Source organism: Neovison vison, chromosome 13 (genome assembly GCF_020171115.1).
Source record: "Neovison vison isolate M4711 chromosome 13, ASM_NN_V1, whole genome shotgun sequence".
Classification (NCBI taxonomy): domain Eukaryota; kingdom Metazoa; phylum Chordata; class Mammalia; order Carnivora; family Mustelidae; genus Neogale; species Neogale vison.
The window spans coordinates 86,497,278-86,782,653 of record NC_058103.1 but is presented as its reverse complement, the minus strand read 5'-3'; the positions used below and the strand labels follow the sequence as shown (position 1 = coordinate 86,782,653).

General features: G+C 43.1%; 9 protein-coding genes, 1 non-coding gene and 1 pseudogene across 22 annotated transcripts; 6 read left to right on the top strand and 5 right to left on the bottom strand.

The window, feature by feature from the left end:
- Positions 1-64,973: 64,973 nt before the first annotated feature.
- CCDC32 (coiled-coil domain containing 32) lies at positions 64,974-75,179 on the bottom strand. Of its 5 annotated transcripts, none has more exons than XM_044230216.1 (4): positions 75,029-75,179; positions 73,485-73,740; positions 68,385-68,541; positions 64,974-65,626 (listed from the first exon to the last, which is right to left on the bottom strand). In XM_044230216.1, the coding sequence occupies exons 2-4, from the start codon at positions 73,726-73,728 to the stop codon at positions 65,488-65,490; spliced, it is 540 nt and encodes a 179-aa protein (XP_044086151.1). In that variant the 5' UTR covers positions 73,729-73,740; positions 75,029-75,179; the 3' UTR covers positions 64,974-65,487. The 5 variants fall into 5 exon arrangements, with proteins under 5 accessions (XP_044086151.1, XP_044086152.1, XP_044086150.1 ...); XM_044230217.1 differs by having other exon boundaries at positions 73,485-73,735; XM_044230215.1 differs by having other exon boundaries at positions 75,138-75,179.
- A 3,271-nt stretch (positions 75,180-78,450) lies between these two features.
- RPUSD2 (RNA pseudouridine synthase domain containing 2) lies at positions 78,451-82,862 on the top strand. 2 transcript variants are annotated; one of them, XM_044231039.1, is made up of 3 exons: positions 78,451-79,050; positions 80,667-80,963; positions 81,918-82,862. In XM_044231039.1, exons 1-3 carry the CDS (start codon positions 78,451-78,453, stop codon positions 82,650-82,652), a joined length of 1,632 nt encoding a protein of 543 aa, XP_044086974.1. In that variant the 3' UTR covers positions 82,653-82,862. The 2 variants fall into 2 exon arrangements, with proteins under 2 accessions (XP_044086974.1, XP_044086973.1); XM_044231038.1 differs by having other exon boundaries at positions 78,451-79,077.
- A 17,765-nt stretch (positions 82,863-100,627) lies between these two features.
- On the bottom strand, positions 100,628-100,709 carry TRNAS-GCU. The gene has a single exon. It is a non-coding gene; the product is annotated as a tRNA-Ser (tRNA).
- A 373-nt stretch (positions 100,710-101,082) lies between these two features.
- On the top strand, positions 101,083-178,360 carry KNL1 (kinetochore scaffold 1). Of its 2 annotated transcripts, XM_044229588.1 has the most exons (26): positions 101,083-101,181; positions 113,096-113,149; positions 114,267-114,306; positions 115,458-115,517; positions 122,122-122,183; positions 132,452-132,504; positions 132,772-132,805; positions 135,318-135,355; positions 138,931-138,983; positions 140,028-145,094; positions 147,097-147,235; positions 147,840-147,907; positions 148,521-148,619; positions 158,838-158,953; positions 160,406-160,496; positions 161,080-161,196; positions 162,810-162,897; positions 167,044-167,121; positions 167,483-167,522; positions 168,425-168,526; positions 168,998-169,098; positions 172,464-172,532; positions 173,562-173,671; positions 174,312-174,430; positions 175,800-175,922; positions 176,672-178,360. In XM_044229588.1, the coding sequence occupies exons 2-26, from the start codon at positions 113,115-113,117 to the stop codon at positions 176,799-176,801; spliced, it is 7,032 nt and encodes a 2,343-aa protein (XP_044085523.1). In that variant the 5' UTR covers positions 101,083-101,181; positions 113,096-113,114; the 3' UTR covers positions 176,802-178,360. The 2 variants fall into 2 exon arrangements, with proteins under 2 accessions (XP_044085523.1, XP_044085524.1); XM_044229589.1 differs by lacking the exons at positions 174,312-174,430; positions 176,672-178,360 and having other exon boundaries at positions 175,800-175,916.
- A 5,176-nt stretch (positions 178,361-183,536) lies between these two features.
- LOC122894804 lies at positions 183,537-183,687 on the bottom strand (annotated as a pseudogene).
- A 1,861-nt stretch (positions 183,688-185,548) lies between these two features.
- RAD51 (RAD51 recombinase) lies at positions 185,549-214,565 on the top strand. The gene is made up of 10 exons (XM_044231895.1): positions 185,549-185,827; positions 191,936-192,038; positions 194,068-194,205; positions 199,938-200,055; positions 202,345-202,436; positions 206,126-206,220; positions 212,058-212,171; positions 212,923-213,052; positions 213,239-213,360; positions 213,787-214,565. Exons 2-10 carry the CDS (start codon positions 191,952-191,954, stop codon positions 213,908-213,910), a joined length of 1,020 nt encoding a protein of 339 aa, XP_044087830.1. The 5' UTR covers positions 185,549-185,827; positions 191,936-191,951; the 3' UTR covers positions 213,911-214,565.
- An 836-nt stretch (positions 214,566-215,401) lies between these two features.
- Positions 215,402-232,799, bottom strand: RMDN3 (regulator of microtubule dynamics 3). Of its 2 annotated transcripts, XM_044231893.1 has the most exons (13): positions 232,686-232,799; positions 232,146-232,339; positions 229,862-230,054; positions 229,283-229,426; positions 223,291-223,576; positions 222,419-222,521; positions 218,851-218,911; positions 217,573-217,648; positions 217,341-217,418; positions 216,796-216,894; positions 216,550-216,603; positions 216,349-216,429; positions 215,402-216,077 (listed from the first exon to the last, which is right to left on the bottom strand). In XM_044231893.1, the coding sequence occupies exons 2-13, from the start codon at positions 232,330-232,332 to the stop codon at positions 216,024-216,026; spliced, it is 1,416 nt and encodes a 471-aa protein (XP_044087828.1). In that variant the 5' UTR covers positions 232,333-232,339; positions 232,686-232,799; the 3' UTR covers positions 215,402-216,023. The 2 variants fall into 2 exon arrangements, with proteins under 2 accessions (XP_044087828.1, XP_044087829.1); XM_044231894.1 differs by lacking the exon at positions 232,686-232,799 and having other exon boundaries at positions 232,146-232,583.
- Positions 232,800-237,606: 4,807 nt separating this feature from the next.
- On the bottom strand, positions 237,607-277,423 carry DNAJC17 (DnaJ heat shock protein family (Hsp40) member C17). Of its 5 annotated transcripts, XR_006381774.1 has the most exons (12): positions 277,323-277,423; positions 253,047-253,116; positions 252,683-252,741; positions 252,378-252,465; positions 250,886-250,971; positions 250,544-250,640; positions 249,967-250,010; positions 249,439-249,516; positions 248,840-248,920; positions 248,280-248,390; positions 240,412-240,588; positions 237,607-238,399 (listed from the first exon to the last, which is right to left on the bottom strand). XR_006381774.1 is itself a non-coding variant. In XM_044231983.1 (11 exons), the coding sequence occupies exons 1-11, from the start codon at positions 277,398-277,400 to the stop codon at positions 240,472-240,474; spliced, it is 909 nt and encodes a 302-aa protein (XP_044087918.1). In that variant the 5' UTR covers positions 277,401-277,423; the 3' UTR covers positions 239,987-240,471. The 5 variants fall into 5 exon arrangements, 4 of the variants coding, with proteins under 4 accessions (XP_044087918.1, XP_044087917.1, XP_044087920.1 ...); XM_044231983.1 differs by lacking the exon at positions 237,607-238,399 and having other exon boundaries at positions 239,987-240,588; XM_044231982.1 differs by lacking the exons at positions 237,607-238,399; positions 240,412-240,588 and adding an exon at positions 242,884-243,078.
- GCHFR (GTP cyclohydrolase I feedback regulator) lies at positions 238,964-242,671 on the top strand. Its single transcript, XM_044231987.1, has 3 exons — positions 238,964-239,128; positions 240,866-240,960; positions 242,149-242,671. The coding sequence occupies exons 1-3, from the start codon at positions 239,093-239,095 to the stop codon at positions 242,270-242,272; spliced, it is 255 nt and encodes an 84-aa protein (XP_044087922.1). The 5' UTR covers positions 238,964-239,092; the 3' UTR covers positions 242,273-242,671.
- C13H15orf62 (chromosome 13 C15orf62 homolog) lies at positions 245,489-246,016 on the top strand. Its single transcript, XM_044231986.1, has one exon. It carries the CDS (start codon positions 245,489-245,491, stop codon positions 246,014-246,016), a length of 528 nt encoding a protein of 175 aa, XP_044087921.1.
- A 204-nt stretch (positions 277,424-277,627) lies between the features above and the next one.
- On the top strand, positions 277,628-284,047 carry ZFYVE19 (zinc finger FYVE-type containing 19). 2 transcript variants are annotated; one of them, XM_044231980.1, is made up of 11 exons: positions 277,628-277,828; positions 279,054-279,175; positions 279,343-279,396; positions 279,796-279,914; positions 280,013-280,158; positions 280,496-280,604; positions 282,184-282,393; positions 283,053-283,132; positions 283,455-283,553; positions 283,673-283,800; positions 283,881-284,047. In XM_044231980.1, the coding sequence occupies exons 1-11, from the start codon at positions 277,775-277,777 to the stop codon at positions 283,957-283,959; spliced, it is 1,200 nt and encodes a 399-aa protein (XP_044087915.1). In that variant the 5' UTR covers positions 277,628-277,774; the 3' UTR covers positions 283,960-284,047. The 2 variants fall into 2 exon arrangements, with proteins under 2 accessions (XP_044087915.1, XP_044087916.1); XM_044231981.1 differs by lacking the exon at positions 280,013-280,158 and having other exon boundaries at positions 280,479-280,604.
- Positions 284,048-285,376: the final 1,329 nt, after the last annotated feature.

The following is a 285,376-nucleotide window of genomic DNA, read 5'->3' as shown; positions in this document are numbered from 1 at the left end:
AAAGACGGTTCTTTCTCCATTGTGTTGTCTTGGCACCCTTGTTTTTTTGTTTGTTTGTTTGTTTAAATTTTATTTATTTGACAGACAGAGATCACAAGTAGGCAGAGAGGCAGGCAAACAGAAAGGGGGAAGAAAGCAGGCTCCCTGCTGAGCAGAGAGCCCGATTTGGGACTCAATTCCAGAACCCTGAGATCATGACCTGAGCTGAAGGCAGAGGCTTTAACCCACTGAGCCACCCAGGCGCCCCTTTTGGCACCCTTGTTAAAAATCATTTAAGCATTGGGTGCCTGGGTGGCTCAGTTGGTTGAGCGACTGCCTTCGGCTCAGGTCATGATCCTGGAGTCCTGGGATCGAGTCCCGCATCAGGCTCCCTGCTTGACAGGGAGTCTGCTTCTCCCTCTGACCCTCCCCCTTCTCATACTCTCTCTCTCAAATAAATAAATAAAATCTTTTAAAAAAATCATTTAAGCATAGATATGAGGGTTTATTTCTAGGCTTTCTGTTCTGCTCCATTGGTCTATAATATGCCTGCCTTTTTGTCCATACCATACTGCTTTTGTTACTGTAGCTTCATAATATGTTTGGAAATCAGGAAGTATGACGCCTCCAGCTTTGTTCTTCTTTCTCAAGATTATTGGTTGTTTAGAGTCCTTTGAGATTCCACATCAATTTTAGGATTTTTTTTTCTATTCCTGCAAAGAATGCCATTGGTACAACAGAGGTTCTTTCCCTGTGGTCCCAGAATCTCCAGATGGCACTTGGAGTGCTGAGGGCTCCCTCAAACTGTGTGTGTCTGCCTCTGAGCATTTTTATCTGGTCTCTGCTCAGACATCTGGGGCTTTCAGGAGCTGGCAGATTGGGCTTCTGCTCACTTATTCCAGAAAGGTCAAGAGTGATCATCATGGGCTGACAGTTTGTCATGATATAAGGAGAAGCCTCACCTAGATGTAAAATCCAAAGGAACACATGGAATACAAATCTGGCCTTATTGTTACTTAATATTGTTAGTGATTTTTTTGTTACCACAATGGACACTTGGGGGAGGATAACTACTGTCCTAATCCATACCTTGAAGGTTTTATTCTTAAGAGTGACATTCCAGGGTGCCTGGGTGGCTCAGTGGGTTAAGCTGCTGCCTTCGGCGCAGGTCATGATCTCAGGGTCCTGGGATCGAGTCCCACATCGGGCTCTCTGCTCAGCGGGGGGCCTGTTTCCCTTCCTCTCTCTCTGCCTGCCTTTCTGCCTACTTGTGATCTCTCTCTGTCAAATAAATAAATAAAATCTTCAAAAAAAAAAAAAAAGAATGACATTCCATTAACTGATTATAGTTGTCAAGATTGTTTTGTCCCAAATGCATGTCTGCTTTTCTCAAAACCTGGTCCTCTCTTCCTCTCTTTCTCTTTGGGTCTCTTCTAACCTGTCATCTCAGACTGTAAGCCTGGCAGTGCATAAAGGACAAGTGTTATTTTTAATTGTCCCTGCCTCATTGTATTAGCTGTGGGAGTTAGGTGATAGAGTTGTTACTGTGCATGGTTCCTGCTGGTGTCCAGGCAGGTTGCAGGACAGCTGTACCATGTGTTAACACATTATGTCCAGCAGTTGGTATTCTTTTTTTAAAAAAATTTTATACATTTATTTTTAAAAATTTTTAAAAAGATTTGATTTATTTGAGGGGCACCTGGGTGACTCAGGTCATGATCCCATGGTCTTGGGATTAAGCCCCACATCGGGCTCTTTGCTCAGCAGGAAGCTTGCTTCTCCCTCTCCCACTCCCCCTGCTTGTGTTCCCTCTCTTACTGTGTGTGTGTGTCTCTCTCTCTGTGTCGAAGAAATAAATAAAATCTTAAAAAAAATTTTTATTTATTTGAGAAAGAGAGACAGCAGAGCATAGCAGAGCTCAAACTCACGACCCCACTCACAACCCCAAGATCAAGAGTCAAGTGTTTCACCAACTGAGCCAGCCAGGCGCCCCCTAACATCTTATATTCGTTTTCCTTTTTTTTTTTTTCTTTAAGATTTTACTTATTTATTTGACAGAGAGAGATACAGCAAGAGAGGAAACACAAGCAGGGGGAGTGGGAGAGGGAGAAGCAGGCTTCTCACTGAGCAGGGAGCCTGATGAGGGGCATGATCCTAGGATCCTGGGATCATGACCTGAGCCCAAGGCAGCCAGGCGCCCCCTAGCATCCTGTATTTTTTTTTTTTTTATAGATTTTTATTTATTTATTTGACAGAGAGAGAGATCACAAGCAGGCAGAGAGGCAGGCAGAGACAGAGGAGGAAGCAGGCTCCCTGCTGAGCAGAGAGCCCGACGTGGGCCTCTATCTCAGGACCCTGAGATCACGACCTGAGCCGAGGGCAGCGGCTTAACCCACTGAGCCACCCAGGTGCCCAGCATCCTGTATTTTTAAGCACAATGGGACAACACACTTTACACAATAATTCTTAATGTAATCATTGTTAGTGAGACTGCTATGAGCTGAATGTTTGTATCCTCTCAAAATTCATCTGTTGAAGCTCTAATCCCCAATGTAATAATAATAGTAAGGGGGGGCCTTTGGGAGGCAGTTAGGTTCAGATGACATCATGAGGGTAGAATGGTGTTTAACATCTTATAAAAGGAGGAAGAGGGGCTCCTGGGTGGCTCAGTGGGTTAAAGTCCTACCTTTGGCTCAGGTCATGATCTTAGGGTCATGGGATCGAGCCCCACATCGAGCCCCACATCGAGCCCCATATCGAGCCCCATATCAAGCCCCACATCAGGCTCTCTGCTCAGCAGGGAGCCTGCTTCCCTCCCCTCCTCCCACCCTGCCTGACTCTCTGCCTACCTGGGACCTCAGTCAAATAAATAAATAAAATATTTTTTAAAAAGAAGAGGAAGAGACCAGAGCTCGCTCTCTCCTCCTTGTGAGCACACAGTAAGAAAGCAGCCATCTGCAAACCAGGAAAAGGATGCTCTCAACAGACAGTAGATCTCCCAGTACCTTGACCTTGGACTTCCCAGACTCCAGAACTGTAAGAAATGAAAGCCTGTTGCTTAAGCCACCAGTCTATGGTTTTCTATTATAGAAGCTCGCACTGACAAAGGCAGAAACTCTTACTGCTAAAAACATAAGTCAAATAACAGGATCTTTTACTTAATTTTTCATAATTAATATTTATTTAATGTGTCTTATAGATTTGAATGGAAGGTAGAGAGAGTGGAGCTGTTTTTTCAAGCTCATTTGACTCCGTAATCCCTTTTTTTTACAGATCTGAGTCCACTTTGGGAAAGACAGATCTGTAGGAGGCTTAACCAGCTCCTAAATCAGTTTTGCTATTTTGACTTTATCCTGTAGATAAACATGCACTGGGGCACCTGGGTGGTTCCGTCATTAAGTGTCCGCCTTTGACTCAGGTCATGATCCCAATGTCCTGGGATGGAGTCCTGCATTGGGCTCCATGCTCACTGGGGAGCCTGCTTCTCCCTCTCCCTCTGCTCTCTCTCAAATAACTAAATAAAATCTTTTTTTAAAAAACCACATGTACTAAATATTCCTATCTATTTCTAATTTCTAGAAGTAGCAGAAATTAGTAGGTATGATTCAGGTAGAAAGATGGGGTGGTAGATACATGAGCATTTTATTACTCTCTGAATTATACATATATTTTATGTATGCTATTTGTATATTTTTTGGTCAAAATTATTTTTTTTAAAGATTTTATTTATTTATTTGACAGACAGAGATCACAAGTAGGCAGAGAGGCAGGCAGAGAGAGAGAGAGGAGGAAGCAGGCTCTCCGCGGAGCAGACAGCAGGATGCGGGGCTCGATCTCAGGACCCTGGGATCATGACCTGAGCCGAAGGCAGAGGCTTTAACCCACTGAGCCACCCAGGCGCCCCTGGTCAAAATTATTTTAATGTTGCTTTCATGCTAAGTATCAGCCTGACTAGAAATGGGGAAATGAGCTTCTTGATGTTTTAAATTATAGTAAGCAAATCTAAAAATCGGTTTATTCTTTTCTAGTTATCTACTATTTTAAATCTGTTTTCCTCAAAGCACACATAAGGGGATTGGGAGGCTTGGAATGACTGTAACTATCACTCCACTGAACTGTGTGCCACAGCGTAGAAAATGTCACTTCGAAGGCTCACGTTGTAAGTCCCTGTTCTTTCCCAAATATCTAGGATAGTGGTTTAGAGCACAGGGTTGAAAATCAAGGAGATCTATATTCAAATCCCCATTTCAGTACTCATCTCTATGACATTGGGTAATTGAGTCACTTCCAGAAGCTTCAGTTTCTGGATCTGTAGAATGGGATTTGCTTGAAGATTTAGGTGGAAGAATGCACGTAATGTTCTATAAATTGTGGCCATACGTATGAAGTACGAACCAGCACTATGACTGGGTCTGGCCTTGTGAATTAGTTACCTTTGTGATGATTAATTTTACGTATCATCTCACCCTTTGCCATAGGGTATGCAGGTACTGAGTCCCACATTGTTCTGAATGTTCAAGGATGAGATTAACAGTTGAATCAGCAGATAGAGTAAAATAGATTCCCCTCCCTACTGTGGGGGTCTCATCAAATCAGTTAAGTCCTAAATAGAAAAAAAAAAAAAAAAAAGGCTGACTCTCCTGAGAGTAAGGGGTGGGGGACTTTTCCTACCTAGTTACCTTGACCTGACACATTGGTCTTTTTCTGCCTTTGGACTTGAGCTGAAACGTTGGTTCTTCCTGAGTCTGGAGCCTGCTGGCTTTGAACTGAAACTATACCTATCAGCTCTCCTGGGTCTCCAGCTTGCCAGCTGCACATCTTCTTAGCTTCCAAAATTGCCTGAGCCAATTCCTTCTAACAAACACACACACCCTATTCATTCTATTTCTCTGGAGAACTGTGACTAATAAAATTTTGGTTGCTACTCTTAAAAATGCACAATTAAGACAATCAAAGGGACTGGAAAACATCAACATGGTTTGAGAATTAAATATACGGTTTCTCCTAGAACTAAGATCGAGGTTCTAAGGGTTAAAACAGAAAACATGGAGTGCAAGGACCACGCACTCGTTTAAATGTTGCTATAGCATAATGATAAAAATGGTGGGGAGGGGCTCCTGGGTGGCTCAGTGGGTTGAGCCTCTGCTTTCGGCTCAGGTCATGGTCTCAGGGTCCTGGGATCGAGCCCCACATCGGTTATCTGCTCTGCAGGGGCCTGCTTCCCCCTCCCCCTGCCTGCCTCTCTGCCTACTTGAGATCTCTCTCTATATATCAAATAAATAAATAAAATCTTTTCACAAAACGGGGGGAAATGATAGCAAATGCAAAAAATATTTTCACTTTCCTCAGTAATTATATCAGTGGTGGTGGCATTAATGTTATTCTGAGGCTATTGTGTGTGTGTGTGTGTGTGTGTGTGAGGGGGATAAAGCTGATTATTAATAATGTGATATTCTAATTTGTCCTGCTCTGTGTCTTTGAGAGCCAGGCTTCTTGGAGTGGAAGGAAAGAGATACAAGAGTAATATGGAAATGGTTAGGTGAAAACCCTGGAGTCTTGCTTTCTTTTCAGAAAGGATAGCTGCCTTCCCTTGTGTATAACCTTTACGTTCTCACACCCAGCAGGACGTGGACTTCTGGTTTACCGCAGCTCCCTCTTGACTCTTCCTTCTCCCTCCTCGGTCTTCACCCCCAATAGCCCATGTTTGTAACACATGAAAGTACCCACTGGCTGGAAGTGTTTGGACATCTTTTATTAACCACATATATGATGAAGTAAAGAAAGTAGATCTGGAGAAAGAAAAGCAAGAAGCTACCCCATAGGGAAGGACTACCCTTGATCTCCGACAACTTTCTATCCCCAGTTAGAAACTTTTTATCCCCTGAGGCCTGCCTGTGCTGAGTGCTATGTATCCTTATACATTTCCCTTTCTTGCTTAAGCTTAAGAACTTGTTCTCATCTGTCAGTTTGGGAAGAGTCTGGCTAATTCTTACTAAAGTATGCGTGACTAATAAAGCTCCCTTGGACTAAAACAAACAAACAAAAACCCTTTAGTCCTGATTTTGAATTGGATGTATCATTATGAATTCATTTGATATTTTATATTTATCTGTTGATTGATCTATTGATGGAGCTAGCCATCCTAGCTCTGTCAGCTGAAGAGGGCTACAAATAATAACTAACACAGTAGCAATGAGTATCTATGGTATCTAGATCATAGTCTTTAAATACCATTTTTTGGGACTCCTGGGTGGCTCAGTAGGTTAAGCCGCTGCCTTTGGCTCAGGTCATGATCCCAGAGTCCTGGGATTGAGTCCCGCATTGGGCTTCTTGCTCAGGGGCTTCTTCCTCAGCAGGGAGCCTGCTTCTCTCTCTGCCTCTGCCTGCTTGTGGCTCTCTCTTTCTCTCTCTCTCTCTCTGACAAACAAATAAATAAATAAATAAATAAATAAATAAATAAAATCTTAAAAAAACATCTTCTACAGAGTACAGGGGCTTCTTAGAGAAATGGCTGATTTCAGATGTAGGCCAGGCAATGTACAAGATCAGCCTGAACGTCTTGTTTTACTAGATAGCAAGGAAGTAATCAAGGACAACTGCTGTCAGGTCAGAAGAGTCAGGAGCCAACTTATAAAGTTTTCACTTCAAAAAAGATAATAATTGTAACTGATTAAAACCATTAGCTGGGTTCAAATTTTTGAGTTCATACTACTATTTAAAAGTCAGTCATCCTCAGAAAATGATAGCCATTATCTCCAAAACTGGTAAATAAAAGGGAAGAATCAAGCACTGATCTTGCCTTTCTACTGAACTTTACCAATGAGTAACCAAATAGTAGATGAAATGAAGCATTTTTTTAAAAACAAAGTACACCAATTAATAATAATAATAAAAAAAGATAGAATATCATTTTGCAACCCCCAGTGAAAATAGATCTAGGCACTGAGCCTCAACAGCTGCTAACATCATAAAACCTGAGATGACCAGCTGCCAGTTTGGAGGAAATGCAGAGCAACATCTTGAACTGGAGCTTAGGGAACTGGGAGGATATGGAAGCAAAGCCCTAAAACCCCCCCAAAAGTGGCTGACATTTATTAGCTGCTATTACAAGCCAGACATTGCCCTGGCTTTCCACGTAGGATCTCACTTAATCTTCATAACAGTCCCACCGAGCAGGTACACTTATCATGCTCAATTTATAGATAAGGGAAGTAAGACACAGAGGAGTTTAGTAATTTGCCCAAGGTCACACAGCTAGCGAACATGAGCCGTAATTTGAACTCTGGCCATCTGGCTCCAACTCTGGCCATCTACTCCCTTAAACACCAGGTTATATTGCCTCTTATTAAATAAGGGGTTTTTTCTTAAGAAGTAAAAGTAGAAGATGATAGTGGCAAGTCCATGCATACACAGACGCATGGAAACTTTTACGATTCTAAATGTTATTTAAGAAGACATGAACACGTGCTAAAACCATAATATTAAACTAGGGATAGAAAAGTTTAGTGGCAGGACGCCTGGGTGGCTTAGTCGGTTAAGAGGCTGCCTTCAGCTCAGGTCATGACTGCAGGGTCCTGGGATTGAGTCCTGCATCGTCAGGGAGCCTTCTTCTCCCTCTGCCTGCAGCTCCCCCTGCTTGTGCTCTCGCATGCTATCTAGCAAATAAATAAATAAATAAAACCTTTTAAAACAAGAAAAGGAAAGAAAAGTTCAGTGGGGTCCTCCCCCTGAATCTGATTTGGTTCCTCCCAACTATCACCTTGATTTTCTCAGGAAGTGAAGGCATTGGACAGAGTTGATTCCTCACAGCCTATGCTCCAAGAAAACCAAAACCCCAAAAAACCAAAAACGTGTCTTGTAACACATTTTAAGGTCCCGTGTTGATATGGTAGTTGTCAAGACTGATGAAAAGACATGGGAAGCAAACTTATGCAATCAAGTGCCTAATGTCTGCAGAGAGGGCAGCCAGAGGGTGGCAGCTACTGGGCACGCCCACTATCCCAACAACCCAGAGCAGGGCGCCCAAGAGCCATCTCTGCCTATTCTCTGGTTCCCTTCCCTCCCCCTTCAGACCCAGCCCTGAGCTAACGCCAAGATGTGGATTTCATCTTAGACAAAGCCCCACCCCACCCCCACTTGCAGTACCCCTTGCCTTTTGTGTCTCCACCCCCCAACCCCCCCACCCCGTCTTTGTCTCATTCTCCTTTGGGCCCAACCAATTTTCTAGAAGCATCACTTACTCCTGAGGGTGAATTTAAATCTCCTAGTTCCCTCTTATGGGCCCATATGCATTTTCTTTTTTTTTTTTTAAGATTTTATTTATTTATTTGACAGAGAGAGAGATCACAAGTAGGCAGAGAGGCAGGCAGAGAGAGAGAGAGAGGAAGAAGCAGGCTACCCACCGAGCAGAGAGCCTGATGCAGGGCTCAATCCCAGGACCCAGAGACCACGACCCGAGCCGAAGGCAGAGGCTTTAACCCACTGAGCCACTCAGGCGCCCCTGCATTTTCATTTTATTTCTAACTCCAGTTAGAGGATTCCTGACTTGCACAGAGGGGGAATTTTGTCACTGAGGCCATTCCCCAACCCCCCCCCCACCCTGAAAGGTCTTTTCCAGGCACTCTCTATTCACCCAAGCAGAAGGTTGCCTTTTTCCCCTGGTAATGGGTGCCTCCACCGGGAGACCCGGGGCCCTCTGGTCCTGTCCAGTTGTGGGTCCTGCCTGGGTTCACCTTCGTCCTCCTCCTCCAAAGGCACGGGGACATCAGCACTTATTAGAGAGCATTGTGGCACAGGCAAGTGAATTTGGCAGCTCGGTGTCTTTCTTAAAGCCAAGGAGGAGCTCAGGAATGAGGAGAACCAAGGACTGGATGTCTGAACATAGACAACTATGGCTGTCAAATAACTGTCTCTAAGAATTCCTCTCTTTAATATATGCACCATCTTTGAATAAATATGTTTCAGGTGTGCCCCAAGCCATTTTTAAGAAAGAACCAGAGCTCGGTATATACCATCTCTGCTGTCGATATGATGTTCCGTAGAGATACTTGCCTTAATGAACACCAATTTGAAGGTTTCAAACACTCTTTATTCTCCTGACATGTATTTCAACCTTTCAGGATCTGCTTCTTTCCAGGTACAAAGAATAAAATAGAAGGAGGGGTACCAGCCTCTGAAAAGGAGCCTCTGGGTATTGGCTGTTAGTTAGGAAATTTGGGGCATAGGCATAAAGAGCAAAAAAAATGTCCTACTCCTATTCAGTACCCAGTGAGTGCTGTCAGAGTCTTTAAATGGGTCAAAATGTGTGAAGTATTAGGATCCAACATGACTGAAGGATCTTTGACTTTGGGTCTCATAGCTGAGGGTGTTACTGTGTGTGGCAGTCTCTGAGTCCCCGGGTCCCTCGTGGTTCCCATCTGTGAAACTTGAATGAATGTCACATACCTGAGTTTCCAGAACAGCCCCTTCCTCTTGGTTTTAAGGGCCCTCGGTGCTGGACGAGGTGTCCTGGCAATGGTAGGGAGATCTGGGTGCTGTTACATGCTGCGAGGGAGGCAGGAATTCTTTTTTTTTTTTTTTTAAGATTTTTATTTTTTTATCTGACAGAAAGAGAGAGAAAACACACAAGCAGGGGGAGCTGCAGGCAGAGGGAGATGGGGAAGCAGGCTCCCTGAGAGCAGGGAGCCTGATGTGGGGGCTCGATTCCAGGACCCCAGGATCATGACCTGAGCGGAAGGCAGATGCTTAACTGACTGAGCCACCCAGGCACCCCAGGAGGCAGGGATTCTGATGCACACATCCATCACTGATCAGTCTCTTTCGCTGTCACTTCCTGTTTCTACCAGATCAACAGGCTAAAAATGCCCCCATGTCGGTAATTGTTTACCAAACCATCTGCATGTCCAGATCATGCTGTTTAGGTTTATGGACACATACCCAAAATGAAGAGCATTTGTCTTGTTCCTGCCATGATATATGTAGCAATCCCACCAGAATCAATGCTCCACAGATTCACTAAGCAGGGAGCACCAGTTTTGTTACTATGTGGATTTCCCATTGACAAATGATGGCTCTCTTTCCACTGAAATATGGTACTTGCTTCAGTGAATCCTAATGCCCGGGTTTCCACATCACAACTGCATGTTCTAACAGAATAATCAAGCTTCCAGAAAGAGTTGTTTCTACTTGCTGTCTCCATGTTCTCACTTCCTATTTATTCCTCACCCTGAGCCCCAACCCTCCATGGAAATATGTTCCCCCAAGGTCAAGATCTAGTGACCTCTGACTCACTAGATCCAGTGGATATCTTCAGCTTCATTCTTGACCTCCAAGAACACATTCAGTGACCTCTAAGCAGCATTCAATCCCGTGGGCCACTCTCTCCTTCCTGAATCACCCTTCTCCCTTAAAGTTTCTGGACAACCCTTCTACTGGTGCCCTTCTCACTCCCTGATCCCACTGCCCTGGCTGCTCTGTGGGCTCATCTCCAGTCAGCCATGGAATGTTGAGGCTCATCAAGATCTTTCCTGGGCTCCTTTCTCTCTTCCTGTATGCTTTCTTCCCCAGCCCAATGTCAAGTACCCTATATGCCAATGCTCTCACACACAGATAGATCTCTAGCCCGAGCCTCCCCCTCTGTCCATCACCCTAGTGCCAAAAGTGAGGGGACAACTAACGTTATCTTGTGCCTAGGATGATTGCAATAACATCCTTTTTCTCTCCCCATAACACCGTTGCCCCATTCTAATCCCACTCTGCTTATATCCTTCAGTACCTTCCCTCTCTTCTTCTTCTTCTTCTTCTTCTTTTTTTTTAAGATTTTATTTATTTGATAGAGATCACAAGTAGGCAGAGAGGCAGGCAGGGCGGGGGATGGGAGAAGCAGGCTCCCCACTGAGCAGAGAGCCTGATATGGGGTTCAATCCCAGGACCCTAAGATCATGACCTGAGCCGGAGGCAGAGGCTTAACCCAATGAGCCACCCAGGTGCCCTGCTTCCCTCTGTTCTTAAGATAAAGACCCACATCCCCAACACAGCTGTAGGCCCTGCATGGTCCAGCTCCTGTCCTCCTGTCTGCCTTCCATTTCCCAGAGCACTCCCCCAGTTCCTTAGTTCTCCCTGCTTCCCTGCCTCCCACAGGGCCTCTGCACATGTCAGTCCCTCTGTCTGAAAATGTTCTCCTTCTTCTGCCTCCACCCTTCTTTGCCTGGTTAATTCCTCCTTATCATTCAGATCTTCTCAATTGTCACTTCCTCAAGAAAACAGCTTCTCTGAACCCCAGCAGATTGGTTGGGCTGTTAGAAGCTTCTGCATTGAGACATACCTCATCTTTATGGTACTCCTGTCTCTGCATGATTATGCGTCTGTTGGTGCAATTATTTAATTAATAGCTGCCTCCCCCCATTAGCCAGTGAGTTTCATGAGGATAGGGACTGTGTCTGATTTTGCTTACCTTTCTATGCTCAGTTTAGCCTTGGAGTCTTAGCTATTACATGTACTGAAAATGGGGATGCCTGTGTGGCTCAGTCAGTTAATTTTCTGTCTTCAGCTTAGGTCATGATCCCAGAGTCCTGGGATCAAGTCCCCCATGGGGCTCCTTGCTCAGCAGGGAAACTGCTTCTCCCATCAGCCTTTCCCTCTGCTTGTGTGCTCTCTCTCTGGCAAATAAGTAAAACACAAGAACTGAAAGTGTTAACTATTTAATGATGAAAGTCGCTTTTCAAATTTTGCATTAAGAAAGTAGTTAATGGTTTTTAATTTACATTTGCTTAAATGACCATAAACGTAAAGATTCCCTACTCTTACTTCTTTTCTTTTGGTAGGCATTCCAGTTGTGGGTAGATCTACAAAAGTGAGGGAAGAGTGGGCCCCCAAAGAGTCAGAGCCTACAGTAAATGATGTGTTTGATGTCCGAGGTCTTATATTGACTCTGTATATGCCAGGTGGTTATTGTATTTGTTGCTTATCCGTGCCCCTAGAAATGTCCCCTGAGAGACATTGTCCCCTTGTTTCAAGGGACCATAAGCCGGGCTACCCACACAAACCCCCAACTGTGGATCTTTGGGGGGCTTTATCATCATGTTTTCACAATCTGACAATTTGGAGCTCAGTCAAGGGCATAAAAAATGCAACGATGTCTAGCGGCCAGACCCCAACACACTGGATGAGACCCTAGCACCCCAGGCCCGCCCTCTCCACTGGGTTGATACCACTTGCTTGTGCTCAGCTGAAGCCGCCCTCCCTGTTCTTGCCTTTCCCATCTCCCGCTCTCTGTATCTGCCATTTCCTTACTCCACCCATTGAATGCCAGGAGCCCAGGGCCTCTACCCCAGCCATCGTGATGGTCAGCTACAGTTGCCATCCCCTAACAGTTCAGAGGCTGGTGGGTTCTTCCCTCATCTCCAAGCCTAGCTCTCTCAAGCCCATGCCAAATCCTGAGCAGTCTGGCTTATGAGTGGGACATGAGCTCATTTCCCTGGATGCTATCCTGTGGTCTAACTCTCCTCTGACCCACAGACCAGATCAGATCTCTCGGAGGTTTGCTCCCTCTCCTCTGCAGCTCTTACTAGAGTTTGTAATCCTATATTTGATTTATAGCTACATCTCCCTCCAGAAGAGAAGGATATGGAAGGTGGTAATTTTGTCTTTTGCCCACCATGGCTTTCCCAACACCCCCGACAATGCCTGGTCCACGGTAGGGACTCAATAGGTGTTCGTTGAGTGAGTGAATGAACTATGATTCCCTTCATTATGTGTCAAGCTCTTGAGAGCCTGTCTTCAGCAAACCCATTGCTCAGTGTTGGTGAATCCAACGCTTGGGGGCCAGTCACAGACCAGCATTCACGGCATCTGTGAGCACCGCAATATTTCTGCTTGTGGGTTTGAGACTCCAACCCCATATTTTATTGAAGTATTTCATTCAGGGTGGTAAAAAAGACATTGTTACTGGCTTGTGGGCATTTAAACCTGACTCTGGGGGAAGGGGTCATGTACAACACTGCAGATAAGTGAGCATATCAGTGCCAGGCAGGGAGGAGGCTGCGAGAACACCCAGCTCCTGCTTGGGGACATTCTACCTCCTCCCCTTCGGCTGTGTGGATTGCAGAGGGCTTGAAGAAGGGGTGGACAGCCCCAGAACCAAGTGACAGGTGTTCCCATGATCCCCACAGCCAGCCATGAAGTTGCTCTTTGGTGGTGGTGGGGGTCTCAAAATGGGACGCAAGTTGGCATCAAACGTTTCTGGTTGGCTTTGTGGTTTGTAAAGTCATCACACCCTGCGCTGTTGGAAGTTGGCAACGATATCTTTGAACAAAAACGGACAACAAAGCAGCTGTGATGTTGAGGGATGAAGCCCATTGGGAGTCAGAACCACCATCCTGTTCACTGCTGCTTAGTAAATGAATGAAGCCTTGCTGAATGGAAACAGCTCCCAGGAAGCCACGTGGAGAAGACGGAAAGAGCACCAGGCGTGTTAAGGTAATGACCACGCTACTTGCCACAGCTGAGCGCTGTGCTGAGCACTTTGAACACATTGTCCCATTTAATCCCTCAATAGCCTGTGAGGGTTCTTATTATCACTATTTTTCAGATAATGAAACCACATGTCAGAATTAAAAAAAAAAAATGTGCCAAAGTTAACACAGTTGAGTAGTTGACAGAGTCAGGATTTGAAGCCAGTCCCCTGTGACTCCATGCCAGCCCATTTAACACTGGGATACACTGCCCATTGGGAGAGCTGAGTTAGAGCCCTGATTCTTCCGTTATGGCTGTGGGCCTTGGAGTAACTGCTTCACTTCTGCAAACATCTTATTGTCTGTAAAATGTGAATAATAATACCTAACAGAAGAGGATTAGAGGAGACAAAGTCCCTCACTAAAACTGTGCCAATCCACCAGCCACTAGCCACTTGTGGCTCCTGAATATTTGCAATGTGGTGAGTCTGAATTGAGATGGCCTGCCAGACACTGGATTTTGAAAACTTATCATGGAAAAAAAAAAGAATGCAAGGAATCTCATTAATAATTCTGCATGTAGGATATATGTTGCAATGATAATTTATGAGGTTAAGTAACATATAGTACTAGAATTAATTTCACCTGGTTCTCTATTTTTTCTAAATGTGCCCAATAGAAAATTAAAATTGTATATATGACCCACATTATATTTCTGTTGGACTGCTCTACTCCACAGAGCTATAAAGATGCGTGATTCTTGTTATGGTGATTTCACACAGAACCATATTCCATTTCACTGCGGAGGTCAGCACCCAGACAGTCTGACACACGATTTTTCTCTAAATGTGAGTTTTAATGAATTTTAAACGCTGTAGGTTTTAGAAATTTATTTATTTTCTTGGCATATAGCTGGCACTTAAAAAAAACAAGCTGTAGGTTTTAATTTCTCTGAATCCAGCCTTTCTGATTCGTGTCTTGTTTTTCAAATAAACAAGGTCTTCCAGGTGGAGGGAAGTGAACCCCCTCAAAGTGGGTATGGATGACAATTCAAAACATTCTGACCCAGATTCTTTATTCAGGTAGCTGGAGAGTAAACCGCATCTCATGGAGCACAAAAATCACTTTTCCCTGACACCTGGTAAAAATGATCCCTTTTTTTTCTTTCCCTGCTTATCAAACATTGCCTAAGCCCAATTCATCATAATGTAGAAATCACTGCAGTTGTTTCAAAGCACTGACTATGAAAGCTTATCCTTTCCATAAGTGCATAAGTTTCGTCCTGTTACTTTTAACCCATCATTCCAGTCTAGATAATTTTGACTCCTGCTTCTCTCACTCAGCATCATCATGCGATCCCTTTCAGTTTTGTGTTTGCCTGCAAATTTCATTTTATTTTATTTTATTTTTAAAGATTCTATTTTTTTATTTATTTGACAGAGAGAGATCACAAGTAGGCAGAGAGGCAGGCAGAGAGAGAGAGAGGAGGAAACAGGTTCCCTGCCGAGCAGAGAGCCGGATGCGGGACTCGATCCCAGGACCCTGAGATCACTACCTGAGCTGGAGGCAGAGGCTAAACCACTGAGCCACCGTGAGGCGCCCTGCAAATTTCATTTTAGACCTTCCATTGTTCATTCAGGTCACTAACTGAGAACACTGTTGAAGACAGAAGAGTCAGCGTAGTTATAACCTTCATAAGGACAGAGGGGACAAAGGTACGTAGCTGAGATCAACAACTGGTCTACATCCCACATCAAAGTAATATTCCAGGAAAGAAGCCCCCTATAATGAAACGATTTATGCTTTAGGGTAATGCTAGCTGCTGTAATGCCCAAACATCAACATTTCAGAAGTTTACCACCACGGAAGTTCATTTCTCCCTCAGAAGAGTCCAATGCTGGTGTTTCTGCTCGGTGGGTTTCTTTTTCTTCCTCTGGTGACTCAGGCCCAGGGCATTCCTTCCATCCCCATTGCACTGCCCCACCATCTCCTAGGACTTTGTTATCCTCTGTAGCCGGTCAGCAAAGGGAGCACTTAGAGAAAGCACCTACATTTCTTTTTTCTCTTTCTTTTTTTTTTTTTTCTGGTGGGCAGCAAAACAAGGTTTATTGAATGATAGCAAAGTGATAGTACAAAGCTCCCGAAGAGGGAGGGGGCCCGAGAGGGTTGCCCGGCACCTACATTTCTTAAACTTGGCTTGAAAGTGGTGCACGGTTGACTTCTGTTATATTCCACCAGTGCGAGTTTAGCACATGGTCCCTCCCAGATATAAGGGGGGCTAGAAATACAGTTCCCAGATGGGAAGCCCTTTCTAGAAGTCCATTGTACTATGGAAAATGAGCATGAAGGGTGGTAGAGAATTCTCCATCTCTACAACCTTAGACATGGAAATTATTTCCATAAGGATGAATGCAAAAATATCAATGTATTTTGAGACTTCCCCATTCAATATTACCCGTCATCGCTGCCCCTAAACACATTAACTAGCCACTTCAAATGCATAAAACAAGAGGAATAACAAAAAGATTGTTTAATTACTCCTGGTTTATAGGGACACTACACTATTGCCCCAAAGGCAATGGTCATAAAAGTATACCCTCAAGATGTAATGAATTCAGCTTGGGAGGATGAAGGAGGGAGAGGTAAGACGAATGCCATATACCTCTACTCACTCCATGAAGGAGGCCGATGCAGAGAGAATTCAAGTTACATCAGTTTGAGGGAGGCTGCCATCTGGCCTCCTTATCACCCTTGAAACCAGTGAAAGAGAAGTGAAGTATCAACTGTTTCCCTTTTTTAATTTTAGTAACAAAAATCACAGAGTTACTCATATTTGTTCTCTCCTGGGCAAAGTTTCTAGATGACTTGCCAGACAGACACCTTGGAAAGATGACTTAATACCCAAATTGTCATATAATTATGTGCAAAATTACATAAAATTACAAAGGGTAAATATGAACAATGACCCTTCAATTTCTTTATATTCCCCATGGTGCTTGGCAGTGCCTTGCCACAACAAGGCACCTGCGAAATATGTATTGATTTTTGATGGATGGAGGTGGACCCAGAGTTTGCTATGATTGTGGCTTACCTGAGTATTCTGTTCTAAAATATTCATTTAGGGGTGCCTGGGTGGCTCAGTGGGTTAAAACCTCTGCCTTCTGCTCAGGTCATGATCCCAGGGTCCTGGGATCAAGCCCCGCATCGGGCTCTCTGCTCAGCAGGGAGCCTGCTTCCCCCTCTCTCTGCCTGCCTCTCTGCCTATTGTGATCTCTGTCAAATAAATAAATAAAATCTTTTAAAAAACTAAAATATTCTGGGGCAGCTGGGTGGCTCAGCTCTGGGTGTTAAGCCTCTGCCTTCGGCCCAGGTCATGATCTTGGGGTCCTGGGATCGAGTCCCGCATCGGGCTCTCTGCTAAGCAGGGAGCCTGCTCCCCCCCACTTCCTGCCTGCCTCTTTGCCTGCTTGCAGTCTCTGTCTGTCAAATAAATAAATAAAAATCTTAAAAAAAAAACCCTAAAATATTCATTTTAATAATCTTATATATATATTAGAGCATCAGTTCCCTTCATGGATACTTCTTCCTTTGATATGAAAGGGTACAGTCTATAAAAAGATATCCTAAATTGAGATTTTCCCATGTCTTCATTTCTGAATCTGGTCAAGGAATTAAATCTCTGCTCTTTATGTGATTAGTACATAGTAAGTAAAAATATCTAAAAATAGCTGGCTATGGACAGCTTTCTGTTGAAAAGGACAGTCACTTTTGATCATATTAGGCTTATTTATCTTATATACTAATGTGGGGCAAGGGAGGGGATTAGCATTATGCAATAAATGCTTGCATACAGTGTTATAAAAGGGTACCTGGCTGGTTCAGTGGGTGGAGCATACAACTCTTGATCTCAGAGTCATAAGTTCAAGCCCCATGTTAGGTGTAGTGATTATTTAAATAAATAAACTTGAAAAATAGTCTCATAAAAATATATATAATGGGTCCTGCTGTTTAAACAAGCTCCTCCCTTCAAGTGGGAAGATCATTTCATACCAGCATACACACACACACACACACACACACACTGATATATTTAACCAGGTTAGAAAGAAAACACTCCTGCACAGCAAAAATACTATAAGCAAAGTCAAAAGGTGGGGAAATATTTGCAACTTGAATAACTAAACAGGATGTAATATCCCTGTTACACCAAGGGCTTTTAAAAATAAAACAAAAACTAGGGGTGACGGATGGCTCAGTGGTTAAGCCTCTGCCTTTGGCTCAGGTCATGACCTCAGGATCCTGGGATGGAGCCCCGCATGGAGCTCTCTGCTCAGCAGGGAGCCTGCTTTCCCTTCTCTCTCCACCTGCCTCTCTGCCTACTTGTGATCTCAGCAAATAAATAAAATCTTCAAAAAAAATTTTTTTAAAAGAAAGAAAACAAAAACAAGAAACAAAACCCACTCATAACCCAGTAAAAAATAAGCAAAGGATATAAAAGACCATACATAAAAAGGAATGCAAAAGTCCTTATATATGAAAAGATGCTCAACCTTGTTCATAAGTGTAAGTTAAAATGGCACTGAGAACATTTTTTGGTAAGAGTTAGGCAAAACTCTAAACCTTTGCTAGGACACCATGGAGGTGAAGGTGTGGGGAAACACAGAGGGTAATGTGGGACAATTTCTGCAGAAAGCAATTTGACAATATCTCTCAAAACCGAAAATGCACTTACCTTTGCCCCGGCGATCCCACTTCAAGGAATTCATCTCAAGGATATAACTTAGGGGCAAAGTGACACATATACCAGGTCATTCATTGCATTATTATTTGTGATAGCAAAAATACAGGAAACAACCTAAATGTCCATAGATAAAAAGAATGGATAATTAATTTATGGCTCGTTCATACAATGAAACACTATCATACTGTGAGAAAAACATTTTTTATTTTTTAATTTAAGATTATTTATTTATTTATTTTTACCAGAGATTGAGAAAGACAGAGAGCTCCAGTGCGGGGAAAGGCAGAGGGAGATGTAGACTCCCCACTGAGCAGGAAACCCAAGGAGGGACTCCTCCCAGGACCCTGGGATCATGACCTGAGTCAAAGGCAGACACTTAACTGACTGAGCCACCCAGGCATCAGAAAGAAGAAAAAAAAAATTTTTTTAAGATTTTATCTGTTTATTTATTTTAGAGAAAGAGAGAGAGCACACATGTTGGGAGGGGGGCAACGTGGGAGGGAGTGGGACAAGCAGAGCCTGACGTGGGCCTCGATCCCACAACCCTGAGATCACCACCCTGAGATCACAACCTAAGCCAAAACCAACATCCAGACTCCCAACTGACTGAGTTACCCAGGCGCCACAACAATTTTTTTTATTTTTTTTAACAAGGAAGCTCTCTGAATGCTGACATGGAAAGATCTTCAAGATAAGTTTAGGGGAAAAAGCAAGATGTAAAACAGTGAGCAGTATGCTACCTTTTGTGCAAGAGAGGGGAGATTATTTCTATGTGCTTATTAGCACATAAAGAAACTCTCAGAGTTTAAGAGGAGGAGGGGTGGGAGAAAACCAGTAGCTAAAAGATGGCATAGGCAGGAGACCTTTGTGAAAATGTTCCTAACATCTCCTAATGTTTGAAACTTGGTAATGTATTGCCTAGTCAATAAGTTAAAAAAATTTTTTAAAGATTTTATTTATTTATTTGTCAGAGAGCTAGAGAGAGTACAGGCAGAGGCAGAGGGAGAAGCAGACTCCCCGTGGAGCAAGGGGCCTGATGTGGGACTCTATCCCAGCACGTTGGGATCGTAACCCTAAGGCAGCCGCTTAACCGACTGAGCCACCCAGGCATCCCTCAATAAGTTAAATTTTTATTTTTTTTTATTTATTATTTTTTTAAAGATTTATTTATTTATTTATTTGACAGAGAGAGAGAGGGAGAGATCACAAGTAGGCAGAGAGGCGGGCAGAGAGAGAGAGGAAGGGAAGCAGGCTCCCTGCTGAGCAGAGAGCCCGATGCGGGACTCGATCCCAGGACCCTGAGATCACCACCCGAGCTGAAGGCAGGGCTCAACCCACCGAGCCACCCAGGCGCCCCAATAAGCTAAATTTTTAAAAAGTAACGAGTCTCAGAGAACTTTGCAGCTTTGGTAGGATGATGATGGTCTTGGGACATGTGAATTTTCATGGTGAGTGCCATAATTGTATGGTAGAGATCTTCCTTTATGGCTCCCTGATTGCTTCTTCTGCCCAAGTCTTGGCTCCCCAGCAAAATGACCAGTCCTCACCTCTTCTGGAGCCTCCCCATTGTCTAACCTGAGTACCCAGTAGGGGTCTAAGCACAACTTGTAGATTGATTATACCTCTTACACTTTAATCTCTTCTCATCAAGAGCACTTCCTATGTGCTTTTGCTTCTTCCTTTCAAAGAAATCAAAATATTAGTGTGAAAGGACGAGGAAGATAGAAAGCTGCCAGGTAAATTGGGCCCCCTGAGAGTGTATCTTCAGATTTTAAATAAAAAGACAGTTGCCCTCTCATTGATGAAAATGTGTTTGCTTTCTATTTAGTCAATTACCTATTGTATGTTGGATGGTATTATCTGGTTCAAATGGCTGTCTGTATCAAATGCCAGCATTTAAAAATCGATTTCCTCTCTATAAAAAATCTATTTCCTCCACTCCTGTTTCAATGTCAACAACTCTATTGTTAGAATCCGTGAGTTGGTGTCTTTCCAGCCAAAGGATAATTCAACCGAGATGCTTGATTTTATGATATAAATGTGATCTCACTTCTCCTTGTGAGCTGCCTCCTGAAATATCACTTAGTGGAGAAGAGACAAAAAGACGTAAGAGCCCAGCGCGTGCTGTGCTTGCTGCTGGCCTCGGCAGGCGGCGGACCGGCATCTGGGGCAGCCAAGTCTGAAAGACTCCCGCTAAGCCCGGAGGGGGCTCCCGGATCCCCTCCAAGAGGTGGAAACCTGTCCGCAGAGAATCATCCTGGGCCAAGCGCTCTCTCTACTCTACCGCGAGTTTCACCAGAGCCGGGGTAGAAAGGACAGTTTACCGCCCAGCCCACCCGCTGCTTCCTGCTGGGGGCGTCTGCGGGAACAGTGGCGGGCCAGGGGGTGTGGTCTGCTACACCAAAGGCTGGAGCCCAGGGGCCTGGCCCTGACTGCACATGGCCCCTCCACTAGGACACAGAGCGCTGCTCAAGGCTAGCTCCCCGTGGGTTTCACACCCTCTTTCTTCCCACCTCTCTCTATCCAAGGAGAGAGAAGACTCCAGAACACACATGCTTGCACAAGTTATTTGGGGGCAATAAATGAACCTGGCTGGGCCTCAGTTTCCTCTTTTGTATACTACTTTAATATACTACTACCTTTAGAAAACTATTTGGTAGTGTGCTATACAGTTAAATATACACTACTCAGTGTATGTATTTCCCCAAGAGAAACTAAAATCTTTGTTCACTGAAACACTTGCCTACAAATGTTTATAAGCAGCTTAATCCATAATAGCCAAAGACTAGAAACAACTCAAATGTCCATCAACAGGGCGCCTGGGTGGCTTAGTGGGTTAAGCCGCTGCCTTCGGCTCAGGTCATGATCTCAGGGTCCTGTGATTGAGTCCCGCATCAGGCTCTCTGCTCGGCAGGGAGCCTGCTTCCCTCCCTCTCTCTCTCTCTCTCTCTCTGCCTGCCTCTCCATCTACTTGTGATCTCTCTCTGTCAAATAAATAAATAAAATCTTTTTTTTTTCCCAATATATTTATTTTCAGAAAAACAGTATTCATTATTTTTTCACCACACCCAGTGCTCCATGCAAGCTGTGCCCTCTATAATACCCACCACCTGGTACCCCAACCTCCCACCCCCCCGCCACTTCAAACCCCTCAGATTGTTTTTCAGAGTCCATAGTCTCTCATGGTTCATCTCCCCTTCCAATTTACCCAAAAGCACATACCCTCCCCAATGTCCATAACCCTACCCCCCTTCTCCCAACCCCCCTCCCCCCAGCAACCCACAGTTTGTTTCTAAATAAAATCTTTTTAAAAAAAAAATGTCCATCAACAAGTAAACTGAAAACACACTGTGATGTATTCCTACAATAGAATACTACTGGGCAATAAAAGGAACAAACTACTAATGTTACATATGTGCTTAAGCATGAACTTAAATAGATCTCAAAAAGATTATGTTAAATAAGCCAGACTGTGGGGGTGCCTGAGCGACTCAGTCCTTAAGCGTCTGCCTTGGGTTCAGGTCAGGATTCCAGGGTCCTAGGTTTGAGCCCCGCGTCAGGTTCCCTGCTCAGTGGGAAGCCTACTTCTCCCTGTCCCACTGCCCCTACTTGTGCTCCCTCTCACTGTGTCTCTCTCTGCCAAATAAATACATAAAATCTTTTAAAAAAAAAAAAGCCAGACTATTCCATTTATATGAAAGTCTGGAAAAAGCAAGCTAACCTGTGGTATAAGAAATCAGAACCATGGTTTCTTTGGATGGTATGGACTGAGAAGGGCAGAGGGAACTTTCTGGAGTGATGGAAATGTCTGTATCTTGATTGGAGACAAGGTTATGTGAGTATATTCATTTGTCAAAACTCATAGAATTGTACTTAAAATTTTGTTTTATTTTCTATAAATGAAACTTCAATTTTAAAATATCTTTGAAAGAAATGACAATTGAAAAAATAATAGTACCTTATAAGATTGTTGTAATAACCAAATGAGTGACTATGTAAAGTGTTTAGGGCAGCACCTGACACATTAGATCTTATCATGTAAGAATTTATGTTGTATTTATAGTATGAACATGTAGTATTCATATAGCATTTTTCTGTAGTATTTATAGTTAATCTGAAATCTGTGACACCAGGTCTTATATATATATTTTTAAGATTTTATTTATTTATTTATTTATTTGACATAGAGAGAGATCACAAGTAGGCAGAGAGGCAGGCAGAGAGAGAGGGGCAAGAGGGCTGAGCAGAGAGCCCAATGTGGGAGTCGATCCCAGGACCCCGAGATCATGACCCAAACCAAAGGCAGCAGCTTAACCCACTGAGCCACCCAGGCATCCCAACATGGACTTATATTTTAAAATACCATATGTCATAATTTTCCATAGAGGAGTTCACATTGGGTGAGAAGGAATTGCTTTTACCGAGGCCCTAATCTCTTAGTGAGTTGTGAGGATTAAGCAAGACTATGTACCTCTGCTACAAGTGTATCTGCTAATAATGACAGAAATATGGGTAACTAAGTCATCCATTTTAACTTTCTAACATGATTTCTATATCTGAGAAATGGTGCTTGGAGTCCAAATACCAAAGAAGCACAGAATGAGGCAAGGGACATCACACACACAACAGTTCTGTGATGAATGCTCATAGATGTGCCAGAAGACATCACTTCAGATGTAGCTGTTTAAACTGCCTCCTCTGTGAGGCTTTTTTGGGGCAGGAGAAAGAGCTTGACCACCTTGGTTTAAAAACTGGTTCAGTCCTTATCACATGTGATATTGGGGATGTTACTTAGTCTCCCTAAACCTCCGTTTCCTCATCTGTAAAATGGGAATAATACCTATCCTGTGTGAATTTGTAGGGCAATTGTATGAAGGAAGCCACGTGTTTCAGAAATAAAACTATTGTTGATCTCTGTGGAAGGGGAACGCTGGTCATGAGAGGATCTTTGTTGAGCATGACTTCTCAAGAGCAGTAACGAGAAGACAGGCCCCAGCTGCTGTTCTCCGCGTGGGAAAGGAGGAGAGATTCAAAAGCCCAGAGGAAAGTCTGGGAGGGCGTGCTTTGGACCGGGCTAGATTCAGAGGCCTCTCGGAAAAAGCGTGGATGAGGAATACCCAAAAAGGCGAATAAGGCAAGAGATGTCTAGTGGAATGAAATACTGCACCCCGCTGTATGTATAAAAATCCCCTCTTTTCTTCGTTTCCTGTATAAGCCTTCAAAAAATAAAAATTTAAAAAAAAAAAAAAAAGAATCTACAAGATCAAGCTCTCGTGTAAGTGGATTTTTTGCTTCAGGGGTGGCACAGGGAGGGAAGGTCGACTGCAAGTACCCCAGTCTGGGTTATCCGGGTGTCGGGCACAGTCCTGAGTGCAGGGTACGTGCTTAAGAAATGACAAACATTGTACGCCGTGTGTACGCGGCTGGCGGAAGAGCCTGCCGAGTTGCAAAGCGGTGGGCTGAGGTCAGAGCTCCGAGCTCCAGAGCAAGTGTTTCTATGACAACAACGGAGCCTCTGCGCCCGGCAAGGGGCGCGTGGAGTAGGGACGTGGCCGGGGTGGGCTCTAGTTTGCCTCACCTGGGGACCAGCAAAACCTCCCTCTCTGGGGCGCAAATGATTCCCTCCCACCCTCCACTTCAGCTTCGTGCGGGTCACTAGGCGCTCAGTGAGCACCTAGCGGCCTCTCAGTTGCCGCGCCCCGCAGCCACTCTCGCCCCCGCCCTCCCAGGATCCGGCCCCCCGGGGCCCGCAACCCGAGCCGGTGACGGGACCCTGTGCTCTGCGAGCTGTCCTCTCTGAGGCCCTGGGCTCGGGAGACTCTGGGTTGCTGTCCGCCGGCCGGCCGGACTTCCCACCGAGCGAGCCAGAGCGCGCGCAGGGACTGCTCCCAAGCCCGGCGCTCACTCCCCTAGGGCCGGGCCGGGGTCAAGGTCTCGGCTGGGTTCGCTCGCAGCGCCGCCCCCTGGCGCTGAGCTGGCGGGAACGTGCGGAAGGCGGCAGCGCGGACGTCGCGCAGCGGGTTCCGCCGCCGCTGCGGACTAGGCGGAGACTGGGCGCCCATGTGGCCCCGGCAGTCGGCCGGGAGGCGTGGAAGCCGCGGGCAGAGTAACTGCCCCGGGCCGCGAGCATGTGCCACCCCGGGGCCTGTGCTCTGCCTGGTCGGGACGGAACTTTTTACGTCGCAGACGGCGCTCCTGAGGTCGCTTGGATTGGGACAGGCATGTGTGAAACCGCGTCGCAGCCTCCGTGCCCTCCGCTGGTGATGCAGCAGTGGACAAGAGCCAATTCCTTCTGCAGGCAAGGCCAGGCAGGCAGCCCACCCCCACCCCCACCCCCGAGGAATTCAGGAGTTCCTGACCTCTCATGACCACATCTCTGGCCCTCTGTTCCCTGAACCTGTTTTGAGGCTAGACTTGAACTCTCCCGCCTCTGACACTCACACCTACTGAGTGCCCATCTGTAGGGACTTAGGGTTGCACTCCCGTCTTTGTCCTCCCCTACCACCCCCACCCCAGCCATCACCCTGTCTTCCCCAGTGACCCCGTCTCCCCCAGGCCTTTCCTCAGCCCCGCCCCTGAGGCTTGATCCTCACCACAGGTGAAGCTCGCTTAGCTCCTTCAGCAGTAAGCCTGGTGCTCAACCCCACCCCCATTCTCATCCCGGTTTCCGTGTCTTCACGACCTTGTGGCTATTTCTGGCTCCCTATTTCCCCAAGTCTCCCCTGTCCATCCTTAATAGGGACTCCAAACACTGCCCTTCCCCACTGTCATCATGGTCCCTGACTCAGGCCCCCAGCCCTCCTTGAATCTGGAATAACCGCCCCAGTCCAGCACAGAAGCAGCTTCTCCTGACTCGGCCTGATGAAGTTTGCGTGACCTGCACCTCTTCCCACTTGAGACTCCAGCTTCTCCCCTGCTCTGGGTCACACCCCCAGCCTGTACCCTCACTTGTGCTCACAGAGCTGTCAGTGGAATCCAGACACCTGGCAGAAACTTCTCACCCTGTCCAGCAGCCCTCCTAGGGTTCACAGAGCAGATTCAAGTTCCTGCTTTTTCTGCCCAAAGGGATGGAGCTCCATTTCTTAATCTCACCTGCTTCTGTGCACCTTGCATCCTCCAAGGCTCTCCTGGGATAACGGAGAAGGAGGGGAGCTTGCCTCATCCTTCCCTCTGGCACACCCTGGGTTCTATTTGGTCAGCTAAATTATTCCCACCAAAAACTGATATAGGAAGCAAGAGCTGGTCTAATCTTCAGAGTTTTGGCTGCCCCTGTTTTCTGGAGTTCATGATGACAACATTGCCACTTTCTGAGCACTTACTGAGTGTATTAAGGGACCCCCAGAAAGGAAGATCATCACCCTTTCCCCTGGCTTATCTAAATCCCAACCCTGCCATCAAGACTCAAGCCCCATGTAGCCAGGGGCTTAATTAAGAGCCCACTTTTATCACTTGCCATGATTTTCTCACTCTGTGATTGCTATCTCCAGAAAGAGACAGAGATGTCAACTCCATCCCTATGATCAGCTCTGGTATACCCCAGGACACCCCAGCCAGTCCACATGCCAAAGGGGGGGACTCCCTTTTCCAGGGGCGCTCATGCTGTATGCTATATAAATGGGTGCCCAAGAAGATATGGGGATGCAGGTCCTTCATGCCCCATAAGGCCACCACAAAGCTGTTCTTGGCCTAGTAGTGAGGACACACTGTCCTGCCTCTGGATGAAGACAGGAGTCCATCCTTTCAGGAACACACACTAAAACAGTGCCTCTCCTATTTCCAGATTTTTTGCACTGGGAAAAAGGACTGGAGTAGAGTCCCACCAGGGGCTGGCTAACTTTTGACTTTGCCAAGAAGCTCACTGACAGTAAGTACCATCTACTATCAACATCATTTCATTTATAAACGAAATTTAATTCTAATAATATGGGAATGACATTGATAAATTACAAACAGATTTTGCTTTTGAAAAAGCTTTTGTTTTGGAATGTTTGCAAACATAAAAATATTGCAGGAGTAGTACAATGAACTCCTACATGCCCTTCCCTCATATTTCCAAAGTACTAACATTTTGCCGTATTTGGTTTATTCTCTCTCTCTGTCTCTCTCTCTCTACACACACACACACACACACACACAGAAAGTAGTCTCCATACAAATAAATTTATTACCTAAACTATTTAAAAGTAAGTTGCACATATGGCATCTCTTTTTTTTTTTCATTTGGCAGAGATCACAAGTAGGCAGAGAGGCAGACAGAGACAGAGGAGGAAGCAGGCTCCCTGCTGAGCAGAGAGCCCAATGTGGGGCTCGATCTCGTGACCCTGGGATCATGACCTGAGCCGAAAGTAGAAGCTTTAACCCACTGAGCCACCCAGGTGCCCACATATGGCATCTCTCTCTCTTTTTTTTTTTTTTAGATTTTTAAAATTTATTTATTTGACAGAGATCACAAGTAGACAGAGAGGCAGGCAGAGAGAGAGAGACAGAGGAGGAAGCAGTCTCCCTGCTGAGCAGAGAGCCCAAAGCGGGGCTCGATCCCAGGACCCTGGGACCATGACCCGAGCTGAAGGCAGAGGCTTTAACCCACTGAGCCATCCAGGTGCCCCCATATGGCATCTCTTAACCTGATATACTACAGTACTATTATCAAAATCAGGAAATTTAATATCTTTGATAGAGTACTATTATTGAATCTATGTACCTTCTTCAGATTTTGTCAGGTGTCCCAATAATGTCCCCCTCCCCCTGCTGCTGCAGCTCCCTCCTCCCTCCCTTCTTCTCCTCCCCTGCTCTCTCCTTTCCTCCTTCTCTTCCCTCTTTTCCACTTCTCCATTCCTCTCCCCCTCCCCCTTCTTTCTCTTCTTCTTCTTCCTCCTCCTCCTCCTAAGAGCTATTGTTTTCTCTGGTCCAGGATCCTGTCTAGGATCACATACTGCATTTAGCTGTCTTGTCATTTTAGTCTCCTTCAATCTGGAAAAATTCCTCAGCTTTTCTTTGTCTTTTATGACATTGACTTTTTTTTTTTTTAATTTATTTATTTGAGAGAGAGAGACAGTGAGAGAGAATGAGCGAGGAGAAGGTCAGAGAGCGAAGCAGGCTCCCCATGGAGCTGGGAGCCCGATGTGGGACTCGATCCCGGGACTCCAGGATCACGCCCTGAGCCGAAGGCAGTCGTCCAACCAACTGCGCCACCCAGGCGTCCCCTATGACATTGACTTTTTAAAATTTTAAGTACAGTTCAGTTATTATGTAGACTATCCCTCAGTTGGAGTTTGACTGATCTTTCCTCATGATCTTATTCAGGCAGTGCATTTTTGCCAAGAATACCACAGAAGTGATGTGTCCTTTCTCAGTATATCACATCAAGAGGCACATGACATTGGTTTGTCCTATTTTGAGAAATGTTAATTTTGATCACTTGGTGAGAATGGTGGTGACTGTGTTTCTCCACTGTTAAATTACTATTTTTCCCTTTGGAATTGGTAAGTAATTTGTCAGGTGAATTAACAAGTCTTTGAAATGAAATAAAATTGGCTTTTTGGAAAACTCATTCCATAGTCCCTGTTTTCCTCGTTTGCTCATGTCTGTTGAAAATATCTTCAAATTGGCAGTGATCGGGGCACCTGGGTGGCTCAGTTAAGCATCTGCCTTAAGCTCAGGTCCTGGGATCAAGCCCTATGTCGGGCTTCCTGCTCAGGGGAAAGCCTGCTTCTCCCTCTCCCTCTGCTGCTCCCCCTGCTTATGCTCTTTTTCTGTCTGTCTCTCTCTCTGTCAAATAAATAAATTTTTAAAAATATTAAAAACAAATAAAACAAGAAATCAACAGTGATCCATACACTGGCTCTTAAAGATCACTGCACAAGGATGCAAGCAAATTCTTTTTTTTTTTTTTTAAGATTTTACTTATTTATTTGACAGACAGAGATCACAAGTAGAGAGAGAGGCAGGCAGAGAGAAGGGGGGAAGTAGGCTCCCCACCAAGCAGAGAGCCCGATACGGGGCTCGATCCCAGGACACTGAGATCATGACCTGAGCCGAAGGCAGAGGCTTAACCACTGAGCCACCCAGGCGCCCCGCAAATTCTTTATCTAACAAATACTTGAGTACTATATAGGCCATGTACCTCAGAGGAAAGAATGGTTTACAAGCAGGACCAATAAATAATATGATCAAGTATGGCACACCTCTTTTATAGAAGGTCTCTGAACCTAACTTCGGATTTGCTGAAAACACAGGGGACAGAGGAACAGGCTGAACAACACAATGAGAAAGTAATCACTACATCCAGAATGTGGAACATTCTGTAAGAAAGCTGGCCTGGGGCGCCTGGGTGGCTCAGTTGGTTAAGCGTCTTCCTTCGGCTAAGGTCGTGGTCCCAAGGTCGTGGTCCCAGGGTCGTGGGATCAAGTCCCACATTGGGCTCTCTGCTCCGTGGGGAGCCTGCTTTTCCCTTGCACTCTGTCTACTCCACCTGCTTGTGCTCTTTCTCTCTCTTTGTCTCATAAAAAAAATAAATAAAACCTTAAAAAAAAGAGAAAGCTGGCCCGCAATCTTCAAAAGGACAATGTCTTGGAAAAAGAAAGAAGAGACTAATCTGGATTAAACAATGCAACAATTCATGAGCTTGGATCGCACCTGATTTTTTTTTTAAAAAACTGTAATTAGGGACAATTGCGGAAATCTTCATATAGACTAATATTAGATGATACTATGGAATTATTGTTGGTTTTATAGTTATGTAAGGGAATACCTTTATTTTAGGAGATGTATGCTAATGTGTTTAAGGGTAAAGGGGCATGATGTTTGCAGTTTACTTTCAAAAGGTTCAGCAAGGGACACCGGATGGCTTAGTTGGAAGAACATGCAACTCTTGATCTCAGTGTTGTGAGTTCAGACCCCACGTTGGGTGTAGAGATTGCTTAAATAAATAAAACTTAAAGAATTATTTTTTTTAAAGATTTTATTTATTTATTTGAGAAAGAGAGAGCATGAGAGGAGAGAATTCAGTAGGAGAAGCTGACTCCCTGCAGAGCAGGGAGCCTGATGTGGGACTCAATCTGGGGACTCCAGGATCATGACCTGAGCCAAAGGCAATCGCTTAACCAACTGAGCCACTCAGGTGCCCTTAAATAAATAAAACTTAAAGGGGCACCTGGGTGGCGCAGATGGTTAAGTGTCTGCCTTCAGCTCAGATCATGTGACCTCCTGGTCCTGGGATAAAACTTTATAGAGATCTTCCTGCTCAGTGGGGGGGGGGGGTTTCTGCTTCTGCTTTTCCCTCTGCCTCTCCCCAGCTCATGCTTTCTCCCCACCCACAGTTCGTCTTCTGTCTCTCTCCCTCAAATGAATAAATAAAATCTTTAAAATAAATAAGTGAAACCTTAAAAAAAGGTTCAGCAGAAACTCATGCATATATATAGAGAAAGAGAAAGAGCAAAGTTGCAAAATGTTAAAAGTTGTTAAAGTTTGATAGAGAGTAGGGATGCTCATAGTACTATTTTTTTTTAAATTTGACAGACAGAGATCACAAGTAGGCAGAGAGGCAGGCAGGGGGCGGGGTGGAGGGGGAAGCAGGCTCTCTGCTGAGCAGAGAGCTTGATGCGGGACTCGATCCGGGACTTGATCCTAGGACCCTGAGATCATGACCTGAGCCGAAGGCCGAGGCTTTAACCCACTGAGCCACCCAGGCACCCTGATAGTACTATTCTTTTAAAGTTCTCTGTGGTATTGGATTTTTGAAAATCAAAGATTGGAAGGAAAAATATATAGGTGTAATTGTGATTAATAAAAATAAAACTCCCTTTAAACTGTTCCTGAATTTATGGTGTGCCCAGGTGGCTCGTTGGGTTGAGCATCTGACTCTTGATTTCGGCTCAGGTCATGATCTCAGGCTTCTGCGATTGAGCCCTGCATAGCGTTCCACACCCAGTGGGGAGTCTGCTTGTTTCCCTCTCCCTCTGCCCCTTGCCCTGCTCCTGCATGCTCTCTTTCTTTCTCTCTAAAACAAAATAAGTCTTAAAAGAATTGAAGTGTTGCTGAATTTACAGTAGTTTTTTATTATTGTAAGTTTTCTCTACTAGTTTCTCCTCACTGTTACATGTGGAGAAGTTGCTCCATTTTTTTATATTTCAAAAGGCTCCTAATTCAGCCTAACTGAAAAGTATCTGGATAATATATGAGACATCCTACAAAGTTCATATAAGTTTTAACTTGAGTATTTATCCAAGAAAATAACCATGCACTTCTGTAAAGATTCAGCAACAGATTCATTCATCCCAGTGTAACAATACGTTAGTGAAGAAATTGCGTGTAATTTAAATGCACAACTCTTTATTGCTGGTTAAATAAACTATGGCCCAACCACCTAAAGAAAGGAATATGGCATGGGCATTGAAAATGTTGTGAGATCAACCATGTGCTGACAACTGTTGAGGCTGGATGACTTGTATATAGGAGCCCATTATTTTTTTCCTTAATTAAAAAAAAAATTGCAGAACAATGTTTAACAAGTGGAAGGATACTGGCACAGTATATTTAGCTTATGGAAAAAATAGTATGTACTGTCTAATGCTACTTTTGTTAAAAAAAAAAAAAAAAAGACTAGGAAAATATACATCCAAGTGCCCAACCTTTGTTATCTTTCCTGGTTGGGCTGACAGTTTTTATTTTCTCTTATTTCAACTTTCTAAAATTTATTGAGCAAGCATGAGTTACTTCTATATTAAGAAAGGACAATAAAAATGATGTTTGAAAGAATGTTACTGAATTACCGGAATGTTTTCTTCTGCCTAGTATGACCGAGCCCTATTGGGGGTCCCCAGGGCCTCAACCAGATGTGGTACCGCCCCCGGCCACAAGGTGGCAGTGCTGCTCGCTGAGGGGTCCTCTTTCGACAGAGCACCCTGGGAAAGGGGGGCCCACAAAGTGTCTTCTGCCACCCCACACCTCCACTCCCCTCTTACCATGAAAACACAGGAGCATTCCCTGAAAAAAAAAAAAAAAGACAACCTGGTGTATACAGGGGCTCCTACCCTCTCTGAACCTAGGTTAGGTGTGCAAACAGTGCCAGCCCTGAAGATGGCAGGTCGGAAACGTTCCTTTCCTTGGGGATACTGGGCGGAGAAGCCTTCCCCCGCAAACAGTTGTCTAGTTGTTTCTGGATGTGGCAGAGCCGCCAGATTGAGAAAGAGAGAGAGAGAGAGAGATCGAGAATGTGTTAAGGATGTATTCTGCATGTTTTACTGATTGTGTCACTTTTCTTGTTCGTGTGAGTGTGTGTTAATATTTAGAACATGTTCTTTTATTTCAAAACAATATGGATAGAACATTGAAGAAAACACAATATTTACTTCATATCCAATTCTATCGGTATTTTCTTCTGTTTTTCAGTCCATACATTTTTCATCATCATATTGGAAATCCTTGCTATACCTTCCTTTGAAGCAGGATCAATGCACCATAGAGATATAATTTCAGCAAATAACTTAACCAATATGAAGTGTATTGAATAATGGTATCCTTTTGTGTTATGCTCTGTGGGCTTCTAAAAAAAAAGTGCTTTATCTACAAAACAGTAATGTAGCTGTATTTATAAAATTGTTTCCCAATTAAGAAAGTGTCTAATAATTTATAAAAGTGGACATTTGCACAATGTTTTTTTATAATTCATCTAGTGGCTTAAAGTATAAAAATGAATGTTTTTAGTACCTTCATGGAGTTCTGCAACCATCACCACAATCAATTTTAGCACTCATTATACTGCTGTCTCCATTAGCACTCAGTCCCCATTTCCCCCACATTCCCTCCCCAAGATCTCAGCAAGCACTAATCTGCTGTCTATAATTTTACCTGCTCCAACATTTCATATAAATGGAATCATATAACCTATGTTCTTTAGTGACTGACTTGACATTATGTTTTCAAGATTCATCCATGTTGGGGCACCTGGGTGGCTCAGTCAGTTAAGTATCTGCCTTTGGCTCAGGTCATGATCTCTGAGTCCTAGGATCAAGCCATGCATCAGGCTCCTTACTCAATGGGGAGTCTACTTCTCCCTCTCCCTTTGCTGCTTCCCTTACTTGTGCTCTCTCTCTCTGTCAAATAAATAAAGTCCTTTAAAAAAAAAAAAAAGATTCATCCATGTAGTCACATAACCAGTAATTAAGTCCTTTTTATTGCCAAATAATATTCCATAGTATGAAATTTTACTTGTCTGTTAATTGATGAATATTTGGGTTGTTTCCACCTTTTGATTAAGCCAAGCACTAGTTGTTATCTGTCTTTTTGGTCATAGTCATTCTACTAGGGTGAAGTGGTATTTCATTGTGGTTTGATTTGCATTTCTGTGATGGCTAGGGGCCATTTGCATATCTTTGGTGAAATGTCTGTTCAGATCCTTAGCTCATTCTTTAGTTGGATTATTTGTCATTTTAATACGGAATGTAAGAGTTCTTATATACATTAGATACAAGCCACTTATCAGACTTCTGATTTACAATTATTTTATCTCATTCTCTAGGTTGTCTTTTTACTTTCCTGATAGTGCTGTTTGAAGCACAAAAGTGTGCTTTTCTTTTTTTAAGTATTAGGCTTTTTTTTTTTAAGATTTTATTTATTTATTTAACAGAGAGACGGAGTAGAGCAATAGAAGGAGCTGGAGAAGCAGACTCCCCACTGAGCAGGGAGCCCGATGCAGGGCTCCATCCCAGGACTCCGGGATCATGACCTGAGCCAAAGGCAGTCACTTAACCATCTGAGCCACCCAGGGCGCCCCAAAGTGCAAAAGTTTTTAATTTTGATAAAGTTCAGTTTATCTGCTGTGTTCTTCTGTTACATGTGTTTTGTCCACTCCAAGGTCAGAGATTTCTTCCTGTATTTCTTACAAGAAATATATAGTGTTTAAGGTGTGAGGTGGGAGTCCACTTCATCCTTTGTAACCCAGTTGTCCCAGGGACATTTGTTGAAAAGGTTGTTCTTTCCTTAGTGAGTTGTCTTGGCACCCTTGCTGAAAATCAACTGATTATAAATGTAAAGGTTTACTTCTGGATTCTTTTTTTTTTTTTAAGATTTTATTTATTTATTTGACAGAGAACACAAGTAGGCAGAGAGGCAGGAAGAGAGAGAGAGGGGGAAGCAGGCTCCCCGCTGAGCAGAGAGCCTGATGAAGGGCTCTATCCCAAGATCCTGGGATCATGACCTGAGCCGAAGGCAGAGGCTTTAACCCACTGAGCTGCCCAGGTGTCCCTACTTCTGGATTCTTAATTCTATCTATTACTCAATGTCTGTCCTTATGCCAGCACCACTCTGTCTTGATTACTATGAATTTATAGTAGGTTTTGAAATCATAAAGCATGAGTCCTCCAACTTTGTTATTTTTTTTTTTTTTAAAGATTTTGTTTATTTGACAGACAGAGATCACAAGCAGGCAGAGAGGCAGGCAGAGAGAGAGGAGGAAGCAGGCTCGCTGTGGAGCAGAGAGCCCGATGCGGGGCTCGATTCCAGGACCCTGGGATCATGACCTGAGCCGAAGGCAGCGGCTTAACCCACTGAGCCACCCAGGCGCCCCAACTTTGTTATTTTTCAAGATTGTTTTGACAACACTGGGTCCCCAGAATTTCCTTATGAATCTCAGAATCAGCCTTTCAATTTCTATTAAAAAAAATTCAGCTGGGATTTTGATGTTGGTTATGTTGAATCTGTAGATTGATTTGAGGAGCATTGGCATCTTAACCATATTAAGTCTTTTCATCCATGAACATAGGGTGTCTTCTATTAATTATGTGAATGTCTGATTTTTTATTTTATTTTTACTAGGCAGGAAGCTAAAATATCAGTTGGTTCTAGATCAGTTTCAAATATTTAGGTACCTTGAGTAAAGCCTCCTAAGTATATGGGTGTCACTTGGCATAGCTTGAGGATATCAGACCCTCCCTGTGCAGAACAGTTGGGAAGAAGAACTTGGGATTGCTACCACAAATGCTAGTTTTCTTCTTTAAGAAAGCTTGGGTAAGGCTTCTCCTCGGAACTTACTTTCCTTACTTGTAAAAAAAAAGGAAACAACCATGATTACCTCAATCACTTCAGTAAAAAATTACTGAATGAATTTTTTTTTAAAGATTTTATTTATTTATTTGACAGAGAGAGATCACAAGTAGGCAGAGAGGCAGGCAGAGAGAGAGGAGGAAGCAGGCTCCCTGCCGAGCAGAGAGCCCGATGCAGGACTCGATCCCAGGACCCTGAGATCATGACCTGAGCCGAAGGCAGCGGCTTAACCCACTGAGCCACCCAGGCGCCCCGAATTTTTTTAAATATAGTATACAAATAGACAAAAGAGGCCACCTGGGTGGCTCAGTGGGTTAAGCCTCTGCCTTTGGTTTGGGTCATGATCTCAGAGTCCTGGCCTCAGCAGGGAGCCTGCTTCCCCCTTTCTCTCTGCCTGCCTCTCCACCTACTTGTGATCTCTGTCAAGTAAATAAATAAAATCTTTTTAAAAAATAGACAAAAGGGGACGCCTGGGTGGCTCAGTGGGTTAAGCCGCTGCCTTCAGCTCAGGTCTGATGCCAGGGTCCTGGGATTGAGTCCCGCATCGGGCTCCTTGCTCAGCGGGGAGCCTGCTTCTCTCTCTGCCTCTGCCTGCCACTCTGCCTGCTTGTGTGTGCCCACCTTCTCTCTCTGATAAATAAATAAAAATTTAAAAAAATAGACAAAAGATTTGAACAGATACATCATTAAAGAAGATATATAGGGACACCTGGGTGGCTCAGTCAGTTAAGCATCTGACTTTAGCTCAGGTCATAATCCCAGGCTTTTAGGGTCACCCATGTTGGGTCCCCCACTCAGCAGGGAATCTGCATGTCCCTCTCCCTCTGCCCCTCCCTTGTCTCCCCCGTCCCCGCTCATGCAAGCTCTCTTTTTCACTCTTTCTTGCAAAGAAATAAATGAAATCTTTAAAAAAGAAGATAAATAAAAATGGCTAATAAACAAATGTAGATATGCCCAATATCATTAGCCATTAGCGAACATGCAAATTAAGACCATGATAGGGGCACCTGCATGGCTCAGATAGTTAAGCATCTTTCTTCAGCTCAGGTCGTAATCCTGGGGTCCTGGGATCGAGCCCCACATTGGTCTTCCCGCTTGATGGGGAGCCTGCTTCTCCCTCTCCCTCTGCTGTTCCCCTGGCTTGTGCTCTCTCACTCTCTCTGTCAAATAAATAAATAAAATCTTAAAAAAAAAAAAAAGACCATGATAAGATACACACCCACCAGCATGGCTAAAACTTCAAAGACTGACAATAACAGGTACTGGTGAAGATATGAAGCAAATGAACTCTCTTTCACTGCTGGTAGTAGTATTAAATGGTACAACTGCTTTGGAAAACAGATTAGCCTGCCTGCCTGCCTTCCTTCCTAAGAAGATTTTAAGTAGTGGTGTCTAGGTGGCTCAGTTAGTTAAATGTCTGCCTTCAGCTCAGGTCAAGGTCCTGGGCTTGTGGAATCGAGTTCCATGTCAGGTTTCCTGTCAGCAAGGAATCTGCTTCTCCCTCTTCCTCTGCCCCTTTCCCCTGCTTATGCTCTTTCTCTCCCTCTCTCTCTTTGCTCTCTCTTTCAAGTAAATAAAATATGAAAAAAAAAAAAAAGATTTTAAGTAATCTCTACACTCAGCAGGGGGCTCGAACTCACAACTTGGAGATCAAGAATCTCGTGTTCCTCCGACTGAGCCAGCCAGCCTCCCCAGATCTATAGTTCTTTATAAAGTCAGCATACATAACATAACAGTAATTCCACTCTGTGCTCTTTACCCAAGAAAAAGGAAAATATATATCCACAGAAAGATTTGTTCTTGAATGTTTATAGCAGTTTTATTTGTAATAAGCAAAAATCAGAAACAACCCAGGGGCACCTGGGTGACTCAGTCATTAAACATCTGCCTTAGGCTTGGGTCTTGATCCCAGGGTCCTGGGATCAAGCCCCACGTCAGGCTCCCACTCAGCAGGATGCCTACTTCTCCCTCTCCCACTCCCCCTGCTTGTGTTCCTTCTCTCACTGTCTCTCTGTCAAATAAATAAATAGAATCTTTAAAAAAAAATCAGAAACAATCTAATATCCGTTGACTGGAGAATAGGTAAATAAATTGCAGCATAGTCAATACAAATTAAAGATAAGTCAATAATTTAAAGGAACAGGGGTGCCTTGGTGGCTCAGTGGGTTAAAGCCTCTGCCTTCGGCTCAGATCATGATCCTAGGGTCCTGGGATTGAGCCCCGCATCTGGCTCTCTGCTCAGCAGGGAGCCTGCTTCCTCCTCCCCTCTGCCTGCCTCTCTGCCTCCTTGTGATCTCTGTCAAATAAATAAATAAAATCTATAAAAAAATAATTTAAAGGAACAAATTACTGATACACACAATATGCATGAATCTTAAAAACTGTATGCCAAATGAAGAAGCCAGACACAAAAGAGTACATAATGGATGAATTCATTTATATGAAATTCTGGAACAATCACAACTAAGCTATCATTACAGCAGGTCCGTGGTTTCCTGGGGACAAAGGGGGAGGGAGGACCAACTGCAAAGAGGCTTGGGGGAACTTTCTGAGGTGATGAAGATATTCCATCCTTCTTTACTGGAGTGGTCGTTGTATGTGTGTATACCTTTGGAAATATTCATCAAGCTGCTTTTAATGTACCTGATGTACCTTTAAATTAATTTACTTAAAATGGGTACATTTTGTTATATGTACATCATACCTCAATAAAGTTGATTAAAAAATAAGTCCACACTTGGGGCGCCTGGGTGGCTCAGTGGATTAAAGCCTCTGCCTTCAGCTCAGGTCATGATGTCAGGGTCCTGGGATCCAGCCCCGCATTAGGCTCTCTTGCTCAGCGGGGAGCCTGATTCCCCTCTCTCTCTCTGCCTGCCTCTGCCTACTTGTGATCTCTCTCTGTCAAATAAATAAATAAAATCTTTAAAAGAAAAAATAAATAAGTCCACACTCAAGAGGTGGCTATTACAAGGGCTTCAGGCATCTCTGTAACTTCTCTGTCTCAGGCACTTTACTGATTATCATAATGAATATTAGAAATGAGTTTTCATTAAAAACTTAAAAAGACCATAAGGATTTATAACCAATAAATTAGTAAATGGCTCTGCCTGTATTGTTCTAAGAATCTAATACGATAACATATGTGCAAGTAGAATTTTGATGGGCTTTCCAAGTTAAGTCTTGGCTTGTTAAGTCTGAGATTCCCTCCCCCACCAGGCTTCCAGATTTCCAACCCCCTTACAATCCTGACCTAAAGTCCTGAGAGGTCCCTCTGGCTGTCCCCTGCCAAGATCTTGCCTTGCTAATGATTACCTCTAGGCCTCACCTTCTGAAGGGCCTTGATCCCATGGAGCATGGTGGGGAAACCCTCAGGCTCTGCCTTGCCTCTGAGTGCCCGGATGGAATTGGAGTTGACCTCTATCTCTCCACCCTTACCTGTGGCCCCAGCATACTTTTTGCTTTGACTGGCCTGGAGTTTGTAAGCAGGCAGGACAGCTGCCCTGCACTCACACAGCCCTTCTTGTGGACTGGCTGTTTGTGTGCCCCTTCATGTGCCCCTTCAAATTCATGTATGGAAGCCCTAACCCCATGATGGGATGGTATTTGGAGGTGTGGCCTTGGCCAGGCAATTGGGCTGGGATGAGCTCATGCAGATGAGGACCCTCATGGTCGAATTCATGTCTTTGTGAGAAGACAGAGAGACCAGAATGTGCTCACCTTCCCCCAGCCACCACCACCAGGTGAGGACACGGCAAGAAGGTAACTACTCACAAGGCAGGACTAGGACCCTCACCAAGACCCCAGCCATATGGGCAACCTGATCTTAGACTGCCCAGCCTCCAAAACTAGGAGAGATACCTGTTGTTTAAGCTGCCCAGCCTGTTGTAATTTGTGAAAGCAGCCTGAGCAGACTAAGACAAACATCATCCTGGCAGATAGGAAATGAACTGTGACCCTTCCTCTACAAGTCTCAACTCCCTTATGTTTCCTAAATTTAGACAAATTCCTCCTGAATATTCCAAAGCCACGGCCAAAGGGCTGCCCAGCCTTTTCAGGCCCCTGTAACCAACCCTCCTGCTCTCCAGTGACCTCTAACCTACACCCAGATGTTCCTCTGACCTCACCCTAGTGCCACTGGGATTTCACATGGTCGTCCAGGCTGACCTGCCTGACTCCTTGTCTCTCCCTGAACTTTGAGCATAGAGACCTGAGACCCAGATTCAGCTCCTGGAGCATGACCCCTGCTTAGGGCATAGGTTCGCCAAACCTTAAAAGCCACCCACCCACAATGTCTGGCCCACCCAAGACCCAGGCCCCTGGGGGTTCATACTCTGGTGTCTCTCCTTAGGTATAAATAAAACAGCGTCCTAAATAATTGTCTTGTCCTGAGCTTTTTTCACCTGAAGTTACTTTGAGCAGTGGTTGGGAGTGGCTGGGCTTCCCTGTTCTTTCCCACCGAGAGAGCAGAATGGAAGATTCCAGCAACAACAATTCCCGTGAGCTGTGTGATGTGTATGCCCGGGCTGGCCACTGCGACCTCCCCTCCCATCACGGGGGCTGTGTAGACCAGAGCCGAGGAAAGTTAAAGCTTCCCAGACCAAGGGATAAACACCGTTGACAGTGGCCCTGTCCTTAGAACAACATTTTTTAGGCAGATGGAAATATAAGGACTTATTTCTGAGTGTGTGTTAGGTTGTAATATTTTTTTTCTTTTAAAGAGACTGGGATCATATTCTTTCAATTCAGTAAGTATTCTTTGATGACCTACTCTATGCTGGGCACTTTGAGATCACTGAAAAATAATTCGGCAATTTGTAGTTTTTTGCTTAAAAGCATAAAATCTTTCCATGTCAATACATAATGATCTGTCATTATTTTTTCCATCATTGTAAAACTTTAGCACGGTTAGCACTTTAATGCATTTTCTGCTCTGATAAATATGGAATTGATCACAGTACCTCCAACTATTTCTAACACCATTATTGGGTGGGATGCAATGAACAGATTTCCTAAGGCTATGGAAGTAGGCAAAAGCAGGGTTATGAATTTAAGTCATAGAATCTTCCTCCCCGATGGGTTAAAACATTTTTCAGTTTTACTTTCTACGGTGGATCTGTAAAAAGTATTAGATTGGTACAATTATTTTTGATCTACGTGTTTGTGATAGCTGATACTAAAAGGAATTTGTTGGGCTTGAGAGACAACATGTGGGAGGTGAGACAGGGCTGAAGAAGATAGGCCCTGAGCACCTAGGACATTGGAGGTCACGCAAAGAGTCATGGAAGTCATTGTGGGATTTTAAGCAGGAGCCAGATTGGAATTCCATTTTTTCCAGTTTTATTGATATAGAATTGATATATAACATGGTATTATGTTTAAAGTATACAATGTAATGATCTGATATAGATATATATATTGTGAAATGATTACCATGTTTAGTTAACACCCATCACTTCACATTGTTACAACTTTTTTATGTGTGTGATGAGAACTTTTAAAGATTTATTCTCTTAACAACTTTCAAATAAATAACACAGTATTGTTAACTGTAGTCGCCATGCTGTACCTTACGTTCCCAGAACTTATTTACGTTATAACTGGATGTTTGTACCTTTTGACCCCCCTTTCCCCATTTCCCTCACTCCCTACCCACTGGCTCTGGCAACCACCAATCTGTTTTCTATTTCTGTGAATTTGTTATTTTAGATCCCATATACAAGTGAGATGATCCAGTTTTTGTCTTCCTTTCTGGCTTATTTTGCTTATTTCAAGGTCCATCTATGTTGTTGCAAATGACAAGATTTCCTTCTTTTTTGTGGCTGAATAATATTCCACTGTATAGATAAATATCACCATTTTTTATCCGTTCACCTGTTGATGGACATTTAGGTTGTTTCTTTGTCTTGGCTATTATAAATAACATTGCAATGAAAATGGTGGTGTGGGGGTGCTTGGGTGACTCAGTTAAGTGTCTGACTTCATTTTGGCTCAAATCCTGAGATCAAACCCCAAGTCAGGGTCTGCTCTCAAAGGGGAGTCTGCTTCAGTCTCTCTCTCCCTCTGGCCCTCCCTGCCACACTCACTCACTCTGTCTTTCTCTCTCATAAATAAATAAATCTTTATTTTTTAAAAGATTTATTTATTTATTTATTTATTTGACAGACAGCGAGAGAGGGAATACAAGCAAGGGGAGTGGGAGGGGGAGAAGAAGGCTTCCCTTTAGTGCAGGCAGCCTGACGTGGGTCTCAATCCCAGGACTTTGGGATCATGACCTGAGACAAAGGCAGATGCCCAACGACTGAGCCACCCAGGCCCCCCTAAATAAATCTTTTTAAAAAAGGAAAATGGGGGATGCCTGGGTGGCTCAGTTGGTTAAACAGCTGCCTTCGGCTCAGGTCATGATCCCAGCGTCCTGGGATCGAGTCCCACATCGGGCTCCTTACTCAGCAGGGAGCCTGCTTCTCCCTCTGTCTCTGCCTGACATTCTGTCTGCCTGTGCTCACTCTCTCTCCCTCTCTCTCTCTGATAAATAAATTTAAAAATCTTTAAAAAAGAAAAAAAGGAAAATGGGGGTATAGATGGTGCAGATAACTTTTGGAGATAGTGATTCTGTTTCCTCTGGATATATAAATACCCAGAAATGGAATTGTTGGGTCATATGGAAGTTCTATTTTTAATTTTTTGAGGAAACTCCGTCCTGTTTTCCATAGTGGCTGCACCAATTTGCATTCCCAGCAACAGTGCAAGAGGGTTCCCTTTGCTCTACATCCTCTCCCACACTTGTTATCTCTTGTCTTTTGAATGACAGCCATTCTAACAGGTGTAAGATATCTTACTGTGGTTTTGATTTGCATTTCCCTGATGATTAGTGATAGGAAGCACCTGTTGGGGGCTCACTTTTCATGTACCTGTTGGATATTTGTATGTCTGTTTTGGAAAAATGTCGATTCAGTTCCTCTGCTGATTTTATGATCAGATTGTTTATTATTTGCTAGTAAGTTGTATTTCTTTCTTTATTTTGGGTATTAACCCCTTATCAGATATATGATTTGCAAATATTTTCTCCCATTCTGTAGGTTGCCTTTTCATTTTGTGGATGGTTTCCTCTGCTCTGCAGAAGTCTTTTAGTTTGATGTAGTCCCTCATGTCTATTTTTGCTGTTGTTGCTTTTGCATTCAGTGTCATATTCAAAAAATCATCACCAAGACTGATGTCAAAGAGCTTACTGCCTATGTTTTCTTCCAGGAGTTGTATGGTTTTAGATCTTATGTTCAAGTCTTTAATCTATTTTGAGTTGATTTTTGTGTATAGTGTAAGAAAGTGGTCCAGGTTCATTCTTTTGCATGTTGCTGTCCAGTTTTCCCAACACCATTTATTGAAAAGACTGTGCTTTCCCCATTACATATTCTTGCCTCCTTTTGTCATAAACGAATTGCCTGTATGTGCATGGGTTTATCTGTGGACTCTCTATTCCATTACACTAATCTATGGGTCTGTTTTTATGTCAATACCGGACTGTTTTGATTACTATCACTTTGTAATGTAGTTTAAAATCAGGGAGTGTGATTCTTCCAGCTCTGTTCTTCTTTCTCAAGATTTCTTTGGCTATTTGGGGTCTTTTGTGGTTCCTACAAATTTCAGGATTTTTTTATTTCCATGAAAAATGCCATTGAAATTTTGACAGGGACTGCGTTGAATCTGTAGATTGCTTTGGGATCTGTCATTATTTTTAACAGCTGCATGGTACCCCAAGCACAGCTTCATCATAACTCCACAATTTCTAGTTCCCTAATTTTAGATATTCAGATTGCATCAATATACATCTCTATTATAAATAGTGTTACAATGAGCACTTTTGTCATATGTCCTTGTGCACATTTGTGAATATTTCTGATAGACTCCGACGAGAACTGCTTAATTAAAGAGAATGTGCTGAATATTTCTCACTATTGTTCCCAGACAACAAGTTTGTTTTCATTTATTCCCCTACCACTAGTGTGTGAGAAGACTCTGCTCCCTATGGTCTGTAGGTCATATTATCAAACTGATAGGTGAGAATGGTCAATAGCCTTTTATAAAAAAAAAAATTTTAAGGTTGTATTTATTGGTTTGACGGAGAAAGAGAGTGCAAGTAGGCAGCGGCAGGCAGAGGGAAAAGGAGAAGCAGGCTCCCCGCTGAGCAGAGAGCCCCACGTGGGGCTTGATCCCAGGACCCTGAGATCATGACCTGAGCAGAAAGCAGATGCCTAACTGACTGAGCCACCCAGGCACCCTGGGCAATAAATTTTCGATAGGAATCAGCCTCGGCCATTGATACTGACTAAGCAGCTTACCACCCTCAGCACAGGGCACTTCTAGGGAACAAATGAAAGAGAGGTCAAGTTCTAGCTGTTCCCATTGGTGAGCTCCAGCTATTGCTAACACTCGCTCCGCTTAGTTGTGTACTTCTACACCCACAGTCTCTAAGACAGTGTCATTATCTTGTTTACAGATGAGGGGACCCACCCAGAGAGGCTAATTCCTCCAAATCACAGAGGTCACAAGTAACAGAGCTAGGGAGGAAGAGACACCTGATGGTGAAGGAGAGAACAGCAAGGGCGAGGCCACTGGTAACCCGGGGCTTGGGTACAGACCTGGGTCTCCAGGCCAGAACCAGACCAGTTGTGCGGTCTGGAATGGTGCTGAAGGAAGGAACCTTCACGTGTGCCATCTGTTCCACCTGTGCTTGCCCTTGGGCATGAGAGAGGAACCCCCGGGTCGGGTAACTCAGAAGGACCGAGAGGAGTGGAGAGGACTGCTAGCCTGGTGACGGCGGGGGAGTTTATGAACTGCCGAGGCGTGCAGACCCTGTCCACGAGCTAATGAGAAACCCTTTCCATCCTCCCAGCACTGAGGCCGCTGCTGCTCCAGTCATCGCCCCAGGCCCTCAGCAGAGAATTCATTCCGCCAAACAAAGCAGCCCCTTAGCAGTCCTTGTATTACCATGGCTTTAAGCCTAGGAATTCCAAGGACAGACTTGTTGAACTACTTCTGGCTCCAGCACTTGTAGACTGGTCCTCAGTTCTCAGGGGTTTGAAGAAATATTTTCAGCAAGCCCCAAGTGGGGAGCCAGCAGGCCCCAACTGGAGAGCCAGCAGGCCAGCTAAGTGTCTTTCCCTTGAGAGCCCATTTGTTTTCCGGGGAAGCTCAGCTCTAGTGGACACGCTTCCGGCATCCCCTGGTTCCCTACACCTTCAGGATTTTAGTCCCCAAACAGGAGGTTCCATCTAGGTGGTGCCATCTCAGCCCCTCCCCCACACAACCTGGAGTTGGGGGCACAACACACCACACCCTTTGCCTGGGAAGGGGGCCCTGCCCACTGGCAGCATGACGGACCCAAGAGTTTGCTGAGGTTTTCAGATGTGAGAGGCCCAAAGATCTCAGAGAAGAGTCTTATGTCCTAAGCTAGTGAGAATGTGGTCCAGGACCTCAGGAAGGTAACATCTCTCGGCCTTTCTATTTGAAAAACAGTAGGAAATCTATTCTGTGATTAGGTGAAAGAATGACTGTATACTCTTTTTTTTCTTTTTCTTTTTTCTTTTTTTTTAGATTTTATTTTATTTCTTTATTTGGCAGAGAAAGCACAAGCAGGGGGAGTGGCAGGCAGAGGAAGAGGGAGAAGCTGGCTCCCCCACTGAGCAGAGAGGCTGATCTTGGGCTCCATCCCAGGACCCTGGGATCATGACCTGAGCTGAAGGTAGATGAGATACTTAACCAACTGAGCCAACCAGATGCTCCAGAATGACTTAATTCTTAAGAAATGCACATACACACACATATATGCAGAGGGAGAGAAAGCACACGTGTAAATGCAAATAATTGGTGAATCTGGACAAAAGGTTTTGGAAATTCCTCATATCATGCAACTTTTCTGTAAGTTTGAAATGGTATCAAAATTAAATGGTGACAGGAACATGTGGGTGGCTAGGTGTCTGCCTTCAGCTCAGGTCGTGATCCTAAGGTCCTGGGATCAAGTCCCACATTGGGCTCCCTGCTCAGAAGGAAGCTGGCTTCTCCCTTGGCCGCTGCTCTCCCTGCTTGTGGGCTCTCTCTCTCTGTTAAATAAATAAAATATTTTTTAAAAGTTAAATGGTGACAAAAAAGTGGAATTATAAAGATCAAAGGAGCAGATTTAGGTAAATTAATTCTCATTCCCACCCGCCAAGCCCAAGAATGGATTATGTGTAGATTTTGAATTATTTTTACCCAGTTGTAATCATGGACAATTTTGAAGTCTGTCTTTTTTCACTTGGTGTCAGTCACCAACTGTTGTCTGTGCTGTTACACAGTCCGGCTCACTATTATTTAAATGACTTATAAAATTCCATTATAGGTCATTGTTTATGCTCTCCCATTGAGGGACACTCTAGAGGAAGCAGGGGATTGATCTTAGATCATCATGAACTTGACACCAGGTGCTAGCCACCACAGGCTCCGTACAGGCGTTATCTTATTTGACCCTCACCATCACACTAAGATAAATATTTTTACCCCCCATTTATGGGTAAGGAGCGTATAACAAAGCGACCTCATTCACTAGAATTCAGTATTCAATTGCAGTCTCTCCGACTGCTGTGCTCATGCCTTCCCAAGGCTCTTCCATGACTGAAAGCTTTTTCTTCCTCCTCCTCTAACTTCACGGCTCTTTTTCTGTGCTGCAGTTTCTTTCTTGTATTGTGGTTAATAATTTCATGTACTGGGGCGCCTGGGTGGCTCAGTAGGTTAAAGCCCCTGCCTTTGGCTCCAGTGGTGATCCAAGGGTCCTGGGATTGAGCCCCGCATCAGGCTCTCTGCTCAGCGGGGAGCCTGCTTCCCCCTCTCTCTGCCTGCCTCTGCCCACTTGTGATCTTTCTCTCTCTGTCAAATGAATAAATAAAATCTTTAAAAAAAAATTCCATGTCCCAAATCTGAGGCTAGACTGTGGGCCCTTTGAGGGTAGGACTCACAGCAGATTCATCTTTGGAGATCCAACATGCTTAGCCCCTGTGTGTTTTATACACAGCAGAAGCTTACATCATTTATTCTTACAACAAATATTATATTTATAGAGGGTCTACTATGCACCCGGCACTGTTCTAGATTCTTGCACACATTAGTGATTCAGTAAACAAAATGGAGCTTACATTCCCGGGGAGGGAGATGTACAATAAAGAACATACAGGGGGCACATAGGTGGCTCAGTCGGTTAAGCGTCTGCCTTCAGCTCAGGTCATGATCCCAGGATCCTGGGATCGAGCCCCATATAGGGCTCCCTGCTCAGTGGGGAGCCTGCTTCTCCCTTTCACTCTACCCCTGCTTGTACTCCCTCTCTCTCTTTCCCTACCTCTCTGTCTCTGTCAAATAAATAAATAAGTGTTAAAAAAAAAAAAAAAAAGAACATTCATAGTACATAAGAAAAGCACATATTGTGTTAGAAGTTGCTAAGCCGGGACACCTGGGTGGCGCAGTCAGTTAAGCATCTGCTTTTAGCTTAGGTCAGGAACCCAGGGTCCTGGGATCAAGTCCCACATGGGGCTCCTTGCTCAGTAGGGAGCCTGCTTCTGCCTCTGTCTGCTGCTCCCCTACTTGTTCTCTCTGACAAAGAAGTAAAACAAAATCTTAAAAGAAAAAAAAGGTGCTAAATAATATGTGAAAACGGAGCATGGTCACGACAATAGCGGGTACAGGAAGAGCAAGTGTTTAGAGTTATTGGGGTAGGCCACATTGAGGACGTAATATTCGAGCAAAGATTTGGAGGAAATGAAAGTGAAAACCGCATGAATGAACAAACGAAGGAATCAACTTCCTTGTATGATACATTCTAACTCTACAATTAGAAAGCAGTCATTAGGGACGCCTGCGTGGCTCAGTTGTTAAGTGTCTGCCTTCGGCTTGAATCATGATCCTAGGCTCCTTCGGAGCCCTGCATCCGCGCTCCCTGCTCCGTGGTAGTCTGCTTCTCCTTCTCCCACTCTCCCTGCTTGTGTTGCATCTCTCGCTGTGTCTCTGTTGAATAAATAGATAAAACAGTGTTAAAAAAAAAAGAAAGAAAGAAAGCAGACATTAGAAGAGCTAAGACTCTAAGTCTGAGAACATAAATTCCAAGGAGAGAGAAGATCAAAGTTTAAAAGCTCATACCAAACACAGATAGGGTGAACAATGGTTCATCCCACAAAGAGTGCCAGTTCAGTTGCTCCAAAGTAAGGTTGTCACGAACAATAAACGCTGCTTTACACGTAGGTAGAAAACACATGAGACTCACACCCATAAAGATGGCATAGGCTGAAAGCACAGGACGATTTTTAATAAACCCATAGATGCCCCCCCCCAGGGTCAGTGATTAGAAAAAGTTGGGAATATTTGTAGAGCATACCCCAACCCTTTGATGCGATCCATGGCAGAAATCTAGTCTTGTGCCATGTTAGGACACAGGGCCTTGGTGTGCTGGACGCTACCAAGAAGTCTTGATAACCCTGGACTGCACATTTCATGTCAGCTAGCACTGAGAGCCCTTCCTTTATGCTGGGAGCTGTTGATATTTGTTGAACAGATTGAAAACTGCACAGGTGGAATTGTTACATTTGGAATGATTACATTTGTGAGTCTGTTTTTTTAAAATACAAGAATCACACAGGGGCGCCTGGGTAGCTCAGTAGGTTAAGCATCCAACTTTTGATGTCTGCTCACGTCACGATCTCAAGGTTGTGGGATCTGAACCCTGTGTCATGCTCCATCCTCAACACGAGTCTCCTTGTCCCTCTCCCTCTGCTCCTCCCCCCATTTGTGCTCTCTCTCTGTCTTTCAAATAAATAAATAAAATCTTTTTTTTAAAAATACAAGAATTAGGGGCACCTGGGTGGCTCAGTCATTAAGCGTTTGCCTTCAGCTCAGGTCATGATCCCAGGGTCCTAAGATCAAGCCCCAAGTTGGTCTCCCTGCTCAGGGGGATGTCTCCTCCTCCCTCTCCCACTCCCCCAGTTGTGTTCCCACTCTCGCTGTCTCTCACTCTGTCAAATAAATAAAATAAAATCTTTTTTAAAAACACAAGAATTACATAGAATCAACTTATTCTCTCTCTTTTTTTTACAAATATATACACGCTTTTAATTCCATCCCAAAGTACAGAAAATTTCTGTTACCTCAGATCCTTGTGCAGTGAATTTCCCCTACTCTCTACCCTAAGCAATTACCAACTGATTTTTTACATCTTAATATTATTAATTTAATGGCAAAGGCATCTCCTATAATTCATCACATGAATATAGAACCAACTTCTTCAAATATATAATCACACTCTCTGACCAGGTCAGGATATGTCATTATGACCAAAGTATAATCTTTAACAGTTTATTTGCTTAGTAAATAATTTCTAAGCTAAACAGCTTTTGTTTTTCATAGACTATTTCTATATAAATACATTAACATAATATTGATGAAATAAATCATAACTGAAATATATGGAGTTGGCTTAATATTTCTTTTGTTTTAAAGATTTTATTTATTTATTTGACAGAGAGAGATCACAGGTAGGCAGAGAGAAAGAGGAGGAAATAGGGTCCCCGCTGAGCAGAGAGCCTGATGTGGTGCTCAATCCCAGGACCCTGGGATCACAGCCCGAGCCAAAGGCAGAGGCTTAACCCACTGAACCACCCAGGTGCCCCTAAATTTCTTTTTTTTTTTAAGATTTTATTTATTTATTTGAGAGAGAGCGAATGAGACAGAGAGCATAAGAAGGGGGAGAGTCACAGGGAGAAGCAAACTCCCTGCTGAGCTGGGAGCCTGATGTGGGACTCCATCCTGGGACTCCAGGATCATGACCTGAGCCGAAGGCAGTTGCTCAACCAACTGAGCCACCAGTCACCTCAGTTTTTTATTTCTATACAAATAGAGGCTTCGTTGCAAAACAAATACCTCCTGAAACTTTGCCTCATATATATAGATTTTTGTTTAATGAGTTTTCTTCAAGTAGGGCACATCCATTGAATATTCCAGTTTTAAAAATGTACTTAAACTTTCTGTATACTGATAGGGAATGTTCTCAAAACAGAAAAGTATGGGGGCCTGGGTGGCTCAGTGGGTTAAAGCCTCTGCCTTCGGCTCGGGTCGTGATCCCAGGGTCCTGGGATCGAGCCCCGAATCGGGCTCTCTGCTCAGCGGGGAGCCTGCTTCCCTTCCTCTCTCTGTCTGCCTCTCTGTCTACTTGTGATCTGTGTCTGTCAAATAAATAAATAAAATCTTAAAAAAAAAAAAACAAACAGAAACGTACGGATCAGCCCATATTGTATGCTATATCAGATGTTATCATTTCCATTAAGAATATATACGTACAGGCTCAAATATGCATAGGATGTCCCTGAAGGATACACAAGGAATTGGGAATAGCATCTGTCCCCAGGGAGGGAAACTCGATTAGAAGGCAGGGGAGGAAGGCGATGTTGTTTTCGCTCTCTATCCTTTTGTATCTTTTGACCTTTGTATTGTGTGTATACATGACCTTGTCAAAAATGAAATAATTTTTAATGCATCATAAAAAAATAAAGCATTGCTGTTTCAGGACAAATGTGTAGTCACCAAAGTGACTTGGAAATTAAGTAGTGGGTGTTAGTGTTATGACACATGACAGGGGTCAGGATAAGTATTGACTCAGTCAGGAAATGCCTTCTCCAAAGTGCTCCCTTTAATTGCTGACTGTATTTTAAATCAGTTGACCTCAACTCTGTTTTACAGATTCACTCAAGGTACAGCTTATTTACATGACTTTGTCGGATAGAGACCTCTGCACTGATCTCACAGAGCCAACCATACCTGCTCTTAAAGATTGCCTTTCCTTTTTCTTTTTATCAAGTTGCAGTTTCTGATATATGGAGACTTTAATAATTATATGAGCCACACATATGAACACATAATCTGTACATGATAAAGTACACATAGTAAATAGAGTTATGGAAAATATTCCATCTTAATAGTCAAAGAAACTCAAATTAGAACAAAGAAATACCTTATTTAAGAAGCAGTCTATTCAAAGGTTACCCCCCAGTGGCAAGGAGGGTCTGGTGAAAGTTGCATGTATTTATCACCGACTAAAATATAAATCAGCTCAGCCCTTTGGCCGAGCATATGTCAATTCATGCAACCATAAAAACAGTAATATCTTTTGACCTGGTAATCCCACTCCTGGGAATTTGTCCTGAGGGAATTTTTTTCCAAAGAGAAAAAGCTCTGTGTGGGAAAGACCTTCATTGCATCTTATCCATCCGAGGGAAAAGGTGATGGGCTAGAAAGAGCGATGGTTTTGGAGTCGGGTGTCTGGGGTTTGATGGCTTGATTTGGGGATCTGCCACTTTGTGTCTGTGTGGTGTTGGCAAAGGGACTTGATCTCCCTGGGTCTACATCTTCAGGGTGGAAGGAGGGAAATCAGGTTGGGAGAGCCATGTGGGACCAGAGCATGGAGGATCTTGACTGTGAAGCCAAGGTCTCCAAGCTCTGTGAAGTGGGCGAGAGGATCATTGCAAGTATCTGATGAGAGCTCCACATCAGGAAAATTAACCTGGCGGTGGCATATAAAATGAATGGAACTAGCGAGAAGGTGGAGGTGGAGAGGCCCTTTCGAAGCCTTCCACAGTAGTGTATATGAGAGGCAACGACTAATTAAATGAAACAGCCTAAACTGTGTGAGTGCCTTGTGGGTGATGAGTCATTATCATAAATCTCCAGCCTCCCCACAGCATCTGTTCTATAGTCTGCACTGAGCAGAAATATTACCTAATAATACCTTCTATTTCCAAAGCCCTTTACAGTTCAAAAAGTGCTTTCATATATATTATCTCACATCATTTTCTAGGGTGTTTACAAGTTGGCATTGTAAAGGACTTTTCCCAGATATTGTACGGGGCCTTTTCATTTATAATTTCCAGGACCCACCCCTCCTCTCCTTCACTCAGCTTCTCTTTTGTTCAGTATTCAGCACTTTACAGTTCTTTATTCCATTTCACTGCCAAAAAAAAAAAAAAAATTGTACAATGCACCCGGCTCCTTGCTTAAGTCCCTCCAAAGGCAGGTAAGTCATCAGTGTGCTGGATTTGAGCACATTTGATTTATTTAATCATTTGTTCATTTTTCTCTGATGGCACTGGAGTTTCACATGTTCCACCATATGTTGTCCCTGTGATGCTCCGTACACATGAGCGAGAGCCCCTGAGGGGGCCTGTCCTTCCTTCTCTTCTCTCCGGCTCCAGGAGGCCCAAAAAGGGATCCACAGTCACACAGACCCAACCCCTGAAAAATGGGACTAGCAACCACCCAGGAAAGCTGGGGCCCTGGCCTCCACTCTGATCGAGACGTCCTAACTCGGGGCTTCTCTGCCTTCCAGAGGCACTAATGAGCAGGGCTGAGCGGTAATTAAGACTGTGCTCAGTTCCCCATCACACACAGCACAGCTGCAGCCAGCCAGGAGGAGGGAGAGGGAGGAGGACAGGAAGGATGCCTCCAGCCCTCTCTTCCTGCTCTGAGCCCACTCTCCAGGGCTCTGTCTAGTGCAGCAAGGGGAGTCAGTAAAGCCAAAGGATGAGGGAATAACTATGGGACTTATCTGCCCAAGGATCCAGATGCTAGCCAGGTGTTGCTTCTCTGTCTCATGGGGTGCCAGTGGGCCAAAGCTGTGGTCTTACCAGAGGTGAGAAGTACCCTGTCTTGCAACCAGCCTGGCACTGTAAGATGTGGGTCACGATGGGGCTGTGGTCTAGCAAGAAAGGGGCAGCATGACCCATGCCACCCAGTACTCATTGCCATGCTTCTAGGGAGTCTGAGACCTTCTCTGGCTCACCTTACACCAGCGGGTCTACTCTGGAGGAGGACCAAGAGCAATCACAAATACTCAGTGAGCAACACTGAGCCAAGTTCTGGGGCTCCACAGATCAGTACAATCCAGCCCATTCCAGCACACCCTCCCGTGGGGAGGCAGATGTGGAAACAGACACACGACTGCTCTGAGAGTGGTGAGAACGAATTCTAAGGGAAACAGAGTAGCCTGGGGTAGACTGAGGAGAGCTCCACATGTAAGGTAGCACTAGAGCTGAGTCTTGAAGCAGAACACGGATTCACCAGGAAAGAGATTTTTGACCAAGGGAGTGGAGCGAGCAAAGGCAGGGGCATGAAAGAGTAGATAGCCTGTCTTAGCGCAGTGAGCCTCCAGGTCCCAAAGCTGAGGCAGGCCTGGCCCAGAGCACGAGTGGAAAGAGAAGGGATGGATTCTAGGGGCGTCGGGCCTGGCAGGAGCAATTGCCAGTCTGACTCACATTCCCCAGTTTACACCACTTCGTGTGCTGATGCTTGAAGACTGCCCAAGCGGGGAAGGGGGGGAATCCCTGGGACGCTGTCCCAGCCACAGGTGCTGAGCAGGAGGGGTGAGTTGAGGGGATTGATGGAGAAAAGGCAGAGCTAGAGGGAAGGGCTTAGGCAGAAGAAAAAGGCCCTGGACACAGCTGCCGCAGGGGGAGAGGGATAGTGCTGTGCATGTGTGCAAGGCTGGAGCCTGGGCCTCGTGTGGGGCAGCCAGGCACCCACCTCCTGCCCTCTGGCCACTGCTCTGTAGTCCCAGGTACCCAAAGGTTCCCAGAACCTACTCTGTCTCCAGGAAAGGGGCAGGAAGAGTCACTGATAATTCTGTAGGGACAGAACTAGGAGGTTATGTCAATCAGCTTGCAAACAGAGGTCCACCACACAAACCTGTGAGTCAGAGAAAGAGAGGTTAGCCTCACAACTGCTGGATCTTTGGTAACATTCTGACCACTTTCAACCATACATAATCAGGACTCATTTCAAATAGCCTTTAGGAAGCACGTTAACTTATGCCCACTTGGTCTGCCGTGCCCTCTCCTGCCAAGTATCCCAAGACTTCCCCTTCCCTTATCTGAGTGCTCAAGGGCCATTCTCCAAGGGGATTTTGGGTTGACTGATGAATACAAGAAGGCTGGAATGCTGGTATGTTAAGTCATCACCCACCTCTTGGCTGGTGAATGTCCCCTTCATGTATTTCCTGCACGTAGACCTTTCTTTTTTTTTTTTTTTTCATTCTCAATTGGTGGTTCTTGTTTTCCATAGCAGTGTTTCCCAGAAGGCTTGAGATTTCTTGCATGGCCATAGCTTGAAAGTGTAGAAATGAGATCCATAGGCGAGCTGTGTTCTCTATGGATCTAACCTGAGGCTGCCCTGTACCCTTCACCTACCTCTCTCTTGAAGTAGGTAACCTCCTGAGGTTAATAGGATGCCCATGGACACCCCTTCCTGGTCCTGTGTCCAGCTGCAGCTGTGTTGGACAGCCTGTGTGTCTGCCCCATAGGGAAAAGATGAGGAGCAGGATGGTGGGTGTGGGTAGGGAGGAGTGTTGTGAGTCCAAGCTCCCATCACAGGCAGGCTACCAAAAATCTGGCAGTCCTCCTTGTGCCCTTGGGGACCCAGCTTCTTCTTTCCTTGCTCAGCTGGCAGGCCTGTGAAGCAACTGTGGAGGGACCTTCAGAGCCAGGAAAAGGAGAGGGAGGATTAGAATGCCTTTTATTTTGAGTGTCTTTCTTTGGACTTTTGCATTTATAATATTTCTATTTTTGAAAGAATCATTTGGCTCTTTTTTCTTTTAGCATATTTTCCTTCGAGCAATAGAAGCCTTTGCAATATGGAAAAAGTGACATGTGATCCGAAGGCGTCTGGAGGGGAGCTCTGAGTGCGGGGAACTGACCTTTGCAACCACCTACCCAGAGCCGAGACTGGCGAAGGGCGAGCGGAGCCTCCAGGAATGATGTCTGGTGCCCTCCACAGGTCAGTTCACAGTGGGAGTCTTGGTGACAACCTGCAGCTGTGTGTGCGCGCCTGTGCTCTCGCCCCTCTCTCCCGCGGTTTCTCTAGATGGCTCTGGCTGGCACGTCTCTCCTCTCACCGTGTGGCCAGCTGTCCCAGTTCAACTCTCTTCCTCTCTCCCTCTCTCCTTTCAGGCCAGCCTGGAAGGCCAAGGGCTGGGCCAGAGAGAAGCAGTTGTTGCTGTTTTTCCCCAGCTCCCGCTCAAATGTGACACCCGCAGAAAGGTCAAGCCCACGTGGTTCGGCAGTCCCCTGCCTGGCCCGCCCTGGCTGTTGCCATGACGACTGCTGGGCTGGAAATGTCCTTAGCCACCTCTATTCCGCATGTTGGGTGGCCGTCCCAGGCTCCGCTCTCAGAAAAGCTACTCCGTTTGGGAGTTAAAGGGCTTCTGGGAACATGGACAGACGGACAGACAGAAAAACAGGCCGAGTCAGAGGCAGGCACCGTCTCTTGGACAAAGAGAAATAAAGCGTATTTAGGGACCCAGAGAATGTGAAGAGGCAAAAAAAAAAAAAGTGAGATGGTTGACGGAGTCTCAGAGTCTCGGCGACACGAAACTGAGTGCTGATGGACAAAGCACAACAGAGTCTGAGACAGAAACAGACAACGAGAGGCACAGGGGGAGAGGAGCCCTCACTGAAGAGCAATGGAGAGGGCCTGAGGGAGGAAGAGAGGGAAGATGGGACAGGTGTGAGAGGAGTCAGCCCACCCTTCCCCGCTCCCATCCCAGGAAAGTGCCTTGCCCTGAGCCGGGTGCGAAGCCAGAGTTTTGTCTCATCTCTGACATCTCAGGTGGGTTTCAGTCTATTTGCTGGCCAGGCTCTTCCTCTGGCTGGATAACATTTGCAGCCATTTGCCTTGCCCTAAGCTAGCAAGGGTAAAATCGAACCCCGCCCCAACACACACCCACACCCACCCCCTCCTTGCCATAGGGAGACCCTTGGTTCCATTTCACCCCAAACTCACCATAAATACCTACAGCTCAGCCTCCCTTCTCCCAGGGGGTGAAATGGGTATCAGAGCACTGAGCAGGGATGGCAAGAAGTGAGGCCAAATTAGGGAGTAGTGGGTGCGACCATCAGAGGTGATGTCGCCCCCTGGTGGGAGATAACTAACATGACAGTGAGTCCGACTGAGGAATGTGGGGGTAAGGGAGAGAGGAACGGGAGAGAGAAGGGTTTCAGAACTCTGACCAAGTAGGCTGGAGGAGTGGTAACTGGAGTCACAGACCAACCCAGATTGGTCCTCCATGCTGGCCAGGAATTCTGCCTCTAACATTATTGCACTGATTTCCCATCTTTGAGGTGTCTCCAAGGCTTTGGGTGAGGTCTCTCAGGGTCTTTGAGTTCTGGGTCATTCTTAGCCTTTAGCTTCTTAAGAAATAATAGGCCATCAGCAGAGGAAACTTGGATTCCCTCCAGCTTCTAACCACTTCTGGCCTTGACCATCGTAGAGTGAACAATGCAGCCAATGTCCCTAATGTCATCATGTCCCAAGCTCACATGTGGGTGTAGAATAGAACAGGTGGCAGCCTGGAGAGCCCAGTGCCCTGGCGCCCTCAGCCCAGACAGTGCAGTGAGGGAGCTCAGCCTAGAAGGGAGACTACAACCCAAGAGAGCTATGGGTGGGCATCAGACAAGGCTCTGCCGATTTAGCCAACCAAGAGACGCCACTGGGCCACAGAGGCTAGAGCGTGAAAATCAGAGTTCCTCTGCTGTCCGTGTTAGGTCCTGGGCTGGGTGGGAAAGGGACCAGGGCAAATGCTGGTGGCGTCCTGCCCCACATCCCTTCAGCCTACCTCTGTGTCCAGCTGCAGCTGTGGTGGACAGTTTCCAGGCATGCTTGCGCCTTCCCATCTGTATTGTACTGATTTATAAGACACGTATACTTGGTCATTCCAATGACAACAGTATATTTCCCAGATATCTTTGGTGTTCATCCACAGTCTCTGAAAACATATCAGAGTCAGAAAAGTGAAAGAAATGTCTTGTTATTACTGAAGGACTCCCCACCCCACCCCAAAGGCAGGGGCTGGTTGCCAGGGGGAACAACTACATGATTAGAGGGTGGGAACCTCCAGGGAGGGGAGAGGGGCTATAGGCTGAATCAGCCAATGGCCAGGAACTCAATCCTGACTATGCAGTGAAGCCTCCAGAATAACCCAAGAGGACTGGGTTGGGGAGCTTCTGAGATGGTGAACACACAGAGGCCATGGAGAGTAGTGTGTCTAGAGGGGGCATGGAAGCTTCAGGCCCTTTCCCCATACTTCCCCTTATGTTTCTCTTCATCTTGACTATTGGTTTGTGTTCTTTATCACATCCTTTAATAAACTGATAAATGTGGGGCGCCTGGGTGGCTCAGTGCATTAAAGCCTCTGCCTTCGGCTTGGGTCGTGATCCCAGGGTCCTGGGATTGAGCCTCACATTGGGCTCTTTGCTCAGCAGGGAGCCTGCTTCCCCGCTCTCTCTTTCTGCCTGCCTCTCTGCCTACTTGTGATATCTGTCAAATAAATTTTTAAAAAAATGTAAAGTGGTTCCCTGAGTTCTGGGAGCTGCTCTAGCAAATTAATTGAACCTAAGGAGGAGGTAGCTGGAGACTCCAATCTTTGGCAGTTGGTCACAAGCACAAATGACAGCCTGGGGCTTGTGACTGGCATCTGAAGTGGGGGCTGGGGGACAGTCTTGGGGGACTGAACCCTTACCCTGTGGAATCTGCTACAATTTCTGGGTAGATAGGGATAGAATTGAGTTGAATTCTTGGACATCCTGCTGGTGTGTGAGAAACCCAGCCACCCACCCACTACTGTTTGGAATTGGGTCTGTGGAGGAGGGACACACCTGGGTGACTCATAAGTGTCTGCCTTCGGCTCAGGTCATGATCCCAGGGTCCTGAGACGGAGCCACACATTGGGCTCCCTGCTCAGCAGGAAGCCTGCTTCTTCTCTCTCTGTGCGCTCTCTCTCTCTCTCTCTCTCTCTTTCGTTCTCTCTGAATAAATAAAATCTTTAAGAAAAAAAAAAAAAGGAATTAGGTCCAGGAATGCAAGTAGACCATCTCTCTCCTCTGTGGGAGGCCTTTCTCAGCCTCTGCAGGGCACCTGGGAAGTAGCAGGAGCTTAACACTCCCAAACGACAAACCTCAACACTGAGGGATGGATGCTGGTAGAATTAGAGCCCAGATTTCCCCATTATTTAATGAGGGTCTTAGGAGCTGTGATCTTTAAGGCTCCCCAGAGAGATTCCTAGGAGAACTGAGCCCTAACTACCCACAATGAACCACTCAGTATACCCTATCCTGTCTCATTCTCCTTACTCCCTTACTCCTGCCTGCTCCCTAAAATAAACTGCCTACATCCCAGTCCTTGTCTCGTGAAAGGTGTTCAGAGGACATGAAATAGCACAGGACTGCCTTTCTGTGATCCTCCCTGCTGGAGAGTCTGCCCCACAGGGCTGGGCTAAGATAAGAATTGTTGGAGGGCTCTGCGTCTGACTGATTGGAAGGGGTCATTATCATCTAGAGAGGGAAAAGAGCTCACCAGTTCTCCCTCCCAGATTTTGGGGAGTCCAAAGCTGACTTATTAGCAGCAAATACTTGTAGGTCTCCAAAGGACAGCCATAGACTTTATTTGAGAGAAAGAGAGCGAGCATGAGAGGGGAGAGGTCAGAGGGAGAAGCAGACTCCCCGCCAAGCAGGGAGCCCAATGTGGGACTCAATCCCTGGACTCCAGGATCATGACCTGAGCAGAAGGCAGTTGCTTAACCAACTGAGCCACCCAGGTGCCTAACCATAGACTTTCATAACTGGAAAGGACCTTAGAGGTCACCTGATCCAACTTTCTGTGATATATAGGAATCCTCTTTACAACATCTCTGATGCCTGACTGAACCCTTCCAATGACAGGGAATTTACTACCTTTTACAAGGCAGCCTTTTCTATTCTTAGACAGCTTTTTGAAAAATTACCTTATAAGGAATGGTAATTGACCTCCCTGAAACTTACCCTCAATGGTCCAGTTTGTCTGTTGTATGTCAGTGTTTCATTTTTCTACTCAAGACTCCTCCAAATATTTGAAGGCCAACTATGTCTATTGTATCTTCTCTTTCCAGTCCACATTGTATTGCCTTGACCTTTCTTTAAATGAGATGGTCTTCTGAGCCTCCTTAGTCTGGATCCCTCCTCCAGGCAGCAACATGAGTTTGTCAGTGTTTCTCTTTCCTAGTACCCAGATGATGCTTCAGAGTCATGTGGCCAGTGCAGGGTGTATTCTTACACTGTTAGAGCCCTAAGTACATTTCTACTATCGATTCCTAGAATTACAAATGTTGGCAGATATACAACACTACTGACTCAACTGGACTGTAAAGACACTGAACATCTGTTGTTTTGGTTTCTCAGCATCCCTTGTGCTTTTCTGCAGGTAGCAGCACTCTCCCCACTTCCCATTCTCAAATGGTTCTGGTGGGATTGCCAACCACAGCACTCTGCGCCTCTAGCCATAGGTTTGGGCCCATGACCTAGGCTCAGCCAATGAAAATATCCTGTCCCTGGTCACACCACTTGGTTCAATGAGCATGTAACCCAGGTTGGCCAATCAGAGTCCTTTCCTTGGATTTATTATATGGAGTTGGAAAGGCTGGATTTGCTAAACTGAGATGATGTATAGAACTCCCAGGTTTCTACCTGCTATAGCTACCTACACATGAAGAAATAGAGAAAAGTTAAGAGGGAAAGAAAGAGGAGACTGAAGACACTACCCAAGTCCTTGGATCCAGCTGAATTTGAGGCCTGCTCTACTTTTGTCCTTCCCAATCAATATCCCTCTAGGGCTTAATCTAGACTGAGTCTGGCTTATGTCACTAGAACAAACTAGTACATAGTACTTCTTTGTCTTCTAATCGTGGAGTAAATTTTTTTTTATCCGAAATGAAGAGCTTCCTATTTATCCCTATTATATTTCATACTTTGTCCCATTATTGCAGTCTATAAAAAAACTTTAGAGTCTGATTCTGTTGCCTAGTCAATTACCTATCCTCTCATTTTTTGTAAAGATGCCTTCTATGCACTTATCCAAATCATTGATAAAAATGTTGAGCTGGGCGGGTCAGTCGGTTAAGTGTCCAACTTTTGATTTAGGCTCATGATCTCAGGGTCCTGGGATCAAGCCCCAGTTGGGGCTCCATGCTCAGCAGGAATTCTGCTTCAGAATTCTCTCCCTCTCCATGCCCCTCCCCCTGCGCTCGCACTTTCTCTCCCTCTCTCTCAAATAAATACATATTTTTTAAAAATGTTGGGGACCCTGTGTGGCTCAGTTGATTAAGCCTTTGGCTCAGGTCATGATCCCAGGGTCCTGGGATCAAGAGCTGCATTGGGCTCCTTGCTCAACAGAGCCTTCTTCTCCCTCTCCGTCTGCCTGCCACTCCCCTTGCTTGTGCTCTCTCTCTCTCTGTCAAATAAATAAATAAAATATTTAAAAAATAAAAATAGAAATGTTGAGCTGAGCAGAGGAAGGAAGAAGGAGGAGGAGAAAAAAAAGAAGAGGGGGAAGAAGAAGAAGAGGAGGAGGGGGAGAAGAGGAAGGGGTAGGGGGAGGAGAAGGAGAAAAAAGAAGAAACCAGCATCATGTGAGTTTATCAATCAACAAGCATAGTTTTTAGATGGTTGTTTAAACAACCATGAATTTACGTTACTGTGCCCTTATCCAGCCTACACCCTCCATCCTGTCTCCCAGACCTCACGATTCATTTGGTCACTCTGCTGAAGATCACACTGTACCTTGGCTTCTGCCGAGTTACCAGTGGATAACCTCATCCAAAAAGGATAAAGGATAGAAAGCCAAAAGTGACCCTATTCTTTAAAATGCCCCAAAACTCAGGTTGCGTGACTGGCTCAGTGGGTAGAGCGGCAACTCTTGATCTCGGGGTTGTGAGCTCAAGCCTCATGTTGGGTGTGGAGCCTAGTTCTAAAAAAGGGGGGATGATAATAATAAAATTCTCGTAAACTCTGCAGAGCCCATTTTCTTTTCCTGTGCACTCCCATCCCTCTCACCCACCGCTGCGTCCTCCCTCCTTGCTTCTCTGCAAAAGAACTGATTTTTTTTTTTTTTAAGTGGATCAGGTCAGCATAAAGAGAGGAAAGCCCACCTTGGAAGAGAAGACCTTTACCTCAGAACAATCTGTGACATGAAGCACTTGGGATAGGTGGGTGGGGAAAGGCCACAAGTTGACTTACGGCAGCCAGTGCACCGACCCTTAGCACAGCCTCCCAGGGGTGGGTGGGGCATAAAGAAGCAGAGGTCCACCCAGTGTCGCTCCAGTCTGCCCACCCACGGAGCACAGGCTCTGCAGAGGGCTAAGCCAGGCTGGCCATCCCTGCACCACCACTTGCTAACCACCTGCCACTAACAAACCCAAGTGCCATGCTCCCCCTTCTTTTTTTTTTTTTTAAGATTTTATTTAATTATTTAACAGACAGAGATCACAAGTAGGCAGAGAGGCAGGCAGAGAGAGAGGAGAAGCAGGCTCCCCGCTAAGCAGAAAGCCCAATGTGGGGCTCGATCCCAGAACCCTGGGATCATGACCTGAGCCGAAGGCAGAGGCTTAACCCACTGAGCCACCCAGGCGCCCCATGCTCCCCCTTCTTATTCCCTCACGCTTCCTTCCACTCGGATGCCAAGTTCTGGTGGCTCTTCCCTTCATGCTTCCCACATCCATCTCTCTGTGCCTTCAGTGCCACATCCTTATTCATGTTGTAACCATCATCTCTTCAAATAGTTCTGCCCCATGCGCTCCTTCTTCACTTTCTGGGACTCAAATGGTGCATATATTAGACTGTTTAGTATTTTCCCGCCAATCTCGGAGGCTTGGTTTTCTTTTTTCTTTTCTTACTCCTACTCCTTTTTGTCTTTGTGTTTCTGCTTGGATGATTTCTATTGACCTTTCTCAAGTTCATTGCTTTTTTCCTCAGCTGTGCCTGCCTATGGAATATCTTGTTGAAGGAATTCATCTCTGATACCAAGTTTTTTATTGCTAGCATTTCCATCTAACTTTCTTAATAGTTTCCATGTCTCTGCCGAGACTCTCCATATGTTCCTGCAAGTTGCCCACCCTTTCTCACTAGACCCATTAACATATTAGTCACTATTATTTTAAGGTCCCTACACAATAGTTCCAAAATCTGTCATCTGGGAGTCTGGTTCTGTTGATTTATCTTTTGACGATGGTTTGGGTTTTTTTTTTTCTTTCTTGCCTTTTCATGTATGTTTCATAAATTTGTACTGAATACCCATCCTGTGTAAAGAGCAGAGACTGAGGTAAATGGTATTTATGGCTGGAAGTGGGCGTGCCTCTTCGGTTGGTCTGTGGGGTTCCATCAGTCGAGTTAGGAGTCAGGTAGGGTTTGGGGTTTGTCGTTCCCACCATTACCTCCGTATGTCAGTCTTTGAATTCCTCGGTAGTGGGCTGCTTAGAGTAGGGACTGGGGTGTCAGAGGGTTTTTCTGGGCTCCTGCTCTGCCCTCAGCTTCTCAGCCATCCCCACATGCCTGCCCCTCCATCAGCAATGGACCGCTGTTGCTTGCCAGCTGCTGGTAGGCTCCTGAAGGGGCAGGACACGCAGTGGGTGTGGGCTGAGGATGTGTGTGTCTTTTATCCAGGTTCTGCTTTAGTCTTAGACAACATCCCAAGGGCAAGAGTGAGGCTTTCTCCCCACTCCCTCTGAAAGCCAAATTCTGCCTTATATCTGTGGTTGGTTTGGGGTGGCCCAAGTTTCTTGCCCTCCCCCCCCCCCACCCATCCATCCTTGGATCCTGATCATCCAAGGGAGATCAGACCCTTGCTTGAATCTTCAGCCCATGATTGTTTCCTGCTTTCCTGTTGGGATAGAGGGATTTTGCTCCCGTTCAAAAGGTTTTGACTCCTCACCCAGAAGCAGGTGAGTTTTGCTTTTATCACTCCCCCGAAGCAAGACTTCGTTGCCCCTTCCCCAGGGGCTTAAGGCTTTGGTTTATAAGAGGATTGCAGAAGCAGCTGAGGCTTTTTGCCTTCCCTCAGCAGCTGCCTTACCAAGTCCTGTGTGCTGGCACTACCACCTTGGAGGAGGAAAGCCCTCCCCCATCTCCTGCCCTGCTCCCACTTTTCCTCAGAACCTCAGAGGAAGGCCTATGGAAGAAAGCTTACCGTGAGTACAACTCTCCCGTGTCTGGAATAGTCTCCAGCTATTCGAAACTGACATGTAAGCCCACGTGTAGCCTTTTAACTTGGTAAATTTTTTGTTGGTTTCCTCTTACTCATGTGTCATCAGCCACCTCTTTCTTGCATGCTGTCTTTTTGTTTTGTTTTGTTTTAAGATTTTATTTATTTATTTGACACAGAGAGACACAGAAGTAGATAGAGAGACAGCACAAGTAGACAGAGTGGGAGGGAACACTGACCCAGTGTCCCAAGTGAGGAGTGTCTGTACTGTAGGATGAAAGGATGGGATGAGATTGACAGGTCAGTCTTTGCAATCTGCCAAACAGGATTCTATTTGTTCTGTAACAGTGAAACAGTAACTTCAAAGAAATTAAGCTAGAAAATATAAATAAGGGAAAACTATAAGCCACCTAATTGCATTATTCATTTGGACATACCATTGCCAAATGTGAATCTGTGCTTCCCTAATCAACTTAATTATGTGGTGTCCATGGCAGCCCTAACCGTCTTTCCAATCCAAATCCGATCCTTTTACTGCTCCTCTTAAAAGTTGGCCATTAGTTGGGCACCTGGATGGCTCAGTGGGTTAAGCATTCCACTCTTGATTTCGGCTCTGGTCCTTATTTCGGGGTCGTGGGATCAAGTCCCACATCGGGCTCTGCACTTGGCGTGGAATCTGGTTGTCCCTCTCCCTCTGCTCCCTCTTCCCTCAAGTAATAAAATCTTAAAAAAAAAAAAAAAAAATGAACCCAATAGCTCCTTCTTGCCCCAATGAAATCCAAGCTCCTTAACATGGCTTACAAAGCCCTTCACACCTGACCTTGTTTCTTAGTTTCCAACCTCATCTTTTGATGATTCCTCCTTTGTCCTTTATGACCCCAACTATACTGAACTACTTTCCAGTCTCTATACCTTCTTCTGCCTTTAGGCCTATGTACATGCCGTTTTCCTCTTCTGGGACTTGACTATGCCCCCATGTTCCTCTCCCTCCATTCTCACAGTCTGACCACTACCCATTTTTTCTGGACTCAGCTTCCCTAACACAGCCTCTCTCCTGCCTCCCACCCTGACTGGCCTAGGGGTCTCATAGCTCCTGGCACATGCTCTAAAGCAGCTATGCTAATGCCTTGATTCTGCAGCCCAAGCGATTACAGTGCTAATCAGCTAGGCCATCTCACTCCCTCCACCATTCCACATGGGAAGGTGTGGTTTTGCTCTGTTCACCATGATGCACCGTGCAGGGGCTCAACAAATATGGCCTAGGCAAATGAATCTATGCCTTCAGTAACCCACTTCTGGGTTCAAGTACACAGCTCTCCCACACACCGAAGACTGCCATTGCAGTGTCCCATCTTGAATCTTCTAACTCAAGTAGGGCCAAAGCTGGGTGGAGTGTCTTGGAATTTTCAGGAAAATGTCTGCTTCCTGTGGCTGCAGCTTTTCTCAACCTTGGGGAATGACTCCAAGGCAGGGCCAGGGAGTGGCTTCAGGGTGTTTCCTCCAGTGATAGTCCTGGTGGGCAGGCCTGCCTGGGAGGGACACAGCTTGGCAACAGCTGGTGGGTTGTTTCTTTACTTTCTGTGCCTACATCCAGAGCCTATTTCTGGAACAGGACTGGACACAAGTCTGTGCTATTCCAGCACCGATCTTACCAACCCCTGGGTGATGAGCACCATGTGCCAAGAGAGAACAGTGGTGGTCACCCGTCACTTAGTTTATCTCCCTGGCTCTAACCCAGACTTCTTTGGGTATACGAAATCATTTCTGCTTTGCCCTACTGGTAATTGTCCTTACTTGGCTCTAAGGGTTAGCATTAAATATTGCTCTGTTTGCTGTGTTTCACTTGGGGTAATAAGAAAAGCCCTCTCAACTCAAATTTTACTGATTTGGGAAAGTGCTAACTGGAGCTCCTTTGGAATTGCCGGGGTCAAAGGAAATGAATCAGCATTTCTGGTCAATACAATTTTTCCTATGGTTAGTCCAATTTCTAAAAGGGAAATGAACACAAAGAGGTCATTTGACTTATTTGTATCACACGGTAAACCACAAGGCAGTAAAGATAGCACTCAAGACTCGGATTCAAGTTTAGTACCATTTCAATAGCTAAGTTAAGTCTGTATTATAGTAAGTCAGTTTGGGGAGCTAATATCAAATTTTTTTTTTTGGTAAATGGTGCTTCACTTTTTTTGAGAACCATCACCGGGCACCTGGTGGCTCAGCTGGTTAAGCATCTGGCTCTAAATTTCAGCTCAGATCTTGATCTCAGGACCTTGGGTTCAAGCCCCAAGCTCGGCATGGAGCCTGCTCCCCCATCCCCCAAAAAAGCGATCACTTAGGTTGTCACTTCTAAGCCAATCAGAAATCAGAATTGCAACTCACTGGACTCCCTTCTGTGGCAGTCTGCCTCTACTAAAAAGATAGGTGAGCAGGGAGCCTTAGATCTGGGAACTTTGTCCCATACCCCACACAGGTTTTCACATGGGGCTAAAACCCTTCCAGTCCCAAAGTACCTTTTCGGTTCCTCTAACTCAATTCTCCACCTTCTCACACTAATATGTGTTTCCTAGGTAGAAAATGGGAGGTAGGGAAAAGGCAAAGCTAGAATCTCACCTGAATTACAGAAACACTATTTTCTGGTATGGATACATTCTCTGTCTGATGATGGGCTGCTCTTCAGAAAGGGTTTTGAGACCTTACCTCTTTTTCTCTTAAAAACAATTGAGAAGAGAGTAATTTTTGTTTATCATGCAGGGAGAAGAAAACTCAGTCTTTAAAAAAAAAAATCTATCCATCCACCTGAAAGCCATCAGATGGCCCTGTAGGAAGAGTGTGGTCTAGCACCTGAACCCCGGGCGGGGATGGCAACCTGCAAGTCCAGGGCCAGGTGACTGTCAGTGTCTGGCTTCCTCAAAGTGTCTGGGGAACACAAAGGGTCACTCTCTATGTCAAAGGAATCCTACTATTAAAAAGCAGGAGGAATAAAACTAAGACAATCAATTAAAAAAAAAGAATATATCTCCCCAAATTTATATAATTCAGCAAGTTTGTCAAACTACCTGGTTGATTCCTGTCCTTTCAAAGCAAATACTTGATTTAGATATGGGCACGTGTTCTCTGCAGATTTGGGGGTTGTCCTGCTTGTCATTAGGGACTTGAAACCTATTACCCAGGAAGAAGCTCCATGGAGCCACAGCCACAGAATCCTGGCCACAGAATCCCACCCTCAGAGCACCAAGGTCTGCCTTGTCGGAGGATGCATGTTAAAAATAGAAGGCTGGCAAAGGTAATCTGCTCTCTTACATCATCGTTCACTTGTCTTTACCTCCCCACTGCCTGGGAGCATCTCTCTAGGTGGGGGAAGCAGGTCGAGAGAACCACACACACGACTATTCTCATGCGGAAAGTTTTATACGGACAACACAGGCTAAACAAGACCACTATAAAGGAGGGAAACACAGGCTCAGTCAGGAAAACGGACTGCCACAAGTGAGCTTGGAACTATTCAGGAGTGGTGTCAAATACCAACAACATATTTATAAGTCTAATTTGAAGCCTGGCCCTTTTTAAGTGCAAGAGGAAGTTAGGGGAGAAACCATGCATGAAATCAAAAATAGACACGTACACACAAACACCTAAGTTTTCACACTTTTGCCCATTTTCTCCACAAAGAACAAACCAGACCCGAGAAAAGTGAAAAGCGCAGCCTCTTTTCCTCAAGTCCCTATATTTATTACAAACTTTGAGAAGCCCCACGTGGGCTGTGGTTCCCAAGGAGGCAGACTTGATTCTCCTTGGCCCCACTCACCCCTGACAGTTAACCAAGGGAATGCTCAGAATGCAGGCAGGAACATCCAGAAGAGGGAAGAAAAAATATGGCTTACTTAGCTTATATATTAAACCCAAGGGTATTGGTTTCTCCAAGTACTTTCATACTTGCTGCTTCGCTAGAGTCTTAGTGGACTTCTCACCTGCATCGACAGAGCTCAGGCAAGCTGTGAGACCCAGAGGAAAGCAGTATGTTGATCCAGCATGCACTGGGGCGGTCACTTTATCCGACAGTCACACACGCCAGCCCCAAGTCCTTGGGGGCCCACAGCTGTTTGCTTTGTTGAGTGGGAGGGTGGGCTTCCCCCCCTCCCTAGATTTCTCCTTGCTGCTCCACCGAGCTCTCTGCTGTTCCCTCTGGACCCAAGACAGCTGCTCAGTGTGTGTGTGTGTAACTTATTGTTCCGCTGCTGCTGGCTTGTCCCCAGCCGCTGGCTTCTCAACCTGGGACTCTGGAGGAATCAGATACTGGACCTCCTCTGTACTGATGGCTACTTTATCTGGCTGGAGCCACCTCTTGAAATGTTCCAAGGTGCTAGGAGAGAGCAGGAGGATAGGGCGGCTGCGTCAGACCCGGCTGATTAATTACTTAATGATTATCTCAGTTACTCAAATGCTGCCTTCCCGCCCACCAACAATTTCTTTCTACAATTGTTTTTCACTGCTAAGAGGGGACGGGGGGGGGGGGGGGGGGGAGATGGATGACGATACCCCTCTGACAGCTGTGCATCCTGGCAGCTCAGCGGCATAATTTACCCCCTAGTGGGCACTGGCTATAAGCAGCACCAGGCCCCCTTCAAATGCACAGCCTCTGAAGGCCTGGCAAGAACAGCTGGAGAAGAGCTTATGCCTCCGTCCTGTCTTTTTTCCCTTAAAACCAGAGAGGGAATTGTCCAAGGGAGGAAACATTTAAATAAATGCCAAATTATTAGCGAGCATCTTGAAATCTCCCATACCTGAGGCACTCTGAGTCCATTATACTTAAAGCAGTTAGCTGCACAAAGCATCATTTTTGTGGGGATTTCTTGTTTGTTTACTTCATCCTATAGCAAGTCCCCAAGATAAAAACATCTGCATTGCAATTTCTCCCACAGAGAAATAGCCACTGTGCCAGAGGGCTCTTTTTGGGTTTGGATCTGTGAGGAGGGGGGGAAGGGTCCCCTCTCGCCTTCCTAAAGTACCCAAGACCCTCCACTCTAATGCTTACGAGATAAACATAGTAAACTATAAATGATGACAAATAATGGAAACCTTATTCTATGCTCTTCAGCAGCCCAAAGTCTTAATCCAACAGGTCAAGCCATCACCAGCTGGTTTCAGACAACTAAAATGGCAGAATCGTGTGATAGGAGGATTTCTCAGCCCATTACTCCTTGCCAAAGGCATGGCCATGAGGAGAGTCACCTACCTGTGGCCTTCACATATGTGAAGAATCACAAGGTTCTACTACAAGATGGCCTCTGTTTAAAAAATAAACTTTGAAATCTACAAATAAATGCCTATCTACTGTTTCTGATGCACTTGTTCTAACACTCATAGAAAGAAGTGTTCCTACAGACAGCGGCTCAGGGGAACGGATGCCCACAGCTCAGGGGCCCAGGGCACTCCAGGAGCATTTCATCTTCATCTCCCATGCTTTTCACAGAATTGTTTCAGTTGCTTCTACAGAAAAGGGAACATCTTCGCATCATTGTAAGGTATTGACAGACACACAGAAACATTAACTCGAGCCTTGGTGCTGATCTGCTTTCAAAAGAATAATTCCTACTTGAGAATTGTGCAGGAGCAAATTTTGTCTTTTTTTCTCAGAACTGGAAAGGAGGCAAACATTCAAGGAGAGAGAGAATAGAATACCAAATGATCGATGGGTTGGGAATGTGTACATCTTCAAGTCTCTTGTGTTTGGTGGAGTTTAAGGCCCAGTTGAGTCTTCAGAGACAGAAAAGAGCAAAATGTGTATGATTTTCTGAACCCTCAGAAGGTAGGTAGTTGGGCTGACTTTAGATGCCACATTAATTTCTGAAGAATCTGGGGGCACAATGATGCAGTATTTAAGACAATGTAAGTGAAAATGCTCTGTATGTTGAAAAGTAAAATGTAACTATCAAGTTTTATTCACCTACAGTCCCCGACTTCAGCAGCTGTTTTATCTGACATCATGGGACTTAATGTTAAGTCAGTGTTAACGATGTGTTGCAAACTTAGGTGATGTTTCCCTAAGACCTTTTGTTAACATTCAGGCTTTTACTTCCCTCACCAATTTTTTATTCTGAATAATTTCTTACTGAACTTTAAAAGTCCAGTAGGACTAACACTCATGGCTAACATTTACATTGTACTTACCAGGTGCCCGGTCTGTTCTAAGCACTTGAGACACTGTTACTCCTTTAACACTCCCAACAGCATGATGAGGGAAGAGCTACTATTCCCGCTTTACAGAGCAGGAAACTGAGGCACACCCAGGTTACTTTCTCAAGAACATACAACCAGGAAGTGGCAGAGCCTCTTTCTCAGGTGTCGAGCACTGTTCCTCTCTTTGCGACAGAAAGCCCTCTCCTCCTCTCTGCATTCAGCCCATCTGCAGATACTCCTCAAGTCCTACCTTCTTCTCTGGCACAAACACCAGAGCCCACAGGGAGCTCAAGAGTCTCTCAACTCCCAAAGCATGTTCTGTCACTTCAACTCACCCGGCTCTTTTCTTATGCTGCCTTATTTTGTTAAGTATGTCTTTATAAAAATTTGTTGTCTCTCCCCAAATAGTTGTGGGGACCAAAAAAAAAAAAATGGGGGAGGGATACTAAAACTTCCTTACATCTCCCTGCCACCCCAGCACCCTCAGCCCCATAACGTCATGAGTAGTGCCTTCACACAGTAGATGCTTAAGAAATTAATTCATTTAGTCTACACTAATTTGAATGCCTGCGATATGACAGGAACTCTCTAAGGCGATGGCGAGTCAGGTAAGACACAGTTCCAGTTGTTGATTGTTACAACTTTCTTAAGCATGCTGTGTACTTAGGAATGAAGACCGTGCTTTCTCCTCAATTCTGTTCAATCTGTGATCTAGATATAGGCGGAGTATTTACTCTTTTGCAAAAATAATAATTATCAACACCTGCTCCTGGACTAAGCAAATAGAGCATCCGTCAAAAGGACGATTTTGAGCTTAGAAAAGCTGATATTGATATCAACCAGTATCTGGACTCAAATGTCACTCTCCCCGAATTGTTTAGAGAAACAGAAATGTCCCCAATGCAATGCTGTCACCTGGAACTGGACTGAGAACCAATTACCTCTCATCAGAATCAAGTCCATCCACAAAGAATTCTGATGCTAACTTCTCCTGCAGGAACCGATCCCAGCATTCCTTCTTGGCTTGGGCCAAGGTTCGAAGCATGTCCTTGGAAGTCACTTCCTGATTTAAACCTTTGATTCTTTTCAGCTTCTTCTCTAAAGAGAAGAGGAGAAAGCAGCTTAACAAGGAAAGTGAATACGAAATAAAACTAAATCTGAAAGGCAAGGTGACAGGGGCATCTGGGTGGTTCAGACGGTTAAGTGTCTGCCTTCAGCTTAGGTAGTGATCTCCAGGTCTTGGGATCAAGCCCCAAGTCAGGCTCCCAGCTCAGCAGGGAGTCTGTATCTCCCTCTCCCTCTGCCTCTGCCTCTCCCCTTGCTTGTACTCTGTCTCTCTCTCTCTCTCTCTAATGAATAAATAAAATCTTAAAAAAAAAAAATAAAATGCAAGGTGACAACTTAAAATTTCTCTCACTAATGAGTACATCCACACTCCCTGCAAAAGAGCCCATTTTTTTTAAGGACAGGTAAAGGGAAATATACATTTTTCTTTTTCCTTCACCATGTCTTAATTCTGTATTGTATTAAATACATTTTTAAACCCAGAAAGGAAAAAGGCCATAGGCTTTCATAAATAAATCAATGGCACGTTTTCTTTGAAATCGCAGAAGCCAGCAGGTATCTCTCCAAGGCATTACTTGTTTTCCCTGGCTTGACATGTGTCAACTCCTTGAAAATAGTCTCTCTGAGGAGTTAATGGTTTTTCTTTCTCTTATAATGACAAGAAGTAGTTTCCAAATCTCATGAGAAAGAATTAGAGAAAATGATGAAAGATCCAATGGTTCATTACACACTAAAATTGACTTGATGAGAACTCAATAAGAAAAGACCTTTAAAATCTCTATCAGTGATTAAATTCTTGATTAAAGAAGGCAATCTCCCAACATTTCTAAAAGTTACTCAACTTGTGGCCTGGATGTTGGAACCTAATAAAAACAAACATCTTGCAATCCCAGTGAGAGTGGTCTACATGGCTTCCTGATGATAGATGTTTAATTACTCGCCTTTGCATTTTAAGTGTAATTTAGGAACAACTAAAGGATAGAAGGAAGGGGATCACCATTTGCCTTCTCCTTTAATGTAGTCTTGCCGTCAATGATAATGAATGGGTAAATGATGGCCTTTTGGAAGGGCGGGGGGAATATCAAGCCCAGACCCAACTGAAACTTTATGATTTGCAATTCTGTTTTCATTGCTAAACAAGCCACATCAGTTAGCACCCACATATCAAAACAGAAAGTGCCTTTAGTTGCTGCAAGTTACCACTAGGAGCTCACCCATGCAAAAAAATCTGTACTTGATAAATGTTAAATATTTGAGTTTTTGCCTTCTTGAGGATGTGAAAAGAATTACATGGATCTTACATTGAGCTGGCTAAGTTTGTTTTTTTTTTCCAATTTATTTATTTTCAGAAAAACAGTATTCATTATTTTTTCACCACACCCAGTGCTCCATGCAAGCTGTGCCCTCTATAATACCCACCACCTGGTACCCCAACCTCCCACCCCCCCGCCACTTCAAACCCCTCAGATTGTTTTTCAGAGTCCATAGTCTCTCATGGTTCAGAGCTGGCTAAGTTTTTAATTGCTGCTCATAGTGGAGTCTTTTTTATTTCTTTTTTTAAAGATTTATTTATTTTCTTGAGAAAGAGCATACATAGGCATGGGGCGGGTAGCAGAAGGAAAGGTAAAGAGAGACCCTCAAGCAGATTCCCTGCCAAGTGCAGAGCCCAATCAGGGGCTCAATCTCATGACCCTGGGGTCATGACCTTGACAAAAATCACGAGTGGAATGCTCAAACTAATCCACCCAGGTGCCCCACATTCTTTTTGATTCAGGTCTACCTGGGAATAAAAACAATCATTTTATTGTCTTGCCTTGGTTCTAAAGGTGGAAGGTACTCTTTGGGGCTTGAAAAAGTCTCCCCTTCCCCCAACATGGGGCGCCTGGGTGGCTCAGTGGGTTAAAGCCTCTGCCTTCGGCTCAGATCATGGTCCCAGGGTCCTGGGAGCAAGCCCCGCATCGGGCACTCCACTCAGCAGGGAGCCTGCTTCTTCCTCTCTCTCTGCCTGCCTCTCTGCCTACTTGTGATCTTTGTCTGTCAAAGAAAAAAAAGAAAAAGTCTTCCCCTCTCTGAGTGTGCTCAGTCCCTAATTAGGTGTGATCTAAATTCTACAGGCAGAAAGAGGCACCCCTGCATACTCCCAGCCTGCCTGCTACTGTCTCCCAGATTCTGTCACATGCAAAGAAATGGCTCTTATCCTTCAGAGAATGAACTTTTTTTTTTCTTAGGATTTTATTTATTTGACAGAGACACAGTGAGAGAGGGAACACAAGCAGGGGGAGTGGAAAAGGGAGAATCAGGCCTCCCGCCGAGCAGGGAGCCTGATGCAGGGCTCGATCCCAGGATTCTGGGATCATAACCTGAGCCGAAGGTAGAGGCTTAACAACTGAGTCACCCAGACACCCTTAGAATGAAAATTTTTCTTAAAGATTTTATTTGAGGGCGCCTGGGTGGCTCAGTGGGTTTAAGCCGCTGCCTTCGGCTCAGGTCATGATCTCAGGGTCCTGGGATCGAGTCCCGCATCGGGCTCTCTGCTCTGCAGGGAGCCTGCTTCCTCCTCTCTCTCTCTCTGCCTGCCTCTCTGCCTACTTGTAATCTCTCTCTGTCAAATAAATAAATAAATAAATAAATCTTTAAAAAAAAAAAAAAAAAAAGATTTTATTTGAAAGGAAGAGAGCACAAGCCTGGGAGTGGCAGGGGGAGAGGGAGGACATGGGGCTTGATCCCAGGACCCCAGGATTAGATCATGACCTGAGCTGAAGGCAGATGCTTTTTTTTTTTTTTAAATTTTTATTTTTTATAAACATATATTTTTATCCCCATGAAGGCAGATGCTTAACTGACTGAGCCACCCAGGTGCCCCCAGAGAATGAAATTTTAATCATCTTTTTTAAAAAAAATTTTTTTTAACATCTTAAAGTAATCTCTACCTCCATGTGGAGCTCAAATTTACAACCCTGAGATCAAGAGCCAGGATCTACTGATTAGGCAGCCAGTTGCCCCTTAATCATCTTCTTAACTGATTTTAGAAAAGATGTGTGGAGTTTTTTTTGTTTTTTGTTTTTTAAAGATGTTTATTTATTTGACAGGCAGGGTTGGAGAGAGCAGACTCCCTGCTGAGCAGAGAGCCAGATGCAGGGCTTGATCCTAGGACCCTGGGATCATGACCGAAGCAGAAGGCAGAGGCTTGAACTCACTGAGCAACCCAGATGCCCTAAGATCTGTGGAGTTTTAACCTTCCGAACCAGTCTTCACCAATCAAATCATCACCAAATCCAAATCCAAGAAAGTTTCTTACAACCCCTGGGCACAGAGTACCAACAAGCCACAGGATCTGGTTCTCCAGCTTTCTTAGACTGTTGCTGCTGCTTCTCCTTATTATCATTAAACAGATATTCTGACTGCCACAGAACAGAATTGTCAACCTCCTTGGCCACAACTGCAAGTATTACTATCCTAACTTTGGTGGCTTCCAGAAAAATTTCACATTACACCTGGATGTTTCTTATTATCCATCATTCCACTTGTATTTTTCCCACATCTTTTTCCTCCAGTACATCATTAACAAAACTCCTTTTGTTTTTCCAAGGTATTTCTTAGAGATCATGTAAACTCTATTCTGATTCTTTCTGCCCTTCCTCAAAAGCTTCTTCCTAAATTGCCTTTCCTTCCTCAAATGATTATTCCCAGGTTTGGTTTTGTGACACATAGATGGGCCTCATGGGTTTTTAATAATAAAAGGATACCACAATTCTAAAGCAATCACTTCCCTAAACTGATACATTTCTTTCCCCTTGCATGGGACAATCTGACTCTCTTTCCTATATTCGGAGTCTCTCTAAATACTAACACTTAAATACTAACACAAGACAGCTATTTGAGGAAATATTTTAAAAATTAAATGACTAAAGAAGAACTAAATGACTAACAAGAGGTAGAATGATTTTATGTCAGCATGCTCCCACTCCAACAATCAATCCATTTAATATTATAGTTTTTTCATACAGTAGTTTTTCAAAATAAGAGTTTCATCAGAAATCCATGTGCAGCTCTGGGGACCTTTTCTTTCAGGATGGCATAATGTTTGACACTTCTGAGTTATCTGAATATATGGGCAACCGATAATAGGCAAGAGGGTTCCATAGGATGCTAAGAAATGAAGCAGAATTCAGATGAAACAGAGGCAGGAGGCAAAAAGACTGTTTAAAGGGATATACAAGGAAAAGGGTGCCCCTGGGGTGCCTGACTAGCTTAGTCAGTAGAGCATGCAACTCTTGATCTCAGGGTTGTACGTTCAAGCCCCACATTGGGTGTAGAGATTACTTAAAAAATAAAATCTTGGGCGCCTGGGTGGCTCAGTGGGTTAAGCCGCTGCCTTCGGCTCAGGTCATGATCTCAGGGTCCTGGGATCGAGTCCCACATCGGGCTCTCTGCTCAGCAGGGGCCTGCTTCCCTTCCCTCTCTCTGCCTGCCTCTCTGCCTACTGTGATCTCTTTCTGTCAAATAAATAAATAAAATCTTTTTAAAAAAAAATAAATAAATAAATAAAATCTTAAAAAAAAAAAAAAAGGTAAAGGGTGCTCCTTCCCAACAGCCAACCCGAAACACCCCCTTAGAATTACATCTAACAAATACATGTGGTGGGGACAAAAAATAATAATAATAGAGGGGCGCCTGGATGGCTTAGTCGGTTAGGTTAAGAGTCTGCCTTTGGCTCAGGTCATGATCTCAGAGATCTGAGCCAAGCCCCAAGTTCCCCACCATGGGCTCTCTGCTCCGCGGGGAGCCGCCTTCTCCCCCTCACCCACCTGTGGCTCTTGTACTCTCTTGCTCTCTCTCAAATAAATAAACTAAAAATCTTTAAAAAAAGAATAGAAACCAGGTGATGAAACTGAACTTCCACATGTCAACATGCTTCCTTAAAACCACCGACTTCTGATTAAAAAAAAACAAAAAAACAAAGTCATCTAACTTACCTAGAGTTGCTAAATACGCTTCTGAATCCTGCAAGGGAGCCCAAGGCTTTGTAGCCGGCTGAACAGCAAACTCTGGGGCCTCCCTTTGGCCTGTGCCTGCAGGGTAAGAATCCATAAAGGAGTCTGAGAAAGCATTGCTGGCACCATCTTCTTGGTCAGGATTTGGTAGACAGGAACAGATTTCAGCCCAAAGATCAGGGCCAGATCTTGTGGCTGTAGAGTCAATGTTCTCAAACATTTTCATTTGGAATCTGAGCTGAAAAACATGAAGGACTGGCTTTAAGGATATATTATAAGTATGCAGTACTCAGATATTTGTTCACCCAGCGAAAGAAGGTTATAGGCTTCTAAGAAGTTTCTCTAAACTTAAAATGTCTTTTATTAGATTCCTATGTTGCAAATATAAAGATGACAAAAGGGTAATCTGATTCCTCTTCTGGCTCTGCACTCAAGTTGTTTTCATAACGAAGTTTCTTTTTCAAAATGAAATGCCTACAAGTCAGACACAAAAGGACAAATAATGAATGATTCCACTTAAATGAAGTACCTACAGTCAAATTCATAGAGTTGTAAAATAGAATGGTGGTTGCCAGGGGTTTGGCAGAGGAGGGTATGGGAGTTACTTTTTCATGGGTACAGAGTTTAGTTTGGGAAGTTCTAGAGATGGATGATCGAGATGGTTGCACAACCAAATGTGTCACTGAACTGCACATCTAAATATGGTTAAAATGGCAATTTTATGTTATATAATTCATCACACACACACACACACTTCTAAGACATTCCCAGTGGAGACAACCATGCTGCACTTCTTTCCAAAGATCTCCATCCTGTCCTAAGCCAATTAAATTCTGTTTTCAATAGGACACAGACTAAAGGCCTTGCAGAGTTCCAAATACACGAGGATAATAAAAATGCTTCTTGGTGAAAACTGTAAGAAATGTCATAAGCAAAACTCCATCTGCTCATTACATGTAGAAAAGCTGGACTATATACCTTATTCTTATTTTATAAGTTCTTATTTTAATAGGCAGAAACACTGGAAGAGACATTTCCATCAGTTTACAATGAAGGAACTGAGGATCAGAAGGGTAACTAGTCAAGGGTCCCTTGCTGATATATGGTGATTCCTTGACTGGAAACCAGACCTGTGCCACTCCAAAATCCACGTTCTTATCCAATACCACACCGCCTGGGGCTTTCAAAATTATCTAGTCTTAACAAAATGGTTGACACCTTCTTTTCAGGAGGACCTTTTAGATTAGGAAGGCTGCCTGAGGGAAGGTCTGAATAATTCCAGGAGTGACAGTTCAGGCAAAGCAGGCGCCAAGAAGAGGGGACAAATAAGTCACAGCAGCCCTGGAAGAACTGATGCCAGGGTCCACGATAAACCTCCATCCCCACCCCGAAGTCGTTTGAACCCACCCAAACCAAAACTTTCCTCGCACCGGGGCCCGGGTCCTTTCTCCCTCCTCCCTAGGAAGTCCAGTACGGCGCAGGGAATCCTGGCGTTCAGACCCGGGGCTCAGTCATTCTGGACTCACAATCTGGCTGGAGGGGAGAAGTCAGACCCCGAGGTCCCTCCGTGGTATCCTGGGATGGGCCTGGGGCCGAGGATCTAAAACGCTGGGCACCTTGACCCTCTTCACCTACCACAAACGCGTGCCCACCAGCTCACAAACGCTCGGCTGAGTTCCGGCGCCGAAGGGTAGGAAGAAATAGGGGGGCGGAGTCTCCGAGTGACGGACCCCGGGAATCCTCCAACCACCGCCCAACCTGGCGATGTTCTGTGCGTGGATTGGCTCACAGGAGCTCGGCCGGGTAAGGAAGTGAGGAACAGAGTGAGAAAAAGAGGTAGGCGGGACTTGTCGCGGGGATACAGTGGAGTCACAAGCCTCGGCCCCCACCTTCTCTGAGACAGGTTCCACTAGCGTCTTACCTGAGCGTTCCTCGCCCGGAGACCGAGCCTTCGGGCCATCCTCTTCTCGGAGAGGGAAGCCCAGTTGCCCAGGTCTTTGAGTTTTCTTGGTTACCTGAGCAAATTCACCTCGGGAATCCTCTGGGTTGGTGTTTTGTTTCTGAAAATTTCATCCCTTTACTACCCAAATTAGAGCACTCCGGCGGCTCGAATGGGGAAGGAGGAGATTACTTTCCTTAGTCTTACAGGAGACCCAGGTCCCATTAGCCAAGTTAGGCTTTCTTTTATTCATTTAGTCAATAGACACCGAGCACCACCTGCTCTGTTCTAAGACTTGTGTTAAGCGGTAATTCAAGACCGGTAAGAGTTTGTATGGGTCCCAGAGTCTTCACAGCTAAATGTAGGAAGGTGCACCATAGGGGTAGACAATTTTCCAAATAACAGAAAAGAGTTATATTAGATATGACAGAAGTGTGGCCAGTGTACATAAAGGAGAGAATGATAAGGGAGTATGTCAGATTTTTTAAAGAAGATGACTTTTGGGGTGCCTGGGTGGCCCTGTCATTTAAGTGTATAACTTGATCTCAGCTCAGATCTTGATCTCAGGGTTGTGAGTTTGAGCCCTGCTTTGGGCTCCACACTGGGGGAAAAAAAATAGAAGAAGATGGAGATGTCTTTTTTATATCTTTCAGAGCTTAACATTTCCCTAAGATGCAACCCTTCCTCCCCCACTCTCCACCTCCAGTTTCCAGGCCAGTTACTCTCTCCCAGAGAAACATGTGACCAAAGGCATTAGCCAACCATCAGTAGACATAACTTGACTGAGGCTATAGCCAGCCTTTAGATGTATCCAAAGCCAATCAGCGTAGTTATGCTAAGTAACTATCACCATGTAAAAGGGAACTCTGAGGAACTCTGCTGTTCATATTTATAACCATCCTTCACCATCCTTAGCATATGCAAACAGAAGGAAGTGGAAAGCAAGAAGATTAGAAAGCAAAGGAGCAAATAATAGGCAAGATTTTTTCAGGGTTTATTCATAGGAAATAAGTAGGTAGTTGGGGGACAAGTCTATGAATGAGAGATTCCCCAGAGTCCTCCAACTGCCACTGGAACTGGAGTCATGAATCTGGCAGCATCTGATTCATAGAAATCATAGGTTTACAGGTGTTTCATCAAGCTACTCTATGACCTTTAAACTCATGCCCTTTTCTCTGATAATCTGCTCACCAAACTCTTGATTACAAATGTAGCCTCTCAAATATCTTGAACAAGGATGAGTGTGTCTTGGATGCATGGGTGGCACATTCAGTTAAGCATCTGCCTTCGGCTCAGGTCATGATCTCAGGGTCCTGGGATTGAGCCCCATGTCCAACTCTCTGCTCAGCAGGGAGTCTGCTTCTCCCTCTTCCTCTATGTTTAAAGGCATTGGGGGATTTCCTGAGTCCCTTGGTGAGGTTTAGACACTGTTCCTGCTGTATATACATAGATACTGCAGCTGGCATTGCTGACTGACCACTGGACCCAAGAATCTCCTCTACTGTTAGCTCTCCGAATCAGATGTTTCCAATGCTATCTTGTCACACACGGGCTTTACACTGTGCCTGTTTCCTCACTGTGTGCCTCTGAACTCATGGCCCTGACTGATCAATGGAGCTCAGGTGATGAACGCCCAGGCTGTAAGGGAATCTGAGAAGTCCAGTTTCTGGTTTCCACATCTTATAATGTGGGAAATCCCTCACACAAAAGAAAAGTGTTAAGAAGATGCTGGATATCCCCCCAAAATGACAAATGACTACTCTACATGGTCTGTACCAGTGCTTCTCGAATGTTAATATACAGACATAACATCTGAAGATATTGTTAAAATGCAGATTCTCATTCAGTAGTTCAGGAGGAAGGAAGGAACAAGATTCTGCAGTTCTAGCAAGTTTCCAGGTGTTTCCCATGTTGCTAATCCAGAGACTGCATTTTGAGGAGCAAGGCTTTATACAATCCCACAAGGACTTCTTCTCTAGAATATCTTTCAATATCTCATTCCTTGTCTGTGCTTCAGACACATTAGGAAAAACATTCTTTAAAAAAAAAAAAAAAAAACTTTAGGGGTGCCTGGGTGGCTCAGTAGGTTAAGCCTCTGCCTTCGGCTCAGGTCGTGATCCCAGGGTCCTAGGATCGAGCCCCGCATCGGGCTCTCTGCTCTGCAGGGAGCTTGCTTCCTCCTCTCTCTCTGCCTGCCTCTCTGCCTACTTGTGATCTCTGTCAGATAAATAAAGAAAAAATCTTTAAAAAAAAAACTTTATTGAAATAGAATTCACATTCCATACAATTCACCCTCTTGTCATGTAACTGGTTCACAGAGGCCTGTCTTCTCTTGATTTGGCTGTTTCTGAACCTGTTCTCCAGCTCTTTTTTTTTTTTTTTTCCCAGCTCTCTTTATTTTATGAGGCACTAATACCCTTTCAGTAATTGCCTCTCTGATTAAGTTAACCAGAGTTGATTTTGTATTTTGCATTTAAGAACGCTGACAAATACTTCTGATCCACTTGCCGTTTTAACCGGACAGGAGCATATGAAAGGCAAATGGGAGCTTTCTAATCCTTCTCAGAAAGGATATATGTGAAGACATTTCTTCTGGGCTGTGCATGTTTAGATACACATATAATAGCTTTATTGAGTTATAAGTCACTATAATATTCACCCTTTAAATTATATAACACCGCCCTTCTTAGTATACTGAGTTCAGCAATCCTCATTCTGATTTGTTTTGAATAAAACTCCTTTCATTTTCCAGATCCAAAGGACTTTGGGCGTTATCTACATGGAATCTACACTTTTGATGAGTCACTCTCATAGCCTCCCCACTAAACTGACTCCTATATTCACTCTCACTGCTTCTCAACCGGCAACTAAACACGTTCTACCCCAGTCATTCAACTCCCTCCGTCACTCCCTCTCTTTTCAGTCCCCGCCTCGACACTGGGCCTCGCTGATTGGCTCGTGCCCGGTGACGTCTTCACATCGCGACCCAGGATCTGGGGCCGGCTTGTCATGTGGCCGGGCGGGTGCCGCTGGCTCCCAGTTCTTCTACAAGGGTACCTCAACCTCGGGCGCCTCACCTCTGCCAGGACTTGGGGTAGTTGTTGGGGTCCGATGGCGGAAACATTCTCGACTGGGGCCGAGGCAGCGAGTGGGCTGAGGGCTCCGGTTCAACAAAACGGAGACGCAGGTGGCGACACAAGGGGTGAGCGGACCTCCGGGAGTCCGAAGCCTGTGGACGCGGGAGTGGAGCCGCCCCAGGAGGTCGGGAAGCCGACCCCAGTGAGCGAGGAGCAGGCCCCGGTTGCCCCTTCGGGTCCAGGCAAGCGTAAGAAGCGACGGGACGCCACCAGGGAGCGCGTCGTGCCACCCCCGAAAAAGCGGCGGTCAGGGGTGAGCTTCAGCGATGAGCATTTTGCAGAGACCAGCTACTACTTCGAAGGCGGCCTGCGCAAAGTACGGCCTTATTACTTTGACTTTCGGACCTACTGCAAGGGCCGCTGGGTGGGCCACAGCTTGCTCCACGTCTTCAGCACCGAATTCCGAGCCCAGCCCCTGGCCTACTATGAGGCCGCAGTCCGGGAAGGGCGCCTGCATCTCAACGAGGAGCGGGTACAGGACCTCAGTATTGTGCTCAAGGTGGAGTCCTGATGGGGCCGACCGGAAGCGGGCGCGAAAAGGGGGCAGGGGTCTTTTCAGAGTTAATAGGGCAAAGATACTGAAGTAAAATCGAGGTAATCCTGAGGCGTTTTCGCTTTCCCTTGGAACACTCTTTTATCTCACTCCTCTTATCCCATCTCCGCAAAAGTAGTCAGCTTCAAAACTCTGCTCATATATCCCCTGCATCCAGGCGGCTTCATTGTTTCCGGGGAACAGAAGTTGAAATTCTTAAAGCTCGTTTTGTGCACTGTCTTGTGGCACTGGCACTGATCGTATGTTGTGCTGTAGATTTTTGTACAATTAGTAATGATCGAGCCTGTCGTTTATGTCTCCTTACTGTGTGCTGGCACAGAGGTAAGCGTTTTAGTACTTAATATTAAATTCTAACGACAGCCGTGTGGGGTAGGTATTGCCACCTCATTTTACCTGTGAGGAAACAAAACTAAGGTAAACTTTAGAGAGGTTAAGTACCTGCCCCAGTGTGACCTCCAAAGCCTGTGTTCTTGTAACTACTACTTATTTATCATAGATCCTGAGACTATGGAATTGGGAAATGTCAGGTAGAGAGACTAGAATTGTCTAGCCCAGTGCTTGACCTTTTCATATTCCATCACAGCTAAGACTTACCGGACACCCTGTCAGTAACACTTTGTTGTGAGGGGAGACAAGGTGATTTCAGCATTTGGGGAATGAGTGGTTTGAATCCCATCTCCCATCTCTGTTTTGAGAAGTACAGGCCTGGCCTAATCCTCACATTTTTCGATGAGGAAACTGAGGCCCAGAGAAGTTAAGTGACATGCAGTGAGCCTGTGGCAAATCCAAGTCTAGAGACCCCATGTTTGGACTTAGAGTTTAGTGTTATTTGTTCAAAGTCACAATATAGAAGTGATGATTTTATGGACCTTTTTCTCCTCCATTTTAGAAAACTTTACCTTTTTTTTTTTTAAGATATTCATTCATTCATTCATTCATTTTAAGAGAGAGACAGAGAGCAGGGGGAGCAGCAAAGGGAGAGGGAGAGAATCCCAAGTAGACTCCCCTCCCAGTAGGGATCCCTAGGTGGGGCTTGATCCCACCACCCCAAGATCATGTCCCCAGCAGAAATCAAGAGCTAGACGCTCAACCGAGTCACTCAGGCACCACAGAAAACTTTATCTTTTTTTTTTTTTAAGGTTTTATTTATTTATTCAACAGACAAGAGATTGCAAGGAGGCAGAGATGCAGGCAGAGAGAGAGGAGGAAGCAGGCTCCCCGCTGAGCAGAGAGTCCAATACGGGGCTCAATCCCAGGACCCTGAGATCATGACCTGAGCCGAAGGCAGAGGCTTTAACCAACTGAGCCACCCAGGTGCCCCAGAAAACTTTATCTTTTAAATGTAACTTTTCCAATGCCTGCCCTCTGCCTGTATGTCTGTGTGTATTTTTATACGATGAATACACTATGCACGCTGTATTTTCTGCTGAAGGATGTACTGTGACCATTCTGTGTCAGTTAGGAACAGGAAGCTGTGTGAGGTTGATGACAGGTTGCTCGGCCCTGTTCTGATGAGTTTCCTGTGTCATTTGCAGGATAATGACTTCTTGAGGAACCGGGTACACAGGCATGAGCCACCAGTCACAGCAGAGCCTGTCCGCCTGCTTGCTGAGAATGAGGATGTGGTGGTTGTAGACAAGCCTTCTTCCATTCCTGTCCACCCTTGTGGCCGGTTCCGACATAACACTGTCATCTTCATCCTGGGCAAGGAGCACCAACTCAAAGAGCTACACCCATTGCATAGGCTCGACCGCCTTACCTCGGGGGTCCTCATGTTTGCCAAGACAGCGGCTGTCTCAGAGAGGATTCATGAGCAAGTTCGGGACCGGCAGGTGAGCTGGGCTTTTGTCTCCTGCATGCCATTTCCTGGGCTCACGAATGCTCTATGTCAAAAGTGTGTCACTGAGTTCTGTTGAAGTGGGCCTTCATGTTATCTGGCCAACCTTCCTATCCTCAGGAAGGTCAGCACTGAAAATACCAAAGACAGGTTATTATTTCTTCTGTTTCTGGTTTGTTTGTTTGTTTGTTTGTTTGTTTTAAAGATTTTATTTATTTATTAGACAGAGAGAAATCACAAGTAGGCAAAGAGACAGGCAGAGAGAGGGGAAACAGCCTCCCTGCTGAGCAGAGAGCCCAATGCCGGGTTTGATCCCAGTACCCTGGGATCGTGACCTGAGCCAACCTGAGCCAAAGGCTGAATCTTAACCCACTGAGCCACCCAGGCGCCCCATCTCTTCCGTTTCAAAAGCTCTTTAGAGAGGCATATACACAGCCTCTGTTGGTAGTTTGCTGTTTGGAAGTTTCAAAGTGCTGACCAGCTGACCAAGGTGTTTTTTATTTTGTTTGTTTTTTTATGCTGAAGGTTATTAAGATTGTGGTGAGAACCTACTTGGTAGAAAGATTCTGGATGAGGCTGAAGAAGCTTTGGTAGAAGAGTTAAATGGTGGTGACTGTGGTCTTAAGACTTGTAGTTCAAGATCTGATTGTGATACAGATAGTGTTTACTATGTACCAGGCTCAGTACAAAGTACATTAGAGTCTAAGTTACTGAATCCTTTTAACAGTCCAGTGAGGTCAGTGCTTTTCTAGTTTTAATGTTTTCTGGACAAGTTAATGGGGTTTGATGAGGCTAAGTATTATATCCAGAATCATGCAACTGGGAAATGGTGGATTGGGGTTTGCATTCTCTTCCATCTGACACTGATGCATTTCTCATCACTGTATTGGGTCTGAACTTCATGAATTTAGGCTTTGTGCTGACTTTATCCCTCTTCCCTCCTATGTAGCTGGAGAAGGAGTACGTGTGCCGGGTAGAGGGGGAGTTCCCCGCTGAGGAAGTGACCTGCAAGGAGCCCATCTTGGTGGTATCTTACAAGGTAGGGGTGTGCCGCGTAGATGCTCGGGGCAAGCCCTGTGAGACAGTGTTCCAGAGACTGAGCTACAACGGCCACTCCAGTGTGGTGCGGTGCCGGCCCCTCACAGGCCGCACTCACCAGATCCGAGTTCACCTCCAGTTCCTGGGCCACCCCATCCTCAATGACCCCATCTACAACTCAGTTGCGTGGGGCCCCTCTCGGGGCCGGGGCGGCTACATTCCCAAGACAGATGAGGAACTGCTTCGCGACCTTGTGGCAGAGCACCAGGCCAAACAGAGCCTGGATGTGCTAGATCTCTGTGAGGGCGATCTGTCCCCAGGACTCATAGGCTCTACAGCTCCCTCCTCAGAGCTGGGCAAGGACCACCTAGGAGAGTTGGCTGCATCTGCCCAGAAGATGGATGGAGCAGTTGAGGCAGCTCCTCAGGTCCTGGACACAATGGCCTTGGCACCAGAAAAGGCAGCTGAAACAGATGTTGTGAATCAAGAGATAGACCCTCTCTGCGAAGAGTGCCGGCTGGTGCGCCAGGACCCCTTGCCCCAGGACCTTGTGATGTTCCTGCATGCTCTGCGCTATAAAGGGCCAGGGTTTGAATACCTTTCACCGATGCCTGCCTGGGCACAGGATGATTGGCAAGAAGACTGAGGTCTATGGCCAATGGGAGGATTGCTTCTTGAATTGGAAGAGGAATGGGCCATGGAGTAGGAGCTGACCTCATGGCCTGGTACTCAGGGTTTCTACAGGAGTGAGGCTGGGCTCTGAAAGGATCTCCTTATACTTGCTACCTCCTTCTTTCCTCTCCCTCTAGCTAGAGTTAAGGAACTTGTTGCCTTGTAAATATATCCTTTTTTCTAACACCTTGTGTGTCGGGTTTTCTTACCTTTTTTTAATTGAGGTAAAATTCACATAATGTACAATTAACCATCTGAAGATACACAGTTTAGTGACATTTAGTACATTCACAAGGTTGTGCAAGCATCACCTCACCTTGGAGGTGAGGTTTTAAAACATTTCCATCACCCAAACCCGTACCCATTAAACAGTCACTCCCCATATCCCCTTCTTCCTAGCTCTAGTGACCATTGATCTACTTTCTGTACGCATTTGCCTATTTTGGACTTTTCATATAAATGGAATCCTATAGTATGTGACCTTTTATGTCTGTCTTCTTTTGCTTAGCATAAGCAAAACTTCTGTCCAATTTATAGCATGTATCAGTACTTTGTTTCTTTCTTTTTTTTTTATGATTTTTATTTATTAAGAGACTATGCACATGCATAAGAGAGCACAAGCAGGGGGAGAGGCAGAGGGAGAAACAGACACCCTGCTGAGCCTGTGAGGCTCTACCCCAGGACCCTCAGCCTAACTGAGTCACCCAGGCTCTCCACTACTTCATTCTTTTTTATGGCAGAATGATACTCCATATGGGTATATCACATTTGTATATCCATCAGTTGATGGACATTTGGGTTGTTTCCACCTTTTGGCTATTGTGAGTAGTGCTGTTATGAACAATCATGTATAAGTTTGTGTTTGAATAGATGTTTTCAGTTCTTTGAGTATATACTAAGGAATGGAAAAGCTAGATCATGTGGTAATTCTATTTTTAATATTTTGAAGAATCACCAAACTGTTTTTCCACAGTGGCTGAGCCATTTTACATTCACAAGGATTTCACTTACTCTATCCTCACCAAGACTTGTTACTTTTCATTGTTTTGATTATAACCATCCTGTGGGAGTGAAGTGTTCTTGCATTGTGGTTTTGATTTTCATTTCCCTGTTCAGCATCATTGCATGTGCTTCCTGGCTATTTTTACATCTTTGGAGAAATGTTTGTTCAAGTCTTTTGTCCATTTTTAAATTGGGCTGTTTGTCTTTTGTTGTTGAGTTATAAGAGTTCTTTATATATTCTGGATATAAGATCCTTATCAGATAAATGATTTTCAAATATTTTCTCCCATTTTGTAAGTTGTCTGTGCATTTTGTTGATAGTGTCCTTTGATTCAGAAGTTTTAATTTCTTTTTTTTAATTGCAGTAAGAACACTTTTTTTTTTTTTTTAAAGATTTTGTTTATTTATTTGACAGACAGAGATCACAAGTAGGTGGAGAGTCAGGCAGAGAGAGAGAGAGGTGGGGAAGCAGGCTCCCTACTGAGCAGAGAGCCCGATGTGAGGCTGGATCCCAGAACCCTGGGATCATGACTTGAGCCAAAGGCAGAGGCTTTAACCCACTGAGCCACCCAGGCACCCGTGCGGTAAGAACACTTAACATGAGATCTTCCCCTTAACAAATTTCTGTGTGTACAGTACTACATAGTTAATTATAGGCACAATGTTTTATAGCAGATCTCTAGAACTTAATCATCTCACGTAACTAAAACTTTATGCCCATTTAATAACAGTTTCCTATTTCCCCCTACCCCCAACTCTCTGCTTCTATGTATTCGCCTGTTTTAGATAATGAGAAAAAAAATTGTTTTCCTTTACTTACTATTCACAGAATACTCTGTACTTCAAACATGTGGAGAGTTTCCCCGAACCACGCAATTCTCCCAACACCAGCTGGGTGCCTACAGTTTAACTAAATTCTGACACTATCTACCTGGAGATAACATCAGATCCCACAGGTTAAGGGCCCAGTCCCACAAGACTGCTCCACATCAGATGCCAGTTGCAGACCCAGGTTGTCACCTGTGCTTCTGACCAACCAGAAATCAGAGGTTCCAACAACCCCCTCCTTGGTTTCAGTTATTTACTAGAATGGCTCACAGAACTTAGGAACAGTTTACTTACTAGATTATTGGTTTATTACAAAGAATATTAAAGGGATGGGGTGCCTGGATGGCTGAGTTGGTTAAGTGTCTGCCTTTGGCTCAGGTGGTCCTAGGATTGAGCCCCGAATCAGGCATCCACTTGGTGGGGAACCTGCCTCTCCCTCTCTCTCTGCTTCTTGCCCCACTTGTGCTCTCTTGCTCTCTCTCAAATGGATAAATAAAATCTTTTAAAAAAAGAAAAGAATATTAAGGAATATGACTGAACTGCCAGATGAGGAGACACACAGGACAAAGTCTTAAACGGTCCTGAGGCGGGGCGCCTGGGTGGCTCAGTGGGTTAAGCCACCGCCTTCAGCTCAGGTCATGATCTCAGGGTCCTGGGATCGAGTCCCACATCAGGCTCTCTGCTCTGTGGGAAGCCTGCTTCCCTCTCTCTCTCTGCCTGCCTCTCTGTCTACTTGTGATCTCTCTCTGTCAAATAAATAAATAAAATCTTTAAAAAAAAAAAAAAGGGTCCTGAGGCATAGAAGCCTCTGACCCTGAAGTGTTGGGGGTGTGCAATCCCCTGGCATGTGAACATCTTGTTCACCAACCCAGAAGCTCTTTGAACTTCGAAAGTCAGTTAGGATTTTTATGGGTGGTTCATTACTTAGGAAATGATTGATTAACCATCATTGGTCACTGGTTATTAAGTTAATCTTCAGTTGCCTAACCACAAGCCCCCCAAGTTGGTAAGTGGGCTGAAACTTCCAACCCTCTTATCAACAGAGTTGGTTCCCCTGGTCAATCAACCCCCATCCTTAAGTGCTTTTCAAAAGTCACCGCGTTAATAAACTCAACTGTGGTTGAAAGGGATGTGTTATAAGTAACAAAAAATACCTTGATCATTCCTGTCACTTAGGAAATCCCTGGGGTCTTAGGAGCTCTGCCAGGAGCATGAATGAAGACCAAATACATATTATAAATCACAGTATCACGACACTACAAGTGGAATCATCCAGTATTTGTCTTTTTGTGATTTCCTCATTTAACTTAGCTTAATGTCCTCAAGGTTCGTCCATGTTGTAGCTTGTGATGGGATCTCTTCCTTTTAAAAGTTGAATAATGGGGCACCTGGGTGGCTCAGTGGGTTAAGCCACTGCCTTTGGCTCAGGTCATGATCTCAGGGTCCTGGGATCGAGTCCCGCATGGGGCTCTCTGCTCAGCAGGGAGCCTGCTTCCTCCTCTCTCTCTCTGCCTGCCTCTCTGCCTACTTGTGATCTCTCTCTCTGTCAAATGGATAAATAAATAAAATCTTTAAAAAAAAAATAAAAGTTGAATAATATACCACATTTTGCTTATCTATTCATCTGCTTTTGGACACTTGGACTGCTTCTACCTCTTGGCTATCATGAATAGTGCTGCTATGAACATAGGAGTACAAATATCTTTTTAAGACTATACATTCAATTCTTTTGTGTATATAGCCAGAAATAGGATTGCTAGATCATATGGTATTTCCATTTTTATTTTTTTAAAGATTTATTTAGTTAGTTATTTGAGAGAGACACATGCACATGAGTAGGGAAGGGCCAGAGGGAGAGAGAGAAGCAGGCTCTCCACTGAGCAGGGAGCCCGAGGCAGGTCTGGATTCCAGGACCCTGGGATCATGACCTGAGCCAAAGGCAGACGCCCTGCTATTTTTAATTTTTTTAAACATTTATCTACTTCTCTGAGAGAATGCAAGAGAGTGTATGAGCAGGGAGGGGGAAGAAGGAGAGAGAAGCAGACTCCCTGCTGAGCACAGAGCCCAACATGGGGCTCAATCCCAGACCTTGAGATCATGACCTGAACTGAAACCAAGAGTTAGACACTCAACCGACTGAGCCAATGAGGCACCACTCTATTTTTAATTTTTTGAGGAAACACCATTTTATAATCCTGTTAATAATGTAAAAGTGTGAGGGGCGCCTGGGTGGCTCAGTCGTTAAGCATTTGCCTTCGGCTCAGGTCATGATCCCAGGGTGCTGGGATGGAGCCCCACAATGGGCTCTTTGCTCAGCAGGGAGCCTGCTTTCCCTCTCTCGCTGTGTCTCTGTCAAATAAATAAAATCTTAAAAAAGAAAATAATGCAAAAGTGTTCCAATTTCTCTACATCCTTGCTAACACTTGTAATTTTTCGTTTTTTGTTTTCTTATATTTATAAGTATGAGGTGTTATTTCATTGTAGTTTTGGTTTGCATTTCCCCGATGATTAATGACATTGAACATGTTTTTCATTTTCCTGTTGGCCTTTGTATGTCATTTAGACAAATGTCTGTTCAAGTCCTTTATGCATTTTTCAATCAGGTTTGATTTTTTTGTTGAATTGTAGTTCTTTACATATTCTGGATGTTAACCCCTTATCAGATAAATGATTTGCAAAGATTTTCTCCCATTCCATAGGTTGCCTTTTGTTCTATAGATTATGTCATTTGATCCACCAAAGTTTCTAAGTTTAATTTGGTCCCTTTGTCTCTTTATTTATTTTTTTTAAAGATTTTATTTATTTATTTGACAGACAGAGATCACAAGTAGGCAGAGAGGCAGGCAGAGAGAGAGGAGGAAGCAGGCTCCCCACTGAGCAGCGAGCCCAATGCGGCCTCGATTCCAGGACGCCGGGATCATGACCTGAGCGCCCCCCTTTGTCTCTTTATACTTTTGTTGCCTATGAGACTGATAGAGATATGATAGGGATCACAGTGAATCTATAAATTATTATTTTTTTTTATAAATTATTTTTGGTATTACCATCTTAATATTATTAAGTCTTGGGGCGCCTGGGTGGTTCAGTGGGTTAAAGCCTCTGCCTTCGGCTCAGGTCATGATTCTGGTGTCCTGGGATCGAGCGCCGCGTCAGGCTCTCTGCTCTGCGGGGAGCCTGCTTCCTCCCCTCTCTCTCTCTGCCTGACTCTCTGCCTACTTGTGATATCTCTCTCTCTCAAATAAATAAAATCTTTTATATATATTAATATATTTTATATATATGTATGTATATGTATATAAAATTAAGTCTTCCAATCCATGAAAATGGGATGTCTTTCCGTTTCTTTTTTTGGAACTTTAATTTCTTCCAGCAATGTTTTGTCATTTCTAGTGTACAAGTCTTATACCTCTTTGGTTAAATTTATTACCATATATCTTATTCTTTTTTATACTATTTAAAATGCCCCCCAAATAATAAAATAGTTTTCTTAATTTCATATTTGGATTGTTCATTGATAGTGTATAGAATTCCTGATTTTTGTGTTGATTTTTTAATCCTACAACTTTGCTGAATTGATCAGCTTAATTTTTGTGTGTGTGGATTCTTAAAATGTATATGGGTGTGTGTATTTTTTTGTCATGTCATCTGAGACTAGAGATGATTTTACTTCTTTCTTTTCCAATTGGATGCCTTTTATTTCTTTTTCTGTCCAGTTGCTCTGGATATCTCATTGTGATTCCACTACAGTGTTGAGTAGAAGCAGCAGAGTGAAAGTAGGCATCTTTGTCTTGTTATGGTTTAGGGAGAAAGTTTTCAGTCTTTCACAATTGTATAATCTTAGCTGTGGGCTTTTCATAACTTCCCTTTACCATATTGAGGATGTTCTTACTGCTTGTTTCTTGCCATGCATTTCTGCCTGGTCTACCTTTTGACTTATGCTCAGGTGGAAGCTTTCTCCTTTCAGTTCCTTTTGTTACATATCTGTCATGTATTTCCTGTTTCTTTGGAGTACCCATAAAGAGAACCCTGACTTTTTGTTTTCAGGCTTCTTTAGGGTGAATGAGAGAGACTCATTAACACCTAATCTGTAGACTTTGATCAGCACACAGTAAGCAGTGGTGGTGTGGGTGGGAAAAACCAATTGAATATATATTCTTTTAGTGGTCCATAGTGGTTGTTAGCCCCCTATTACATGTCAAACATTATTTAGTGCTGGGATACAAAAATAATAACTAGGTCCTGCCACATTAGAGCACACATGATGAAATGTGCAAAACAGAAAGGGAAACAGTAGAAATATGCCATAATTCTGTCTGGAAGTACTAGCACAGGTTTCCCAGAGGGAGATGCATTTAAGAATGAGTTAGAATTGGCCCAGTAGAGGGGCACCTGGTTGGCTCAGATGGTTGGGCGTCTGTTTTCGGCTCAGGCCATGATCCTGGGGTCCTGGGATCGAGTCCTGCATCAGCCTCCGTCCTCAGTGGGGAGCCTGCTTCTCCCTCTGACTGACTGACTCTCTCTCCCTCTCTCTGTCTCTCATGAATAAATAAATAAATAAATATTTAAAGAAAAAAAAAAGAATTGGCCCAGTAGAGATGTAAGAGAAGAATTATAGGTAGAGGGGCAATGTGAGAGAAGGCAGGCAAATTCCAGAGGTAGAGAAATAGAACAGTCGACATTCAAGGAGAAAGCCTTTGAGGATATTTGTGTATGGCTCCTTGTCACTGAGTACTGAAGTCTTTGCATGGTTTGTATATTAGCAAAGGACTCCAAACAACAAGGGATGGGAACAACCTGGGGGAGAAAAGATTTTCGTGGATCTGAGTTTCTGCTCAGCTTGTGAAAACCCTATCTCCAATGATAAGAGCCAATTCCTTTTATCATTGAGACCCTCCTTAACTCAGGAGCTCTTGTTTCCCAGAACAGGCAAGAATCAGATACCTGGTAAAATTCATTCAGCAGACATTTCAGTACCTACTGTGTGCTGGGTTTATACTGGACTCTTTGTATATAATGGTGAATAAGTGAATAAGATAGATGTGGTTCCTGCTCTTAGGGAGTATTTAGTCTGCCGTGTAGAGCCCACTGTGGGGAAGACAAGTAAACAGTTAACATACAGTGAGTAAATGTTCTCTGTGGTAGGAGGATGAAGGAGGCAGAGGCTCACTCCATACCTTCTCTCTTGCTTTCTGGGGTTCTGAAAGTAGGATTTTCCATCTCAGCTCTTTAGTTCTGTATTCTTTCTCCAGTCCTGTTTATCTTATTCTCATTTTTTAAAATCAGCCTCAAAGGTTTTTGATGTAAGGACACATGGATGGGCTTGAGAGGATCCCTGGATCTCTTCAAATGGTATGCAAAATTTTGTGTATGTGTATATTTTTCATATATTTCAACAGATCCTTCAAATCTTCATTGTCTAATACTAGCCACATGTGCTATTTAAATTTACCTTAGTTAAATAAAATATAATATGCAGTTATCTCATTGAACTAGCCACAGATCCAATATTCAAAGCTATTTGGTCCAGTGGCTACCATATCGGACAGCACAGATAGAGAATGTTTCCGTCATTGCACGAGGCTCTTTTTTTTTTTTTTTAAAGATTTTATTTATTTGACAGAGAGAGAGAGATCACAAGTAGTCAGAGCAGCAGGCAGAGAGAAGGGGAAGCAGGCTCCCTGCTGAGCAGAGAGCCTGATGCAGGGCTTGATCCCAGGACCCCGGAATCATGACCTGAGCCAAAGGCAAAGGCCTTAACCCACTGAGCCACCCAGGCACCCCAGCACAAGGCTCTCTTAAACAGCATTGCTTCAACGAACCTTCATAATAAACAAGAGCTCCTGAATCCAATGATTCAACTAATCTGCAGACACTTAAGAAACAAAGGTTGTGTGTGTGTGTATGTCTGTGCACATACATGTGCTCTTCCATCTCGCACATACTAGTCAAGTAATTGGTATCTGCATCAAATGCTGGGCTAGGTGCTAGAATATTCCAACAGGACTTTTGAAAAACATATTGCCCTAAGGAAGCTCAGGCTGAATCTAGTTGATCTTTTCTATAGCTTTTTCCCTTGTAAAATGATATCCTTTTTAGAAATTTAATTTTTTTTAAAGATTTTATTTATTTATTTGACAGAGAGAGATCACAAGTAGACAGAGAGGCAGGCAGAGAGAGAGAGGGAAGCAGGCTCCCTGCTGAGCAGAGAGCCCGATGCGGGACTCGATCCCAGGACCCTGAGATCATGACCTGAGCTGAAGGCAGCAGCTTAACCCACTGAGCCACCCAGGCGCCCCTAGAAATTTAATTATTTTTTTTAAACATTAAACATTAGCCCCAGGGGTACAGGTCTGTGAACCGTCAGGCTTACACCTTCATAGCACTCACCATACCACATACCCTCCCCAATGTCCATAACCCAACCACCCTCTCCCTAAACCCCTCCCCCCAGCAACCCTCAGTTTGTTTTGTGAGATTAAGAGTCTCTTATGGTTTATCTCCCTCCCAATCCCATCTTGTTTCATTTTTTCCTTCCCTACCCCCCAATCCCCCCACTCTGCCTCTCAGATTCCTCATATCAGAGAGATCATATGATAATTGTCTTTCTCTGATTGACTTATTTTGCTAAGCATAAACCCTCTAGTTCCATTCACATAGTTGCAAATGGCAAGATTCATTTCTTTTGATGGCTGCATAGTATTCCATGGTGTATATATATACCACCTCTTCTTTATCCATTCATCTGTTGATGGACATCTAGGTTCTTTCCATGGTTTGGCTGTTGTGGACATTGCTGCTATAAACATTCAGGTGCGTGCCCCATCGGATCACTACATTTGTATCTTTAAGGTAAATACCCAGTAGTGCAATTGCTGGGTCATAGGGTAGCTCTATTCTCAACTTTTTGAGGAACCTCCATGCTGTTTTCCAGAGTGTCTGCACCAGCTTGCATTCCCACCAACAGTATAGGAGGGTTCCCCTTTCTCTGCATCTCACCAGCATCTGTCATTTCCTGACTTGTTCATTTTAGCCATTCTGACTGGTGTGAGGTGGTATCTCATTGTGGTTTTGATTTGTATTTCCCTGATGCCGAGTGATGGGGAGCACTTTTTCATGTGTCTATTGGACATTTGGATGTCTTCTTTGCAGAAATGTCTGTTCATGTCTTCTGCCCACTTCTTGATTGGATTATCTGTTCTTTGGGTGTTGAGTTTGATAAGTTCTTTGTAGATTTTTGATACTAGCTCTTTATCTGATATGTTGTTTGCAAGTATCTTCTCCCATTCTGTCAGCATCTTTTGGTTTTGTTGACTGTTTCCTTTGCTGTGCAAAAGCTTTTGATCTTGATGAAGTCCCAATAGTTCATTTTTGCCCTTGCTTCCCGTGCCTTTGACGATGTCTCTAGGAAGAAGTTGCATGGCTGAGGTCGAAGAGGTTGCTGCCTGTGTTCTCCTCAAGGGTTTTGATGGATTCCTTTCTCACATTGAGGTCTTTCATACATTTTGAGTCTATTTTTGTGTGTGGTGTAAGGATATGGTCCAGTTTCATTTTCCTGCATGTGGCTGTCCAATTTTCCCAACACCATTTGTTGAAGAGACTGTCTTTTTTCCTTTGGACATTCTTTCCTGCTTTGTCAAAGATTAGTTGAACATTGAGTTGAGGGTCTATAGAAATTTAATTCTTATTATAGCCCTCTTCTCCTACTCCTACGCAGGAGGTAACCACTATTAATAATTAAGTGGTTTTCTTTCTGACTGTTTTCTATTCATAGATGCATAAGTGTTTATGTATTTTTTTAAATAAAAATGGGATCGGGGGTGCCTGGGTGACTCAGTGGGTTAAAACCTCTGCCCAGTGTCCTGCAATCAAGCCCTGCATCAGTCTCTCTGCTCAACAGGGAGCCTGCTTCCCTCTCTCTCTCTCTCTCTCTCTCTGCCTGCCTCTCTGACTACTTGTGATCTCTGTCTGTCAAATAAATAAATAAAAGCTTAAAACAAAATGGGATCATGCCATAAAATTGTTCTGCAACATGCTTTTCTGTACAACACTTTTTTTTTAAGATTTTACTTATTTGCCACAGAGAGAGCACAAGCAGGGGAAGCTGCAGGCAGATGGAGAAATAAGCTCCTCACTGAGCAAGGAGCCTGATGCAGGATTCAATCCCAGGACCCTGAGATCATGACCTGAGCCAAAGGCAGATGCTTAACTGACTGAACCACCCAGGTAGGTATTCTTGTAGGACTTTTTTTTTTTTTTAACAACTTCATTGTGTCACATTGTGTGACTGCACTATAATTTAATACATACCCTATTGGTGGAATTTTAGGTGTTTGCAGTTTTTCATTACTACAAACTGTAGTGAACACCCTTAGATCTGTTTGCACCCATACCAGTGTTTCTATAGAACAAATTTTGCGTGTAATTATGAGGTTGATAGCTTTAAACATTTATTGATAGATAATACCATACTGCCCTCCAAAAAGATTACACCAATTTAAATTCCTTCCAGTAAGTAGTGTGAGAGGCAGAAGCAGGTGAATGCAGTGACTAAAACAGCTGGTCAGGCAGCTGCATTTTCAAGGCTGGCTTTAGTTCCAACTGTGGATTGGGACCATGGGTTTCCTAGAATGTCTGCATCTCTCAGTGGATGACCTAGATTTGCTTGGTTCATTCTTCTCCCAAAGAGAAAATGGGCTTATTTCACAGTCTCTTTGGTCTTGGGATCACCGGTACTCAGGACTGAGGAACCTGGCTGGTTTAGTCAGAGAAGCATGCAACTCTTGGTCTTTGGATCACTGGTACTCAGGACTGAGGATAAAGGATGATTAAAAACCAAAGATGGAAGCAGAACAGCCTAAGGAATATGACCAGGTTTTAGATGGATAAGTTTACTGCAGTAAGAGGTATCATCACCAACACACTCATTCTGCTTAGAACACTTGCTTTGTACATGGTAAACAATATTGCCTATGATTATGAATATTGTTTTCTTCCCCTCCAAATCCTCTGTATACTTTCTCCTTTTGCTTTCATTTGAAGCTTGTCCAAACTTTTAAAACTGCAACATTTTTTTAAAAAACTTTATTTATTTATTTGACAGAGAGTGATCACAAGTAGGCAGAGAGGCAGGCAGAGAGAGGGTGAAGCAGGCTCCCTGCTGAGCAGAGAGCCCGATGCAGGGATTCGATCCGAGGACCCTGAGATCATGACCTGAGCCAAAAGCAGAGGCCCAACCCACTGAGCCACCAGGTGCCTGTAAAAACCGCAACTTTTTTTTTTATCAGCCATTAACCACTTCAAACTGTTAAGGATTGCCTATTAAAGTTGAACATACATGTAATCAATGATTCCACTCTATCCAATTAATGATAGCTAGAAGACAACTAGAGAAATACTTGTATACGTACCCCTGGAGACGCACAGGGGAACATCTAAAGTAGCATCTTCGGGATAGCAAAAAACAAGAAACAACCAAAATATCCATCCATAACAGAATGGATATCCAACTGTATATTCAGACAACTGTATTTTAAGCAGCAGTGAAAATGAATGAATTACATGGATAAAATAGTGTTGAATGAAAGAAATCACAGATGGAATAAGTATAATATGATTCCATTTATATGAGATTCAAAAACAGATAAGACTAAACATTTTTAGGGGTATATACATGCATATTGGGTTAAGAAAAGCAAGAGGACAGGAGTGCCTGCCTGGTTTAGTTGAAGGAACGTGCAATGCTTGATCTTGGGGTCATGAGTTCAGGCCCCACATGGGGTGCAGAGAGTACTTAAATAAATAAAAAACTTTAAAATAAAAAAAGAAAAGCAAGAGGATGATTAACACCAAATTCAGTAGTTACCTCTGTTGGGAGGATAGCAGCAGGGAGGGGCACATGGGAAGCTTCAAAGGTACCATCAATGTTCTATTTTTTAAACTGGGTCATGTTTACATGGCATTGGTTTTATTAGTGTTCCTTTAAATTGTACACACTTTATATTACATATATATGTATTGTATCATTGTATAATATCTTTCAAGATAAAAAATTTAAATAAAAACTGTTAGAAGACTTCTCTCCCTTTGTTTAACGTTTGGTAATCTCTGAAATAGTGACTTTCCTCTTTTAGTCACCCACCATATAATTCCTAAGGTCTATCTGACCTCTGTGTAGCTGGTGGTACCACTCTCAAGTGCTTAGGCCACAGATCACTTTCACCAGGGATAGAGAGCACCATACCATTTGTCTGGTATTTGGGGGAATATAATGATAAGCAATATATAATAATTTCTGAAAGTGGCCACTTTAATATACCTTAGCAGATCTAAACACTGCTCTTCATCATAAAAAAAACAAAAACAAAACCAGGGATCTAAAAGCAGTTTATGGCTTTGGTGTTCTAGATCTGGCATGCTTTCAGACATAGAGAGCTCTGTGCCTTGCATTTCCTAACACTTTATCATGGCATCCAGACATAGATTTTTTTTTAAGGTTTTATTTATTTATTTGACAACGAGAGAGAAACAACATGAGCTGGAGAGGGAGAGAAAGAATCTCAAGAGACTCCACGCTGAGCATGGAGCTGGACACAGGGCTCAGTGTGGGGCTTGACCCCAAGACTCTGAGATCATGACCTGAGCCAAAACCAAGAGTTGGATGCTTAACTGACTGAGCCATCCAGGCACCCCAGACAGATTTTTAAAAATACTTAAGTAATTCAAGTAAATAATAAATTACACTTTTGGGGGGTTCTTTTTCCTGTAAACTTTATAACGTTGTAAATGTTGAAGGTAATTTAAGAATTATAAAAGAGTAGCTTTATATCCTATCCTAAATGCTCAATTTCCAAGAATCAATATTGAGGCAAAATTGTGAGGATTAACCTACAGCAAACTACCAGAATCTAGCAAAATGTCATGGAACAGATTCACGCTGTTGACACCTTAACCTCAGACTTCTAGTCTACAGAACTGTGTGACAATTCTGTAATTTAGTCCATGATGCTAAAATAAAGGCTGCCTCTGTTACTTGCTAGGTTATACCAAATATGATTGCTGACAGTCATCGAAAGGAGAGTTTATTGGCAGTGATCTTTTTGATGAGTATACAGAAACCATTGTCCAGGACCTATTTCAACTTTTCTTTTTTAAAAGATTTTTTTTTAAGATTTTATTTATTTATTTGACAGAGAGAGATCACAAGTAGGCAGAGAGGCAGGCAGAGAGAGAGATAGAGGGAAGCAGGCTCCCTGCTGAGCAGAGAGCCCAATGCAGGACTCAATCCCAGGACCCTGAGATCATGACCTGAGCCAAAGGCAGTGGCTTAACCCACTGAGCCAACCAGGCATCCTCTTTTTTAAAAGATTTTTATTTTTAAGTAATCTCTGCACACAAACTGGTGTTCAAACCCACAACCCGAAGATGAGTCACATGTTTCATTAACTGAGACCAGGTGCCCCTCAAACTTTTTTAAAGTTTTATTTATTTATTTATTTGAGAGAGAGAGAGAATGCTGGATAGGAGGGCAGAGGGAGAGCAAGAATCTCAAGCTGACTCCCTGGTGAGTGCAGAGCCAATGTGGAGCTTGATCTCATGATCCTGAGATCATGACCTAAGCCAATCTAGAGTCAGATGCTCAACCGAGGCATCTAGGCCCCCTACCACTCAACTTTTTAAAAGCTACGGAAAAAAAATTTTTTTTTCACATGTTAAGTTCTGTGTCATTCAAGAATTTAAAAATCAGAATCTAAATCCATAGCTAAATTGGTTATCAACAGAAAGTTGATAATTGAGATGACTGGGTCTCTCGTAATAGTCCATTTTAGTCACTCATATGCTGTCGTAATTCAGAACAAATGCAGCCTTTGTTTGTCCATCAGTAACACTTCTAAAGTGTTCATTTACTAAAAGAATTGATAAACATAAATCAAAACATTTAGGTAAGAATTTCAAGAAAGTCAAGATCTTTGAGAAATCTAGAGGAGGAAAAAGTTCTCAGAGTCAATGACCCAAAGAGAAATATAAAATGCTTACTGCCCTATAGTATCCCTATTAAAAAAAACAATTACTTCTGTTTCTAATTCCATGGAATCATTGGTCACATCCTCAGGTCTTGCCTTCATCCATTGATTTCACCCTTTTGGAGTTGGATTTGATCCAGTTTTACTACTTTCTGGAAGATTTCAAGTGGAAATTTTAGAATTTAGAAATCTGGGGCATTGCTCCTCCTCAATGTGATGAGAAGTTAAGGTGTAACTGGTTGTTTGCTAACTATCCAGAACTACCTCAGCAGAAGACACAAGGCGAGGGGATATAGTAGGTGTTACTCTCCAGTTCCCTTAATCTATTGTCATTTATTCATGTTGTCTTTCAGTTACTATAAACTGGATTTCAGTTTTTCCTCTATTGATTTTTTTTAAAGATTTTATTTATATATCAGAGAGAGAAAGAGCACAAGCAGGGGGAACAGTAGGCAGGGGAAGAAGCAGGCTCCCTGCTGAGCAAGGATCCTGATGAGGGATTTGATTCTGGGACCCTGGGATCATGACCTGAGCCAAAGGCAGACACTTGACTGAGTGAATCACCCAGGTGTCCCTGTTCTATAGTTTTTTTGTTTTGTTTTTTAAGATTTTATTTATTTGACACAGAAAGAGATAGCGAGAGAAAGGAGGAGAGGGGCGCAGAGGGAGAAGCAGCCTCCCCAGTGAGCAGGGAGCCCGATGTGGGGCTCCATCCCAGGACCCTGGGATCATGACCTGAGTTGAAGACAGACACTTAACCAACTGAGCCACCCAGGCACCCCTCTATAGATCTTTAATATGAAAACATTTCATTTTCAACTGAGTAGGCATTCCCAGAGGCTATTACAACAAAGGGCATGCTTTCATGTGCATGCTCGGAACAATATGAGCAAAGAAAAATGTTTTTAGTTGGTGTCTCAATCACAAAGAATACCTTGATTCACCCTTGAACTTCTTCAGGCCTTGTCATGACTGTTTTCCCAGAAATGGTTTTCCAGTGAGACCATACTTCCTAAAGGTAGGAACAGACTGTACTCACTTCTGTCATTGCCTGCTCTCTAAAACAAGCTTTGCAGCACAAGGTCTGGGTTTTTCCTGCAGGAATTAAGAAACAAACTTGAGGTCACCAAAACAAAACAAAAACCCCAAAAGGAAAACCAAATTCTTTGGATTTCAATTCTTCCTTCAAAGCTATGTCCTAGAAGGGCTGCTGTCCATCACTGGTCAGCAACACTCAGCAGTTCTTCCCAGAGCACCTCATTCTCTGAACACAGTGGGTCTTCCTGAAGCTGGACTAGGAGAATGAAGGCCCACTCCCTGGCCCTGAAGAAGTAAAGAAGCTGGTATACCTTGATAGCATCTTTGATTATGTCATGATTTTTCTCTTGTGGTCTTCCAGAGGGTGAGAAACCCTGCAGTAGTTCAGGATAGGCCTTGTGAAGAAGAACCCTGGTGTTGATGGAGAATGGTTTCCCTGATCCAAGGTCTGTAGACAAATTTGGGCAAGTAATCTAGATCTTTCCAAAGGTAGCAGCGATTTCTCTAGAATTCTTTCCCAAGTCTTGTAGTTGCAGCTGCGACAGTAGGTGGCGCCTCTAACTTTTTTACTGCCTTATTACAAATGTATCTTTCCATTATTAATCCAAGGTCCTCCTCAGCCCTTTTTTTTTTTTAGAAAAAGTTAAAAGTAAGCACAATTCTTACAGGTGAAGAGATTATATAAATGCAAAACACTGAACGGTCATTGCAAGTATTACTGCAATTTCATATGGAAGAAACCACAAATGATCTAAGCATGAATACAGGTGAAGAACTGAAGAACAGAAAAGTGACCTTCCACTCACAAGTTTTTTTTTTTCCTCTAGACACTTCCAATGCTTTATATTTTCAGAATTTCTACAGCTGAAGATGTTCCTTTGGGAAAGTAATCCACTCACTTTTTATTTGTACAGACTGGACACATTGATAGATCTTATCAGTTTTCCATAGGAAGCCGTAGCCGCAGGAAGCAGACAAAACTCAGAGAAATGATGCAGTCTTGCCAGTCTTTAGAGAGGTTGCAGTCCTAATAGTCCATTTAAATATTGTCTGGCAACTGCTGGGGTAGTAACCAGGAGGTAGGAGGAGAGCAGCCCAGGAGTATCCAGGAGGATTGCAAAGGCCCAGAGCAAGAGAGAGTACATGGACTAATTGCAGAGAATCTAACATGGAGCTGAGGGTTGCAGGGCAAAGGGAGACTTGTTGATGGGGATGATGTCTAAGCCAAGATCTGAAGGAGAAGCAGGAGCCAGGCAGGCAGTGGTGAATGGGAAGGAGGTGCAGGGGAGCAAAAACATGTTCCAGGGAGAGGAGTAGAAATAGCATAGGTCTTAGGTGTAGAGAGCTAAGCCTAGTTCAGAACAAGTGAATATTGGTATGTTCAGGGCACTTTAGAAAAGTGTCAGATGTTCTTAACTTTTTTGGTGACATAGACCTCTTGGGCAGTCTGGTGAAGTCATTTGGTTGCTTCTCAGAATGCTGTTTTTAAATACATAAAATTAAGTTTGTTGGAATACAAAGGAAACAATTATGTTGGAATACAGTTACTGAAATATTTTTAAAATCTGTGTATAATAATATAATACTGTATGTACTTAGGAATGCCTAACTTTACAAGATCTAATGGCAGATCTAATAACTATTATTTTGAAGTAGTGATGAGCAGGTAATGGAATATAATGTATCTGTGATTTCTCTTGGTAACAAAATTACAGGTAAGGTTAATATTACTATAGTTCATTGCTTGCCTTTATTGAGGGCAGTGCTTTCAATGATAGATTAGTGAAAATAAAGATGCACTTTTTCCTCCAACTGAATAACCAATTGAATATCCATGAACTCCTTATGAGTGTGTGGAACTGGGATAGTTAACACTTCCTAATAGCAGAGTGGCAAATGGATTGGAGAGCAAGGCTGAAGACAGGTGTTGGAGCAACCCAAAGCCCTTAACACAGAGCGGCATCAATATCTCTAAGGGATTTGGATTTAAGTGAGGGATGAACCAGTGGCACCAGTGGAGCAGGGGCTTTTGCCTTTTCTCAGGGCTGCAAAGCTTGCAGAAACACCAGCCAGGTGCCAGGTTCTATGGCACTCTGCAGTGTGCACAGCCGCGTGGGAGAGAGGACATGTAAATCATTTCTGCAAGGGATAAATGAGCACTAAATGCTAATCTCCAGCACCATATTGGATGGTGGTTAAGACCCAGCAGAGCTGGACAGACTTGGATTACATTGCCCTTTCTTACACAGTTATAAAAACTGTATAACCTAGGACAAGTTTATCTTTCAGTGTCCTCATCTGTAAAAAGGAGTAATAAAAATGATCATGATCTATCATGATCATAGGGTTATGATGAGTTAAAGTGATGCATTTCATTGTGCTGCTGTAGATAATACTGGATAAATACTGGATAAATAAATAAATACTGGATAAATACTGGTTAAATATGAGTTGAATGAATCTGCCTGATTACCTTTGAAGAGGAGAACCCCTCTCTTCTATTTTGTCCCCTATGCCTCCCTCTCTGTTTAAATAAAAGAACAAGCTTAACACTTTTCTTCCGTGGTTAAGGTAGCCATTTTTCGGGTTCTCAGTCTCTGGCTTCTAGATACTGTTAAGTTTCTGCATGTCGTCAACATCTTTTTAATATTTCCCAGTGTATACTTTTTTTGAGCACGTGCAACCTGCTGGGGACTGGAAGGGAATCTTGAACACTGTTTTATAGTAGCTTTTGCAGTGAAAACCTGGTATGTCATAACAAGGACAGGTATTAAAAACCACGGGGTAAGTTCCTCACTCAGAAGCTAGGTTAATTAACATGGAATTCTAAGCACTGTTGTTTACTTCGTATAAAAAGATACTAAATCAAGCACACACATCTGGGATGTTTCTTTCCCTCGTTTTTATCCGCGACGTTCGAATGCTCCAAAACCTACCTTCCAAACACCTCAAACCAGATATTGACCCTGCCAGAGTAAATCCACTAGTAAACCGTAACTGGAATAATCAAGTATTTTCCATCGCAAGTAAATTTACGTCCTTTTGAAGCAAAAGCTACGTTCGACGAGGATGGGATTCGAACCCACGCGTGCAGAGCACAATGGATTAGCAGTCCATCGCCTTAACCACTCGGCCACCTCGTCCCAGAAACCTACTGCTTCCTGGTAGCTATAGGGAGTAATACTGGGGGGATGTGACGCAACGTTATGGAGGCCGCCATTTTGTACGGAAACAAAGATCTGATCATTTTTACAGCAAGTAATCAAAAGAAGATGGCTGCTGCCATGATGTGAGGGCTCTACAATGGGGTGGGACAAAGAAAAATTCGGTGGAAAGTGAGATAGGCTTTAAGGAAATAAAATTTATATACAGAGCAGGAGGAAGGAAGTTTGTTTAAAGGAGTCAGGAAGAGGATTGCTCCGGAGTCTAAGGGGCGGAGCCGCCGCGTAGAGCGGTTTTGCGCATGTGCAACAGCTAGGCGGTTATATTTGAATACTTCACTGAAATAGTCTGGGCGTAGTGAGGTTTGTCGGTGGGCGGCAGCTGACTTGCTCTCTGAGGAGCGCGCGGACCCCAAACAAGTCTGAGCAGCCTTTGTCAAGAAGCTGGACTGCGGTGGGTAAAGAGAATGACCCTTTCGTTCCAGACTCCCGGGTTGGGGGGTGATGGAGGTGGGCATTAGTTTTTTCTGGGCGCTCTGAAGACTCGGTGGTGGGACGTGGAGACGCTCCCTCCGCCCGGCGGCCTCCGAAAGCTCTGGGCCCAGAGTAGAAGTTTTTGCCGGGTTGTGGGGCTCTTTGCCTACCCGTGCCTGCACTTTGTACTCCTTCCTCTTCCCTAGCACTTTTCCCTCCACACCTGAGCCCCTCCGGCCTGCTCGGATTGCGGGTCGGCTGCGCCCCGCCCCGCCCCGCCATCTTCTGTCAGGGCTCCCGCACGGTGCCTCGCACCCCTTCCCTAGGGTACTCCCGGCGGTTTGTATTTCCTACTCGGTCATTTCTTAGCTGTAAATGAAGTGACAGCGTTGAGTGGTTTTAAGCGCTCGTCAGGTCGTAGTTTGTTTACTGGCAGCACTGAACAGACATTCGGTTTCCAGCAGTTACAGTAACATTAACAAATAAAGCCAGTATTAACCACAGACGAGTTTTGAAAATTTCTCCTTGTGGCCACTAGTAGCTCGGAGCTTATTAAAGCCTCTTTTTCTTGCTGCTTATCTCAATATTGAGTTTAAGAAAAAAAATTCTCAAACATTGCCGATTGGAATTTTAGAGATAAATTTGTCGATATGACGGAGAAAACCAGAGCAGAGCTTACCCTAGATATTAAGATTGAAGTTTGTACTTCATTTGAATTGGATCAATCGAATTCCTCAGGTATTTATTGGGTTCCTCGTCTTGTGCTAGGGCCGGGAGCGAATGACTCAGAGTCCCTAATCTGGAGGAATATTCAGTCCAGAAGAGAAAATGATTAACATTCACAAATAGCTATGATGCAAAACAATGTAAAGGATTATAGGACATTGTAAGGTGGTATTGGAGCACATAAAAGGGAGCATTTATTTGATGCTTTTGGCCCTGGAAACTAAAGGAGGCTTTGTAGAGAAAGGGGCATTTGAGGTGGAACTTGAAGGGAAGGATACATTATAGCGATGAGTCAATTTAAGATGTTGCTGAGTAAAGACTGGGTTCAATTCTTCACTATGTGAATGGCTGGAAATGTTTACAAGATGACAAATAGATACAAAAATGTATGGAGTGGTATTATCAGTGACATGCCTGATTACTGAATAAGAGATCATAGTAGAAGATAATCTAGATATTGATAGTGCTGTCTAATAAAACTTTCAGTGAAAATGGTAATGGTTTATATTTGCACTGTCCAGCATGGTTCCCCACTAGTCAAATGACAACTAATTGTGGCTAATGACAACGTGAAATGTGGCTAATTGTGCCTAAACAACTGAATTTTAAGTTTTATTTCATTTAAATTAAATTTGATTTGCTACTGTATCAGATAGCACAGGTCTAGAGACTGTTATCAGTGGGCACAATGGAATACATTAACTTTAGAAACTGGTAGTGTAAATGCAGGAGTAGCCAAAGAGCCAGATATAAATATTTCAGGTTTTGCAGTCTACGTGGTCACCAGCATGGTCACTGTTGCATGTTCTTCTTTGTTTTTTGTTTTGTTTTCTGCAACCCATTCAAAATGTAAAACAAAACAAACGAAACAAAAAGCCCTCTTTAGGACTCTGGCCCAGTATCTGTAGTTTGAAGTGTTTTGGATTATTTAGACTGTAATTCCCAAACTTTTTTGGCTCATTGGTGCCCTTGGATCAAAAGAAATAACTAACAATTCCATTTATTAAGTCAGTACGTCCAAATAATTTAAAAAGTTATTAAGTTGAAATAAATTTATGTCCTAATGTTTAGTAGCCATTTGAAAAAATATGCATAATTGAAAGAAAAAAACAATATTTTTATTTTATGCTTAAATCATCAGTTATTTACTAATTGGCTATGTGTGCCTCTTGAACACTACACAACTTCTCAAATCTTGGAGTCATATAGGACACTGCCACCCTCATTTCCAGTACCACACTGATAAAAAGTACTTGCTTCATATCATAGCAACTGCCAAAAATCCAGATTTGCAATAATATATTATCAAAATTAATGTAATACAAGTAGGTACTATTTTGAGCTAGTAGTTCACACTGGTGCATGACAGATGTCAAAAATTGCTGTTTCTCTCAAAAATTTGAAATATCCCAAGATACTTCTATGAGTATGCCGTAGCACCCCTGGGTGCCAGGTGCACAGTTTTAGAACCAATCAGTAATTTGTTAATGTGGCAGTGACCAAGAGTTCAACAATAAAATCATTTTACAAATGAAGTTTAACATGGTGATCTGGGGTACCCTATTTCTGTTGATGGTGGAACTTACAGTTATATAATAAATAGAATTTTTTTAAGAGTTTATTTATTTGACAGACAGAGATCACAAGTAGGCAGAGAGGCAGGCAGAGAGAGAGGAGGAAGAAGGCTCCCCGCTGAGCAGAGAGCCTGATGCAGGGCTCGATTCCAGGACCCTGAGACCATGACCTGAGCCGAAGGCAGCAGCTTTAACCCACTGGGCCACCCAGGCACCCCAAGAATTTTTTTTTTTAAGATTTTATTTATTTATTTGTCAGAGAGAGAAGAGCGAGAGTGAGCACAGGCAGACAGAGTGGCAGGTAGAGGCAGAGGGAGAAGCAGGCTCCTTGCCAAACAAGGAGCCCGATGTGAGACTCGATCCCAGGACGCTGGGATTCTGACCTGATTCTGACCTGAGCTGAAGGCAGCTGCTTACCAACTGAGCCACCCAGGCGTCCCAAGAATTTTTTTTTTTTAAAGGAGGATTTCAATAAGCTTTGAATCTCATCACCTAATTAAATGCCAACTGGTTTACAGGTTAGACAGGAATGATGTTCAATGACTATTTCAAACAGTGAAGATGTCCAAGTGATCCTGATTTGATAGTATTTAATATTTTTATCTGTGAATTTTGAATATGTCACTGAATTTGAAAATATTCCCCAAAGGAGAAAAACTATGCATATTAGTAATCGTAAAAGTAATTTGAAATAATTGTTTCTTGTTTCTTAATTACTCATTTAGCAAATATTTATTGAACTCCTATTATTTACAAAGCATGTGCTAGTTTCTCAGAATGTAACGGTGAACATAATTCTAGCCTTATTCTAATTGAATTTACTGTTGGGGCACAGGTGGTTTGGGGAAATACCAGGAATAATTGATTTACATAACAGACTTTGAGATTGCAGTTTTGGTAATGTTACAAAAGAGACATACATAGTGCTACAAAAAGTACTTTTCTTGGCTTTTTTTTTTTTTTTTTTTGCCAAGAGAGAATAGCAAATATAAATTCAGTGGCTTAGTAAAGAGTTTTGTGTGTACAGGAACAAGTGTGTACAGAATAGAATAGTAAGGAAGTGTGGCTAGAATAGTAAGAAAGACCGTGGCATGAGATGAATGTGAAGTCTGAAAGGCAAGTAGAGGCCAGATCTTAGAGAGCTTTATAAATCCTGGTGAAGAGTTCATTCTCATTACCATGGAAAGCCATTGGAAGCCATTAAATGGTTTTAAGTAAGGAGTCTCTTAAACGTGACTTATGGTTAAGAAGGTAACTGTCTATGTAGAGAAGGGCCTATGGAAGATAAGAGTAAAAGTAGGGAGACCATTGAGGTGAATATTGCAGTAGTTTACATGAGAGATAATGATAGCTTGAAACTATGATGAAGGCACTGAAGATAGCAGTGAATGCATTTGGGCTATGTATTGGAAATAGAACTACTAAGATTTGGTGATGAACAGAATTGGAAATAGGTGTCATACTTGTTTGATCTCAGAGGGAAATCATCAAAGTCACCATTAAGTTGATGTTTGCTGTTGGTTTAAAAATTTTTTTTCCTAAATTTTAATTTTTTAAAATTTTATTTTATTTAAATTCAATTAACACAAAGTATGTTACTAGTTTCAGAGTAGAGTTCAGTGATTCATCAGTTGTATATAATACCCAGTGCTCATTGTATCACATGCTCTCCTTAATGCCTGTCACCCAGTTATCCTATACCCCCTGCCCATAGCAACCCTCAGTTTGTATCCTATGGTTAAGAGTCTCTTATGGTTTTCTCCCTCTCTGATTTCATCTTGTTTTATTTTTGCCTCTGTTTGCCTATGCCCCTTTGTTTTGTTTCTTAAATTCCACATGGGTGAAATCGTATGATAATGGTCTTTGTCCGGTTGACATATTTCGCTTAACATAATACCCTCTAGTTCTATCCACATCATTCCAAATGGCAAGATTTCATTTTTTTGATGGCTGAGTAGTATTTCATTGTGTGTGTGTGTACCACATCTTCTTTATCCATTCATCTGTTGGTGGACGTCTGGGCTCTTTCCATAGTTTGGCTATTGTGGACACTGCTGCTATAAACATCAGGATGCAGTTGCCCTTTCAGATCACTACATTTGTTATCTTTGGGGTAAATAACTACTAGTGCAATTGCTGGGTCATAGAGTAGCTCTATTTTCAACTTTTCAAGGAATCTGCATTCTGTTTTCCAGAGTGGCTGTACCAGCTTGCATTCCCACCAACAGTGTAAAGGGTTCCCCTTTCTCCACATCCTTGCCCACATTTGTTGTTTCCTGACTTGTTAATTTTAGCCATTCAGACTGGTGTGAAGTGGTATCTCATTGTGGTTTTGATTTGTATTTCCCTGATACCAAGTGATGTTGAGCATTTTTTCATGTGTCTGTCGGCCATTGTATGTCTTCTTTGGAGAAATGTCTGTTCATATCTTCTGCCCATTTCTTGAAGGCGTTTTTTCTTTTTTGGTGTTGTTTGTTTTGGTGTTGAGTTTGATGAGTTCTTTATAGATTTTGGATAGTAACCCTTTATCTGATAAGACATTTGCAAATACCTTCTCCCATTCTGTTGGTTGCCTTTTGGTTTTGTCAACTGTTTCCTTTGCTATGCAAAAGCTTTTTATCTTGGTGAAGTTCCAATAATTCATTTTTGCCTTTGTTTCACTTGCCTTTGGAGATGTGTCTATCAAGAAGTTGCTGTGGCCAGGGTCAAAGAAGTTGCTGCCTGTGTTCTCCTCTATGATTTTGATGGATTCCTGTCTCGCATTTAGGTCTGTCATCCATTTTGAGTCTGTTTTTGTGTGTGGTGTAAGGAAATGATCCAGTTTCATTCTTCATGTGGTTGTCCAGTTTTCCCAACGTCATTTGTTGAAGAGAGACTATCTTTTTTCCATTCGATATTCTTTCCTGCTTTGTTGAACATTAGTTGACTGTAGGGTTGAGAGTCCATTTCTGGGTTCTCTATTCTGTTCCATTGATCTGTGTGTCTGTTTTTAGGCCAGTACCATACTGTCTTGATGATTACAGATTTGTAATAGAGCTTGAAGGCTGGAATTGTGATGCCTGCAGCTTTGGTTTTCTTTTTCAACATCGCTTTGGCTATATGGGTTCTTTTCTGATTCCATATAAATTTTAGGATGATTTGTTCCAGCTCTGTGAAAAATGTTGATAACAGGGATTGCACTGAATGTATAGATTGCTCTGGGTAGCATAGACTTAACAATATTTTTTCTTCTAATCTAATCCATGAGCATGGAATATTTTTCCATTTCTTTGTGTGTTCCTCAATTTCTTTCATGAGTGTTCTGTAGTTTTCAGAATACAGATCCTTTGCCTCTCTGGTTAGGTTTATTCCTAGGTATTTTATGGGTTTTGGTGCAATTGTAAATGGGATCAATTCCTTAATTTCTCTTTCTTCTGTCTCATTCTTAGTGTATAGAAATGCAACTGATTTCTGTGCTTTGATTTTATATCCTGCCTCTTTCCCGAATTCCTGTATAAGTTCTAGCAGTTTGGGGGTGGGATATTTTGGGTTTTCCACAGAGAATCATGTCATCAACAAAGAGTAAGAGTTTGACTTCTTTGCTGCTTCGGATGCCTTTTGTTTGTGTTGTCTGATTGCAGAGAGTAGGATTCTAGTACCATGTTGAACAACAGTGGTGAGGGTGGACCATCCCTGTCATGTTCCTGACCTTAAGAGAAAAGTTGTCAGTTTTCACTGTTGAGAATGATATTTTCTGTGGGTTTTTCATATATGGTTTTTATAATATTGAGGTATGTTCCTTCTATTCTTACACTGTGAAGAGTTTAATCAAGAATGGATGCTGGGGGGCGCCTGGGTGGCTCAGTGGGTTAAGCCGCTGCCTTTGGCTCAGGTCATGATCTCAGGGTCCTGGGATTGAGTCCCGCATCGCATCGGGCTCTCTGCTCAGCAGGGAGCCTGCTTCGTCCTCTCTCTCTCTGCCTGTCTCTGCCTACTTGTGATCTCCCTCTGTCAAATAAATAAATAAAATCTTAAAAAAAAAAAATGGATGCTGTACTTTTTTATTTTTAAGATTTTATTTATTTATTTGACAGAGAGAGACAGCCAGAGAGGGAACACAGGAGGGGGAGTGGGAGAGGGAAAAGCAGGCTTCCCAATGAGCAGGGAGCCCCATGTGGGGCCCAATCCCAGCACCCTGGGACCATGACCCGAGCCAAAGGCAGATGCCCAACGGCTGAGCCACCCGGGCGCCCCATGGATGCTGTACTTTGTCAAATGCTTTTTCTGAATCTATTGAGAGGATCATATGGTTCTTGTCTTTTATTAATGTGTATGTCACATTGGTTAATTTGCAGATGTCGAACCAACCTTGTAGCCCAGGAATAAATCCCACTAGGTCATGGTGAATAATACTTTTAATATACTGTTGGATCCTACTGGCTAGTATCTTGGTGAGAATTTTGGCATCCATGCTCATCAGAGATATTGGTTTATAATTCTCCCTTTTGGTGGGGTCTTTGTCTGGTTTTGGGATGAAGGTAATGCTGACCTCGTAGAAAGAGTTTGGGCATTTTCCTTTCATTTCTGTTTTTTGAAGCAGCATCAGAAGAATAGGTATTAATTTTCTTTAAGTGTTTGGTAGAATTCTCCTGGGAAGCCATCTAGCCCTGAGCTCTTTGTTGAGAGATTTTTGATTACTGATTCAATTTCCTTACTGGTTTTTCTATTTCTTCCTGTTTCAGTTTTGGTAGTTTATACTTCTCTAGGAATGCATCCATTTCTTCCTTGTTTGTATTTTTTTGGTGTTGGTTGTGATCTCTCCTCTTTCATTCACGATTTTATTTATTTGGGTCCTTTCTCTTTTTAATTAGTCTGGCCAAGGGTTTATCAATCTTATTAATTACTTTAAAGAACCAGCTCCTAATTTCCTAATTTCCTGTTCTTATGGTTTTTATTTCATTGATTTCTGCTCTAATCTTTATTATTTCTTATCTCCTGGGTTTCAGCTTTATTGTTGTTCTTTCTCCAGCTCCTTTAAGTATAGGGGTAGGTTGTATATTTGAGACTTTTCTTGTTTCTTGAGAAAAGCTTGTAGCGCTGAATACTTACCTCTTAGGACCACCTTTGCTGGATCCCAAAGATTTTGAACAGTTGTGTTTTCATTTTCATTTGTTTCCATAAATTTTTTAAAAAATTCTTATTTAATTTCTTGGTTGATCCATTCATTCTTTAGTAGGATGCTCTTTAGCCTCTGTGTATGTGATGATCCCAATCTCTTGGTACTGGTTGAGACCCTGATTTGTGACTCAGGATGTGATCTATTCTGGAGAATGTTCCAGGTGCACTCAAGAAGAATGTGTATTCTGTTGCTTTGGGATGGAATATTCTGAATATATCAGTGAAGTCCATTCATAGCCCTTATTTCCTTGTTGATCTTCTGTTTAGGTGATCTGTCCATTTCAGTGATGGGAGTGTTAAACTCTGCTAATATTAATGTGTTTTTATTGATGTGTTTCTTTGATTTTTTTTTTTTAAGATTTTTTTATTTATTTGACACAGAGAGAGAAATCACAAGTAGGCAGAGAAGCAGGTAGAGAGAGAGGGGAGAAAGCAGGTTCCCTGTGGAGCAGAGAGCCCAACGCGGGGCACGATCCCAGGACCCTGGGATCATGACCTGAGTTGAAGGCAGAGGCTTTAACCCACTGAGCCACCCAGGCGCCCCCTGATTTTGTTATTAATTGGGTTATATAATTGGCTGCACCCATGTTAGGGGCATAAATACTTATAATTCTTAGATCTTCTTGTTGGATAGACCCTTTAATTATGATATAGTATCCTTCCTCATCTCTTATCACAGTCTTTGGTTAAAAATCGAATTTTTCTAAGGATTACCTCCCAGCTTTCTTTTAATGTCCATTAGCATGATAAACTATTTTCTACCTTCTCACTTTCAATCTGGAAGAATTTTGGGGTCTAAAATGAGTCTCTTGCAGACAACATATCAGTGGGTCTTGCTTTTTTTTTTTTTTTTAAATCTAATTTGATACCCTGTGTCTTTTGATTGGGGCATTTAGCCTATTTACCTTCAGGGTAACTATTGAAAGATAGGAATTTAGTGCCATTGTATTGCCTGTAAGGTGACTGTTACTCTATACTGTCTCTGTTCCTTTCTGGTCTATGTTACTTTTGGTTCTCTCTTTGCTTAGAGGACCCCTTTCAGTACTTCTTATAGGGCTGGTTTGGTGATCACAAGTTCTTTTAGTTTCTGTTTGTCCTGGAAGCTTTTTATCACTCCTTCTATTTTGAATAATAGCTTAGCTGGATAAAGTATTCTTGGCTGCATATTTTTCTCATTTAGCACCCTGAATATATCATGCCAGTCCTTTCTGGCCTGCCATGTCTCTATGGATAGGTCTGCTGGCAATTTAATGTTTCTACCCTTACAGGTTACAAACCTCTTGGTTGAGCTGATTTCAGGATTTTCTCTTTGTCTCTGAAGTTTGCAAGCTTCACTATTATATGTCCAGGGGTTGCTATATTTTTATTGATTTTGAGTGGGGTTCTCTGTGCCTCCTGGACTTGAATGCCTGTTTCCTTCCCTGATTAGGGAAGTTCTCAGCTATGATTTGCTCCAATATACCTTCTGCCCCACTCTCTCTTTCCTGTTCTGGGATCCCAGTTACTCTAATACTGTTTTGCTTTATGGTATCATTTGTCTCTCAAATTCTCCCCTTCTATTCCAGTAGCTGTTTATCCTTTTTTCCTCAGCTTTGTTATTCTCCATTGTTCGGTCTTCTATATCACTTACTCTCTCTTCTGCCTCATTTATCCTGGCCATTAGAGCCTCCATTTTTTATTGCTTCTCAGTAATAACATTTTTTTTTAATTTCAACTTGGTTAGATTTTAATTCTTTTATTTCTCCTGAAAGGGATTCTCTAGCGCTTTCTGTGGTTTTTTTCCAAGCACAGCTAGTATCTTTATAATTGTTATTCTGAACTCTAGTTCTGATATCTTACTAATGTCCATATCAATTAGATCCCTGGCAGTCAGTACTGCCTCTTATCTCTTTTTTTTTTGAGGTGTGTTTTCCATCTTCTCATTTTGTCCAGAGAAGAATAGATGAACAAAAGAACAAAGTACTAATAATGGCAACAACAATCCTAGAGACGTGTACCCTAAACAAATCAGAAGAGACCTGGAACTAGGAAAAAAAAGTTGGGGGGGGAATATAATCGGACAGGTAAGCAGAATAGAGCAATATACTGGATTCTGTGTGTACTTTGTTTTTTTTGTTTTGTTTTGTTTTTTAGAAAATTAGATCCCAAAATTGCAAAGAAAGATAAACTTATATATGTACAAAAATAAAATACAATGAAAGGCTAGAATATAACTGTAAAAATGGAAATTAAAAAGAAAAAACAAAAGCGATGAAAAACAATTACAAGAAGGAAGGGATATAAACAGGTAAACAGAACAGAGCAATACACTAGCTCCTGAGTTTATTTTGGTAGGTTTGTTAGAGGAAGCTACATCTCAAAATTGTAAAGAAAGCTTACATATATAAAAATAAAATGAAATACATTGAAAGAATAGAATGTAACTGTAAAGATGGAAATTTAAAAAGACTTTTTAACAAAACAAAAGAAGAAGAAAAAAGAGGGTTATGATTAAATAGGTGATTAGAACAGAGCCATACAATAGATTTTCGGTGTATTTTTGTCTGTTAGAAGAAATTGCATCTCAAAATTTTAAAGAAAGAAAACTAGTACGTGTGTGTGTGTATGATGAAATACAGTGAAGGGATAGCATGTGACTATAAAAATGAAAATTAAAAAAGATTTTAAAAAGGAGTTGATTTAAAAATTGGTTGAAAAAAGAAGAAAAATTTGTAAAAAAGAAAAATGATTTAAAAAATTAAAGTTGAAAAACTGAAGAATCATGGGAAAAACACCATGACTTCTGTGTGCTGTATTCCCCTAGCACTGGTATTTTGCAGTTCTCATTGATCAGTAAACTTGGTCTTGGCTGGATGTTCTTACTGATCTTTTGGGAGAGGGGCTTGTTGCGTTGATTCTCAAGTGTCTTTGCCCAGGTGGAATTGTACTGCCCTTGGCAGGGGCCAGGCTAAGTAATCTGCTCTATTTTGCTCTCTCTGGCTTTTGTTCCCTAAAGGCTTTCTGTGCAGCTTTAGAGGATGGAAATGAAAAGGGCAACCTCCTAATCTCCAGCCCAAGAGCCAAAGACTTGGGCCCCACTCTTCAGTAAGCCCTCAGAGAAAACCAGTCAATCACTCCTGTCTCCCTGGTCTCTGGCTGCACTCCATGCTCACCCAACCTGTGACCGAGTGTTTCTGTCTCAGGCAGTAGGCCCCATTTGCAGTCTTTAAACCATCGGATTCCTGCAACACACTCCCACGCTGTTCCTCCCATGGGGTGGGTGGGTCTCCCCAGTTCTAATGCTTGTTGGGGCCCTACTTGAAGAGCAGTGGCCTGACTGGATCCTGGTTCATGGCAACCTTGAGCTGAGAGCCCACTCCTTGACTCACTGATTGCAGCCAGCTTCCCTGCTTTGAATCATGGGAGCTCTGCCACATTCAGGCACCCTTGGTCTTCCTGTGACCCTGAGGATCCTGAGACCACACTGCCCCAGCTAGGGTTCCATCCCCGCTTAGCAGCCTAAGTGACGTCCCTCACTGGAGCAGACTTCTAAAAGTTCTGATTTTGTGCTTTGCTGCTATATTACTTGCTAGTAGCCGGCTGACCGAGGCTCACTCCTGCTCCCGCCTTGGTCTATCCTCTCATATATTGCCTTGGATTCATGTCTCTGTACCTCCTACCTTGCAGAAAGTGGTTGCCTTTCTATTCATAGAGTTGTTGCTATTCTTTTCTTCGGTTGAGTTTGCTGGTGTTCAGAATGATTTGATAGTTATCTAGCTGAATTCCTGGAACCAGAGGAAATTAAGATCTCCTACTCCTTCACTATCTTGGATTCTCACATTCAGCTACAGTTTTTTTAATGTTATTTTTATGTCTTAAAGTTTTTTTGCTGAGTACTTATAGTTGAATTTTTATAACATAAATATGTATATTATGCACATCCAGTGTATTTTGATAACTAATTGATTTCACCTTGGGGTTAAATTATTATATAATCCATAAATTCTTAAAAACTAGGCCAAATTTTCATTTGAACCATTAGAGCCATTGTCATCTGAATCAGTTAGTTACTGATTTTATCTTGAATATGAGAATTTTCCAGAAGTATTAATTATAATGGAGTATTTTAAACTCAAAATTTCTTTTTTTTGTTTTTTGTTTTTTTTTTTTAATTTATTTATTTTCAGAAAAACAGTATTCATTATTTTTTCACCACACCCAATGCTCCATGCAGGCCGTGCCCTCTATAATACCCACCACCTGGTACCCCAACCTCCCACCCCCCCAAACTCAAAATTTCTTATGTATTATAGCCCCATAGTGTAGCTTTTTCTTCCCCTTTTTCAGTCTTCCCCCAAAAAGTAATCCTGAAGTTACAACTTTGCTATTAATGTCTTCATAGTTTTTAATTTCTTTTCTTTCTCTCTCATCTTTTCTAATGTTGTGTATTTGTTACAGAAAAAGGTTTTCTTCAAAAATGGATGGGATGTCTTCAGAGGCTAATGAAGAAAAGTAAGTTCATGTAGGATAGCTAAAAATGTTAAACTTTTTATCAGTGAAAGATACTTTTCCTATTAGAAACACCTATTGATAACTTCTGAAATTTTTTCCCATTCTGTTCTATGGAAAAGAAGTAAGTGTCACAAAGTCATAGCTCTCTTTGCCATATCTTTGTGTTTATATATCTAGAGTCAGAACTAAGAAGGACTTTAGAGACCACCTCCCGTCCCTTCAGTTTAAGGATGGGAAAATTAAGGCCCAAGGAAATGAAATGATTGGTCTAAAATTGGCATCACAAACTGGTGGTCTGTTTATAGTCTACAGACTTCCCCCGCCACTGCCAAACAGTGTTTTTAAATTATTTAATTAGCTGCTAAAATTTTCTCTTGAAAAATTGAGTGTAGGGGCACATAGGTGGCTCAGTTGGCTGAGCATCCAACTCTTGATTTTTGGCTCAGGGCATGATCTCTGGGTCACAAGATTGAGCCCCACATGAGGCTCCATGCTAAGTGCAGAGTCTGTTGAGATTCTCTCTCTATCCCTCTGCTCCGTCCCCTGCTTGTGCAAGCTCTCTCTCTATTTCTCTCTAAAATAAATAAATAAAATCTTCAAGAAAAAGAAGAAGAAAGAAAAAGAAAAATTAAGTGTAGTGACACTGGGTTCATATTCTTGTGGCAACAGCTAACCTGATCAGAGTAATGACTATGACCATTAGACCAACCCCGAAGTGTCCATTATCATCTCAACACCACATACTTTTCTTGCATCTTCTGTTTGTCCTCCATAAGTACTTGAATTTTCAAAACCTGATTTCAAACTCACACAGTAGTAAAACCAGAGTTAGAGTCTCTTGATTTATGATCCACTTATCTTAAAATTGTACCTCTGTAAATATAGTACATTATATTGTGCTGATTGTTTTACAAGAGATATTCTTAGAGTATACAATATATATTTTAAAAAACACTGACCTTCTAAGTACCAACTTTTATGTCTTATAGATTTTGCTAAGAAACAGTGATGCCATGTGTTAAGTGAAAGCGTTAGCCAATTTAAAGGCATGTAAAAGATGCTGCGATGATGGCTTTTGAAAATTCAGTCTTTTACTAATGTGTCTATAAATTTGCAGTGACAATATGGACAGACCTGTTAGAAGACGACATTCTTCGGTAAGAAACACTTGAGTTCATAATTATTACTTTTTATTGAATGATGAATGTATGTAGCAGGAATTTTTTTTTTTTTTTAAAGATTTTATTTATTTATTTGTCAGAGAGAGAGAGGAGCGAGAGTGAGCACAAGTAGACAGAGAGGCAGGCAGAGGCAGAGAGAGACGCAGGCTCCCTGCCGAGCAAGGAGCCCGATGCGGGACTCGATCCCAGGACGCTGGGATCATGACCTGAGCCGAAGGCAGCTGCTTAACCAACTGAGCCACCCAGGCGTCCCTGTAGCAGGAATTTTGACTGTAACATCACCATCCTACTCCCATTGGCTTCTGTTGATCTCTGGATACTCAAATATTCACCTGGTTATACAATTCTATAAATATACTAAAATTTGTATTTTATGAGTTTCATGGTAATTTTATGAATTGTATGCCATGTAAATGATACTTTAATGAAGTTTAAGAATATATTTAAATAGTGGAGCAAGACACAAAAAATCCAACTCAAACTGATTTAAGCACAAAATTTATTGGGTTTTGAAATTGAAAAATCCAAAGATAGGGATGACTTTTGGCACAACGTAACTGACCATGGGTTCCAATAATATCACAAGGTTAGGATTTTCTCTCACTTTTCTACTCTGACTGGTTCCTCTGGGTTATCTCCATTTTTGTACAAGCCTCTCCCCTGATTACTACAGTACCTCTAGCTCTCCCAAGTTCCAGTTTCAACTCCTAAATGAAAAAGTGTCTATTTCCTCAAGATAGAACAAAAACAAAAGACTTAGGATTGAATTATATTGGCTCAACTGTCTTATTATGGGTCAAGTCCTCCTTCCTGAACCACTCACTATTGATGAGAGAATATCATGTGCACATTATTCTAGACTAGGGCTACATGTTTTGCCCTAGGGTTGGGGCGGAGCCTCACCCAGAGCACATGGGATGAGAGTGATAATCAGGAAGGTGGGCAGGGAGAAGGGAATAGATGCCAGATATTTAAACCAACCACAAAGTATAGCACTGAACAATATGAATTTGAGGAGTTTTAAAGGTTTTCACAGAAATTTTAACATCTCTACCTTTCTCCTATGGTGCAATTTGAACTGATTATTAATATTAATCCCATATTTTCTTGAATTCTAATTTTTCTAGATCTTGAAGCCCCCAAGGAGTCCTCTTCAGGACCTTAGAGGTGGGAATGAAACAGTTCAGGTAAGTCTCTAGTGCAAATGCTTTATGGATGACTATTTTCGATGATAATTTTAATAGGAACTTTATTACCTGTATGAAGAGAGAACATCATAAATGATTTCTAGTTGAATGTGTAAGTATTCAGTGGCTATCAGATTAAAATCCAAACTTTTTTTTTTTAAAGATTTTATTTATTTATTTGACAGAGAGAGAGAGATCACAAGTAGGCAGAGAGGCAAGCAGAGAGAGAGAGGAGGAAGCAGGCTACCTGCTGAGCAGAGCCCGATGCGGGACTTGATCCTAGGACCCTGAGATCATGACCCGAGCCGAAGGCAGCGGCTCAACCCACTGAGCCACCCAGGCGCCCAAAAAATCCAAACTTTTGAGTAAGCTGGCATTCTTGATTTTTAAGCCCAGTTTACTTTTCTAGCCTTTCTTGCCACTGAGCCATCCAGGCATCCCACTTTCCCTTTTTTTTTTTTTAAAGAAATATATTAGTCTCTATTAGTTTCAGTATGTACTAGGATGGTATTATTATCTATATTAAGCTCAAGTCCACTTGTTTTGTCTGCTAAGGTGTTAATAGAGAGGATGAACATTCCTGATTTTTATAGTAAGACATGCGCAGTTATTAAGAATTTACATGGTAAAAGTCTATGTGGATTTTGTTTGTTTCTCTGTCATTTGCTTTTTGTATTTGGTATTTATGTGAGTATAAAGGTTTGCTCTTGTTAAAGAAGATGAGGGAAATAAAAACATCATTTTATACTCAAGAGATTCTCAGCCTCACTAATCATTAGAAGACTGCAAGTCAAAACCACAGTGAGATATCACCTCATACCTACTACAGTGGCTATTGTAAAACATACAAACAAACAAACCAGAAAATAACGAGTGCTAGCTAAGATGTGGAATAATTGGAACTCTGGTACACTGTTAGTAGAAGTAAAATGTTGTAGCCACATGGAAAACAGTATGGTCGTTCCTCAAAAAATTAAAATAGAATTACCATATGATCCAGCAATTTCACTTGTGGGTATATACCCAAAAGAATTGAAAGCAGGGTCTGGAAGAGACTTATACCCCTGTCATAGCAGCATTATTCACAGTAGGCAAAAGGTAGAAGGAAACCAATGTCCATTGACAGATGAATGGATAAACAAAATGTGGTATCAATGGTATATTATTTGACCTTAAAAAGAAGGAAGTTCTGACACACAGTACAGCAAAGATGAATCTTAAGGACATTATGCTAGGTGAAATAAACCAATCACAGAAAGACAAATATAGAGCTCCCCTGATTATTACAGTACCTATAACACCTGGGTGGTTCTGTTGGTTAAGTGTTTGACTCTTGGTTTCAGCTCAGGTTACACTGTCAGGGTCATGAGATTGAGCCCTGCATCAGGCTTCATGCTCAGAGTGGAATGTGCCTTAGATTCTCTTTCTCCTGGGCACCTGGGTGGCTCAGCTGCTAAAGCAACTGCCTTTGACTGAGGTTGTGATACTGGAGTACCAGGATCGAGTCCCACATCGGGCTCCCTGCTTGGCGGGGACTCTGTTTCTCCCTCTGACCTGTCCCCTCTCATGATCTCTCTCTCTCATCCTCCCCCTCTCTCTCAAATAAATAAATAATTTTTTTTTTTTTTTTAAAAAAAGATTCTCTCTCCCTCTCTTCCTTTGCCCTTTCCCCTGCTCTCTATCTCTGTCAAAAAAAAAAAAAAAAGACAAATACTTTATGATTCCATTTATGAATTACCTAATCAAATTCATAGAGGCCAAAAGCTAGGAGATTGGACTTGTTTAATGGATATGGAGTTGCAGTTTTGCAGGATGAAAAGAATTCCAGAAGTTGGTTTTACAACAGTGTATACCTACTTAACATTACTGAACTGTATCCTTAAAAATGGTTAAGATGTATTATAGTAAATAAATTAGCTAGTCACAGAAGGACAAATACTGCATGATACCACTTATATGAGGTATTTGAAATGGTCAAACTCATAGAAGCAGAGAGCACAACATTGATTGCTAGGGCTATAGAGAAGGGCAAAATGGGGGTTGCTAACAACAGGTATGAAGTTTCAGTTATACAAAGTAAGTTCTAGAAATCTATACAGCATTGTGCCTATAATTAACAGTATTGTATTATACACTTAAAAATTTGTTAAGAGAATAGATCTAAAGTTGAATTCTGACCACTTTTAAATAAAAATTAAATTTGTTAAAGATTTATTTGTTTGAGAGCAGAGGGAAAGGGCAGAGGGAGAAGAGAGAGAATCTCAAGCAGACTCCATGCTGAGCTCTGCAGAGCCCAATGCAGGGCTCAGTCTCATGACCCTGAGGTCATGACCTGACCTGAAACCAAGAGTTGGATGTTTTATCAACTGAGACACTAAAGCACCCCTTAAAATTTAATTTAAAAACTGGTTAAGATGCTAAATTTTATTATATGTGTTTTACCACCGTTAAATTTTTTTCTTAAATCGTAAAAATATAGTATAGTAAGTTTACCATAATAGGCTGCATATCACTTGCTCTGTCCCCAGTCTTTGTTCCTTCCCCCCCCACAAGATTTTATTTATTTATTTATTTGAGAGAAAGAGAAAGAGAGAATGAGCAGGGAGAGGGACAGAGGAAGAAGGACAAGCAGACTCCCTGAGCAGGGAGGCTGAAATGGGACTCAATCCCAGGATCCTGGGAACATAACCTGAGTTGACCAAGACCCTTAACCTACTGAGCTGCCCAGGTACCCCATTCTTATTCTTCCATCCAAGTACTAACCAGGCCCGACCCTGCTTTAGCTTCCGAGATCAGACGAGATCGGGCGCGTTCAGGGTGGTATGGCCGTAGACCCCATTCTTATTCTTAATAGCAAAACAATCATTCATTTAAAAGGAGAGAGAAAAAGTAAGGGACAGTAATCAACTTCCTTAAATATATGTTGTTTGTGTTGGTATGGAAAATCATATTCATGCTTTTTAAGTGCATTGAGATATTTCATAGAAATCAATGATTACCAAAATTAATAATACCACATTAACTCAGAATAAGACTTGGTCTCTGTCAATAGTACTTTGGAGACCTAATTCACAGTAGTTTCAGTAAGAATCATACCATATGGGGCGCCTGGGTGGCTCAGTGGATTAAGTCACTGCCTTCGGCTCAGGTCATGATCTCAGGGTCCTGACATCGAGTCCCGCATCGGGCTCTCTGCTCAGCAGGGAGCCTGCTTCCCTCTCTCTATCTCTCTCTCTACCTGCCTCTCTGCCTACTTGTGATCTCTCTCTGTCAAATAAATAAATAAAATATTAAAAAAAAAAAAAAGCCACAGGCCGAACGGCTTCCTCGTGCCGCACGTGCACACTCTCTCCCGTTCTCCCAGGGGCGGAGGAGGGGGCACCGGCGGGGTGCTGGTCCACCCCTCCAGGCAGCCCCCAACACCCCTACAGGAGAGCGAGGAGGAGAAAGAGGACAAAGCGACAGCGCCACGGGTTTCCCAAAAAAACTAAGGGTTCAATCTCCCACGAGCCAATCGCGCCCTGACACCCCAGAGAAAACGGGAGGCTCCCTCTAGTGTCGCCGGCTTCCCAGAACTGCAGCTCGGGGACCGCCACCAAATGCCATCCCTTGCCGATATCGCCCACGCTCCGGCGGGGAGACGCTATATAAAAGCGGCCGCCAGGTGGCGGCAGACAACCGCCGCGAAAGACACCGAGGCAGACCCCCGAGCGCAGGGCCGTGAAGTCGTGTGGCCGGCCACCAGACCGCCCAATCTCGTGTCCCAGCCCACTTCGGAAGGGCGGGTGTCAGCCTCGGGAGCTCCCGGCGGGCACGGCGTGACTCCAGCAGCCCAGGGGAGACTTGGGAAACGCGCCCGGGCCGCTGCCGCTGGAAGAGGGGGGGCCCCGACTGCCCACGACACACACACGCACACACACGCACACACGAAAACACACACCCACACACACACCCAGGATGAAAACTGTTCTCTGTCAAGCATCAACCCTGAGCACTCACTATAAAAGTAAATGAGGAAACGCAGACAAGAGAGAAATCAAGCAAATAATGTGACTCTGAAGGCTGGACACCTATTGAGTCGAGAGAATTGACCAAACACCAGAAACTGCAAAAGAAGGTTTTCCTTCCAAGTCAGTTCCTCCGTAGTTAGCTACACAACGTTCTTTCACCAGTATTTCCCCCAAGAGTGCGACGATCCAAATAAGGTTTCCCAGTGCAAAGTTCATGGGCGCAGACTTCACACCTGTGATTCAAGTACACGTCTTTCAGGGCACCTAGCTGGCTGGCTCGGTCCAGAGGATCCCCGAGGAAGGCGACTCTTGATCTGTGGGGGTCCTGAGTTCCAGGGCCACACTGGGTGGGTGTACAGAGCTGACAGGCCAAAGACATTTGAACCGCTATGTCGATTTCAAACACAACATAGGAAACCAAAACAAAAATCAGAAATAAAGTCACCCCTGGTCGAATGCTTTTTTTTTTTTTTTTTTTTTTTTTTTTTTTGGTAGAGGCCACGGGAACCCTGTGATGTTGGCAGACAAAGAGACATGGTCAGTCCATCAATGAATCGATGGAACGGAACAGATACCCAAACAGATATGCCCAAGCCCAACAAAGGTTTCACCTGAGATGCCTAAATTATAACCATAACCGCTATTTCTGCTTCTGCACCCTCGCTTGCTAACCCATGAGGAGATGGAAAATTACCAGCAAACTTTCTATAGGCACTCTATAACCACACAACCCCCGCCCAGAATTGAACCTGGCAGAGTGGCCGCTCCCGGACCCCCACCCGGCTCTGGGCCGAGAGAGAACAGTCATCTGGCACCAGAGAAACCCCCACCCAGAACTGGACGTGACAAAATGACTGCTCCCGGACCCCCCACCCAGCTCTGGGTGCAAGAGAGAGCAACCATCCGGCACCCCGCAGCTTGACAGGGAGACCCCGGCCAATCCAGAGGTGACACATACTCTAGCGGTGCCGACCAAGCAGTTTGAAGAATGACAGCCCTTTGACCTAACCAATAATCTGTTCCCAGCCTTTTCCCGCTCTGTAGCGCGCCAGTCATATTAGAGAGTTGCTGTTTGATTTTCCCGCGGTACGTAGTGATTTGTTAGGAGATACTATGATGTATGCTAAGTCCCTGCCTCCCCAAAAATAGTGCATAAAAAGTGCCGTGACCCATGGGGCGCCTGTGTGGCTCAGTGGGTTAAGCCTCTGCCTTCAGCTCAGGTCATGATCTCAGGTTCCTGGGATCGAGCCCCGCATCGGGCTCTCTGCTCAGCAGGGAGCCTGCTCCCCGCCCCCCCCCCCCCCCCGCCCCCCTGCCTGCCTCTCTGCCTACTTGTGATCTCTCTCTCTCTCTCTCTCTCTCTCTCTCCCTCCCTCTCTGTCAAATAAAGACATAAAATCTTAAAAAAAAAAAAAAAAAAAAAGTGCCGTGATCCTGAGCTCAGGACCTCTTAGCGTCACCGGCAACGAGGGCGCAGAGGTCCGGGTTTGAACTCGTAATAAACGACCCTTGCTGTTTGGCTTTGGAAAAAAAAAAAAAAAAAAGAATCATACCATATAAGGAAACAATAAACAAAACTGAAAAGCAACCTGTGGAACGGGAAAAGATATTTGCAAATGACATATCAGATAGAGGGCTAGTACCCCAAATCTATAAAGAACATGTCAAACTCAACACCCAAAAAAGAAAAAATCCCATCAAGAAATGGGCAAAAGATATAAACAGACATTTCTCCAAAGAAAACATACAAATGGCCAACAGAAACATGAAAAAATGCTCAATAACACTCATCATCAGGGAAATACAAATAAAAACCACAATGAGATACCACCCCACACCAGTCAGAATGGCTAAAATTAACAACTCAGGAAACAACAGATTTTGGGGAGGGTGTGGAGAAAGAGGAACTCTTTACACTGTTGGTGGGAATGCAAACTGATGCAGCCACACTGGAAAGCAGTATGAAGGTTCCTCAAAAATTTAAAATTAGAACTACTCTGTGACCCAGAAATTACACTATGATGTATTTACCCAAAGAATACAAAGAGAGTGATTCAAAGGGGCACATGCACCCCAATGTTTATAGCGACAATGTCCACAATTATGAAGATACGGAAAGAAAATACAGATGTCTATTGACAGTTGAATGGATAAAGAAGATGTGGTGTACACACATACACACACTGGAATATTACTCAGCCATCGAAAAGAATGAAATCTTGCCATTTGCAATGATGTGGATAGAAATAGAGGGTATTATGCTAAGCAAAATAAGTCAGAGAAAGACAAATACCATGTGATTTCATTCATGTGGAATTTAAGAAACAAAACATGAACATAGGGGAAGGAAAAGAAAAGATAACAGTAAGAGGCAAACCATAAGAGTCTCTTAACTATAGGGAACAAACTGAGGGGAGGTATTGGGGGGAATGCAGTGATTGGGTGAGAGGCAATAAGGAGCACTTGATGTATTAAGCACTGGGTGTTATATGCTACTGATAATCACTAAACTATACCCTGAAACTAACAATGCACTCTATGTTAACTGACTTGAATTAAAAAAGAAAATTATACCTTATACTCTCTGCCCTTAGGACTCTAATGCTTTGAGAAATAAGAAAAGTTCTCGTCGAGTCAGCTTTGCAGATACTATAAAGTAAGTTGGAAGGAGGAATGATTAAAATGTTAAAGGTAATTATTTTTTGTGCATAAAACCAGGTATGTTAGTAATAACTGACTTGGGTAATCTGGGTTTTAATTACATAAGCATTAGAGAATTATTATTTAAATGGTTTTTATATTATGCTTGAGAAACATTAAAAGCATCACCTCTAATAAATCAGAAACAAAACAGCTGTATCTTACCACTGTTAATTTAACTTTGTACTGAATATGCTAATAAAAATAGGGGAAGTGGAGGGGCACCTGGGTGGCTCAGTGGGTTAAGCCTCTGCCTTCAGCTCAGGTCATGATCTCAGGGTCCTGGGATTGAGCCCCGTATTGGGCTCTCTGCTTAGCAGGGAGCCTGCTTACCCCTCTCTCTCTCTGCCTGCCTCTCTGCCTATTTGTGATCTCTGTCTGTCAAATAAATAAGTAAAAATCTTTAAAAAAAAAAAAAAGAGGAAGTGGAGTTCTGAAAATTGGAAAGATGGGGATAAATGATAAATCTGTTACCTTTTGTAGATTAAATGCTTGTATATTAGGAAAATATAAGAATATCAATGGAAATACTTGTACCGATAAGTAGCAAGATATAAAATTATTATATGAAAATTAATATATTTCCTATTTATATAAATAATAACCAGATAGAAGATAAATGTGGCTTTTCCCCATTGTGTTATATTTTCTTGCTATGTATTTAATAATAAAAGCATAAAAGGATAAACCATTACTGAAGAGTACTAAAAAATTGTGCAAATGAAGTTTATAACAAGTTCCTGAATAAAAAGATTCAACATCACTGGGGTGCCCGGATGGCTCAGTCTCTTAAGCATCTGCCTTCAGCTGGGTCCATGATCCCAGGGTCATGGGATCGAGTCCCACTTTGGGCTTCCTGCTCAGTAGGAAGCCTACTCCTCTCTCTCCCTCTGCTCCCCTGCTCCTGCTTTCTCTCATTCTCTATCTCAAATAAATGAATAAAATCTTTAAGAAGAGGGGAAAAAAAAGAATTGTACTTTCTAGCATTATGAATTCTCATTTTGGGCTTTTGTTTATTGCTTTTTGATCCAAATTCTACCTAGACTAATAATAAAATATTTGCCTTTTCTATGTTTTGTTTTCATTTGCTTGGTATAACATTATATATAGTTTCACCATGTCTGAGCAATGATCAGGTCTTCTGTATGTGACATCTTTTGGTTGCTGGGAAGTTCCAAACCATAGATACATAACATCTTTTTTGTTGTTGGTTGATAGTAATTTTAATTGTTTCATAACTTTTTTCTATTAATCTATTATCCATAAATTAGTCAATGTCTTCCCAGATATACATGAGTTGTCAATATTTCATATATGTTGAATTTCAAAAAAAGAAAAATCATGGTAAGATTTGGTATAATCAAAGACTAGCTGTTTCCTGCCAGTAAAATTCCCTAGGTGGTATATTCCTTGGTAAAATTCCTTGCTACTGAGTTCTTGGATCTTGGCCTTGGCTTTGCAGACTCCATATTTTTTGTTTTTACCAAAAATGGGTCGTCTACTATAGAGATGGGCTTATACTTAACAGATTCACTAGAAATTTGTGTATAAATAGAATGCTACTACTAAAAACATCATGCTACTAAAACTAAAAACAAATGAATCTGAGTACTGAGTAGTTAGTACTTTCCTTAGAAACATTCTACCTAAAAAAAATAAATTATAATGTAATGTAAATATGGCTTATTGATTATGGAATCTGTGCTATTACTTATTTGGATGATTCTGAATGTTTAATGGCACCAGGCTCTGAAATGTAATTTATCCATCTCCATAAGAGCTACATACACATCTATTGCAAAGCCTTGGATGCTTCTGTCTGTTTACTCTTTGAATAGTTGTGGCCTAGATTTGATTTAATAAATCATTTTCTCCTGTTTCAGACTGACTTTCCTTTTACATGTTTTCTGGTAATGTAAAATTAACCAGATTTAATTTTCTGTTGGGCATTGATTATTCCCTGTGTTTGTTAGATTATTTTGTATAAATTACCTTTTTCTTTTTTTAAAGATCGTATTTATTTGTCAGAGAGAGAGCAGGAGCACAAGCAGAGGGAGAAGAAGGCTCCCTGCCGAGCAAGGAGCCTGATGAGGGCTCGATACCAGGACCCTGTGATCACAACCTGAGTTGAAGGCAGATACCCAACCATCTGAGCCACCCAGGCGCCTCTGAATTAAAATTTTTTAAAGATTTATTTATTTATTTTAGCGAGACAGAGCACGGGGGCTGGGGTGGACAAAGGGAGAGGGAGAATCCCGAGCAGACTCCCCCACTGAGCACAGAGCCCTGCCTGGTCTTAATCTCAGGACCTTGAAATCATAACCCAAGCCAAAATCAAGTCTGATGGTTTACCAGCTGAGCCTTGAATTAAGGGGTGCTTGGGTGGCTCAGTCAGTTGAGCATGCTACTCCTGATCTTGGGGTCTTGAGTTTCAAACCCACATTGGGTATAGAAATTACTTAAAAAAGAAAAAAACAGGGGCGCCTGGGTGGCTCAGTGGGTTAAGCCGCTACCTTCGGCTCAGGTCATGATCCCAGGGTCCTGGGATGGAGTCCCGCATCGGGCTCTCTGCTGAGCGGAGAGCCTGCTTTCCTCTCTCTCTCTCTCTGCCTGCCTCTCTGCCTACTTGTGATCTCTGTCTGTCAAATAAATAAATAAAAAATCTTTAAGAAAAAAAAACCACAAACTTAAAAAAAAAAGAAAAAAACTTAGTAACTACATACATACACATACACAAAAAGAGACAAAAATTTCACATTTCACACTTAAAACATTTTTTTTTAATTTGGACAGTAACCATTCTTAATTAAAGTAGTTAAGCCAAATTACATTTGTTAAATTTAGTACACCCATTCTTCCTTTATTGTTGGGTAAATTTAACTGTATTGTAGATTTTTGTTTTGTTTTAATCAAGAATGGGTATAGGGTTTTATTAAATGGTTGTAGAGCATCTATTAAAATAGCTATAGAATTTTTCACACTTTAATATGATAAAAAGCCTTTTGGATGTTGGATTATCTCTGTATTCCTGGGATAAATCCAATGTAGTTATTAAATACTGTTTTAAAACATTGCTAGATTCAAGGCACCTATATAAGGGAAGTGGGGGTATAAAAAGGGATGTCATTGGGAAGTTTAACCAAAAAAGACTTCCAATTTTTCCCCCCTTTTTTCTCCATTTTATGATTGAAGATTTATAACATACACAAAAGTAGGGAAAGTACTATGAAAACTCAGGCCATTTAGCAATTACAGCAGTTATCAACTGTGGCCACTTTTGTTATACTATTACCGCCCCCCCCCCCGCCATTTACTTCTCTTTCCACCTCCCACTGAATTATTTTCATGTGAATCCCAGATATTTCACTAGTTATATCTTTAAAAGATATAGAATATTTTTTAAAAGTATGTTCACAATACTATTTTCAAATCTTTTAAATGCTTGCAGTAATTCCATGGTATCATCAAATATCTTGCCACTATTCACATTTTTTCTGAGATAATTGGTATGATTCAGTATCCAAACAAAGTTAACATATTCCATTTAGTTCGTATGTCTCTTAAATCTCCTAATCTCTTGGTTCCCTCTTCCTTTATTTCTTATAATTTATTCTTTTTCTTTTTAAGATTTTATTTATTTGACAAAGCAAGAGACCACAAGTAGGGGAACAGCAGAGGGAGAGGGAGAAGCCAACTTCCCACTGAGCAGAGAGACCAACAAAGGGCTCCATATCAGGACCCTGGGATCCTGACCTGAGCTGAAGGCAGATGCTTAACTGAATGAGCCACCCATGCACTCCCTTATAATTTTTCTTTTAAGTAGAATATCCCACATTCTGGATTTTACTGATTATCCCACATGGAATAATATTGTGTAATACATTACTCAGATTTCCTGCCAATTGGGTACTCTATCTGGAATGCTTGACTTGCCTTAAACCAAATGTTTTCCACAAGAATTCTTCCTGTGCTTTCATCAGACAGCACTTGATTATCAATTATCTTTTTTGTGATGTTAACAACCATTGATGATCATTGCCTAGATCCATTATTTCTTTAGAGTTTGCTAATTGATAATAATCTCATTCTGTTTCTGCATTATGGTTCATTTAGGAAAGGCATGTTAAATTTTTGGGCAGGGGTGTCTTTATATACTAGTTTCAGTATGTTTACTTCCTAGATCCTTTAAAGTTGACTAATAAGGACTTTTTCCCAAATATCTTTACTTAAATGTCTAAATATCTAAATCATGAACTTAAAAACATATTTAATGTGTTTAACCTGTTATAGTTAGTATTTTTATTGATACTCAAATTATTCTATCTTTGATGAGTGAAATCTCTTCAGATTAGTTTCTGACCTTTTGACATAACTCCAGTAATCTTTGATAGCTTCTTTGCTTTACAGTATACCACGATATTCATGTTTATTTTATGTATTACCTGACTCAGACCTAGATGCAATAGGTTCTTCTCACTAATGAATTAATCATTGTTTCTAGGCCATTCTGTTACCAAATCTATCAATCTACCTATTTACCACAGCTGTTAACTCAGGAAACAAATGGGTGAACCTTGGCTCACTGTGGCAGCCAACTCCTTCACCCTAGGGAAGCCAGAGAGGGCTGGACAAATTTAAAGCATAGCTCCTGGCTGGGTTTGTCAACAAACCTGGATAAACTCATCACAAGAGAAGCCAGTAGCTCAAGAGGCAGAGGTTTGGAAAGAGAAAGGGAGAAATTTATTTGGAGTGCTGGCAGCTGGGGAAGGTGGCAGGCTTAAACCTTAACAATTGACCTCTCCGCCTACAAGATGGACACCTAGAGTTTTTTAATGAGGAGAGATTCAGGAGTGTGTGTACAAGACAGCAGGCAACATGTCATCATGGGTGGAGGTCAGTATGTGTTCATCCCATGGTCATGGGCAGGGAAGGGGACACATGGAATGTCATCTTCTAGGTATTCTGTTGCTATCAGGGTTTTTCTGGTCTGGCATCTTTGGATTTTCAGGTCATTGCAAAACACCTTCATCAATGCCTCAAGAGAGTACAGTAAAAAATAAATACAGTGGGGGTGCCTGGGTTAAACATCCAGTTCTTGATTTCAGCTGAGGTTATCATCTCAGGGTCATGAGATCCAGCCCCATGTTGGGCTCTGTGCTGAGAATATTTTTTTTTTTAAGATTTTATTTATTTATTTGACAGAAATCACAAGTAGATAGAGAGGCAGGCAGAGAGAGAGAGAGGGAAGCAGGCTCCCTGCTGAGCAGAGAGCCCGATGCGGGACTCGATTCCAGGACCCCGAGATCATGACCTGAGCCGAAGGCAGCGGCTTAACCCACTGAGCCACCTAGGCGCCCCTGTGCTGAGAATATTTTAAAAATATTCTCTCATTCCTAGAAGCAACTTCCAAGAGCTTTTTATTTTCCTTTTAGATTAAAAAAAATTTTTTTAAAGATTTTATTTATTTATTTGAGAGAGAGAATACGAGAGTGAGAGAGAGAGCAGGAGCTGTGGGAGGGAGGGTTGAGCAGAGAGCCTGATATGGGACTGGATCCCAGGACCCCAAGATCATAATTTGAGCTAAAGGCAGATGTTTCACCAACTGAGCCACCCAGCCACGCCTTCTGCTTAGATTTTGAAAACTTGGTGGTTTTGAGGATCTTGAATGTGGCTTTCTTTTGAATTATTTTTCCAGTAAAATTATGTCATTTCAATAATCATATTTTTTTTAGTGTATTTATTTTTAAGTAATGTCTTCACCCAATGTGGGGTTTGAACTCATGACCCTGAGATCAAGAATCACATGTTTCCAGTTGAGCCAAGGAGGTGCCCCTGAAATTATCATATTGGAATGATCATTTTACTATAAGATCACCTGTGTCAAATCATTGAAAGTGGGTTTATATATGTCAAAATTTGATTTTTTATTAATAGTTAATATTATTGAATATTTACAGTGTTAGGTATGCTACTATATGCATTCATTGCTCATTGAATCCTAACAGTCATATCTCATTTTATGAATGAGGAAACTGAGGCTTAGTTTAAATAGCTTGTTCAAGTTCCCATACTTTTTAAGATGTAGGGCTCAGACATTGGACTATTTCTCATCAGACTATTCTTAATCATTATATTCTTGTATTTTTCACATTGTTGGTATTATTCCTCTTATTACCCTTATTATTTGTAGGATTAGACTATATTTTCTAGGTCTCTCTGATTTTTTTTTAAGATTTTATTTATTCATTTGACAGACAGAGATCACAAGCAGGCAGAGAGGCAGGCAGAGAGAGAGGAGGAAGCAGGCTCCCTGCTGAGCGGAGAGCCCGATGGGCTCAATCTCAGGACCCTGGGATCATGACCTGAGCCACCGAGGCGCCCCTGATTGTTATTTAGTTTTAAAGATTTTATTTATTTATTTGAGAGAGAGAGAGTGAGAGAGAGCATGAAAGGGGAGAAGGTCAGAGGGAGAAGTAGACGAACCCCCAAGCTGGGAGCCCAATGCGGGACTCAATCCCAGGACTCCAGGACCATGACCTGAGCCGAAGGCAGTGGCCTAACCAACTGAGCCACCCAAGTGCCCTGTCTGATTGTTATTATAATGCTTCTCTTCCTGTTCCCCCCCCCCCTTTTTTTTTTTAAAGATTTGCTGTTTATTCTGTTTATTTGGTTTGTTTTATAATGAGTTTGGTTAATATTTCTGGAAGTCAACAGGGCACTTTGGAAACAAAAAGAGTAACTAGCATAGGATTCTTATCCTGTTTATCCATATTATATATTTACATATATGAGTAAATAGCATTTTCTACTCAAATTTGTGTTTTTGATAATGGAATGTTACAATGAGAAGTACCCTGGGGTGCTTGGCTGGCTCAGTTGGTAGAGTATGCGATTTGATCTTGATCTCAGGGTCATAAGTTCAAGCTCCATGTTGGGGGTAGAGTTTACTTAAAAATAATAATAATAAATTATGGGACACCTGGGTGGCTCAATCGGTTAAGCATGTGACTTCGGCGAAGGTCATGATCTTGCAGTCCTGGGATCCAGCCCTGTGTGAGCCTGCTGTAGGCTCCATGCTCAGCTGGGAGTCTTCTTGTCCCTCTGCATCCTTCCCCCGCTAACCCCCACTCATTTTCTCTCTCCGATAAACAAGTAAATTCTTTAAAAATAATAATGATAAATTTAAAAAATAAATAAGTAGGATCACCTGTGTGGCTCAATTGGTTAAGTATCTGACTCTTGATCTTGGCTCATGTCTTGATCTCAGTCTTTTATTGTGAGTTCAAGCCCCATATTGGGCTCCATGCCTGGAGCCTACTAAATAAGTAAGTATAGTTCAGACTCTATGTTTTAGTGAGAAAGTTAAAGCCAGGGACATGATACGACTTTCCCAAGGTAATGTAAGTAGTGACAGAACCACAATTGTAAAATAGGTCTCCTGACTCCTAGTCTACTGGTTTTTCCACTTCTTCTGATAAACTTGCCCAAATGCTACTAAACTTAGTCCACCCTTTTCTTTCCTTGGATAAAATCTATTCATTATACTTACTTTCCTTTAAAATGGCTCTGGGGTGTTGAAAGGAATTTCAGGTTCAAAACAAAAAAAACTGGAACAGTTCTAACTTAATACTAAATAGTCCCTAGTTCAAGTCATTTAACAGAGCATCAACTTCCTCCTTTTTTTAGGATGAAAATAATAGTCCTTACATATCTCATAGTGTTACTGCATGGCCAAAATAAGACAGTATATATTATCACAAATAGTGTCAATCTAACACTATTATATTTAACACTATTGTATTCTATTTAACACTATAATATTATCACAAATAGTGTCATTAAACAATGAGTAGTGTTTCAAAAGATTATCTTTGTTAAATAGATTAATTGAAAAAGAACTGTAGGATTCTAGATGTAGAAACAAGCATCGTAAAACTCTCTTAATAATTCCTAGCTCTCTGAATTGTTAGAATTAACCTATATTTTCCATTACCCTTGTAAAATATACTGATATCTATAGCACAAAGAATGCTCTTTCCTATCCATAAACTTCAGATCCTGAGAATCGATTGATAGGCTTACCAATAAGTATTTGTCTTGTTTATCTAGTTGAAGTTGTTGTAATTGCATAATTTAATTTAATATTACATAAACTGATGAAAATTAGTTCAAAGACAAAGTTATTTCTGTGAACATTGTAAGGAACAGCTAGGGAAAATGTGATAAATATGAGTTTATTTTTAAAAATTCTTTCAAATTTGGTATGGCTGAGACAACCACAGGGAAATCTTTCATGAAAATCTAGAAGGATTCTTTGTTCATATTACTTGAAAGTTTCTTTGTTGGGGGCGCCTGGGTGGCTTGGTGGGTTAAAGCCTCTGCCTTCTGCTCAGGTCATGATCCCAGGGTCCTGGGATCGAGCCCCGCATCAAGCTCTCTGCTCGGCAGGGAGCCTGCTTCCTCCCCTCTCTCTCTGCCTGCCTCTCTGCCTACTTGTGATCTCTTTTGCTCTCTGTCAAATGGATAAATAAAAAATCTTAAAAAAAAAAAAGATTTTATTTATTTGACAGACAGAGATCACAAGCAGGCAGAGAGGGGAGGAAGCAGACTCTATGCTGAGCAGAGAACCCGATGCGGGGCTCGATCCCAGGACTCTGGGATCATGACCTGAGCTGAAGGCAGAGGCTTTAACCCACTGAGCCACCTAGGCACCCCAATAATTGTTATAATCATTAAAAATGTATATAAAGAACAGAGTGCTTGTCACACAGTATGTGTGCAAATGTCCACTGCTTTTTTATAACTGAAACTAAATTTTCTTCTTTTTTTTTTATGATTTTATTTATTTATCTGAAAGAGAGAGCATGAGCAGGGCAGAAAGTGTCAGAGGGAGAGGGAGAACCAGGCTCCCTGCTTGGCAGGGAGATGTGGAGATGGATCCCAGAACCGTGCATTATGACCTGAGCCAAAGGCAGATGCTTAACTGACTGAGCCATGCAGGCACCCCTGTAATTGAACAAAAATTTCTTTCTTATTAAAAATAGCTTCTCGATGGCACCTGGGTGGCTCAGTGGGTTAAGCCTCTGCCTTCGACTCAGGTCATGATCTCAGAGTCCTGGGATCGAGCCCTGCATCAGGCTCTCTGCTCAGCAGGGAGCCTGCTTCCCCCTCTCTCTGTCTGCCTCTCTGCCTACTTGTGATTTCTCTGTGTGTGTGTCAAATAAATAAATAAAATTTAAAAAAAAAAAAGAATAGCTTCTCGGGGCACCTGGGTGGCTTAGTGGCTTAATAAAGCCTCTGCCTTCACCTTGGGTCATGGTCCCAGGGTCCTGGGATCAAGCCCCACATCAGACTCTCTGCTTGGTGGGGAGCCTGCTTCCCCCTCTCTCTCTGCCTGCCTCTCTGCCTACTTGTGATCTCTCTCTCTCTGTCAAATAAATAAATAAAATATTTTTAAATATAGCTTCTTAATAATGAATGATACTTAATAATTAGAACAAAAATGAACTAGCCAGATTTTTCAAGGCAGATATCAAATGCTGCTTTCCCAAAAGCTTAATCATCCCAATCATCCCTTTCCTCTGGACTCCGTGCCACCTTAACTGAACTGTTAATAACTAAAATCAGTGAAGTAAAGTTTATAATTATTATTTCAGCTCTCTACATACAGTGAAAACTCATTAAGATCAAGGATCATGTATCAGACTCTAGTATATAGCATCATGTGTGTAGTGAGTGTTTAAGAAATGTTTTGTTGAATAGAGTGAATATTTTAGGTTTTTGAAAGGGATAAAATGATTTTTGTCATAGTTCATAAAAAGCAGATTTTAATGTAAATGAATTTTGGCATTTGAAATATTAATAGTACATGATGTAGCAAAGAGGAAGCTGAGATCAGTTATCTTTATCTCAAAACACACTATAAATTAACACCATAGGGTTCTAATTAAAAATCGCAGATTTTCAGGGGCATCTGGATGGCTCAGTGGGTTAAGTGTCAGATTCTTGGTTTCGGCTCAGGCTGTGATCTCAGAGCCTGAGATTGAGCTCAGCCTCAAGCCATATTGGGCTCCATGCTCAGCAGAGAATCTGCTTGTCCCTCTCCCTCTCCTCTTCCCCTCAGCTACCAGCCCTGCCACTGCTTGTGCCCCCATCCCAAATAAATAAATAAATAAAATATTTTTTTAATTGCAGATTTTCAGTAATTTTTATTTTCTTTTCTAGAGTATTCCAGACAGAATCTCATATGAAAATAGTAAGAAAGTCAGAAATTGCAGGTAAATATGTTATTGCTATCCCTGCTAAATCTGTTTTCTGTTAAATTTTACTGTAACTATTTAACCAGGTAACAGGTAAAACTGTCTTATTGTGTAAAAAGTATCACTAGAGCTATGGGGGCAGGAAATAAGGTGAATAGTTAGTAATTTTCTTTTTTTTAAATGTTGTTAATGTTTTTTTGTTGTTGTTGTTAATGTTCTTATGCAATTTTTCTAATGCCTTATCAGTATATCCTTGAACAAATTTACTTTTTATTTTATTTTTAGAAACAGCAGTGGGAGAAAATGTTCTATTTATACAGTAAGTAAAGAAAATGTGATTCGAATTATATTTTAAAAGCTCTTTATTCCTATCAAATGCAGTGTTGTTGTTGTTTTTTTTTAAAGATTTTATTTGTTTTTTGACAGACAGAGATCACAAGTAGTCAGATAGGCAGGCAGAGACAGAGGGGGAAGCAGGCTCCTCCCCGAGCAGAGAGCCCAATGTGGGGCTCGATCCCAGGGCCCTGAGATCATGACACGAGCCGAAGGCAGAGGCCCAACCCACTCAGCCACCCAGGCGCTCCAAATGCAGTGTTTGTTTGTTTTTAAATTTATTTTTAAAATATTTTATTTATTCATTTGAGAGAGAAAGAGAGAGCACAAGCATGGGTTGCGGGGAGGGTGGGGATTAGGCTCCCCACACTGAGCAGGGAGCCCAACACTGGGCTCAGTCCCAGGACCCTGAAATCATGACCTGAGCTGATGGCAGATGCTTAACAGACTAAGCCACCCAGGCACCCCAAATGCAATGTTTTCTAAATTAATAGTCTTTTTAAAAAATTTCTGCGACCCTTTTGTGGAATACTTAGGATTAATTTAGAAAACAGATTCTTCGCAGAATTTAATATGCAGCTATCTCTGATTAAGTGTGTGCATTATATAGCTTATCCTTTTAACAGAATAATGAAACACTCTACTTTCACAAAAAACTCCTTAAATACAAGTTACTACAAAACAATAAAACCAAGTTTTCAGTTTTTTTCATTAGTTTTTCTTATTAATATATAGAAAAATAAATACCAATTGCTCTTAAACAAATGGAAAGATGCTTATTCCATTCATCATAAGAGAAATACAAAGTTAGGTTATTATTGAGATATAGTTTTTCATCTAATCAATTAAGAATATAGGTAAAGGACACCTGGGTGGTTCAATCCATTAAGCCTCTGACTTAAGGTCAAGTCATGATCACAGGGTCCAGGGATCTAGCTCCATAGTCAGCTCTCAGCAAGGGGTCTGCTTCTCCCTCTCCTTCTGCCCCTCCCCCCATTTGTACACTCCCTCTCTTTCTCAAATAAATAAATAGAACTTTAAAAAAAAAAGAATATAGGTAAAAAGTCACTCATTGCTAGTGGGTATAAATTGAAGAAGGCTATTGGCAGTATCACTCAAAATTTCAAATACACATGCCCTTTGATCAGTAATTTCACATCCAGGAATTTATTTCAAGATACTTGTAAATGTTTAAAATGATGAACATATAAGGTTATTCACTGCAGTATTAATTGTAATAGCAAAGGATGTATGGGCACCTGAGTGGCTCAGTTGGTTAAGGGTCTGCCTTTGACTCAGGTCATGATCCCAGGGTCCTGGAATTGAGTCCCACTTAGGGCTCCCTGCTCAGGAGGGAACCTGCTTCTCCCTCTGCCTGCTGCTTTGCCTGCTTGTGCTCCTCTCTCTCTCTATCAAATAAATAAAATCTTTTAAAAAATAGCAAATGATGTAAAGGATCCTAAGGATCTATCAATAAGGAACTGGTTAAATAAATTATAAGTTTTCCATGTAATGGACTACTGTTGAGCTGGAAAAAATATTCTTTTTATATACTTATTCAGAAAATTCTGAATTCTTTTTATATACTGATTCAGAAAATTCTGTGAGGAGCTTAGGCTCCCCACAGTTAACCACTACTGAATATAGAGCCCAGCATGGGGCTTAAACTCAACAACCTTGAGATCAAGACCTGAGCTGAGATCGAGTCGGATGCTTAATCGATTAAGCCATTCAGCGGCCCCGATAATTTTAGATGTCTTTGCAGAAACTTAAATGTAGGGGAGCCTGGGAGGCTCAGTGGGTGAAAGCCTCTGCCTTCAGCTCAGGTCGTGATCCCAGGGTCATGGGATGGAGCCCCGCATGGGGCTCTCCGCTCAGCGGGGAACCTGCTTCCCTTCCTCACTCTCTGCCTGCCTCTCTGCCTCCTTGTGATCTCTGTCTGTCATATAAATAAATAAATAAATAAATGAAATCTTTAAAAAAAAAAAAAAGAAACTTAAATGTATATCCAAGTGCATATTTATCTTTAGTTTTTGTTCTTAATAAGACAAAAATGAGAACACTTAATGTCTTATAGCACTTTCTATGTTGTTACATATAGATATACTTCAGTCTTTCATAACTTGTTATATGTTTGCATCAACATTCAGTCAGCTCCTTGATGATGTACATTTGGGTTGTTTTCTTTTATTTGCTTTTTAAAAAGGCTAAACCTCTAGAAAATGAATTGCTTTGTAGGTTGTTCTTTAAAAAAAAAAGCACATTTTAAGCATATTTTTATAGTACCTTGAAATTGACAAAACCTTAAGACCAGTCTGAAAAGGGTCCTTTAACTGCCTTTAATTTTTTCTGCCAGATTTAGATGAGTCTTTTTACAGATGTCATATTTTTCTGCCAGTTACTCTATGAAAACCTTTCACCTTCCCTACTCTTTCAAATGTTGTGATTCTTGGTAATTCTTTGGGGTATAGATTTCTTAAATACTTTTTAATTTTTAGGAGTAAGAATCCAGAAGATAACTACTGTGAGATTACTGGTGAGTATGACCAGAATACTTTTCTTACCACATAACTTTCTCTTTAGACAAATTTCATACAAAGTAATGTGTAAAAGAACTATGGGAAAAAATGTAAATAGCTCTGTTCTTTATACAAAATCTTCAGTATGAAATTTCACAAGCTTACTATTATTTCTGCCAAACCTGCTGTTCTACTTGTTTTCTTTTTTTTTTTTTTTTAAGATTTTATTTATTTATTTGACAGAGAGAGATCACAAGTAGGCAGAGAGGGAGGCAGAGAGAGAGGGGGAAGCAGGCTCCCCGCTGAGCAGAGAGCCTGACGCGGGGTTCGATCCCAGGAACCTGAGATCATGACCTGAGCCGAAGGCAGAGGCTTAACCCACTGAGCCACCCAGGCACCCCTGTTTTCTTTATTTTGGATTCCCAGTCATTCATTCACTCAAGTCAGAAATAAAGTCATTTTTTAACTTTTTCCTCATTCCCCATATCCATTTGTCTTTACTCTCTATTCTTTGTCTTAAATATCTTGCAAATCTTTTACCTCCTCTCTATTCCTTCTGCCACTGTTTGAGTTCAAATCTTTATTATTCATTATTCTTTCATAGGCTATTATATTTAGTTTCTTATCCCTATAATCCATTCTACATATTTCTAAATCTGATATTACCTCCCAACTTAAAATTGTTCAATGACACTTTTTTCCTTACAGGATAAAACCCACATTCTTTGGCATAGATTTTGAAAGCTCTTTAAAAATTTGACTTGACTTCTCCCACCTTATCTCTTGTCCTTTATAGATAACTTATTCTATCTCATGAGGAAGTATTTATAGATCCCCATGTTGACTTTTTTTGTGTATCCATTTGTAAATGCTGTTTTTTCTCTCTGAAGTGCCCTTTCTACTCCACGTTGCCTATCAGTCTTCTCATTTTTTTTTTTTTAAAGATTTTATTTATTTATTTGACAGAGAGAGATTACAAGTAGCCAGAGAGGCAGGCAGAGAGAGAGAGAGGAGGAAGCAGGCTCCCTGCAGAGCAGAGAGCCCGATGCGGGACTCGATCCCAGGACCCTGAGATCATGACCTGAGCCGAAGGCAGCGGCTTAACCCACTGAGCCACCCAGGCGCCCCAGTCTTCTCATTTTTCACCTAACCTAGTTTTTCATGTGCTTAACCTCAGTGCTATTCAATGTAGCCAGTCCAAGGTGCCTGGAGCTGTCGGTGGAGCATGCAACTCTTGATCTCAGGGTTGTGAGTTTGAGCCCCACATTGGGTGTAGAGATTACTTAAAAATAAAATCTTAACAACAACAAAAAAAAAAGGTAGCTAGTTCACAAACTGTTATAATCCATGACAGAAAAGGAGCTTACACAGAATATAAATCAACTATGGCAGTAAGCTACTGTTTAGTTATCTGACATTTTTTTCATAGCAAAGCTTTCTTGATGAGGGAAATATCACATAACTTACATTGGCTATGGTCTCCTTATTTCTTCATGAACTGGTAACAAGCAGTTCACAGACTGGCACCACAAATCATCAAGTTGTACTGGCTTAAATGGAGCCTTTTCTGACAAAACCAAGGAGTCACTCTGTCCTGTGATGTTATAATACCCCTTTTATTTCTCAGTCTTTTGTAGAATTTATCACATTGTGTTTACTTCTGGCTCTTTAATTGAACTAGGAACTTTGAGTCCAGAAATTTTGTCTGTTTTTTGTGGCGTAGTAAGGAGTTGAGTTTTGGGACACATAATGGGTACTGAGTAAGTATTTGTTGAATAAGTGAATGAAAGCTTATTATTTAAGTAAGATTTTTAACAAAAGAACTATAATTACTTCATCATATTTAGTCAAGATTGTCATAAACTCTTTAAAATGTTCCGAAGATTTTTGTGCTAAGCACTGGGTGTTATATGGAAGTGTTGAATCACTGTATTGTACATGTGAAACTAATATTAAGCTGTTAATGAAATGGAATTTAAATAAAAACTTTAAAAAAATGTTTTAGAGATTTGCCTTTAAGCTTAAGTATTATAAAATGTATTTCCTGTTTTATTGCAGTATCTTCAGTCCCTTCTTTATTTCCAAAGTCCATCTGTTACCCAAATATTTATATTTCAGTTCTAACGTATCCTTAGTCTAATCCTTTATTTTCTTTCTCATTTTCTTTTTCCCAAACAAATTCTCTTCCCGTTTGTATCTGCACTATTCCAGCAGCTCCTCATTGGTTCATCTTCTCTTAAATCTACTTTTTTCCTCCTTCTCTGGAGTTATTTTTATAAAATGCACATCTCATCACGGTAACATCTGGATTCTTTAACATAGAATAAAAGATGCTTCAAAATCTTACTTTACCATTTCAGTCTCATGAATTGGTACTCTTTACCATGTAACCTATACTATCCAGGGAATAAAAATAAAGAAGTAAAGGGTTAAAAAAGTAGTCCAAACTTTCCACCTTTAAAATTCCCCCTTTAAAATCACCACATCCTGGGACGCCTGGGTGGCTCAGTTGGTTGGACGACTGCCTTCGGCTCAGGTCATGATCCCAGAGTCTCGGGATCGAGTCCTGCATCAGGCTCCCAGCTCCATGGGGAGTCTGCTTCGCTCTCTGCAGTCAAATGCTCTACCACTGAGTTATACCCCCCTGCTTCGCTCTCTGACCTTCTCCTCACTCATGCTCTCTCTCACTGTCTCTCTCTCAAATAAATAAATAAAAAATCTTTAAAATCACCACATCCTAAAAATATTTCAGTCACATAGGGAATACAGTAATCACAGATCTCTCTGTCCCTAAAATGGGACAATTATAAGTTGTTGTTGTTGCTTAAGATTTATTTAGGGGCGCCTGGGTGGCTCACTTGATAAAATGTCTGACTTTGGCTTAGGTTATGATCTCAGGATCTGTAATCAAGCCCCACATCAGCCTCAATGCTCACAAGGGACTGCTTCTCTCCCTCTTCCTCTGCCCCTCCCCTTGCTTGTGCTCTCTCTCTCTCTCTCTCAAATAAAGTCTTTTTTAAAAAAATAAAATATTTAAGAGAGAGAGATGACACGGGATAAGAGGGAGAGGGAGAGAAGCAGACTCCCCACAGTATGTGGAGCCCAGTGCAGGGCTTGATCTCAAGACCCTGAGATTAGGACCTGAGCCAAAATCAAGAGTTGGTGATTTAACCATCTGAGGCACCCAGGTACCCCAAGGGTCAATAAGAAGTCTTAATGAAATTTAATACTTAAGTCCTTATGAAGGGCTTATTAACTGACAAAACTTCAATAAATAGGGCGCCTGGGTGACTCAGTTGGTTAAGCAACTGCCTTGGGCTCAGGTCATGATCCTGGAGTCCTCGGATAAAGTCCCACATTGGGCTCCCTGCTCTGCAGGGAGTCAGCTTCTCCCACTGACTCTCTCCTCTCATGCTCTCTCTCTCTCATTCTGTCTTTCTCTCTCAAGTAAATAAAATCTTTAAAAAAGATATTATTAAAATAAACTTCATAAATACTCATAAATGATGAACAATATAAGGAAAGAAAAATCGGACTCTTGGTGATATATTTTTTTTGTTATTGACTGTAGTTTTTTCCTCTTTTTCAATAGGGATGAACACATTGCTTTGTGCTCCCATTCAGACCCAGATGCAACAGAGAGAGGTATGAGTTCATGCACATGCCTTTTATTTTATTCTCCCTTATAGTTAACACACAAAAAATTAATAGTTGTGGCATGATTTAGGGATTACTTACTCAAGTAGACCAGCATAGATTGGAAAACTTCTTACCTTTTCAGTTAAACTAAGGACAGTTCAATCATTGTCAGTTTAAATAATAGGGAAATATATTAATTATATCAGAACTTGTCAAACTATAATGGGCATATGCAGGATTTTCTTAAAATATGGTTTTTTTTTTTTTTCTTTTTTTTAAGATTTTATTTATTTGACAGAGAGAGATGACAAGCAGGCAGAGAGGCAGGCAGAGAGAGAGGAGGAAGCAGGCTCTCTGCTGAGCAGAGAGCCCGGTGTGGGGCTTGATCCCAGGTCCCTGAGATCATGACCTGAGCCGAAGGCAGTGGCTTAGCCCACTGAGCCACCCAGGCGCCACCTTAAAATATGGTTTCTTTTTCAGTATATCTAGGGAAGTCCCTGAGATTCTATACTTCTAACAGTTTCCTGTTGATACTAGTGCACTAGGTCACAGACCATACTTTGAGTAGCAAGGAGTTAGACTGTCTCCTTGCAAATAAGGCCACTGCATTAAGATTCAAAGAGAACCCAACTCCCAAGAGTAGAGTGTACTATAAATTAGCCTTCATGCTCTTAGCCCTTTCTAAGTCTATTTTACTTAGAATGAGAATGACCTATCTAATATAGTAATTAGAATTTTCATTATAGTTACATTTGATATTGTCAGTCTTTTTCATTTTTAGTCATTCTAGTTGGTGTATAATTAACCTTTTATTTGTTTTTTATTTGATCTTTTATTTGTTGAAAAAAACTGAAAGCATTTACAAACTTTGAAAAAAAATGTAATAACAAATTACATGCTACATACCACACCACTGTTTCAAACAAACCAGTGTATAATGAAACCATCATTGAGGATTATTTATATAATACTATATACAGTACATATTATAAAATACTTTTCTAAAAGGTTGCATTTGATCTGATCTCCTATATTTTGCTTTCATTATAGATTTCAATTACAGAACACAACCATGAAAGGAAACATGCAAATGACCAAACAGTCATCTTTTCGGAAGAAAACCAGATGGACCTAACAACAAGTCACACCGTAATGATTAACAAAGGCCTTTTAGATTGTACTAAAAGTGAAAAGTCCACTAAGATAGATACTACATCATTTCTGGCTAACTTAAAGCTCCATACTAAGGATTCAAGAATGAAAAAAGAATTAAATTTTTCCATGGATCAAAGCACTTCTTCAGAAAAGAAAATAAATTTTAATGACTTCATAAAAAGATTGAAAACAGGAAAATCTAATGCTTTTCCTACAGGACCTGATAAAGAAAATTTTGAGATATCTGTTCATCCCAAAGAATCAAATAGGGCCTCTTCTGTACATCAAATGCATGTGTCTCTTAAAGTAGATGAAAATAGTAATAATATGACTAGAATCTTTAGAGAACAAGATGATGGGATGAATTTCACCCAGTGTCATACAGCCAATATTGAGACTTTAGTTCCCACATCCACTGAGGCCAGCTTAAGGGAATTTAAAGGTGATGATATTACAATTTATGGCAATGATTATATGGACTTGACAACTAATTACACTATACAGAATTTACCCTCAGCAGATAATTTATCTAATATAGAAAATCAAACTCAAAATGTCATGATGGAAGTTATGACAGATTATGGAACTGAAGATCCAGGAAGGAAGACAGTCTTTAAGAATAAACCAAATGCTGCTTTTCAAGACCCTTCTTTAAACCCTAATGGTGAAATACATATTACCAAAAGTCATATTACAGGGACAGAAACTCACATAGCCACACAGACTTCTAACCAAGATGCCAGCACTTTGGCCATAATCCCAGGATCTATATGTTCCAGCTCAGCTACTCAAGATTATAAGACATTTTTCTGTTCTAGTAGTAATGATGCCATGGAACTGACCAAGTGTCTCTCAGGTATGAGAGAAGTGAAGAATTTGCTGAAGAATCAGAGTAATTATTCTAAAACTTATCCCAATCCAGACGCTATCTCTCTTCTCACAGAGAAAACTATTTATTCAGGAATGGATAACATGGACATTACCAGGAGTCATACAGTTGTGATAGATAATCAGATTTTTAAAGAAGATCACACAAATACACAGAGAACAGACACACCAATATCTGAAAAAGAAATGATGCTCCAAAATCTCATAAGCAGTTCAGAGGATGGGGAAATGAATATAAATTGTAGCTCAGTTCCTCATGTATCTAAGGGAAGATTACAGCAGAGCCTCGCAAATTCTTTGTCTATTTCATTGACTGGCAAAAAGACTGAAATTTTCACAGGTGAAGATATGGATTTGACTAAAAATCACACAGCTAACTTGGGAAGTCAATCTCCTCTTGTATCTTGCAATCTAATATCTGAGAATACTGGTAAATTTCACTCTCACAGCAAAAGCCCTTCAGATGAATGGAAAGAAATGAACAAAAGTCATACTGAACCATCTCAACAGCCAGACGTAATATCTAAAAACATTCCAACTGACACCTGGAGTAAAGAAAAAGATCAAGTTTTAAAGACTGCACCCTATCTTGGTAAAGATTCTCCTCAGTCAGCTGATATTAATCAAGACATAGCAACAAGCCACAGAAATCTTGAGAAACAAATAGAACTGGGAAATAACAGAAATACAGTTTCATGTGAGGCATCTTTGTTTCCTACCACAGAGCCACTATTTTCATTAGAAGGACAGTCTACCATGAAAAATCATAATATTGCTGTTAACAGTTACACAGTGAAATCTGTATCGGGCCAGAATTCTAAACTGCCTGAGCCACTGAGGAAAAGTGTAGGCAATCCCACACCTGACTGTTCCCATAACAAGACAATTATTTGTTCAGAGGAGGAACAAAATATGGATCTAACCAAGAGTCACACTATTGTCATTGGATTTGGTCCTTCTGAATTACAAGAATTGGGTAAGACTAATTTAGAAAATACTAACTGCCAGCTGACAACAGTAGACAGAAAGATAGCTGTAAATGTTGAAAAATGTAATAAAAGTCCTACAGAAAAAAATGGAGTATTTGTTTCTAATGATAATATAGACGTTTTAGAAGACCAAAGCATTCAAAAACTTGGATTTCAGAATGAAAATCAAGATGTCAAAATTTATGGAAGAAAAAGTGTTGGCAGGCAAAAAGTTAATAAGACTATTGTATTTTCAGAAGGTGATGAGAATGATATGGATATCACCAAGAGTTATACAGTGGAAATAAATCATAAAGCTTTATTATATGAACAAGATTCCCATTTGACAGAAACTTCTAAATCTGTTTTGTATACATGTGGGCAAGATGACATGGAAGTCACTAAAAGTCACACAACTGCCTTGGAATGTAAAACTGTCTCACCAGATAAAATAACCACTAGGCCTATAGAAAAAACTGTAATGTTTATAGATAATTACAATGAACTGGAAATGACAAAGTCCCACACTGTTTTCATTGACTACCAAGCAAAGGAGAGGACTGTGCTTACAGACAGACTTGACTTTGAATTATCCAAAAGGAATAGCCTAGAAAAGCCAAAAGTGTCACCTGCTTCTACTGAGGAGAATGTTTCCTTTCCAGAGAATGGTAAAAGTGAGCAATCAGCAGCAAAAGTGAATGAACTAACACTAGCAAGGGGATGGTCTAACAATGGTCCTATAGAGAAAGCTGTAGGATTTATAGCTGGTGATCATATGGAAGTGTCTAAATCAAGCTTTTGGGAAAATAATGAAGATGTACAGAAGCCCGAATTTCTGAATGAAACTATATCAGGCAAAAGTCAGAGAAGGAAGAGCCTTAGACTAAAAAATAACAAGACTGCTGCATTTTCCAAAAATGATAAAAATGATATGGATATCACCCAGAGCTATACAGTAGAAATAAACAAAACTGCCCTGGAAGATAGAGAGGATTCCCATTTGGTACATTTGGCAGGAGATTCTAAAACTGTTTTGTATACATGTGGGCAGGATGACATGGAGATGACTAGAAGTCACACAACTGCCTTAGAATGTAAAACTGTCTCACCAGTTAAAATAACTACCAGGCCGATAGAAAAAACTGTAATGTTTGTAGATAATCACAGTGATCTGGATGTCACCAAGTCCCATACTGTTTTCATTGATTGTCAAGACACAGAGAAAATTCTTCAAGAATACCCTAAATTTGGAATAGCTAATGGAAAAATCTTGGGTATTTCTTTTCATAATGATGGTAGCTCTGTTCAAGAAAACATTGAAAAGCAAGCACTGGCAGTAGAAAACAAAATTGTTCTTTACACTAAGCAAAAGCATCATGTGATACCTTCTGTTCCTGCTAATACATTGTCTGGGGGTCAAAGTGAGTTAGAAATTATCAAATTCAAAAGCACTGTGGGTGAAGAGGTCATGGGGAGTGTTGTAGACCAGGCCTGCACACTGGAAAAAGCCAAAATTGAAAGCTGTCAGTTAAATAGTACAGATAGAAGAAATATGGATTTTACAAATAGTCATGCAACTGCTATGTGTGGATCCAGTGATAATTATTCCCATTTACAAAATGCTATTTCCTGTTTTGATAATTTGGAGGGGAATGCCATGTCCTTAGGTGATAAAGATGAGAAAACCAGTAATTGTCCAGTGCAAAATGATCTTACTTATGTAAACAATTTAGCCAATGAATATTACTTGAAATCTAAGGGACTGCCTCTCTCTGCTTCTTGTTCTTTGTTAGAAAAGGAAAAGGTGACTGGAACCAATATCAAAAGACAGCCAGACTCTGTTAAGACAGTGCTCAAAGATCAAGATCTGATTAAGGAGCCCCCAAATTTAAGAGCTAATCAAACTTTACTACCTAGTCAAGATCTGGGGGAGATAACTAAACCTAATTCAAAACGAGTATCTTTTAAACTCCCAGAAGATCAAATGGAGGGCTTTGTTGATATGCCAGAACATAATTTAAAGATGACCTTTGTTGATGATGTTTGTGTTACTTCTCCGCCTCATCTCTCAAGCCAGCTACCTCCATTACCTCAACAAGGACAGATAATTGTGAATAAAGATGAAACGATATCATCTCATGCTGGAAATAAGAATTTAAATATTGTCATAGAAAATTCCTCTGTACCTACATGTGAAAATGAGTCCAAAATGCTCAATAATGACAAACAGTCTACTATAGCCTGTAAAAAAGAGCCAAAGAAGAATATTCAGACAGCTAAATGTAATACAGATTTTCACAGTAATTCAGACTTGCCTAAGCAAGTTATTCAAATTCATGCTAATTCTAGAGAAGCATTGGATCCTGCAATTGCATCTAATACTGCAAGTTTTAGTAGTGTCACATCTAATCTGAATAATTTTAATGGAAAACCTGAAGAATTTTTTAATTTCCAAACTCCTCATGTACCACCTTCCCCAGAACAGTTACTTGGATTAACAAATAAGGCACACAATCCTATGAGTATAGTGCAAGCTACAGAAATACATAGTATTAACACAATGCCCAGCAATGTTGAAGATGATAGAGATGAAGAAAGTAAAATTTCTCCTAATGGAACTGAAACTAACTCTGTACCACTCACGACAGTTGTAAAAGATAAAGTGAGGCGATGTTCCCTGGGAATATTTTTGCCCAGATTGCCAAACAAGAGAAATTGTAGTGTCACTGGTATTAATGACCTGAAGCAGTTTCAAGCAGACACAACTGAATTAAATCACTTAGAAGCTCAACCAGTCTTCAGTAAGGAGTCAAGCATTGAATTTGGTGCAGCTAAACTGACCTTAAGTCCATCTCAATATATAAATGAGGAAAACCTTCCTATATATCCTGGTGAGATTAATTCCTCAGATTCTATTACCATAGAAACTGAGGAAAAGTCTTCGATTGAGACATATCAAAAAGAGGTTTTGCCATCTGAAAATAAAACAAGAGAAACCTGCAATAGCCAAAAAAGAACCTGGATACAAGAAGAGGATGATATGCAGAATGAGAAAAAAATCAGGAAAAGTGAGATTAGGTTTAGTGATACTGCACAAAATCAGGAGGTAAGCTCTGTCTTGAACTAAGGAATGTGTTTTTAAGTTATGAATGTTTAATTTTAGTCTTGAATGAGCAGGAATTGATTATTTCCAATTATAGAGCTAGGGAAATATCCCTGTTTAGAATGTTAAGGTATTATTTGACTAACAGCTAGACTTAAAAACAAATCACAAAAAATGAAATGGGAAGTAGTACAAAAATTAATGTAATTGTGCAATCTGTCATTGTGATTTTGCATTTGGAGAATCTCTCAGCAGGGTATATGTAGTTTGAAAAGTTAAATTCAGTCTAAATATCTGAGGGGTAAAAAAAATCTTTTTGTTAGACAAATTGCATGAAGAAAAGCTCACATGAATTTTCTTGGCTTATGAGGATATGTAAAAGCTGAGAGTTCATTTCTTTAGTGGTTGAGAGAATGCCTAGGTCAAGCCCAGTATCTTAAGGTGAAGAAGTGAGAATTTGAATTTATGAGAAGAGGTTATAGATTGTTTTAGAGGTTGAGGGAACATTCATTTGGATAACTTAGAGAGAATAAAACCTGTCATTCAAACTTAGTTTTATAGATGGAGAAATGAAGATTAGAAAGTATCATAAGGTGGTACCTGGGTGGCTCAGTTAAGTGGCTGCCTTCAGCTCAGGTCATGATCCCAGGATCAAGCCCCATGTCAAGTCTCCCTACTGAGCAGGGAGTCTGCTTCTCCCTCTCCCTCTGCCTCTCCCTACTGCTTATACCCTCTCTCTCAAAAATAAATAAATATTTTTTTTTAAAGTATCAGAAGTTCATAGAAAACAAAATTTAATATGTGAGTAAGCTTAGAAAAATATTTCATTAGTTCTGTAATATGAGGTCCTGAGGAAATGGTTCCTCTGTGAAGCTTTGAGAATGTAGTATCAGTGATAAAAAATTTATAACTGAATGGATTATATGAAAATTAGTATTATTTTGTTCAGTAGATATTGAATATCTCCTGTGTCCTAAGTACTGTTTAGGTGCTTGGACTACATCAGCAGGAATTTAGAGGAAAAAAATCTGTTTTCATGGAGATTACATTCTAACATTTAGACAAAGGTTATATTGTCCTCAAAAACATATGTAAGTAGGTAGATGAAAATGGCATTTAAGGCTGTAAAGTCAAATGGTTAAAATGATAAAAGCAGGACCACATCACTTATTTGACATCAGCCAAAGGAGTCTTAGTCACCTGGGGAAAACGTCTAAAACCTGGAAATAAGTTTCTTTGTTGCTGTAGCCAGAGTCACTATGAATAGCCAATATTCTATGCTGGTTTATTTCAATGTGGTAGTCCTGACCCCAGTGACTAGTAATTGAATAATGGAATAGGTCAATGTTTGGCAACTCATAGGATCTGGCTTTAACTTAGACACATCTGAGAAACAATTTGCTTATACAGTATAATATACAGGCTGATTTCTATATATTTCTATAGATTCTTTTTTAAATTTTTTATTTATTTTTTATTTGACAGAGAGAGATCACAAATAGGCAGGGAGGCAGGCAGAAAGAGAGAGAGAGAAGGAAGCAGGCTCCCTGCTGAGCAGAGAGCCCGATACTGGACTTGATCCCAGGACCCTGAGATCATGACCTGAGCCGGAGGCAGAGGCTTAACCCATTGAGCTACCCAGGCACCCTATTTCTATAGATTCTTAAATAAAATTACTTTGAACTCTAGGGGCACCTGTTTAGCTCAGTCAGAGGAGTATGTGACTCTTGATCTCAGGGTTGTGAATTTGAGCCCCATGTTAGGTGTAGAGATTACTAAGAAAAATAAACTTTAAAAAAATTAAAATAAAATTACTTTGAACTCTAAAGGCCTGATAAATTGCTTATTACTTATTCCAATTTGTTACTAATATATTTCATATGATTGTAGATAAATTTTATGAAGTAGTCCTTGTTAGTGTTCAACAAACAATTATTATGTGTATTATAAGTGTATTATAAGTCATAACTTCAGGCTGATGATGTTCCTTAACTGATAATTTCAGGTTTTTGATCACCATTCTGAAGGGGATATTGATAAAAATGCTAACAGTGTTTTGATAAAAAGCCTGAGCAGGACACCATCTAGTTGCAGCAGTTCTCTTGATTCAATCAAGGCCGATGGGACCTCTCTCGACTTCAGCAGTAAGATCTTCATGAAGACTAAATAATAGAAGTCATCTGCTTACTTGACAATAATAAATGTATTTCAGTTCAGAAGATATTTGAAATTTATTTAAGCTTTTTGGGAGTTATACATAGTTGATGAGTAAAATAATTTTAGTTTATTTTTAATGTTTAATTATTTTAATAAATTGAGAAGTGATAGACCACGAAGGGTAATTGTCTTAAGAAGTTTATAATTGGGGTGCGTGGGTGGCTCAGTTGGTGAAGCATCTGCCTTTAGCTCAGGTCATGATGCTGGGATCCTGGGATTGAGTCCTGCGTTGGGCTCCCTGCTTGGCTGGGAACCTACTTCTCCCTCTGCCTGCCACTTCTGCTTGTACTCTTTCTCTCTCACTCTCTGTCAAATAAATAAACAAAATCTTTTTAAACAAGCTTATAATTCGTGGAGAAATATTGGATGGGATATTAAAACAATACTATACTTCGCCCTATAAATGACTCTTCCCAAAAAGATCCTAGTCGATAACTTTAAGAGCATGAACCACACATAAATCTGAATGATAATTTAAAATAAGCTTACACTTTAATTTTGACTTATCACCTGAATTTGCTTTACTTCTAGCACAGCACAATAGTCAAATGGAATCACAGTTTCTCAGAGATACTATTTGTGAAGAGAGCTTGAAGGAGGTATGTTAAACTATTTCTCATTTCTAATGCAACTATAGTCCCTGTTTTGTTTTCCAATTTTTTGTTGTTTGTTTTCAATTTTAAAATTTTTTTTAAATTATGAAATATTTGGGGCGCCTGGGTGGCTCAGTGGGTTGAGCCTCTGCCTTCAGCTTGGGTCATGATCTCAGGGTCCTGGGATGGAGCCCTGCATCAGGCTCTCTGCTCAGTGGGGAGCCTGCTTACCCCCTCTGTCTCTGACTGCCTCTGCGAGTACTTGTGATCTCTGTCTGTCAAGTAAATAAATAAAATCTTTTTTAAAAATTAAAAAAATTAAGAAATATTCAACTATACAGACAATTAGCTTTTTTGTTAAGGACCCAGCATGGTGATTGATTATAGGGAGTAGAAATCACAATTAGAAGACCTGTGTTTTGTTGTTTGTTCCCAATTCTATTGTCACTGAATAACCTTAAGAAATAATACTAAATAAAATCTGTTCATGTATAGCTTACAAATATTTGGATATTTCCACTAACGTATGCAAAATATTATACACTAGAAGCAAAATGGGCTGGTTATAATCAAAATGACCTCACCTTGAATATTGTGCAAACTTTTTTTCTTTCCTCAGAAACTGAAAGATGGGAAAATTACATTAAAGGAGTTCTTTATACTTCTTCAGGTCCACATTTTGATACAGAAACCTCGACAGAGCAATCTCCCAGCCAAAGTAAGCGCAGTTTCTTGGCAAAAAAGTTATCTCAGTTAAGATGTATTATACTTGTTTATTAAAGTACATCAAAACAAGTGTTTATTCAAAAATAGAAAAATAATCTAAGGAAGCATATTTTCTTGCAGGAAGTTTTTCTATAGTAAGTGCATTGTGGTTAGTATAAGAATTGTTTTTGTGGGAGACACCTGGATGGTTCATTCAATTCTAACATCTGACTCTTGATCTCAGCTCAGGTCTTGATCTCAGGGTTATGAGTTCAAGCCTTGTGTTGGGACTCCAGCATAGAGCCTTCTTAAAAACAAAGAAATTAGAGGTTTTTTGGCTAATATAGAATTTTATAAGGTAAAATTTTATTTTTTTCTCATTCCTTGCCATGTATTTTGTCTTTGATACTTTCTCCTGAACATATGCTTTTTCCCCACTATATAAAAATCCAAATACAGCAGAAGGTTTTAATAAACATTTTTCAAAATCAAAACTATGTGAGGTTATATAATATTTGAATTGTACAATCAACAAATTCATTTAAAAGATTAGTAGAAAGATTTGTGTCAGTTAATAGGGATTATGTTTTTCTCTTAAGTCTGTCAAACATTTACAAAAATTAATTATGCCCTTGGCCACAAAGAAAAACATTAACAAATAGAAAAAAATGGAAATTTTAGGGACAACATCATCTGATCTTAATCCAATAAAATTAGAATGAATAAAAGGACTATAACATTCTTAACTTCTCGGAATTTAAGAAATACACTTATAGATAACTCTGAGATCAGAGACGAAATCAAGACTGTTAAGAAATCAAAGTAAAGGAGAATATTTAATACCAAACATATGGGACACACAGCAAAAATTATACTTAGCAGGGAATTAAAAACCTTAGATAACGTTGTTATTATAGAAGAGAATCTAAAAATAAAGCTTTTAATGCTCACTTTAAGAAATTAGAAAAATGAATAATAAAATGAAACCCCTTAAAAAAGCAAGAAGGCAGGGGGCACCTGGGTGGCTCAGTGGGTTAAGCCTCTGCCTTCAGCTTCAGGTCATGGTCTCTGGGTCCTGGGATCAAACCCCGCATGGGGGAGGGGTGGTCTCTGCTGAGCAGGGAGCCTGCTTCCCCCCTCTCTCTGCCTGCCTATCTGCCTACTTGTGATCTCTCTCCCTCTGTTAAATAAATAAATAAAATCTTTAAAAAAAAAAAAAAAGCAAGAAGGCAGAATTAATACAAATAAATGGTAAAGCTAATGAAACAGGAAACAAAATTAGTAGAAAGAACAGCAAATTCCAAAAGCTGGTACTTTGAAAAGACAATAAAATAAGAAAACCCTTAAAGAGCATAATTAAGAAAACAGAGAAGGCTAAAATATAGATGGTTAGGAAAGAAGACATGTCCACCGAGTAAAAGAATTTTTTTAATTCATCAACTCTGACAACAAATTTTAAGACATAGATGATTTTTTAGCAAAATATAAATTACCAAAGTTAACCTAAAAACTGGAAAACTTTTATTATCATTGAAAATTTTATTTTATAATTTACCTTAAAATAATCACTAGATCCAAATGAGTTCTAGCTAACTTTTAAAGAATGGACCTACACAACAGCACCTGGCTGGTTCAGTTCGTAGAGCATGTGACTCTTGGTCTCAGAGTTGTGAGTTTAAACCCCACATGAGGCATAGAGCTTATTATAAAAAAAAGTTAAAGGAAAAAAAAAATGGGGAGGGAAGAGGGAGAAAATAAACAAGGGAGGAAGGAAGGACGGATGGACCCACACAAATATGGACATTTGGTTTATGATAAAGATGCCACCGCAGAAAGTGGTCTTTTCTGTAAATGGTGTTGCATCAGTTGGTTATCCATAGGAAAAAATGAGCTTTGTCCCGTAGTTCATACTATATACAAAAATTAAGTCTATATAACACCAAAAACATAAGTGACAAAAATTGGTGTTCATCAAAGAAACTTCTGTGTTACACGGGGGTACCTGGGTGGATCAGTCAGTTGGGCATCTGACTCTTGACTTCATGATCTTTCAGGGATATGAGATCAAGCCTCATGTCAGGCTTGCACTGGGCATGGAGCCTGCTTAAGTTTCTCTACCCATCTCCTCCATTTTCTCCGCTGTCTCTCTCTCTCTCTAAAGAAAAACAAACAAAATACTTTTGTGGTACAAATGATACAATCAAAAGAGTGAAAAGACAACCAACAGAATGGGAAGAAGCATTGGCAAATTGTACCCAGAATATATCAAGAACCTTTCAACTCAGTAATAAAAAGACAACCCAATTTAAAAAATAGTCAAAGGATCTGAATGAACATTTCTCTGAAGAACACATACAAATGACAATAAGTATAGAAAAACGTTTTCAGCATCTTTAGTCATTAAGGAAATGCAAGTTAAAACGGCAATGAGGGGTTCCTGGGAGGCTCAGTCAGTTGAGCATCTGACTCTTGGTTTTGGCTCAGGTCATAATCTCAGGATCCTGAGATTAAGCCCTAGGTGGAGCACCAAGTCAGGCTCCATGCTCGGCAGGGAGTCTGCTTGAGATTCTTTCATAGTTCCTCTCCCTTTGCACCCACCCTGCTCACATGCACTCTCTCTGTTTCTCTCACTCTAAAATAAATAAATAAATCTTTCAAAATAAATATATAAATAAAACTATAATGAGTTACTACTGCACCCCCACTATAATGGCTATAATCAAAAAGAAAATAAAAAGTGTTGGCAAGTATATAGAGAAATTAGAATTTTCATACATTGCTGGTGGCAATGGCACAGCTACTTTGGAACATAGGGGTGCCTGGGTGGCTCAGTGGGTTAAAGCCTCTGCCTTCAACTCAGGTCATAATCCCAGGGTCCTGGGATCCAGCCCTGCATCAGGCTCTCTGCTTAGCAGGGAGCCTGCTTCCCTTCCTCTCTCTGCCTGTCTCTCTGCCTACTTGTGATCTCTGTCTGTCAAATAAATAAATAAAATCTTTAAAAAAAAAAAAAGTTAGAACTATTATAAGATTCAGCAAATTCTTCTTCTAAATATATTCCCAAGAGAACTGAATATATACATCCACACAAAAGTTGTACATGACTACTATTCATAATAGCCCCAGAGTAAACTCTGGTTAGTGGTTACTTGGGGCCAGGATAAGGGTGGAAGAGAATGGAGAGTGACAGTTAATGGGTACAGACTTTTTTTTTTTTTTAAGATTTTGTTTCTTTATTTGACAGACAGAAATCACAAGTAGGCAGAGAGGCAGGCAGAGTGGAGCGGGGAGGCAGACTCCCTGCTGAGCAGAGAGCCCAATGTGGAGCTCAATCCCAGGACACTGGGATCATGATCTGAGACTAAGGCAGAGGCTTAACCCACTGAGCCACCCAGGTGCTACAGGTACAGACTTTTTTATACGGGGTTGAAAATGCTCTAAATTAGATTGTTGATGGTTGCATAACCCTGTGAATATAACTTAAAAAATTATCTAATTGTATACTTAAGTGGATGAATTATGATGTGTGAATTAAATTTCAATAAAGCTATTAAAGCCTGGGTGACTCAGTTGTTAAGTGCCTGCCTTTGGCTCAGGTCATAATCCCAGGGTCCTGTGATCTAGCCCCACATGGGGCTTCCTGCTCAGCAGGAATCATGCTTCTCTCTCTCCCACTCCCTCTGCTTATATTCCCTCTCTTGCTGTTTCTCTCTGTCAAATAAATAAATAAAATCTTCAAAAAAAAAAATTAAAACTATTTAGAAGTGCCTGGGTGGCTCAGTCAATTAAGCACGTGATTTCGGCTCAGGTCATGATTCTGGGGTCCTGGGGTCTAGCTCTGCATTGGGCTCCCTGCTCAACAGAGAGTCTGCTTCTCCCTCTCCCACACCCCTGTTCGTGCATTCGCTCTCTCTTTCTCTCTCATAAATAAATAAATAAAACTTTTAAGAAACAGCTATGTAGAAATAAATCAATTCCAGTATTGTATATCTAAATGTGAAGTATAAGGTTACGTGGGTGGCTCAGTAGGTTAAAGCTTCGGTCTTCAGCTCAGGTCATGATCCCGGGGTCCTGGGATTGAGCCCCATATCGGGCTCTCTGCTCAGAGGGGAGCCTGCTTCACCCTCTCTCTCTGCCTGCCTCTCTGCCTACTTGTGATCTCTGTCTGTCAAATAAATGAATAAAATCTTTAAAAAAAAAAATGTGAAGTATAGGGGTGCCTAGATGAGTGAGTTGGTTAAGCATCTGATTTCTGCTTAGGTCATGATCTTAGGATCTGAAGATTAAGCTCTGTGTCATGCTCCCTACTCAGTGGGGAGTCTGCTTGTCCCTCTCCATCTGCTTTTCCCCCTGCTTGTGCTTAATTTCTTCCTCTCTCTCTCAAATAAATAAAATAATTTAAATAAATACATAAATATGTAAATACATAAATAAAAACAAATAAATATGAAGTATAAATCAAAGATGGAAATGGAAAAATGAACACACATCTTTTGGGTCCCCAACCTCATTATTCTACCCTTCTCATTAGCATCATCTTGCTTTAGCTGTAGATGGAAAGTAGAAATCTGTCTAGGTATGGATCCAGAGCCTGCATCCTTAGAAAAGCAGAAAAAGTACCAGGGACTGGGAGAAAACAGAGGGGAAAGATAAGAGCAAAGAGGATGGTGACAGGGTAAAGAGGGAGAGAATACCTCAGGAGCTAACTGAATCTTCCTGTTTCCTCTCAGGCCTTGCAGAGGTCAGGAAGGTCAGTGTTAAGGAAATACATCTGGGAACAAACCCATCAAGATAGAGAATTTATGCTATCCCAGAAGAGAAATTTTAAAATCCTAAAGTAGGGAAAGGACAAAGAGATATGAACCATGGAAAATGAAGTTTATAACTAGGGGCATCTGATATAGGACTTGGGTAACTGTGAGTCTCTTGGGAACTGGGGAGAATGTTCTTTTTATTCTTTTTTATTTTTTTATTTTTATTTATTTATTTTTTTTTTTTAAAGATTTTATTTATTTATTTGACAGAGAGAGATTACAAGTAGGCAGAGAGGCAGGTAGAGAGAGAAGGAGGAGGAAGCAGGCTCCCTGCTGAGCAGAGAGCCCGATGTGGGCCTCGATCCCAGGACCCTGAGATCATGACCTGAGCCGAAGGCAGCGGCTTAACCCACTGAGCCACCCAGGCGCCCTTTTTATTCTTTTTTAAAGTAAGCTCTATACCCTGTGTGGGGCTTGACCTCGTGATCCTGAGATCAAGAGTCATATGCCTGGGGTGCCTGGCTGCCTAGTTGGTAGAACATCCAACCCTGAATCTTGGGGTCATGAGTTCGAGCCTGATGTTGGGTGTAGAGATTACATTTAAAAAAAAAAATAAAGTCTCGTGCTTTACCAGCTGAGCCAACCAGGTACTCCTGGGGAGAGTATTCTTGAGGCAAATGGGGAATTATGTGCTACCCCTTATAGACACATGTACAGCACTCATATGTATTTGCAGTTACAGAAACTCAGCAGGTATCACCAGCAAATAGTGATATTGTAGTGCCCCACAACCCTCAGCATGCCCATGGAGTGCCTCAGGCAAAATTACCAAAATAACACCCTTTCCCTTCTCAGTGAGGTTGAAGAACTGCAGGTAATCCTTCCAGGCCTGAAATACCAGGGGTTGATTATGCATACATTGGGTACGTAATCAAAATAGATAAATGAAGGGAGGAGGGTGGCTTGTGTACATGATCCTGGGCTCAAGATGCAGCAAATTAACCTAGCTATTGCATACAGCATAGGTGGATACAGCCAATATGTACCCACAGTGCATTAGCCTGATATCCATTGACACTTGAATTCCTGATGAATCTCTGGGAGTGTGGTCCTATGTTTCACTGGTGGTTAAGGAGGTCCAAGAGGAAACCTACCTTTTTTCAACTCAAAAATTATCAGCTGTTGTTTTATCTCTACATATCCCTACTCCCCACCTGTTATTTTGAAACAAATTCCAGGCATCATCAATTTAACATATTTCAGTATGTATTCCTGAAAAGATGAGGACTCATTTTAAAAATAAATACACATATAATAATCATACCTTAAAATGACTATTCAGTCAGTATTTATATTTCCCTGATTGTCTTTTCATTTTATTTTTAAAGAGAGAGTGTGTGAGCAGGGATGGGGGGTTGTAGGGGAGAGTGAAGCAGGCTCCAAGCAGAGCCTAATGCAGGCCCCATGTCATGACCCTGAGTTCACAATCTGAGCCGCGACCTGAGCCGAAACCAACTGTCGGATGCTTACCTGTCTGCACCACCCAGGCACCCCAAGGGAGACAGAGTATCTTAAGCAGGCTCCACGGCCAGCACAGAGTTTCACTTGGGGCTCGATCTCACAACCCCGAGATCATTACCTAAGCTGAAATTAAGAGTTGGACACTGACTGAGCCATCCTGGTACCCTCTCCCTGGTTTTCTTAAGCATTATTTTCCCGTTTACTACATTGAGTTTACTAAATGAGGTTGAAATATTATAATTAGTAGGTATCTCTTAATAATCTTCTAAATAGTATTGTCGCCTTTCATTTCTCTCTCCTTTTTTTTTCTTTTTGATGAAGAAACCAGGTTTTTTCTGTGGGGTTTGCCAGAGTGTGTATTTTACCAATTGTGCACACTCAAATGTTTTTTTTTTCTTTTTTTCTAAACTCTTCTAGGTATTTTTTTTTTTAAAGATTTTATTTATTTATTAGTCAGAGAGAGAGAGAGCGAGCACAGGCAGACAGAGAGGCAGGCAGAGGCAGAGGGTGAAGCAGGCTCCCCGCCAAGCAAGGGGCCCGATGTGGGACTCGATCCCAGGACCCCAGGATCATGACCTGAGCTGAAGGCAGAGGCTTAACCCACTGAGCCACCCAGGCGTCCCCACTCAAATGTTTTTTTAACCTGTTCTCTGTCTCCTGTATTTGTAAGTTGGCAGAGGCTTTATCAGATTCACTTTTTTTTCCCCCAAGTTCACCTTATAGTCGTACTTCTGTCAGGAAATAATGTCTGGTTATGATGCATAGGCAGCCATTAAATCATTATCTAGATCTAGTAATTCATTAGGAGTTGTAAAGTAGTAGTTATAAACTAATGCTACCATTTATTGTCCAGATACTTCTATAAAAAGAAATGTTTCTTTGTCAATCATCTGGCTCCTATATGAAAGCATTTAGCCATTTTCCCAAGGATGCCTGATTTCTTTGAGTAAGAAAACCGTGTTTAAAAAGCACAGTCTGGGTTCTAGTGTTGCCTTTTCTTTTTGAGCCAGTGCATAGAGCTTTGATTTTTATTTATAAGTCTAGCCTTAAAAATGTCTTTAAGAAAGAGAGTCAACTTCAGTTATAATTGCTTTTAGCACTTTTTTATACTTTCTTAGCACATCTTCTAGAAGATGTGTTAGGAATAGAGGAAGGAGATTAAAACCTCATTCAGTTACATCCTTTTAATTTATCAAATAAAAGTAGAGAGTGAGAAAAAACTAACATTTATTAGATTATTTTATGAGACCCTGGCTTGAGTAACTTTAAAAACAAACAAAACCTTTTACTCTTAGGAGATGGATCAATATTGTGCCCAATTTATAAATGAAGAGACCAAATCTTAAAGTGGTAGAATTACTTATTCTGTACCATACTGCCTATGAATAATGGGTAGTTGTGGGATTTTGTTTGTTTTGGCTTTTTATATGTAATATGATGTAAAGAATTGACTTGGATTTCTAGTACTGCATAAAGGACATCAAAAAGTCATTGGATTATAACATATCAGATAAAGGGCCAATATCCAAAATCTATAAAGAACTTATCAAACTCAACACCCAAAAAAGAAAAAATACCATCAAGAAATGGGCAGGGAAAAAAAAAAAAAAAAAAGAAATGGGCAGGGGACACCTAGGTGACTCATTGGGTTAAAACCTCTGCCTTTGGCTCAGGTTATGATCCCAGGGTCCTGGGATCAAGCCCCACATCATCTGGCTCTCTGCTCAGCGGGGAGCCTGCTTCCTCCTCTCTCTCAGCCTGGCTCTCTGCCTACTTGTGATCTCTGTCTGTCAAATAAATAAAATCTTAAAAAAAAATAAAAGAAATGGGCAGAAGACATAAACAGACATTTCTGCAAAGAAGATATCCAAATGGCCAACAGACACATGAAAAAGTGCTCAACACCACTCAGCAACAGGGAAATACAAATCAAAACCACAGTGAGATACCACCTCACATCAGTCAGAATGGCTAAAATTAACAAGTCAGGAAACAACAGATGTTGGTGAGGGTGCAGAGGAAGGGGAACCCTCCTACACTATACTGAGGAAACAGTATAGACATTCCTCAAAAAGTTGAAAATAGAGCTACCCTATGACCCAGCATACACTATTGGGTACTTACTCCAAAGATACAAATGTAGTGATCCAAAGTGGCACGTGCACCCCATTGTTTATAGCAGCAATGTCCACAATAGCCAAACTATGGAAAGGGCCTAGATGTCCAATGGTAGATGAATGGATGAAGAAAATGTGGTATATATATATACAACGGAATATTATGTACCCATCAGAAATTGAAATCTTGGGGTGCCTGGGTGGCTCAGTCGTTAAGCGTCTGCCTTCGGCTCGGGTCATGATCCCGGGGTCCTGGAATCGAGCCCCACATCGGGCTCCCTGCTCAGCGGGAAGCCTGCTTCTCCCTCTCCCACTCCCCCAGCTTGTGTTCCTTCTCTCACTGTGTGTCTCTCTTCAAATAAATAAATAAAGTCTTTATTAAAAGAAATTGAAATCTTGCCATTTGCGATGATGTGGATAGAACTAGAGGGTATTATGCTAAGCCAAATAAGTCAGTCAGAGAAAGATAATTATCATATGATCTTGACGATACGTGGAATTTGAGAAAAAGGCTGAGGATCATGGGAGAAGAGAGGAAAGAATGAAATAGGATGAAGCCAGAGAGGGAGACAAACCATAAGAGACTCTTAATCTCAGGAAACAAACTGAGGGTTGTTGGGGGATAGGGATAGGGTGGCTGGGTGATGGACATTGGGGAAGGTATGTGCTGTGGCAAGTACTGTGAATTGTGTAAGACTGGTGATTCACAGACCTGTATCCCTGAAACAAATAATACATTATATGTTAATTAAAAAAAATAAGGTTATGTTATGTTAACATATAAAAATATGTTAATTTTGGGCGCCTGGGTGGCTCAGTGGGTTAAGCCGCTGCCTTCGGCTCAGGTCATGATCTCGGGGTCCTGGGATCGAGTCCCGCATCGGGCTCTCTGCTCAGCGGGGAGCCTGCTTCCCTCTATCTCCCTCTCTACCTGCCTCTCTGTCTGCTTGTGATCTCTCTCTGTCAAATAGATAAATAAAATCTTAAAAAAAAAAATGTTAATTTTAAAAAGTCATTGGATTTGGGGCACCTGGCTGGCTGAGTCAGAAGAGCATGTGACTTGATCTTGGGGTTATAAGTTTGAACCCCATGTTGGGTGTAGAGATTACTTAAATTCTTTTTTAAAAAATCATTGGATTAGATCTATAAAACATTTTTTAAAATAACCAAATTTTGGGCGCCTGGGTGCCTCAGTGGGTTAAAGCCTCTGCCTTCAGCTCAGGTCATGATCTCAGGGTCCTGGGATCGAGTCCCGCATCGGGCTCTCTACTCAGCAGGGAGCCTGCTTCCTCCTCTCTCTCTCTCTGCCTGCATCTCTGCCTACTGCGATCTCTGTCTGTCAAATAAATAAATAAAATCTTTAAAAATATATAAAATAAAAAATAAAATAACCAAATTTTTACTACCTTATTTTACATATGCCAGAATAATTTGAATTCAATGATAGAAGATAAGAAGATAGAAGTAAAGATCAGGACTAGAGTAGAAAAGAATAATCTAGGAAACTGGTATCTTTTTTCAGTCTTTTAATGAAAGGGTTCCTGATAAGTGTGAATTTTTAGGTATTGATTTTCTTAAAACCACACAAGCCATTTTCAAATCACTATTCAAACACATGTGAGGGGAACATCCACTAAACATCTGTAGGAAATAGACTTTGATGTCAGAGACTTGTATTCACATTCCAACTAATAGGTTACTGGATGTATCAATTTCATAGAGTAATCAAATTTTTCTTCATAGAACTTTAAAATAAGCCCACTGAAACTTGAAACAGTTCTTAAATATGGTTTTGTCTCCAAACTACCAGTTTTGAGGGACTTATTTTCTTTTTTTTTCCAGTTTACTGTAAACACACCACCTACTCCAGAAGACCTGATGTTAAGTCAGTATGTTTACCGACCCAAGATACAGATTTATAGAGAAGATTGTGAGGCTCTTCAGCAGAAGATTGAAGAGTATGAAAGTTTTTGTGTGTGTGTTTTGTTGGATGGGTGGATAATCTGTGTGGTAAGGTTTTAATTAGGCATTGACATAGGAAAAAGTTCATAGCATTAACTGGCAGTGTCATATGGAATGTGGAAAAGAATGAGGCTCGTAGGCAGACAGATTGAAGCTCAATCCTGTTTACAGTACTAGCTATGTAACTTTATGTAAGATATTTAACCCTTCATTTCAACATCCATAAATTAGGAATAATAATACCTACTCAGTAGGTAGAAATGAGCAGTAGCATTAGTGTATATAAAATATTTTCATACCATTTGTAGCAGAAAGTGTGTCCTCAGTAAATAGTTAAAAGGTTATGATATCATGAATTGATTGCAAAAGAACATCGTCAAAAGTAGATAATAGGAATTTATAAATTTTAGATAATAGGAATTTATAAATTGTGTCTGAAATCAAGATTATCTTCGGGTTTATAGTTTTATCACAATTTGTCCTTGATTTGCCGGTCAGAAAGTACATGATATTACACAGATTATTGCTCAGTGCTTTGGTATATGTAGATCCAGCATACTAATTTACAGATTAGGTATATCTAAATTCCCTCAGGTAAATTAGACTTGGAACCCAAAATATATTTTATATCATGCTTATCTAGAACTATTCAACTAAATTTAAACCAGCCTAACAAACAGAAAAGAAATAAAATAATTTTTAAAGAACTATTTAGTTTTTAAACTAAAAACTTAAGATGGTATTAAATTATAATACTGCGGATTTGCCTGATTCTGATTCATTCAACAACTATATATTGAACACCCACTCTGTGCTAGGCACTATACTAAGTACTAGGGTTCATCACTGAATAGGACAGTAAAAATTTTTTTTCTTCATGTTGTTTGAAAGAGTTAAGTGTCTAAAAATTTGTCCTAGAATGTTTCATTTTGAATAAAATAAGATCTTACACACAATGCACAGTCTGTTTAGATGTGGTCTACTGTTTGATTTTATATTTATGTTCTTGTATATAATATATTCCAACTCTGATAGAAATTTATTTCTCAATAAGAGACTAATATATAATTTTGCTATGTTTACAAATGCTATTGTATAAAGGTGAGACAAGACTGGGAACTGACTTGGGAACTTTTACTTAAAGTAATAGCTACAAGTTCACAATTATCCATTGATAGACCCTAAGGATTCTTTAAAAGCAACATGTTTTCATATTGGAACAAGTTGACTGAGATTGTAAGGGAAGTTTTTCTGATTTATAACATTCTTGAACTGTTCTACAAGTGTTGAAATAATCAGGCTGACCACTGTTCTTGAGTTAATTTCCCCCTTTTTTAATATAGAAAAGGATTAGGAAGGATTAAATTAAGTATGTCTGTAAATCTGAGTTGATTCATTCAAGTTGACTTCTGATCCCTGTGCTAATTATTAACTTTTCTATATTTTAGATTAAAGCTTTCTGCATTGAACCAGGATAAACTGTTGACTGATGTAAATAGGAACCTGTGGGAAAAAATGAGACACTGCTCTGATGAGGAGGTATTTTATCTCATTTTCTGAATAGGAATCAGTATAGACATTTTGAACCTATTCATTGTGAAAGAAGTAACTGTTACTTGATAATTAGTGACAAGTTCTTTAACTTTTCAGGTATGATATGTTAGTGAGGTTTTTATTTAATTACATGAGTAATTTTTAAAATACATAATCTTTTCAAACGAAAATGTCCAATTAAATATATGAAATATGTTTAAAGTTCATTTAGAATTTCCTCCTACTTGTATCACTTAGATTTAGATGAGGAAAAGATTTACTTTAAGTGGTTAAATAGGACCTCATTTATATTGCTCTAATATATTAAGAGTTTTATTAATTTAGGGCTTGTCGTTTTCTAATTTGTACTATGAAAAGTGATTTAAAAACAAGAATTAAAATTAAAATCTTTGGGTCTGTTTTTAAATTACTAAATGTTATTAAGTTTGCAAATGAGATGTGCCCTGCCTTAGGAATCAGTCTAGGATAGGCAGAATAGCCCACAGCAGCTGAACCAGCCTTCCCAGACCAATTGTCTTTCTTAACTCATTTGTTTTAGTACACCTTAACCTTTGATTTTCCCTTGCAGCTGAAAGCCTTTGGAATTTACCTGAACAAAATAAAATCACGTTTTACCAAGATGACTAAAGTCTTCACTCATCAAGGAAAAGTGGCTCTCTACAGCAAGCTGGTACAGTCAGCTCAGGTAACTTGAAACAGTTAACAGCATAGAAAGACAGACGTATTAAAGTTACTTTATTGTGATTGTGGAATACGAAGAATGTTTCCTAAGGAACATGGTTCATAAAGACATAGGTTTCAATTTATCAAAAGTGGGAAATCTGGCATCTTGAGTAATTCTAGAATATATTTACTAATATGGACCTGTGTCTCATGTCAAATTTGTTATCAATTATACATATTGAAATAGAACAGTATAGGATTCTGCTCTTCCATTGCTAAGGACTATACTGTAGTATTATCTTCCTCATAGTCCAGACCCAACTGTGCATGTTTATTTTTATTTATTTATGTTTTTAAGTAATCTTTACACACAACGTGGGGCTCAAACAACCCCAAGATCAAGAGTCACACGCTCTACTGACTAAGGCAGCCAAGTGCCCCTTTGTGTGCATGTTTAAAGTCGCATTTCCCAAAATGAGTGTACTCTGCATTAAAAAAAACTCTCTTTCCTTTGGCAAATAATTCTGAGAAACATTATGTACCATATTCCCCTTTGGAGAAATGTAATAGGTAGCATATTAAAGTCTAAAGTCAGAAATCGGGCGCCTGGGTGGCTCAGTGGGTTAAAGCCTCTGCCTTCATCTCGGGTCATGATCCCAAAGTCCTGGGATTGAGCCCCGCATTGGGCTCTCTGCTTGTTGGGGAGCCTACCTCCTTTCTCTCTACCTGCCTCTCCACCTACTTGAGATCACTCTCTCTGTCAAATAAATAAAATCTTTTAAAAATAAATAAAGTCATAAATACTTTTTTTAAGTCTAAAAGGAACAAAACATGCTATAATTCTGTTTAGTTATTTGACCATAGAACATTTTTTTAGGAATTCTTTTTTCAGGGGCACATGGGTGGCTCATTTGGTTAAATGTCTGCTTTCAGCTCAGGTTATAATCCCGAGGTTCTAGGTTTAAGCGCCTGTCAGGCTCCCTGCTGAGCCTCTTCCTCTCCTTCTGCCACACTCTATCTCTCAAACAAATAAATATGATTTTTAAAAAAGAATTCTTTTGGGGGAGCACCTAGGTGGCTCAGTTGGTTAAGTGTCTGACTCTTGATTTTGGTTCAGGTAGTTATCTCAGGGTTGTGAAATTAAACCACAAGTCACACTCCACACTGGGTGTGGATTAAGATTCTGTTTCTCCCTCTCCCTCTATTACTCTCCTCCCCCATCTAAAAAATTTTTTTAAATAAAAATAAAAAATAATTCCTTTTTGGGGAGAGCATCTGGCTGGCTCAGTCAGTGGAGTGTGAGACTTTTGATCTCAGAGTTATAGATTTGAGCCCCATATTGAGTATAGAGATTACTTAAAAATAAAATCTTTGAAAACAATTTTTTTAAGTAATATGTATTTAGCATCTTATATTACATGGAAATACTGTAATAAAGGAAAGTACAAAAATAAGTTTATATTAATCTATTATGTATGCTTTTTAAATACATTTTAAGTCCAGACTTGAAGCTTCGACCTTCATTTTAAGATTTTCCTGTTCATGATATAGCAGTATGTGGCGAGTTTAACCATTTATAATGTTTAAATATTTTGTTTAGAGGTTTAATTTGACAATATAATATTGTGTGTTTAGAATGAGAGGGAGAAACTTCAGATAAGGATGGATGAGATGGACAACGTACTTAAGAAGATTGAAAACTGTCTCACTGAGGTTGAAATAGGTAATGTGTTTTGAATACTTTTCCAAAAGAAAATTTAATTTTGTCTAAATGCTTCCCTACAGTACAGATTGCTGGTATCACTTATGTCAAGCCTTGTATTAGCAACTTGAGACATTAAATTAGAGCAAAATAAAATTCCTTTCCTGTGGTCATCTGCAACAATCAACAAGAGATGCTCAAGATAATAAATCTCTTGGGACGCCTGGGTGGCTCAGTCAGTTAAGCTGCTGCCTTCAGCTCGGGTCATGATCCCAGGATCCTGGGATCGAGTCCCATGTGGGGTTCCTTGCTCAGCAGGGAGCCTGCTTCTCTCTCTGCCTCTGCCTGCTTGTGCTTTCTCTCTCTCTCTCTCTCCCTGACAAATAAATAAATACATTAAAAAATCTTTAAAAAAAAAAAAGATAATAAATCTCTTTAGAAAGCTCTTCATAATCTAGACCATATTTTTTAAAATAGATGAACTTATTGTCTTTGAAAATGATCTCTCCTTTCAGTTTGATCTCTCATATTTCCACAATGTTAGTGTTATTGTCCTGAAACTGCTTTTTCAAAGATAACAAAATTCCTCATAATCATCAAATTTGGAAGCTCTTGGCCCTTAACCATCTTGACCTCTCAGCATTTGGCACTGCTGATTATTTTCTTTCTGAACCTTTCATCTCCCTAAGCCTCTGTGATATTGTACTACCCCTACTATTTGCTTTCTTCCTGAGTATTTCTTTTAGTCCTTTTGTTTGTCTCTCTCTAATCTCCTGTGTAGGCATTTAGATTTTATCATCTACTTATTTCTATGTTCTTTCCCTTACTGCTTTCATCTGCTTTAACATTTGTATTTATATAAATGATTCCCAAATTCAGTTAAATTCACCTGATACTGTGCTTAGCATCAGAAAAAAAGATATAGTAAACACAGATTTTGACTTTCAGTAGCTTATAATTATTCTGAGCTAAAGCATCGTTAGCCTCTCTCTTGAGTTCCAAACTTAATCTTTCTAGCTTCCTGCTGAACCTCTATGCAAAAATATCTTTAGGTACCTTAAACTCTGTGTGAATAAAAGGGAATTTATTGTCTTCTCCCATTTCTAAAATAAAGCCTGAAAACTTGCTCTCATATGATGTTTCTTATCTATATTGAAGGCATTGCTATTGTTATAAACTGAACTGTAAAAAGCTAAAAACTTTCTTTGTCTTTGAGTTTCTCTTATCAAGTCCTGACATACCTACTTCTTCAGCATCCCTTGTATTCTTTCCCATTCCCATTAAGGCTGTCATTAATTCTGATGTGCTATTTCAAGTTTTCTAACTAATCTATCTACACTCTTACTTCATTCTATCTCTTTCCAGTCCAACCTGCGCATTGTTGCCAGATTAAATAATTATGAAGAACAGTTTTCATTATTTCATTGAAAAACTTATCTTTCCATTTATAACAAAGTCCAAACACCAGACCTTGACATTTAACATTTTCCATTTTTTTTCCTCCAGCCCTTTATAGATCTTCCTTTCTTACACGATTTACTTTTAGTTTTTATTATGCATCCCAAATTCCAACCAAATCTTGTCATCTCTATGCAGTAGTGCCACTTTGTCTTTGCTAGTACATTCTTCTGTTTCCTACCAAAGGAGGTAGTCATCATCTCCCTTGAGTTCCTATAGCTATTTTGTTAGTCATTCTTATAGTAGCCATACATCTACTTGTAATTACAGTTTCTTTTGTGTAGTTTATCTCCCTAACTAAATTGTAAGCTCCATGGAAGAATCAGCCTTTATTTTTGTCCATATCCCTCAGAGTTCTTAACACTATGCTTTGTTTCTAGTATAACTGCATTGCATTGATAATACGAATTCCATAATCTTGACTGCCCTATGCCTTTGTTCATTACCTTTCTCTCTACTTCACAGACAAAAAATAGAAGCTATTAGGCTACAATTTCTAAACTTCCTATTGCTAAACAAACTTTTATATATCTATATTCATTCTTTCATCCATCCTTCTTTTCCCTGAGAACAATCTTTCCACCTAAACTTTGAGTTCCATCCCCTCTTCTTAGGAATTTCATATCACTGATTTTTCCTTATCTCTTGTGTAGTCCCTGCCTCCTCTCTAAACAATATATTCACCTCTCTTTTATCTTTAAAATACCAAAAACCACACTTTCCTCTCTAACACCTACTAACAAATAGCTCTCTATTTCTTTCTCATTCCTTCATTATTCCTTGTGCAAATACACTGAGTACCTACTCTGTGCCATGTATAGTGCTCAGTGCTAAGAATACTATGGTGATAAAAAAACAAAAACTTAGGAGTGCCTGGGTGATACAGTTGGTTAAGCAATCTACTCTTGGTTTAGGGTCAGGGCATGATCTCAGTGTTGTGAGATCAAGCACCACCCACAATGGGCTCCAGCTCAGAGTGTAGTCTGCTTAGATTTCTTTCTCTTCCCCCATCTCCTGCTTACGCACATGCTCACTCACTTGCACTCTCTCTCTAATAAATAAATAAATATTTTTTTAAAAAACACAAAAATTTTTATGGCCTTGTGGAGCTTCTCATCTAGAAAAGAATATAAGAATTAAACACATAGGGGGTATCTGGGTGGCTCTGTTAAGCATCTACCTTCAGCTCAAGTCATGATCTGGTCCTGTCCTGGGATGGAGACCCACCTCAGGCTCCCTGCTCAGCAGGAATTCTCCTTCTCCCTCTGCCTGTCTCCCAACCCCCACTTATGCTTTCTCTCTCTCTTGAAAATATATCTTTAAAAAAAAAAAAAGAATTGAATAGTTTTATGGTAAGTGGCTACAAAAGAGGGGTTACATGGTACTTATAAGGTCCTGAAATAGAAATCTAACCTACTCAGGTCAAGACCAGCTCCCCTCTGAGGAGGTGGCATTTAAGCTAAGAGCTGAAGACTAAGGAAGAGTTAAAGTGAGGAGGGGAGAGTAGACTATTGAATATGAATACACATGCAGAAGCTCTTATGGGAAAGAATATACCAAGTACAAGGTCTGAAATAAGGCCAATGTGGCTAGAATAGAAAGAGCATAAGAGAGACCATGATCTGAGCTAAAGCTGGAGATGTTAGCTTTAAGGGTCTGGCCATGGAGGGTCTCTTAAGGAGTTTTGACTTATAAAATAAATTTATATAAAAAACTAAAGAGAAAATATAAAATATTTTTAAGAATTAAAAAGAACAGGGATGCCTGGGTGGCTCAGTTGGTTAAGCATCTGCCTTCAGCTCAGGTCGTGATCCCAAGGTCATGGGACTGAGTCCCACATCGGCCTCCTTGCTCAGTGGGGGCCTGCTTCCCCTCTACCTGCCGCTCCCCTGCTTGTGTTCTCTTTCTCTCTCTGTCTCTGACAAATAAAGAAATAAAATCTTTATTTTATTTTATTTTATTTCTTTGTCAGAGAGAGAGGCAGATGCACAATGACTGAGCCATCCAGGCACCCCAATAAATAAAATCTTTAAAAAAAAAAAAAAAAAAAGGAAGAATTAAAAAGAACAGGAGTGCCTGGGTGGCTCATTCAGTTAAGTGGCTGCCTTTAACTCAGGTCATGATCCCAGGGTCCTGGCATCGAGCCCCACATTGGGTTCCTGCTTCTCCCTCTCCCTCTGCTGCTCCCCCTGCTTGTGCACACACACACACTCTCCGTCAAATAAATTTAAAAAATCTTTAAAAAAAAAAAGAAGTTTTGTTTTTGACATAAAAATCTAAACTCCGTTCGGATCTGGGAAGGGAAAAGGATTTTAAGGATGAGGTTTTAAGGTTTCAAAAGCAAATTAAAATTTTAAAATGTGCATGCATGCATTTGTATATGTGTATCTGTTCCTGCTTCTTGTCCATGGGATTGCCTAACAATAACTTTGATATATGCAAATTATATTTAAACGATTTCCACCTCAAAGTGGCCCCTGAGAAGTTGCTGTTGGAGATCATTGCTGTACAGCTTGAAGTTCACTTGTCTGCCACTAGAAGCAAGTCTTTGTATGAAATTATAATTATAGCTCAGTGCTTTATTGGTGAGGAAGATGAGGAATGATGAGTGCTTGTAAAATATTGTTAACTCTTCATTTTGGGACCATCTTTTTTTCTCATCTCTGGTTGTTTTTGACTGAGATATTCTAATGCACATTGCCTACTTAGAAACTAAGAATTTGGAGGATGGAGAGAAAGACAGTCCTATGGAAGAATGGGATTCTGAAATGAGAGCTGCAGAGAAAGGTAACTGAAGGGGTGCCTGGGTAGCTCAGTTGTTTGAGCACCCAATTCCTGATTTTGGCTCGTCTTAATCTCGCGGTCATAAGATCAAGCCCTCCATCAGGCTCTGCACTCAGTGTGGAGTTTGCTTGTCCCTCTCCCTCTGCTCCTCCTCTTTCTTTCTCTTTCTCAGATAAATACATAAAATCTTTAAAAAAGAAAAGAAAGGTAACTGAATTAATTAAGGAAATAAAGGGGGAAAAAACAATCTCTTCTTTAATTAGGTGAGATTAAATGATACAGAATTTTCAGTAGAACAGATGATTTTTGTAGCAACATTTTAATGTGTCCATTCTGATAAATATGTTTTGTTTTCTTTCTAAAGAACTGGAACAGCTGAAAGCTGAAGAAGAAGAGCTTCAAAGGTCAGCCTTCATTTAGAATGTTAGAAAATAAGCTAAACTTTACATGACTGAATGACTTCTACCTCCAAAAACTGAGGAGATGAGGCACATGAGTATTGACTTAAGATTGACTCAGGGCTTCTGCTCCACCTTGAACTTGATCCATCTTAGTTGACAACATTTTCTAAGCCATTACTGTTTATAGGGTGTTAATCCAACGTAGTACTTCTCAAGCTTGAATAATATCAGGATCCTTTCAAAGAAAATTAACCTAGCATTAAGCTGTTTTTATATTTTACTTTTATAATATACTTAATTATAAGTATAAAATGAGGTATATTTTTCTTATTGTTATGGATCTCATTCAACTATAAGACTAAAATGAACCAAATATAAATAATGACAAACTAATAAAATTCCAACTGACAACATTAATTTGACAGTTGATAATGTTTGGCTAAAATTAATACTAGCAAAATAACTAACAAGGTATAAGTTCTATTTAGCTCTAATAAACTAAAAAAGCCAAACACGGACATCAAAATTATGCCATGTCTCAGTTTTAAGGTGGGCATTCTTATGACCTACATTATGGTATCAAAGCAAAGAGTAAATTTTAATAATCTTAAAGAATATGCAAACCTTCAAGGATGCCTTCATGAATCCTAATTTTGAGAACCATTGATTTAAGCCTTTCCTAATTAGACCCACATTTCTAGATTAATGCTTATCAAAGAAAGAAAGAGGAAGGAAGGAAGGACAAAAAAAGCCTAAGAAAACAAAAATGGATGCCATTCACTTCAATGGGGAGCTGTCTAGCATGTGACTTTTTGACTTTTTGACTAAAATAAATTTTTATTTTAATGGAGTCCAAATTGTGACAATAGCCTTATCTCATTCTGAATACCTACTTTGATTTGCAGAAATCTTTTAGAACTGGAAGCACAGAAAGAACAGACCCTTGCTCAAATAGATTTTGTACAAAAACAAACAGATAGAACTAAAAAGCTACTGGATCAGTTGAGGTAAGGAAAAGTAGGTGTCATTAGTTTGTGTTTTATCCTGTGCCTTTGTAGTTGTCTAAATCTATTACAGCAATTGACATGTGTTTGTAATATGTATTGCTGTTTTAACTTATAATTCTATACACTCTAAAAAAGAGTTATGTACCCAACATCAAGTATAGTGACTCAGTGGGTTAAGCCTCTGCCTTCGGCTCAGGTCATGATCCCAGGGTGCTGGGATGGAGTCACATCAGGCTCCCTGCTCAGCAGGAAGCCTGTTTCTCCCTCTCCCACTCCCCCTGCTTGTATTCCCTCTCTCACCGTGTCTCTGTCAAATACATGAATAAAATCTTTGAAAAATATATTGATTGTCTACCAAGCCAGTAGAAAAACTTCAGCAACTATTTCTGCTACGGTTAGCATGGTATCAGAAGTTAACTCTCTTCTTCTACCTCAGAAAAAAATTCTTTGTCTCTCTTTCTTTCTCTCCAGCTTGTCTGAGTGGGAAGTCATTGAGTGGAGTGATGATCAAGCTGTATTCACCTTCCTTTATGACACAATAGAACTTACCATCACCTTTGGAGAGACAGTAGGTGAGCAAAAGTAAGATAATTCCTCTGCATGAAAATGTATGGCAAACTCACTAAAGAGTCCAATCTTTATTTTAATACCATAATAACTATTGACATAATGAAAGTGCTGCTGAAAATCTTAGAAAAGTTGATCACTTTTTAATTTCTGATAATAGAATTTTGTTAGATAAGGAATAAAATAAAAATTCAGCTAGTGAAAGTTGACCTTCGTTAGATTACATTAGATGATAGAAATTTTACATATCCAAATAATGGGTCAACATGCTATTTGCGTCTGTTTTTCTGAGTTCCTTTTCTCCTCTGTGCTTTGTGATAGCGGATTTACTCTAATGGCTGGTGACTCTTAACTTTTTTTTGTACTTAAGTTAACCTAAAAAGTTAATTGGAAGTTCTGTGTTTGGCAGGCTTATCAAAATAGGTAGAATCACTTTATGGTGCCTGGAGAGAGTTCTAGCTATTTTGTTGAGAGTCTCCTATCAGTGTCTTTTTGTCTTTTCTCTGAAACAGTTTCAGCATGGCCAACCAAACTTCACAGTCTCCCAGCCTGCACACATGATGTTGCTTAAAAGTTCCTTTTCTCAAAGAATACCATTGAAGCACTTGGGTAGCTCAGTTGGTTGAGCATCCGACTCTTGGTTTCGGCTCCGGTCATGATCTTAGGATCCTAGGATCAGGCTCTGTGTTCAACACAGAGTCGGCTTATCCCTCTCACTCTGCTCCTTCCCTACTCATGCTCTCTCTCTCCCAAGTATATAAATCTATAAAATCTTTCAAAATACTATATAGTAGGGCGCCTGGGTGGCTCAGTGGGTTAAGCCGCTGCCTTCGGCTCAGGTCATGATCTCAGGGTCCTGGGATCGAGTCCCGCATCGGGCTCTCTGCTCAGCAGGGAGCCTGCTTCCTCCTCTCTCTCTCTCTGCCTGCCTCTCTGCCTACTTGTGATCTCTCTCTGTCAAATAAATAAATAAATAAAATCTTTAAAAAAAAAAATACTATATAGTAAAAATTTTAAAATAATAAACTACTGCTACTACTACTACTACTACTAAAATCTTAATAATAATATCATCAACTTCAGTCCAGGTCCAAAATTAAACTTAGGAATTAGAGATATCTGGCTGACTCAGTCAGTAGAGCACGCAACTTTTGATCTCAGGGTCATGAGTTCAAGCCCAACATTGTATGTGAAACCCAATTTTTAAATCAATTAATTAATTAAAAATAGAACTTCGGAATCACTCTATATCTCTTTATCCCTTATCGGACATATCTAATCATCAGTAAGACTTAGTGATTTTAATTTCTTAATACTGACCCACATTTCTTTGTTTCCTGTCAATATTCATCTCTAACAAAATGGCTACAATAACATTCCAGCTGGCCTTTCTGAATCCTCTCCTTTTCCTCTCCAATTCATCTTCCTTCCTGTAGCTTTGGTGATCATGGTGATTGCTGATCATGTACCTAATATTCTTAGACTAATGATCAAAATATTTGTTATGGTCTATAATGTCTTACATGAATTAAATTTTTCTTCCTTTTCCTGCTTCATTAAACAATTCTCTGCACTTTGGCACATCGATTTCTTTCATTTCCTTTTTATTCCCTTTTTTTTCTCTAAGTAGACTCTATACCCAATGTGGGGCCTTAACTTATGACCTTGAGGTTAAGAGTCATGCTCGTTCTACTGAGCCAGCCAGGTGCTCCTCTTTCATTTCTTTATAAGATCCTGATCTCTTCATGCTCAGCCATATTCCATCCTACCTCAGGACCTTCATGATGATGTTTTTTATGCCTGGATGCCCTTTCACTTACTTATCTTTGTCTACTTGAACTGCTATAACAAAAATGCCATCAATTGGGTAGTTATTGAACAACTGAAATTTATTTCTTATATTTCTGGAAGCTGGAAGTCCAAGATCAGAGTGTCAGCATGGTCAGGTGAGAGTCCTCTTCCAGGCTGCAGACTTCTCATTGTATCCTTACATACTAGAAGACCAAGCTGTTTAGGGTCTCAGTTATTACTGCATTAATCTCATTCATGAGGGCTCTGCCCTCATGACCTAATAAATGCCTTCCAAATGTCCATCTCCTAATACTATCACAGGGAGAATTAAGATTTCAATATATAAAATACAATGGGGGACACAAACATTCAGACCATAGTACTCCCTTTTCACTAAATAAATTTTTGTTAATAATCCTTAAGAGCTCAACTCAGTTACCACTTCTGCAGGAAAGTTTTCCCTGACTCTCCTTTTACCCACTCCCTCTACTATTTGCCCTCTTATTATATATATTCTCATTGCTTCCTGCGGTTTTCCTTAATAGTGCTTATCACTGATTGTAGTTTTTGGTGTTTATTAGTGTAATTATCTGTGTATCCTCCTGAGGCATAAACTTTTTGAGAATATAAATTGATTGTCTCTTTGTCTCATTGTCATATCCTCAGTGCCTAACACATAGAAGATATTCAACAAAGTCAAAAGAATCCAAATTTGAGAGACAGGAGATAACTCTAGAATTTGGAGGAGGAAAGCTCTCCTGGCTACTCACTAACCTAATGCTAAAAGCATAAATCATTTTCACTGTATTTGTAGAAAGATAGTATGAAGAGATCATAGTCATTTTTTTATATGGTGCCTGAAAATAGTGTCTTTGCACAAAAGTTAGGAGTCAAGGAGGAGGCCTTGCTAAATTTACAATAAATGTACTATACCTTAAATTTCCTTCAAAGACTTGCCAGTAAATGTAGTTCAGCAATCTCAGGGGAGCCTTTACCATTATTCTTACCAAGGAATAATATGATTCAAGAATACACCTTTAGGAGAACCTGGGTAGCCTAGTTGGTTAGGCATCTGCCTTTGGCTCAGGTCCTGGTCTCGGGATCTTAGGATTGAGCCTTACATCGGGCTCCCTGCTCAGCAGAGAGCCTGGCTCTCCCTCTCTCTTCCCCTTACCCTACTCATGCGGGCACACGCTCTCATTCTTAAATAAAATCTTTAAAAAAAGACACCTCTTTAATTGCCTATATAAGGAAAAAAAAAAAACCCTGCTACCCAGAAATAGTAGGATTCTAAAGTACTGAGTTGTATGTGGCTTAAAATCAGAAAATAAAAAGAAATAATGGGGTGTCTGGGTGGCTCAGTCAGTTAAGCATCCCATTCGATTTCAGCTCAGATCATGAGATACAGCCCTGTGTGGGGCTCTGCACTCAGCATGGCCTCTACTTGTCCCTTCCTCCCTCTACTCCTCCTTCTCCCCTACCCCTGCCTGGCTTTTATAGGTGTATACTCTCTCTCTCAAATAAGTAAATTAGTAAACAAACAAACAAACAGTGCTACTCTTATTCTGGTTCTTTCTAGTTGGTCTCCCTTTCCTGGACAAGGCTTATAGGAAGATTGTTGACCTGAATTTTCAATCTCTGTTGGATGGTAAGTTCAAACACTTATCCACTAAAAATGTGTTGAATATTTACAAGTATAATTTGCTCCTTGAGAACTCTTTCATATACAAAGTAAATATAAACAATAATAATAATAATAATTTGTCCTTAGAAATGTGTACTAGACATAAAATTTCTTGGATAATGTTCTAAATGTTGGGTAGGATTTTAAAGAAACTATTTTTTAAAATATTACTAGATTTTAAGCAATGATTAATGATAACTATTTCCATAATTCAAAAATTACCATTCTGAGTATTTATTCTATATCAAGCAGTTGTATTACTTATATCAACACTTTGAAGTAAGTATTTCTTGTTTTATAAATGGGCAACTATAGCTCAAAAGAAGTAAGCGTGTTTAGGATCCCTCAGGTTGTAAGGGGAGTCAGGATTTAAACTCATTTGTGTCATATTAAACTTATGGTTTTAAGCAAGCTCTATTCCATATATGATAAAGGCTTGAGTATTTATAAGAATGTCTGTGGAGCACCTGGGTGGCTCAGTTGGTTAAGCATCTGCCTTTGGCTCAGGTCATGATCCCAGGGTTCTGGGACCGAGTCCTGCATCAGGCTCCTTGCTCTGTGGAGAGCCTGCTTCTCCTTCTCCCAATCCCCTGCTTGTGCTCTCTCTGTCAAATAAATAAAATCTTAAAAAAAAGTCTATGTGCACTATATACACATTGATATATGTGCTTGAAAATAAAATGGAGAGGATACTTAAATACCTAGTAGTTTTTTTTTTAAGGTTTTATTTATTTATTCAACAGAGAGAGAGATCACAAGTAGGCAGAGAGAGAGAGAAGAGGAAGCAGACTCCCTGCTGAGCAGAGAGCCCGATGTGGGACTCCATCCCAGGACCCTGAGATCATGACCTGAGCCGAAGGCAGCGGCTTAACCCACTGAGCCACCCAGGCGCCCATTAAATACCTAGTAGTTTGAAGTTATTTCTAGCTTATGTGTATAAGATATTTGAAAATAAGTAATACCCTGTTTTGATTTGTTTTTTTCCTTCCTCAGAGGATCAAGCTCCTCCTTCTTCCCGTTTAGTTCATAAGCTTATTTTCCAGTACATTGAGGAACAAGAATCCTGGAAGAAAAAATGTACAACACAACATCAAGTACCTAAGGTAAATCTGATTGAAATATTTTAAAGGAAAGTTATGTTATCTGTCCCAAAAAACAGAACTGAAATGTTAAGTATATAACATTAGATCCTGAAACTATAAAAATATTGTTTAACTTCAAGAGATTCTTTATAAAAGAGCCACTAAAGGAAGTGGTAACATGGCCAAGTGGTCTAAAAAAGCCATTAAAGGGGCGCCTGGGTGGCTCAGTGGGTTGGGCCTCTGCCTTCGGCTTGGGTCGTGATCTGAGGGTCCTGGGATCGAGCCCCGCATCCAGCTCTCCGCTCGGCGGGGAGCCTGCTTCCCCCCAACCACCTCTGCCTGCCTGTGATCGATCTCTCTCTCCGTGTCAAATAAATAAATAAATCTTTAAAAATAAAAAAATAAAAAAGCCATTAAAAATTGAAATGTTTGGGGCACCTGGGTGGCTCAGTGGGTTAAAGCCTCTACTTTCGGCTCGGGTCATGATCCCAGGGTGCTGGGATCGAGCCCCGCATCTGGCTATCTGCTCCGCAGGGAGCCTGCTTCCTTGTCTCTCTCTCTCTCTGCCTACCTGCGATCTCCCTCTGTCAAATAAATAAATAAAATCTTTAAAAAAAAAAATTGAAATGTTTTCATAATTTTTCTCCCAATTTTTTCCTAGATGCTTCAAGAAGTCTCACTGGTAGTGAGCCATTGTAGACTCCTTGGAGAGGAAATTGAGTTTTTAAAGAGATGGGGACCAAATTATAACCTAATGAACATAGATGTGACTAATACTGAGTAAGTATATTAGTTCCCCAGGGCTGCCATAACAAAGTACTACAAACTGAGTGGCTTAAACAACCACAGTTTATTGTTCACAGCTCTGGAGGCTAGAAGTCTGAGATCAAGAACTTAGCAGGGTTGGTTCTTTCCAAGGAGCTGTGAGGGAGAGTCTATTCCATGACCGTCTCCTATGTTCTAGTGATTTGCTGGCATACCTTGGCTTTAAATACATAATCCTAGTATCTGCTTTCATCTTCACATGATGTGCTTCTTGTGTGCATGTTTGTGTCCGAATGTCCCCTTTTTTTCTTTTTTTTTTTTTTTAAAGATTTTATTTATTTATTTGTCAGAGAGAGAGGGAGAGAGAGAGAGCACAGGCAGACAGAGAGGCAGGCAGAGGCAAAGGGAGAAGCAGGCTCCCTGCCGAGCAAGGAGCCCGATGTGGGACTCGATCCCAGGACGCCAGGATCATGACCTGAGCCGAAGGCAGCTGCTTAACCAACTGAGCCACCCAGGCGTCCCCGAATGTCCCCTTTTTATAAGGACACCAATCATTTTGGGTTAGGACACCATCTCACTCCAGTAAGACCTCATCTTAACTAATTAAATCTTCAGTTACCTTATTTTCAAAATAAGGTCACATTCTGAGATACTGGAGGTGAGGGTTTTAACATGGATGGCAGGAGGGGACATAGGTCAACCTGTAACAGTAAATAATGAGTAAAAAATGTATTAAAGGGACACCTAGGTGGCTCAGTGGGTTAAGCCTCTGCCTTCGGCTCAGGTCGTGATCTCAGGGTCCTGGGATCAAGCCCCGTGTGGGGCTCTCTGCTCAGCGGGGAGCCTGTTTCCTCCCTCTCTCTCTGCCTGCCTCTGCCTACTTGTAATCTCTCTCTCTCTCTATCAAATAAATAAATAAAATATATTTTTAAAATGTATTAAAAATGATTTAATGAGTTTTATGGCCAACAATGAAAATGATACTAGTAATAATAATCTTTGTTCCAGATTTTTTAAAAAAGATTTTATTTATTTATTTGACAGAGATCACAAGTAGGCAGAGAGGCAGGCAGAGAGAGAGGAAAGGAAGCAGGTTCCCCACTGAGCAGAAAGTCTGATGTGGGGCTCGATCCCAGGACCCTGGGATCATGACCTGAGCCGAAGGCAGAGGCCTTAACCCACTGAGCCACCCAGGCGACTCTGTTCCAGATTTTTTACCCACTGTCCATTTAATAAGGACAAGTAAATAATGTACCATCTAAGTTTCACATACAAGTATAAAAGGAAAATGTATTTGTTTCACTCTGTTTTTTGTTTTATATTTTTAATTGAGGATCTTGTCTTTTATAGATTGAGACCTTTTTTTTTTTTTTTTTTTTTTTAGATTGAGACTTTTATTCTCCAGCTCTACAGCATTTGCAAAATTTGAGATAACTTTGCCTCTCTCAGTCCATTTTCCAACTGTCCCATTACCATTCTCCATTCAAAATCACCTTGGAAACATTGGGTAAGTAAAGAGCCAGCAGGATAGGGCTCCTGAGTACTTTTTTACCTATGTTATATCATTTGAAGGAACTCTCAAAGTGGTCAGAAATAATGTATACCATTTTTGGATATACCAGTAATGGATAATCCATAGTGAGTGCCAGTTGTCACTTCTGACTTCATTTTGAAAAATTTGTTCTCTTAAAGTCAGTGGCCTTCATTTCTAGTTCCAGTGGATGCTGGAGATAATTGGTCTATTCTTTTATACTTGCTCTACTTTTGAATACTCTTAACCTAAAACGGGAATGAAGAAGGGAGAAAAATGGGCATAAGCTTAGCCCAGATCATATATAAATAACTCCTATGGACTTAAAAACAGAATAATCACATAATCACTTAATAATCACTTAAAAAGTTGTGTAATCATAATGCTTCTGTAACCAGATATAATAATATTTCATTCCGACTATATATTTTGTGAATTTTTAGACACACTGCTGACAGTTTTTAAGATAGTAGAGTTTAGAATACACCCACCTCAAATCCATTGCCCAACAGTTGATATTTTTAGCTAAGTCAAGATACCTCATAGTTCATAAAGGATTGCTCTTTGGCCTTGTTTTTGGAATCTCAGTTCCTGTTGGACAGGCTATTTCTAGAAATGCCTATCTATGCTTTCTAAGAGACTCAGAGACCATACCCAAAAACATGAATTCCAATGAAATGGAGGTAAGCTTACAGAAAAATTAATGAAACTTTTGTTCTTTCCAGCCAAGATGAAATCACTGCAATTCTATCTAAAGTACCACTGGAGGACAACTACCTAAAGAATGTAGTCAAGCAAATTTACCAAGATCTGCTTCAGGACTGCCATTTCTACCACCAGATGCATGGACTATAGCTAGAAGAGCCAAGCACAGTGCACTTCAAAATGATATTATGTCAGCTTATCTATCTCTGCTTAATTTTTGTCTTTAGGTCCCAGAAAGAAGACTAGTAAAATTCCTTCTGATGACGTTACAGTTAATTTGTATGCTTAGTTTTTAAATCTCTGCAGTCAGGAATGATGGATCGCCTCAAACAGCATATTATCAAACTGCCAATCTTTTTACAAGAGGTTTAAATAGTAGAACACTTAGGGAAAATTTCTTCTAATTAAAGTTGTGCCCTCTGCTATAGAACAAGCCCTAAGAAGTAACTTAAGTATAAGAAGAGCTGTCACCAGTAACAAAAACATTAACCATTTCCTCATATACAGAACTATGATTTTTAAGTTGCCTGGCTTCTGTCTACCAGATATTTCTGGAATAGAGATATATCTGTCTACAAACTATTCATCCTTTTTTTTCTCCATTCCAGAAATGTTAAGAAAAAGCAATAGCCCTCAGCTATTCAAATGGTTGCCATCTTTTCTTGAGGACGTTGCCTTCTTTTATTATATAATGTCTATCAGTGTTTTCTTATGTATAGTTTTGTAGAGAAAGTTAATTCATTGTGGCTCAGTACATATATGTAATTTTTTTTTTTTGTATATTTTTGATGTAGCAAGGAGATATATATAGAAATATGTAGCGCTGTATAGAGAGATACTCTTCTGTCTGGGCAGTTTCCATCTTTCTGAAGGATGCTTTACACCAAGATTCTCAGTCTCTTTCTATTAAATAATGGTACTTCAAACAATATCACATTTGAAACTACCAGTTTTGTCAATTCTGGCAGTAGTAATGAATTTAATGTGAATATTTGTTTCTCAAGCCATACACAAATATAAGCATATTCATTGATACTGAATGATCAGTATTATCTTTGAGATAGATAAATATGAGAAAACTTCAACCCAAACTTTATTCAAATCCTAATCATGATAAATTTTGTTTCTTTTATATCTAATTCTAAAGTATATATGTATTTTTAAACTAATTCATCTTAACATTTTGCTTTATACTTTAGGATCAGGTTAAAGTCCTATAGGTCCCATGAATATTATCTTCGCTCTTGAATTGGCTTTTACTTCTGAGCCTTTGGTCAAGAAGATCACATGGTCCTTTAAGCTTCAAAAGTCAACATAAAATTTATTTTCCATAAAAATCAAGATGATGTTCTTTATTTCCATGAACTTCTTGAAAAACTTTTAAAGTCACCAATATTGTCTGTTTTCCATGAAATTTAAATTACTTTTCTTAATGGAGTTGTTTCATTTTTTTTCTGTAAACCTGGAAAGTAGAAGTTTTGTTTTGCATTTTGGTAACCTGGTATGGACCAACGCCAGGAATGATTTGGCTTGTAATTATGGTCTCTGCTTCCTGAGTTTGCCTACATAATTGTAATATTTACTTAATTGTTTGCTTTTGTATTTGTTCAAAGGATTGGCTATTTTTATATAATTTTTTGGAAATTGTTCCTTCACTGTTTAAAAGCAGGTTGGTTTTTGCACTATTAAAATAAGTTTATTATAGGAAATCTTTTTAAGCAGTGTCTCTTTATGAAGTGAAGAGGTTTTTTGTTCTTTGTTTTTTACCATATATTCAATAAACATTTGAAGATATACCAAAGAAAGCTCCTTCTAGAATCACCCACTTATTTGAAAACTGAGATAAGATTAAAATATGTCAGGACCTGAGTATAAGAACCAGATACAAACCGCAGTTATTTCTATGTCTATGTCTCTGAAAGACAGTAAAAGAAAACTATTTGAAGTTTCTCAGGAAACTATCATTTCTTTTTTTTTTTTTAATTTTTTAATTTTTTAAATTTCTTTTTAGTGTATCAGAATTCATTATTTATGTACCACACTGTGCTCTATATAATACGTGCCCTCCGTAATACCCACCACCAGGCTCATCCAACCTCCCACCCCCCACCCTTCAAAACCCTCAGATTGTTTTTCAGAGTCCATAGTCTCATGGTTCATTTCCCTGAAACTATCATTTCTATGAGCTAATGGAGTGGTTCTCAAAGCCTAGTCCCTAGACTAGTAGTGTCAGCTTCACCCCAAACCTGCTGAATCAGAAACACTAAGGGTGGGGACCAGTATTCTGTGTTGTGTTTTTTTTCCTTTTCCTTTTTTTTTTTTTTTTAAGATTTCCTTCATTTATTTGACAGATATTCATTTATTTGATAGGGAGAGAGCACAAGTAAGCAGAGTGGCAGCAGAGGGAGAGAGAGAAGCAGGCTTTCTGCTAAGCAAGGGAGCCCAATGTGGGGCTCAATTCCAGGACCCTGGAATCATGACCTGAGCTGCTTAACCAACTGAGTCACCCAGTCTCGGGTTTTTTTCTTTATTTTTTAAAACAACTTCACCGAGGGGCACCTGGGTGACTCATCTATTAGGCCTCTGCCTTCATGATCTCAGGGTCTTAGGGTCAAGCGCCATTTTGGACTCCTTGCTCCATGGGGAGCCTGCTCCTCCCTCACCCTCTGCTGCCACTCTCCCCGCTTGTGCTCTCTCTCTCTCTCTCTGTGTCAAATAAATAAATAAAATCTTAAAAAAAAAAAAACTTCACTGAAATATAATTGACATCATACAATTCACCTATTAAAGTACACAGCTTGGGGAATGCCTCGGTGGCTCAGTCGGTTGGGCATCTGCCTTCGGCTCAGGGCATGATCACATGCCCTGGGATTGAGTCCCACATCAGGCTCCTCACTCAGTGGGAAGCCTGCTTGTCCCTCTGCCTTCTGCTACCCCTGCTTGTGCTCACTTGCTCTCTCTCTCTCTGACAAATAAAATCTTTAAAGTGCATGGTTGGGATACTGGGGTGACTCAGTTAAGCAACTGCCTTTGGCTCAGGTCATGAGCCTGGGATCAAGCCCTAAGCTGGGCTCCTTGCTCAGTGGGGAGCCTGCTTCTCCCTCTCCTGCCTACTGCTCCCGCTGTTTATGCACGCACGCTTGTGCTCTCTCTTGTTATCTCTCTCACTGTCAAATAAATAAAATCTTACAAAAAATAAAATATTTAAAAAGTGGTATATATACATAAAGGAATACTACTCAACTATCAAAAAAAAGAAACCTTACCATTTGCAATGACATGAATGGAACTAGAGGGTATTATGCTAAGCGAAATAATCAGAGAAAGACAATTATATGATCTCATTTGTGGAATTTAAGAAACAAAACAGGATCATAATGGAAGAGAGGAAAAGTTAAAACAAGAAATCAGAGTGAGACAAACTGTAAGAGACTCTTAATTATAGGAAACAAACTAGAGGGTTTCTAGGGGGGATGGAGATAGTGGGATAGGATAACTGGGTGACAGACATTAAAGAAGGCTCATGAGGGGTGCCTGGGTTGGTCAGTGGGTTAAAGCCTGTGCCTTCAGCTCAGGTCATGATCTCAGGGTCCTGGGATCAAGCCCTGCATCGGGCTTTCTGCTCAGCAGGGAGCCTGCTTCCCTCTCTCTCTGCCTGCCTCTCTGCCTACTTGTGATCTCTGTCTGTCAAATAAAGAAATAAAATATTGAAGAAAAAAAAAGGGCACGATGTAATGAGCAATGGGTATTAGACTGATGAATCACTAACCTCTACCTCTAAAACCAATAGTATGTTATATGTTAATTGAATTTAGATTTTAAAAAATGAAACTGTGATAGTTGTTTGCCAAATTTCCTCCTAACTTACCATTTTATTTGACTTCATTTATTATAGGTTTTGCCATTTAGAGTTTTAAAGATATGTAGTCAAATGTATCAATATTTTCTTTTATGACTTATGAGTTTGTGTTATATTTAGATTATCCCTACAGTAAAATCGATGATTTCTCTTAGAACTTTTATGGTTTACTATTTTACATTTATGTCTTTAAATCGATTGGGAATTTATCCTAACAAAGGTTAAGGATCCAAATTATTTTTTTTTCTAGATGGCTATGTGGCTACCCCAGCACCATTTAATAAATAGGCTATTTTCCCCACTGATTTGGAATGCTTTTTTTTTTATCATATACTAGATTTCTCTACCTATTCATATCTGAGTGCGGTAGGCAAAGTAGTAGACACCACCCCGCCCCGCCGCACCCAGATGTCCACATCCCAAAACCTGTGAATGTCACTTTACATGGCGGTAGGAACTCTGCAGAGCTTTTGAAGGATCTTGGCATGGGGAGACTATCTTGGATTAGCTGGGTAGGCCCAATGTAATCACAAGGTTTTTTAATAAGAGGAAGGCAGGATGTCAGAGTTGGAGAAGGAGATGTGATCATGGAAATAGATCAGAGTGTTGACTTTGATGAGGGAAGAAGGGACCTTGAGCCAAAGAATTTGTATACCTCTAGAGACTGGAAAAGGCAAGGAACAGATTTTCTCCTAGAACCTCCTGAAGGGACACAATTCTGTCAACACCTTGCTTTTAACTCATTAGGAATTCTGATCTCCAGAATTGTTAAGATGATACATTTTTTTAAAGCCATATATTTGTGGTAATTTGTTACAGCAGCAACAGGAAACTAAGACACTGATTAAACTGTTCTGTTCTATTGACCTATGTTATTGTAAAAGTCCTTTGTAATTTTTATAGTTTTTTGTTTGTTTGTTTGTTTGTTTTTTGAGGAGAGAGTTGGGGAGGGGCGCGGGAAAGGGAGAGAGAGAATCTTAAGCAGGCTCCACACTTAGCACAGAGTCCAGCACAGGACTCCATCTCATGGCCCTGAGATTATGACCTGAGCCAAGATCAAGAGTGAGATGCTTAACCTACTAAGCCACCCAGATGGCCCTGTAATTATTACAGTTTCATAATATGTTTTAACATCTGGTCATTTCAGGCCCTTAGGTTTTCCTAGCTCTTCTTGCTTTTTTATTTTATCATATAAAGGTAAGAACTAGCTTGTTTTCTTCCCCAAAAACTCTTAATGTAATTTGTACTGAAATCACGTTATATTAAATTTAATGAACAGCTCATCGACAATTGATATCTTTAAGATATGAGTCTTCCCCATATACTTTTTCTTTTTTGTGTCCTTTGTTAATATCTTAAAATTTTCTTTATATAGGATGGGCACTTATTAGATTTATTCCAAGGCATTTTATATTTTTGTTACAACTTTTCAATTATCATAATAAAAACAAGATAAATTCAAACCGACAGTGCAAATAATATACAAAAGAATACAGATGAAGGCAAAGTCATCCAAAATATCACTAGTAAACATCCTTCCACATACTAGGTTTTCTTAGCCATAAAGGGAAATGTCTATTGGGTAGGCAACTAATGGTGATTGCCGTGAAGTGCATTGGGATTTCTGTTGTGAATTCATTGATGTTGATGAATTTTCAACTTTATAATTTTGAGCCTTCTCTGGGAGGATGGTTTTAGAGATTTTTCCATAAAGATCCTGAACATTTTTTTTTAAAAGATTATTTATTTATTTGACAGACAGAGATCACAAGTAGGCAGAGAGGCAGGCTCCCTGGTGAGCAGAGAGCCTGATGTGGGGTTCGATCCCAAGACCCTGGGATCATGACCGGAGCCGAAGACAGAGGCTTTAACCAATGAGCCATCCAGGCACCCCCTGAACATTTTTTTTTTAAAGATGATCCTGAACATTTCTAAAAGTGTATTCCTAGACACTTATGGTTTTTGTTACAACTGTGAGTAGGATCATTTTCCATTATATTGTCTAATTAGTTATTAAGACTTAATAAGGTGCTGATCTTTTTATATTTTCATAATTTGTTACACTAATGTACTTTCTTATTGTCCCTTAAACTATCCAGGTATATAATCATATCTGTAAATCTTTCTGAACACTTACATCTTTTTTTATTATCTTGAATTATTACACCCTGTGACATTTCCTAAACAATAGTAAATAATAGTAGCAATAGACAATTTTCTTTGTTTCTTTTTTACATAAGTAATCTCTATACACAACGTGGAGCTCAAACTCACAGCCTATAGCCCCGAAATTAAGTCATGTGCTCCTCATACTGAGCCAACCAGGAGCCCCAGTTCTTGGTTTTAATGAAAGTATTTCTAACATTTCACAAGTAAACAAACAAAAGCAGCTTGTTTGGAGTATCTGCTTTTTTCTTGATCATGCTAAGGAAGCATCCAATTCCTTTCTCCCATTTTCCCCATTAATGAGGAATTAATGCCAAATTTTATTGCTTTTTCAAAATGAAATTAACCATATGGGTTTCTCCTTGACCTGTTAAAGTGGTCAATTATAAGATTTCCCCATACTGGATCATCCTTGCACTACTCAATTGGATCACTTGGACAAGACAGTGGGTTTCCCTTCCGGATTTCCCATTCTATGCTCCAGGTTGACTGTGCCAGGAAATTATTATCCTTGAGACAAAAGGTTAGAGTTCTCATGATTAAGTTTTTTTTTTTTTTTTTTACTAGAGGTTACCTCTTTGAGATTTCAAATAGGTCACTGGACATAATCTAGGATATATCAAAACTTTTCCACTACGCACTTAAACATATTCATATTGATTGCTAACTTAACTGTTAACAAGAACACTAGTTTGTCTTATTTCCAAATGTTTAGTGTGTTGTCTTGGAAGAAAAGAACGGAAAACTACTCAAACTGGTTTAAGCAGAAGAAATGGGAGATTTATTGGCATTTAGGAGTATTTCTTTTTTTTTTTTTTAGGAGTATTTCATAGATCTCGAGAATAGTAAGCACTGCTGGGCTCCTGAGAAATTGGAAAGATTTGAAAAACATTTTAAAATTGTTCCTTTCTGTCTCATTCTCTCTCACTTTCTTGGTCTCTTAATTTCAATTAGCAATAATCGCGCCTCGGATAAACCTCATTGGCTACAATACTGCCACTGCGCAAAGCTTGGGTCTCTTAATTTCTTAGTCTTCCTATAAAAGGGGTTTCTCTGGTTTGACAACACACAGTCACAGGAATTTGATTTTAATGAAAGGTCAAAGTCACATGTGATTTCATTCAACCAAGAGGGGTTTGCAGATGCTCAAAGGAAAGGGTGTGAAGGGGAGGTAAATGTGGGTATATTTGGGGGCGCCTGGGTGGCTCAGTGGGTTAAGCCTCTGCCTTCCGCTGAGGCCATGATCTCAGGGTTCTAGGATCGACAGCCCCCCACGCCCCAGTGAGGCTCTCTGCTCAGCAGGGAGCCTGGTTCCCCCTTTCTCTGTCTTTCTGCCTACTTCTGATTTCTCTCTGTCAAATAAAATCTTTTTTTTTTTAAGTGGGTATATTTGGTATGGCAGTTACTATTATCCCCAGGTACTATTTATATAATTACTGTTAGGTTGAGTCTGCCTCCAGAATGCTTTCTGAATCTGTTCTGTCAATGATCAAACTCAAGGAAGCCTTCATCCCTTGTCCAAAATATTGCAAGAACTTCCTGACAGTTTTTGCTATCTTTACTCTTTTCTGAAATCTGTCATTGTCACAAGACAACGGTGGGAGGATTGAATAAAAACTTCATGAACTTTAAAGCATCCCACAAAGATAAAGTAGTGGTGGGGGAAAAAACAGATCATAGGAGTCTTCTCCTTAAAAATTTTCAATGATGGGGGGGTGGGAGGTAGGGGTACCAGGTGGTGGGTATTATAGAGGGCACGGCTTGCATGGAGCACTGGGTGTGGTGGAAAAATAATGAATAATGTTTTTCTGAAAATAAATAAATTGGAAAAAAAATTTTTTTCAATGATTTCCCCATTAACTAAAGAATAAAGATTAAAGCTCCACACATGGTCATAACTTTCTTCATAACTTGAACTAAATATTTTTTTTAAAGATTTTATTTATTTATTTGACAGAGAGAGATCACAAGCAGGCAGAGAGGCAGGCAGAGAGAGGGGGAAGCAGGCTCCCCGCCGAGCAGAAAGCCCGATGTGGGGCTCCATCCCAGACCCTGAGACCATGACCTGAGCCGAAGGCAGAGGCCTAAACCACTGAGCCACCCAGGTGCCCCACTTGAACTAAATATTAACTTCACACTATCCGCGCCTCCAGGACTCTTTTCCTCCCTCATCAGACAATACTATGGCTTGACCACGTCGTTAAATTCCATGCCCATACTGTTCTATATGGTTATGTCCTCCATCTCCTCTTCTTTGCCCAGGAAACCCCATTCACCCTTTAAAACCAGAATCATAGGTCAAACTTTCCAGAAAACTATGAGAAGGTAATCATGTCTTCTTCCTCTTGCAAATCTCTAGCAAATTACCAAGACATGACTAGTATTTCAGGCATTTTCTCCCCTTCACTAGCTCTGTTTTCCAGTTTCATCTGTCTACTCGAACATCCTCGGCTCTACCACATCCAGAGACCTGAAAAACGTCAGGCTGCAGGAATTTGACATGACGAAGTCGGAAGCTCAGAGCAAACACAGGCTTAGATACTTTGGAAGCAAATCGACAACACCTCTGTAATGCCAGGCTTTTCCGCAGAGAGGCTGAGGCGCTAAAAACGCCAGGCGCCCGCGGTGCATACTGGGAGTTGGAGTCTCCGGCCGACCCCACTACCTCTTGGAAGTTGTAGTCCTTCGTCAGGTGAAAGAGAAGACTTTGGCGACTTCCAAATTGTGAATTAGTTCTTAGGGGTAAACGGAAAAGAGAACTCCTTGACATCATGCAACATCAAGATCCTTGGGCCCACCTCCCGCTCTCGAGCCGCGGCAGGGCGGGCTAGACTGTGGCACCGAGGTGGGCGGGGAGACGTTACGTTGACGCTGGCGTGACCCTTCCGGTGCATTTGGCGGGATCTCCGAAAGCTGCCGGGCGGGGAGAGTTGTGCGGCCACTCTTCGTCTGAGGAGAACTAACGCTCCCTGGGGGAGGTAGTTGGGACCTAAAACTCGCGTGGGTTGTGTGCAGGAGGCCAGCCCAAGGGAGTAGAGAAGTTAGCAGCAAGGAGGGCGTCTGGAATCCGTCCGGGGTCGGTCGCGGACCAGACCAGCGGACAGAAGTCGGAGCGTGCAGCCCTCCCGAGTGAGAAGCGCTGCGGACCGAGGTGAGTGTGAGGTGTAGACCTGGTCCCTTTCTATGTCGGGGTACGTCCCCACATTAACCCGACCGGGCCAGTGGTCTGGCCGCCGGCTTATGCGCCCCTCTGCGCCGCATGAGAAAGCGGAGTTGACGCGGCGGAGCAGGGGCATGCCTGGGCCCAGCCCACCGTCAGAGCTGGTTGTGGCGAAAACAAGCGGTCCCCCAGGCTCCAGAGCTGGGAGGAACCTAGAACCCTTCATTTCCAACACCCATTTTATGGGCGGGGGCGAGAAGGCCGAGATCCAGAGGGGTGTACCAATTTAATGTCCCAGCTGTTTTTGTCAGAGCCAGGGTTTCCGGATTTTTGGTCAGTCCACTTTCCATTACTCCGTGCTTTGCTTACCAAGTACCCGCCTCCAGTTTCCTCAAAGGTGTTTTCATTGCCTAATGCGGAAGACTGTTCACGTGATACCTAGGGACTCCTCTCCAGTGAGGTTTCGTTGTTGTTTTTTTTTAACTTCTAAAGTGTAGTGTAATATGCATATAGAAGATGCACAGATCAGAAGTGTATAGAGCTCTGAATTATTTCAAAGAGAATATACCTATGTAATGACTACTCGGGTCAATAAATAGAATGTTGTCGGCATCCCAGAAACTTCCCTTGTTCCCACTCTAGTATGAACCTTTTTCTACCCAGAGGTAACCGCTCTACTGACTTCTAACATCATTGACTAAATTTGCCTTTGTTTGAATTTTGTATAAGTGATACTGATTATATTTTTGTGTCTGGTTTTGCTCAACATTCTTTCTGTAGATTCATGCATATCTTTGTATAGTTCTTTTTTGTTGCCATATTGGATCCCTTCTTCTTTCTGCCTATGGTGGACATTTGGTTGGTTTCTAGTTTCTGACTTTTTAAAAAAATATTTTATTTATTTATTTGACAGAGAGAGAGAGAGATCACAAGTAGGCAGAGAGACAGGGGGAAGCAAGCTCCCCGTGGAGCAGAGAGCCGGATGCAGGTCTCAGTCCCAGGACCCTGAGATCATGACCTGAGCGGAAGGCAGAGACTTAAGGCAGAGACTTAACCCACTGAGCCACCCAGGCGCCCCTAGTTTCTGACTTTTAAAAGGAGAAAGGCTGCTGAGAACATTCCTATGTATATTTTGGTGCACATGTGTCTGCTTTTCAGTTAGTTAGTAATACAGTGTTGAAATTCCTGGGTGGTAGCATTTGTTTATATTCAACTTCCACCTTTGTTTATTTACTTTTGTTAAACATTTGATTTATTTGTCAGAGAGCATAAGCAGGGGGTGCGGCAGAGGGGGAGTGAGAAGCAGGCTCTCAGCTGAGCAAGGACATTGTATCCCAGGGCCCTGGGATCACAACGCAAGCAGAAGGCAGGTGCTTACCCAACTGAGCCACCCAGTTTACATTTAATGCCAGTTTACTAAAGTATAAATTTACATTCAGACCAGCAGTGTATGAATGCTTAGTTGTTACATTCAGACCATCAGTGTATGAATGTTTAGTTGTTTCACATGCTTGCCAACACTTGATGTTGTTGATCTTTTTAATTTTATCTATTTTGGTGGCATATAGAAATAACCTCATGGTTTTAATTTTCCTGATAATCAGGTTGAGCTTTGTTGGTTCATATGTTTATTGTTCATGTTTGTTTGGCTTTTTTTTTTTTTAAGATTTTATTTATTTATTTGACAGACAGAGACCACAAGTAGGCAGAGAGGCAAGCAGAGAGGGGGAAGCAGCCTCCCTGATGAGCAGAGAGCCAGATGTGGGGCTTGATCCCAGGACCTTGGGATTATGACCTGAGCCAAAGGCAGAGGCTTAATCCACTGAGCCACCTAGGCACCCCTGTTGGTTCATATGTTTACTAGATATCTTCTATCCTAAAGTCATTTCTCAGATCTGTTTTTCTATTGAGTCGTTCTTTCTTGCTGATTTGAAGTTATATATATATATATATATATATATACACAAAATTTTTTTAAGAATTTATTTATTTAGGGGCTCCTGGATGGGTTAAGCCGCTGCCTTCGGCTCAGGTCCATGATCTCAGGGTCCTGAGATTGAGTCCCGCATCGGGCTCTCTGCTCAGCAGGGAGCCTGCTTCCCTCTCTCTCTCTGCCTGCCTCTCTATCTACTTGTGATCTCTCTCTGTCAAATAAATAAATAAAATCTTTAAAAAAAAAAAAGTTTTTTTTTTTAATTTATTTGACAGAGAGAGAGAGAGCACAAGTAGACAGAGTGGCAGGCAGAGGGAAAGGGAGAAGCAGGCTCTCTGCTGAGCAAGGAGCCCGACGTGGGGCCCCATCCCAGGATCTTGGGATCCTGACCTGAGCTGAAGGCAGACACTTAACTGACTGAGCCATCCAGGTGCCCCTGAAGTTTTTTATATATTTTAATTATCAGCCTTGTTTGTGTATGTGGTAAATATACTGTAGTTTGACTTTTTTTTTTCTTAGTAGTGTCTTTTGATAGAAGTTCTAAGTTTAAATGTAGTCCAATTTTTCAGTCTTTTCTTTTTTCATTATTGCTTTATGTATCCAGTTCAAAAAATCTTTATCATAAAGTCGTGAGGATATTCACTTATATTCCAAAAGTTTTGTTTTAAGTCTTACATTTAGGTCTGTAATTGAATTGGAAATGGATGGTTCTTCTGTATGTGGGGTGAGGGGGTGGTTTCTTATTCTGTAAGGCTCTCCCATCAACCCAGCACTATTTATTCAAAAGACAATCCTTTCTCCATTACTCTGCAGGTCTGTCTTTTTCATAGATTATGAAGGGAGATATGGGTTTTTTGGTATTTTTTAATTAAATATTTTATTTATTTATTTGACAGAGGGGTAGGGAGCACAACTAGGCAGAGTGGCAGACAGAGGGAGAGGAAGAAGCAGGCTCTCTACTGAGCAGGGAGCCTGATTCCGGGCTTGAACCCAGGACCCTGGGATCATGACCTGAGCCCTCCAGGTTCCCTTATGAAGGGAGATATTTAAATTTAAGTTCCATTCAGGTGATCCTGATATTTAGCACTATCATAGACACACATTATGTTAAATCAGCTATCTAAGAGATGTGCATCTGAACTAATCAACAACAAATGATCATTTCTTAAGAAGACACAGATGGCAAACAGACACATGAAAAGGTACTCAACATCACTAATCAGGGAACTGCAAACCAGAACCACAATGAGGTATCACCTCCCTTCTGTCACAATGGCTAAAATGAAAAAGGTAAGAAATAAGGGATCCTGACTGGTGAGAATGTGGATATAAAGGAACCCTATGAACTGTTGGTGCACTAATTTACATTTAGTGCAGGTTCTATGGAAAACAGTATGGAGGTTCCTCAAAAAATTAAAAATAGAAATACCATGTGATCCAAAATTTCCACTACAGGGTATTTACTCAAAGAAAATGAAAATATTAACTTGAAAAAAATAAAAGCTCCCCAATGATTACTGCAGCATTATTTACAATAGCCAAGATATGAAAGCAACCCAAGTGTCCATCCATACATGAATGGATAAAGGAGATATGGTAGGTATGTATTATATATGTATAATACATACAGTAGAATATTACTCAGCCTGTAAAAAGAATGAGATCTTCCCATTTGCAACAATATGGAGGTACCTAGATGGTAGTATACTAAGTGAAACAAGTCATACAGAGAAAGACAAATACCATATGATTTCATTTGTATGTGGAGTGTAAAAATACAAAAATAAATGAAAGCAGGAACAGACCCATAAATACAGAGAGAACTGATAACTCCCAGAGGGGAGGAAGAGGAACGGGCAAAATGGGTGAAAGTGAGTGAGAGGCACAGACTTCCAGTAACAGAACAAAGGAGTAAAAGTCAAAGTAAAAAAAAAAACCACCAAAAAACAAAGGAGTAAAAGGTACAGCATAGGGAATATAGTCCGTGGTCTTGTGCTGTATGGTGACAGATGGTCACTACACTTGTGGTGAGCATAGCATAACATACAGAGTTATCAGAGCACTATGCTGTACACCTAAAATTAATGTGACATTGTGAATCAACTATACTTTTTTAAAAAGGGAAAAAATGGACCTCTTTTGTCAAGTCTTGAAGGATGGAGATTTCATGAGATTTTAAGTTAAATTTATCCAGATTGGGGCACCTGGGTGGCTAAGTGGTAAAGCCTCTGCCTTCGGCTCAGGTCGTGATCCCGGGGTCCTGGGATCGAGGCCCGCATCGGGCTCTCTCCCTGCTCCGGAGGGAGTCTGCTTCCCTTCCTCTTTCTCTGCCTGCCTCTCTGCCTACTTGTGATCTCTGTCTGTCAAATAAATAAATAAAGTCTTTAAAAATATATATATCCAGATTGTTAAATTGTTCAGATTGTTTTGGTGTGATTTTAATTCATTTGTTCTTGTGAACATTAAGACTTTTTCACTTTTGGGGTGCTAGGGTAGTCCAGTTGGGTAAGCCTCTGACTCTTGGGTTTGGCTGAAGTTATGGTCTCAGAAGCACGAGATCCAGCCCTTTTGGGCTCCACACTAGGCACAGAGCCTGCTTAAGATTCTCCCTCTTCCTCTGCCACTACCCCCTCACCCCTGCCCTGCATTCTCTCTCTCCCCACCCCCAAAAAAAGTTTTGCTCACTTTTACTAACATCTTTGAAGATAATTAAAATTTTTTGTTCTCCATTACTTTCAACCTGAGCAATCTTAACTATCATAATAACCTGACTAGCATTAGGTGTGGGCCTAATGCTCTATGGATTTCAGACTGAGCAGGGTTCTTGAATGTTATTCATTTGTGCATTTTTTAAAAAGATTTTATTTATTTATTTGACAGACAGAGATCACAGGTAGGCAGAGAGGCAGGCAGAGAAGGGGGGGAAACAGGGTTCCTGCTGAGCAGGGCCCAATGCAGTGCTTGATCCCAGAACCCTGAGATTATGACCTGAGCCAAAGGCAGAGGCTTAACCCACTGAGCCACCCAGGCACCCCTCATTTGTGTATTCAGTGGGGTCTGAAATGGATTAAAATGGTAATGTTTAAATTCCAGACATTCCCCCCGCTTTTTTTTTTTTTTTTAAGATTATTTATTTATTTGAGAGAGAGAGAGAGCACACATGCCTGCATGAGCCAGGGGAAGGGCAGAGAGGTAGACTCCCCATTGAGCAGGGATCCTGATGTGGGACTTGATCCTAGGACTCTGGAATCATGATCTGAGCTGAAGGCAGGTGCTTAACCAGCTGAGCCACTCAGGCACCCTAAATTTCACACATTCCTATTGGAAGCAGAATATGTGACTACAAGCTATCATCCTTGGCTGAGATGAGAAGTACTTTCATCTCAGTCTACTGCCTTATCAGGAGTAGAGGCTTATGGGCAGTCATTCAGTACTTTCATTTCACTCCTCTCCCACCACCCCCAAACCCTACTTGCTTGAAGGGAACAATAAAATTGAAACAGTTTAATGAACTTTCACCAGGTTTTGTTTTGTTTTTTTGTTTTTTGTTTTTCAAATTTTAAGTAGAGTCTTGCAAAGTCCGCTTTGGTTTACCAAATACTTTCCAAACACCTAACATTTCATGTATCATGGGGTGTACACAAATTGTACACAAATAAATAACTTGGCCCCTACCTTCAAGGAATGTGAAGCAGGAATGTGAACTGGGGGCATAGTTGGTCTAGTTAAGCTGTGCATCTTTAAGAAGCACACTAGTCCTGGCTCTTCCTAAACTATATCTGATAGAAGTAGCTAGGTGGAGGGAGACCTGGGTAGCTCAGTTGGTTAAGCCAATACATTTGGCTCAGGTCCTGATCCCAGAGTCCTGGGATTGAGTCCCATAGCGGGCTCCTTGCTCAGTGGGGAGCCTGCTTCTCTCTCTGCCTCTGCCTGCCACTCTGCCTGCTTGTGTTCTCTCTCTCTCTCTCTCTAACAAATAAATAAATAAATAAAGTCTTTAAAAACAAAACTGTCTAGTGGAAGGGAAAGCTGGTGAGATATGTTCTTTTTTCCTGCCATGGGGAGGTCAGTGATTAGACCAAAAGACTAACAAGTAATTCTTCAGAGATTTATTTCAGAAGGAACTTTGCAACTCTTAACTTTTTCTGGCCATCTGTGTTTTTCAGTATTGAATGCTGAGTAATGGCTATGCAAATGCAGCTTGAAGCAAATGCAGATACTTCAGTGGAAGAAGAAAGCTTTGGCCCACAGCCTATTTCACGGTTAGAGGTATGTGCTTAGTTGTTAATTTTAGAATTATAATGCTAGATTACAGTCTCCTACCTGTTGGGAGAACTTAGAACATTTTCATAACCATTGATTTATTACCTAAGGTCAAGACCTAAATTAGATTTTTCAAAAGTGTTATCAAGAATCCTGCTGAAAGCCTTAAGATAATTACTAAATATGTCTGGCCGTATCTCTTTTGTTAAGAATTCTCCTCCTACTTTATCATTTTTCTTTCTTAGAATTGGACTGTCAAAAACTAAAAGCCCTAGGATCTCATGGTGCAGTCTTGGTAGAGTCTTTATACTGTTTATGAAATTACAATCCAGAGAATTAGAGTGGCCTAGGACAGCTATGCAGGAAGGGAGAGGAGCATTGTTTCTCCATTGACCCATATCTGTGCTGAAGTTACTAGCAAGACAACTGTTGTGGTCAGGGAGAAGGGCTTGTAGCTATTAAGGTGTAAGTGTCAAGCTCCAATTCAGGACTCTGCACAGACACATCAAGCATCGGACCTGGGCCCTTGCACTATTTCTTCCCATTGTACAGAGGCCCCACATTGTGAATGCTGCAGACATAGGCTAAGAGAAGTAAGAGGGAAAGCAGAGAAAGCCTTTATTCTTCCCTTTACACATATTCCTCTCACCTCAGTAAACTTCAAGACTCTAGCAGAAGTTAATATAAACGGGTTTGTGATAAATATTACAGAGTTCTGGGACGCCTGGGTGGCTCAGTTGGTTGGACGACTGCCTTCGGCTCAGGTCATCATCCTGGATTCCTAGGATCGAGTCCCGCATCGGGCTCCCAGCTCCATGGGGAGTCTGCTTCTCTCTCTGACCTTCTCCTCGCTCATGTTCTCTCTCACTGTCTCTCTCTCAAATAAATAAAATATTAAAAAAAAAATTACAGAGTTCAGCATCATAACTTCTGGTATTATGAGCATCCTTATACCCACACATGCATTTTGCTTATTGCTTAAATATCGATAGGAGAGCTTATTTCTGTGGGCAGACCCTCCCCTCTCAAAAACCCTTCCTAACCCGCAAAAACATACACATTCCACCACTAATATTGTCCCAGCAGTCATAGTTTTGATGGCTAATAAAATCAAAGCTGAATTTGTAATATAGGTAGGAAGAGGTGCATTTGGGTGGTTTATTTTGAGAACTGATATATGAGTCCTTAACCAAAACTAGTTTTTCCCCATTTTCTTTTTTTTTGAATTTTATTTATTTGAGAGAAAGAGAGCATGAGCACAAAGAGGGAGAAGCAGACTCTCCATTGAGCACGGAGCCTGGGATCATGACCTGAGCTGAAGGCAGATGCTTAATTAACTGAGCTACCCAGGCGCCCCAATTTTCCCGCATTTTTAATGTCACTTGTTAGAGTGATCCAGTCATTTTGCTACCCTCGGCTCTGGGGCAGGCTTCTCTGTTTACTCCAGCTTAGAGTCAAACTAACGAACAAAAAACATTTTTTTATTTGTGCTTGATGTAGAAACATTAGAAACAGTGGTTTAAGGTGACTTTTTAGGGCCCAGTGTCTCACGTTTTTGACAGAGGAAGAGAGAGCACAAGTAGGGGAGAGTGCCAGAGGGAGATAGAGAAGGAGACTCCCTGCTGAGCAGGAAGCCTGAGGTGGGGCTCATTCCCAGGACCCTAGAATCATGACTTTAGCCAAAGGCAGACACCCAACCGACTGAGCCCCCCACGCACCCCTCAAAGTTCATTTGGAGTCCTAGTCGTAAAAGATTAAGAGTTACTAGTTTATTCCCAGTGCCTGTGAATTAGTGGTTTAGTCCCAACTCATTATGAGAATACGTACATGGGACTACTAGTTTAGAAGTATTGATTTTCAAAATGAAAGGGTTGGTAATTTGTTTTTAAACACCTCATGTGTATAGAATACTTTTCAAAGCTTTAGCATATAATATCACAGTTCTTCAAAACAGCTCTGAATTGGGCAGGGTAAATATCTACATTGGCTGAGAGAGCTGAAGCTTACACTTATCCATGGTTTTCTTCACTTGCAGCAATGTGGCATAAATGCCAATGATGTGAAGAAATTGGAAGAGGCTGGATTCCATACTGTGGAGGCTGTTGCCTATGCGCCAAAGAAGGAATTGATAAATATTAAAGGGATTAGTGAAGCCAAAGCTGACAAAATTCTGGTAAGTACTGCTTATGTGATGTAGGGGGAGGCATTAGTGGGAATAGCATGTACAGTGAAGGTGGCAGTGTTCCTTCTTCATCTCCCATTGTGTCATTGTGTTTCCCTTTCCAGAGGTGACTACACTAGTTAATTATGTTTATATGTGCCTCCTTGCATAAATTGGGATTTTCTCTCAAGGAAATTAGTTTCATGGGGTATGAGCCAAATTGACAAGTTTGCATTTCCGCCAGCAGTGCGTGATGATGTACCTTATCTTTCTAGAAATTATGATCTCATGCCTTAGAAATATATACATTAGTATGTAGCCACTAAAAAGAATTTCAAAGAATATTCATTGATATAGGAGAATGTTTCTGATATAAGAAACATAAGGATTCCTAATATCAGGAATGTTCCTGATATAAGAAAGCAGGGTAATAAGACACAAATACACACACACACACACACACACACACGGTTAATTTTTTTTTGTTTTTAAAAATGTGTGTATAGCACATACACAGGATAAATACACTAAAATATTTGTGGTGTTGTTTCTGAATGGTAAGAATGTGAGTGATTTTTACTTTTGCCTCAATTTTCTGAAGTTTCTTCATTTTGTATAATCAAGTTTTACTTTCAAATAGAAAAGCTGTTTTTATTTCTTATTAGCTAAATAATCATAGGCAAGATTCTTTAATAATGACAAGAGAATGTGATTTCAAATCATGTACTTAGTTTTTTTAACCTTAAAAACATAAAAGTGAGGGGCGCCTGGGTGGCTCATTGGGTTAAGCCGCTGCCTTCGGCTCAGGTCATGATCTCAGGGTCCTGGGATCGAGGCCCGCATCGGGCTCTCTGCTCAGCGGGGAACCTGCTTCCTCCTCTCTCTCTGCCTGCCTCTCTGCCTACTTGTGATCTCTCTCTGTCAAATAAATAAATAAAATCTTTTTTTTTTTTTAAGATTTTTATTTATTTATTTGACAGACAGAGATCACAAGTAGGCAGAGAGGCAGGCAGAGAAAGGGGAGGAAGCAGGCTCCCCGCTGAGCAGAGAGCCCGATGCGGGCCTCGATCCCAGGACCCTGAGATCATGACCTGAGCCGAAGGCAGCGGCTTAACCCACTGAGCCACCCAGGCGCCCGATTTATTTATTATTCTGAACACTGACCCTGATGCAGAGCTCAGTCTCACAACCTTGAGATTACAGCCTGAGCTTAAACCAAGATTTGGGTGCCTAACCAACTGTGCCACCCAGGTGCCTCTGAAGTTTTCATTTATTGTATTATTCAAATATGTTGTTGAAGTGATGACTTAATTGGAAATGACAGTTCTGAGCCCCTAATACCTCATCAAAAGAGTATGTGTGATACTAAGCCAGTAGGTGTCCCTAAAATCTATTGGTTTTCTTTCTGGGCATTAATATTTGTGTCAGAACAAATCCTGACAGGATCTTTGCTTATGCCTTGTCAGACCTTAGTTTTAGAAATCAAATCCGTATCTTGCTTTCATGAAAACACAAATAAAAACCTTTAATAAAGCAAAATGAGATGTGCAAAATGATACGGAGCTAGGTCTATTTTTCTGTCCTCTTTGATTTCAGACATTTTGTATTGTGAATTTCTAGTGGATAAAGGTGGATGATGTTATTTGCTTTTAAAGGTTAAAGAAGATTTCTTCAGTCACTGGCTATTCCTTCAATTCCCCAAAGTCTTTGAAATTGAGTTTTTTTTGTTGTTTTGTTTTTGTTTTTTTAAGATTTATTTATTTTAGGGGCACCTGGGTGGCTCAGTGAGTTAAGCCTCTGCCTTCAGCTCAGGTCATAATCTCAGGGTCCTTGGATCGAGCCCTGCATAGGGCTCTCTGCTCAGTGGAGAGCCTGCTTCCCCTTCTCTCTCTGCCTGCCTCTCTGCCTACTTGTGATTTCTCTCTCTCTGTCAAATAAATAAATAAATAAAATCTTTTAAAAAAATTTTTAAGAAAAGATTTATTTTAGAGAGCATGAATGGGAAGGGCAAAGGGAGAGGGAGAGAGAATCTGGAACAGACTCCATGCTGAGCATGGAGCCCCACGTGGGGTGTGATCTCATGACCCTGAGATCATAACCTGAGCCCAAACCAAGAGTTGCACACTCAACCAACCGCACTACCCAGATGCTACCGAAATTGAGATTTTCAACAAGAATATCCACTGTTACAGTGGAGAAAGGAAAATAAAGAAAATCATTTGTAGTAAGTACATCAAGGTGGTAGAAAAAGAAAGATTTTATGGACAGATTTGTTCAGAAGGTGACGTATTTATGTGATCTTCTCCACATTTTCAAAGTTTAATTGTAATTGGCTTTTGTTGAACCGTGTTCTCTTCGTGTACTGTAAGCACTGACAGATTCAGCACAGTTATTTTTTGTAATATTTTCCATTTTTTAAGATTTATTAGAGGGCTTGCATGCATACGTGTGTGTAGTGGGGAGAGGGGCATAGGGAGAAAGAATCCTAAGCAGACTCCATGCTGAGTGCAGAGCCCCAAACAGGCTCAATCTCATGACCCAGAGATCATGACCTGAGCCAAAATCGAGAGCTGTTCGCTTAACCTACTGAGCCACCCAGGTGCCCCATGATATTTTCCTTCTATTCACCATTCTTGTCTTGTGTCCAAGGTTTGGTAGTTCTTGGCTATTGAAAACTATACATTTAAGACTTCAGCTAGCAGAAATGAAAGTAACTCATTATGTAAGTGTGCGAATAGAAGTAAAGTTCTCCCAGATTAGGCAGTTGCATGGTTTTTACTTCACATTTCACTTTAGTTATAATATTTTGTTTCTGTAAGGGCTCATAGTCTAGAATTTAGGAGTTAAAATGACAAAAAGGGAAAGCAACTGCTATGTTTTTTTCTTAGCTTTTTGTTGCTAAATTTTTTTTAACTTACTGTAATGTTGAATTTTACAGCGAAAACTTATATACCCATTACCTAGACTCTACCATTAAATTTTAATATATTTGACTTACCACCTGTCTGTTGATGTCTCTATCCAGCAATCAGTCCATCTTGGATTTTTTTAATACTTTTCAAAGAAAATTGTAGATGTCAGTATATTCCCCCTAAATATTTTAGCACACATTAATTAAGGTTCGGTATTGGTTTATAGTATATTTTATCTTCTGGTTTTCGTTAATCTTCATTTTTCCTGTAGATTAGTAGAAGTTACAGGACGAGAGATTATAGAAAAAAGAAGGGAAGAAATTCTCTAAGACATAATAACAGAAGATTTGGCAGAGCTAAGGGGAAATCTTACATAGTAAGAATTCATGTAGGGACGCCTGGGTGGCGCAGTTGGTTAAACGACTGCCTCCGGCTCAGGGCGTGATCCTGGAGTCCCGGGATCGAGTCCCACATCAGGCTCCCAGCTCCATGGGGAGTCTGCTTCTCCCTCTGACCTTCTCCTCGCTCATGCTCTCTCTCACTGTCTCTCTCTCTCTCAAATAAATAAAATAAAATCTTAAAAAAAAAAAAAAAAAAAAAAAAAGAATTCATGGAGTATCAGAGACCCACACTTAGACACATAAGTGTGAAATTTCAGTATACCAGTCATAAAGAGAAGATTCTTAAAGAATTCAGAGGGAAAAAAGCAATTCTAAAGGAATAAAAAAAATCAGAAAGAGGTGCCTGGGTGGCTCAGTGGGTTGGAGCCTCTGCCTTTGGCTCAGATCACGACCATGCCTTTGGCTCCGTCGGGCTCTCTGCTCAGCAGGGAGCCTGCTTCCCTTCCTCTCTCTCTCTGCCTGCCTCTCTGCCTACTTGTGATCTCTGCCTGTCAAATAAATAAATAAATCTTTTTTTTTAAAAGAAAAAAGTAAAAAATCAGAAAGACTACTTTTTTTTCTTTTTTTTTTTTTTTTTTTTTTACGTAATCTCTGCACCCACTGTTGGGCTTGAACTCACAACCCTATGATCAAGACTTCTTTGCTCCACCAACTAAACCAGCCAGGTGCCTGGAAAGACCACATTTCTTAACAGAAATCTGACTGGTAGAAGCTAATAGAACAACGCCTTCAAAGTTATGAGGGAAAATAATTTTATTATTTTTTTAAGATTTTATTTGAGAGAGAGTATATGAGCGAGTGGAGGTGCAGAGGGACAAGAAGACTCCCCACCAAATGTGGAGCCCAACAGGGGCCCACTGAGCCACAAAGGTGCCCCTATTTTTTTTTTTTTTAAGATTTTATTTATGTATTTGACAGAGAGAAATCACAAGTAGGCATAGAGGCATGCAGGGGCTGGGGGAAGCAGGCTCCCTGCTGAGCAGAGAGCCCGATGCAGGGCTCCATTCTGCTTAGTTTGTATAGTATGCTTTTTTCTAGTATCTTTTATTTATTTACTTAAGAGAGAGCCTGTGAGCATGAGCATGAGGCGCAGAGGAAGAGGGAGAGAGAATCTCAGGCAGACTCCATCCTAGTACCCTGAGATCATGACCTGAGCTGAAACCAAGGGTTGCATGCTTAACCAGCTGTGCCACCCAGGCACCCCTAAATGCATTTATTTTAAATTTTGGAATTAATTGATAGAGTCATTATTGAAGACTTATCAGGGACTACAAAATGATATATAAGTGTTTTCAACCTTGACAGTGTAAAAGAAAAGGTACAGCTGACAGAGATAGGGACAGTAGACACGGAGGGACAAGAGATTGAAGGACAGATGTCTTCATTTAACAAAGGAGAAAGAAGGGGCACCTGGGTGGCTCAGTGGGTTAAGCCTCTACCTTCAGCCAGGTCATGATCTCAGGGTTGTGGGATCAAGCCCCATGGCTGGCTCTCTGCTCTGCAGTGAGTCTGCTTCTCCCTCTCTCTCTGCCCTTCCCAGCTCATGCTCTCTCAATCTCTCTCTCTCTCTCTCTCAAATAAATGTTTAAAAAACAAATAGTTTCTCAGGGTGCCTGGGTGGCTCAGTAGGTTAAAGCCTCTGCCTTCAGCTCAGGACATGATCCCAGGGTCCTGGGATCGAGCCCCACATCGGGCTCTCTGCTCTGCGGGGAGCCTGCTTTCTCCTCTCTCTGCCTGCTTGTGATTTCTGTCTGTCAAATAAATAAAATAAAATCTTTAAAAAAAAAAAAGTTTCTCTCCTTTTGCCCCTGTCGCCGTTCCCCCTCCAAAAATAAAAAAAAGTAGAAAAGTTAAGAGAGAGTCTGTGGTTGATGGAACAGGAAATGATAATTTAAATATTTTGTTAGACTTCATGCTGTATGTCACATTTGTCATAAGTCGGGCAAAGTACACATATGTGGGTCTATAATAGTTATTTATTTTTACTATGTAGATGTATTAGTTGAATTAACAATTAAAAAATTAATCTTCATGGAATCTCTGAATTAGCTTATTTTATCCTTTAGTTGCCAGAGAGATAAAATAATCCTAGAACTATTGGTATTTTGATCACTTTTTATTTATCATTATTTTTTAAAAAATTTTTATTTGTCAGATTACAAGCAGGGGGAGTGTCAGGCAGAGAGAGAAGCAGGTTCCCTGCTAAGCAAGGAGCCCAGTGTGGAACTTGATTCCAGGACCCTGGGATCATGACCTGAGTTGAAGGCAGACCCTTAACTGACTAAACTACCCAGGCATCCCCTTTTGATGACTTTTTAAAGAGAAAGCACTCTGGAAATTTTGTTAGAATTTATCTCTTCCCGCAGCGTGCCTGATTCTTGTTTTACTAATAATCATATTTTGTTGATTTGACATTTCTTATTTTTCCGAGACTGAGGCAGCTAAATTAGTTCCAATGGGTTTCACTACTGCAACTGAGTTCCACCAAAGGCGGTCAGAGATCATACAGATTACTACTGGCTCAAAAGAACTTGACAAACTACTTCAAGGTATAGTGATCCCTTATCCTTTGCTGTGAACTGCAGTTAGTAAAGTTCCAGGTCAGAGAACAAAACTAAAATATTTGGGTAGAATTTGTGTGTTAGATATCATTAAGAGATAAGAGAGGGAGGGGCGCCTGGCTGGCTCAGTGGGTTAAGCCGCTGCCTTCGGCTCAGGTCATGATCTCAGGGTCGTGGGATCGAGCCCCGCATCCGGCTCTCTGCTCAGCAGAGAGCCTGCTTCCTCCTCTCTCTCTCTCTCTGCCTGCCTCTCTGCCTGCTTGTGATCTCTGTCTGTCAAATAAATAAATAAAATCTTAAAAAAAAAAAAAAAAGGAGATAAGAGAGGGAGCCTGCTTCCCCCTCTCTCTCTGCCTGCCTCTCTGCCTACTTGTGATCTCTGTCTGTCAGATTAAAAAAAAGAGAGAGATAAGAGAACTATCCACATTGAAGTAAGACTGCTAGAGGGTGGGGCCTGACTTATAGTAAAATTATCTGCCAATGAAATAATTGAATTTCCATTTAATACTGCATTCAGAGAATAAGTTTCCTCTGCTTATTTTAACACAGGATTGAAAATCTGGTAACTAAAACACTCAATGTTTGAATACTGTGTTAGAGTATCAGTGCATGGTAGTGCACACTAAACTATTGGACTTTTATGGAAACATGTAAAGCTTTTGAACTTTTGAAAACATTGCTGTCCTAAATTACTGTGAGGTTAGATTTTTTTGTTGTTGCTTCCCCAAATATTTAATCATTCAAGTTTTCTTTTAGGGTGCAAAATAGTATGCATTCAGGAATAGTATGCAAATTACTATATATTCAGGAATATGTGCAAATTACTTAATATCACTATACCTCAGTTTTATTATCTTTATGGTGAGGATAAAAAGAGTTCCTACCTTATAGGTTATTGGAATTAAATGAAATGGTACATACATATGCATAGCACAATGCCAGGTACACAAGAAACGTTTAGTAAATTTTAGAGGATATCTCTATAATTTTTACATTTACTGCTTATTGACTTGTCGTGGTATAGTTCTTTATCTTGATTGTGGTGGTAGTTACATGAAGCTACAGATGCAATAAAATTGCATAAAACTATATACATATACACAAATGAAATGAATGCATTTTTTTTAAGATTTTATTTCTTTGACAGAGAGAACACAAGTAGGCAGAGAGACAGGTGGGTTTGGGGGGAAGCTGGCTCCCCACTGAGCATAGAGCCCCTTGCGGGGCTCGATCCCTGGACCCTGGGATCACGACCCAAGCGAAAGGCAGAGGTTTAACCCAATGAGCCATCCAGGCGCCCGTGTTTTTTTTCTTTAAGATTTTATTTATTTATTTGACAGATCACGAGTAGGCAGAGAGGCAGGCAGAGAGAGAGAGGAGGAAGCAGGCTCCCTGCCAAGCAGAGCGCCCGACGCAGGGCTCAATACCAGGACCCTGAGATGATGACCTGAGCCGTAGGCAGAGGCTTAACCCACTGAGCCACCCAGGCGCCCCAAAATGAATGCATTTATAACTAGAGAAATCTGAACGAACTCTGGGGGCTGTATCACTGACAGTTTTCTAATACTGATACTGTAAAAGTGTGTTAACACTGGGGGAGCCTGAGTGATGAATTCTTGGGACCAGGGCGCCCGCATGGCTCATTCATTAATCGTCTGCCTTTGGCTCAGGTCATGATCCTGGGGTGCTGGGATTGAATCTTGTATCAGGCTCCCTACTCTGTGGGGATTCTTCTTCCCACTCGCCCACGACGAGCTGCTTCCCTTGCTTGTGCTTGTTCTCTCTTTCTCTCTGTCAAATAAATAAGATCTTTATTTTTTTTTTAAGATTTAATTTAATTATGTCCCAGAGAGAGAGGGAGGAGAGCAAGCACAAGCGCGGGGAACAGCAGGCAAAGGGAGAAGCCTCCCCACTGAGCAAGGAACCTGACTTGGGACTTGATACCAGAGTCCTGGGATCAAGCACCACATGGGGCTCCCACTTAGCGGGAAGCCTCCTTCTCCCTCTCCTACTCCCCCTGCTTGTGTTCCCTCTCTCACTGTGTCTCTCTCTGTCAAATAATTAAAATCTTAAAAAAAAAATTCATGGAACTTTCCTGTACCTTTCTTTGTGATTTTCTGTAAATCTAGAATTATTTCAAAATAAAAATATTGCTTGTTGAAAATTGAATTTATAAATTATTTATACATCTTTCTGATGAGTTCCAAGGACACTTCTACAGTTATTCTTTCTAAACATTTGTATTGTGCTAAGAGGTGTTTCCTATTGCTCTTTTAGGAGGAATTGAAACCGGATCCATCACAGAGATGTTTGGAGAATTCCGAACTGGGAAGACTCAAATCTGTCATACATTGGCTGTAACATGCCAGGTGAGATTTTGGGCTCTAACCAAAGCTGCAAAAAAAATTAGTTGATTGCTATTTGCAAGCATCTTTTGGGATGGACATTAAAAGGGCACTTTATCCCTAAGACCCGTAGACCCCTACTACACAATTCTTTCATGTTCTAGAAACTTTCACATCATTGTTTTCAGATGATTTCATCATTGTTTCAGATGTTTTCTTATCCTCCACTATGCCTCCCCTGGCTTTACCTGCCCTCTTCACTACTCTAGATCTTATGATTCACCATTAAAGTCATTCCTCAGATACATATTCCCCACCTAAAGAGATGTCAGTCTTAGATGAACCCTTCTTAGAATCTTCTTTGAGAACCTTTTTTTTTTTTTTAAAGATTTCATTTATTTATTTGAGAGAGAGAAAAAGGAAGCAAAAGAGAGCATGTGTGGAGGGGAGAAGCAGACTCCCTTCTAAGCATGGAGGCCAATGCCAGACTGGATCCAAGGACTCCGGGATCATGACCTGAGCTGAAGGCAGACACTTAACCAATTGAGCTGCCCAGGTGCCCCATGAGACCTGTCTTCTTAGTCCCTGTTCCTTAATAACTGAATCGTACTGGAGAAAAATCATACTATAAAGCTGATTATCTTCACTTTAAATTCAAAATGACAGACATTAGACTAACATTCATACTGCTTGGAAGACCTACTAAATTTGTTTAGGCATTCTTTTTCCCATTCAGTAAGAATTCTCATGCTTTGTTCTTTCCTCTCAAACCTTCATGTTCCTCTTCAACCCTCACTCAGCCAGTGACCAACCTATTCTTCACATCAGATTTATGAATCCACCTACATTTATACCCATTTTTTTCATATCTTGGGCTATAACAGAAAAGTGTCTCTTTTCAAAACCCCATCCTATCAGTGTGATCTGGTTACCATCTTTGGCCACCTTCTCAGGGACTCTACTCCTCCTCTATTTTGCTTTACCTCTGTATTAAGTGTCTCTTCCAAATCTTTTTTTTATTTGTAGTCTCATTCATGGGAGGATTTGGAAATAGACACAGTGAATTAATTCCTAAAATCATGTTTTATTGAAATAATAGATATAGGGGATGCCTGGGTGGCTCAGTTGGTTAAGCTTCCAACTCTTGATTTCAGTTCAGATCATGATGTCAGGGTCATGAGATCAAGCCCCGTGCTGGACGTGAAGCCTGCTTGAGACTTACTCTCTCTCCCTCTATTCCCCACCACCCGGGGATGCCTGGGTGGCTCAGATGGTTAAGTGCCTGCCTTTGACTCAGGTCATGATATCCAGGTCCTGGGATTGGATCCCAAGAGTCTCATATCAGGCTCCCAGCTCAGTGGGGAGTCTGCTCCTTCCTTTCCCTACCTCTCCCCCTGCTTATGCTTTCTCTGCCTCTCTCAGTCTCAAATGAATAAATAAAATCTTTTTAAAGAGAGAGAGGATGCTAATTCATTAATAACAGAAAGGATTACATTTCACCAGCCTAAGAGCTAGAACTAGAAGTGTAGAAAGGATGTTAGATTACTGCTTAAATCTAAACATAATCTGCTCTCATTTATTCAGATTTTCTTAATGAAGTGAAACTCTATTACATTAGATCTCTGTCTAATAAGTTACATAAAGTTGAGAGCCACAGTTAGATCACAGAAACGAACAGGCGGTGTTTCTTTAAAGTACTAGACTAATTTTAAAATTCTGAGAAGACATTTTATCATAAATTCCAGTTTTAAATGCATATACCCTTTGACAAAATGTGGCTTACACAATTGTTCACAGATAGTCAAGGATAAATGTACAAAGAATTTACACAATAGCATTATAAAATGGTGAAAGTTCAAAACAACGTACATCATTGTAAAATAGGAAGAAGAGTTAAATTATGGTACTAAGCAGTTATTAAAAATAGTTAACTTGGGGCACCTGGGTGGCTCAGTGTGTGGAACCTCTGCCTTGGCTCGGTTCATGATCCCGGGGTCCTGGGATCGAGCCCCACATCAGGCCCTGTGCTCGGCGGGGAGCCTGCTTCCCCCACTCTCTCTGCCTGTCTCTCTGCCTACTCGTGATCTCTGTCTGCCAAACAAATAAATACAAAATCTTTAAAAAAAAAAAAGAAAAAACTAACTTGGTTGGTTGTGGTGTCCCAGTCCAGTAATATGAGATGACTGCAGTGGCACTAGAGGGCAAGATGGAGGAGACATAATGGGCAGAGTATGCAGTCCACCACCTTGAAGTTGGCTCAATAACACACTGGGACCTTGTCCACTTTTCTGTCAGTCCTCATACCTATACCCAGTCACCTATGATCTCCCTTCACCCATAGAGGTCTTTGTAGCTGGAAAAGAGCCTGCTTCCTTCTCTCTCTGCCTGCCTCTCTGCCTACTTCTCATCTCTGTCTGTCAAATAAATAAATAAATCTTTAAAAAAAAAAAAAAAAGAAAGAAAGAGAAAATTTGATGTTTCTTGGCCCTTAGTATAAAATGTCCTAAAGGATTTTCCTCAGAATTTAAAGGTGAATTATGACTCCAAAGTAGATTGCTAGGGTGGAAACTACCCTTTGGCATCATTCACATAAAATTTGTAGAACTTAAAGTTGTCTGACATGGGATGGGTAGCCTAAAAACCAAGATTTCCCTAAGTAGCTCATAAGATAATTTTGATGGCATTCCTCCCTTTTCTTTTTCTTTTTTTTTTTTTAACTATATTTTCCTTTTCCTCCTTTTGTTTAATTTTAACATCTGTAGGTACTATTGGAATAAACACCCTTATTTTTTCTTCTCTCTCAGCCATACTTTAAACTTACTAAGAATGTCCCTGGGGCATGGCCAAACCTTGTTAGGAACCTGCAGAAGCAAATCTGCTTAATAAAGTGAAGTGTAAATGTGGCTTGAATGTGATAAAATTAATTGAGTATTGGATCACTGTCTCTAACTTATTAAAGCTAAGATAGTAAATGAACTTTCAAATATCTATACTCTTTTTTTTTTTAAGATTTATTTATTTGACAGAGAGAGATCACAAGTAGGTAGAGAGGCAGGCAGAGAGAAAGGAAGGGAAGCAGGCTCCCTGCTGAGCAGAGAGCCCGATGCGGGACTCGATCCCAGGACCCTGAGATCATGACCTGAGCCGAAGGCAGCGGCTTAACCCACTGAGCCACCCAGGCGCCCTCAAATATCTATACTCTTGGGAAAGAATTGTTCAATCTTGTGTTGGTATACAGTCATAGAATTTTATCACTTAGTTTGGACTGTATTTCCAAGCAGTCCAACTCTGGTAAGAGTATGGCATTGCATGCTGAGGAATACCAGGAGTTTCGTATCTACTGCTAGCTCTATTTCTATCGGAAGGGAGCACCTCCTGGGGCACCTGGGAGGCTCAGGGTTAGGCCTCTGCCTTCAGCTCAGGTCATGATCTCAGGGTCCTGGGATCGAGCCCCACATCAGGCTCTCTGCTCAGCGGGGAGCTTGCTTCTCCCGCTCCCCCTACCTCCTTCTCTACCTACTTGTGATCTCTCTCTCTCTCTCTGTCAGATTAAAAAAAAAAATCTTAATGATGAAGGGAATGCCTCCTATCTACTCCTGATTGACTCTTTAAATTTTTTTTCCCTTTGCTTTATTGGGGGTGGGTGGGGAAGTTGATCAGTTGTATTAGAAGTACAGTGTTCATTTGTACACTGTTCTTTTTGTTCTGTCCAGCTTCCCATTGACCGAGGTGGAGGAGAAGGAAAGGCCATGTACATTGACACTGAGGGTACCTTCAGGCCAGAACGGCTGCTAGCAGTGGCTGAGAGGTAGGTTACTGAATTAGATGAGAGAAATCTTTTTTTTTTTTTTTTTTTTTTTTTTTAAATTTTATTTGAGAGAGAGCATGAGCTGGGGGAAGGAGAAGTACACTCTCCACTGAGCAGGGAGCAAGATGCAGGGCTTGATCCCAGAAGCCTGGGATCATGACCTGATCAAAGGCAGACACTTAACCAACTGAGCCACCCAGGCACCCCAGGTGAGAGAAATCTGGCACCACCTGTCACTGTAGTGATTGCCAGGGTTAGTGTGTCTGAAGAGTTTTTCTTTTCTTACTGGTCTATATCCCAAAGTTATATGTGTAGATCAGAAGAATGACCTTCCTTAGAAAAAAGCACTCTTCTTAAATCTATGAGTTATTGTCAGACTGGATAAAAAATTACACCCAGCTATGTGCTGTTTTCTAGAGAAACACTATAGATTCAGAGACACAAATAGGTTGAATGAAAAAGGATGAGAAAAGATATTGCATCCAAACAATAACCATAAGAGAATTGGCTGTACAGACACTATAGGCTTTAAGACAAAATAAATACTAGAGACAGAGAGGACCATTTTATAATTGAAAAGTCAGTTCATTGGGAAAATAGAACAATTATAAACATACCTTAATAACAGGCCCCAAAATATGTTATACAAAAACTGACATAATTGGAAGGCAAAATAAGCAATTTAACCATAACAGCTGGGGACCATTATCTCAGTTCAAAAAACATATAGGTACTGTACGTAATGGTGGAAGTCTGAATGCATTCTCCTTAAGACTGGAAACAAGGATGTCCACTCTGATCATTTACATTCCATTGAAGGTGGAAAATACTGAATGTATTGGAGGTCCTAGTCAATGCAGTCAGCTAGGAAAATGAAATAAAAGGCATCCAGATTGGAATGGAATATGTAGAACTATCGTTATTCACTGATGAAATGATCCTTTATGTAGAAAATTCTAAGGAATCCACATACACACAAAACTACTAGAACTACATTATTTCAGCAAGGTTGTATTCTCACTATGCAGAAATCCATTGTTTCCATAGAAGCAATGAACAATTTAAAAATTAAGAAAACAGGGCGCCTGGGTGGCTCAGTGGGTTAAAGCCTCTGCCTTCGGCTCAGGTCATGATCCCAGGGTCCTGGGATCGAGCCCCACATCAGGCTCTCTGCTCAACAGGGAGCCTGCTTCCTCCTCTCTCTCTGCCTGCCTCTCTGCCTCCTTGTGATTTCTGTCTGTCAAATAAATAAATAAAATCTTAAAAAAAAAAAATTAAGAAAACAATTTTGTCATTTACAATAGCACTGAATTCCCTCCCCAAATAATCAAAAATCAAAATAGGAATAAATTTAACAGGAAAGTACAAAACGTTGCTGAAAGAAATTGAAGATCTACATAATTAGAGAAACACTCCATACTCATGGATTGGAAGACTTTAATTATTATTAAAGTCATAATTTTACCTCAAACTGATATAGATATTCAGCACAATCCCTACTATAATTTCAGGAAGCATTTAGGCAGACAGAAACCAACAAGCTGATTATAAAATTTCTGTGGAAATGTCTAGAACCCAGAATAGCCAAAACATGCTGAGGTAGCAGGGAGAACAAAATTGGAGGTCTTGGTCTTCTTCATCTTAAAACTCACTTAAAGCAACAATAATTAAGACACTGTGGTGCTGGAATGGGACAGACATGTGGATTAGTGGAACAGAATTGAGAATTGAGACATAAGCTCTTTCATTTATAGTCACTTGATTTTTTACAAAGATGTCAAGGCAATTTAATGGTTCCTCAGTCTTTGTCTTTCAATAAATGGTGCTAATGTAGCTGGATAGCAGCATGTAAAAAGATAAATTTAGACCCTTATGCTATACATAAAATTAACAAAAATGGATAACAGTGTGGTGAATCCTCAAAAAATTAAACCTAGAATTATAGTATAATTCAACAATTCCACTTTTAAGTATACAAAGAATTGATATGGGGACTCAGATACTTGTACACCAGTGTTCCTGGCAGCACTAGTTACAATAGTCAAAAGGTGGAAACACCCGGCTTATTCATCATTAGATGAATGGATAAACAAAATGTCATAAAAATATAAAATGGAGAGGCGCCTGGGTGGCTCAGTGGGTTAAAGCCTCTGCCTTCAGCTCAGGTCATGATCTCAGGGTCTTTGGATTGAGCCCTGCATCGGGCTCTCTGCTCAGCGGGGAGCCTGCTTCTTCCTCTCTCTCTGCCTGCCTCTCTGCCTGCTTGTGATCTCTGTCTGTAAAATAGATAGGTAAAATCTTTTAAAAAATAAAATTAAAAATATATATATATATAATGGAATATTACTCAGTGTTTAAAAGGAAGGAAATTCTCTCATATGCTACAACATGGATGAATTTTAAAAACAAGCTAAGTGAAATAAGCCAGTTACAAAAGACAAAAATTGTAATGATTCTTCTTAAACAAGGTACTTAAGTGGTCAGTTCATAAAGATGGAGAGTAGAACAGTGATCGTCAGGGTCAGGGAGTGAGGAGAGTTGGGAGTTACTATTTGGGGGATACAGAGTTTCTACTTCGGATGATAAAAAGTTGTGGACATGGATGGTGGTGATGGTTGCACAGCATGAGAATGTACTTACTGCTTCCGGACTATACTTTTTTTTTTTTTTTTTTTTAAGATTATTTATTTATTTATTTGACAGACAGAGTTCACAAGTGGGCAGAGGAGGAAGAAGAGGAGGAAGCAGGCTCCCTGCCGAGCAGAGAGCCCGATATGGGGCTCGATCCCAGGACCCTGGGATCATGACCTGAGCCAAAGGCAGAGGCTTTAACCCACTGAGCCACCCAGGCACCCCTAGGACTATACATTTTTAAAAAGGTTAAAATAGTCAATTGTAGGGCGCCTGGGTGGCTCAGTGGGTTAAGCCGCTGCCTTCGGCTCAGGTCATGATCTCAGGGTCCTGGGATCGAGTCCCGCGTCGGGCTCTCTGCTCGGCAGGGAGCCTGCTTCCTCCTCTCTCTCTCTGCCTGCCTCTCTGCTTACTTGTGATCTGTCTCTGTCAAATAAATAAATAAAATCTTTAAAAAAAAAATAGTCAATTGTATGTCATGTATATTTATTATTATTTTAAAAATCATGGTCGTAAATGTAAGAATAAAACTATAAAACTTACAGGAAAAAAAAGGGCAGGAGAAAATATTTGTTGAGCTTGAGGTAGGCAGGTTTCTTAGATATAACACCAAAAAGCATCCATGAAAGAAAACATTGATAATAGTTTTCACTTCATCAAAATTTAGAAGTTCTGTGCTTCAAAGGACATTATTAAGAAAGTGAAAAGACAACCCAAAGGATGTGAGAAAATATTTGCAAATCGTATTTCTGAAGGGTTTAGTATCCAGAGTTACAAAGTCCTCTTAATCCAGCAATAGAGAGACAGCCCAATTAAAAAATGAGCAAAGGATTTGTACAGCTCTTTCTCCAAAGAAGATAAATGGCCTAGAAACACATGAAAAGATGTTCAACATCATTAGTCAAGGGGAAAAACAAAACCACAGTGAGATACCACCATTAGGATGGCTGTAACAAAATAGGCAGTAACAAGTATTAGGATATAGAGAAACTGGAACCCTAATACCTTGCTAGTAAGAATGTAAAATGGTGGAGCCACTATGGAAAACAGTGTGGTAGTTAACTATAAAATTACCACATAACAGAGCAGTTTCGCTCTGGTTATGTGCCCAAGAGGTAAGAAAACGTGCCCACATAGAGACTTGTTTGTAGATGTTATAATATTGTTATAATAGCCCCAAACTGGAAATAACCCAGTTGTACATCAACTGATGGATGAATAAACAAAATCTGATTTATGCATACAGTGGAGTACTATTAAACAGTGAAATGGAATGATGTACCCATGCATGTCATCCATAGATGAGCCTCAGAAGACACACTAAATAGAACCTAGACACAGAAGACCGTGTATTTTATGATTTCATTTATAAGAAATTCCCAGAAGGAGAAAATCTGTAGAGCAATGGATCAGAGGTTGCCTGGAGCAGGAAGTAGGAATAACTACAGATAGACTTGAGAGATCTTTTAGGGATGATGGAAATGTTTTAAAATTGGATTGTGAAGGGTGTCTGGGTGGCTCAGTGGGTTAAAGCCTCTGCCTTTGGCTCAGGTCATGATCACAGGGTCCGGGGATCAAGCCCCACATCCGGCTCTCTGCTCAGCAGGGAGCCTGCTTCCTCCTCTCTTTCTCTGCTTGCCTCTCTGCCTACTTGTGATCTCTGTCTGTCAAATAAATAAATCTTGGGGGAAAAAATTGGATTGTGATGAAGATTGTACAACTCTGCAGATTTTATTACTAAAAAGTCATTCAGAGATGCCTGGGTGGCTCAGTCGGTTAAGCTTCTTCATTCAGCTCAGGTCATGATTGCAGCATCCTGGAACTGAGTTCCACTGCCCAGGCTCTCTGCTCAGCAGGGAGCCTGCTTCCCTCTCTCTCTCTCTGCCTGCCTCTCTGCCTACTTGTGATCTCTCTCTGTCAAATAAATAAATAACATCTTTAAAAAAAAAAAAAGAATGGGATCTCCTGATACTGAGGGCTAGCGTATTACAGTGTTCTATCCAAGTGCTAGGATAGAATATTTCTTTGTGATTCTATGCTTTCTGGGAGGAAAAACCAGAGGAAAGCTATTAGCTAAGGCTAAATCCCAGAAGAATAGGTTTAATGCAGTGTATGCTTTTGTAAAGATCAGAGTCTCCATATATAATAGACTTGCTTCTGTAAAAGACTGATGGAATCATAAACATTGAGACTTAGGGTTCCCAAAGAATGCCTTGATTTTGCTTAAACAGATTCTTTTTTGAACTATAATGTAAAGGAGTTGGTGTACTTTTGGACTATAATGATTTTAGGTTAACATTAATATAAAAATTTAAATTATAAAGTGGTATGATTGTCTTCTTGTTTGGGTTGCGGATAAAAGCTGTATTCAGTATCATTAACTCAGAATTTAGGTATTAAAAAAAGTGCTAGGTAAGAGAGGCCTAGTCTTTTTCCCTCAAGGAATTTGTAGTTTAAAAAAAATTTATTTATTTATTTGACAGAGAGAAATCACAAGTAGGCAGAATAGGGGGAAACAGGCTCCCTGCTGAGCAGAGAGCCCAAGGGGGGGCTCGATCTCAGGACTCTGGGATCATGACCCAAGCTGAAGGCAGAGGCTTAACCCACTGAGCCACCCAGGTGCCCCTTGAGTGGTTGTTTAGAAGCTTTTATTCCTAGGGGTGCCTGGGTGGTTCATGTGGTGAAGCATCTGACTCTTGGTTTCAGCTCACGTCATAATCTCAGGGTCGTGAGACTGAATGCCACATCTGGCTCTGTGCTGGTTACAGGGCCTGCTATAGATTCTCTCCCTCTGCCCCCAACCCCTACTCTCTCCCTCTCTTAAAAAAAAAAAAAGAAGAAAAAGGTTTTATTCCTCTATAACATTAATTTATATGAATTTAATTGATCTTTGTTATTTTTGTTTCAGTTCCAAACTGTTGTCATGTTTTATTGGTTTTTCCAGGAGAGTACTTGGAACATGATTTGGAAATTCGTTTTGGCTCAGGAGTCCTGAGAGACTAAATTTGATTTATCCTGAAGTCCTGTCAATCTACCCCAAAGGAGTGACTCCAGTCATCTCTCTCTAGTTTGCCTGGATTTCTAATAGAAAGGGAATTAATATTCTTTAACCTTAACACTTCTTACCTAATCAGGCAATCTCTTTACTATTAATTTCCAATCTAAGTTTTCTTTGCAGTCTAAAAACGTTCTCTGTTTTCTTCTAGATATGGTCTCTCTGGCAGTGATGTCCTGGATAATGTAGCATATGCTCGAGGGTTCAACACAGACCACCAGACTCAGCTCCTTTATCAAGCATCGGCCATGATGGTAGAATCTAGGTATGTGCTCAGTAGAAGACACAGAGTATGGCCCAGACCCATTACCCTGAATCTTATATAGGCTATTTGGCCAAATTGATAGTAACTTGAATTAGAAATGGGGAGATTTAAGTTTTAGTTCTAGTTTGACACTGTTGCATTGTGGTTCAGGTCAAATCATTGTTAAGAAATGAAGCCATAATTCATTTGAACTTATTGGGAACTTGTTATGTAGTGCCTCAGACAAGAATGTTGTAAAAATCGTTTTTTGTTTTTTTTAATAGATATATTTTTTAAAGATTTATTTATTTGAGAGAGACAGCATGAGAAGTGGGAGGGTCAGAGGGAGAAAAAGACTCCCTGCTGAGCAGGGAGCCCGCTGCGGGACTCGATCCCAGGACTCCAGGATCATGACCTGAGCCGAAGGCAGTCACTTAACCAACTGAGCCACCCAGGCATCCCTGTAAAAATTGTTTTAATAAAACATTTATAGGGGTGCCTGGGTGGCTCAGTGGGTTAAAGCCTCTGCCAGGGTCTTGGGGTCAAGCCCCGAATTGGGTTCTCTGCTCAGCAGGGAAGCCTGCTTCCCCCCTCTCTCTGCCTGCCTCTCTGCCTACTTGTGATCTGTCACATAAATAAAAATCTTTTTTAAATAAATAATAAAACATTTATATATGAGTATAACTGAATATGAAAGTTTACGGTAGTGAGGAAGGAAGCATAATCTGACACAGGCTCGAAATAAGCTTCATAGAGTCCTTATTCCCTGTAGGTATGCGCTGCTCATTGTAGACAGTGCCACTGCCCTGTACAGAACGGACTATTCAGGTCGAGGGGAGCTTTCAGCCAGGCAGATGCACTTGGCCAGGTTTCTGCGAATGCTTCTGCGACTTGCTGATGAGGTAAGGTGTATCGGGATAGAGAATGTCTAATTTTCAGGGGCCTCACTGGGAGGCCAGAACATCAGGGCCTGGTTTCACAGATAGGAAGAGGTGTATTAATCATTCGTTACTTTGTGGGGGAAGGGGTGGCAGCAGTAAGGTCCTTTGAATGACCACAAAAAATGACATTTATCCTTTCTCCATCAGTTTGGTGTGGCAGTGGTAATCACCAACCAGGTGGTAGCCCAAGTGGATGGAGCAGCCATGTTTGCTGCAGATCCTAAAAAACCTATTGGAGGAAATATCATTGCTCATGCTTCAACAACCAGGTAAAGTGAACGGATAGGTGACTTTGTCTTAGAATGTCATTTTAACTGAGGTAGACATGAAGATCTGAATTTCCATTTAAATCCAGTCAATGCTACCACAGGAGTCATTGTTAAACGTTGTCTTGCTCTAATTAGTGTATATGTTTGCTTTCAGTTTATAAAAGGATTAAAAGCCCTCAAATACGCAAGACTGAATATGAACGATATGCCTCTCCCTCATTATAAGAAAGTAATTGTTTCAATATGAAAAATCCACTAAAGTTGGGAGCAGGGTAGGAGTGGATTCCTCCAAGTTGGAAATGCCCCTAAGGAATACAGAAAGATTCCCCAAAGTCCTAGAAAGTATATAGGTCTGAAAAAAATTTAGAGCTACTATAAATAAGACAAAGATTTTTAAACTGTAACTTTGTTGGTTTTTTTGGTCAGACTGTATCTGAGGAAAGGAAGAGGGGAAACCAGAATCTGCAAAATCTACGACTCTCCCTGTCTTCCTGAAGCTGAAGCTATGTTTGCCATCAATGCAGATGGAGTGGGAGATGCCAAAGACTGAAACATTGAGGTTTTTCCTGTGACAAACCTTAAGTGCTATAGCGTAATGGAGAGGACTGCTCCCTGGGGGTTCTTCATAGGCCTCTTCCTGTTGTGACTGCCAGAAAAGGGCTTCTGGAAAAACAGCTATTGTATCAGCTTTTCTGATGGTGTAAACAGGAGACAAGGTCAGTAGTCACAAGCTGATCTGAAATGTTTATTCCGTCTGGAGTGTATTAATTTCTTTGTGAATTATTTCAAGGGCAGTAAAGGAATACTTTTGACATAGTGCCTTGGGGTTGACTGAGTAATGGTTGTCTACTGGACAATCGTTAGTTTTCTTGCAGACATAAGCTGGGGAGACTGGATTCTTCTCTCACTGTTCGAATAATGTTGAAATGCCTGTGTGGCAAAGAAAGTGGTTCTTTTCTGCCGATAAAACTCTTGTCAGTCAGAAACAGGTTGTTAAGTTAGTTTGCCTGAATTATCTTATGTAAGAATTTTTTAGTTAAGGGCTACGGGGCAGGCCTACTGGAACACCAGCCATCCAACTATCTCCTTGCTTGCGTTTTTAATTGCCAAGAGTAACTCAAGATAATTTTGGAATCTTAAGCATTTAGGGGCTCTTTAAGTAGATTTAGTGTGGAGCTGCTAATAAAGTAGTTATCTGTGCTGTTTACAGGAGTTGTTCTTGTATAAGCTGAATATTTCAAGATAGGACCTTCAAAATAACTTTGGGCACTGAGTGATCAGTTTCTATTGCTTTAAAATTGAAAATTTTAAAGGGAAGTCCTATATTCAGTTGATAATTATCCTTCAGGCTAATAGAGATTATTATAAGATGAATATCCCATGACTTTCCAGTGGCCTTTGAGTTATGTTGTAGAGCCCTGATATTTTCCGGATTATTCTACTTTAGGGATTTGAGATCGTCCTCCTCTTCTCTTTCAGACTTATACTCAGGATGGCTTTTAACCAGCTCTTTGAATTTCAGAGGGCCTGGCAGCTAGTACTGGGAGGAAAGGCACAGAAAATCTCTGCTGTTGCTGTGTTGATCCTACTGTATTTAGGGAGATAGGAAGACCGTCAATTTAATGCAGCTTTGTTTAAAGAATGGAGTACCTCTCCAGTCTTTTCTTTCATTTCTATACCACATAACAAACCTGGGATGGTAGAGTAAGCCAGGGTGACAGAATCTGGAATGGAAGCTTGGTTCTTATATAAAAGCATGTCAGTCCTATAAACTTACCTCAATTATTCTTGTAGGTGAGTTATCAGGTGAGATTATGCTTTGTGCTGTTGGCCCTAAGAGTAAAATAGTTGGAATAGGCCTTGTTAGGCTAAAAGAAGCTCTCTGTGTTGTACATAACTAAAATTTCCATTGAAAATAGCTTTAACCCAAGAGCTTAAACTTTTTGGTGCTATTTTTCTGTTTGTCTGCAGTAGTTTCGGTAGTAGAAAACAGTTACGGAAATGTCAAGCAAGAAAGGAGCAGATGGCAAACAAAGGGGAATATAGTCAAATTTGGTTTATTTCAGGTTTATACCAAAATATATTCCAGGCAACTCTTTAAGATCATTGTTTCACAGTCTCATAAGCCTTATGCACTGGTGTCCTTCCAAAAGCTGCCAGGACTCTGTAAGTGAAGTGGTCCAGCTCCTCAGCCCAGGAATACAGTTAGAATCCACATGATAGATAAGAAGAGGGCAGTATCCATGGGCTGCCCTGACCTTTCCTTTTACCCTGATAGGGTATAAGAACGATATAATTTGGTTTTAAATATTAATAGAAAAGATTAGTGAGTACAAGTTCTGTGTTTTGTTCTTAGAGCTTTTTGAAGTTCACCCACCTCATCAGTAGGCTGAAGGCAGCCGTCAGTGCTATATATATATATCTTGATTTTTCAAGAATTCACTTAAGACAACTATAGAAATCCAGGCCTTAAGTACTTCCCCAATTTCTGATAAAATAAGGGATTAGAATAAATTAACCAGTGGGCAGTGGGAAAGAAACTGGGGAATGGTTATGGATACCAGTCAGACCCAGGAGTCAGGACCATCACTTAAGCAGTCTTAGATTCCTGATGATCTAAGCAGGGCATTCTCCCTCAAGTCATGAAGACCACTGAAATGCAATTATTCTCTTAAAATTATTTCCAATTCTTCCAAGTCCTTCTGGAAAGCCGAATCCTAGGGAGACAAGAAAGACTAGGCCTCAAAAATCTAAGCCAACTCCCAAACCACTGATAACTTCCCTTCTGAGCTCTGTTATCAGTCTTTAACCGACCTTCCCAGGATAGCCTGCAGCCTATGAAATATGCCCCCTCCCCAAAGTGAGATATATACAAAGATGACTACATGCAAAAGTGTAAACTATCTTTTATAGGGAAAATAAAACCTAAAGGGAAGAAAATGATTCAATAATGGAACCCAGTATTAGAGAAGCTCTTCAAAATATTACCTCATTGGTGACATCTGGCAGCTCCAGGGCTAACTTCATCCATTGTCTAGCTTCAGAGTTTTTTCCTAGTTCTCTGTAGCACTGAGAAGAGACAACAGTGAAAACCTGGGAGAAACGCCACCAGGAGACTGAACTTTCAGGACTTCCCATTATATATCAACATGTAATTTCATCCACGTTGAAAAAAGCAGGTGAGTTTACCTTGGAAATATATACCCTCCCTGCTTTAGAAAATCCTGGCTGTAGTTCTTCAGCCTAGAAAAGGAAACAAGGCATTTCAGGGAATTACCAAATTCAAGTCAGGCTGAAGTTTATTAAATAGAGCTTTCCAGTCCTGGCCTGGGGAACTCTATTTTTATAAGCTGTCCAGATGGTTCTGACTTTCTCCTTTAACAGGCAAGCCTAAAATTACAACTTTCCAAAAATCCCTCCCTTCTTTCCCAATACCTTCAGGAAGCTTTGGAGGGCATCCTGCACAGTAGCGCTGAGAGGGCTTTCAAACAAAGCTGCAGCAGTTTTTTTTTCTAGCCAGCTCAGGTGAGAGACCTGCCACCAAAAGATCCAAGTGTGAATAAAAAAAACGTGGATTTTTTCTTTGTTGTTTTTTTTTTTTAAAAGATTTTATTTATTTATTTGAGAGAGAGACAGTGAGAGAGAACATGAGTGAGAAGAAGGTCAGAGGGAGAAGCAGACTCCCCGTGGAGCTGGGAGCCCGATGTGGGACTCGATCCCGGGACTCCAGGATCATGACCTGAGCCGAAGGCAGTCGTCCAACCAACTGAGCCACCCAGGCACCCCTGTTTTGTTTTTGAGAGAGAAAAAACTGAGGAGGGCAGGCGGCAGAGGGAAAGAGACTCTCAAGCAGATTCCCTGCTGAGCTTGGAGCCTGACAGAGGCTCAGTCTCACGACCCTAAGATCACAACCTAAGCCAAAACCGAGAGTAGGGAGTTCAACCACCTGAGCCACCCAAGTGCCCCAGAAGGCAGCTTGCCTGGTAGCACCACCTGCCGAGGAGAAAGTGAGCCATAGGGTTTTCTGGCTGGAGAGCGATGGCTTTGTCCACATGCTCCTGAGGGGAAAAATGTAAATATAAATTGACATCAGAGTTGCTAAAGGAAGAACAAGTCGTAGAGACTATAGGGACACGCTTTGCAAGGAGCAAGGGAAGAGCAGGGAATCTGGACTAGAGCAGCACCAGGGAAGGAAGAAAAGCCTTTCCTCACCTTGAAGCTAAAGCCACTCTGGATGCGCCTCTGGATGCTCTCATGCTCAGCCAGCTGACCACAGAGCACCGCGTACCTAAGGGGAAAAGCCGCAGCAAGCTCGGGGACAAGGAATGGGCTTCCCATCCACTGCCCCCAACCCCTCAAGTAAAGCTGAAAACAGCATCTCTGTATGTACAAAATTCCTCTTTTCACAGATCTGTGGTCCGTCCTAGTTCACATTCTTTAGCAAACAGTGGTAGGCTCACAATTCTCCAAAGTATGCTAGGTACAAAAAAGCGGGGTCCACCAGTCAACTTCTCATACTTAACATTTAGGCAGTGTCTCTGTCCAAGTCTCCACAAGTTTCCCCCTATAATGAGTATAACTATTAGGGGTCATAAAAACTTAAAAAGCAGATCTCTAATAATCAGCATCAAAATGTAAGGGACCTAAGTACATTGGTTCTTATCTCCGGAGCAGACACTAAAAGGTCTCATTGGCTTTAAAAGCATACAGGCATGTCCTTGGGAAGCTATACTCCAGGATAACACTTCCAGAGGCTCATTTCCATATTTTCTCCAAAAAGCCACTCCTCAAGAATAAAGTGTAGACCAGTTTCCATCCTTGGGTGTCCAGGAGCCCCAAGGAAATCCAGAGAAGTGGCAATGACCTGGCCTCTGAGAAGAGCTCTTGCAGAGACAATCTTAGGACAGAAATATGGAAAGCAAAGGAGAGGTGAGAAGGGAATTTTCAATAAAATGAGGTGCTGGAACCAGGCCCCAGGACATGAGTTGGCCTTAACCCATGGAAGTTGGCAGAACTTTGCCTCTCAAGAGACCACAAAAGCAAGGCTGATGTTTTTGTAAGGTAATAAACTAAACTTCCTGGTGTTGAGCTCACATTCATTTTAACTCATGCAAGCCAAGCAAAGAAGCCAAAGTCTACCACCAGCCAGGGACTGCAGTCAGGGGGAAAAAGAACTTGTGCAGGACGTGGGAGCCACCCTCCCTGAAGAGCCAAGAACCCACAAATTTTGTAGCAAGGATGACTCTTAAAAAGCTATGCATTTCTCTAAGCCCCTCTAAGCCCCAACAACAACAAATCTTCGAATTCCCCCTTGCCTCACTCCCAGAGCACTTTCCAATGAAAACTCCCCTGGGTCCCTGGTTTGGATTAGGCCCAGCCGTATGATAATAAAGGCCAGAGCTCCCTCTCCTGTTTCCTCAGGCAGAGAAATGGCTCTCTTCCACTGTAACTCATGTTAGCTCGTTACAGGACTCTGCAGGGGTTTCTTACCACTGGTGACATTCAGCATTCTCATGCCCCTTCTCCAGGGCAGCCTCCGCTTCTTCTTTTCCTGTAGGGACAAAGGTGATTCAGAGTTCATAAGGGCTCCCAGGCAGACTTCGACATGAGGGGCCGTGGCAAGAATGACTGCTCGAGCCCTTACCAATCCCTACCCAACCTGGACTTGTTTGGAATATTGAATTTGAGCAGAATGAAAAGCTACAAATAGCTTCCCAGGGATAACTTCTGCTTTACCTCATTCTTTTCCCTATCTCTGTCATCCACTGCCCAATTACCTTCTTTTTATAACACCCACCTGATGTGTTCAAAGTTGTTGGGGTTGGGGGGGGGTTAGTTGTTTAAGCATTGGGGGCTGGGAGAGAGAATCTCAAGCAGAAAATGTTCTGAGCAGAGAGCCCCATATGGAGCTCGAAGTTACAACCCTGAGGTCATGACTTGAGCCAAAACCAAGAGTCCGGGGCGCCTGGGTGGCTCAGTGGGTTAAAGCCTCTGCATTCAGCTCAGGTCATGATCCCAGGGTTCTGGGATCGAGCCCCACATCGGGCTCTCTGCTCAGCAGGGAGCAGGGAGCCTGCTTCCTCCTCTCTCTCTGCCTGCCTCTCTGCCTACTTGTGATCTCTCTCTGCCAAATAAATAAATGAAATCTTTTTAAAAAAAAACAAAACCAAGAGTCCAACACTCACCTGACTGAGCTACCCAGGCATCCCTCAAAGCTTTTTATTTTAAGATATTATTTTTTTAAAAGATTTTATTTACTTATTTGACAGAGAGATCACAAGTAGGCAGAGAGGCAGGCAGAGAGAGAGGGGAAAGCAGGCTCCCCGCCGAGCAGAGAGCCTGACACGGGGCTCAATCCTAGGACCCTGATACCATGACCCAAGCCAAAGGCAGAGGCTCAACCCACTGAGCCACCCAGGCACCTCAAGATCTCAAGATTTATTTTTTTTTGACAGAGACACAGTGAGAGAGGGAACAGAGCCCAGGGAGTGGGAGAGGCAGGCTTCCCACCAAGCAGGGAGCCCGATGTGGGGCTTAAACCCAGGACCCTGGGATCATGACCTGAGCCGAAGGCAGATGCTTAACAACTGAGCCACCCAGGTGCCCCCTCAAAGTATTTTAAATATAAAAGAACCCAAAGGTTGGGGCCCCTGGGTGGCTCAGTGGGTTAAAACCTCTGCCTTCAGCTCAGGTCATGATCCCAGGATCCTGGGATTGAGCTCTGCCTCGGGCTCTCTGCTTAGCAGGGAGCCTGCTTCCTCCTCTCTCTCTCTCTGCCTGCCTCTCTACCTACTTGTGATTTCTGTCAAATAAATAAGCAAAATCTTAAAAAAAAGAAAGAAAGAAAGAACCCAATGGCAATCAAATTGTCCCAAAGAGACCTTATCCTAAGGGGGTATAGGCATGCTTTAGGCTGTCCATGAATCCCTCTGAAGTTGTATAAAAATTTAGGTGCATCTGTATTTTATTGAGGAGAGGGTCTACCTTTCCTTTTGATCAAATTCTCATAAGACTGTGATCTAAAAGCAATCATATCTCTATGCCAAAACTCTTCACCAGAGCCAAATGTCTGACCAGAAATGACATTCATTTAGTTTCCTAAGCACCACAACTGACATATCAAGGCCTAAACCCATGAAAGCTCTTGACAAGGATCTCCTATGCGGTCATGTAGTCTGGAGCCTTCTAGCTGAGGAACATCATGCCTACAATACTGGAGAAAAGAGCATACTGCCAAATGGGACTTCTCCTTTGACTAAAATGGAGAGCACTTCAAAGGGAATGTGGAGAAGATGGGGCAAAAGTAATGGGTTGAGGTGATAGGCTGGCTGATGTGAAAGGTTTCCTCATGTTTAAATGATAGTAATGACGGTAAGATGTTGTATATCCAACAAATACATTTTTAAGTTGGCTGATGAGAAACGCTACCACCAACCCCTTCTCCACCCCCTGCACCTTAACCTCCCCTTTTTAAACAATGACTGTGTATGGCCCCATCAGTAAGGGACATTGTCTCTCAGCGGATTTTTTCTTTGCCCACCTCAAAGCGCTATCTTACTAGAAAGTAAGAGCTGAGCATTCTTTCCTGCCAAGCTAGACAGAGGAGTAAGAAGATACCACATAAGATCCCACCCATAAGAATGGCTGCCTCTTGGTGCTCCAACTTTTAGAGATAGAACAAAATGGAAAGGACCATGAAGGATGGTCCTAAAAAGCCAAATTCTGGGGCCTCCAAGGCTGCTCCACCTGTGGTTCAGCAGGAGCAGACTTGCCTAGGGGGGTCCAAACTCTGCAGATCAGACCATAGCACTAACAATGGCTGCTCTAACCATCACCCTACCACCACCTTTAGGTTTCATGCTGGCCACTGTACTAATAAGTGATGCTCAATGGGGGTGCTGGGGTTAAGCTCCAACTCGGTTTTTGGCTCATGATCTCAGTCCCATGCCGGACTCCACATTTCTCCCTCTCCTCCCCACCCCCCCACAACCCTGCTCATGCTCTCTAAAATAAATAAAATCTTTAGGGGGAAAAAAAAAAATCAACAATCAAAAGGAAAGGAAAGATTCTTGTTGGTACCAAGGAGTCCAAGTACCAGCCCAAAAGCTCATGAGAATCCTTACCTCAAATTTAGGAGGGAACACAGAAACTTGTGAAAAGAAAGAAGCAAAAAGTAATTAAGCACCTCTGTTAAAACCTGGAGATTTTTCTGATGATCTGCCTCAATAAACATTAAACTCAACTGACTTGTTCTTTCTATATTGACAATTCTACAAATGCTTGAAACAATGACCTTGAGGTATTGTCAGATTCTACATTAGCAAAGATTCGATGTTTCTAAGTGAGGAGGTAGACCTATCCACTTTGGAAAGTTAACTTTAGGTATCTAACTGAACCACAAGACCTAGAAGCCCACTGACAGTAACCGACTTGTGTGTGGGTAGGCAGGACCCATCTTCCCCACAAAACCAGTCATTTTTCAAAGTCCCAGATTCTCAGTGACATGACAGATAGGGACAAGCCCTGAGCTTGGCATCATTCATATGCACCCTATCCACCCGGACACAGACTTTGGCAACAGAGTTTTTAAGTAAATCCCAAGGACTCCTAAGCTAACTGCCGCTCATAGGCTCTCACCAAACATGGTCTGCTGATACTCTCAGAGGACACCTGCCTCAAAGGCTCCATAACTCAAACCAGATTCCTAAGCAGCAGCAAAAAAAAAAAAAAAAACCAAAACCAAAAAAAACCCTTCAGATTAAGAAAACAGGCTTTGCCCTCTCCTGCAGGTGGGGAGTGAGAACAATTATCCAAGTATGCTACAGCTACCCCTAAAAACATTTGCACCGGTATTAATCACAATGTGCAGGGAAGCAGTGACCACTGTCTAAAAAAGGAAGCAGAAGTCCCTGGGAACCCGAGTTTGTCCCCAGTGAATAACTGAACCACCACTACCCTGACAGCCTATTATCTTGGTGGTTCCCCTGAGCCCCAAACAGATGGACCAGCTCAGCCCCAGAATCCGTCACCTTCCCATAAGGAATCTGTCAGTACTTACCATTTAGGGCATATGACTTCTTCTCGCTCACCTCTTCCGTGAGCTCACACATGTCACTATAGGCCCGGGCCAGGCGCCAGAGAAAGTCCTGCCGGCTTCCATACTGTAGACCAAACAGAGAGAGAGGGATGAGACCCCTCTTCTTCAGCTGCAGAGAACTGGGCCTCTGGCCTTCTACCCAAGCCGTAGGTTTTAGTTTCCAAGCTAGTGTGTTATACACAGAAATCAGGCCAGCCTTATGCACAGCCCTCCACCCCTACACGCCCCAACCCGCAGTTAGCTAACCGGTGATCTGTCATCTCTGCCTAGTAGCTTGCAGAAGCCTCCGAGTGAGGGCCCACTGTGAGGAGCAAAGCTCAACTCCAACACGAAATGCGACACAATGACTCTGGCTGACACAATGAAAAATGTGAATTCTCACATTTCCCAAGAAAAGGAAACATTCTAACTCTGGGACATTTATACCTGGGTGAGCATAAATCTTGGCAGTGAACCAGAGAAGGGAACTGTGGTTGAGTGACCTCCACACTTGTCTCTCATGATGGAAACTTCAAGTAGGGCAAGCAGCTTAGGCTCTGCCACAAGGGAAATAGAAGAGGGAAAAAATATTCCAGTTCTTTCCACACTTCTCTCCACTGTGAGTGGTAGAGCTCTTTTGCAACAGCTCTCCAGGAGGCAGAGGGCTGTGGGGAGGTGGCTCGGGGCAGGCGGTACAACCAGGCCCACAGGACATGCAAGCCTGGGGGGGTGCGTGCAGAAGCAGCCAGCTCACCCCTCCTTTCCCTTCCTATGGCCTCCGGCAGGCTTGTGAGCAACACCAGCCTTCCCCCACTCCCAGGGCTTGTGGGGCAGACAGGACGCCAGAGCCTTACCGCCAGCTTGTTGTTGAGCAGCAGCTGGAAGCCCTCCCGCCTGTCCTGCTCGCCGCCCTGGTGCAGCTCATCCGCCTGCTGCAGGAGGGGCAGCACATCCTCCGGGCCCGGGGAGCCTGCAGCATCCAGGGCTGCGGCCACCAGGCCTGATGCCACCTCCAGCTCCAGGTCCAGAGAGTCCCTTCTCCCGATCTTCACAGTCTCACAGCTCACTTCATCTTCCCCATCATCACTTTCTCTGTCAGAGTCCCGCTCATAGTCAGACTCAGCATTGGCTGTGGTATAACTGGAGCAGAGAAACAAGTGACAGGGTCAAGGGAGATTCTTTTTTTTTTTTTTTTAAGATTTTATTTATTTGACAGGCAGGCGGGGTGGGGGGCTGGGGAGCAGGCTCCCCACTGAGCAGAGAGCCTGATGCGGGGATTGATCCCAGGACCCTGAGATCATGACCTGAGCCGAAGGCAAAGGCTTAACCCACTGAGCCACACAGGAACTCCAATGGAGTTTATTTAGCCTCAGAGCTCTAGGACTGTCTCCCACCCACAAAGGGACTCCTGTTGTCCAGAGCACCAAGTAAAAACCATTTCTACCACACAGGGGCAGAGAAAGCTTCCTATGGGAACCACGGACTGGCAAAATGATCCCAGAGGGAAAGTGACCAGCTGGGGGCACTGGGGCAGTCAGGGGTCAATACGAGATGATCCCTCTCGCCCTGCAAGCTATCAAGTCAGCCAGATAATCAGAAAAAAACAGAAGACTAGAAAGAAGCCTAGAAAGGAATTTACCAAAATGCTGCTAATAGATCTCATGGTAGAAGAATTAAAGGAAGTTTTTCTACTTTTTTTAACATTACATATGATTGCTTTAGTGAGCATATATTCTTTTAAGTAAAAAAGAAAGAAAAGGTTTTTAAGATAAAAACCATTAAGTATGTGGAGCTGATCTGAGCTGGGCGGCTCACCAGGCTAAGGGTGTGTCGGTCATTTTTGCCTTATCAGCCAAAAGCACCACCAGAAACAACATGGGTGGGTGCCAGCCTCCAAGGCCACGGGCAGCCCAAATACCTACATCTTCTTTCTCAATTCTCCGTACACCTCTGTCCTAAGTCAGCAACCAAACCTAAACCACAATAGGAGTAGCCCTTGGAAACCTTAGGAACTTGCTGCGGTGGGGAAAGGCCAAGTTGCAGCTGGAATCAGGAAAGAAGGAAGATGGAAACAGAAGTTCCTGTGAAGATTTCTCTGGGGCCGCCACAAGCCAGGCAGGCACGTTCCTGGAACCCTCTACCTTGATGCACTCACTGAAGGGGAGGCCACGTTTCTGTTGGATCTTAGCCTTCACTGGCGGCTCATTAGGGTGTTCTCCCTAACTGCCAACTGAATCAGACAAAAACTGAGCAAAGGACAATGTCAGACTTCCAGGGTCCAGAAGCAGACACCAGAGAAGCCTCCAGACTTGAGTGAAGGAAAGGCAGCTTCTATCAGAGCCAGAAGGTTCTGAAGCACAGGAAGATCTTAGTGTCACTTAGGGATATGCTTCCTCCATCCTAGAATGAAAGACAGGGACAGGATACTGAGCTGGCACAAAACAGACCTGAAGAAGAGATAAGAAAGGCACCTACAAAGACAGGGCAAGGTAGGTCCAAGCGGTAGGCCAGAAAGCCACACGCAACAAGAAGATGGGCTCCACCCAGAAGGTACCAAGTAAGCAAACAGACCAAGTTCCCTGTCTGTGCCCCTGCTTCACAGAGGAGCTTCCAGACTCATCTAAAAAAGGGCTCCAGGAACCTGTAGGGTATTGACCTTAGCTACACCTTGCTTTTTAAGATGTTACCCAAGTTCCTTCCCCTCTAGCAACGGGCACTAGAAACATTAGAAATTAGAGGCACAGGAAAAGCGGCAGAGGTTTTACAACCAACCTGAGTAGTGATGAACAAGACCACACAGAGGCAGCCTAGACAGACTCCCAACCAATTCTGAAGCCTGGGACAATAACCTGCCTAAATAAGAAAATCAAATCAAAGTCTACCAGCGCCTCTACTCAGCCCAGCCAGGCCAAAGGCATGATGGATAAATGGGTTAATACGGGGTAAGGAGACAGAGTTTTGTACTGTCTTGTTAGAAAGGGAGACACCATTGCCTGAACTCCCTCCAATGAGGAGTTCAAATCAGGAGTCTCCCGGGGAGGGACCCTTGCTCTGATCACTTCTAGTGCATAGCAATCAGCAGTCTCTCTCCAGGGAGCTCATGTGGCTGAGGAATGGGAGTGATCAGGAAGGACCCCACTGCCCACAGAGAGAGCTGGTGGAGCCAGTGAGGCAGGGAAGCCCCAGGGAGGCTGAACAGTGAGGAGGCCTTTATGGAACCTCAGCCCCACTTCACGGAGCTCTGCCTTGCTAACCTGCACCCCGCTGGCTGCCATGCAGTGGGCGGCCAGACACCTGCTGCCTCAGCACAGACATCAATCCCGTGAGCTTCCAGGCCTTCCACAGCAACATGGGCTGCAACCCTACATTCACATCATGCTCTCCCACATGTCAGACCACCAATCCAGCCCATGGAGAAACCCACCAGAGCAAGGACGGTCCCTTTTGTTTAACATGCCTTATGGCTTTGACACCTGCCAGGGACTGGCAGGGACCTCTAAAAAGGCTCTTCGGAGCTGTATCCTTGGGTGGGACACATTGTTCCCACATACGGTAGAGAACCCATGGCTACTTCGGAGCAAGGAGGCCAGAGACGCCCGACTCTACCCCTTGAGGAGAGCCACGAGTCAGTGATCAAGGACTCAGTTACTCACATATCCCCTTCCGATCATTAAGTTTCCTTCTTTTGACTCCTCCTAAGCCCCATTAGAGGGGCTGAGCTAAAGCATTCAAAGACAACCAGGCATGGGAGACCCTCAGTGGTGGGGAAGATAAGACCAACCTAAACGCGGTAATAAATGCCCAAGAAAGAGAGGCAGTGAGGTTGCAGGCAATCTTTTCGGCTGGGATGCCGGGGAAGGCTTGCTGGAGGAGCTGGTGCTTGAGGGCAAGCTGGGTTTTGACTAGGAGAGAAGTTACGCTACGTTTGGTACAATATTCAGGGAACAAGCCTGTGGACCCACACAGTGACTCTGCCTCTGCCATATTCAGTCAGTCCCCCAGGAGCTCAAAGTTGCTATTTTATGCGGAAGAAAAGGGAATACAGCTTTCGGTGGAGTAGGCTATTCAATGTTCTTAGCTTTTCACCCCTCAAAGCAGCACTCCCACAAGTTCAAAGCCATTCCAGAGTTTGGTCTCCTCCCCAAATTCCCCCTTGACCTATATGGCAGTGACCATGACAAAAAGAATTATCCACCATGGGCACTGCCCCAGAGAGCACCAGCTAAACCGGAGTCTTGCACCTCGTCCCACACCAGCAGCTTCTACATGCCTCCAGATCGGTCATGGGTTAAGTCTGCTAGTAATTAGGAAAGCCACCTTTCCTCTCATCCCATCAGGTGGCTGATAAGCGGGTCCTTCCCCTTAGGGCCTTCACAGCCCCAGTGAGCACCTCAAGCAGTGAAGCTCCCATAAGCTTCCCACGTTAAATCCTCTGGCTCTCACTGTTGCCCAAACTTTGCACAACTTTCTTTCTTAAGATTTATTTACTGGAGAGGGAGAAAGAGCGAGTGAGCACATATGCACAGGCAAGCAGGAGGAGGGGCAAAGGGAGAGGAAGACAATCTGAGCAGACTCCCCACTGAGCACGGAGCCCTACCCCAGACTCAATCCCACCGCTCTGAGATCATGACCTGAGCCAAAATCAAGACTCGGTCGCTCAATCAACTGAGCCACCCAGGCATCCCTTGTACCACTTCTTGAAATCATCACTGAAGGCCCTGCGTTCTATATCACTTTGGGCAGAGCTGTGACCTCTCCTGTTCTACCCTCTTACAACCGTTAAGTTTCCCACCCAAGTGACCTGCTTGAATGGGTTGCATACAAATGCTCCTTAGGTCTCAGGGCCCACTACTAATTACTTTGTCCTTCTTTTCAGTCCAGATATTCCAGATATGCCAAATACAAATCCATTTTTGCCCTTGACAATGTAGGTAAAAGGGATCAGAGAACTCTGACAACAGTAGTCACAAAGGGAGGACTAGAGCTCTTACCGAGACGGCATGTTGCAAGAGGTGCCTGGGCAACCAATAATCAAACCCAGGACAGATGCCCAATGGCAGGAATATGGAAAAAGAGTGAACTGTTATTCTCCATTTTCCTAGGAAACCAAATGAGGAGAGAGAGGCAGGACAGTATATTGTCCCAAACAGAATGAGGCTGAAATTTCTTAAGATGTACTGAACAGATCATACTGCCATGGGTAGGTCTTCCTGGGCCGTGAGCTGTGGCAGCCCTCAGTCCATGGGAAGAACTCCCAAGGGCTCCACGGGCTAGTTCTTCCCGTAAAGGCCTTTCCGTGCCCCCACAACCAAGCCATGCCATAGATCACAGACCCCGCTAACCCCTGCGGATGAGCGCCGCTGAGCCTGCACTTAATAGCTGTGCAACTCTGGGCAAGGCATTGAGCCTGGCTGAGCCTCAAGTCTCTGTCAGAAAAGGAAGAAGAGCAGCACCAACTTCCTAGGCTCCCTGGGAGGATTAGGTGAGGAAACGGCTCTAAAGTGCTTGGCATGGTGTCTGCCAGAGGAAAAATAAACAGTAGTTACCATCATAAAGTGTTTCAGCTAAAGGACATTGCTAGGATACCTGGGTGACTCAATTGCTAAGTGTCTGCCTTCGGGAGGCACCTGGGTGGCTCAGTGGGTTAAGCTTCTGCCTTCAGATCAGGCATGATTTCAGGGTCCTGGGATTGAGCCCTGCACTGGGCTCTCTGCTCAGCAGGAAGCCTGCTTTCCGTCACCATTCCCCCCTCCCCCACGGCCCGACTGCCTCTCTGCCTACTTGTGCTCCCTCTGTCAAATAAATAAATAAAATCTTTTAAAAAAAAAAAAGTGTCTGCCTTCAGCTCAGGTCATAATCCCAGGTTCCTGGGATCGAGCCCCACATCAGGCTTCCTGCTCAGCAGAAGGCCTGCTTCTCCCTCTCCACTCCCCCTGCTTGTGTTCCTTCTCTTGCTGTCTCTGTGTCAAATAAATAAATAAAATCTTAAAAAAAAAAAAAAGAAGAAGAAGAAGAAGGACATTGCTGCAAAGATCACCCTGAATGGCTGTATGCATGTTTAGAGCTGAACCAGTGCTTCTGTCCCAATCTTTTCCTTGAGGAGGAAAAGGTCAGCCTCGAGACCTCACAGAGGAGCTAGCAGCAGACAAGGGCAGAAGCTGCCAATGACAGTGTCCAGCTCCACAACAAAGATAATTCATTCAGACTCCATCCTTGAGACCAAAGTTTCAAAATGGCACTAGTGACTTAAAATCAAAAAGCCCTTAGCCTGAGCATGTTTAGAGGCTGTCCACCAGACTCCTGCCTGCTGTCCCGGTGCACAGTAAGGCCTACGAGCAGAGCTGCTGGGCTACTACGTATTCAAGACAGCTCCCACCTGTGAGGATGGCAAGCGAGCAGGAGCAAGCCTCCCATGTGGGAAGAGAGGAGCTTCCAGGAGAGGGGAGCACAGTTAGAGCTTAGAGGGCTCTGGACACCTGGCTCAGCCACTGAGTGAAGGAAATAAAGTCATGAAACAATAGTTATAAAGTTCTTGTGATAACACAGCCAAATGCTCAACTAATGTTACAGGAAACATGAAAATAAAAATTATGGCTACGTAAAAAACCAATTCCGATGAAAATGACAGATGTAAGCAAAAAGCACTGTTAATATCTCATTTGCCTAAGTGACATAAGGCGGATGGTTTTTCTTGTTTTACCTATTCCTTATTTTATTCATTTATATCCTTACCTTGTGCCCAAGATTACTGACAGCAGCTCAGTGTGAATTTTCCAGAGATAAAAAGCACTTTTACAAAAGGTCACCTGGCCGAAGTCATAACTGCCTCCAGGAGAAAGGACTCACCCGCCTTCACTCTCAGCATCTGTGAATGTGGCTCCCGAGGTGGCTGTGAAGTAGACAGAGCTGGACCCAGTAGAGTCACTCCTCTCCCGGGCAAACGGGAACCTTCGCCGCCGAGCCACTCTCTGGCTCTCTTCCATGTGGGATCTGAAAGGCGGGTCCCTTTAGAGAGGGTGCCATTAGGTCCCAGCCAGCCCGTCGTCTCCCTCCACGAAGGAACCTCTCACTAATGCTGCTCAGTAAGGAGCCAAACACAGAGAAAATCCTGGGTTTCTACCCTCAGAAGAACAAGGACAGCTCCCCAGGCCCAGCCTGCACGGGCAGCCCAGCTAAGTCAGCATAAAGGATGTCAGCGGCTACAAAAGACTAAAAGGAGGGGGGCCCCAAAGCACCATGGAACTTAGGGAAGAAGGCAAGGTACGAAGCATACAGCTTCCCTGCCAGTTATGTAAGAAGCTACACAACTGGCTTCTGCCTCTGAGACGGCAGCAAAGGCCAGGACGCAGCTCAGCTGAGCAAGCTGCAGGGGCTGAGAGCAGCTGAGGGCCCGAGGGCAGTGGGATAGAAGGCTGCATCACTCACCGGACCTCCCCAACGATCTGGCCGGCCAGGCCCTGCAGGCTGCTCCGCAGCTCCTCTACCTCGCGCCGCAGGGCCGCCAGCCCGGTCAGCACGAAGTCCAGGCGCTCCAGCACCTCCTCCTGCCCTTCCCGCGGAAGGCTGACCAGCTCCGCAGCATCTCCAGCCTCCCCGGGGCCTGCCCGCAAAGGCCTCACTGAAGGAAGGACAGCACACAGTGACGCTCAGGGGACAGGGTGAGGAAGAGATCTTCGACCTGGAATTTAAGAACACCTGCTTCTCACTGGAGCTCAGTTTACCAAAACCCTTGTGACTCAGACAGTAAATGTTCACAGCTAAGTCCTGTTAACAAGTCTTCAAGTAACTATTCAAAGAAAAAAAAAAAATCAAGATCCCAGTCTCTACATAAGAGCCCCCTCTGTCCGCAGAAGCTTTCACGCCAGAGTCTTCAGCAGTACCGCACCCTAACGTAAAATGCTGGCAAGAACATAGTACTGGTCGCCTGGGTGGCTCAGTGGGTTAAGCTTCTGTCTTCAGCTCAGGCCATGATCTCCGGGTCCTGGGATGGAGCCCCACATCGGGCTCTCTGCTCAGCAGGGAGCCTGCTTCCTCCTCTGTCTCTGCCTGCCTCTCCACCCACTTGGGATCTCTGTCAAATAAAATCTTAAAAAAAAAAAAAAAAAAAGAACACGGTACCTAGAAGGCAGGACACCTGCGCTGCAAAAGGAAAACAAAATCCTTTACCTGTCTAGCTAGTTCCCAAATACAAGGCAGTCAATACCAGCCACACTGCCGAACTAAAATGGAGCTCAAATTCTGGGCTTTCATTCCACAGAGAAGAGCAAAAGAAACTCTGATCCTCTCAAGGACTTCATGTAGTATCATCAGAGAGGGGCAAAGAGAAAGGAACAGTCACTAAGAGAAAAGCCCACCCACACCCCATGGGGAAAAACACCATTCCTGAGCCCTCATTGGAGCTCTGGTAAATTCCAACAATAAATGCTAATAAAAGAGCAGCTCCCCAAGGCCATTGGACTGGAAAATGTAAAAATAGTAAAGAAACCAGGAAGGCAGGACCCACAGTGCAGGCAAACATAAATGTGTTCAAGGACGTCTAGTGAGAGTCTAGGCTGGATTACAGCACACACCCGATATTATTCAGGAATGTAGAGCAAGAAAGAGCTCTGGGGGGCACCCGGCTGAATCAGCTGGTAGAGAATGAGATTCCTGATCTTGGGATCATTGAGTTCGAGCCCCATGTTCGGTGAAGAGATTACTTAAATAAAACTTAAAAAAAAAAAAAAAACTTCGAAGAAGAAAGAAAGATCTCTGGGAACATCACCAGTTTCTCCAAACACCTACTGCTAAGAAATTACAAATAAGCCACAAGGAAAAGACAGACAAGCACTCTTGCAATACTAGGTTACCAACATGTTATAAAATGCTGACAAACAGCTGCAACCAGCGCGGATAATTCTTTGAAGACGCTTCTAAAACTAACTTTTCCAATCCATCTGGCGTTTGGTAATCAGAGAACACTCATTCCCAATTAACATAGGGTGACATGATCTCCACGCCTCTCCATTACACACACCTGAGGAGAGCGGTTTGAACCAGCCTTAGATGCTTTGCTCAAACAACTTAAGGTCAAAGTTTTCAAAACAAAAGTACTACCCATTTCAGCTGTGGCTGGCTTCCAGCAACATTCAGCCTCAATTGCAGAACATGCACTCCCACGTCCAAGCTGTGCAAGTTCTGGACCAGGTGACCAGGCCCAATCCTACCACTTAACTGCTCTATGACACCCTGAGTGAAGTTACATAATCTTTTTGAATCTCAATTTTCAACTAAGGATTAAAAAACAAACAACAAACAAACTTGGATAGTCTCCACATTCCCTTCAAAGTCTAATACATAATTTAATACATAAGCCTCAAGACTTAATTCCCCTTAGTTTTCCCTTTTGCCTTATTTTGGACTCTTTTTTCTCTACTTACTAAATCCTTTACCCAACACTAAGCAAGCGCCTTTACAACATACGTAGCACTATTGCGGCCTGAACTAAGAGTAAAAGCTAAACAGCCTTTTCACAATAGGCTTTTCTGGGATTACAAGAAAATGTACAGAAAAAGAAGACTGCTTTCCTTTTCAGTTAACTTTACAGAAAAGCGAAACTCTCAGGCACCCCTTCCGTTGTCCCGTCCCACCGGCTCTACTAAAGGCAGCCCGGACCCTAGGCCCATCCATCAGCCACGACTGTGGCCTCAAGGGACCGGCTAGGACGTACCCTGGCGTCCTGGCTCTGAGGTCTGCGTGTAGCCCAGGGAGTTTGGTAGGCTTTGACTGTGGCCATGGCGCCGGGTCCGCTTCCACCGCTGGCTGTAAAGCGCACACAGGAATCCAAGGCCCGCGGCGGTGCCCAGCAACAGTCCCAACCCGGCTTGGGCGCCGCCCAAGACCCCCAGCCTAGACATGCTGCACCTGCAGCCCACGTGAACCACCGGAGCGGGCGGGCGGGGACAAGGCGAAAGAAACTCGTGAGCGTGGTCCTCCCACCCCCACCCCCAGACTATCCTCACCCCAATCCGGATCCTAAGGTTTCCGCCAGACCCCTGTGCCCGACTACGTGCCTCTCACCCAGCTTGGGCGCAGGCGCCCCTCCAGCCCTGATCTCAGAGTCAGAGGTTTCTTGGCCTCCAACCCCCGCCCCCAACCCTACGACACTGCAGACAACGAACCCCCCGCCCCGGCTGCAAACTCCAGGCCATCCCCCCCAGCGCCCTCGGAAGGCGACCTGGCCCGGCAGCAGACCAGCCCAGACCCTTACCGACCGCTCACAACCAAGCAAGCAGCCTTCACGGCCGCTGCTCACGCTGTCAATGAGCGTGACATCATCAAGCCGCGCCAGCAGACCCGCGCGCTGTTGGGAAGGCGCCGTGAGTTGCCCGCTCGAGGCTCCGTTTCCGCCCACGCTTTGCCCAGGGGGCGGCGCCAGCAGGGAGCGGGAGAGGGGAACCCAGGAGGGAGAAGGGAGGTAGGGAGGAGGAGCGCTGGGAGACTTCTGGGTTTGATGCTTCAGCAGTACCCCTGCTGGCCAGATGAGGTTCCCTTTCCCTCCAGTCCCACCAGTTTTCCTGCTGTTCCCGAACGTCTTTCTCCCTTTGCGTCTGCTGTCGCTTCTGCCTAGAATAATAACCCGTTGTCCTTCTGGACAACATCACCCCCTCCCCACCTTTCCTTGACAATGTTTGATTTCGGCTTGATTTGCTTATGCAGTTTTACTAGAACCATTTACTGAGCACAAGACAGTAGCACCCTTGGCAGTTCAAATTAGACTGATAAATAAACCAGCCAGATAAATGGCTGGTTACCTTCAAGAGGTCCCAGGGTCACCAGGGCCAGTTTTCACCTAACACAGACAAATCCCAGCACTAAAAAAAATCTTAAACCTTACATTATCTGTAATACCTCGATCAAGAACAGAATTATAAACTGCTTTTTCATTTCCAGAATGTAAATGAAATTCATTCCTCCAATAATATTTTTTAAGCACTTGGGTGAGGCTAAAACTTGACTTCCTCTCTAATTGCTTAAATTGGTTCAGATACCATTTCGTTTTTTTTTTTTTAAATCAATATTCTTCAGGATTTCTGTGCCCGTTGTGAAAATTAATAAAGGGAAACCAAGGGGCAACCATACCATTCAATGTCAGTTACAGGAAGAATTGTCAATTACAGACCCCTAACAGAAGAATCTCAACTGAAGAGAATCATAAATTACAGGGTCCCAAAGAAAAAGATGTACATTGCATCCCTTGAAATAAATCGGCTGCCCCTGCAACTCAGCCTATGAAAAACCATCGTCACCTTTAACTCTTGCTACTCTCCAGTGGATTGATGTTCAAAACAACTCTTCCCAACTTCCTCCTTCTTTTCCGTAAAATAACATTTCTCTCCTTTGTTTGTTGAACTTGCCTCTGGTTTTGCTGTAGCTTTCTTGTCCTGGATTACAAACCTCTGCTATCCCTGAATAAACCTATGTTTTTGTTGGTAAAACAATTGGCAGTTTTTGTTTTTTTTTTTTTAAGATTTTATTTATGGGGCACCTGGGGGGCTCAGTGGGTTAAAGCTTCTGCCTTGGGCTCAGGTCATGATCCCAGGGTCCTGCGAGCCCTGCTTCCCCTGCTCTCTCTTCCTGCCTCTGCTTACATGTGATCTCTGTCTGTCAAATAAATAAATAAAATCTTTTTTTTTTTAAGATTTTATTTATTTCTTTGACAGAGACAGATCACAAGTAGGCAGAGAGGCAGGCGGGGGGGGGCGGGGGGGAAGCAGGCTCCCTGCCAAGAAAGAGCCCGACGCAGGGCTCGATCCTAGGACCCTGGGATCATGACCTGAGCCGAAGGCAGAGGCTTTAACCCACTGAGCCACCCAGGCGCCCCATAAAATCTTTTTAAAAAATAAAGATTTTATTTATTTATTTGACAGAGAGAGAGACGAAGTGAGAGAGGGAACACAAGCAGAGGGAGTGGGAGAGGGAGAAGCAGGCTTCCCATGGAACAGGAAGCCTGATGCAGGGATGGATCCCAGGATCCTGGGGTCATGACCATTACCCCTGGGGTAATGATTGAGCCACCCAGGCGCCCCTGGCAGTTTTATTTTTAAGGTTAATACCACCATGGCCCATTGATTTTTATAATTCCACTTTAAACTTTTGAGATTTTATGCAACTTCTTATAATTTTAAAAACTGAAAATACAGGACTATGATTCCAGTTTTACCACCAACATTTCTCTCAAGTTAAAATTTCGTTTAGTGACAGGTGAATTATCTAAATGAGTCCTCCTTAAATCCTCGTCTAGATATTATATTTATTTACCTTTTAAGATTTTATTTATTTATTTGGCAGAGAGAGAGATCACAAGCAGGCAGAGAGGCAGGCAGAGATAGAGAGATATATATATAGAGAGAGAGAGCTGAGCAGAGAGCCCAATGCAGGGCTGGATCCCAGGACCCTGAGATCATGATCTGAGCCAAAGGCAGAGGCTTAACCCACTGAGCCACCCAGGCACCCCTATTTACCTTTTAATTGTGAGATATTTTACAAATAAGAGAGTACATTTAATGTAATGTACATTGTAAGGAATAATTTAAAGGCAACAAGGTTCCTACCCCACAGTTTAAGGAATAGGAATTTACCAATACCTCTCCTATTCATTTCTAATGATTCAGTTCAACTGGTATCTTCTTAAAAACATGAATTATAATTGTCTTGGTAAGAAAAGAGTGCTTTTAATATACTTTTCCCCTAATTTTTTCTCATTTTTCTGAGATAAGCATGTGTATCTTCAGTAGTAAGACAATATTAATTTTTGGAGAGAATAAAAAGTAATTTCTTTTGGGGAACCTTTCCAGACTACAACAACCTTGGTGGGCTTAATCTTTTAATTTTTCTTTGTTTCCGAGGCTTGGTTACCTCCACTACACTTGGTTACATGAGTATCTGCTTTCTAGTCTGGCTACCCCACCAGTGTGTTCACTCTTCCAGGTTGGGGTTCATGCTCAATTCATCTCCATAGTCCAGGAACTCCAGTGCAGAAGCGACCCACAGAAGCTGAATGTGGAGGGAGGAAGGAAAGAAGGAATAACCAGTACCCAGGCCCCACCACCCAGACAATGTCTTCATGATGAAAAACTAACTTGTGGAAGAACAATTTCTTCTCTTCCTGCAGGGGAGGAAGATCTGCCAGATAAATGGATTGTGGCAAGAGGCGAGGCCAGATGGGCAGACCAAGCAGGGGAATTCATTTCCCTCTGGATATTAAAGATGTTATCTGGTGGGCACGTGGCTGCCAGAGCACTCAGCAGCGGGGTGGGGGGGATTCTGGATGGATCTTTCTATCTTCTGTAGCATCTGCAGACCAGTTTTGCAAATGTAATAAAGCCCTGGCCATCTAAGACGGCACTGCCTTCCCATCTCCTCTTCGCTCCAGCCCAGCCTGAGAGAGGAGAGCAGCAGCCCCCAGATTCCTGCTCTCATCTCTGCTCCAAATAGGCCAACCTCTACCCACCTGGCTCTTCCAAGACAGGCAACATAGTCAAATGCCTTGGGATGGTGGCATTACCCCCTGACCACTACCTGACCACTAAGGTAGTTGACACTTAAAAAAATTGTTCTTATTGGGGCACCTGGGTGGCTCAGTGGGTTAGTCTCTGCCTTCAGCTCAGGCCATGATCTCAGGGTCCTGGGATTGAGCCCCAAATCGGGCTCTCTGCTCAGCAGGGAGCCTGCTTCCCCCTCTCTTTCTGCCTGCCTCTCTGCTGCTTGTGATTTCTGTCAAATAAATATATTTTTTTAAAAATTGTTATTATTAAATATTTAATAGCTAAAAAGGGTATTTATAATACAATAAGGATTGAAGACATGTATAACCCTGTATAATCCAGGTACTAGTGTGAGAAAGAGAACATCACTTTTGCCTTCTAAGACTCCAGCATGGCTGTCCCTGCCTAGTTAGTCCCTTTCACTTCTCTCAGAGGTGAACACTGCCCTAAATATTACATTTATCATTCCCTTACTCTTCGTTATAATTTCACCACATATTTTTTATTGATGTGTAATTTAACCTTATATTTTTATCCCCAAACAATGTATTATTTAGTTTGGCAAGTTGTGAGCTGTAAGTAGAATTATTCTCTCTTTTCCACAATTTACTTGTGTACTTCGCATTTTTTATGGCTCTGCAGTTTCTGTTGTATCAATCAACCAAAAACTCACTCCACTCTTTTTTTTTTTAAGAATTTTATTTATTTATTTGACAGACAAAGATCACAAGTAGGCAGAGAGGCAGGCAGAGAAAGGGGAGGAAGCAGGCTCCCCGCTGAGCAGAGAGCCCGATGCGGGCCTCGATCCCAGGACCCTGAGATCATGACCTGAGCTGAAGGCAGAGGCTTTAACCCACTGAGCCACCCAGGCGCCCCCTCCACTCTTTTTTTTTTTAAAGATTTTATTTATTCATTTGACAGAGATCACAAGTAGGCAGAATGGCAGGTAGAGGGAGAGGGAGAAGCAGGCTCTTCACTGAGCAGAGAGCCTGATGTGGGACTCGATCCTAGGACCCTGGGATCATGACCTTGGATGAAGGCAGACCCTTCACCGACCGAGCCACCCAGGTGGCTTATGATATGATAATCTTATACATGCATCCTGATGAGTGAGTTTTCCTGAGGTCTATCTAGGTTGGGTTTAGCTAGGTCATACCCATGCACAATTTCAGCTTTGTTAGATGAAGCTACGTTGTTTTCCAAGGTTTATCAATCATAACACTTTCCAGTCCCAACAGTAATGTTCCCATTGTTAGACCTTTCCACCAACACTCAGTGTTTACAGATTTATCTATTAATTTAGCAAATCATTATAGTAGTATCTCATTGTGGTTTAAAATGTAGTTTGAGGGGCACGTGGGTGACTGGGTTGGTTAAGAGTCTGCCTTTGGCTCAGGTCACGATTCCAGAGCCCTGGGATCAGGCCCCACATCAGGCTCCCTGCGGCAGAGAGTCTGCTTCTCCCTCTCCCTCTGCTCCTCCCTGCACTCATGCTCTGTCTCTCCCTCATTCTCCCTCTCAAATAAATAAATAAAATCTTTTAAAAATATATGTATAGTTTGAGGGGCACCTGGGCAGCTCAGTTGGTTAAGCCTCAGATTCTTGGTTTCCACTCAGGTCATGGTCTGTCAAATAAATAAAATCTTCAAAAAAAAAATGACTCTTTAAAATAGAAAATAAAATACAGTGTGATTTGCATTTCTGGAATTTCTAGTGATATTGGACATCATGTTATCGGTTTACCGGCCATTTCCATTCCCTCTTTTGAAAGTGCCTATTCAAGTCATTTGCCCATGTTTTTTCTATTGATTTATCTTTTTTGTTGTTGATTTGTTGGAGTTCTTTATATGGCCTGAGTATTAATCTTAATGACTCCTTCGTTAGACATGAGGATCTTCTCTCTCCAGCTAAAGTGTTAGTCTTGGAGGTGGAGAATAGGCGGAGGGAGTACAGAATAGTCAAACAAACCTCAAAGAGTCCTTTAGGATTATAACTGCCTCTTTCCCTTCCAGTGCTCCCCACATCTGTCAAGCTGCTGGAGGCACAGAGCAGGCCTGTAAGGGCCCTTCAGGGACGAGAAGATTGTTCAAGGGCCAGAGAAGGTTACAGGCTATTTTTTCTTTTGTTCTATTTTGTTTTGTTTTTTAGAGAACCAATCACAAGGCGGGTAGAGAATCTTTTGAATTTTCAGATTTTGAAACACCGAGATGAGGGCGTGGACACACCAAGTGCACTTGCTGCCCTCTGATCGGGGCTGGTGTCCGGGAACGTAGTTTCTTTTTGCCTCAATTGTTGCCTTGTGATTTCGCGCGCGCGTGCGCTGCATCTCTCCAGCTTCGCGGGAAGCTCTCCAAAGTGGGAGCCAGATTCCATTGGTTTAAATCGCTCGGGGACTGACACACAGCCAAACGCTCATGAGGTTCCTCTATAGATTTACCTATGGGAGCACAGAAATGCAAGGTTCGGCCGTTGCACTAGGAATTACAGTCAGGGAGGAGGCAAGGCGCGGTGCACACGAAGTAGTTATTCTAGCTGTAGCCACAAGCGTCCCACTCCTGTCTCCCGTGCGCTGACGGAGCCCCCGGAGAATGTGTCCTGGGGACCAGAAGTGGGGATCCACTAAGAGCTTTAGAGGCGTCCCTGGGTGGGGAGGGCTTGAGCTTGGGAGGGACCTTTCGGGAGAGACCCGGATTCTTTCCTGTTCTGCTTCGACGGGGACGGGGACCAGCAGGACTTTGGAACCTAGTGCCCAAGATGTTGCAGAAAGCGGGAGCACGGTCAACACGCACGCTTTACAGCACGCCCCGCCGCAGCCCGCCTAGCCCGCTGGACCACCCCCCACTCCAGGCAGAGGGTGCGCGCCAACGTCCCAAGGCAATGTCCCAGAGCACGGCCCTGAGGGCAGGAGGCGGACCAAATCGTCAAGTGCGGGGGCGCGTCACGGGTGCCCGCTCCCGATTGGCCGGTCGCGGCAGTCACGGGCCGGGCGCACTCGGATTGGCACCGCCCGAGGCCAGAGCTGGAGTAACTGGACTCTGGGCGGCGGGCGCAGTCCCGGAGCTCGAGAGGCTGGCATCGTCGGCGCAGAGCCCAAAGCCCTGGGTGGGAGCCCGGCCGGGACGCGCGCACCATGCCCTACGTGCTCATCAGCACCCAGATCCGCATGGTGAGTACCCGCGCCCTGCGAGTTGGGATGGAGTTGTTTGGGGCCGGACGGGGGCAGAGAGAGCTTCCACCGCACCCTGGCGCCTCCCTCTCGGGCAGCGCCCGCCGGTGACTGGACCCGGAAGCCGCCCGGGACACGCCCCCTCGGGCCGCAGGTTGGGGGCTGGGTAAGCGGACTCGGCTGGGATCGCGGGGTTCGAGAAGTTCTGGTCCTCACGCGCTTCCAGGGCCGCTAAGCGGGTAGGGTGCGTGCGTCCCCGCCGGCGGAGTGAGCTCAGGGCCCTTGAGGCTCCTGTCCTACCTGCCCATCCAAGGAAGCCAGGAAGGCCTGGCCTCATGCGTACAGCACCCATTGCCCTACAGAGAGCGACTCCGCAGGGGTTGGGGTGAGGGTGGGTGGGTGGGAGTGGAAATACTTTGGGGAAAAGAGATTTGGAAAAGAAAACAACGTGCTAAGACACTAAAACACCTATGGCAAGGGCCTGGCCCATCCACAGCTACTAACAGCACCCTTTCCAGAAAACCTTTAGGAGAGAAAGAAGGGAGACAGAACCTGTGGTTAGAGTCAGAAGCGATGCTCCTTTCTCTGGGTACAATTTCCTCATCCAAGACAGTCCTGGTCGCCCCAGGAATCCCCTTTTAACTTCAGAATGGTTCAACTGGGCAGCCCAGCCGGCACCTCCGTTCTTTCCCACCCCATCAGCGCATGCACAGGTCCCGAGATGGAGTCAGTGGGTGCAGGTGGTGGGGTTGCCATGGGACAGGTGAGGTCCTGGCAGTGCCCTAGAGAACCAGTTACTTGGCCAGTTAAAATGTGCACTCCTGGGTCCCTTCCTAGACCTCCCAAAATACTCTCTACTCCTGGGGCTGGGGAATTCAGTGCTCTTCAGGCAATTAAAAAAAAAAATGTGCACACACACCCACACACACACATACACACACATATGTGTATATATTATTAAATAGTATATATAATTATATAATATATATGACAGCTTTACTGATATATATAGCATACATCTCAAAGAACACACCAATTTAAAGTGTACAATTCCTTATTTTTTAAAGCATACTCGAGTCGTGCAGCCATCACTACAACCAACTTTAAAACATTTCCATTCCCTTGAAAAGACACCCTGTACCCATGCCCTGTATCTTAGCAGTCACTCCTCACTGCACCTGAGCCCCCCAGCCCTAGGTAACCACTAATTACTTCCATGTCTGGCTTCTTTCACTTGTGCATTTTCGAAGTTCATCTGTATTGTAGGGGGCACAGGTACTTACCCATGCCTCTGTTTTGCTGGGTACGATCCCACTGTGTGGCTCCATCAGTTCATCCGATTGTCAGATGACAAACACTTGGGCTGTCTCCCCCTTTTGGGGTCTTGTGAATAATGCTGCGATGAACACTCCCGTACCAGTTTTTGTGTGGACCGGTTTTCGTTTGTTTTCCAGGTGATTCTGAGACACACAAACACGGGTAGTGATGCCCGGCAGGAAGATGCCAGGAGGCAGGCAATGACCAGCTTGGCTTGGAAGGGCTAGGGACGCCTCACAGCGCCTGGCCTGATCACTGAGGGCTCCACCCTTTCCCAGCTCATGCTCAGCCCCCCGTTTTCCTCAGCACCCTGTCCAAACCTGAACTGGCTCAGGGCCAACAGGCAGGGGAGGAAGGGCAGAGAGCCCTTCTCCCTCTCCCTGGCAGCCAGCCAAGCAGCCCTTGTGGCTTGTCTTGCAGGAGGTGGGCCCTACCATGGTGGGCGATGAACACTCAGATCCAGAGCTGATGCAGTATCTGGGGGCCTCCAAGAGAAGCGCCTTGGGAAACAACTTGTAAGTAGCGGCATTCTTAAGGATCTTCCCCCTGCAGGCCCCCAAGCACTGTCCCTGTTTCCTTTACACAGCCAAGCCCAGGGACGATGCCAGTGCCCAGCCTCAGAGGCCCTGCCTGCTTCATGGGGCTCTGTCCTCTGTGGGGTCAGTCCTGCCTGTGGCTTTACCGCAGCCCCCCAGCTTGCTCCGAAAGCTTTCTCACTGGCCCTCCCTTCACAAGGAAACCCGAGGACAGAGTCCAGCTGTGTGGAGGACTCCATAAGTGGACTGCTCCTTGCCCTGCCCTCTCATCTCAGAGCTGGACCCCATTGAGACAAAGACCAGCACAGAGAGAAAGGTTTCCCTCCGGCTGGCTAAGTAAGATAGCTAAACTCTACAAAAAGGCAGCAGGCAGCGTGGGTCCTACTTTCAGCTCGGCTGCTGCCTGGGGACTTGGCCACTTCCCCTGGCGTTCTTCACACCAGCTCCACAGGCTTGGAGCTCGAGAGAAGTGCTGCAAGAATGAGCCCCAGTTCAAAGAGGGGAGAAAGGAGGCAAGCTGGCTCCAGCCCCCTGGGTCAGAGTTGGAGGGCCGAACCCAACCCCATTCCTTTACCAGGAGGCATTTGCCTCCAGATGCCCAGCTTGGGGCTTGAACCCTTTATCTGACTGACAACCCTTCACAGTCAATCAGCCCTGAAAGAAGGGACAGCCAGCATTCCCTATGCCAGAGAGCAGCACCCAGAGCCAGGAGCTATTAGGGGTCAACCTGCTGCTCCAGGACCATGGGACAGGCAGGGCAGCAAGAGGGGGCAGAGCCCTGGGGGGCACCCTGGAGAGAACAGGCCATTCCTCCTGAATAGCGCAGTGGCCCCATGCACATGGGGCTATCGTCAGACTAACGTGGGTTCTGCGATCCCAATGACATTTGGAAAGCTACCTAACTCCTCCAAGATTTCTTGTTTATAAAATGGGAGCAATCATGGTACCTTCCTTAGGTTGTTGGGTGGAAGGAACAAGATATGCAAGCCCAGTGCTTGGCGGGGGAGGCGGCAGGGAGTGTGCACTTAGCCTGGCACTAGAAGGCACCCAGCAAGTATCCATCAGGACAAGGATTCCTGACCCAGCCTTGTCATCAGCAGACACCTGTGCGGGGAGTTGGTGCTGCGTGCCCTCTGACGCTGTCCCCTCTCCCCCTTCTCTTCACAGTTATGAGTACTTTGTCAGCGATCCTCCTCGCATAGTGCTGGACAAACTGGAACGCAGGGGCTTCCGTGTGCTGAGCATGACGGGGGTGGGCCAGACCCTGGTGTGGTGCCTGCACAAGGAGTGACCGTCTCACACTGAGGAGCACACAGAGCACCCCTTTTTTGAGCGGATGCCACGGGCCCTGATCCTGAGTCCCCATTCACTCACTGCCTGGCCCCTCTCTTCCCAAATTGTCATTTTCCTTAGCCGGGCACCACTGGCCTTTTCTGAATCCTGCCTCTGCCCTAGAGGATGGGGTGAGAGGGTAGGGCCCTTGCCCTGGTGCTCCCAGCTGCCCCTCCAGCTTTTTGGCCTGGCTGAGAGCCCTGGAGGAGGCCGTGTTTTGTGCGCAGGCTGAGGGGCCCGAAAGAGCCAGGCTGTCCCTGGCCAGGAACTGGGAGCCCCCAAGGAGCACAGCCCAGGACTGGGCAGGAGGGTCCTGCGTACCTGGTCCAAGCCAATAAAGGCCTGTGTCAAGTGCTTGCTCCTCTGTTCTGCTGGCCCACTGACTTTCACTGCGCAGAGCCCCTCCCTGGGGGTCGGCTCACTCCCGGGGAGGGAGAGCCAGGCCTGGGTGGAACCCTCTCGGGCAGAGTCCAGGAACCAGGGACGCGCCTGGTCGGGCCAGCACCCTACACCTACACATGCAATAGAGGTAGATTCTTGTAAAAAAAAAAAAAAAAAAAAAAAACAAGAAAAAGAAAAAAGAAAGGTTTATTGGTGACGTTCAAGAAGGGGGCTGTGGGTGAGTGGGCTGGAGTTAGAAGACTACGTGGGCTGCCCCACCTCGTCCTCCCGCTGCATCTGGGCGATCAGCTGTTGCCGCTCCGCTGCCTGGCGCATGCGCATCATGACGAGGCTCTCATAGTCCCTCTCGGACAGCACTGAGCCCTGGGGGGCAGGGGGCAACCAGGGGAAGTCGGTCAGGGCAGCAGGGTGCAGCCCCACATTCCAGACTTGGAGGGCTGGCCTAGGCAGAACTAGTCCTGAGTCAGGGAGTGAGGAGGCCCCATACTTCTCAGCGGGCCCTCCTCCCCTCCATCCGGAGCAGCTATCAGCCCCCACCCCCGAGGCCTTCCACCCACAGTCAGCCCTGTTCCATCTTGGGCTGAATCACTCCATGCGCCCGCCAGGCCGTCACCCTTCATTGCCTCCCCGCCCTTTATTTGACACTCCTTTCCGCCTCCTGTGGCTCCTGCTTCTCACAGGTTTCCAGTGATGACACTGTCAGAGGGACAGAAATGCCCTGGGCTCTGCGAGACCACCACCCCCTCCCGGCTGCCCACCTTCCCGCGGTGCACACTTGGCTCCTGCCTGGACACGAGAGCGGGGAGCCCTGCCCTAGAGCCAGCCTCCATCAGCCCCCGCACTGGAAGGAGAGAGAAACACGCATGAGGCCACTCCCCTCCTAAAAATACACACCAGGCCTGCTGGAGGGCAGGGCCCGTGCCTTTTTCTTTTATGATCTTGCCAGCACAGTGCGGGGGAGTAAGCAGTGCTATATGTTAATAATCAAAAGACTAATAAACAACCAACCCAACATGCCAGTGTTGTGGGCCCAAGAGGCAGCTCTGCAATGGAGCTCCGATCCTCCCACCTCCTCCAACCCCACACTGCCATAGGGTCTACCGCAGGGACCAAAGCACTTCTTCCATCAGTATAGCTAAAGCTGTGTGAAGAGTGAGGCCCACCTGAGCTGGCACACAGTGAGCCAGGCCAGGGGGTGCGGACACAGCCAACTGCAGAGCCTGTCCTGCGGCAGACCCAGCGAGTGCTTGCTCACTAATAAGCTGGGGGAGGTTCAATGGTCAGTGACCTGGGGAATATGAAGGGAGTGACCTGGGTTAAGATGCCAGACCATGGCCAACTGGTTTGAGGTTAGGGCTGTACAGAACCAGGAAGTGTGACTCAGCCCAGGACCACCACCCCCCACTGCCCGCCACTTCTCTGACCGTTCCAGCCTCCTTGTCTGGCCCAGCCTGTGGCATCTCAGAGAACAAGAGCCCTCCCAGCCAGGCCCACCTACCTAACCTGGCCCAGGGCACAGCTGACACTTCAAGGCAGCCCTGTGTGGCTCAGCCCTTTCCACAGCGGGGGGACCCCAAAGAAGGTGCAGGTGACCCAAGGGGAAGGACTGGAGCAAGGCAGGACCGGAGGCAGCAGGACCTTGGCCCTCAACTGCTCCCTCCTGCCCTGAGGCTATGGGAGTAAATCCAGGAAGATGAGAAACTGCCAGACTGGGTGTCAGGCCGAGGGGAGAGCAGCTCCCCCATTTCCAAGGTAAGGCTGCCCTGCAGAGCAAACCTTAGAGGCACCCTGGCATGTCCTGAGCCCAGCCGAGGGAGGGGCCAGCCCTTTATAGGCATGGGGCTGCTTCCCGTTAACACACCCTCTGCCTCTTCCCCCTCGTACCTGCAGGCTTGGCTAATGAGGGCCTGTCACCAGGCCCCAGGACTGAGTCACCCACACTAGTGACAGGTCTCTCTTCCTTCCCCAACAACTGTTCCACATGCCTGCCTTTCAATTAATACCCACCCTCCTGGGGCCCCTCCCTCGCAGACACTTGGGGGCTGAAGGGGGTTAGGGCCCCAGGCAGAGAGGCTGCAGGGGGAAAAGGAAGCAACAGTGGTGATGCACAAAGCAGGGCTGCCCCCAGAGAGTCCTCAGGGGAATCCGAAGCTCCCAGTGCCCGGGGGTGTTGGCCACAGCTGGCCCAATCCCAGCCCTCGGATGCTGCAATTACCTAAGAGCATGAAACCTGGCTTCCCACCTGACTGAGTCACCTGAAAACAACAATCCCCACTGCCACACACCGGCACAAACAGCCAAGCCACTCATCAGAGTCCGGGCGCTGCAGCGGAGAGGCCAAGTTCAGGGGACGGGAAGGCAAGGTGAGCGAGGGCCCACCCAGAGCGGCGGCCCCCAGGGAAGCAGCCCAGGCCGCTCCAGCACCAGCACCGCGACATTCATCATTGGCACTTCAGGTGGGGCTGCCCGCACTCCGACTCCAGTAAGTGCTGCTTCTTCCTCCTGGGGTTTTTCCCCATTGTCCGATCAAGTAACCAGGCCAAGCCTATCCCTCTGGGAACTCCTGTTGCCAGGAACTCCCACCTCTCAGCTCTCCCAGACAAAAGCACCCTCGTCCCAGGACCTCTTGCTGCCGCCCAACATGCTGGCCAAAAGTCTGTGCTTCTAGCCAGGGCTGTCCCCATGCTCTAGCCAGTCACTGGTCCAGCAGGGGCCCCAGGGTGACTAGCTACTCTTGAACTGGGCTGCTTGTCTGCTGGCTCCCCTGCGTGCCATGGAGACCTGGCGGAAAGGCTCCTTCCGCAATGCCTCCTTCTTCAAGCGACTGAGCCTGGGGCGGCCACGGGGACTCCGGCGACAGGGCAGCGTGCTCAGCCAGGCGAGTACGGCTGGCGGGGACCACGAGGAGTACAGCAACAGAGAAGTCATCCGGGAGTTGCGAGGGCGGCCAGATGGCCGGCGCCTGCCTCTGTGGGGGGACGAGCAGCCCCGGGCCACCCTGCTGGCCCCACCCAAGCCTCCCCGCCTCTACCGAGAGAGCTCCAGCTGCCCCAACATCCTGGAGCCCCCGCCCGCCTACCACACGGCCTACTCGGCCACCCTGCCTTCTGCGCTCTCCCTGGCAGGCGCCCTCCACCACTACTCTGACAATGACCTTCTGGACACTCCCCCCTTCCAGGAGACACCTGCTCCAGACCTCAGTGATCCCTTCTTCTCCTTCAAAGTGGACCTGGGGATTTCACTTCTTGAGGAAGTTCTACAGATGCTGAGGGAGCAATTTCCGAGCGAACCTAGCTTCTGAATGGGGTGCGGGTGGGCAGAGGTGGGGTCACTGGAAGAGCCGGAAGCCGGGAAGGAGGGTACAGCTGCAGATTCAGGAGAATTAGGGAGAGAAATCCAGGGTCGTGCCTGCCCTCCAGGTCCTGAAGTCCTCCACATCACCGGGGAGCGGAGGCACAGAGGCAAGCTGGAAGTGCTGTGAGGGGGCACTTGGTGGCAGAAGCCCTGAAGGCAGTTGGCTGGGCTGGGCAAGGGAGGCCACGCCTGTAACCACAGGGACCGGGCGGAGGCCAGCAGAGGGGGAGGACAGCACAAGGGGTGAGTCCAGGGGAGTGGAGGACATGCAGACTGCGCGGGTCAGACAGGTGTCCTGCACCGGCCCCTCAGAACCCACTGTTAACAGAGAGGCATCACAGGATAGGGCAAGGCAAAATGGGTCCCACCCACTAACTATGTGTGGCTGTTCAAATTGAAATTAAGTAAAATTAAGAATTTAGTTCCATGGCTGCACTAGCCACATTTCAAATGTTCAGCAGCCACACGTAATGAATGGCTACCACTTTGGACAGTGCTGGCTGAACATGAACATCCCTGGAGAAAGCCCTAGCAGGCAGCTTGGGTCTAGGCCATGGCCTGGAGCCATGAGTGCGCAGTGGGGTAAGGGGACAAACAGGACCTGCAGGGAAGGGGAGGGACTGGCAGAGTAAAAAAAGAGAGGCAGGTAGAGGTGCACAGTACAACTCAGGGGGAAGGGCAAACAAATCACTTGCCAAAAAGGGACAAGACAAGCCGCCAAGGCAGCTGTCCAGAGCACGCCTGGTGCCCAAGGAAGAAGGCTATAGGGAATGGCAGCCAAAGGCACAGGCACAGCCTGCAAAGGGGTGCTTGGGGCAGTTCCCAGAATTTTAGTGATGGGAACCCTTGGGAAATGTAGCGGGAACAGTGGCAGATTTCCCTTTCTGCCCCAAGAGCATAGGAGAACTGGATCGGGAATGGACACGAAGCCTGTGGCTGTTACTGTGAAGCAGCTCAGCAGGTCTCTAGAATCCTCCACCAGGATTGAGGAGCTCTGCCTTGCCCAAGCCCCCTGACGATGGGGGCCTGCTACCCAGGGCCAGCCCACTGGTCAAGGCCAAGGGCTGTGCTACTGCCCCCGTCTCATGGCCTGGCCAGAAGACTTGCAACCAGAACTCAGACTGGCTGGCCACGTGGTTCTGACACTACAGGCCTCTCCAAGCCTGGCAGAGAGGGAGAGGAAGCTTCGACGCACACGGCTTCCATACCCATACCGACAGCCTCCCTCTTCCCTCCTCTGTGTGGACTTGCGGAGTTCAAAGGCTCCCCTCTGGATGCAGGAGAAAATGAATAAAGTCCTTTGTAACATGGCCTATGGAGTGTCCTCTGGGGCTGTGAAATGCTGGAACTTAACAGTGGGGAATGAGGTCTCTAAGGAAGGGCTCCTACCCGTTCATCTTTCTCCTCTGTCCAGGTCCTGGGCCACACTCCCAGCCAGCTGAGAGCACAAAGGAGAGCAGGCACAGCTGAGGCAATGAGAGCAAAGTCCTGTGGACCCTGGGGACCCTCTCCCCCACGGAGTGGGCTGTGAGCATGGCAGCCTGAGGCTCCCAACAGATTTCATTTCAGGGAAGGGACAGCTCTGGACCCGAAGGCTCTCGGTCCTGCCAAAGTGGGCCAGTGTAACCAGGGCCAGGTGTGTGCAGGTGGCAAACAGAAACCCTCACAAAGCTGGAAGGCTGAGAGCCAGCGCCAGATCTGTGCCACACCACAAGGCATCTGTGCAGGCAGCGCCCTGGAACCGGCAGAGGCGCCAGTGCTGGTACTGAGGCGGCTTCCTCTTGCCTGCTGGCCCCTGCCCCAGGCAGCCCCAGACACCCTGGGAACAGGAGCTGGTGGGAGTGGCAGGGGACAAGAGGGCACTCAAGCTGTCTGCAGCACCAGGTAGTCAAAGCACCCAGGGCTTCACACAACAACCAAGCAGCCTGGGGGCCAGAAAAGCCCCTCAGGGTGAAGGTAGGAGCCCCAGCCAGACACGGGTTGTGGCGGGAAAGTAAGGTCTAAGTATTCTGTGTGGGCTGGGGTCCTAGCACTCAGAGACAGAAAGAGTCAGGACAGAATCCCAGTCCTGTTTAGGCTGGCAAACCTGCCAGTCTCACTCTGCTCCTGACAACCTGGATTTGGGAGGAAAGGGCCCCGAGCAGAGCCCAGACAGGAAAAGGTCCCACAAACCCTGAGCAGACCCGGCTGACGGAGGTGTGGTTCCTTACCTGTGACAGTCCTGAGTGGCTGGGGTCCCTCCCACCCTGGGGTCGTCCCTCCAACCAGGAAATCTTCAGAGGGTTATCAACCAGGCCCACTTCATTCTGGACAGCCAGCTCCTGCCAAACACAGTACCCAGTCCTGGTCCCGTGGCTCCAATCAGCCATAAAGTGGCTCTCTCTACACCAGCAGAAAGAACCAGGAACCAGCACTGTCATCCTCCAGACAAAACCAAGCAACCCTCACACAATGATGGGCTGAAGCTTTAACCCTCCTCATGGGTGAGTGGGGGATATGAGCCTTCTAACTTGGGAGTGGGGAGAGAGGCAAAGCATTCCTGAAGGGTATGCCAGCTCCCAAAGGAGGGTAGAGGGTGTGAAGCAGGAAACAGAGTCGGCCTCTGCTCTCCCTTATCTTTACTTGCTGTGCCTCTACTCTCGGGAATTGGTGGGGGCGTGGGGGAGCCTCTGGGAGTATGGATACCTAAGCTCAGAAGGCCCACAGTACTGGCTCCTACTCTGAAATAGTGGGGCCACCATGGACCCCCAAAGCCTCCCCCAGCACTCACCGCAGCCTTGATGGTTGCGAACTCTACCACAGCAGTGCCGGCCTTCTTACTAGAAAGCACCAGGTTAAGCACCTCTCCATACTGTAAGGACAAGGGGGTCCCAGTAAGCATGGCTCAGCCTTTGGGAGCAAGACAAGTCTGGGTTGGCCTGAGGCCTGCCGGGGCATTTTTGGCTGGCTGATAATGCTTTGTTGCTAAATTCCCAGAGAGGGATCAGAGATGGGAAAGAAAGGAGATTTGTGCTGCGATGTGGTAGCAAAGGAAAGGAGACCTGGGCAAAGGACTGAAGATTCAGACTGTCATCAAAGGTGGGAAAGGGGATGGGGCTTCTGTGCCACCTTCCCACCCCGTCTCTTCCCACACACTACAGATGGCAAGGTCCAGAGCTGGGCAGGGAGGGCGACACGAGACTGGAGGGGACATGGCAACACAAGAACCAGATGGCCGCTGGTGGAGAAAGCCTCTGGGCTGCCCTGTGGTCTGAGAGACAGCAAAAAAGGCTGGCAGAGATATTAAGGGAAGTTTAGGCGTGGAGATTCAGGGTTTTGGCTGAGGTATGGGCAGAAGTGATGGGAAAGAGGGAAGGTGGCAGGGCAGACCTTCTGGAAAAGCTGTAAGAGAACATCTCTGGAGTAGCCGCCTTTTGACTCATCTTCCTTCTTGCACTTCCATTTTAGCTGCAAGGACAGCAATGGGCACCACCATTAAACTCTGACCTCGGCCTGAACAGTGCCAGCACCTGAGCTTAATGAGTGGAGCAACACCTTGATGGTCTTCTAGGCACTTGTCATCTAGGGAGTGACCCCGCAAAAATGTGTTTCTCTTGAAAACAGACAGGCAGGGTGGCCTGCTCACCTGAGACCACACTTCCACCCCCACGAGATGTTCCCCTTCCAGGGTTTCTGGGGAGCGCTGCCCGGCAATTGCCAGGGCTAAGAGGGCTTTTCAGGGTGAGCTCCGAGAGGCTGATCTGATCCCTAGGCAGCAGGAGGATTGGAAGGACCTGGCAGGTGGTGCTGGCTCCCAGAGACCTAGCATCCCTGCCAGGACCCCTAGAACCCCCAGAAGAATCTGTTCTTATTGATAAGGGGTACTGTGCAGTGGCTCATGGGTCCCACAAGGCTCACCTTTAGCTTAGGGGTTCCTCTGCCTTCAGGACTTTCTGACTTTCCTAAAAAATTTGGGAAAATTAGCAAGGTAGAATACGAGGGAGGCAGCAGGTTCTCTAAAGGAGACACAACCCAGAGCCTGAAGGACCTATAAAAAGTCACTCCTTACCAAGAGCACTATCTGCCCTGCTGATGAGCTTCACGGGGGAAGTAGAGGCAATCCCACCCGCACCCAGAGGAGCTGTTCCCTCAGGGGCGGTCTGCCCAGCTGAAGGACACTATTAGCACTTTACCAACAAAAGCATAGTTTTACTGAAACAAAGTATCCCAGAACCTTCCCCCCTACCGAACTGCTCTAAAATAGAGTCAGCTCTGCTTCGGACTCAAACAGGGCCAGCAGATTTCAGGCAGAGTGAAAAACAAATAGGCCCCAGAGAAGTGGTGGGAAGAAGGGACAGGTGGCGTATGTCTGAGTCAGGTGCCCCCAGGGCTCCAAGCAGGTGGAAACCTCCAGAGCAACTCCACCAAATAGCCCGTGCGGTCGCTCTGGGTATCTGCCTCAGAGAGGATGTCAGGGGATGTGAGGGATGCGTACCTCTCAACCTCTGCTCCCACTCCTGGCGTATCTGCTCCTGGATCAGCTTCTGCTGCTCCTCCAGCTGCCGGGAGCCCTCTTCTCGAAGGCGTTCGATCTGCAGAGCGGGGTTGGGGGGGAGTGACAATTCTGTGCAGATCCAATTCCAGGCTGGCTGACCTTGTGAAGGTCCCTGGGAGGCTCCACCTGCAAGCTAGGGCTCAGCAACCTGCGGGTCGGACAGATTACCCAGACCCCACGGAGGAACAGGGAAGGGCATGCCGTCCACAGCCACAAAAGCCACCCAGGCCCACCCTCCTCCTTTTCCTGCAGATGGATTTGGGCTAACACACCCAGACGCACCTCCTGCTCCAGTGTCCTGGTGCTCCTGCTTTCCTCCTCCTCCTCACTGCCGTGGGCCTGGGCCTGCCGCTCTCGGGCCTCCAGGTCTGGGCATGAGAGTTAAGTGACCCAGTGTCTGGTCTAAGCAGTTTCTACATGGCCGCAGCCCACCCAAAGTCTCACGGAGGGTGAAACCACAGAGTAGCTCTCCCCGTCCCTCCAGCCCCATGTGCTCCCAAGTTAGTCTTCATCGAGAAAAGTCAAAGCACAGAGGAAGTATAGGCTTCAGCCGAGTGGCTGGGGTCTGCAAGAGTTAATCAGCTCCTGCTGACCAAGCTGGTTCTCCGATCAGTGAACAGGGTGTGGGCGGCTGCTTAGGTCAGCAGCCCAGGGCCATGTGGCGGGGATGCCGAGGGTGGAGTTGCTGGCCTGCTCCTGTGGTTTGGCACCACAGCCTGACCTCAGCCTTGGTGCTGACGCTTCTCCCACCGCAGAGATCGAGGCCCCACCGTCTTCTCTACCTCCCTCTCAGCCCACATTTACCAAGTCTCACTTGGGACTAGAGTCTGGTGGCTCCTACAGCAATGGCAGAGTCCGTGTGAAGACATCACCCCATGTCCTGGAGCCCTTCCCACCTTCCAAGAGAAACCTGCCTGTGGCCCTAGGCCAGGCCAGCTACTGTGACAAACCCTCCTCTCCAGCCTGGCACTCACGGCTTTCTTCTCAGGGCACTTTACTTACCTAGAATCACCAGGTTTTTTTGTTTGTTCTTGATAGCAAGATGGAAGAACTGGGATGGTATATGTACATATTAAATATATGGATGTCAAATAGGCAAGAAGAAGGGGAGGAAAATTGGGTAAAGACCATCTGGAACAATCTTACTGCAGTGATAAAAATGTTCTAAAGCTGATTTACAGTCACAGTTGCACCATTTGGGAAATTTCCTCAAAATCATTAAATCGTACACTTGCAATGGGTAGATGATATTCAAAATACACCATAATAAAACTGTTTATTTAAAAAAAAAAAAAAAAAAGAATGCCTGGGCCTATTTGGATCCTTCTGAGGAGACTCCACAGAGTGAAAGCTCCATGCAGAAGTGAGGCTGGGATGCACAGAAAGATCCAAGATGGCATGGTGATCAGGAACACAGGCTTCAACCATACCGTGTGGGATTAAATCCCAGCTTCAGTGAGTTCTTACCCTTTTGGTACCTTAGCTTCTTTATCTATAAAAAATGGGTTTGGTAATACCCACCTCCTTGGATAGTTGTCGTAATTACAGGAGGCTGGAAAGCATCTGTCACAACGCTAGCCGGTAGTAAATCTAGTCACTGCTGTTATTCCTAAGAGTGTCCTTCAGGACCCACCCCTGACAGCAGGGCTGTGCCCAGAGCTGGAGCCGAAAAGTTCAGAGGTGCTAGAATCATGGCTCCAGGAAGAAAGGTGAAGGGCTGTGTGAAAATAGCCCAGGGAAACCAAAGGCCACCCAGCACCACGATATCACCTACCAAGCTTCACTTTCTTCCTTCTCTCATCAAGTTTCTGGGTCCTCTCCGCTGCCTGCTTCTTGGCTTTCCTGACCTTGTCGTATGCAGCCTGGCAGGAGAAAGGAACACCAAGGAGCACTCAGCTGGCGGACTAGCCCAGAGCACAGCCTTGCAGTCCCAGGGCCATTGGGAGGCAGCCTGGCAATCAGGCCTCAGGCTAGGGCCACAAGGACTGGGCTACTGGGCAGAGTACAGGGGACTGAGGCCGAGGTGCTACAGTGGGCTCATACCACAGGGACAAGGCAATTGGAGGAGGATGAGCTTACCCTGGCTGCAGCATCGGTCAGTACCTCCAAGGCCTGAGAAAGCTGGTGGAAGAGCTCAGCTAAAAATACATATCAAAAAAGAGAGAGGAGAAAATGAAGTTGGGCTTGATGACGGTGTGCTCCTTCAGAAAAGCACCTCAGAGAAGCCACAGGCTGGCAGGAAGGCAGATATCAGCAGATGATGGACCAGCAAAGGAAGGGGGTTGCACAGGCAACTGACCAGATGCCCCCCAAATGCAAAGTGCAGGCTTGGGGCTGCCTGCATGTGCAAGCACTCCCCAGCACGCCCATGCGGGCGGAGACGGGGGGAGACACCATGTCCTGGTGAGCAGGTCTCACCTTCCCACACCTGGGAGAGTCTCACCTGCTCTGGGATTATCCGGGTTTTTGTCTGGGTGGCAGGAAAGGGCCTTCTGCCTATAGGCCTTCTTCACCTGGAAGAGCCAGACAAAGTGGTTATTCACTCTCTCACCCCAGGACAGACAGGAAAATCTCACTAGAGCGATAAAGGGACTCCCGGGAGTGCTCCCCCACGCTATAAGAAAGGCTGGAGGCTCCCACACGGGAACACTCACCTCACAACCTCTGGGGAGATTTGCAGTGGGGAAGGCAAAAGCCATGGAGGGAGCTGACTGCTGTCCTACAGCAGGGAAGCTGGGCCTACTTCCTGCTAGGCACCAGTGTCCCCACAGAGAAGGGCTCCTGGTGCAGTGGGTTTCTTTACAGCCAGCCATACAAGTTTTAAAATGTATTTGCCTTCTGATCACCCGTAGAAATTTGGACTTGTACAAGTATCTCAAAGCAAGCATACAAAAATGTCCACTGTACTAGTATTTATTTATTTTTTAGAAGTTGGGGTTTTTTGGGGGGTGCCTGGGTGGCTCAGTCGATTAAGCAGCTGCCTTCGGCTCAGGTCACAATCCCAGAGTCCTGGGATCATGCTCTGCATTGTGGAGGGGGTGTCCCTGCTCAGTGGGGAGCCTGCTTCTCCCTCTGCCTCTGCCTGCTGCTCTGCCTACTTGTGCTCCCTCTCTGTCAAACAAATAAATACATCTTTGTGGGGAATAACAAAGTTGTGAGTTTTTTGTTTGTTTTTTGTTTTTTAAAAGATTTTTATTTATTTGACAGACATATCACAAGTAGGCTCAGAGGCAGGCAGAGAGAGAGGGGGTGGGAAGCAGGCTCCCCACTAAGCAGAGAGCCCCATGTGGGGCTCGGTCCCAGGACCCTGAGATCATGACCTGAGCCGAAGGCAGAGGTTTAACACACTGAGCCACCCAGGCGCCCCTGTGTTTTAGTTTGTTTGTTTGTTTGTTTAAGTAGGCTCCTGCCCAGCCCAGCGTGGACCCCAGTTCAGGGTCTTGATCTCATAAGGGCTGAAGAGTCAGACGTTTAACCAAGTGAGCTACCCAGGCACCCCAAAAGATTTTATTTTTAAGTAATCTCTACATCCAACATGGTGCTCAAACCTACAACTGTGAGATCAAGAGTTACACACACCACTGACTAAGCCACCCAGGCACCCCCATTTACATCTTATTTTATACTTTTCTGTAGTTCAAATTTTCAAACCTTAAACAGGTCTTATTTTAAAATCATTTTTTATAGTCAACAGGGGTTATCTTAGTTATGGTCCATCTTTGGTTTTTATCTTGTACCTCTGAATTAAAAGGAAAAAAGGTATTATTTCTTAGGTTAGTGAAAATAAAGAAACAGAGCCGCCAAAATTATCTCTCATTTATAGCCAGCTCCACTGTTTTAAAGGCAAGGCAGAGCACAAAATCCCAGAATCTGCCTCCAGTTCCTGAGGCCTTGTTCTCACTTCTCCCTGCACACCTTACCTGCCACTCAAACCTCCTGCGAGGAGAAGCTTCTGCACAGAACTTCCTCAAGTAGCTAAGCCAACTGGCTTTCTAGGTTTCTCAGAGGAAACCAATAAATACTTCTACCCAAAGTTGCTAAGTAAGGACGTTCAGAGGCAAGCAGCCAGCACCAGCAAGGGAGGGCGGTGGCCGGGTGCCTCACTCCACTACCACCTCGGACCTCAGGGATGTGCTGCCATCTACTGGGCTACGGCGGGCACTACAGCTTCACGGCCAGGGCGACCACGCCCATCAGGCGCTCAGGGCGCACCTGGCTCAGCCCAGGAGACAGATTCCACTCTAGGACAGGATCAGCCAGGGTGAATGTGTGCCTTCCTACACTCTTTCCCAATCGTCTACCTGTGCTCACCTGGTCCACGTGCTGTCCTCCCCAACCCAATCTACCTTTTCACCATTAAAAAATAACATCCGGCTCTGATTTCACTATTAAAAAATGAATTAGAGAAGAGGTGATAGTTTTATATACAGTTTACATTTGAAATGTCATCTTTACTCTTTCAGCCCCTTATCATTCATCTTTTCTCCCTCTTTCTTTTGCCTCCTCCACTGTACCCCTTGCTTCATTTCTTTTTCATTTAAAACTAAGCCTTTATTATATATTCTTTATATATTAGGGTCCTATATTTGCTGGGTTTCTTTTTCTTCTTCAATAAGTAAAACAATACTAATGTTCTTTCCCCAGTCCACCAACCCTCGCTTCAAGTTCCAGCATTAACTGGATGGTGGGTATCCTTTTAAACCTTCATCCTTAAAAATAAATAAATAAATAAAATAAACCTTCATCCTTGACTATGCCAGCAAATAGGGCTCTTTGGGGTTTTGTTTCTTGCCTCTCTCCCACTCCTCTCTCTCTGAGATGGGTGAAAAAGGAAGAGGCAGGGAGAAGAAGGTGTGTGTCACCTCAACGTGAAAGCTGCCTTCCCTCAGACTGGACTTCCTCAGTACCAGGATGAGGGCTGTGGCTACCGATGTTGGGCATTTTGTGGAAGACAGTTTCTTTCGTATCATGGGGCTATTTAAAAGTATTAGATGTTCACTTTTATAAACCTGAAACAGACAGTAAAAGGGTGAAAAGAGGCAAGAAGGACCAGTAAAAAAGCAAGATAGAAAGAACATGTTCTGTCTGAGGACACTCGGGTGGCTCAGTCGGTTAAGCATCTGTCTTCAGCTCAGGTCAGGATCCCCAGGGTCCTAGGCTCGAGTCCCATATCGGGCTCCCTACTCAGCCATGGAGTCTGCTTCTCCCCCTGCCTCCCTCTCCCTTTCCCTCTGTCACCTTTCTCCCTCTTCTTGGGCTCTCTCTGACAAAGAAATAAATAAAATCTTAAAAAAAAAAAAAAAAGGAGCGTGGGTGACACATTCATCATTTTTTTTTTGAGAGAATGCTTTATGGACTTCATTCTAAAGGAATGAAGTATTTATTAAAATATTAAGATATTAAGCACTGTTGTGTGTTTTATAATTCATTTTGGATGTTCTATATAAAAGAAACTGGTTTTTTGTTTTGTTTTGTTTCGCTTTGCTACACAGACCTTAGAGTCCAGATGCCTGTGGGACCTGAGTTGGGTTTAGGCATTTATTTAAAAAGAATCATGTCGGGGCGCCTGGGTGGCTCAGTGGGTTAAAGCCTCTGCTTTCGGCAAAGGTCATGATCCCGGGGTCCTGGGATCGAGCCCCGCATCGGGCTCTCTGGTAAGTGGGGAGCCTGCTTCCTCCTCTCTCTCTCTCTCTCTCTCTCTCTGCCTGCCTCTCTGCCTACATGTGATCTCTGTCTGTCAAATAAATAAATAAAATATTTAAAAAAAAAAAGAATCATGTCTCCATTGGTACTTAAGGACTATTCTCTTGTGCATAGCTGAGTATTTGTAATTATGTTTCATATTGGGCATTCTGCTGCAAAACCATAAAAAAGGGGACATGGAAACAAAACAAAAAACTTGGTTTTGTTTTTACTTAAATAGGAAAACAACTTGTCTAACTGAAAAAAATTAATTATGTAATAATATGAAATTAATCTATCTATATATTAATTTGCTTCTTTTTAAAAAAGATTATTTATTTATTTATTTGACAGAGGGACATCACAAGTAGGCAGAGAGGCAGGCAGAGAGAGAGAGAGGAGGAAGCAGGCTCTCTGCTCTGAGCAGAGAGCCCGATGCGGCACTCGATCCCAGGACCCTGAGATCATGACCTGAGCCTAAGGCAGCGGCTTAACCCACTGAGCCACCCAGGCGCCCTATTAATTTGCTTCTTTATCAAGTCTCTTTCCAGAATGTGTTCCTTTGACAAATGTCTGTAACAGTGTCATCAGATTTTTTTTTGAACCAACAGTATAACTAGACCTAGGTTACCTCCATTTGCATGGACCCGGACCCTGTCTTAACTCTGCCCTTCCAGCTCCACACTCTCCGCAAATTTACAGCTAAATACAACTGCCCTGGGGTGCCTGGGTGGCTCTCTTGGTTGAGCATCTGCCTTCCCAAGGGTCAGGATCCCAAGATTCTGGGATTAAGCCCCATATCGGGCTCCTGCTCAGCAGAAAGCCTGCTTCTCCCTCTCACTCTGCCAACCACTCCCCCTGCTGTGCTCTCTCTCTGTCAAACAAATAAAAAAATCTTAAAACAAATTGATGTATCCAGACCACCGGACTCCCTCAAGGCCTGGCCTGGACCTCAATTTCCAAACCATCCTCCAAAGGTATAAGGGACTGATCATTCTGTATTTCAAGATCCTATCAGAAAAAATTACCAGTCTCAAGCAATAGCTGGTTATTAGCAAGAAGAGAGGTAAGGCCAGAAGGTCAAGGTCAGGACGGTATTCATGCCCAAGAAGAGGTATCTAAGGGTAGGAGGAGAGCTCTCTAGAGCCCTTAAGCACAGCACTGAATCTACCCCACCTCCTGGGTCCACTGATGGAATACCTAGGAACAAAGAGGCTGAACTGGAGTCGGGATATAGAAAAAATCAGGTATTTCCCTGATACTGAAGAGGAAGGACACTGCTTAGCAAGGAAGATGGTCATGAAAACAATGAATGACATTATTTTGTGTGATGCCATAAGAGTGGTCCATGAGAGGCACCTGAGTGGCTCAGCTGTTAAGCATCTGCCTTCAGCTTGGGTAGTGATCCCAGGATTCTGGGATTGAGCCCCACATTGGGCTCCCCACTCAGTGGGGAGCCTGCTTCTCCCTCTCCCACTCCCTCTGCTTCTGTTCCCTCTCTCACTGTGTCTCTCTCTGTCAAAAAAAAATAAAATCTTACAAAAAAAAAAAAAAGAGTGGTCCATGAGAATGAAAACCTAGAAATAAATCCAGTTACCTGGTCAATTAATCTTTGACAAAGAAGGGATAAATACACAATGGGAAAAAGACAGTCTTTTCAACAAATGGCCACATGTGTGAAACTGGAGCACTTTCATTCACCATACCTAAAACACTCAAAATGGACTGAAGACCTAAATGTGAGACTTGAAACCATAAAAATCCTTCAAGAGCACAGGCAATAATCTCTCTGACATCAGCTGCAGCAGCATTTTTCAAGATATGTCTCCTGAGGCAAGGGAAATAAAAGCAAAAATAAACTATTGTGACTATATCAAAATAAAAAGCTTCTTCACAGTAAAAGAAACAACAAAACTAAAAGACAATCTACTGAATAGGAGAAGATATTTGCAAATGACATATCTGGTAAAAGATTAGTATCCAAAATACTAAAGAACTTACATGACTCAACACCCAAAAAACAAATAATCCAATTAAAAAATGGGCAGAAGACATGAATGGACATATCTCCAAAGAAGACACATTTCACATTTTCTTCTTCTTTGGAGATATGTCCAACATCACTCATCAGGGAAATGCAAATCAAAATTATAATGAGACACTACCTCACACCTGTCAGAATGACTAAAATAAAAAACACAAGAAACAGGGGTACCTGGCCGGCTCAGTCCATAGAGCATGCAACTCCATTTTGTTTGTTTGTTTTTTAAAGTTTCTATTTATTTATTTATTTGAGAGAGAGAGGGAGAGCACATGAGAGAGAGAGCATGAGCAGAGGGTAGGGGTAGAGGCAGAAGCAGACTCCATGCAGAGCGGGGAGCCCAATCTGATCCGGCACTCAATCCCAGGACCCTAGGATCATGACCTGAGTCTAAAGCAGACACTTAACTGACTGAGTCACCCACTTGCTCAAGCATGCAACTCTTGATCTCAGGGTCATGAGTTCAATCCCACACTGGGTATAGAGCTCACTTAAAAAAACAAAACAAAAAACTTCAAGAAACAAGCGTTGGGCAAGGAGGCAGTTAAAAAGGAACCCTCAGGGGCGCCTGGGTGGCTCAGTGGGTTAGGGCGTCTGCCTTCGGCTCAGGTCATGATCTCAGGGTCCTGGGATCGAGCCCCGCAGCAGGCTCTCTAGAGCCTGCTTCCATCTCTCTCTCTGCCTGCCTCTCTGCCTACTTGTGATCTCTGTCTGTCAAATAAATAAATAAAATCTTAAAAAAAAAAAAAAAAAAGGAACCCTCATGCACTGTTGGTAAGAATACAAACTGGTGCAGCCATTGGAAGTTCCTCCAAAAATTAAAAATAGAATTACCCTTGGGACGCCTGGGTGGCTCAGTTGGTTAAGCAGCTGCCTTCGGCTCAGGTCATGATCCCAGCGTCCTGGGATCGAGTCCCACATCGGGCTCCTTGCTCGGCGGGGAGCCTGCTTCTCCCTCTGGCTCTGCCTGCCTCTCTGTCTGCCTGTGCTTGCTCGCTCTCCCTCTCTCTGACAAATAAATAAATAAATAATCTTTAAAAAAAAAAAATAGAATTACCCTAGATCTAGAAATCTCACTACTGTGTATTTACCCCCCCAATACAAAAATACTAATTCAAAGGGATACATGAACCTCAATGTTTACTGAAGCATTATTTACAATAGCCAAACTATGGAAGCAGCCCAAGTGCCCACTGACTGATGAATATATAAAGTAGATGTGCAATAGATATATATTTTTTTTAGCTATATTTTGCCATTTGGAACAATGTGGACAGAGCCAGAGAGTAGAATGATGAGCAAAATAAGTCAGTCAGAGAAGACAAATACCATCTGATCTCACTCATATGTGGTACTTAAGAAATAAAACAAGCAAAGAAAAAAACAAGGGAAGAAAAAAAAAGAGAGAGAGACAAACCAAGAAACAGACTCTTAAACTATAAAGAACAAACCGATGGTTACCGGGGGGAGGTGAGTGGGGGAAAGGGAAAATAGGGGATGGGGATTAAAGAGTACACTTATCATGATGAAATAAATATAATAAATAAAATAAAATAATAATAATTTTAAAAGAATGAAAACACAGAGAAGGGAGTGCCTAACTTTAGCCCTATAGGCTCCCAGATGGGTAAGAGTGAGCTGGTTCTGAAAGGTGAGTAGTTCTCCCACCAGAGAGCTGGAAAGGACATTCAAGACAGGGTGTAAAAGAGCCTGACTTCTCTTAGAGTACCAGACCAGCTTAGGAGAAATATAAGAGTTTTGCTTTTGAGGCACCTGGCTGGCTCAGTCAGTAGAGCTGAGACTCTTGATCTTTGGGTTGTGAGTCTGAGCTCCATGTTAGGTGTGGAGATGAGTTAAAAATAAAATCTTAGGGGCGCCTGGGTGGCTCAGTGGGTTAAGCCGCTGCCTTCGGCTTGGGTCATGATCTTGGGGTCCTGGAATCGAGTCCCGCATCGGGCTCTCTGCTCAGCAGGGAGCCTGCATCCTCCTCTCTCTCTCTCTCTGCCTGTGTCTCTGCCTACTTGTGATCTCTCTCTGTCAAATAAATAAATAAAATCTTTAAAAAAAAAAAAAAAAGAAAACAAACTGAGACCTGTACCCCTGAAACAAATAACACATTATATGTTAACAAAAAAAAAATCACTGCAGATAATTAAAAAAAAAAAAGAAAACAGAGATTATGCAATGCTAAGAACAGAGAGAAAAAAGAATGACATAAAATGAACAGTGTCCAAAAAATGTGAGATACCTTTAAAGACACCAACCTACAAGTAATAATATGACTAACAGATGAGGCCAAAAAAGGGAGTAGAAAATATACTCAAAGAAATCATGATTAAAAATTTCTAAAAATGTTAATCTATACATCCAGGAAGATCAAAGAATTCCAAGTACTAAACATAGGAAGAGATCCATATCCTGACACATTATAGTAAAAATTCTGAGGGCCTACATCAGAAAGAAAATCTTGAGAGCAGCAAGAGAAATCATCACTTACAAGGTAAACCCATTAAGATTAACAGCAGATGTCTTATTAGGAAAAAAAAATTAAAAAGGAGTCCAGAAACAGTGGGATGATATATTCAAAGTGCTGAACAGAAAACACAAAAAGTCAACTAAAAATCTTCTCTCCTGCAAAACTACCTTTCAGAAACAAAAGCAAAATAAAACTCCCAGATGAAGAAGAAGAAGAAAAAGAAGGAGGAGGAGGATCACAGTGATAAGTACCTACTTTAAGAAACAGGAAACCCAGGGCTCCTGGGTGGCTTAGTCAGTTAAGCATCTGCCTTTGGCTCAGGTCATGATTCCAGGGTCCTTGGATCGAGCCCCACATCGGGCTGCTCTGTGGGGAACCTGCTTCTCCCTCTCCCAGTCCCCCTGCTTGTTTCCCTCTCTGGCTGTCTCTCTCTCCGTCAAATAAATAAAATCTTGGGGGAAAAAAAAAAAAGAGGGGCGCCTGGGTGCTCAGTGGGTTAAAGCCTCTGCCTTTGGCTCGGGTCCCAGGATCCTGGGATAGAGTCCCGCATCAGGCTCTCTGCTTGATGGGGAGCCTGCTTCCTCCTCTCTCTCTGCCTGCCTCTCTGCCTACTTATGATCTCTGTCAAATAAATTTTAAAAACCTTTAAAAAAAAAAAAGAAGAAAGAAACAAGAAACCCTAAAGATCCCCCAAAAACCTGTTGGAATAAATGAACTCAGTAAAGTTGCAGGACACAAAATCAATATACAAAAATGTATGCACTTCTATACACTAAAAATGAACTCTCAGAAGGAGAAATTAAGGGGGTGCCTGGGTGACTCAGTCGATTATGCATCTGCCTTCCGCTCAGGTCATTATCCCAGAGTCCTGGGATCAAGTCCCACATTGGGCTCCTGCTCAACAAGAAGTCTGTTTGTCCCTCTCCCCCTGCCCGCTGCCTATGAGCTCTCTCTCAAATAAATAAATAAAATCTTTTTTTTTTTTAAAGAAAGAACAATTAAAAACCAGTTCCACTTACAATTGCATCAAAAAGAATAAAATGCCCAGGAATACATTTAACCAAGGAGGTGAAAGAATTATATGCTAAAAACTGTAAGACACTGATGAAAGAAATTGAAGATAACACAAATAAATGGAAAGATATTCTGTGTTTATGAACTAGAAGAATTAATATTGTTAAAATGTCCTTAGCACCCAAAGCAATCTGCAGATTCAGTGCAATCCCTATCATAATTCCAATGGCATTTTTCACAGAAATAGATTTTTTTTTAAAAATCCTAAAATCTGTAGGAACCACAAAAGACCCCAAATAGTCAAAGTAATCTTGGAAAAGAAGAACAATGGTGGAAGAATCACACTTCCTGATTTCAAACTATATTACGAAGTTATAGTAATCAAGATAGTATGGTATTAGCATAAAAACAGACATGTAAATCAATGGAACAGAAGAGTAGAGAGCCCACAAATAAAACCCATGGTCAATTAGTTTATGACAGAGGAGCCTAGAATATATAATTGGGAAAAGATAGTCTCTTCAATAAATGGTAACACTGGATAGCCACATACAGAAGAATGAAACTGGATCCCTACCTTACACCATACACAAAAATCAACTCAAAATGGATTAAAGACCTGAATGTTAAGACTTGAAACCATAAAACTCGTAGAAGAAAACATAGGTGGTAAGTGCCTTGACATCAGTGTTGGCAATGATTGGATTTGACACCAAAAGCAAAAGCACTAGAAGCAAAAATAAACAAGTGGGACTACATCAGACTAAAAAGCTTCTGCAAAGGAAACCACCCACAAAATGAAAAGGCAACCTATCAAATGGGAGAAAATACTGGCAAATCATATATCTGACAAGGGGTTAATATTCAAGATATAAAAAGAACTCATACAATTCAACAGCAAAAAGACAAAAACAATCTAATTTCAAAAATGGGCAGAGGACCTAAATAACATTTTCCCAAAAAAGACATACTGATGGCCAAGGGCTGCTCAACATCACTTATCATCAAGGAAATGCAAATCAAAATCACAATAAGATATCACCTCACACCTGTTAGAATGGCTGTTCTCAAAAAGACTAAAAATAACAAGTGTTGGCGTGGATGTAGAGATGCTCTGTCAGTGTGAATGCAAATTGGTGTAGTCCCTGTGGAAAACAGTATGGAAGTTCCTCAAAAAATTGAAAATACAACTACCACATTATATAGCAATCCTGCTTTTGGGTATTTCTCCAAAGGACATAAAAACATTGCAGCATTACTTACAATAACCAAGACATAGAAACAACCTGATGGACAGAAAAAGAAGATGTGGTGTGTACACACACACACACACACAGAGGACTATTATTCAGCCATAAATAAGGGAAGTTTGCCAATGTGACAACGTGGATGCTGAGTGAAATGAGTCAGACAGACAAATATTGTGTGATATCCCTTAAGTGTGGATCTAAAAACAAACAAAAAACACAAACTCATAAATTCAGAGAACAGATCCATGGTTGCCAGAGGTGGGAGGTGGGTGAAATGGGTAAAGGGGCTCAAAAGGTCCAAATTTCCAGTTATAAAATAAATAAGTCATGGGGATATAAAGTATAGTGTGCTGACAGTATTTAATAATACTGTATTGTATACCTGAAATTTGCTAAAGAGATCTTAAAAGTTCTTACATAAGAAAAAAAAAATGTGTAACTATGTATGGTGATGGTTGTTAACTAGATTTGTGTTGTACATCTTACAATGTACACATGTATCAAGTCATTATGTTAAGTAATATTATATGTCAATTACATCTCAATTAAAAAAGAGCAGGAAAGAGCAGAGGGGTGCGCCTGCGTGGCTCAGTGGGTTAAAGCCTCTGCCTTCGGCTCAGGTCGTGGTCCCAGGGTCTGGGATCGAGCCCCACATCGGGCTCTCTGCTCAGCAGGGAGCCTGCTTTCTCCTCTCTCTCTCTGCCTGCCTCTCTGCCTACTTGTGATCTCTGTCAAATAAATAAATAAAATCTTTAAAAATAAAAAAAAATTTTTAAAATTAAAATTTTTTAAAAAAAGAGCAGGGATGCTCTGCTTTCTACTATTCTAAGCTAGAAAGCAGCATAGTTCACTGAAAGAGAGAAAGTTCTGGAATCTAATAGATGTATTCTTAAATTTTGAATCTTCTCTATACTACTAGCATGACTTTGGACAAATTGCTGAACCTCACTCAGCCTTAGCTTCTTCATCAACAGTGTGAGGAGAGTATCCCTATACACAGGATAGTTGTGAGGATTTAAAAAAAAACCCAAAACAAAAAATAGTCCACATGAAGTACCTGCCAAAAACTCAGCACTCAATGTAAGTCCCAAATCTCTTGCCTATCCAGTTCTGGGAGGGAGGTAAACTGTGACACCAGCCCAGAATAATGCCAAGCTGACAGCAATTCCAGGGACGGATGTGAGTCCATGGTGGGCCAGGTCAGCCCAATTTGAATTCTCAAGATGGAGAGGGCTGGCTTCAAGTCTGCTGGGGGTGTGGCTCTCAAGTACAATCCTTGGTTAGCCCCTGGAGGCTCTGAAATAGTCTCATTCAAAGAGTAAAGGGCAGAGTAGGTAGCCTGAGATCTTCTAAGAGCGGCTATGAACCAAAACCCAGCTGGCCTAGGAATGCTGGTCAAGTGTGTCTGTCCTGATTAACTAGTTATTACTATTTTTAGTTGTTAAGCCTACTCTGGGCAGGGCCCATTCCTGGGTTTTAGCCTGGAAGGCCAGTTTTGACTTTGAACCAGCTGGCCTGGAGTTCGGTTTTTTGTGTTACAAACTGGATTCCCAGCTTTGCCCAGCGTTCCAAAGTGACTGCTGCCTAAAGAATTTCTCATCATATAAACACAACTATCCTGAAGCAGGACTTTGAAAAAGCTTCCGGTGTCAATATTGTTTATGAAATAATCCTGCCTTGTTAGCAGCTCAGGAGGCTGGATTCAGGGCAGAAAGATGCAAATATGTTCCTTAACTATGATAAAGTTGGGAAAGAAGAAGGGCTTTCAGAAGAAACAGAGAGACCCTATTTGCAATGGTATGGGGTAAAGCTAGGACTCGAATCCCACCCAACCTCCACGAAACTGAGTCTGCAAGTCCCGGATCACTCAGGCAGAGCTGAAGCCACCTCAGAATGTTGCCAAAGGCTGGGGCACCTGGCTGGCTCAGCCTGTGGAGAGTGTGACTATTCATCTCAGGGTTGTGGGTTTGAATCCCATGCTGGGTGTAGAGAGTACTTAAAAATAAATCTTTAGGGGTGCCTGGGTGGCTCAGACAGTTAAGCTTCTGACTCTTGATTTCAGCTCAGGTGATGATCTCAGGGTGGTGAGATGGAGCCCCCAGGTGGGCACAGTGCTGGGCATGGAGCCTGCTTAGGATTTTCTCTCTCCCTCTCTCCTTCTGCCCCACACTCGCTCTAAGAAAATAAAATAAAATATTTTTTTAAAAAAAGAAGAAGAAGATATTGCCAAAAGCTACTGGAGATTGACTTAACACTTGTGGTTTTCTTTCTTTACCTGTGGGTCGCCCCTAAGTCCCTGGCCTCCCTAGCATTTGGAAACATTCATTTGCATTTCTTGAGACTTCACAGAGGGGAGGAGCCAGGTGACTGTTGACTGGCTTCCTACCCAACGTCCCCTGCACAGACCATAGTTTTTCAGAAGACCAGGTTGTCTCCAAGGCCCAATTCCAGAAAGACAAAGATCTCAGATGAACAGAAGCTCCAGGAGGACTTTAAATTCCAATTTGCACAAGTGTAGTCTTTCTCCTGACATCTTTCTAAGAAGCTATTGCCTCGTCACTCCCTTTCTCCATCCTAGGACACTACTTGAGTTTAGTCTGACTTCCATGTCTCTAGATTATCATCCAGAACATAAACTACTGTATAATGCAACACATTCAGGCACCACTGAAGGCAAAGAGTCAGGCTTGTCCTATGCTTCCCTAAGAGGCAATGATTAAGATCACTCCACTCTTTCTATAGTTTTCCCATCTCTACCCTAGTCAGTCTCTACTAGTCGGTGCCAAATGCCAGCACTTCCCTCAAAGTGCCTCTTCTAATCCACTGTTTCTTTTCTGGTTTGGTCTGGAAAAACGGATAAACTGTTTTGGTTCTTTTGTTTTTTTCTATTTTTTAAAGATTTTTAATTTTTAAGTAATCTCTATACCTCATGAGGAACTCGAACTCACAACCCTAAGATAGAGAGTTGCATGCTATACCGAATGAACCAGGCAGGTGCCCCAACTGTTTTGGTCCTTTTAAAATAATTTTACAGGGCGCCTGGGTGGCTCAGTGGGTTAAGCCGCTGCCTTCGGCTCAGGTCGTGATCTCAGGGTCCTGGGATCGAGTCCCACATCGGGCTCTCTGCTCAGCAGGGAGCCTGCTTCCTCCTCTCTCTCTCTGCCTGCCTCTCTGCCTACTTGTGATCTCTCTCTGTCAAATAAATAAATAAAATCTTTAAAAATAAAATAAAATAAAATAAAATAAAATAATTTTACAATTTTTTAAATTAAAAAAAAATTAATTAAAAGCACTTATTTTTTCAGGGGTGCCTGGGTGGCTAGGTTGGTTAAATGTCTGAGGTCATGATCTCAGGGTCCTGGGATCCAGCCCTGTGTTGGACTCCATGATCAGCAGGGAATCTGCTTGTCCCTCTCCCTCTGCCTCTCCCTCCTGCTCATGCATGCTTTCTTTTAAATAAATTAATAAAATCTTAAAAATTTTTTTTCATTTTACAATTGTTATATTTATCCTCAAATGAGAGCCCACAGGGATAGGAAAGGATGGGGGTTTCCCTTACAGAAAAGGGAACGTGCTTTAAGGGCCAGGGAGTTTTGTTTATCCCCAGGGCCTAGAACAGTGCACTGAACAGGACCTGGCACTCAGAAGGCACACAATAAATACCTATTGAATGAAAGGGCCAAACATCCATTTGCTTTCAACCAAAACACGAAGAGAACTCAACTCTGTCAATTACTTCAGGGCCATGGAGGAGTAGAAGTGAGTGCTGTCCTGACCCTGGGACACCGTACTACTATTTCACAATTTTCCCTTCCACCTGCAAACCCCGACTCTTGAGAAACCAAGTCTGAAAAAGGGGGAAAAAAATCACTAGAGTAGACTGTCAGAACCACATTGGGAACTAAATGTTATCCCCCAGAACTCACATCACAGAGGGGAAGATTGAATCATGAATTACCAGCCACCCACCCTTTCCCAGAGGCTCCATAACTGGTTCTGCCACTTGTAGCAACCTGAGCCCAGAGCAGGAGAGTGGGTTGGAAAGTGGGTCTCCCACCATCTCCACTGGGCTTTGTGCCAGGGACACAGCAGGGCCTCTGACAATCCACGGGACTCCTGTTTCGCCTCTTGAGGGGAATGAAAGCCTGACTCACTCAAAAAAAGCAAGGCACTAAGGGGTCCCATACATGTAAAATAGTCATCATTAACTTAAAAGAAAGGTGCCCTACAAAGAAGAGATCATTATTTTCTTTTAAAGGCTGCTGTCCCTTCTTATAATAAAACCTGGAACCAGGTAAGTAAGTGGTACAGGTAATTAAGCCCAGCTCTCAAAAGCCAGACTCAGAGGCCAGACTCAGATCCAGAAGACAGATAAGAGAACCACTCTGTATGACAACAGGTACTAAAAGAACAAACCATACAGGTGAATCAGCTAGAAGACCATTATCAGGTCTGGGTGCAGGAAGGAGAAGTCAGTGATCACGGCCCAGGCAGTAATTTAACTTCTCCCCAAGACTCGGCGAGGCAGACATCATCTCCTCATCCCTGCCCCAGCTGGAACACCAGAGGTTAAGCGACTGCCTTGTGTCACAAGCAGGAAGTAATCCATAGAGCCCTGGGCACTTATGCAGAAGTCTCCTCTGCCTGACATACTGGGCATTTTCCTTCCTGACAGCCTGTGGCCCACCCTGCGACAGTACTGCTGAGGAATCCCCAAGTTCCTGCTCACTACAGAAACTGCCCTGCTCCTAAGGCTCGTTACCAGCAGGGTGCCAGCTGCCCCCCAACACCAGCCCTCTCAGGTCTATGCTCCCAAATGTGAGCCAGCTAGTGGTACTGAGATGATTCCGGGGGAACTCAGACCTCATGCCAATATCTTTCTCAGGTTGCTAACCATGGCCCATCACCAGGACTCAGTGACCTATACAGCCTAGAACAACTGGGACTGGGCACAGGGCCTGACCTGCTTCTCTCCCCAAATGGTGCCCTTATGCCACCTCTGGATCTAGGTTCTTGAACCATCCCTGTGGTCACTCTTCAGCTCCTTACATCCCTCAGGCTCTTGTCTATGGGTTCCCCCGTTTCTTTAGCCCTCCCAGCACTCCCTCCTGGGCCTCAACCCCTGCCTTGCCATTCTTCTCAGCCCACTTCCCCAAACCAGCCACCCACCTGGAGCCCCATCGACAGCCCCACCAACTCCCTCCCATTCTTACCCTAAGCATCCCTGTGTCAGGCTCAGGCCCAAAATCTTTGCGCACCTGCTTCCCTCATGTTGTAGACTCTTACCCCCTCACATCTGCCAGATATCTTGGATCTGGCTGCTCTAAACTTTTCCCCACTGCCTGCGGTCACCCTCAACCCCTGGAGACTTGGGTCCCCAGCCCTAAAGCTGTTCTCTCTGCCCGATCTCTGCCATTTTTCAGGGTGAGAACTTCTCCTCTCTAGGCCTTGGTATTTCCAACATCTCATTCCTTTCTTTTTTCCCCATAAAAACAAGTTTATCTTAGTAGAAATAAGTGAGTCAATTTAAAGAAAATAATAATAACTAAATAACAGTACTCAGGAATTGCAAAAATTGGGAAAGCAACTATAGAGATGGAGACTATTTTGTTTTTGTTTTTTAAGATTTATTTATCAGGGTCTGGGTAAGCTCAGCATCTGACTCTTGGTTGCGGTTCAGATCATGATTTCAGAGTCCCAGGATCAAGCCCAAGTCAGGCTCCACACTCAGCGGAGAGCCTGCTTGAGATTCTCTCCCCTTCCTCTGCCCTTCTCCCAGCCCTCTCTCTCTCTTTCTCTTTCTCTCAGGAGGAGCAGAGACAGAGAATTTGAAGCAGACTCTCCACTGGGCCACCCAGACACCTCTTTTTGTTTAAGATTTACTTTTAAATAATCTCTATACCCAAAGTGGGGCTCGAACTTATGACCCCAAGATCAAGAGTCCCACGCTCTATGAACTGAGCCAGCCAGCCATCCCGGGATGCAGCATATTTTGAATGCTGCCTTAGCTTAAATGAAAACTGCACTGTGGTAGTTTGAACACACATTTTAAAGTACTCCCTCAGGCTGTCTAGATCAGCTTAATACTTGCCAGTATTTACTGACAAGTTTACCCGGGCTGGGCAGCTTCACTCAAAGGCAAACCTCCTTGTGTCACAGACGAAGTCCTGAGGTTCTCTGAGGCTCACAGACCCATCTCTTATTGCCCTAACCACTCCTGAAGTGTGGGTCATGAAGAAAGTTCTGAAAGAGAAGTGGTAAATTAGGGTTTGGGCAAGCACTCTGCATTTATTAGCTACCTTATGCTGGGCAAATCAATTAAACTTTTGAGTCTTAGTTTTCTCATCTATAAATTGGACCTAATAGTCCTTGCCTATCTCACAGGCCTGTCTTGAAGATCACATCAAATGAGGTAATTTATGTGAAAGCACTCTGGTGTCATATGAATGTGAGGTATTATCTTGAATGCTAATGAGTAACTCGCAGCTTATAAACACGTATGAATCATTCCTTTTGACTTAACAGGCAGCCAAGTAACTTCAAAAATCCAGAGCTCCAGCCAGACAACAAAACCCAGGACCCAATTAACCATCAGAGAGATGCTGGGAAGACTTGGGATCTACTCCCAGGATGGCCCAGTGCTAGTCATTAGTGAACGAGTGACTGCCATCAAGAGAAACCAGGCTCAGTGCCCAACCTCAAGGCCTCAAAGCCTTGGTCTGGAAGTAAGAAGCTTTGGGAAAGCCTTCTGTTGAAGACAGCAGACTGAGTCAGGAACACCTCAAATCCAGCAATGGTTCCCAGATGCCCACAGAATCAAGTCCAACCACTATGACGCCTAGAGGTCCAAAGATACCACATTTTTCAGATTGATCTCCTGCCTATATCTTCAACACTCCCTAGGCAATTGCCCCATTTCTTGTCATGCCAGGCATTTTGACTTCTATACCTACATGCTCCTGTTCCCTGAAGCCCTTCTCTATCCTCTGTTCTCAAAGACTCCTCTCAAAGTCTCAAAGACTTAATTCTGGAAGAAAGAATGTTGGTGTATCCCCTTCTAGAGTATAACAGAAATATGGAGTTTTTTTTTTTTTTTTTTTTTATTTATTTATTTGAGAGAGAGAGACAGTGAGACAGAGCATGAGCGAGGAGAAGGTCAGAGAGCGAAGCAGACTCCCCATGGAGCTGGGAGCCTGATGTGGGACTCGATCCCGGGACTCCAGGATCACGCCCTGAGCCGAAGGCAGTCGTCCAACCAACTGCGCCACCCAGGCGTCCCTGGAGTTTATTTTTTTTTAAAGATTTTATTTATTTATTTGACAGAGAGAGATCACAAGCAGGCAGAGAGGCAGGCAGAGAGAGAGGAGGAAGCAGGCTCCCTGCTGAGCAGAGAGCCCCATGCGGGCCTCCATCCCAGGACCCTGAGATCATGACCTGAGCCGAAGGCAGCGGCTTAACCCACTAAGCCACCCAGGCGCCCAGAAATATGGAGTTTAAATAAAGGTATTAGCTAGCATACAAGAAAAATAGCCTTTTCCTTAAAATAACTTACATGCTACAATTTAACATCTTTTCCTGAAAATGTCGATATTAAGTGTCCTTGGTAGTTTTCCTGGTAAACAGACTTAAAATCTGAGTCTTGAAAGAGTTCATCAAAATGCATTTTCAAGCACCTGGCTTCATCAAGTACAACTTGCCAAGATACAGTGAGTTACATACCCTTCAAAGGGCTTCAAATGAAAGGTAAGGCCATAATAGACAACAAAGACATGTGTCAGCTGTACGGAAGTGGGAGGAATATTAAACTGGGGCACCAGTCTGGGTCTGATGCTTACTCTCTGGGTGATGTCAGGCAAGTTCCATAAGCTCCCTGGACCTGAATCCTCCCATCTATAAAACAAAGAGAGTCAAGGACTGTGAAGATCCCTGCTGCTATATGTTCTTTTCTCTCCTCAAGGTCTTGCACAAAAACACCTCCTCAGGGAAGTCTTCCCTGATCCTGCCATTGTATGACTCATACCTTCTTGAGTCCCACAGCATTTTCCTTAAATACTTTAATGGAACCTCTTTCATTCTACCTCAACATCCATTTTTCACCATGCTAAGTGAGCTGGCAGAAAGCAAACTGATGTGTTATTCAGCTCTAAACCCCAGGGTGCCCACATGATAACTTGTCTTGGTGGTATATTCCACTCTCCTGTAGATCTGAACTGAACAGTGGACTCTGCTGATCCTCAGTTTTGTTCTACCTAATTCCCCACGTCCTTTCTAGCCGGACTGCTGCAAGAATCACTGAGCCAGCACTGGCCTGTCAGGACTGGAATAAGCAAAAGGGCTGAGGGGTGGAGGGCACCCTTAGACCTGAGTTGTGGTAAATGTGTATTTGACTTTAGTGCTTACAGTGTAAGGAAGGTGGAAGGTCAACGTTAACAGCAAGAGCTAACATATAGTGAGTATTCACTCTGGCCAGGTGCCATGTTAAATGCTTGACCTGGATCAAGCCTCATAATAATGCTGGCAGGGAGGGATTGCCATCATTCCCATTTTGGAGACAGGGGAGCCAAGGCACACAGAGGTAAAATATTTGATCAACGTAACAACTAGGTAAGTCATGGAGTCAATGACTTATAATGACTTTGGAGTCAAAGTCCACTTTCCTAACTATCACTGCCAGTAAGTACAAAGGTGGTGATTAAAGCACATTTACAATTCTCAACATTGCTTGATGCTCTGTATTATAATTTCCATCCACCTTCGACACATGGTAGATGTAACAAACAACAATTCTTGACCTTCCTTGTTAAGATTGGTTAGAAAAATTGTTACTTTCTTTCTTTCTTTTTTTTTTTAAGATTTTTATTTATTTATTTATTTGACAGAGATCACAAGTAGACAGAGAGGCAGGCAGAGAGAGAGAGGAGGAAGCAGGCTTCCTGCTGAGCAGAGAGGACCCTGGGATCATGTCTCGAGCGGAAGGCCGAGGCTTTAACCCACTGAGCCACCCAGGCGCCCAGAAAAATTGTTACTTCCTATATCAAGTTACACTCTCTAAGGAATCATCATCTGATTAGAAAGCATCAACTTCTAGAATCATCAACTTTAACCTCTGAGTTCCAAAATGATGGGCTATAGGAACAAGGGATGGAGAAGGTAGAAACAGGCAAGATGGGGCAATGCTACAGGGACTGTTCTCTTCACATCTGCATCCCTAGCACCAGACTCAGGCTGACACATGGTAGGCACTTCATAAAAGTGTGTGGAATCAGATGTTTGTGGGGAATGTTTCCACGCTCCTCTGAAACACACGTTGAGAATAAGAAAGGAAATAAAAAAGAAACAGGGAGAACACTATAAAGTTTGATTTGATAAAGGTCCAATGTTCTGGGCAGGGCATGGAGCACATAGCACAGAAGAGTGGGGCAAGGGCTGCAAGCAGAGAGACGGGCAATTAATTCTCCCAAGTGGTGAGAGTATAAGTTGGTACTACCTCTCTGAAAGACAACCTCAGAAAAGATTTTAGGGATGCCTAGCTGGCCAGTCAGTAGAACATACATCTCTTGATCTCAGGGTTGTTGAGTTCCAGCCCCATGCTGGGTGTAGAGATTACTTAAAAAAATAATATCTTGGGATGTCCGACATCAGGCTCCTTGCTCAGCGGAGAACCTGCTTCTCTCCTTCTGCCTGCCGTTCCCCTATTTGTGCTCTCTATCTCTCTGACAAATAATATATAAATAAAATCTTAAAAATAAATAAATAAAATTTTTAAAATATGTACATATTTAAATAAAAAAATAAAAAGGAAGGAAATACTGATAAATGCAACAACATGGTTGAAACTTGAGAAAACTGTTAAGCAAAAAAAGGCAGACACAAAAGAACAAAGATATGATATTTGTACATTCAGTTACATGAGGTACATAGAATAGTCAAGTTCACAGAGAAAAGAAGTAGAATAGTAGAGAAGGAAATAGGGAGTTAATGTTTAATGCTATGGAATTTCAGTGTGGGATGATGGAAAAGTTCTGGAGATGGACAGTGATGACTGTTGTACAATAATGGGTATGTACTTAATGCCACTGGAATTGTGCACTCAAAAAGGGTTAAGATGGTAAATTTTATGTTATGCATATTTCAGCACAATTTTTTAAAAAGTCACAGGAGGACTGAGATGGCAAGAGCTTAGTGAGCGAGGGAAGGATGACAGGGAACATGAAGGAAAGGTAACATAGGCCCTACAGGCCAGGGAAGGCCTTCAGGTTTTCTTTCTTTTTTTTTTTTAAGATTTATTTGAGAGAAAGGGAGACAGAGAAGGAGCACAAGTACGGCGTAGGCAAGAGGGAAAGAGAGAAGTACGCTCCCTGCTGGGGCTCAATCCCAGGACCCCGGGATCATGACCTGAGTGGAAGGCAGACGCTAACTGACTGAGCCACCCAGACGCCCCTGATTCACATTTTTAAAGGCTCACTCTGGCTGCTGTATGAAGAGGCTTAAGGTGGCAAGACAGAACTAGAAAAAGGGCCAGAAGGCCACTGCAGTCACCCAGATAATTCCTGAGATTAATTCAGAATCTCTTGAAGGTTTCTAAATGGCATTAATCATGATGTACTCTTCATCTTGGCAGAGAAGATGGGGGCCTTTCCCAGGACAGAGCCCTGCTCCAACAGAGACTGAGTGAGTGCGTGAGTGGGTAGGGGAAGCATACACGCACACAGGCACATGCCCATGCGCAGGTAACAATAAGGGGTTCACTGCTTCAGGTTCTAGCAAGGAACTGAATTCCCAGGGCATGATCCTCTCCCCAGGAGCACTTCCACACCAAATCTTGGTCTTTAATTCAAGGCTTTTCTATATAGGAGATAATACCTGCATATTTCCTCTGAGGCTGGAATGGGAACAAAAATCTCTACCTAGGAATTGCTGAGCCTCTAAATTTCCAACAATGGTGGTGTTTAGCCCACTTCTGGGCCTCCTAGGTTTGTTACACCAGGACGATGGCAGAGGGGGAAGTTTCATGTGCAGAAAGGTGGAGCTAACCTTGCCCCTAACTCTAATAGGGGTAGACAAACTTTTTCCATAAAAGGCCAAAATTTTTAGGAGGCCAAATATGGTCTTTGTCAAACAATCTTCTTTGGGCTGGTTTTGGTTTGGTTTGATTAGTTGGTTGTTTTCATCATAAAATATATATAACAGGGGTGCCTGGGTGGCTCAGTCAGTTGAGCCTCTGACTCTTGACTTTGGCTCAGGTCATGATCTCAGGGTCATGACACTGAGCCCTGCGTCAGGCAAGCATGGAGCATGCTTGGGATTCTCTCTCTCCTTCTCTCTGCCCCTCCCCCCCACAACGCATCCTCTCCTTCTCTCTCTCTCTCTCTCTCTCTCGTAAAAAAAAAAATGTGCGTGTGTGTGTGTACACACACACATAAATGTTTTAATTTTAAAAATAAAATATTTTAATTTTTAATTTAAAAAATAAAATATTTAATTTTTAATAAAAAATTTTAATTTAAAAAATAAAATATTTTAATAAAAAATAAAAATTTTTAATTAAAAAAATAAAATATGGGGCGCCTGGGTGGCTCAGTGAGTTAAAGCCTCTGCCTTCAGCTCAGGTCATGATCCCAGGGTCCTGGGAACGAGCCCCACATCCGGCCCTCTGCTCAGCAGGGAGCCTGCTTCCTCCTTTATCTCTGCCTGCTTCTCTGCCTACTTGTGATCTCAGTCTGTCAAGTAAATAAATAAAAATCTTTAAAAAAAAAAAAATCTTGGGGTGCCTGGGTGGCTCAGTGGATTAAAGCCTCTGCCTTCAGCTCGGGTCGTGTTCCCAGGGTCCTGGGATCGAGCCCCACATCAGGCTCCCTGCTCGGCGGTGAGCCTGCTTCCCCCTCTCACTCTCTGCCTGCCTCTCTGCTTACTTGTGATCTCTGTCTGTCAAATAAATAAATAAAATCTTTTAAAAAAAAAATCTTAAAAAAATATACATAACATAAAAGTTACCGTTTTAGCCATTTTTAAATTTTCTTTCTTTTTTTTTTGTAGTGAGAGAGGACTCAAGAGCAGAAGGGTGAGAGGTTGGAGGGAGAGGGGGAGAAAATCTTTTTTTTGGGGGGGAGAGAGAATCTTAAGCAAGCTCCACAACCAGCACAAAGCCCCAATGTAGGGCTCCATCTCACAACCCTGAGATCATAACCTGAGTGGAAATCAAGAGTCACATGCTTAACCAATTGAGCCACCCAGGCCCTCCACCATTTTAACCACTTTTAAGTGTACAGTTCTGTGGCATGAAGCACATTCACATTAGCATGTAACCAACACTGCAATTAGTCTCCAGAACTCTTTACATCCTGTAAAACCAGGATGTAAAGTTAAACATTAATTCCTCATTCCACTTTCTCCTTCCAGCCCGTGGCAACCACCATTCTACTTTCTATCTCAGGAATCTGACTACTCAAAGAACCTCATATAAAAGGAAACTCACATAAGAAATGGTGGACAGTTGGGTTGCTTCCACCTTTTAGCTATTATGAATAACGCCACTATGAACATGGGTGTACAAATTTCTATTTAAGTCTCTTTCAATTCTTTTGGGTATATACACAGACGCGAAACTGCTGAATCGTATGATAATTCTGTGTTTAATTTTTTTGAGGACTCAACACACTGTTTTCCACAGCAGATGCATCCACCACTAACAGTGCACAAGCTTTCCAATTTCTCCACATCTTTGTCCACACCTGTAACTTTCTGTGTTTGGTTGGTTGTTGTTTTTTTTTTTAGTAATAGCCATTGTAATGGGTATAAAGTGGTATCTTATTGTGGTTTTACCTTGTATTTACCTAATGATTAGCGGTACTGAACATCTTTTCAAGTACTTACTGGCCATTTATATATCCTCTTAAGGAATTTACTAAGTTCTCCATTATTTTATAGTTGTGCCTCGCCTACTGACAAGTAGGAACAGCACCTTTTACCCTTTATTAACCGCCTTCTCACATATCCTTATCTCACCTGAGTGAAAACTGGATACTGGCCTGCTTAGACCTTGGTCTCTTGTCTAGACAATGGCCTCACCCAACTCTCTTAGTAGCAGCTCATCTACCCACCCCCACCTCTGAGTGATAGACAGACACATCAACAGCTCCCAACCTCCTTCCTCGATTCCTCCTTCTCTATTTCAGGGTTCCAACACACGGGCAGGATTTGATGCAAAATGTCCAAAATAATTTCTCACTATTAATGAAGTACATATTAAAAAGTTTACAAATGTAGAGCATTCAGAATAGTGCCCAGCACATAGGAAGCACCATATAGGTGTTAGGCATTATTAATATTAAATTTTAAGAGTTATGAGACAGGTCTAGCAGATGCTTTTGGTGCTTTGTACACATCAATGGCCCACTTCTGATTTCAGCTGCAGCTACAGGAAACAGTGATGTGCAGGCTGACAGCATCTCTTCCCCCAGGACCCTACTGATCTTGCCCAGAGCTTCCTCTTCTCACAAGCTCACACAGCTCATGAAGTACAGGGACATTCGAAGGCATTAACTTTCATCTGATGAATTATTCGCTTCCCTTTCCTACACTGCTACAACCTCCACCGTTATCCAGGGGATGATAACATAAATCCTAATTACAGCTTGATCAGTTAGAATCCCACTCCCTGGCACCTTTATCAACACCTTCCCGTGGAACTTCAGGCCCCTTCGCTTCTGATCCTCCCGCTTTGAGCTCACTAGCATTTTCAGAAGTCAGCAATGGGCTGTGCTGGAAAACAGATGGCAGAATCACAGGTCACACTGCCAAGAAAGGGATGGCAAGGGAGGGCAGGAGCCTTGAGACAGGGCTTTTTTCCGCCCTAGGCTTAAGCGGAGTTAAGTCAGCCTTCAGGGCGTGACCGTAAGAAGTAGCTCAAGGGAGAAAAGGCAAAAGCGGACTCATAGGCTGACACTGCGCAGGCGCAGGGAGGGGACTGGGGTTCCCTCTCAGGCTCACCCAGCTACCTCTCCTAGGCAAAGGCCAGAGGGAGAGCACCGTACCCAGCGCTAGAAGCCTCCCTTCTGGGTACCCCAACTCCTCATAAGGCTCTCAAACCATCCAGGAAACGTCTAGGAAACCACCTTCTGAGGCTGTCGGGCCGTCCCTCATTCCCCGCCTAGGGCCTGCGGGAACCTGTAAAGCGGGTGCCAGCGCTGGCGAGGCGCCAGGATAGAAAAGGCCACCAGGCCGGTCGGATTCGGCCCTCCTCGCCACGGTTCTCACCTCTTTGTCCGCCGCTTTCTCCTCGATACCTAGCAGCGCATACAGGTCCATCTGTAAGAGCTCCTTGGCCACCGCCATGGTTCCAACCCTGAGGGGATTCGTACTACAACTCCCAAGAGCCTAAGCGTGCGTAGGGATTCCCCACGACCGTCGCCGGAAACGGGCCGAGTGGCGCTTAGCCCCCTGGGAAATGTGTTCTGGATCAGGCTTCACTGTCTCTGAGGGAAGGGAGCCGCCGCGAATGAACTACGCTTCCCAGCGGCCACCGCGCCTGCCGCGGCCACTCTCTGGCTAGAGTGGCCGAACGCGATTTTGCTGCGGGAGGCCGCAGCAAGCCCGCGCGAGGGGGCGTGGGACGGGGGCGGAGCCTAGTGAAACTATGAGGGTCCCGGGACCTCGCGGGAGCGATATCTGAGCTCTCTGGAACGTGTGGTGCCTCGCCGGCCACTGGAATGGAGAGTAGGTGCTACGGATGCGCTGTCAAGTTTACCCTCTTCAAGAAGGAGGCGAGTCTTCTCCCCGCGGGCTAGAGGGCCAGGGAGGATGTGGAGTGGAGGGAAAGCACAGGACTTGAAGTCCGTAGACTTGGTTTTATGGCCCTTTTCCAACTGTGTGGTTTTGATGAAGTCACTGAACCTCAGTTTCCATTTCTGTAAAATGGGCTTAACGCTCCCTCGCTTTTGGGGTTGGCATGAAGGTCCAGAGAGGTGCTGGAGGTGAAAGTGCCCTATAAACTGTAGAGCACACTCCTGTCCTTTCTAGAAAGGTAGGCTTTTCTGTCCACCAAGTGTAATATGCAGCTGTTTCCTTCCCTCCACCCTGCTCCTCCGCAGACCAGTCTTAGTTACTATCCTGTGACCACCCATCACACTATGCCCGTTACTCCCTTTGCTCTGAAACCTTCACCGTCATGCAGCCTGCCCTTCCCAGGTTTCTTGAGTTAAATTACTGCCCTTCTGCTCCCGGAGCACCATGGCAAAGTCTCGTTCTCTGCACCAGCCCCTAAGTTCTCCAGGTAAACTATAGGCTTCCTCTGCTCACTTGTGACCTGGAGATAAAAACCAGATTGGATGAATGAATAGCAGTAGGAATGCAGATCTGTGTAGCACTTAGAAATCTGGGTTTTGGAATCAGGGTGGTCAGGGTTCAGATTTGAGCTCTGCTGTCTCATTCATGGAATGAGCTTGGTTTGGACAAGTCATGTAACCCCTCTGACCCCATCTAAGATAGGAATAATAATGGTGGTCATCAAGATTAAGTAAAGTAGTGTGTATAAATTATATGGATTATATCAGATGATGAGTATTAAGTACTGAATTTAGTGCCTGGCACACAGTAAGTGCTTAATAAATAGAGGCTATTGTTATCCCATACTGAAGCCAAGCCACCCTTCATCTCTGCTAAGGCAGAGAAGCAGGGACTCTATACTCTCTGATACTCCTTTGTTGAAGAGTTAGTGACTTGCAGCATGTAGTTTTCCTGTTTGTTTTCTACACCCCAGCATCAGGGAATTGAAGACAAGAGTAGAAAGCATGGGAATTTTGCATAAAGCTTTGATTTGAATAAATCCACTCCTCTCTCTCCCCAGGCCTTAGGGGCCCCACTGCTCATCCTCCTCCCAGCAGTTGTCACAACTTCAGTGCCTTCCCTCTCTGTGTGCTTGCAGAGTCACAGGGAGGAGCTTGCAGGGGAGGGTGAGAGATGGAACCTCCTACTTCATGTTTCTTGTAGTATGGCTGTAAGAACTGTGGCCGGGCCTTCTGTTCTGGCTGCCTTAGTTTCAGTGCGGTGGTGCCTCGGACTGGGAATACCCAACAGAAAGTCTGCAAGCAGTGCCACGAGGTCTTGACCAGGTGAGAAGTTGACATGGGCAAGGGTTTAGTCAAGCATGGTACCAGTCGGCTGGCCAGCCCACACAGCTTTGTGCTCTGTGGCTAGAGATCAGCTCAGGAAGAATTTGGGGTAGAAGGCATTGACTGGCAGATGGCGGGACTTCTGATACCAGATTTCTTCCCTATAGAGGGTCATCTCCTGCCAATGCTTCCAAGTGGTCACCACCTCAGAACTATAAGAAGTAAGTGCTGAACGGACAGAGACAAATAGGGATGGGAAAAAGAGCCCATAGGGCAGGACTCTCTTCCCACCCTCTAGATCAAATGAGCACAGGGTCAAGAGAATGTCATATCTCGGCCTCCTGATGCCCTTTTGGGCTCAGACACTAGCTTCTCAGCCCTTGCCCCAAAAACATTTCTTGGTAAACCTTGTCCTCTCAGTCAGACCCTTCGATTGGTCAGCTGGGTTGGGCTGCAGGGTGACATGAATGAGGCCCACAGAATATTATCCACTGGAGTCCTCCCTGGATGCCTAGAAGTGATTTAAATGGGAAATGGTGAGTGGGTACCTTCACCCCTCCCTCCTGCATTTTTCAATCTCATTCTTCAATCTTCAATTCTCATATCTCATACACTACCAGGCGTGTGGCTGCCTTGGAAGCCAAGCAGAAGCCCAGCATTCCCCAGAGCCAGGGACTGATCCATCAAGACCAAGTTATCGCTGAGCGCCTAGCACGGCTCCGCCAACAGAACAAGCCCAGTGAGTGGGGGCAGACCGGGTGACCTAAAAGAACCATCCAGACCTCCTGGGACTAGGATTCCTCAGGATCTTACAGGGCTTCTCCCTACCACTTTCAGAGTCAGTGGCCTCGCAGGCGGAGATAGAAGCCAGGCTAGCTGCGCTGAGGGATGAACCCCGGGGTTCCATCCCTTCCATCCAAGAAATGGAGGCACGGCTTGCTGCACTGCAGGGCAGAGTTCCACCTTCTCAGAACCCTCAGCTTGTGAGTTCTTGGGGGGTACAGGGGTCCTAGGATAAGGACCTTGCAGAAGCCCAGATACATGTATGCTTATGTACTTCGTAGAAGTTGGCAAAACCTACCCACCCCAACCTCATGATCCTCAGGCCTGCTTCGAGGCCAAGGAACCAGGGACAAGCAGCATGATGGGATGAGACAGGAAAGAATGGCCAAATCTATTCAATTACGTGGGCCCTGGATTAGTCCCCTTTTCCTGAGCTTTGAAAACGTCACATCCACCCCTAACCTAGACTGTTTTGTGCCTTACGGCATTGCTTTTCCCCTTTCCCTGCTCCCCACTGAAGTTCCTTCCTCTGAGCAGGCACATCAGCCACCAGACACCAGGACCCAAGCCCAGCAGGCACAGGATCTGCTGACAGAGCTGGCAGCACAAGTGGCTATTGATGAGAGCTGTCAACGAGGAGGCCCAGGTAACTTTTCCACCTGGGTCCCCCAGGGACCTGCCCCCCACTCTTTCCCCAAGTAGGATGGGCTCTGCTGCCCACCCTCTGGGACACACATATAAATCAGAGAACAATCAACATTGTAAATTATGGTTTACTCGAACAGGAGCCAGTGTAAGCCTCTCAGATGAGTGTGTGGGCTTTCGAATCAGAGGGTGATTTCTTATTCTACCACTTAAACTAGCTCTGTGACCCTGGGAAAGTTATATGATCTAAGTCTCACTAGCCTCGTCTATAAAATGGAAGTATATGTAGTAAAACCCACCTCATGGGGAAATCACAAGAATTAAGTGAGGTAATCTAATAAGCACTTAACACCCCGCCTGGTTCATAGTAGGTGGTCAGCAAATGGTCTCTGCAATGAAGATGATGATGATATGGATGACAAATAGTCTACTTAAATTTAATTAAAATTCAGTGAAATTTGGGGCACCTGGGTGGCTCAGTCAGGTAAGCGTCTGACTCTTGATCTCAGTTTAGATCTTGATCTCATGGTTGTGAGTTTGAACCCTGCATCAGGCTCCACACTGCACATGAAGCCTACTTTAAAAAAAACAAACAAACAAAAAAAACCTAATAATAATTAAATGAAATTTAAAACTCAGTTCCTCCATGGTACCAGCCGCATTTCAGATGCTATTGAATGACAATCTTGGGCAGCACAAATACAATGATATAGAACATTTCTGTTATTATAAAAAGTCCTATTGGAAAAAATTCCAAATGCTTCAGAGCAGGAATTCTTAACCAGGGATGATTTCCCAGGGATGATTATCTGAAGACCCTCTGGTCACAGCTTAGAGGGTGCCACTGGCACCTAGCAAGCAAAGGCTAGGGATACTGACCAACATCTATAAAGTGCCTGGGACAGTCCCCACAACAGAATTGTCCTGTCCAAAAGAGCAGTGAACCAAGATTGAGAAGCTCTGCTTTAGAGATATAATCTCATTGGATAGTCTCCATAATCTTATACATACTCTTATTATCCATATTTTATAAACAAAACGAAGGCCTGGTGAGCTTAAGGAACTTGACCGAGGTCACAGGTATTATATGGCAGTGCTGGGAGTTGAGCTCAAAGCTGTCTGATTTTGAACCTCTTCCTCTGAAACGCTAAGCTCAAGGGGACAGTGTCAGGGCCACACCCACTCGGTTAGAATTCTTCCTGCCTCCTACCACAGAAAAGCGCATCCTCTCTCATGTCCTCTCTGCTGCCCTCTGGAAATACTCATGCCAGCCTGTAAGGCAGGAAACTGGCTGAGTAGCTTAGCATTTCCATATCCTCATCTTTTTGGCCAACATGTAAAAATACCAGGAGTGGGGATGGATAGTTGGAAAAAAAACATTTCGAGGATTACTAGTATTTTACATTTGGAAAAATGGAGGAAAGATTGATTTTATTGGTAATATAAACCACAGGAGCTAATACTGAGCAAAAAGCTGGTAATCTATGGTTTTTAAAAAAGAAGTTGAGAAACAGGCTCATTGGCTTCTGATGAGAGATCTTGGAATGACTCTGCCTCCCTGACTGCTTCTCTCCTCCCAGCTGCCTCTGTCCAGAATGATCTCAACCAACGTGGCCCAGGGGGCCAGAGCGCTAATTCCAAGGGGCAGACCACCTGGTCCCTGGAAGAGGAGAAGAGCAGGCTGCTGGCTGAGGCAGCAGTCGAGCTGCGGGAAGAGAACACGAGGCAGGAGAGGATCCTGGCCCTTGCCAAGCGCCTGGCTGTGTTGCGAGGCGAGGACCCTGATAAAGGTAGAGGCTGGGAGGGGCGCTTGGGTGGCTCAGTGGGTTAAGCCACTGCCTTCGGCTCAGGTCATGATCTCAGGGTCCTGGGATCGAGCCCCACATTGGGCTCTCTCCTCAGCAGGGAGCCTGCTTCCTCCTCTCTCTCTCTCTGCCTGCCTTTCTGCCTACTTGTGATCTGTCAAATAAATAAATAAAAATTCTTAAAAAAAAAAAAAAGGTAGAGGCTGGGAAGCAGCAGCTCACTCATGTCCATCAAGCAGGGCCCCCCCCCGACACATACACCCCCACGCCACCCTCTACAAAATGGTGACTACTGGCCGTGCTGGGTCAGATTCTGGGAATTCCTGTGCCCAGGGGTCTACTGAGCTCTCCCCAGAGCCTCAAGGAAGGTGCTGGGGAGAAAGAATAGAAAAGGAGTACATAGGAGCCATCAGGGGCCCGGGACCCCCAGTCCCTTCAGATGCAAAGTCTTCTGTTCCCGTCAGCCAGCCCTGCAGGGTGGGGCATGGAAGGGCAGGATGTGATCAGTGGCAACAGAGGCTGCCTAGCTCTGGAACAAGTGCCACTGGAAAGCAAACCAGCTCCTGGGGGGCAAAAGTACAGCTGCTCAGGCGAACTCTCTCCATGTTACTCGTCCTCTCGTGCTCTGTCATTCCTTCTTCAAGTGACCCTCCAGGACTATCGCCTCCCAGACAGTGACGATGAGGAGGACGAGGAGAAGGCCATCCAGAGAGTCCTGCAGCAGGTGGGCCCTGCCTGACCCACCTGACCAGCCCTTGTCCTGTTCCTGTCTCACTGCGCCAATGCCCCACCTGGCCTCATTCACCCTGCCTCTGCTCTCTGCTGAGTGGCCAGTCTGCAGCTCCGGTTTTCCCTGGGGCCCCCTCTGTCTCTGTGACCCAGACCTGCCTACTGGCCCCTGGATATAGGGTATCAACCACCACTGGCAAAAGAAAAAGGGAAATGGGTTGAGAAGCTAAGGCCACAGAGCACAGAAGTCCTCTTGTGGAAGAGAGTCAGGGTTTAGTCCTGGAAGAGGGAGCTGTACCTATTCGCTTTACTCACAGCTCACCGAAGAAGCTGCCCTGGATGAGGCAAGTGGCTTTAACATCCCTGTGGAGCCCACTCTCCGAGCCCAGGCCCAGTCCTGCAGGGTAAAGCCTGAGGTGAGAAAAGCACCCACCCCGGCCGCCACCACAGCCTCCCTCCCTGACTGGCCAGCCGCTTCTGCAGCAGTCCCCCACACACCTTCCTTCTTTCCCCCATCCCTCTTCGGTTCTGGCAGGCCCAGGCCATGGCCACCCGGCTGGAGGCTGAGGATGAGGAGCTCCCCTGGTGCTGCATCTGCAATGAGGATGCCACCTTGCGCTGTGCTGGCTGTGATGGGGACCTCTACTGTGCCCGCTGCTTCTGGTGAGTATGGCTGGAATGTTCTGTTGCACTGGGAGACATCGAAGGCCACCCGTGATCCCTAACCTGTCTCTGCTCCGCAGGGAAGGCCATGATGCCTTTGAAATTAAAGAGCACCAGACATCTCCCTACTGCCCACCTCGCACAGGCCGAGAGCACTGAGGAAACCAGGCAGGCAAGCCCACCAGCAGTGGTGCAGGCGGTGTGCCCACCCCTGGGCCCAGCCTCGGGGCGCCCCATGGGAGAGTGAGTCAGGCTAGCCTGCTCCTGGATACGCCCCTTCCTGAGCCTCAATGTCCCCGGAAGAAGGAAGCATTCTCCATTCAAGATGGTAACTGGGGGAAGCCAGAAGGAAGGCAGAAGTCAGGAGCCCACCACCAGCCGGGCCTGGACTGGGAGTGAGGCGTGGTAGGGAAAAGACAAGACTGAATCTAAGGGCGATGAACCTTGAAACTTGCTCAAGGGCTCAGGACCCTTCCCTGGCACTTAGCAGATCTAATAAAAAATGTTGATGTCTTAGTCCCAGCACCTCTTCTCTCCAGAACCCTGTGAGTTCTGAGCCTCAGCCCCTGGAGAGGTGGCAAGAGCAGGATTTCCACTCAAAGTGTAGTCCTGGGGGCGCCTGGGTGGCTCAGCAGGTTAAGCCTCTACCTTTGGCTCAGGTGATGATCTCAGGGTCCTGGGATCGAGTTCCGAATCAGGCTCTCTGCTCAGCGGGGAGCCTGCTTCCCCCTCTCTCTCTGCCTACTGTTCTGCCTACTTGTGATTTCTCTCTCTGTCAAATAAATAAAATCTTAAAAAAAAAAAAAAAGTGCAGTCCTGTGGAGTACGGGAAAAGGTGGGAAGACCCTGCAGGCTTCTCTAGGCAGGAACAGTCCCATCCACCCTGGAGGCCGCATAAGAAGTAGGCAATGGATACTTGTTCAACTGATCTGAACTGTGCATCTTGCTCTGGGCACCCCAGAGTAGCCCTCAGGCTCCACCATCTTGGATTCCTCAGCCTCCCTCGTACTCAGGTGGTGCAGGCACAGACATTGAATGCCTACCCTGCTTTCTGCCTTACTTCCAAATGATGCCACCTCCCCGGGCTCCTGTCCCAATCTGCCAGCCATTCAGACCCAGAAGCTTTCCAGCAACATGCTCTTGAGCTGACTCCTGGCCTCTCAGCCTGTAACTCTTTATACCTGTCTGCTTAATTCCTGCTTTTTCTCTTTCTGCTGCTGGCTGGAGCCCGCTCAAGATAGTCCTCAACCTGATGCCTCCTGACTCATTTAGGGGGACAGGAAGGTTAAGCCTTCCCTGATGTCCCCAGACCCCGCTAGGTTTTACCTGTTACCTCTCCTCTGGGATTCGGAACTAGTCTTTGCCACTTGGGCTCCTGTTGTCAGTGATGCAGGATGTGTGTGTGTCCTAGTCTCGTGCCCTCTTTGGCTTCCAGGCCTTGCTAGATCACGGGCTCTAAAGCAGAACTGTGATCTCTGAATGCTCAAGGCCAGCTTGGGTAGATGGACGGAGGAGGTGTGGATAGAGCCTGGTGGCTCAGGATGCTGGCCCCCTGGTATGTCACTTTACCCTCCCC

Coding starts and splice junctions, on each gene's coding strand:
- GCHFR (XM_044231987.1), top strand. CDS start 239,093: ATGCCCTACGTGCTCATCAGCACCCAGATCCGCATG. Junction 239,129..240,865: donor TCAGCACCCAGATCCGCATG/GTGAGTACCCGC, acceptor CTTGTCTTGCAG/GAGGTGGGCCCTACCATGGT. Junction 240,961..242,148: donor AGCGCCTTGGGAAACAACTT/GTAAGTAGCGGC, acceptor TTCTCTTCACAG/TTATGAGTACTTTGTCAGCG.
- ZFYVE19 (XM_044231980.1), top strand. CDS start 277,775: ATGGAGAGTAGGTGCTACGGATGCGCTGTCAAGTTTACCCTCTTCAAG. Junction 279,176..279,342: donor TGCCACGAGGTCTTGACCAG/GTGAGAAGTTGA, acceptor TCTTCCCTATAG/AGGGTCATCTCCTGCCAATG. Junction 282,394..283,052: donor AGGCGAGGACCCTGATAAAG/GTAGAGGCTGGG, acceptor TCCTTCTTCAAG/TGACCCTCCAGGACTATCGC.
- DNAJC17 (XM_044231982.1), bottom strand. CDS start 277,400: ATGGCGGTGGCCAAGGAGCTCTTACAGATGGACCTGTATGCGCTGCTA. Junction 252,466..252,682: donor TGACCGATGCTGCAGCCAGG/GTAAGCTCATCC, acceptor TTCTCCTGCCAG/GCTGCATACGACAAGGTCAG. Junction 248,391..248,839: donor TCGCAACCATCAAGGCTGCG/GTGAGTGCTGGG, acceptor TGTGTTTGGCAG/GAGCTGGCTGTCCAGAATGA.
- C13H15orf62 (XM_044231986.1), top strand. CDS start 245,489: ATGGAGACCTGGCGGAAAGGCTCCTTCCGCAATGCCTCCTTCTTCAAG.
- KNL1 (XM_044229588.1), top strand. CDS start 113,115: ATGGATGGGATGTCTTCAGAGGCTAATGAAGAAAA. Junction 122,184..132,451: donor AGCTTTGCAGATACTATAAA/GTAAGTTGGAAG, acceptor TTTCTTTTCTAG/AGTATTCCAGACAGAATCTC. Junction 147,908..148,520: donor GTGAAGAGAGCTTGAAGGAG/GTATGTTAAACT, acceptor TTCTTTCCTCAG/AAACTGAAAGATGGGAAAAT.
- RMDN3 (XM_044231893.1), bottom strand. CDS start 232,332: ATGTCTAGGCTGGGGGTCTTGGGCGGCGCCCAAGCCGGGTTGGGACTG. Junction 216,604..216,795: donor CCCTCCAAAGCTTCCTGAAG/GTATTGGGAAAG, acceptor TTCCTTTTCTAG/GCTGAAGAACTACAGCCAGG. Junction 216,430..216,549: donor GGAGGGTATATATTTCCAAG/GTAAACTCACCT, acceptor GTCTCTTCTCAG/TGCTACAGAGAACTAGGAAA.
- RPUSD2 (XM_044231038.1), top strand. CDS start 78,451: ATGTGGCCGGGCGGGTGCCGCTGGCTCCCAGTTCTTCTACAAGGGTAC. Junction 79,078..80,666: donor ACCTCAGTATTGTGCTCAAG/GTGGAGTCCTGA, acceptor TGTCATTTGCAG/GATAATGACTTCTTGAGGAA. Junction 80,964..81,917: donor AGCAAGTTCGGGACCGGCAG/GTGAGCTGGGCT, acceptor CCTCCTATGTAG/CTGGAGAAGGAGTACGTGTG.
- RAD51 (XM_044231895.1), top strand. CDS start 191,952: ATGGCTATGCAAATGCAGCTTGAAGCAAATGCAGATACTTCAGTGGAA. Junction 192,039..194,067: donor AGCCTATTTCACGGTTAGAG/GTATGTGCTTAG, acceptor CTTCACTTGCAG/CAATGTGGCATAAATGCCAA. Junction 206,221..212,057: donor CTGCTAGCAGTGGCTGAGAG/GTAGGTTACTGA, acceptor GTTTTCTTCTAG/ATATGGTCTCTCTGGCAGTG.
- CCDC32 (XM_044230216.1), bottom strand. CDS start 73,728: ATGAAAATGTTTGAGAACATTGACTCTACAGCCACAAGATCTGGCCCT. Junction 68,542..73,484: donor AGCGTATTTAGCAACTCTAG/GTAAGTTAGATG, acceptor TCTTCTCTTTAG/AGAAGAAGCTGAAAAGAATC. Junction 65,627..68,384: donor GGACTTGATTCTGATGAGAG/GTAATTGGTTCT, acceptor GCTCTCTCCTAG/CACCTTGGAACATTTCAAGA.